General features: G+C 48.0%; 1 protein-coding gene and 1 long non-coding RNA gene across 4 annotated transcripts; one reads left to right on the forward strand and one right to left on the reverse strand.

Moving 5' to 3' along the window:
* Positions 1-28,611: 28,611 nt before the first annotated feature.
* Positions 28,612-241,825, forward strand: VAT1L (vesicle amine transport 1 like). Of its 3 annotated transcripts, none has more exons than XM_063945386.1 (9): positions 28,612-28,808; positions 126,760-126,889; positions 166,562-166,777; positions 197,415-197,557; positions 209,266-209,369; positions 223,768-223,823; positions 224,967-225,161; positions 226,191-226,274; positions 237,148-241,825. In XM_063945386.1, the coding sequence occupies exons 1-9, from the start codon at positions 28,627-28,629 to the stop codon at positions 237,244-237,246; spliced, it is 1,209 nt and encodes a 402-aa protein (XP_063801456.1). In that variant the 5' UTR covers positions 28,612-28,626; the 3' UTR covers positions 237,247-241,825. The 3 variants fall into 3 exon arrangements, with proteins under 3 accessions (XP_063801456.1, XP_063801455.1, XP_063801457.1); XM_063945385.1 differs by lacking the exon at positions 28,612-28,808 and adding an exon at positions 94,680-95,063; XM_063945387.1 differs by lacking the exon at positions 28,612-28,808 and adding an exon at positions 95,138-95,160.
* LOC134969436 (uncharacterized) lies at positions 125,541-228,327 on the reverse strand. Its single transcript, XR_010189481.1, has 3 exons — positions 228,172-228,327; positions 227,489-227,617; positions 125,541-125,616 (listed from the first exon to the last, which is right to left on the reverse strand). It is a non-coding gene; the product is annotated as an uncharacterized LOC134969436 (long non-coding RNA).
* Positions 241,826-267,345: the final 25,520 nt, after the last annotated feature.

The raw sequence follows: 267,345 nt of genomic DNA on the forward strand, positions 1-267,345 counted from the left end.
AAGGGGCAGCCAAGGAGTCGGCAAGTATGACCCAGTTACAAGATCTCTTCCCTCATAAGATACACTCTCCACTTGCTAGGTCATCTCCAGCATACTCCTAGTATGGGTGCTTATCTGCACAATGAATGCAGTCAGCACCCTAGGCTGCACCCCTCCCCCATCTAGGCACCACTAGATGTTTGTGATTTTATCAGCCACCCAGTTAGCTAGATCTTTTGATAGTGATTCTCACATTTTTGCTAATTGTGAGGTTAATAAAAATATTGTAAATCATAGAAATATACAAAATTAGTACAACAAAGGCCAAAACAGGCGGTCCAATGTTCATCTCTTTAAGAACTAAAACTATGCTGTGCTACTGTGCAATTAAATATATTTTGTGATTGTGCCACTAGATGGCAGTACAGCACGATGCCAATGCCAAATCAAAATACATACAAATATACTGTATATCCCAGAATTCAGACTTCACTGTTATATAACTTACAGCTTTGTCTAACAGTCAAACACCAAGATCTTTCTGTGGCCCTCAGATACCCAGTCTGGAGCCCCACAGCAATTTTAAAGGCTGTTTAATTGTAATAATGTTTTTTTTTTTTTTAGATTTTGTTCACAACTGTGGTCATTCCACTGACTGTGCTCATGTGGTGGGCATTGAAGGGTAGGGACCTTATGGAATCTTCTCCTGGTAATTCAAAGTAGCTCATAGGCTACAGCGGCTTACACCATCTTCAGATTCCATTAGCTCATTAGCTGTTGGGCCAAACTTAGGAATGCTACACATTCCAGAGCATGGTAAATCCAACAGCCAAGCAGCCCCTATATAAACCTAGGGTACTGATTCTGGGGCAAACCACTGATGGTTGTTAATTCCCACTGCTTTATGAACATATCTAGTGGTGTTTTTCCAGTGGTTTTGGGCATTACATTGCCCCCCTCCCCCCAGACATAGTTACAGCTACAATGGAGGAGGCACTGTGACATAAGTGAACTGGTTCTGTGTGCTATAATGTGAACTGGGGGCACTACAACATGATTAACACATTTTTGGTGCTAGGTTTATTTACAAAGGGTGCAATTTGACAATTTTATTGGTAGTGGCCGCCACAAGTTATTTGCCCTGGCTTGGGGCCCCCATAAACCTTAATCCAGCTCTAGGACACTACCAGGAGGTATCTGCCGTGACTCTGCCGTCATTCAGCATGGATCGTTATTGCCACTAAAAAAACAATTTTTTTGCAATCTCAATTGCAAAGAATCGCACAGGTAGTTGCCACCGAGAAATGATAAAACCGCCCACTGCAGTTTTGAGTATGCATTGCAAAAGCGGGAACATTGAAGAGGTAAATGCAATCTGCGCCAAGCCAGAGCATCCACAAATCTGCACATGCTGTTGCATGCAAGTGATCATAGATTACGTCAGAGACCTGCCCACCAAATGGATATAACATGCCTGCGTTTTTGCCACCACTCCCACAAAACACCATGTTACCACCCCTAAATGCTCATTTCCTGTCAATCAATGTGCGATTGCATCGCTGTAATATTGCAAATGCACTGCGATCGCAATGTGGCTAAAAAGCAAAATTGCGATCCATGCTGAAGTAGGCCCTCAGTGCACATAAGCAAAACGCCCAAGTTTTCTGAAAGATGGGCAGCAGATCCTCACATGGGGGCCCATTTATCAAAGTATATTTGCGGTTATATCCAGGGGTTAGTCGCAAATATAAGGTAACTCCTGAATGTATGTAGGAGGGACTGCTCCAATACCTGTTGTGATCCCTCCATTCCAGGGACTGATCAACCAATAGGCTGATCAGGCTGCAGCCTTGAGCGCAGAGTCCTGGGGGGGTGCAGCAGGTGCGGACATCATGACATCATGCGCACGGACCCTGCAGCTGCACAGTGATTGTGATCATTGATCTGATTCCCACCTCCTCCACAACGTCAGCGGCCACCCCACTGCCTGGTCTTTCCACAGTCCTGGACTGACAGTCCGTCTCCTGATGGCTAATACTAGCGGTCTCGGGCCGCTGCACAGTCCGCACAGACAGTTCCGTACTGAACTGGAATGAGTTTGTTTCCCACCCCTGGCTTCCCCCTCACTATGGTGGTCATTCCGAGTTGTTCGCTCGGTAATTTTCTTCGCATCGCAGCGATTTTCCGCTAATTGCGCTTGCGCAATGTTCGCACTGCGACTGCGCCAAGTAAATTTGCTATGCAGTTAGGTATTTTACTCACGGCATTACGAGGTTTTTTCTTCGTTCTGGTGATCGTAATGTGATTGACAGGAAGTGGGTGTTTCTGGGCGGAAACTGGCCGTTTTATGGGAGTGTGTGAAAAAACGCTACCGTTTCTGGGAAAAACGCGGGAGTGGCTGGAGAAACGGAGGAGTGTCTGGGCGAACGCTGGGTGTGTTTGTGACGCCAAACCAGGAACGAAACTGACTGAACTGATCGCAGTGGCAGAGTAAGTCTCGAGCTACTCAGAAACTGCAAAGAAATTTCTATTTGCAATTTTGAGAATCTTTCGTTCGCAATTCTGCTAAGCTAAGATTCACTCCCAGTAGGCGGCGGCTTAGCGTGTGCAAAGCTGCTAAAAGCAGCTTGCGAGCGAACAACTCGGAATGATGGCCTATGTGCAGCACGCGCGATGTGACGCGATTACGTCACACCACGTGCGCGCCCCTGGCCTGTGCTGTGTGTGCCACCACCTCTTCCTAGGATTGTCTGGGCTGGCGCAGGCATAATATGATCTTCATCAACTTGCAGCCAGGCCAGCCCAGCATTGACTCGAGCAGCAGGCAGCGTAACATGTGTAAGTAAATAGCTGCTGCAGGGGAAAGAGGGGAGGGGGAGAGGGGTTGGGTGCCTACTTTTGTATTAGCCTAGGGTGGCTGGAACCACTGGCTTATCTATAATGGGTGCATTGTGTGGGGTGCACATGTGCCCCTGGGTCCAGAGGGGGCCCACACCGCACACACTGCACCCATTTATTCTATACTCGCCTTTCCGGCATCCATCGGTGACTGTGTGTGGGCCCCCTCCTCTCCTGTAGCCGTCACCGCCGCTGCTACGCTGCAAGCGCACTGAGCACTAGAGACTCTGGCACAGTGCCAGAGTCTACAGCGCATGCGCAGGACTCTGAAAAAATTGCTCGGCGGCCATTCTTTCGGAGTCCTGCGCATGCGCTGTAGACTCTGGCACTGTGCCAGAGTCTCAGTGCTGAGAGCGCTAACAGCGGCGGTGACGGCTACAGGAGAGGAGGGAGCCCACACACACAGAGTCTGCACACTGGTCCCCTCCTCTCTAGAAACGCCTCTGGCTGGAACCCTTAATCAGGCCCTGTCCATTGCCGTCCGCAGCCGCATCCCCCAAAGGTTTCTATGGGGGATGTGATGCTGCCAAATGTACCAATATCCGGAATGTGAAGCTACTCAAGTTTGGAACAGGGCTGCCATCAGGGGGGTGCTGGGGCAAAGCTGTCCAGGGGCCACCCAACGCCCTCTGCCACCCGTCGCTGCCCGCTACTTTTTTTGTTTGGGGGGGCTGCCTATTTTGTCAGTTTGGGTCCCGTAATTTGATGGCAGCCACGGTTTGGAATACCGACAGGAGTGAGATGTGGTTGTTTTCCCCTCTCCCCTAACCCTCACTTGCCACAGCCTAACCCTAACCTCCCCTGGCAGGGGCGCTTTAAGAGAGGAGGAGGCCCGTGTTCAGCCTCCTCCGTTCGGGCCCCCTCCTCTCTGCCCGGAGCGCTGTAGAGTCTGAGCCCTCTAGGGCTTAGACTCTACTGCGCATGCGCAGATGTCTGGGAAAATGGCGCGGTGGCCATTTTCCCTGAGATTTCTCTACTGCGCATGCGCAAAACTCTGTGAAAATGGCCGCTGAGCCATTTTCACTGTGTTTTCACAGCGCTGCAGATGCCGGCGTTGGACTTCGGAGGGGTGAGTATTTTAAAAATGGGTGCAGTGTGTGCGGTGGGAGCCCCCACTGCACATACTGCACCCATTATAGAAACGCCAGTGTCCCCTGGGCAGTGCTTAAACCTAACCCCCCCTCCCCGCAGACTAAACGTAACCCTCCCCGTGGGACTTGGGTGCCTAACCCTAAACCCCCCTCCTTGCAGGGCAACCCTAACCTCCCCTCTCCCACAGCCTAACCTTAACCTCCCCAGGAGGCACCTAAACACACCAACCTACTTGACCCTAAACCTAACCGTGGCAGTATTCTTAGTATGGTTGGGATTCCGACATCGGTCTGCTGACTATTTCACAATTCTGGTGCTGGCATTGTGACTGGGCTGCGCAGAGACTGCACAAAATCAGTTTGTACAGCTCTGCTACACATGCGATCGCACACTTGCACAGTTAAAATACACTCCCCCTGTAGGCGGCGACTATCTGATCGCAGCAGTGCAAAAATCGCTTGCTAGCGATCAGGTCTGAATTAGGCCCAATGCAAGGAAGATATTGGCTGTATTTCTATACTTGTGGTGGAAATTCCCTACCATTAAGTGCTTATGGTCTAGAATCCTCAATATGGTGCTCATGCTTATTGGTCGCAATGTTCATCCAACTGCAAATATAAAGTACATTTGGAAAAAAAACACGTTTTTGCAACCCATCAAAAGCTGAGGTGAATGCGATATGCTGCCAACTCACCGTGCCTGGCGAAATGTGCCGCCTTAATCCTTAAACGGATCAGTCAGCTTCCCAAGAGTAAGTGGATGTATCTCAGAGAGACATGATTGTAAAGGGCCCCATACACTAGAACAATAATGCACGATTTCATCCGATTTCGGGCATTCGGCACAATATATCGGATGAAATCAGGCATTTTGGAGGTGTTTCCGATCCGATGCGCATTCCCGTGAGCATTGGATTGGATCCTCCAGATTGAATGCGCTGCACGTTCAATAAGGTCTGACCTGGGGGCATGGCTGGGATCGCCTAGGATCGGCCAAGATACATCGACATCATACAATGGGGTTTATTTACTAATATTCGTGTTTTGACCGTTTTGAAGGGTGTTTGAACTCGAATGGTATCGGGTGCATTTTACTGCAACTTTTTGAATCCTGATACGGTCATTCACTAAGCTGCCGAGTTTTGCACAATCGTTTTTTCCGATGTCGATATGATTCGTAATATCAGGCAGTGTTTTATGGGAGTGATGAGTAAAACACTGCCTGAAAAAACACAAGGAAACCCGGCCGGATCTGTGAGATCTGTTCTGGGCTTCATTGTGCACCTTTCGTAAAAAAAAAAACATTGTTAAAAATAAAAATAAAAAATAAAAAATGCGTGGGGTCCCCCCTCCTAAACAAAACCAGCCTCGGGCTCTTTGAGCCGGTCCTGGTTGAAAAAATATGGGGGAAAAAATGACAGGGGTTCCCCCATATTTAATCAACCAGAACCGGGCTCTGCGCCTGGTCCTGGTTCCAAAAATACGGGGGACAAAAAGCGTCCCCCGTATTTTTGAAACCAGCACCGGGCTCCACTAGCCAGGTACATAATGCCACAGCCGGGGGACACTTTTATATTGGTCCCTGCGGCCCTGGCATTACATACCCAACTAGTCACCCCTGGCCGGGGTACCCTGGAGGAGTGGGAACCCCTTAAATCAAGGGGTCCCCCCCCTCCAGCCACCCAAGGGCCAGGGGTGAAGCCCGAGGCTGTCCCCCCCATCCAAGGGTGGCGGATGGGGGGGCTGATAGCCTTTTTGTAAAAATGTGAATATTGTTTTTAGTAGCAGTACTACAAGTCCCAGCAAGCCTCCCCCGCAAGCTGGTACTTGGAAAACCACAAGTACCAGCATGCGGTGGAAAACTGGGCCCGCTGGTACCTGTTGTACTACTGCTAAAAAAATACCCCAATAAAAACAGGAGACACACACCTTGAAAGTATAAGTTTATTACATACATGCACACCTCCAAACATACATACTTACCTATGTTCACACGAGGGTCGGTCCTCTTCTCCATGTAGAATCCATGGGGTACCTGTGGGAAAAATTATACTCACATAATCCAGTGTAGATCGGTCCTCTTCTGTTCTTTGGATAATCCACGTACTTTGCAAAATAAAAAAAACGGACACCAGACCACGCACTGAAAGGGACCCCATGTTTTCACATGGGACCCCTTTCCCCGACTGCCAGGACCCCCCCTGACTTCTGTCTAAGAGGGTTCCTTCAGCCAATCAGGGAGCGCCACGTCGTGGCACCCTCCTGATTGGCTGTGTGCTCCTGTAGTGTCTGTCAGGCAGCACACGGCAGTGATACAATGTAGCGCCTATGCGCTCCATTGTAACCAATGGTGGGAACTTTGCGGACAGCGGTTGACCGAAAGTAACCTCACCGCTGACCACAAATTTCCCACCATTGGCTACAATGGAGCGCATAGGCACTACATTGTATCACTGCCGTGTGCTGCCTGACAGACACTACAGGCGCACACAGCCAATCAGGAGGGTGCCACGACGTGGCGCTCTCTGATTGGCTGAAGGGACCCTCTTTGACAGGAGTCAGGGGGGGTCCTGGCAGTCGGGGAAAGGGGTCCCATGTGTAAACATGGGACCCCTTTCAGTGCATGGTCGGGTTTGCGTTTTATTTTTTTGCCAAGTACGTGGATTATTCAAAGGCCGGATTCTTCACTGGATTATGTGAGTATAATTTTTTTCACAGGTACCCCAAGGATTCTACATGGAGAAGAGGACCGAGCCTCGTGGGAACATACAGTAGGTAAGTATGTGTGTATGTTGGTGTGCATGTATGTAATAAAGTTGTACTGTCACGGTGTGTGTGTCCTGTTTTTATTGGGGTATTTTTTTAGTAGTAGTACTACACGTACCAGCGGGCCCGGTTTTCCACCGCACGCTGGTACTTGTGGTTCTCCAAGTACCAGCTTGCGGGGGAGGCTTGCTGGGACTTGTAGCACTGCTACTAAAAACAATATTCACACTTTCACACTTGGCTATCAGCCCCCCATCCGCCGCCCTTGGATGGGGGGGACAGCTTCGGGCTTCACCCCTGGCCCTTGGGTGGCTGGAGGGGGGGGACCCCTTGATTGAAGGGGTCCCTACTCCTCCAGGGTACCCCGGCCAGGGTTGACTAGTTGGGGTTTTAATGGCACGGCCGCAGGGACCGATATCAAAGTGTCCCCCGGCTGTGGCATTATCTCCCCAGCTAGTGGAGCCCGGTGCTGGTTTCAGAAATACGGGGGACCCAGGGGCGGAACTACTGGCGGGGCAGGCAGTGCAGTGCACTGGGGCCCCGCCGCACTAAAGGGCCCACAGCCGCCGGCCGGCATTTAGAACAGATTGACATGCGGACGAACGTCCGCATGTCAATCTGCGGTCTCCTCTCCCTCCCTGCTGTGGTGCCTGCTCCCCCGGCCCCGGCCCCCCCTCCTATGTGTTGGAGGGACACGAGCGCATCGCGCGTCTCTCCTGTGTCCCTCCTGGCTCTCCCCCCGGCCGATCTAAGGAAGCATGTGCCGTTCGTGAGCTCTGATTGGCTCACGAACGGCACTTCCTTCATTAGACCGGCCGGGGGGAGAGCCAGGAGGGACACAGGAGAGATGCGCGATGCGCTCGTGTCCCTCCAACACATAGAGGGGGGAGGGGGGGCCGGGGGAGCAGGCACTGCGGCATATACCTGGCACTGGGGGGACAGATCTGGCACTGGGGACATATACCTGGCACTGGGGACATATACCTGGCACTGGGGGGGCATATACCCGGCACTGGGGGGGGGCATATACCTTGCACTGGGGGCATGTACCTGGCACTGGGGGCATATACCTGGCACTGGGGGGGGCATATACCTGGCACTGGGGGGGAGGCATATACCCAGCACTGGAGGCATATACCTGGCACTGGGGGGGAAGCAGGCACTGGGGGGGAATATCTGGCACTGGGGGCATATACCCGGCATTAGGGGGGCATATACCCGGCACTGGGGGCATATACCCGGCCCTGGGGGGGGAAGCAGGCACTGGGGGGGAATATCTGGCACTGGGGGCATATACCTGGCACTGGGAGCATATAACTGGCACTGGGGGGGCATGTACCTGGCACTGGGGGCATATACCTGGCACTGGGGGCATATACCTGGCACTGGGGGCATATACCTGGCACTGGGGGGGAATATCTGGCACTGGGGGGGAATATCTGGCACTGTGGGAGAATATCTGGCACTGGGGGGGCATATACCCGGCACTGGGGGCATATACCCGGCACTGGGAACATATACCTGGCACTGGGGGGGAAGCAGGCACTGGGGGGGAATATCTGGCACTGGGGGCATATACCTGGCACTGGGGGCATATACCTGGCACTGGGGGGGCATGTACCTGGCACTGGGGGCATATACCTGGCACTGGGGGCATATACCTGGCACTGGGGGGGAATATCTGGCACTGTGGGAGAATATCTGGCACTGGGTGCATATACCTGGCACTGTGGGGGAATATCTGGCACTGGGAGCATATGAGGCACTGGGAGCACGGCCCTAGCAACAAGCACTACCCACTAGCAACGAGCATGACACCCAGTGCATGAAACCCCTGGCAACGAGCATGACATCCTGGCACCGTGCATGGAACCAAGTGCATGAAACCCCTGGCAACAAGCAGGTAATTTAAAAGTAATTGGAAGCCTTACTGTAGAACTTAATGTGTAATGGGCATTACGGTGTGTGGCATAATGTATCACGGACATTGCGGTGTGTGTCATAATGTTTCAGGCATTACGGTGTGTTGTATACTATATCACGGGCATTGTGGTATGTGGTATAATGTCTCAGGATCATTGTGGTGTGTGTCATACCGTGTCACAGACATTGTATGTGCTATAATGTATCAGGGGCATTGCAGTGTGTAGCATAATGCATAACGGGCAATGCGGCGCACGCATTTTTCTACCTTTGCTAGTGCCAATTACGGGGTGTATGGGGGGGGGGGGCGCCGAAGGATTTTTTGGCTTGGGGGAGAAAAATTTCTAGTTACGCCACTGGTCACAATGACTCATTGTATGTCATGCCGCAGCCGCACACCAGCGCTCCCGTGACCCGCCCGTCATAAGGAACGATTCTGGCCACCCGCACACGAAGGAGGGAGGTGGGTCCGTCCCTCCCTCCCTCATATACAAACAGGTCACAGTCTCTCAGTGAAGGAGAGAGCCGCAGCAGCGCTTTGTTACTGGTGGAGGCGCTGCTGCTGCTGCTCCTCTGCTTCACTATAGGCTGTCTCTGAGAACAGCCTATAGGGAAGCAGAGGGGCAGCAGCAGCAGCGCCTCCACCAGTAACACAGCGCTGCTGCGGCTCCCTCCTTCACCTCCCTCCTCCTTCTTCTCTACTGCCCGGGAAGCTGCACCGAGGAGCCTGAGCCAACAGAGAGGGTAAGTATAATTCTTCTTTCTTTCTTTCTTTCTCTTTCTTTCTTTCTTTCTTTCTTTCTTTCTTTCTTTCTTTCTTTCTTTCGACTGCCTGCCGCAATGTGTAAAAAGGGGGGACTGCCTGCCGCAATGTGTAAAAAGGGGGGACTGCCTGCCGCTATGTATAAATGGGGAATCTGCATGCCGCAATGTAGAAATGGGGAATCTGCCTGCCGCAATGTAAAAATGGGGAATCTGCCTGCCGCATTGTAAAAATGGGGAATCTGCCTGCCGCAATGTGTAAAAATGGGGAATCTGCCAGCCGCAATGTAAAAATGGGGAATCTGCCTGCCGCAATGTGTAAAAATGGGGAATCTGCCTGCCGCTATGTATAAAAATGGGGAATCTGCCTGCCGCTATGTATAAAAATGGGGAATCTGCCTGCCGCTATGTATAAAAATGGGGAATCTGCCTGCCGCTATGTGTAAAAAGGTAGAATCTGCCTGCCGTAATGTGTAAAAAGGGCACGCTATCTGCCGTTATGTGTAAAAGTGTATGGTGTCTGCCGTAATGTGTAAAATGGGGACGCTGTCTGCCATAATGTGTAAAATGGGGACGCTGTCTGCCGTAATGTGTAAAAAGTGCACGCTGTCTGCCGCTATGTGTAACGAGGGCACGCTGTCTGCCGCTATGTGTAACGAGGGCACGCTGTCTGCCATTGTGTAAAAAGTGTATGCTGTCTGCCGCTATGTGTAACGAGGGCACGCTGTCTGCCGTTATGTGTAAAAAGTGCACGTTGTCTGTCGTAATGTGTAAGAAGGGGAATCTGTTCGCTGTAAGGTGTAAAAGGGTCTCTACCTGGTGTAGTGGTGCTACTGTGCGGCGTAATTTGAAGAATGGAGACTACTGTGCACCGTTTTATGAATTGGTATTATTTTGTGGACACACCCCTTCCCCACGAAGCCACGCCACTATGTATTTTTGCGCGCGCCTACGGCGCGCACTGCCCATGGGGTGGACTTGGATGGGATGGGGGGGGCCCAAAGCATTTTGTTGCACCTGGGCCCACCGCTTGCTTGTTCCGCCACTGGGGGGACCCCTACGCTTTTTGTCCCCCGTATTTTTGGAACCAGGACCAGGTGCAGAGCCCGGTGCTGGTTATGCTTAGGAGGGGGGACCCCACGCAATTTTATTTTCTGATTTAACACTAAACAGACCCTTTCCCATAGATAACCATGCACAGATCTCACTGATCCGTGCATGGTTATCCAAACTCGACTGGAAAAAGCAGGTCTATTTTTTTGCTGCTTTTTTTAACGATTCGAAAAAAAAAACAGACCCGCACTTGAGCACTCAGAGACTAACACCCAAATACGAATGAATAGTGAATGCCCGTGTTTTATGAAATAACAGCCGCGTTTGACCGATGGTCTATTCATTCGTATTTCGGGACGCTGTCATTCAAACCATTACGAATAGACCAGACACTGCCGAGATTGGTGCTTAGTGAATTCCCAGATTGGGACTTAGAAAAAAAAACACAAATCGGACAAACTCGGAATTTTAGTAAATACTGGCCAATGTATCTTGGGCGATTCTGCCCTCCGGGAGGCTGCCGGGGTGATCGCCTGTGACATGTGGTCGCATAAATGTATGGGGCCCTTTAGTTAGGGTACACACTAGGTGATGTGCTCCATGAGCGACATTGCCCAGTGTGTCCCCTTCCTGGCCTGGACCACCCGGCATACACACAGTGTGATATCGCTAGTGATATTGCACAGTAACGTCATGCCGATGCTAAGGCCATGCATACAGTTTTGAAATTGAGCTGCATGCATGGCTGACATCAAGGGTCAGCAGCAGCATACACACTGGGCGATATAGTAAACGATATCGCTCAGGAGGATAACAATGAGCATTATCATTTACTATATCGCCTAGTGTGTACGCACCTTAAGTGTTGTGGAAATCTCAAAATCATAATGACACCACACCTGTGATTAGCGTATGGACCTCATCATATGATTGTAAAATGCATCTCTAGGATCAGTGTAACCTACAGTATCTACAGATACTAAACCTAACTATAATGAGGCGGCTGGCAGACTTGTAAAAACAGAATAAGTTAGTATTGAATTGTATTTTATCATATATAATAGAATTATTTTAAATGTGTTAATTGTTGTATTTATCTCTCATATGCCTGAAAGCTATCGCAGTAGCGGATCTTGCCACTGGCAAGCAGGACTTTTGCCCGGGGCACCGCCATCCGGAGGGCGCCGCACCATGGCAAGATCCGCTACTGTGCCCCCCACTGCCGCTGTGTCCCCCGCTGTGAAGGAAACTAGACGCTACCCGTCTAGTTTCCTTTCGTGGAAAGGACCTTTGCTGTGCGGTGCGCGATGACGTCATCATGCACCGCACAGCATTGTGGGACTGGCACAGATGCTAGGGGTCATAATTAACCTTTAGTGTCTATGCTTATGACGTCTCTCCCATAGATCCGAGGAGAGGAGCGGCGCCGGCGGATGTCTGCAGCGGTCGGGAATCAGGAGTGGGGATAGTAAGTATTCTTTTTTTATTTTTCAGCGGGCACAAATGGGGGCGTAACTGACCACGCCCCGTAGGAAGCCACACCCCTATTTTTTGCCCGGGGCGCCACAAGGGCTAGAACCGGCCCTGCGCTATCGTTGTCTTTCCCAAGCTCAGAATGCTTTTTCCATCTCCTTTTATTGCTGCTACATTATATGGCATATGTATAAATGTATAAAAATACCAAAAGCCACAAAGTGGAAAGGAGAATGGTTTGTGCAAGAAAATCGTAATTCATGATAATCAGCATCTTGAGACAGAAATAATCACCACTCCTTGATCCTACCCTTATCTAGAAGCCAGAAATATGTGTGTTACAATATGTTCCTGTCGGTCGTAGAAGAGCTTAATGAGCCGGAGAAGCCAGTAATAATGTTCCCTCCAGCATGGTGCATATTATAAAGGGCAGTTAATGCATTCTAGCGATGTATAAGTGAAACAATGCAGCGGCAAGTTGTGTAGTCTGAGCCCACTCTTTATTTTATAATAGGTAGTTACATATTGCCATTAGCACTTGTTTAATTACAAGCTGTATGTGCATAGCATTGGAAATTCAAGGATAATGTTAGGTTGTGTACCTCTAATTGCTTCTGTTTTATACCGAGATGCAGTCGCTGATATTCTACAAAGGACATAATGAAAATGGAGCTAAATGAAGTCAATGCAGGAGACAAAAGGCATAGGTTTCAACGTAACTGCTACATGGTTTCTTGGGTAACGCAGCATAAAAATGAGTATGTAGACAGTAGCGGATTTATTGCTGTGTGACCAAAGCGGTTGTTTAGTGCCCGGTGGGTCCCAGGGGCCCGTCAGCAGGGCTGAATGTGTGAAGGGGCCACTGTTACAGGCACCAGTCTCCTCAGTGTCCAGAACCACACTGCAACCCAGTGTTCAACCTCAAAATAAACTACAGCTCCCACCGACTGACGGTTCCGGTATGAATGGTCGACCATGCTATGGTCGACAGTCATTAGGTCGACCACTACTGGTCGACATTGACATGGTCGACATGGACACATGGTCGACACATGAAAATGGTCGACGCATGAAAGGTTGACACATGAAAAGGTCGACATGAGTTTTTTTACTTTTTTTGGTGTCGTTTTTTGCGTAAAGTGACTGGGAACCCCAATTAGTACACCGCGTCCCCTCGCATGGCTCACTTCGCTCGCCATGCTTCGGGCATGGTGCCTTCGCACCAATCGTAGTCCACTTGGATCGTAAAGTATGGAAAAGTTCCCCAAAAGAAAAAAAAAATTAAAAAACTCATGTCGACCTTTTAATGTGTCGACCTTTCATGTGTCGACCATTTTCATGTGTCAACCATGTGTCCATGTCAATGTCGACCAATAGTGGTCGACCTAATGACTGTCGACCATAACATGGTCGACCATGTGAACGGATACCCCGACTGACTGGGAGGGGGGGATTAGGCATACATTAACTGACTTGGGGAGAGAGGATTTGGCATATGCTGACTGACTGACTGGGGCAATTTGGCATACACTGCAGCGTGGGTTGGGATGTGCATTCAGGGAGAGTATGGAATGGACTCAATGGCTTCACAACAGGGGTGCTGCCAAGGGGTGACACCAAAGTGCTGACTCCTCTTCAGTGACAGGCGCAGGGTGCTGCACTATGACATTACGTGCAGCATCCTGCTTCCGTCACTGTGCAGGAGTCAGCACTGCACTTGCAATGGTACCCGAGGGCAACCCGCATCTCCACTGGGACCCCCGGAGTGATGATACGGGGCTCCAGGCCGCGCTAGGTCATGCCCCCTGCCCACGAGGCCACTGACCCTTTTTGCACCAGGTGTCACGATAACCAGTGACGCCTCTGAATGGGCTGTTACTGTATATAAATATTGGTATTCCTGTATTATTATCACTTCAAGCAACTATTTTTACACAATACAATAAAATCCAATTTCTAAAATATCGTTAAAACTATTTAAATTTTACTTGGGGTTTGGAAAGAGTAAATAGGATTTGGATAACCTACCGGTAAATCCTTTTCTCCTAGTCCGTAGAGGATGCTGGGGACGACATCAAGACCATGGGGTATAGACGGGATCCGCAGGAGACATGGGCACTCCAAAGACTTTTCAGTGGGTGTGAACTGGCTCCTCCCTCTATGCCCCTCCTCCAGACCTCAGTTGTAGGAACTGTGCCCAGGGAGACTGACATTTAGAGGAAAGGAATTACTTAACTAGTGGTGAGATATCTACCAACTCACACCCTCAACCATGCCGCACACATGGCATTCAACATAACACACGCCAACAGACATGAACTAATTGCAGCAACGTGCTGAAACCAAGATAACGCAACTTGTGTAACTGTAATAACTAAACTGCAGGTAAAGTACGCACTGGGACGGGCGCCCAGCATCCTCTATGGACTAGGAGAAAAGGATTCACCGGTAGGTTATCAAAATCCTATTTTCTCATACGTCCTAGAGGATGCTGGGGACGACATCAAGACCATGGGGTCTATACCAAAGCTCCAGTAGGGGCGGGAGAGTGCGGATGACCCTGCAGCACCGATTGACCAAACTTGAGGTCCTCATCGGCCAAGGTGTCAAACTTGTAGAACTTAGCAAATGTGTTTGACCCTGACCAAGTAGCTGCTCGGCAAAGTTGTAATGCCGAGACCCCCCGGGCAGCCGCCCAGATGAGCCCACCTTCCTAGTGGAGTGGGCCTTTACCGACGTTGGTAACGGCAATCCAGCCTTAGTATGAGCTTGCTGAATCGTATTTCTAATCCAACGTGCAATAGTCTGCTTGGAAGCAGGACAGCCAATCTTGTTGTGATCATACAGGACAAACAGAGCCTCTGTTTTCCGTATACGAGCTGTTCTAGCAACATAGATTTTCAAAGCTCTAACCACATCTAGACACTTTGAATAAAAAATGGAGAAAACGTCCTAAGTGAAACTCTTCCGTAGGAGCTTTCTTGGATTCACACCAAGACACATATTTTCTCCAAATACGGTGGTAATGTTTTGACATTACTCCCTTTCTGGCCTGAATAAGGGTGGGGATGACCTCCTTAGGAATACCCTTCCTGGCTAGGATACGGCGCTCAAAAGCCATGCCGTCAAACGTAGCCGCGGTCTTGGTACACACAGGGCCCCTGCTGCAGCAGGTCGTCCCGAGGAGGAAGAGGCCGAGGATCTCCTATGAGTAACTGCTGAAGATCTGGGTACCAAGCCCTTCTTGGCCAGTCTGGGGCAATGAAGATTGCTCGTACCCTTGTCTTTCTTATGATCCTGAGTACTTTCGGGAGCAGCGGAAGTGGAGGGAAAACATACACTGACGGAAACACCCACTGGGTCACCACTGCTACTGCTTGAGGGTCTCTCGACTTGGAACAGTATCTCTGAAGCTTCTTGTTGAGACGAGACGCCATCATGTCTATTTGAGTAACCCCCCAAAGACTTGTCACCTCTGCGAAGACTTCTTGGTGGAGTCCCCACTCTCCTGGATGGAAATCGTGTCTGCTGAGGAAGTCTGCTTCCCAGTTGTCTACTCCCAGAATAAATATTGCCGACAGAGCTTGTAGATGTTTTTCTGCCCAGCGGAGGATTTTTGTCGCCTCTGCCATTGCCGCTCTGCTTTTCGTTCCGCCCTGCCTGTTTATGTATGCGACTGCTGTTACATTGTCCGCCTGGATCTGCACGGACAGTCTTGAAGAAGATGTACCGCTTGTTGAAGGACGTTGTAAATGGCTCTTAGCTCCAGCACATTTATGTGAAGGCAGGCTTCCTGTTGTGATCAACGTCCCTGGAAGTTTTCTCCCCAGCCTCGGAGACTTGCATCCGTGGTTACTAGGACCCAGTCCTGAATCCCGAACCTGCGTCTCTCTAGCAGGTAAGAGCTGTGCAACCACCACAGGAGCGAAATCCTGGTTTTTGACGACAGGATTATCTTTCTGTGCATGTATAGGTGTGACCCCAACCACTTGTCCAACAGGTCCCACTGGAATACTCTGGCATGGAACCTGCCAAACTGTATGGCCTTGTAGGCCGCCATTATCTTACCCAACAACCGAATGCACTGATGGATCGACACACTTGATGGTTTCAATATCTGTTTTACCATTTTCTGGATTTCCAGAGCCTTTTCCACCGGAAGAAATACTCTCTGAACTTCTGTGTCCAGAATCATCCCGAGGAAAGACAACCTTATCATCGGTTCCAACTGTGACTTTGGGTAATTTATGATCCACCCGTGTTGTTGGAGTATTGACAGGGAGAGGGATATGTTTTGTAATAACTGCTCCCTGGATCTCGCCGTTATCAGGAGGTCGTCCAGATAAGGGATTATATTGACTCCTTTCTGACGAAGGAGGACCATCACCTCCGCCGTGGAGAGACCGAAAGGAAACGTTTGGAAATGGTAATGGCAATCCTGAATCGCGAATCTCAGATAAGCCTGGTGAGGAGGATAAATGGGAACATGCAGGTAAGCATCTTTTATGTCCACCGACACTAAGTAGTCCCCCTCCTCCAGACTGGCAATCAGCGCCCGAAGTGATTCCATCTTGAACTTGAACCTTTTCAGGAAGAAATTCAGATCTTTTAGATTTAGGATCGGTCTGAAAGAGGCTTGAATAAAAACCCCACCCTTGTTGTGACAATGGTACCAGGACTATAACCTGGTCTTGACATAATTTTTGGATTGCCGCTGTTACTGCTTCTCTCTCTGGCGGAGAAGCTGGCAAGGTCGATTTGAAAAATCGGCATGGGGGAACATCTTGAAACTCTAGTTTGTATCCCTGGGATACAATTTGCAACACCCAGGGATCCAGGCCAGACAGAATCCAATCCTGGCTGAAGAGTTTGAGACGTGCCCCCACCCGAGCGGCCTCCCACAAGGGAGTTCCAGCGTCATGCAGGGGATTTGGCAGAATTATGGCTAGACTTCTGCTCTTGGGAACCTAGAGCCGGTGTGGGCTTCTTTCCCCTTCCCCTACCTGCAAAGAAGGGGTAACCTCTCGCCTTTTTGTATTTATTGGGAGAAAAGGACTGCATTTGCGGGCGATAGGTCTTTTTTGCCGGTGCAGGCACAGAGGGCAAAAATGTTGACTTACCTGCGGTAGCCGCCGAGACTAACGCATCCAGGCCATCGCCAAATAAGGCCTCACCTTTACATGGGAGAGCCTCCATGTTTCTTTTGGAATCTGCATCCGCGTTCCACTGGTGATCCCATAACGCCCGCCTAGCCGATACTGCCATGGTAGCGGCTTGTGAACTCAAGAGTCCAATAGCCTTCATTGCTTCCAGCATGTATGCGGCAGTGTCCTCGATATTCCCTAACTTAAGGAGTATCTCATCTTTATCAATCGTGTCAATTTCTGATGACACGCTTTCTGACCATTTTTCAATAGCGCGACTCACCCATGCACAGGCCTGAGCAGTGTACCATTGGTAACATAAATGGATTTCAATGTCGTTTCCATTTTGCGGTCTGCCGAGAAGCTGTGCCAGGAGCAGGGAGAATTACCTTCTTTGTCAACCTGGAAAGTGCACTGTCTAACACAGGGGGTGAATGCCATTTTTTCCTGTCTTCAACCGGGAAAGGATAAGCTATGTGAATCTTTTTGGGAATACAATTTTTTTTATCAGGATTCACCCACATCCCTTCAAACAGAGCATTTAGTTCGTGTGAAGGAGGGAACGTGACTTTGGATTTCTTTTCCTTACATAAATAAGCTTTCTCCTGAGGTACAGGAGTGCTTTCTGTAACCTCCAACACGTCCCTTATAGCCACAATCATATATTGTATACTTTTTGCCAATTTATGATCTATCTCTCTGGATTCACTATTGTCGACACAAGAATCAGAATCCGTGTCAGTATCAATGTTTACAACATTTGCAAATGGTCTCTTATGTGACCCAGAGGGGCCGCCCGCATAAGGAATAACAGCATCCTGAAACATCACATCTTCCACAGATTTTCTCCAACATGCAGCCTTAGATTCAGATTTATCTAATCTACAGTTAATCAGATGCATACTGTCACGTAGCTCTTTCACCCATGCAGGCTCTTGGTGTGCCGGTAGCGCCACTACATTACAACTCTGTGTCCCTAAAATGGCTTCCTCCGGGGAGGAACTCCCTGCCTCAGACATGCCTCATACGTGTACACCACACTCACAGACACACTGGGACTTATTTTGGGGACAGACCCACAGTAAAATCGGTCAGAGGGACACAGGATAGGAGCAGCCAGTTCACAAACCCAGCACCAGAATTGCCTGTGAACACAGTATATCCACAGCCCAAAAGCGCTTTTAAATAGTAATATACACTATCAAATGCACCACAATCGCTTTGAGTCCCCCCTTTATAGCACCCTGTACTTGTCAGAAGTGGAGGAGAGGACCAGCGTGTTCTCTGCAGCCTAAGGAGAGAGAGAAAATGGTGCTGAGTAGTGTGCTGGCTGCCTGAGGAAGAAGCTCCGCCCCTCAGTATCCATGACAATATTTATACTGGTGGGGGTAGGGCTGTGCCAGCGGCATCTTATGCCCCCTTTTAGCCAGTTTGAGGTATTTTTCTTGCTGCCCAGGGTGCCCCCTCCCCCGCGCCCTGCAGTGCGTGTTTGTGGGCAGCAATGGCGCGCTGCGCTCCCGCCAACGCCGCTGCACCTCAGCCGTCACTTACTTGATTGAAGATCATTCTTCTCATATTCACCAGTCTTCAGACTTCTGGTTCTGTGAGGGGGGTGACGGCGTGCTGTGGGAGTGAGCATCTAGACACGACTAGCGTTCAGTTCCCTTCAGGAGCTAATAATGTCCTGTCAGCCAGAAGCAGAGCCATGAAACTCTGAGGAAGTTGGTTCTGCTTCTGCCCCCTCAGTCCCACGAAGCAGGGAGTCTGATGCCAGCAGATCTCCCTGAAAATAAAAAACCTAACATAAGTCTTTTCAGAGAAACTCAGTAGAGCTCCTCAGACTGCATCCAGTCGACCTGGGCACATTTCTAAAACTGAGGTCTGGAGGAGGGGCATAGAGGGAGGAGCCAGTTCACACCCAATGAAAAGTCTTTGGAGTGCCCATGTCTCCTGCGGATCCCGTCTATACCCCCATGTCGTCCCCAGCATCCTCTAGGACGTATGAGAAAACAACATTATGCATAAAGTCCAAGCCTAACATATGGCTTGATGAGAGATTAATTAATTAGTACACTAATGCATTCATAGTTGTGATCCTGTACACAGCAGATGTGCCATAATGCTGCTGCAACCTGAAAATGGATTGGGATGTAGACTGAGACATGCCGTGATAACGGTCACGACACGCCTGTGTTTTTGCCACCACTTTTCGTACCTCTGTAGTCCCTGACTGTCCATCACTGTGCAAATAAATACTCTCTGCAAGGGACTTACCGGTGGTCAGGATGCTGGTGGTCACATGACACTGAAGATCCCAACACCAAAGGACGTAAGTATATTTATCCTTCCCTACCCTAACCCCTCTGGTGTTGGTGGCTAGGGCTAACCCTCAGTGGGTGTTGGCTAGGGCTAATAAACCCCACAGTGCCTAACCCTAACTCCCCCCACCCTAACCCCGATACTTACCTTCAGGATGTCAGATGTCGGTGTTCCGTTGCTGGTCTCCTGAGTGGTGTTGGGAACCAGCATCGGTCACATGACCACCGGCATCCCTTGCAGCCCATACGTCCCCAGAGTGAGGTAACTTTGAGTGAGATATTTTATTTTTCGTTTAAACAAATACTTTTGTTAAAGTAGCGGCGGATAAAAATGTAAAAAAGTTGATTTGGGGATAATTCAAGACCACTTTAAAATATATAAAAAAAAACCTGTATTTCCCAGTATTGATTTTTCCTAAGTTTGCATCTGTTTTGAAGCTCTGAGAAAAAAATCTGTGTTAGTTCCTATAGAACTTAACACATCTAAAATTCTACAACCCTGCGCCTGCCTGAGATCTCACAGCCACAGGAAAATAGAATTTTAATACCTACCGGTAAATCCTTTTCTCTTAGTCCGTAGAGGGGACACTTCAAGAACCATGGGGTATAGATGGGATCCGCAGGAGACATGGGCACTTTAAGACTTTAAAAGGGGTGTGAACTGGCTCCTCCCTCTATGCCCCTGCTCCAGACTCCAGTTATAGGAACTGTGCCCAGGGAGACGGACATTTCGAGGAAAAAGGATTTATTTTGATTTAAACTAAGGTGAGATACATACCAGCTCACACCTCAAGCATGCCGTACAACATGGCATTTAACCCAACGCATGCAACGGCATGAATAACGACAGCAACAGGCTGACTATAAACGCAACACAACACGTGTGTAACCATAACCAATATCTGCAGATACAGTACGCACTGGGACGGGCGCCCAGCATACTCTACGGACTAAGAGAAAAGGATTTACCGGTAGGTATTAAAATCCTATTTTCTCCTACATCCTAGAGGATGCTGAGGACACTTCAAGAACCATGGGGTTTATACCAAAGCTCAAGAACGGGCGGGAGAGTGCAGGATGACTCTGCAGCACCGATTGACCAACAAGAGGTCCTCCTTAGCCAGGGTATCAAACTTGTAAAACTTTGCAAAAGTGTTTGAACCCGACCAAGTAGCTGCTCGGCAAAGCTGTAATGCCGAGACTACCCTGGCAGCCGCCCAGGAAGAGCCCACCTTTCTGGTAGAATGGGCCTTCACCGCTTTAGGTAACTGCAATCCAGCCGTAGAATGAGCTTGCTGAATCGTATTACAGATCCAGCGTGCAATAGTCTGCTTGGAAGCAGGAGCCCCAATCTTGTTGGGATCATACAGGACAAACAGAGCCTCCGTTTTCCTAATCTGAGCCGTTCTGGCTACATAGATTTTCAAAGCTCTGACCACATCTAGAGACTTCGATTCCGCTAAGGCGTCAGTAGCCACTGGCACCACAATAGGTTGTTTCATGTGAAACAATGACACCACTTTTGGCAGAAATTGCTGACGAGTTCTCAACTCTGCTCTAACTTCATGGTAGATCAAATAGGGGCTCTTGTGAGACAAAGCCGCTAATTCAGACACCCGCCTTGCAGAAGCCAAGGCCAACAGCATGATCACTTTGCAAGTGACGAATTTCAACTCTACCTTACGTAAAGGTTCAAAGCAATGAAATTGCGGGAACTGCAACACCACGTTAAGATCCCATGGTGCCACCGGGGGCACAAAGGGAGGTTGGATGTGCAGCACGCCTTTCACGAAAGTCTGAACTTCCGGAAGGGAGGCCAATTCTTTTTGAAAGAAAATTGACAAGGCCGAAATTTGTACTTTAATTGAGCCTAATTTTAAGCCCGCATCCACACCTGCTTGCAGAAAATGGAGAAAACGGCCCAGCTGAAATTCTTCCGTAGGAGCCTTCTTGGATTCACACCAAGACACATATTCTCTCCAAATACGGTGATAATGTTTCGCCGTTACTTCTTTTCTAGTCTGAAGAAGTGTGGGAATGACTTCACTGGGAATACCCTTTCGGGCTAGGATCCGGCGTTCAACCTCCAAGCCGTTAAACGAAGCCACAGTAAGTCCTGGTACACGCATGGCCCCTGCTGTAACAGATCCTCTAGTAGAGGAAGAGGTCAGGGATCTCCTACAAGCAATTCCTGAAGATCTGGATACCAGGCCCTCCTTGGCCAGTCTGGAACAATGAGGATTGCATGAACCCTTGTTCTTCTTATGATCTTTATCACTTTTGGAATGAGTGGAATCGGAGGGAACACATATACCGACTGAAACACCCACGGTGTCACTAGAGCGTCCACTGCTATTGCTTGAGGGTCTCTCGACCTGGAACAATATCTCAGAAGTTTCTTGTTGAGGCGAGACGCCATCATGTCTATTTGAGGAATTCCCCAACGACTTGTCACTTCTGCAAAGACCTCTTGTTGAAGACCCCACTCTCCTGGATGGAGATCGTGTCTACTGAGGAAGTCTGCTTCCCAGTTGTCCACACCTGGAATGAAGACCGCTGACAGAGCGCTTACATGCCTTTCCACCCAGCGGAAAACTTTTGTGGCCTCCGCCATTGCCGCTCTGCTCTTTGTTCCGCCCTGGCGGTTTATGTACGCCACTGCTGTTGTCCGACTGAATCAGGACGGGCAGATCGCGAAGAAGATGTTCCGCTTGTAGAAGGCCGTTGTAAATGGCCCTTAATTCCAGAATGTTTATGTGTAGACAAGCTTCCTGGCTTGACCATTTACCCTGGAAATTTTCCCCCTGTGTGACTGCACCCCAGCCTCGGAGACTCGCATCCGTGGTCACCAGGATCCAGTCCTGGATCCCGAACCTGCGTCCCTATAGGAGGTTAGAGCTGTGCAGCCACCACAGGAGTGAGATTCTGGTCTTGGAAGACAAGATTATCTGTCGGTGCATGTGCAGATGGGACCCGGACTACTTGTCCAACACTCTGAAACACTCTGGCATGGAATCTGCCAAACTGAATGGCCTCGTAGGCCGCCACCATCTTCCCCAGCAACCGAGTGCATTGATGAATCGACACTCTTGCTGGTTTCAGAATCTGTTTGACTAGGTTCTGAATTTCTAGAGCCTTTTCCACTGGAAGAAAAACTCTCTGTAATTCCGTGTCCAGAATCATACCCAAGAACGGCAGACGTGTCGTCGGAACCAACTGCGATTTTGGCAAGTTTAGGAGCCAACTATGGTGTTGCAGAATTGTCAGGGAGAGCGTAATGTACTGTAGTAATTGTTCCTTGGACCTCGCTTTTATCAGGAGATCGTCCAAGTACGGGATAATTGTGACTCCTTGCTTGCGCAGGAGAAGCATCATTTCCGCCATTACTTTGGTGAAAATTTTCGGAGCCGTGGACAGACCAAACGGCAATATCTGAAACTGATAATAGCAATCCTGCACTGCAAACCTCAGATAAGCCTGATGTGGAGGAAAAATGGGAACACGCAAGTAGGCATCCTTTATGTCTACCGACACCATAAAATCCCCCTCCTCCAGACTGGATATCACTGCCCGGAGAGATTCCATCTTGAATTTGAATTTCCGTAGGTAGAAATTGAGGGATTTGAGGTTCAGGATCGGTCTGACTGAGCCGTCTGGCTTCGGGACCATGAACAGGCTCGAATAGAAGCCTTCTCCCTGTTGCGACAAAGGAACCCTGACAATGACTTGATTTTGACACAATTTCCGTATTGCTTCGCACACCACCTCCCTGGAGAAGCTGGTAAGGCCGATTTGAAAAATCGGTGAGGGGGAACTTCTTGAAACTCTAGCTTGTACCCCTGGGACACTATTTCCAAAACCCATGGGTCTAGGGCCGAACGAGCCCAGAACTGACTGAAGAGTTTGAGACGGGCCCCCACCAGTGCGGACTCCCGCAGAGGATCCCCAGCGTCATGCGGTGGATTTGGCAGAAGCCAGAGAGGACTTCTGCTCTTGGGAACTTGCCACAGCCGGTGACCTCTTTCCCTTTCCTCTTCCTCTAGAAGCAACTGCATCTGATAGTCGTGCATTTTCTTTTGTTGTGCAGGAACATAAGGTAAAAAGGATGACTTACCCGCGGTAGCCGTAGATACCAGGTCAGCGAGGCCATCACCAAACAAGACACCACCCTTATACGGCAGAGACTCCATCGCCTTCTTAGAGTCAGCATCAGCGTCCATTGATGAATCCACAATGCTCTCCTAGCTGAGACTGCCATGGCATTGGCCCTTGATCCCAAAAGGTCAATATCCCTCGCAGCTTCCTTTAGGTAGGCTGCAGCGACCCTGATATAACCCAGCATCAAAAGAATGCTATCCCTATCCAGGGTATCTATCTCAGATGACAAGTTATCTGCCCATTTTTCAATAGCGCTACTCACCCACGCCGATGCAACGGCAGGTCTGAGCAGCATACCCGTAGTGACATAAATGGATTTCAATGTATTTTCCTGCTTACGATCCGCAGGTTCCTTTAGGGCTGCCGTGTCAGGGGACGGAAGCGCTACCTTTTTGGACAGCCGTGATAGGGCTTTGTCCACAGTGGGGGATGACTCCCACTTTTCCCTATCCCCAGAGGGGAACGGATATGCCACTGGAATTCTCTTGGGAATCTGAAACTTCTTGTCAGGATTTTCCCAAACCTTTTCAAAAAGAGCGTTCAGTTCATGAGAGGGAGGAAACGCTACCTCAGGTTTCTTTCCTTTAAACATACAGACCCTTGTATCAGGAACAGCAGAGTCCTCCGTGATATGTAACACGTCTTTTATCACCACAATCATGTACTGAATGCTTTTAGCCAGTTTTGGATTTAATCTGGCATCACTATAGTCGACACTGGAGTCAGAGTCTGTGTCGGTATCCGTATCTGCTAACTGGGTAAATGAACGCTTTTGTGACACCGAGGGGGTCTGAACTTGTGACAACACATCCTCCACGGATTTTTTTCCATGCCTGGCTCTGAGACTCAGATTTATCTAATCTCTTATTTAACAAAGCCACATTCGCATTCAAAGCACTCAAAATATTTACCCAATCAGGAGTCGGCGGTGCCGACAGGGTCACTCCCACAGCCGTTTCTTTCCCTAATCCAGTCTCCTCCTGGGAAGAGCACTCAGCCTCAGACATGCCGACACACGTGTACCGACACCCACAAACACACTGGGCATATAGGGGACAGACCCACAGTAAAGCCTGTCAGAGAAACACAGAGGGAGTTTGCCAGCTACAACCCAGCGCTTATCCCGGTTCTAAAATCCCTTATATAAAGCCTCAGACCCGTTAGCACTTTTATAAATACATATACAGCACCAAAATAACTGTGCCCCCCCCCCGTTTTGCACCCTATTACTTGCACAGCAGTGTAGAGGAAGGACCAGCGTCTCTGCAGCTCTGTGAAGAGAAAATGGCGCTGATGAGAGCTGTGAGGGCTAAGCCCTGCCCCCTTAATGGCGCGCTTCAGCCACGCTATTTTTAAAAAATATTTATACTGGCGGGGGTTCGGATTTAGTGCCTAGGCACTTAAAAACCACATTGCCAGTCCATATTGAGGATTTTTGAGCAACGTCGTCTAGTGTCTCCCCTCCCGGGCCGGGCGGTCGGCAGCCGGCCGTACACACTGAGCGATATGACTGTTCATATCACTCAGTGACTTCACGCAGCGGCCGGGCCATACAGGCAGCTCCTAGACGACAGTCCAGATTGAGCATGCATGTGCCACCGACACCGAGGATCTTTAAAGACCCGCGGTGCCGCACATCGGTTGTCGTCATCAGCATACACACTTGCCCAGAACATCGTCGCTCAAAAAGGGTGAATATGAGTGACATCGTTCATTTTATCGGCACGTGTATACGCACCTTCAGCCTTCCCTATACAATGGTCCTTAGTGAGAGCTGGGGTTATTGCCGGTGGTGGCGGCAGTGTTATCCCTAGCAGTAATCCTTTGTTGCTGTTAGCATGAGGGCTTTCAGCCTTTTGATAAATCATTCCCTAAGGGAGATATAGATCATAATGTGATCACTATAACATATTATGAAAATAGAATGTCAGTGTCTCTCAAAATGTATTTTTCTTGCCACTTGTCTTGTTGCTGAAAAGGAATTTAAAAAAAGCTGAAAAAAAGTAATTTTACACAGTTTTATGCAAAATTTTGCCCTAATCAGAATCATATTTACCTGTAAATATGAAAATAAGAAACCCGTAAGTAGAAACACTGACCTGACACTAAGACGCAGACCTCTGCTGTACCCTATACATTGATGAGCCCTAGCAATGCTGTCCATTTGGCATACTTTGAGCTATGTCTACTTTCTGTTGGCCGATGTGCGAACTTCAGTGCAGAGCGAATTCCTTCATACACTTGATGGAGAGAGTTTTCGTCTTTCCTTTTGTAAGCGAATATTATATGCAGAGAATCCAGAAGAAATTGGAAAAAAAGCTCCTCAGTATCCGGCTAGAAGAGTTTGAGGTTCTCCTCGATGATCTCATCGAGTTTGCCGAAAGATTGGGGACTGGCGATGCCAACAGCTCAGGAAGGACTTTGTACAAATCTGTACAAATGTAATTTCTTATTGGGTTTTTGTCAGGAGACAGGACCCTGTATTGGTGAAGATCCTGCTTCATAAGACCAGATACCATCTGCAGGACAAAAATTATATATTGAACTTTGCCTACAGGTGTGTATGAAGTCCTGGGCATCTAGTGTAATGCAGCACATTACGCTGGTTATTATTTACATACCGATAGACATGGGGCCAGAAGCAGGATTTAATAAGGGTGATTTCAAATGTAAAAGATATAATATCTAGAAAATGGTTATTTGTTAATGACCATTTGTGGTATATGCATCGTACTTGTTGTTACATGAATATTAATTTAAGCTTGTGTTTCATTCTTAGACCATTCTCATTACCGTATATGGAGAACAGCAGAGTGGGGACCACCCCCCCATTACAGTACGTGGCAAGAACAAGAAATGCTGAGGTATTGAAGATCTTACTCCAGTACGGCGTTCTAGAAGAGGAGGCGGAACCCACAATGCACTGTTCTGACAATCCTCTTCCACCATTGGAGATAGAGGGTTATGCCAGATCGCTCTGTTATAGAGATGACCACTGAGGCGAAGAGGTGCCTGGAGCTTTGTATGAAAGTTCTACCTTCTATGCATGTGTCCCAAATAGAGGTAAGTACAACCATACAGGCCACTTACACTAACACAATATTCTTAATGATTAGAGCTCTATGTGCATAATGTTTGGGTATTAGGTATTCCGGCTTCACCCCCTATTGAATAACTATTAAAATAATAACCAGTACAATGAAATATTACATACAGATGCAGTAGACGTTAGTTCACATTTTGCTATGCCCCAGTGAACAAGTCACAGCTACCCCCAATTAATTGATTAATGGAATAACAAAAAGCTGCACTAAAGACTGTTTTACTTGCATAGGATTAATGTAAGGCATCACTCTGTGCAAGGTACATTACATAATGTACAACATACAAATCAGGAAGGAGGAAACTTATAAGACAAGTAACGTGAATAAGTATCAGCTGGATGCAATAACAGCAAATGCGGATGCACAGTTAGCCTGTATATAAGGATGCATTTCATATAGGCAGTTCTAGAAGGGTGTGCAAACTTCAGACTCAGAATTGGGTACGTGCTGACAGGGGCATAGCCAGAAATGTGTGGGCCCCATAGCAACAGTTTGAAGGGGTTCCTGTCACAATGCTTTTAGAGAGACAGCAATATGCAGCAGTTGTTAATTTCCCTAATAGTGCCCTAATCCATTTATGAACCAGCGTAGTGACTTATTTAATGTTATGCTCCACAGTAGTGCCTTCCTTCATTTTGAGAACAATAATAGCACCCTAGTTCACATTATGGCACATTGTAGGGCTGCCAATACACATTATGCCACACAGTGCCCCCAATTCACTTTATGACATACAGTGTCTCCACCTCATATTGTGCCTCATTACAGTGCCCCAGTACATACTGTATTATGTAACATTATAATACCCTCCACTTAAATTTATACTATATTACAATGAGCAGGTCCAGGGGCATACCTAGACATAATGCAGGCCCCAAGGCAAAATTTTATAAGGGACCCTATGCATCACCCAATGGTGAACAATGTAGATAACACATGTAACTGTGAGAGGGAAGGTGGGCCTCTCAGCTCTGGGCCCCATAGCAGCTGCACTCCCTGCACCTATGGCAGCTACGCCCTTGTATATAACACATGTAACTGTGACAGGGAAGGTGGCCCCTCACAGCTCTGGGCACCTGTAGCACAGACAGGTGTGTGGGCGGAGACTCTGCAGTCTGTGCTGTTTGACTTGAGAGTAAGGAGTGTGTTTGGTGAGCTCCAGAAACTGCAGTTGCATCCAGTGCATGCAGGGGTATTCCCTGCAGGTTTCCCCCAGGGGGGTGGATCCTCCTGCGGGACAGGGCTCCCAGCGGTCACCCAGTGGTACTGATTCTAAATTACCCAAAACCAAAACTTCTGGTGCCCAGACAAATTGTGCGGCTGGCCAGTCTGGTGCATCAGGAAGCAGCACGAGCGGCTTGAGAGACAATGTCAGCAGTGACCCCAGCATGGCTTCAATACAGAAAGAGTCACAGCTAGCCCTCTCTATGCTGCAGGGTGCTCTCCTGTGTGACGGAACACAGGATGGAAAGATAGTGAAAGCTGCCTGACCTGCTGGCACAGCTACAGCAGGGCAGCTGGATCCGCAGTTGGATACCCCCACACTCTCCCCGGGTACTCCGCTACATGAAGTAATGAATGGTGGAGTGCCAGCGGCTGCTGTCTGCTCAGGGTAGAATGAGGCGGGGGTGGGGGGTGTAGCTTTTAAATGCTGTGGAGAATGTACCTGGGTCACCAGGTGATACTGGGGATGAAGAAGAGTGTATGGAGGAGGAAGAATCCTTTGACAGCTTCTCTATAGAAGACCTGCAGAAAGAAGCCGGGCATATACAGTCTAGAATTGCTGATAAAAATAAAAAAATAAATACTTGCTACAAGTGGGAAAAACCTGTGCTAAAGGAAGTGATTGAAGCTCTCGCTATCACCCTGGAAAGGGTTAAAACCAACTTAAAGGAGAAGCGGCTGGAGAGAAAGGAGAAGCAGATGCAGGTAGTGGTGAAGGGGTTACCTGATTGTGATGGAGGTCAGCTGTTACCTATGGCCAGCATTTCCAGCACATGTACAGAGGCTGTCTGTGCACCTAAGAGTGATTCCAGCTCATCATCCCATGTGCAGATGTCTGCTGAGCTGCAGGGAGAAGCAGCAACTGAGAGCGTGTCAGTCCTGGCAGCAGCAGAGAATGCAGAGGTCACCAGTAAGGTAACACTGTCTTGTCCAGCTCAGGGTGTCTCTGCTCTTGATGATTTCCCTACAGCATCTGTTAATGTGGGGTCTGCTTTCCCAGGGACAGTACCTAAGTGTATGCATATTTCCCCAGAAGCAGTGGCTCAGCAGGGCAGTGACTCTTGCACATTGTCTGTCTGGAATGGGTTAGCAGACAAAACTGAGGAGACTGTTTCTAACATTGTACAGAATATTACTTCTCACACTGACAGTAACTTAGTGCAACCTTGTAACACTGCACAAGGGATGCCGTTCTTAGACAGAAACACTTTGCCTGAGGGGGGTAAAGAAGTGATTCAGGCTGCATATGGCCACTTGGATGCTCCAGCCAGGCAAAGCTGCAGCTGAATTAGTCAATAGTGAAAAAAGGAGACGTGACGTTACAAATGTAGATAATGTGTCTAATGCTGTAAGTAATAATGATAATGCAAATAAGCAAACTTCCGGGCACAAGGTCCTATGTTGGCAAGGTGAATGCAAAGGTACCCCAAACTGCTCAAAATACTAAGAGGAGAAATCTATTGCAATTTAAATGGGCAGGGACAGGTGAAGTCCCAACTAAAAAAAGATTTTGCTAGAGATGATTTTCAGCCTGGGCTTCCATGCTTCAGATCTGTATGCCTGTATCCATCCAGTCAAAACACCTGACTTCGATGTGAGCTTCCTATGCTATCAGGGCTTACAGACCTTTTGGACGAAGTGGCAGGCATGCAGATCCCAAGTACCATATAACTATAGAACGAATTTGGTGACCAAGCAGGATGAGGTTAAAATAACAATATTAGTTAGAAATGAGTCCATTCCTGCCCAGGACATTTTGTTCTGACTGTCCAGATTCTGCACAGTACAATCTAACTTAATAAACGTTGGTTTCACAATGGGAGTCTGGGTAAGTGCGTGGAATGCTATGGTTCAGCTAAAAAGTACGGATAAAGGTTTCTTGCATATTCCTTCTGTGGCCTATATTAGTTGAGACCGAGTCCAGTGCTTCTACCCTGGACAGCCACACACCTGCTTCAGATGTGGAGATTTTCGCCACTTGAGTAGCGAATGTAATGTCACCAAATGCACACTCTGTGGAAAAGTTGGACATGTGTCAAGAGACTGTAATGATGTTAAATGTAACTTATGTGGAGAGGACGGCCACCCTTACAGTCGATGCCCATGAGCAGTGCCGTTTCTAGCGGCGGGCGAGCCGTGCTACCGCACGGTGTGCCCGCCGCGGCACTTTGTGTGTCCGTAATCTCCTCTCCTCCCTCTCCCCGAGCGCTCCTGCTCGGGGGGCAGAGTTTCACGGAATGACGCGTTTGCGTCGTGACGTCACGACGCAAACGCGTCATTCCGCGAAGCCCCGCCCCCCGAGCAGGAGCGCTCGGGGAGAGGGAGGAGAGGAGATTAGCCTGGAAGGAGGAGGCGGCCGGCGCGAGGGACGTGAGGCGGCGGGAACATGTAAGTAGTATCTCTTTCTCTCTCTCCCCCTTTCCCCCCCCCCCCCACTTGACACCTGCCATCCGCACTGTGTAAAATGGGGATACCTGCCTGCCGCACTGTGTAAAATGGGGATATCTGCCTTCAGCACTATGTAAAATGGGGACACCTGCCTGCCGTGCTGTGTAAAATGGGGGCACGTGCCTGCCGCGCCGTGTAAAATGGGGATATCTGCCTGCCGTACTGTGTAAAATGGGGATACCTGCCTGCCGCACTGTGTAAAATCAAATGGGGATACCTGGCTGCTGTAATGTGTAAAATGGGGACTTTTTTATTTTTATTTTTTTCCCTCTATGGTGGGCGTGATGATATCAGACGAGGCCACGCCCACTTTAATGACACCACACCCATTTTAATCAGGCCACACACCCTTGTCGGGAGCGCGTGCGCCTTCGGCGCGCGCATGCTTTTTCTTTTTATAGCTATATAGGGGGGGCACACAATTTTTTGGATGGCAATGGGGGGGGGGGGGGGTCGGCGCATTTTTAAATCTCGCACTGGGAGCCAAATTGTCTAGAAACGGCCCTGCCCATGAGCAAGCCATAATATGGAGAATGAACGAGAACAGAGGGAGGAAGCTGCAAGGAAAGAGAAAGAGTCCAGTAAAGGAAATTGTCTTTGTAGGTGTACAAACCAGGGCTGCTAAAGTAGTGGAAAAGAAAGATACATTTCAAAAGGAAAATAGAGGGAAAAGGAAAAAGAAGGTTGGCAGTGGTGAATTAGTCCTCTCTAATAGATTTGATGCCCTGAAGAACAGGAGGGGGGGGGGGGGTGTTAGTAACACATGGTAAAGATTTTATGATTGTCTCCAAGGTTAGTAAGAGGAAGGCAAGCAGGGTGAGAAAGCTTCAGTAGGTGACAAAAGAAGGAAACAGGTGGGGAGAGTAGTGTAGAAGAAGGATTAGAGTGGAATCCAATAGGCACAGATTTAGGGGATGAAGTGGTGGCTGGAGATCCTAAGGACTGCCCTGCTCAGGAGATGGTAATAGAGGAAACACCACAGGTAGAGGAGGAGATTGAGATTGATTCCTCAGTTTCAGTAATTGCACCAAGTGGGGCACCTGCAGGTGATCTGTTGGGGGTTCCAGGTTTGCCACCTAGGTCAGAGCGCAAACCACCAGATCCTGGACCCTCACAAAGTAAGGGTGGCCTGTCCCAAAATTCAGGCAATGGTGATGGCATGCAGGGTGCCATTGGGGAGGGAAAAACCTCTCTCAAAGTGAAAGATACTAGAAGATCTAGGTCTTCAAATAGGGTGTCAGGGAAGAATGTAAAGGAAAAGTGAACAGGGTCCTGCTTCTAAAACCCAATGACACATGGATCCCCAACCCATACGATGTGCCACCATTAATGTGGCTTCCGTAGTTTCTGAGCGTGCTCATTTTATGGCCTTTGATTTTTTTCAATACAGTTGAAATTGATTTTTTGTTTTTGCAAGAGACCAGAATTAGTAGGTTGGACATCCTTCCCAAGGCAAAAAAAGGGAGTGAAGGCGTGGGCCTTCCTACTGGTCTCTTGCGGCCAAGCCGTACAGTGGGGTGGCAGTGCTTTTTACTGGCATGGTAACCGTGAACAGGGTTATAGAACTACAGGCATGTAGGTGTATGATTTTAGATGTCAACCTGAGGGGACATGACCTGAGGCTCATTAATATCTATGGGCCCAGGGCTTAAAGTGGTCCTGGAGAGGTGGGGGAACTCACCTCCGCCATGATCCCCTCCTGCTTAGTGCGCGCCGAAGGCGCGCGCGCCGCAGAAAGGGGTGTGGCCTCACTAGGAAGGGGCGTGGCCACACAAAAGTACCTCAATTCAAAATAATGTCTCACAGTAGCACAATTTTATTCACATTGCCCGTCCCACATACTAGTGCCCTTTACACACACAATGCCCACAATATCAGAGCTACTTACACACAACCGCTGGCAGTATCCCCCCACACAGAACATTCCCTTCACTTTTTAGAAACAGGGGCCTCATGCGATAAGTGTAGCAATAATGTGTCTAATAATTAGATATATTTTGCATAAGTGCATATCCTATATGTTTTAGGACACTGCAGCTTCCATGGGCCTGGGTGCAATGAGGTGGGAGGTGGCAGCTGGCTCTCTCTGATGCCACTGAAGTACTTACTCAGATAGGGAGGCTTGAGAGCAGGCCAACCAGCTCTCTCCCTTCTCCGCACCCTTTACCCACTTCTGCCAGACCCTGTAGCTCCATCTCTTTCCCGAAGGTGGAAAAGGATTTCTCCCCTCCTGGAGTCACCTTGGGAGTTTTGAACAACTAAGTGTCCAAACAGACAGTCACTAGTGTCACTGTAGCGGACTTTGGTTGTCAAGAGGAGAAATGTGGAAGTCAGCCGTGCAGGGTGACCGTGAGAGGCTCCCACTGAATGCAGCATCCACCCATGCGCTGTCAGCCTGCACCCACCAGATAACACAGCTATCTGCCCCAATCCCACACGACTGTGCAGTGTCTATGAACAGCCGAGCAGAGCTCTAGTCATTGCTGCGGGCATACAGAGCCCGGAGTCACTTGGCAACCTATTGGCAAAATGAAGGGACCTGAATGAGGAAATTGACAGTAGCGGGGAGGTTGTGTGCTTGTCACATGGTAACAGACAAAGATGCGGGGTACCTGAAGGCTGGGACACCTGAAGGCTGCTACGTTAATCCGCCGTCTGGCTGTTGGGTCACTAGCCGCAATTTGCTCGCAGCTGGCGCCACAAAAATGCTGCCGCTGTCTCTCCATTGCCGGTCCATGAGCTGCCCGGCGTCAAATCCTCGCCCCTTTCATTGCTGCTCCTCAGTCCAGCAGCACTCTCCTCAGTGTGGCTGTGTGCTTCAGTGGCTGTGGGCTGGAGCATCAGGTCCCCGGCTGCGGTGTAAAGCTAGCAGCGGCCACCAGACAGTCCTGGCTCACGGACCGGCTGCTATTGCAAAGAAGCGAGGCCGCACTTTGAATCTGGCGCCAATTGTACGCCATTCACTGCTCCCGGACCGCCAGCTAATGAGAAGCTGCCACATGGCAGCTTCTCATTGGCTGGCGGTCCGCGAGTCGTGATTGGTTCACGCCAGATTTTAAAAAAGCCGCCCCTTTTTTTGATTGGTGCTGCAGCCGGTCTGCGAGCCGGGATTGGCTGGCGGCCGCTGCCACCTTTGCAATGCAGCAGGGACCTGATGCTGTGGCCGGGCGGAGGCGGAACTAGTTCCGCCTGCAATTAGAGGTGACGGAACGCAGTTCCGTCCCGTTCCGCCCCACTTTAACCACTGTATGGGCCACAGTCAAAATGGGACAGGAAATGTCTCTTCTGGGAGATAAAACCGTTTCTTTTTATGGCTCAGCAGATTATCTTTGGTGGTGATTTCAACACCCTTAGTAGGCCAAAAGACAGGGAAGGTTCAGACAGCCCTGGCTATGACTCTAATTTTGTAGTTAGTATGATCAGACAGGCAGGTTTGGTGGATGTGCACATTCGCCATTCTCCAGACTTCACAGGTTACACTTTCTTTAGTGGTAGTTGTAGTCATAGATCTAGGATAGATAGGTTTTTTTTTTTGTTAAAGAGACTTCAAAAACTTTGCCTTCAGAGGTAAAGCCAGTAGAGTTTTCTGATCACGTTTTTCTCTCTGTCATTTTGAATGCTTCAGAAGCTACTCAGAAGGAGTGGTGCCTATGGTGACTGAATTCTGAGCTCCTAAAGGAGGAAAAGATTAGACAATCCCTTAGAGACTTCTTTCAATCTCAGGAAACACTTTTGGAGGCTGGATGGAGTAGATCTGGGTGGTGGGAAGAAATTAAAAAGAGAATTCGGAGATTCTTCAAGAGGTTGGTATCAAAAAGAACTTGATAAAGCAAAATATCTACTAGATTTTGAGATGGAAATTAGATTTCTTGATTTCTGAGTGTGGAGATAGTGGGGAAATCTCCCGAGTGAAGGCTCAGATAAAGGAATATCAGTATAACTGGCTGGATTCTTTGATTTTGGAGAGGGATTTTGGCAAATACCACTCGCCTGATTCCTACCAGAATTGCAGAAGATCAGTTGAGATGAAGGAGGTGACGGGTCTTTATGACAAACGGTGTTCTTTGTGAGGATAAGGAAGCCATCTTGGGAGTCATTAGATCCTATTACTCCAATCTTTTGTTTGAGCAGCCACTTATCAGAGAAAGGATGGAAACATTTCTGAGGGGGATGCCTGGACTTTCTAATCCAGATGCCTCGATTGAAACCTTGGGTTGGAATGTGACGGCAGAGGAAGTTAAGATGGGAATTGATAAGTTAAATTGTAGGATATCCCCAGGCCCAGAATGTTTAACATCTGAGTTTTATAAAGTATTGGCAGTCCTCTTGATTCCTCGCCTAGTAGAAGTATATAATGAGTGCCTGGGTGAGGAAACCCTCCCTCCTATGAGGATATATGTCCTCATATTACTGTCCAAGGGGAAAGATCCATTTCGTATTAAGAACTGGCACCCTATTGCCCTTCTCAATACAGATTGGAAGATTTTGGCAAAGGTACTTTTCAACAGGTTGTCAGAATTTTCAAGAACAACTAATTTTCCTGTCTCAGCACTGTACGGTGAAAGGCTGAAACACATTTATTGCTGTCCTTGGTGTCCAGGAGGCCATAGAGCGGTGCCGTGCTGAGAAATGGGAAAAATACTTGCTGGCATTGGATCAGTCTAAGGCTTTTGACCGAGTAAATGATGAGTACCTATGGGCCCTACTTGAAAGGTATGGTTTTCCAGTCAGGGTGGTGAATTGGCTCAGAACAATATACAGTCAGGCCAAGAGCTTCCCGCTTGTAAATGGCTAGGTGGGTCCTACTTTTGATGTGAGCTCTGGAGTCCGTCAGGGTTGTCCCCTGAGCCCCCTCCTTTATGTATTCGTGATTGACCCCTTCATAAGAAGGGTAGAGAATGGTATGGTGGGAGGGGTGCAGCTGAGCCCGGAGTTCCCTTTTGAGGTGGTAGCTTACGCAGATGATATCACAGTGGTTCTGTTATCAGTGGCTGAGGAACGTGACCTGGAAGAGCTTAACTGTAAATACTCTGTATCCTCATGCTCTAGGGCAGGGGTTCTCAAACTCGGTCCTCAGGACCCCACACAGTGCATGTTTTGCAGGTAACCCAGCAGGTGCACAGGTGTATTAATTACTCACTGACATTTCAAAAGGTCCACAGGTGGAGCTAATTATTTTACTTGCAATTCTGTGAGGAGACCTGCAAAACATGCACTGTGTGGGGTCCTGAGGACCGAGTTTGAGAACCTGTGCTCTAGGGTAAACCAAGAGAAATGTGAAGCTTTATGGATGGGGGAAGAAGGGAAAGACTTTTCCCTTCCGGAAAGCCTACCCCAGGCCGGTCCTCAGATAAAGATTCTAGGTATTTATTTTGACCATGGTAATTATGCCACTCTAAATTGGGTGAGGTGTCTGGCGAGTGCTGCCCAGAAAGTGGAATGCTGGAAGAGATGAGAATTCTCTTTCAGGGAAAGGGTGGACTCGTGCAAAACTTACCTGATCCAGTTATTTTTATGTCAGCTATGTGTGCTTTTTGCCTCAACCTTTATGGGTCAGATTGAACTCTTTGTTTTTCCTTTTATTTTGGGGAAACAGGATGAAGCTAATCAAGAGAGGTATTACTTACAAGTCGAGGAAAGATGGAGGAGCTGGCATGGTCAACCCTGTTAGCTTTTTTGTTACAACTTTTTTAAAACTTAAATTTGTCCCCCTTTCTCAAACTTTGGTTAGGTGGTGGACAAGTGAAGAATCCTCAAATTCGGAAAGAGTATCTTCCGAACTATGTTTCCCAGAGCTTGAAGGTGACAAAGCATTGGGGTCTGGAAGTTGGGGAAGTCAAAAGCCTTTCTAGAAAGGAATTGGGGGAGAGGATTTTGTGAACCTACTTTCATGTTCTGCTGTCACTAAGGGATTGCCCAAGTGATATCGCTTCTGCTGGATTGGCTCTCATAAATTCCGAGAGGATATCGTTGAAGTTTAGAGACATTGCTTGGCTTTCTTTCCATGGGAAGCTTTATGTGAAGGGAAACATGATGTGGAGAAATGCCAATGATTGTGGTTGTCCAAGGGAGGAATGTCTAGGGGAGGTGGAGACGATGGGCCATTTCTTGATCAAGTGCCCTTTTAATGTAACAGTTTACAAGAGAGTTTCAGGAGCTTTGCCTTTCAGGGCTTAGTTACCCAGAGTGGGCTTATGGAGCATACAAAAGATATTGTGTATTTAATTTGACCATGATTTATTTTGTCAGTTTAGTATTTAGATATCACACATGGATGGCACGGTGTCAGGTTTCCCTAAATAATTAAATTCTTCCTTGTGAAGTGGTGGTGGATTTGATTCTGTACGAGGTGGAGAGGATGATGCTTCTAAACATGAAAAGGTGGATGCTGTCAAGTGGTCCAATTGGTGGGGCCACCTGAAACCCCCTTGAGTGCGTGGCCAAAATCCTTTTTCAGAGTCTAGCTGGAACTTTTTCTATCCTTCCACATCCCATAGATTTTTGTGATATGGTTATTTGATGGAACAGGTTTTGCATAGGTCTAAAAAGCTTTGCTCAGTTTTCCTTTACAAAATGTGTAAATAGTGGGATAATAATATGAAGTTTTCTTTTTTGTACATATTTCTTTGATGATTTTGCTTGGTATATTGCGGACTGCATTTAATTTATGTTATATTATGTTTCATGATGTGATATACTATTTATTTATTCATTTATTTATTTATTGTATTATATTGTAATATAAGTTGCAAGTTCAATAAATGAGAGCATTCCCTCCCAGCTCTGGGCTCCATAGCAGTTGCACTCCCTGCACCTATGGTAGCTACGTCCTTGTATATAACATATGTAACTGTGACAATGAAGAAGGGCCCCTCTCTGTTCTGGGTCCCATAGCAGCTACACCCCCTGCACCTATGGTAGATTCACCTCTGTATATAACACATGTAGCTGTGACAGGGAAGGTGGGCCACTCTCAGCTCTGGGCCCCATAGCAGCTGCACTCCCTGCACCTATGGTAGCTACGCCCTTGTATATAACATATGTAACTGTGACAGGGAAAGTGGCCCCTCTCAGCTGTGGGCTCCATAGCAGCTGCACTACCTGCACCTATGGTAGTTACACCTCTGTATATAACACATGTAGCTGTGACAGGGAAGGTGGGCCACTCTCAGCTCTGGGCCCCATAGTAGCTGCACTCCCTGCACCTATGGTAGCTACGCCCTTGTATATAACATATGTAACTGTGACAGGGAAAGTGGCCCCTCTCAGCTGTGGGCTCCATAGCAGCTGCACTCCCTGCACTTGTGGTAGCCATGCCCATGCTCACTGAACACAAGCTAGGCCCAGTTGGGCACCTGGTATTGCACCTACATACAAGAAAAAAAGGTGATTTTATTTTGTCAAAGTGGGACATTTTGTTCTCAGCACTGCACAGGGGCACATTCCCCCCAGCAAATAACCTGGGCCCCCACCGGTACCCTTCAACAAGCCTGAGTACAGATAAACAGTACCCCCTCCCCCCATTGGCACCATTTTTCCTTCAAAAGTATCTGAGTTTTAAACATCCTAATAGGCCAATTACTATAGGAGAGTGTTTTTTTTAGATGCATTACAGCCCAACTAATAAAAAATCATCATGTGGCTGCAGGCAGGACCTGTCTCTGCACTGTTCTGTTACACTTCTGTTCTTGTCTCATATAACTGTTACAGATCTTGATTGCTTCTCATGTACAGATGAATGGGAGTTACTGGGTTGACACTGTGTGGCATTGCATGTAGGAGAAGCATTCCCGTGGGTATGTCATGGGCATGTAGACAGTTGTAGGCTATTCATAGGTGAGTGAATGCTGAGATCTAACTGAGTACTATAAGATCTCCTGCACCAAGGATGGGGCTGGTGCCAAGGCCGGTGCAAGGTATCTCTGCACCCTAGGCAAAGCTTCACTCTTGCGCCACCTAAACCTGAAAACACCACCACCAACTTTCGGAAAGAGGATGCAGGTAGCCACTAGGTGGACTGGGGTGAATTGCATCATTATACATATACAAAGAAAAGGGACAAAACTTACTGTATCTGCATTTGGGGTCTGTTGGGGATATTTAATTGTATGTGTATACATACATTTATACACTCATACACATATTTGTATGCTCCTTATTGTGTTCCATCTCCCAATCTGTAAGTTCATTACTGACCCCACCTCCTCCATATGTGCTGTATTGTGCCCCAATGCCTGTGTTTTCCCTATTATGCTGTTGACAAGTGCAAACCACCCATCAGGCTGTAAAGGCCCATACACACTGGGCGATTTTGAGCTGAAAGCAGCTTTGGTGTTTTGAGCCGCTTTCAGCTCAAAACCGCCCAGTGTGTATGCCCCGGTGATGAGCACGGATGCGCGCTCCCGCTTCATCGCCGGCGGCCGCCTTTCATCTGCTGGTATTACCAGCAGATGAACGGTGGGGTGATTGGCTTTCTATAGCGTCCTGCTATGGAAAGCCATTCACCCCCACTGACATCGCTGGGCAGGGGGAAAAAGCGCTCAGTGTGTAGGCAATGAGCGATTTTCAGCCCGGTGATGTCATCCATCATCGCTGTGCATACACGCTGGGCAAAACGCCTAGTGTGTATGGACCTGATCTATATTGTATGTGGTCTCATAGAAACCCCTATGGGTTATTTACCTAAAAGTTGTTTCCTTGTTTTCCCTCATAATTGGCATGGTTCCTTTTACAGGTGGCAGCAGCAGCATTACAACAACGCTGCTGGGTACACACATGTAGTCAAGTGCTGCTTCCTGCTGGAGAGCCGGGGATCCAGGGGCCTGGTGGAGGTGTATCAGGGCTATGAGGAGTATCCGTGGGACTGCCCCACGGGATCCATAGTTACATCCGCCTCCTATGTGCTTTCACATGACTTGTTGTTACATGTGTCACCACAGGGGAAGTGCTGAGGCACTATGTGGTACAGCCTGATAGTGGTGGCTACACCTGATTAGACCCACAGCAGCAGCCAGCACAGTGTAAAAGGAGGCCTCATACAGAGACATCCTTCCATTTTTTGCTAGATGAATTCAGTGGCGCCCTTCAGGGGACGGCGCCCCTAGGCCGCCGCCTAAAGCTGCCTAATGGTAGAGCCGGCCCTGGCTGGTGGCCATGCAGGTAATGGTGACAGTGGCGTAACTAGAAGTTTTTCTCCCCCAAGCCAAAAAATTCTTCGGCGCCCCCCTCCCCCAATCCCCCATAATTGGCACTATGAAAGGGACAAACATGCGCGCGCCGAAGGCGCGCGCCGCCAAACAGGGTGTGTGGCTTCGTTGGAATGGGCGTGGCTTTGCATAAAGGGGCGTGGTATTGCAGGAAAAGACTTCCTTATACCCCCAGTTTTGCAACCTGCACGCCCAGACGTTAGCCACCACAGGAAAGAAAAATAATCCTGATTCATGCCCCTTACATTATTTGTCATTTTTCCTCCTTATAGTAATGCCCAGTATACATTATGCCACATACTGCAATGGCCCTTAGACATTATTCCACGCACAATAATGCACATGACACAATATGCACACACCATAATGCCCCAGACACATTATGCCACACACCGTAATGCCTGTGACACATTATGCCACACACCGTAATGCCTGTGACACATTATGCCACACACCGTAATGCCTGTGACACATGACGACAGGAATCGCAATGCCCGTTATACATTATGCTACACACTGCAATGCCCCTGATACATTATAGCACATACAATGTCTGTGACACATTATGCCACGCACCGTAATGCCTGTGACACATTATGCCACACACCGTAATGCCTGTGACACATGACGACAGGAATCGCAATGCCCGTTATACATTATGCTACACACTGCAATGCCCCTGATAGATTATAGCACATACAATGCCTGTGACACATTATGACACACACTGCAATGACCCTGAGACATTATACCACATACCACAATGCCCGTGATATAGTATACAACACACAGTAATGCCCGACACATTATGACACATACCGCAATGTCCGTGATACATTATGCTACACACTGCAATGACCCTGAGACATTATACCACATATCACAATGCCCGTGATATAGTATACCATACACCATAATACCTGTGACACATACCGCAATGCCCGTTATACATTATGCCACACTGCAATGCCCCTGAGACATTATACCACATACCACAATGCACGTGATATAGTATGCCACACACCGTAATGCCTGTGACACATTATGACACACACCGCAATGTCCGGTATACATTATGCCACACACCGTAATGCCCATTACACATTAAGTCCTACAGTAAGGCTTCTAATTACTTTTAAATTACCTGCTCGTTGCCAGGGGTTTCATGCTCTTGGTTCCATGCTCGTTGCCAGGGGTTTCATGCACTGGGTGTCATGCTCGTTGCCAGGAGTTTCATGCACTGGGTGTCATGCTCGTTGCTAGGGGGTAGTGCTTGTTGCTAGGGCTGTGCTCCCAGTGCCACATATGTCCCCAGTGTCACATATTCCCCCACGGTGCCAGGTACTGTAACTCACATGCCCCCAGTGCCAAATATAGCCCCCCCCTCCCCCAGTGCCACATATGCCCCCAGTGCCAGATATTCCCCCACAGTGCCAGGTGCTCACGTGCCCCCAGTGCCAAATATAGCCCCCCCATGTGCCAGGTACACATGCAGTGCCATATATCCCCCTCAGTACCCCCCCAGTGCCATATATGCCCCCTCAGTGCCATATATGCCCCCACACTTCCCCCCCAGTGCCATATATACCCCCTCAGTGCCCCCCCAGTGCCATATATGCCCCCTCAGTGCCCCCTGTGCCATACATGCCCCCTCAGTGCCATATATGCCCCCTCAGTGCCCCCTGTGCCATACATGCCCCCTCAGTGCCATATATGCCCCCTCAGTGCCCCCTGTGCCATACATGCCCCCTCAGTGCCCCCTGTGCCATACATGCCCCCTCAGTGCCATATATGCCCCCTCAGTGCCATATATGCCCCCTCAGTGCCATATATGCCCCCTCAGTGCCATATATGCCCCCTCAGTGCCATACATGCCCCCTCAGTGCCATATATGCCCCCTGTGCCATACATGCCCCCTCAGTGCCATATATGCCCCCTCAGTGTCCCCTGTGCCATACATGCCCCTCAGTGTCCCCCCCCCCTCCCCTCCCCTCGCTGCTGTGAAGGAGGGACAAGGAGGGCACAGCGCGCACCTCTCTCATGTCCCTCCTGCATCTCCGTCTCTCTGGTCTAATAAAGGAAGTGCCGGTTCGTGAGCCAATCAGAGCTCACGAACGGCACTTCCATTATTAGACCAGACGGACGGAGACGCAGGATGGACACTGGAGAGGCGCACGCGGCGCGCTGTGCCCTCCGTGTCCCGTTACAGCAGGGAGGGAGAGGAGACAGCAGATTGACATGCGGACGCTCGTCCGCATGTCAATCTGCTCTAAATCAGTGGCGGCGCCCCCGCAGCCCCTCGCCCCCAAGAGGGCTGCGGGGGCAGTAGTTACGCCACTGAATGGTGATGTCATCTGCTCCCGTGCAGCCAGCTCAGAGCACAGGCTGATAAAGCCAGTGTGTGTTATGCAATGATAGAGTGGAATGTACTGTAAAAGAGATAAGCTGACAATGAGTCATGGTAAGTAATAACCCATATGATTTTTTTATTCCCCCAAGGAGCACATGCGGTTGTGGCATACGGTATCCGTTTGATAGACAGTGTCTAGTTAGTCAATAGATAGACACCATATGTTAGACAGACATTAGGTCGACAGGGTCAAAAGGTCGACAGGGTCAAAAGGTCGACAGGGCCAAAAGGTCGACATGGTCAAAAGGTCGACATAAAAATGGTCGACATAAAAAAGATAGACAAAATTTTTTTTAATGTAACATGTTTTTGGACTATTTCATACCTTCTCTATCCATGTTGGCATAGAGTTGGTTATAAACCTTGTGGCGAGCGCAGCGATCCACCGTGCCCGAAGCGTGGCGAGCGCAGCGAGCCCCGTGAGGGTATGCCTTTGTACAATTGGGGGTCCCAGATGACAAAACTATCCACACAAACCACAAAAATGCAAAAAACATGGTATCTACATTTTTCATGTCGACCATTTGCTAGTCGACCTTTTGACCCTGTCGACCTTTTGACCTGTCGACCTTTTTCATGTCGACCTTTTGACCCTGTCGACCTAATGTCTGTCTAACATATGGTGTCTATTTATTGACTGTCTAACTAGACACTATCTTTCATACCGGAACTGTGGCATACAATACCTCCCATAATACCCAACTGGCTTGAGGTGAATCCAGACCCGTGTGACCTGAGTCATCAGTGCAGGCTGGAAATTAGGAAATAACTATACATTGCCAACCAGCTGCCACATGGTATCTGGTAATACTGAGGGAAATCCTGGAAATACGTGATCCGAAATACTGAGGGATTTGATGAAGTATGTGAATTTGGATGATTAAATTCTGCTTCTGAAGAATGTGTCGGCATATACATAGAGCCACATTAAGATTTGGAAACTATCCTCTGCAAACTGAGTGATAGATGCTGGGCTACCTTTGCTGACCTATTGAGGGTTCCCCTTCTAAGTGATTTTCCTCTGTACCTGAGCATCTGAATTTTCATATGCAAATAGCAATACTACAAGGCTTGACCGATTGTCCAATAGAAAGTCCCAGTGACATATGGGGTCTTTCATCAAGTACTTATGAATGATTTGATGAGTCGTGATTCCACTCAAAGATTATACTTACCAGTCAGTTGAGATGTACCCCTGATGATGTCTTGGAATAAGACGAAACGCGTTGGGTTATCTTTTTTTGTGAAAATATCTCTGAATCACTTTTAAGGAGAAAGGAGGAGATTATAGAGAATTACTTGCATTTGTCTACAACATTGAATGTCAAATTGTATGAAGCATGGCAAGAAACACGACACCTCCTTTGTATGAATATTGGCATTGTGTTTTTATAATAAATTTTATGATGTTATTATTATTTTTTAATTTTGAAACCAATTCAGTTGAAGTTTGGGTGTTGATACGGCCCCTTGGCGCCAATTCTTCTACTGTCACACATTCCTACACTCAGTTCCTCCTAACAGGGAACTTAGTCGAATTAGGCTGCCAGTTAAAAGATATTTCTCATCTATTGGAGTAATTGTATTAATTATATCATACTCACCAGCGCAGAAGGAGAGTATTGGTTTGATATATATATATATACACACACACACATTGAAGAGCAAGAGAGAGGTAGGGGCATGGAGAGAGAGAGGCATCGGTGAAGAGAGAGGGACATGGAGAGAGGGGGCATAGGGAGAGAGAAGCATGGGTGAAAGACATGCATGAGGAGTGAGAGGGCGGTATGGGGAGACAGAGAGAGAGAGAGGCATGGGAGAGAGAGAGAGAGGCATGGGAGAGAGAGAGAGGGGCATGGGAGAGAGAGAGTACTGAAGTAGATTGAGAGAGTGGGCAGAAGAGCTTGCACTCATGTGCCCAGAAGGTCTGTGGGAGGCTACCGTGTTGTCTGTCCGGCTAGAAGGCCTGGGATATGCAGTGACTATGACTGGTTCCACACATTCCGGCAGGGCTGTGTGGGTGTAGGCGGATGGCATCTAGAACCCGGCGTGATATGCTGACCGGATCCTATGGGAGGGACATCAGTGTGGAAGACACTGATAGTGCTCACTAAACCCCCGCTGATACCACCCAGCAGACTGACTTCACTGAAACTCCTCGGAGGCTGAGCTGTTTCCTATCAGCAGCCGGAGACAGCTAAATAGTTTAGTTTTAAGTGAGCGGTAGCGAGTCTGGGGTAGTGTGTGGGGCCCCTAATCTGTGGGGGACCCAGGACGACCGCCCTTGTCACCCCTCCTATAATCCGGACCTGCCTGTCTGCTATTCTGCTAATGCTGGTACATCACTGACTGTTTATGCAAGCTCCGCCCAGAGTGTTCCAGTTAAAGCTTATACACCAGTCTGCTATTCTACTAATGCTGGTTAATCATTGACTGTTTATGCAATCTCCGCCCAGCAGTGTTTCAGTTAAAGCTTATGCATCTGTCTGCTATTCTACTAATGCTGGTTCATCATTGACTTATTATGCAAGCTCCGCCCAGCAGTGTTTCAGTTAAAGCTTATACACCTGTCTGCTAGTCTACTAATGCTGGTTCATCATTGACTGTTTATGCAAGCTCCGCCCAGCAGTGTTTCAGTTAAAGCTTATACACCTGTCTGCTATTCTACTAATGCTGGTTCATCATTGACTGTTTATGCAAGCTCCGTCCAGCAGTGTTTCAGTTAAAGCTTATGCACCTGCCTGCTAGTCTGCTAAAACTAGTACTGCACTAACTGTGTATATTGCATATCCACCTAAAGTTAACACACCTGTTGATAAGTAAACAAAAGTTAAAGGAATTATTTGTTTGTGTATTTCACTGTACCCGTTACCACTGTAATTTCTTCTTGTAACACAATAAAATCGTGTTGTATCATTTACGGGTCAGTCTGTGTCTGCTTTCAAAAGGGGATAAAGTAGCTTGCCTCTCTGTCACAGTGTGCTAGCAGTAATAGTGTAACTGAATATAGTCAGCTACAACAAGGAATTGAACACACCTACGGACCGGGATACCACACTCTATTTTCCTCAATCTTGCAATTTAGTTTGCAAATAGTATTTTAGGTTTTTGTCACAAAGGAAGTGGTATAAAGTTGCTGATTAGGCATAACCACGCATGATAACGGTTACGCGTAACGGGCCTTCCTTGCTACTTTTTCCATCATAGTGCTACTTTTTACCTCAATCTTGCATCTTAGTTCTCAAATAGTGTACTAGGGGTCTTATTCAGTATGAATCGGAGCTGCGATGCAATCACATTTTCCCGATTTCCGTCCCAGTGTGCACGCATAGGGTTTGTTCTGCGCATGCACTGCCCAGGAGATGATTGACAGGCAGAGGCGGTCAGGGGGCGGCGATCTGGTATTGTAGGGTGTGGCACCAAAAAGGGTCTGGGACGTTTTCGGGGCAGCCGCGAGATGTCATTCGTGGCCGCTGCGTCGTGTAAGATGGCTGCACTGCATCTGCCTTCGCATCCAGGCTGCGCAGGCAGGGGGCTTCCCTTGTATTTTGCAATACAATTGCATTGCTATCGCATCACTGGTGGCCATTAGCATGCTGGGCGGCCTTGTCTTGTGCTGGGTGGCCTCCAGCATGCCAGAGATAGCAGTTGCAGTTTAGCTACATTAGCAAAACTGCAACTGAAGCTGAATAAGGTCCAAGGGCCCTCATTCCGAGTTGTTCGCTCGCTAGCTGCCCTCTGGGAGTGAATCTTAGCTTAGCAGAAGTGCGAACGAAAGATTAGCAGAATTGCGAATAGAAATTTCTTAGCAGTTTCTGAGTAGCTCCAGACTTACTCAGCCATTGCGATCAGTTCAGTCAGTTTCGTTCCTGGTTTGACGTCACAAACACACCCAGCGTTCGCCCAGACACTCCCCCGTTTCTTCAGACACTCCCGCGTTTTTCCCAGAAACGCCAGTGTTTTTTCGCACACTCCCAGAAAACGGCCAGTTTCCGCCCAGAAACACCCACTTCCTGTCAATCACACTCCGATCACCAGAACGATGAAAAATCTTCGTTATGCCGTGAGTAAAATACCTAACTTTTGTGTAAAATAACTAAGCGCATGCGCTCTGCGAACCTTGCGCATGCTCAGTAAGCGACTAATCGCAATATAGCGAAAATCGGCAACGAGCGAACAACTCGGAATGACCCCCAAGGTACTCAGGATTAGTGTTTTGGTGCGGCTAATAAGTATGCAAGTCCTTGGTGCGATAAATGTGGCTATTTGGTGCGGTATGAGGACAGATGTATGTGCACACAGTATATATAGCACTTCATATGATGTCTCACTTCCAAGATCTTAATGTAATAAGCAATTGAATTTGTGTTTTTTGAGTGCTACATATTTGTTAGACTTCTGCCTATTATTTTAGAAATGTTTGCTTTATATTTTATGTCCATGCGTCATACTGAATGTGTAGCTATAACTGAATACAATTGTATATAAGGTAGCAAATATAAATAAGAGTCTTTCCTTTTGTCTCTGACCAGAATGTATTTGTTTAGAAGCTCATAGCAGGGATTCGGAAATGAGGACAATGGAACATAAATAACCATGTTGTCCCAGCCCCCCTCCCCTCCCTGTAGTGCAGTGCACCCTGAAATCTGGAATGGGAATAAGCTCACACAGAGTCAGGCTTGTTTGCTTAGCTGAGAATTCTGAGTTCCAACATTGACATCTTTGTAAAGTGACGGGTCTGTGACTGTTTTTGGCCTTCTAGTTTACCAATAATTATTGAAGGTATATGCAAGGAGTTTATAATTCAATAAAAGCTTTAGTACACTAAGGGGAGTATTCAATAAGAGTCGGAAACTGCCGTCTTTTCGGAAAGACGTCAGTTTCCGACTGGAATAGGTCGGAAGGGGTTCCGACCTATTCAATAGGGGCACATTTTTTCAGACAAGTCAGGAAACCCGACTTGTCGGAATGCTGTTGGAAAGCAGGTGGATTGTGGAAATACCAGCCAATCCGCCTGCTGCTGTAGGAAACGGGGCCAAATCTGACAGGTTTTGGCCCCCTTTCCGACAAACTCAATCCGACTTGAAAACAAGTCGTATTTAGGTGAGGAGACGGGGAGCGCAGCGGCGGACTACGGGGATGAGAGGTACCTTGACGGCCGTCCCCCGGCAAGGCACCTCTCTCCCTGTAGTGCCTCTCCCGCCGCCGTAGACATCATCAACGCTGCCAGCTCCGGCCACTGATTGCCACCCTGTTCCCCCGCCTGCTGCCTCACGCTGCTCCCCCCGCCGGCCGCCTCACGCTGCCCTCACGCTGTTCCCCCCGCCGGCCGCCTCACGCTGCTCCTCCACCAGCCGCCGCTCTCTGCTCCCCCCACCACTGCTGTCAGCGCATCCGGCAGCCGCTGACAGCAGTGACAGGACAGGACACAGGGAACTGTCGGATTTGGCCGCTCTTTGAATAGGGGTTGTCGGGTCCATTTCGACAACTGCATGTCGGAATGGACCTGACTCTTATTGAAAATACCCCTTAATGTATTATGTAAACAGTTATGCCGGGCACACACCTGGCCGACTTGTCTGCTGACCCACGGATCTGCTGACAGGCCAACTGAAAAAGCTATGCACACTTACCAATTGCTCGATATGTCCGGCCTGACATCACATCTGGGAGGGCATTTAAATTTACCCACCCAATTGTGATGTAATTGTGGGCAGTTACTGCAGCCGCTTAATGGGTCGGTCGGTGGGAGGGGGATCAGCCGTACACACAGCCAAATGTACCAATATACAGGTATGTGTAAGATATGTCAGCATCAGCTGTGTTGAAGTGCTGTTGCAATATGTCTGTAAATGACGTTGTTCACAGACATAGCATCTGTATACATAAGCCAAAGCACTATGCGATAGATGGTTCATTGGCTGAACATATGACATATGGCATACTGTGTACCCAGTATAACTCACACAATAAAAGTTTTATGGATTCATTCATTTCAACATTTATAAATTGATTCCTGAGCTTTTCAGCATGGTAAGTAATCATCGTTAGTTTTATTTTCTTGGGATTTTTTTTTTTTTGCTGCGGTAAAACAAATTCCCAAAACATAGGTGTATTTCACAACTCATAAGACACCCCTATATCTAATTAGGTAGGAGCCTCAGGATGCAGTCATTATGACAATAGTGACAGTGTCCCTGTCGGCAGCACCATACTGGCACCATGATGTCACCGCTATGTTTTCAAGTTTTCCTGTCGATACCTTTCAAATGCTTTAAGTAGTGATTTTAACCTTGCCGGCATCATAGTGCCTACATAGTGCTGCCGACAGTGACATTGTTAACGTCACTGTCGATATAATGTGCGTATCTTCAAATATCATACATAGAAGACACAGTCCAGCTGCCACCACAAAGCCTTGTTGTAGCCACAGGTAGCGCCCCATCCCCTACTTTTGGTGACCCCTAATCAGGACCACCTGAAAAGGGGTCATGGTCTTGGCTGTATGGGGACTTGGTCTTGGATTTCACAATTTTGGGGGCGTGCTCAGAGCTCCCCGAGCATCTGGGCAGCCCCCGGCTCACCTCCCTGCACTGTTTAGATGCCATGCGCGTGCACAGAGAATCTATTTAGGGATCACCTGCTGCTTTGCAGAGTAGCAGTGATTAAAGACTCCTTCAAATTTACCCCCACCTGCGGTACACTGTGGGCAGCAGGTGCGACATCGGCACAACAGGGGTCATTCAGACTCCGCCACTGTTGTGCCATGCAGTACAGTTTGCCAGTGGCAGGAAACTGCGCATGTGCAGTGGACGCATTGTGGCTGTGCAGACATGCACATTGTGGCGGATGCGGCTGCAATGTGATTGACAGCGGCGTGCGTTCGTGGGGCGGCGATGCGATGTTGGAGGCGGGGAGAAGTGAGGCAAACGGGGTCATGCCAGGACCTTTTTTTCCGTGCAGCTGCGTGACATCACACGCAACCGCTCTGGAAAAAAGCTGGCCGCTGACCGCCTTACGCGCTGTGCTGCAGGGGTCAACCTTAGATCCAATGAGATTGTGGATGCATTGGTGGGCGGCCTCACACGCATTCCTACCTCTATGGCTGTTTCTTATTACCCAGTTTTGTTTTATCATTGTGTCCAATTGTAAAGCGCAACGGAATAATGGTTAATAAATAAAATAAATGCTGGGCGGCTTTGCCCTGTGTTGGGCGGCCCCCAGCATGTACAGAGATGAACCCAGATCTGGCTGCATATGCATTAATCTCTGAATAACCACCCAAAGTCCGAATAGCTGTACTGTACCACTGGAATCGGGACAGTTAGGTATAGAAAAAAATCTACCTATCAACCACACTCTACGATGAAATGTTCGGACAATGAAGTCCCTGGCAATCAAAACATTAATTTTTATAGGAAATTTTTTCTCAAAAAGCCAAATGAAATGTTTGTTTTTAGAAATGATCACTTAATACATTGAATTTATTGACATTCCATTATTCAGAAATAATGTATCTTTTGCAGGTTATAACTAGTCTCAGTGGTGTCCAAAATGTCCTCTTCGCTTCTATTCTGATCCATTGTTCCAAGATACTTTATAGAGCAACAGTTCTGCCCTCTGACAAGTTGCTGGAATTTAGGCAGCTCATACCCTGATGTTCTCAGCCTTCCTGCCCTGCTGTGAGTTCCATTTGTGTTGGACTCACATTTTGGGGGTCATTCCGAGTTGATCGCTCGCTAGCAGTTTTTAGCAGCAGTGCAAACGCTATGCCGCTGCCCACTGGGAGTGTATTTTAGCTTAGCAGAAGTGCGAATGGTTATATCGCAGAGCGGCTACAAATATTTTTGTGTAGTTTCAGTGTAGCTCAAAACCTACTCAGCGCTTGCGATCACTTCAGACTATTCAGTTCCAGATTTGACGTCACAAACCACCCAGCGTTCGCCCAGCCACGCCTGCGTTTTTCCTGGCACGCCTGCGTATTTCCACACACTCCCTGAAAACGGTCAGTTGCCACCCAGAAATGCCCACTTCATGTCAATCACTCTGCGGCAAGCAGTGCGACTGAAATGCATCGCTAGACTCTGTGCAAAACGACATCGTTCGTTGTGCCCGTACATCGTGCGTGCGCATTGCGCTGCATGCGCAGAACTGCAGTTTTTTAGCCTGATCGCTGCACTACGAACAAATGCAGCTAGCGATCAACTCGGAATGACCCCCTTTGTCCCACTGTAATCAGTGAGATAGCACATATAGGAGTGTCGGATAAATTAAGAACATGCCAAGTAACTTGACCAAAGTTTTTTTTTTTTTTTTTTACATTTCTTATTAGTTGTTTGCCACAGTTTATTGTGTATACCCAATGTGACTGTAGATTATTCTGTCCACTTTATTTCTGGTCTGAAAATAAAAATAATACAGTAATCAATGTAGTGCAGATTAATACAGAACTGGTAGGCACTGTATAATTCAGACTTGCATAAGGCCTTGCCTGTGTCCCCTTGGCAGGGCCGAAACTAGGATTTACGTCACCCGGGGCAAGGCATTAACTTGGCACCCCCACCCGCGCATGTAACTATGTGTGCGTATATATATATATATATATAAATCCAATATCTCAGCAGAGACAAGGCGGCACTCGAAGTCTTATTCAAACAAAGCTTATTGTTCTCTACGTTTCAGGGGATGAACCCCTTTCATCTCCTGACGAAAGGGGTTCATCCCCTGAAATGTGGAGAACAATAAACATTGTTTGAATAAGACTTTGAGTGCTGGGTAAGAGGCATACCTGGGGATACAGGGGAGAGAGGCACAGCTGGATAACTTCTGATGGCCTCTCTAGCTCAGCTTCAGTTAGAGGAAGCAGGGGAAGAACGGAGGAGCAGCAGGAGACCTGGGGTCTGGGAAACTTGCAGAGAGGTCAGAGGAGTGAAGAAGGGAAGCTGGGCTGCTGGGTGATGTCAGTTATTCCCCTGGCCTCAGCTGTACTTCCTGTAGTGTCCCCCCCCCCCCCCCCCCCCCCCTTTTCTTCACTTACATAGTAATTAGCTGCTCTCCTCCTTCCCCACGTAGCACTGCCGCTGTGTGTCTTTGAAGTGAGGGGAGAGAAGACCTGGTCAGGGAGATCGCACTGAAATTGCTCCGTCCTGCACTGCCTAAGCTTCCTGCTGCCTGTCAGTTGTTTCACAGGCGCTGCAAGCAGCAGAGTTTCCCACTCTGCTCTTGCTGCGCTTGTCAAACAGCTGACAGGCAGCGATAAGCTTAGGCAGTGCAGGACGGAGCAATTTCAGTGCGATCTCCCTGACCAGGGATGTTGTTTTTTAAGATCATATAGAGCTAGGGAGACCTGGACGGTGCAAGCAGCTGAGCAGAGTGCGGAGCGTGGACCTGGATAAGCTGGAGGCACGGAGAGTGAAGCCCAGAGCAAGCAGCAAGGCCAAACTAGCTATCCAGGAGTGTGAGCACTGCGTAGGCACAGAGGGGGAAGATGAGACCTGTGTCCCCTTGTCCCAACAGGAATGTGCAAATTGTGGTGGAACTACACGCTGCAGCATGCCTATATAGAACAGCATAAGAAGTCAGCTACACGTGTCTTCCTCCCATGGGCAGATGGGGGGGAGATTGTTGGCGGAGACTCGCGGTGTTTGATAGTGATGTTAATCCATACAATTGATAGTTAACCAGAATGCTGGTTTATTAACATACAAGACAACACTTGTTAATGTGGAAGATGTTCTGCAGCAGCAGTAACTCAATCATATATATAACAGGCTGGTACAGTGAAAGCGCGGTACTTATTGCTATACGACATGCGGCTGTGGTAAGGTAGTGACTCTGACACTATGAGATGGAAGACTGCACATCCGTGCAGACTGACTCCCGTTGGAAGGAACACGTACTACACACTGCTCTCCGTCCCGCTCAGGCAGTGCGACACACGCTACAGGAGGAACAGTCTCTCTCTCTCTCCACTGCAGGAGGAACTGTGTCATCAGTCTCCGCCTCCCTAATGCTCCAGCACTAGAGGGTAAACACTAGAGGATGCGCACCCAGTACAGTACAAGGTACTGAGTGGACCCTACTCCAACAGGTGTTACGCGGGCCCCGGGCCCTCCCCCCCCCCACGACGCGGCAGCAGCACCTGTGATGGAGCTAGCGGTGATGCAGCTTGTGCAATGCACCAGAGCCCGCTGTAGTGAAGGGGTCCACAACGGCATTGATAGCAGTACTAATACTGAGTCACACTGACTTGTTACAGTATACTGCCACTGTGGCCGGCTGCGGGCAGTAACGATGCTGATGGAGGTGGTCCGTCCGGAGTAGAGGAGGGGGACCCCTCCCATTTCCTGCCCTCCTCTAACCTCCTCTTCTCTCTGACACTGCTTGTTGTAGGGGCTCTGACATCACAATCTAGTGATCGGCCCCAGCACGAAAACCAGAAGAGAGAACCTGGCTATAACTCGTAGGGCTTTGCCCCGCCTGTGTTCTCTGTGGTGATTCAGTGAAGATCAGATGTTCACTCACAGCATACACTCTCTCTCTCCCCACCTCTTTCTCTACCGCTCTCTTTCTTCCTGCCTCACTCCCCCTCTACCTTACTCCCCACGTCTTCCTGCATTTATTTCCCGCCCTCTCGCTCTCCCTCCCACTTGCTATCTCTCTCTCTTTCTTTCACATTTTAACAGCCTGCATTCACCATTGCTTCCTTCCACTAAATGCTTCAGTTCCTGGGGTGGGCTGTACATGCACGTAAGTCAGGTCTATGTCTGGACCTCGTACTGTTCCTTTTCTGCTGCAGGATGGATGTCCGCATGGGCTGGCAGATCCTCTGCCCAGGGCACACTGGAGCTGCAGCAGGTGCCAAGCATGTTGAGCCAGCCCTGCCCCACTCTCCTCTTCCTTCTCCTGGTCAGCTGGTTCCGAGCAAGATTAGGTACCGGGAATCAGGAGAATTTAGTTGGGAGTACTTTCAATTAGGGTGGGGGTGTAAGATGTTCTAAATGTGGTCCTACATGTGTGTTTAAAGGCTCAGTGAATATGTGTACAAAATATATAGAAAGAATGTGTATATACTGTAAATGTAAATAAGTATATTAAAAAATGAAAATTTTAAGATTCTACTGGCAGAGTGCACTATTCTGTATACTAGAATAGTTTTTGCAGCAGTTGAACCTACCCCAGAAGAAGTTTCCTTTCAGACCAAACGTGTGTTTGCAGCCTCAACTAGGTGATGTACTGTCAAGAGCTCATGCCCTCCTAGGAAGGTAGGACAGGAAGCTGTGAAACAAAATGCCTTAACCACTTGCCTGGTGTGGTCACATCAGATGCAACTATGCCAAGCTGGGCATTCCTTGACATAGTCGCATCTGATGCAACCGTGTCAGAAACGCTCACTGGTGGCTTCTGGAAACTGATTTTTCATCAGCCACCTGGTTAAGGAGACAGTGTTGGCCTCTCTGCTCCCTGCCCAGTTCCTACCTACCTCTCCAGCCACCTGTTGAATCTGCAATCTACCAGCTGTGGCTGCAGGAACACAATCTTCCTGCAGCCAAACCTTGGCTCTCAGTGCACAAGGCAACAGTGGCTGTGTGAACAGACTATAATGAGCATACCTAACAAGATCACTCACAATCTGACTCTATGCTGCAGCTGTACCTCTCCCAGTGTTACTCCCCCCCTTCACCTATGCAATACCGTCAGGGAGGCATCTGATTGGCTCCAAATTTATTCTGCACAGGAAATGACCCCAAACATACAGCCAATGTCTTAAGAACTATCTTCAGCATAAAGAAAAACAAGGAGTCCTGAAAGTGATGATATGGCTCCCACAGAGCCCTTATCTCAATATCATTGTGTCGGTCTGGGATTACATAAAGAGATAGAAGGATTTGAGAAAGCCTACATTCACAGAAGATCTGTGGTTAGTTCTCCAAGAACAACATCCTGAGTTCCTTCAAACACTGTGTGCAAGTGCACCTAGAAGAATTGATGCTGTTGTGAAGCAAATATTGATTTGATTTGATTTAGATTTCTCTTCTGTTCATTCACTTTGCATATTGTTAATTGATAAAAATAAACACTTCTATTTTTGAAAGCATTCTTGCCTTGCAGCATTTTCTCCAACTCTCTCTCTCTCTCTCTCTCTCTCTCTCTCTCTCTCTCTCTCTCTCTCTCTCTATCTATATATATATATATATATATATATATATATATATATACACAGGTTGAGTATTCCATATATAAATATTCCGAAATACGGAATTTTTGGCGTTGGACTGAGATAGTGAAACCTTTGTTTTCTGATGGCTCAGTGTACACAAACTTTGTTTAATACACAAAGTTATTAAAAATATTGTATTAAATGACCTTCAGGCTGTGTATATAAGGTGTATATGAAACATAAATGAATAGTGTGTATGTACACAAACTTTGTTTAATGTATAAAGTTATTAAAAATATTGGCTAAAATTACCATCAGGCTGTGTGTATATGATGTATATGAAACATAAATGCATTCTGTGCTTAGACTTGTGTCCCATCGCCATGATATCTCATTATGGTATGCCATTATTCCAAAATATGGAAAAATCCGATATCCAAAATACTTCTGGTCCCAAGCAATTTGGATATGGGATACTCAACCTGTATATATAATACTGTGTGTATATATATATATATATATATATATATATATATATATATATATATATTGTACATAACCACAATTGATTACAATAGGTGATGCGCTTGAAATCCAATTTATTTTATATCTGGGACATGATGTGACCACTGGGGGAATGAAGTGGTAGGGGCTCATGGTTAAGGATGTATAGTGAATACTGATAGTACACGCATGATAATGTACCAGATTAATTACAGCAATGAAAATACACTACTATAATTCTGTGCAGTATAATGTAACATATGTATAATGTATAATTCAAATGCACAGTCTGGAACCTGATCCCTAGAGAATGGGGTGGCCCCTCATGCAATAGGACCCACTGAGGATTTCCCCTATACCACTTTGGGCCAGTCCGACCCTGTCTGCATACAGAGTGTACCAACAGCCTTAACACTGCAAATGATACCAGCTGGGAGGGCAGATGTCCCTTTGCCCCCGGGTCCAGCCCTCCGTTGGTAGGAGAAACAGGTTGGGGTAGATCTTGGTATATTTGATGTTTATGTCCCAAATAGGTTTTCCCTGTGCATTTAGGAACTTCTCTTTAGTTTTGTAAAACTGTAACTGGATGACAATATTATAGAGCTGATGATCTGGTGCAGTTTGGACTGGAGAGTTCTGAGCACACAGTCACATTATAAATATTAATGTGGTACACACAGAGCCCCTTTGAGTTACAATCTGGACTCTTTTTTTATGGATTTTCTCCAGGCAGATATTTTTCCATCGGGATCTGTCCCCTGGATCAGAGATAGCAATGTGATGCACTAAAGCTTTTTAGCTCTGATTTTACCTTTTTTTGAAGAATGCAATAGCCAGCCATTTTTAAAGCTCAAAATATTTTCTTTGGGACAGAGAGACAGCTATACTGTTACCAAAAAATTTAGTAGCAATTTTTAAGGGGTACAGACTGATTTCTACATTTAAAAAAATAAATAAAATGGGCATTTGCCAGAAAACTCAATGCACCCAAGTTTTTTGTATTGGATAGGGCAAGAATTGGGGGAGCACTGGTGCAGTAATTGAAAAGTGGGCATGATAGGCACTCTCATTTTTCCAGGAAAGGTCTCGCCTTCAATTGTACAGTAGATACAATTCCCTGGTGTACAGCTGTACTTCTGAATGTGCATGGACTGAGACTTGGGCTTCTTTAGGGCGGGCTGTACCAACTTTGCGCGGTACATCCCACCACTTACCCCGCTCATACTAATCACATATGTACTAACATATGTGAGTCGCATCACAAAGGGCATGCACAGAGGGACGCGGCGGATGCGGGAGATGCTGGGAGGGATCCCTCTGACCGCACCGATGCGGAAAGCAGTTCATAAGCTTCTATGCGTTACCCTCCACACCAAAGCCCCAGCGTCCGGTGCTTAGTACATCCGGGAAATGCAGTAAAACCCAGAAAACTGGGGCTTTACTGCATTTTCCTGATAGTACATCCCACCTTTTAGATACTAAAATACTGCTTAGGGCTTCAAGCTGCACAAGCCCTATGCTAAAGATCCCCGTCAGATTTTAACCCCAATGTGAATAATGTGCAACCATGACACCTCCACGGCAATCCCATATCACCTCCGTCACTGCCCAGGAACAGACAATACATTTTCAAGACATTACTGGGACGTCTCCCATACATCGCAGGTAGGTAACTTTACTATTCTCCATTTAACAATTTAACTAATTTTGCCATCACAATAGAGGTGTTTATGTAGACGGGGTAAGCGCTGGTAACTAGGGGGGTCATTCCGACCTGATCGCATGCTGCCGTTTTTTGCAGCGCAGCGATCAGGCCAGTACTGCGCATGCGTAAGCATCACAATGCGCGGCCGCGTCATACGGGTGCAAAGTGGATCGTTGCTGTGCGATGGATTTAACGAAGAATCCATTCACACAGCCGATCGCAGGGAGACTGACAGGAAGAAGGCGTTTATGGGTGTCAACTGACCATTTTCTGGGAGTGTTTGGAAAAACGCAGGCGTGTCCAAGCGTTTGCAGGGCGGGTGTCTGACGTCAATTCCGGGACCAGACAGGCTGAATTGATCGCAAGGGCTGAGTAAGTTCTGAGCTACTCAGAAACTGCACAAACTATTTTTGTACCGCTGGGCTGCAAAAACGATCACACCCTTGCACAGACTATGCGTTTGCACGGCTGCAAAAAGTAGCTAGCGAGCGATCAACTCGGAATGACTCTCTAGGTTAAAGTCAGAAAAATCTGATTTTTTTTTTAAGAAGAGATATTGGTCGATTTTTATAGCAATATGTAAAAGTTGCATAACATGTATCAACATAGGAACCAAGGTGCACAAATATGTACAGAAAATATAGCAAGTTCATGAATAAATCATTTATTTATTTATTTATTTTAAATAGAAATAGTGTAACGTATGAAAGAATATTTTAAGTCTACAGCGTGGCCAGCCAGCAAAGAGGATTAAGTAATAGTAAAAAGAAAAAGAAGAGAGAGACAAAAGAGAACAAGAGCGAAAGCGAAAAGAGAGATAGAGAAAAAGGAGGTAGGTCCAAGTGATGGGGTCCAGGCAGCTTATCCAAAGAAACATTTTCAACCTGATTAGCTACAAAATGGGGAGGAGGCATTTTGACAAGCTAGCCAAAGTGTCCACATGTTATCAAATGTTTTGGCAGATTGCTTATTGATACTGATCAAGTACTCCATTCTGTAAACTTACCAATTGTGAGCGATGACGGATTGTAAGGATGGTGGAGAGGGCAATTTCCAGGCCTTTACAATTTGGCATGTTGTTGCAAAAGCGACATGGCGTAATAACTTATTCTGACGTTTAGTCAAAATTGGGAGTACTAAAGGCAGAAGGAAGTATTTGGGGTCTAGAGGGATTGGAGTGGCAAATAGGAGCAATAGGAGCCTAATGATTTCCATCCATAGAGTCGCTAGTTTTGGGCAAGTCTACCAGATATGCATATAGGTTCCTTTAGTAGCGCAACCCCTCCAACATCTATCTGAAGCATCTACATTGCTTTTAAGCGAGAGGGCACGTAGTATCAACAGAATAGCAGTTTATACTAGAGATGAGCGCCGGAAATTTTTCGGGTTTTGTGTTTTGGTTTTGGGTTCGGTTCCGCGGCCGTGTTTTGGGTTCGACCGCGTTTTGGCAAAACCTAACCGAATTTTTTTTGTCGGATTCGGGTGTGTTTTGGATTCGGGTGTTTTTTTCCAAAAAACCTAAAAAACAGCTTAAATCATAGAATTTGGGGGTCATTTTGATCCCAAAGTATTATTAACCTCAAAAACCATCATTTCCACTCATTTTCAGTCTATTCTGAATACCTCACACCTCACAATATTATTTTTAGTCCTAAAATTTGCACCGAGGTCGCTGGATGACTAAGCTAAGCGACCCTAGTGGCCGACACAAACACCTGGCCCATCTAGGAGTGGCACTGCAGTGTCACGCAGGATGTCCCTTCCAAAAAACCCTCCCCAAACAGCACATGACGCAAAGAAAAAAAGAGGCGCAATGAGGTAGCTGTGTGAGTAAGATAAGCGACCCTAGTGGCCGACACAAACACCGGGCCCATCTAGGAGTGTCACTGCAGTGTCACGCAGGATGTCCCTTCCAAAAAACCCTCACCAAACAGCACATGACGCAAAGAAAAAAAGAGGCGCAATGAGGTAGCTGTGTGAGTAAGATAAGCGACCCTAGTGGCCGACACAAACACCGGGCCCATCTAGGAGTGTCACTGCAGTGTCACGCAGGATGTCCCTTCCAAAAAACCCTCCCCAAACAGCACATGACGCAAAGAAAAAAAGAGGCGCAATGAGGTAGCTGTGTGAGTAAGATAAGCGACCCTAGTGGCCGTCACAAACACCGGGCCCATCTAGGAGTGGCACTGCAGTGTCACGCAGGATGTCCCTTCCAAAAAACCCTCCCCAAACAGCACATGACGCAAAGAAAAAAAGAGGCGCAATGAGGTAGCTGTGTGAGTAAGATAAGCGACCCTAGTGGCCGACACAAACACCGGGCCCATCTAGGAGTGTCACTGCAGTGTCACGCAGGATGTCCCTTCCAAAAAACCCTCCCCAAACAGCACATGACGCAAAGAAAAAAAGAGGCGCAATGAGGTAGCTGTGTGAGTAAGATAAGCGACCCTAGTGGCCGACACAAACACCGGGCCCATCTAGGAGTGTCACTGCAGTGTCACGCAGGATGTCCCTTCCAAAAAACCCTCCCCAAACAGCACATGACGCAAAGAAAAATTAAAGAAAAAAGAGGTGCAAGATGGAATTGTCCTTGGGCCCTCCCACCCACCCTTATGTTGTATAAACAGGACATGCACACTTTAACCAACCCATCATTTCAGTGACAGGGTCTGCCACACGACTGTGACTGATATGACGGGTTGGTTTGGACCCCCACCAAAAAAGAAGCAATTAATCTCTCCTTGCACAAACTGGCTCTACAGAGGCAAGATGTCCACCTCATCATCATCCTCCGATATATCACCGTGTACATCCCCCTCCTCACAGATTATCAATTCGTCCCCACTGGAATCCACCATCTCAGCTCCCTGTGTACTTTGTGGAGACAATTGCTGCTGGTCAATGTCTCCGCGGAGGAATTGATTATAATTCATTTTAATGAACATCATCTTCTCCACATTTTCTGGATGTAACCTCGTACGCCGATTGCTGACAAGGTGAGCGGCGGCACTAAACACTCTTTCGGAGTACACACTTGTGGGAGGGCAACTTAGGTAGAATAAAGCCAGTTTGTGCAAGGGCCTCCAAATTGCCTCTTTTTCCTGCCAGTATAAGTACGGACTGTCTGACGTGCCTACTTGGATGCGGTCACTCATATAATCCTCCACCATTCTTTCAATGGGGAGAGAATCATATGCAGTGCCAGTAGACGACATGTCCGTATCCGTAATCGTTGTCAGGTCCTTCAGTCCGGACCAGATGTCAGCATCAGCAGTCGCTCCAGACTGCCCTGCATCACCGCCAGCGGGTGGGCTCGGAATTCTGAGCCTTTTCCTCGCACCCCCAGTTGCGGGAGAATGTGAAGGAGGAGATGTTGACAGGTCGCGTTCCGCTTGACTTGACAATTTTCTCACCAGCAGGTCTTTCAACCCCAGCAGACTTGTGTCTGCCGGAAAGAGAGATCCAAGGTAGGCTTTAAATCTAGGATCGAGCACGGTGGCCAAAATGTAGTGCTCTGATTTCAACAGATTGACCACCCGTGAATCCTTGTTAAGCAAATTAAGGGCTCCATCCACAAGTCCCACATGCCTAGCGGAATCGCTCCGTGTTAGCTCCTCCTTCAATGTCTCCAGCTTCTTCTGCAAAAGCCTGATGAGGGGAATGACCTGACTCAGGCTGGCAGTGTCTGAACTGACTTCACGTGTGGCAAGTTCAAAGGGCATCAGAACCTTGCACAACGTTGAAATCATTCTCCACTGCGCTTGAGACAGGTGCATTCCACCTCCTATATCGTGCTCAATTGTATAGGCTTGAATGGCCTTTTGGTGCTCCTCCAACCTCTGAAGCATATAGAGGGTTGAATTCCACCTCGTTACCACTTCTTGCTTCAGATGATGGCAGGGCAGGTTCAGTAGTTTTTGGTGGTGCTCCAGTCTTCTGTACGTGGTGCCTGTACGCCGAAAGTGTCCCGCAATTCTTCTGGCCACCGACAGCATCTCTTGCACGCCCCTGTCGTTTTTAAAAAAATTCTGCACCACCAAATTCAAGGTATGTGCAAAACATGGGACGTGCTGGAATTTGCCCATATTTAATGCACACACAATATTGCTGGCGTTGTCCGATGCCACAAATCCACAGGAGAGTCCAATTGGGGTAAGCCATTCCGCGATGATCTTCCTCAGTTGCCGTAAGAGGTTTTCAGCTGTGTGCGTATTCTGGAAACCGGTGATACAAAGCGTAGCCTGCCTAGGAAAGAGTTGGCGTTTGCGAGATGCTGCTACTGGTGCCGCCGCTGCTGTTCTTGCGGCGGGAGTCCATACATCTACCCAGTGGGCTGTCACAGTCATATAGTCCTGACCCTGCCCTGCTCCACTTGTCCACATGTCCGTGGTTAAGTGGACATTGGGTACAACTGCATTTTTTAGGACACTGGTGAGTCTTTTTCTGACGTCCGTGTACATTCTCGGTATCGCCTGCCTAGAGAAGTGGAACCTAGATGGTATTTGGTAACGGGGGCACACTGCCTCAATAAATTGTCTAGTTCCCTGTGAACTAACGGCGGATACCGGACGCACGTCTAACACCAACATAGTTGTCAAGGCCTCAGTTATCCGCTTTGCAGCAGGATGACTGCTGTGATATTTCATCTTCCTCGCAAAGGACTGTTGAACAGTCAATTGCTTACTGGAAGTAGTACAAGTGGGCTTACGACTTCCCCTCTGGGATGACCATCGACTCCCAGCAGCAACAACAGCAGCGCCAGCAGCAGTAGGCGTTACACGCAAGGATGCATCGGAGGAATCCCAGGCAGGAGAGGACTCGTCAGAATTGCCAGTGACATGGCCTGCAGGACTATTGGCATTCCTGGGGAAGGAGGAAATTGACACTGAGGGAGTTGGTGGGGTGGTTTGCGTGAGCTTGGTTACAAGAGGAAGGGATTTACTGGTCAGTGGACTGCTTCCGCTGTCGCCCAAAGTTTTTGAACTTGTCACTGACTTATTATGAATGCGCTGCAGGTGACGTATAAGGGAGGATGTTCCGAGGTGGTTAACGTCCTTACCCCTACTTATTACAGCTTGACAAAGGCAACACACGGCTTGACACCTGTTGTCCGCTTTTCTGTTGAAATACCTCCACACTGAAGAGCTGATTTTTTTGGTATTTTCACCAGGCATGTCAACGGCCATATTCCTCCCACGGACAACAGGTGTCTCCCCGGGTGCCTGACTTAAACAAACCACCTCACCATCAGAATCCTCCTGGTCAATTTCCTCCCCAGCGCCAGCAACACCCATATCCTCCTCATCCTGGTGTACTTCAACACTGACATCTTCAATCTGACTATCAGGAACTGGACTGCGGGTGCTCCTTCCAGCACTTGCAGGGGGCGTGCAAATGGTGGAAGGCGCATGCTCTTCACGTCCAGTGTTGGGAAGGTCAGGCATCGCAACCGACACAATTGGACTCTCCTTGTGGATTTGGGATTTCGAAGAACGCACAGTTCTTTGCGGTGCTTTTGCCAGCTTGAGTCTTTTCAGTTTTCTAGCGAGAGGCTGAGTGCTTCCATCCTCATGTGAAGCTGAACCACTAGCCATGAACATAGGCCAGGGCCTCAGCCGTTCCTTGCCACTCCGTGTGGTAAATGGCATATTGGCAAGTTTACGCTTCTCCTCCGACAATTTTATTTTAGGTTTTGGAGTCCTTTTTTTACTGATATTTGGTGTTTTGGATTTGACATGCTCTGTACTATGACATTGGGCATCGGCCTTGGCAGACGACGTTGCTGGCATTTCATCGTCTCGGCCATGACTAGTGGCAGCAGCTTCAGCACGAGGTGGAAGTGGATCTTGATCTTTCCCTAATTTTGGAACCTCAACATTTTTGTTCTCCATATTTTAATAGGCACAACTAAAAGGCACCTCAGGTAAACAATGGAGATGGATGGATACTAGTATACAATTATGGATGGAGTGCCGACACAGAGATAGCTACAGCCGTGGACTACCGTACTGTACTGTGTCTGCTGCTAATATAGACTGGATGATAATGAGATGTAGTATGTATAAAGAAGAAAGAAAAAAAAAACCACGGGTAGGTGGTATACAATTATGGATGGACTGCCGAGTGCCGACACAGAGGTAGCTACAGCCGTGGACTACCGTACTGTACTGTGTCTGCTGCTAATATAGACTGGATGATAATGAGATGTAGTATGTATAAAGAAGAAAGAAAAAAAAAACCACGGGTAGGTGGTATACAATTATGGATGGACTGCCGAGTGCCGACACAGAGGTAGCTACAGCCGTGGACTACCGTACTGTACTGTGTCTGCTGCTAATATAGACTGGTTGATAATGAGATGTAGTATGTATAAAGAAGAAAAAAAAAAACCACGGGTAGGTGGTATACAATTATGGATGGACTGCCGAGTGCCGACACAGAGGTAGCTACAGCCGTGGACTACCGTACTGTACTGTGTCTGCTGCTAATATAGACTGGATGATAATGAGATGTAGTATGTATAAAGAAGAAAGAAAAAAAAAACCACGGGTAGGTGGTATACAATTATGGATGGACTGCCGAGTGCCGACACAGAGATAGCTACAGCCGTGGACTACCGTACTGTACTGTGTCTGCTGCTAATATAGACTGGATGATAATGAGATGTAGTATGTATAAAGAAGAAAGAAAAAAAAAACCACGGGTAGGTGGTATACAATTATGGATGGACTGCCGAGTGCCGACACAGAGGTAGCTACAGCCGTGGACTACCGTACTGTACTGTGTCTGCTGCTAATATAGACTGGATGATAATGAGATGTAGTATGTATAAAGAAGAAAGAAAAAAAAAAACCACGGGTAGGTGGTATACAATTATGGATGGACTGCCGAGTGCCGACACAGAGGTAGCTACAGCCGTGGACTACCGTACTGTACTGTGTCTGCTGCTAATATAGACTGGTTGATAATGAGATGTAGTATGTATAAAGAAGAAAGAAAAAAAAAACCACGGGTAGGTGGTATACAATTATGGATGGACTGCCGAGTGCCGACACAGAGGTAGCTACAGCCGTGGACTACCGTACTGTACTGTGTCTGCTGCTAATATAGACTGGATGATAATGAGATGTAGTATGTATAAAGAAGAAAAAAAAACCAGGGGTAGGTGGTATACAATTATGGATGGACTGCCGAGTGCCGACACAGAGGTAGCTACAGCCGTGGACTACCGTACTGTACTGTGTCTGCTGCTAATATAGACTGGATGATAATGAGATGTAGTATGTATAAAGAAGAAAGAAAAAAAAAACCACGGGTAGGTGGTATACAATTATGGATGGACTGCCGAGTGCCGACACAGAGATAGCTACAGCCGTGGACTACCGTACTGTACTGTGTCTGCTGCTAATATAGACTGGATGATAATGAGATGTAGTATGTATAAAGAAGAAAGAAAAAAAAAAACCACGGGTAGGTGGTATACAATTATGGATGGACTGCCGAGTGCCGACACAGAGATAGCTACAGCCGTGGACTACCGTACTGTACTGTGTCTGCTGCTAATATAGACTGGATGATAATGAGATGTAGTATGTATAAAGAAGAAAGAAAAAAAAAACACGGGTAGGTGGTATACAATTATGGATGGACTGCCGAGTGCCGACACAGAGGTAGCTACAGCCGTGGACTACCGTACTGTACTGTGTCTGCTGCTAATATAGACTGGATGATAATGAGATGTAGTATGTATAAAGAAGAAAGAAAAAAAAAACCACGGGTAGGTGGTATACAATTATGGATGGACTGCCGAGTGCCGACACAGAGGTAGCTACAGCCGTGGACTACCGTACTGTACTGTGTCTGCTGCTAATATAGACTGGATGATAATGAGATGTAGTATGTATAAAGAAGAAAGAAAAAAAAAACCACGGGTAGGTGGTATACAATTATGGATGGACTGCCGAGTGCCGACACAGAGGTAGCTACAGCCGTGAACTACCGTACTGTGTCTGCTGCTAGTATAGACTGGATGATAAATAATGATATAAAAATATATATATATATCACTACTGCAGCCGGACAGGTATATATTATATAATGACGGACCTGCTGGACACTGTCTGTCAGCAGAATGAGTTTTTTAATTTTTATAGAATAAAAAAACACCACACAAGTCACACGACGAGTGTACTTTTTCAGGCAGACATTCAATCACAATATACTATACTGGTGGTCAGTGTGGTCAGGTCACTGGTCACAGTGGTCAGTGGTCAGTCACACTGGCAGTGGCACTCTGGCAGCAAAAGTGTGCACTGTTTAATATATACTCCTGGCTCCTGCTATAACCTATAACTGCTCCCCAGTCTCCCCCACAATTAAGCTGTGTGAGCACAGTCAGATATTATACATAGATGATGCAGCACACTGGGCTGAGCACAGATATGGTATGTGAGTGTGACTGAGTCACTGTGTATCGTTTTTTTCAGGCAGAGAACAAGAACAGAACGGATTATTAAATAATAATAAATTATAAAACTGCACTGGTGGTTAGGTCACTGGTCAGTGGTCATCAGTCACTAGTATAACTCCTCCTAAGCTCCAGTAAGTAAATGAAGTGTCTCACTCTCACTCTCCTATCTATTTTAATTTCTAAACGGAGAGGACGCCAGCCACGTCCTCTCCCTATCAATCTCAATGCACGTGTGAAAATGGCCGCGACGCGCGGCTCCTTATATAGAATCCGAGTCTCGCGATAGAATCCGAGCCTCGCGAGAATCCGACAGCGTGATGATGACGTTCGGGCGCGCTCGGGTTAACCGAGCAAGGCGGGAAGATCCGAGTCGCTCGGACCCGTGTAAAAAAACATGAAGTTCGGGCGGGTTCGGATTCAGAGAAACCGAACCCGCTCATCTCTAGTTTATACACATTTTTCTTTATTTTAGTGATGTGCACCGGAAATTTTTCGGGTTTTGTGTTTTGGTTTTGGATTCGGTTCCAAGGCCGTGTTTTGGATTCGGACGCGTTTTGGCAAAACCACCCTGAAAATTTGTTGTCGGATTCGGGTGTGTTTTGGATTCGGGTGTTTTTTTACAAAAAACCCTCAAAAACAGCTTAAATCATAGAATTTGGGGGTCATTTTGATCCCATAGTATTATTAACCTCAATAACCATAATTTCCACTAATTTCAGTCTATTCTGAACACCTCACACCTCACAATATTATTTTTAGTCCTAAAATTACCACCGAGGTCGCTGGATGACTAAGCTAAGCGACCCAAGTGGCCGACACAAACACCTGGCCCATCTAGGAGTGGCACTGCAGTGTCAGACAGGATGGCAGATTTAAAAATTAGTCCCCAAACAGCACATGATGCAAAGAAAAAAAGAGGTGCACCAAGGTCGCTGGATGGCTAAGCTAAGCGACACAAGTGTCCGACACAAACACCTGGCCCATCTAGGAGTGGCACTGCAGTGTCAGACAGGATGGCAGATTTAAAAAATAGTCCCCAAACAGCACATGATGCAAAGAAAATAGAGGTGTACCAAGGTCGCTGGATGGCTAAGCTAAGCGACACAAGTGGCCGACACAAACAACTGGCCCATCTAGGAGTGGCACTGCAGTGTCAGACAGGATGGCACTTCAAAAAAATAGTCCCCAAACAGCACATGATGCAAAGAAAAAAAGAGGCGCAATAAGGTAGCTGTGTGACTAAGCTAAGCGACCCAAGTGGCTGACACAAACACCTGGCCCATCTAGGAGTGGCACTGCAGTGTCAGGCAGGATGGCACTTCAAAAAAATAGTCCCCAAACAGCACATGATGCAAAGAAAAATGAAAGAAAAAAGAGGTGCAAGATGGAATTGTCCTTGGGCCCTCCCACCCACCCTTATGCTGTATAAACAGGACATGCACACTTCAACAAACCCATCATTTCAGCGACAGGGTCTGCCACACGACTGTGACTGAAATGACTGGTTGGTTTGGGCCCCCACCAAAAAAGAAGCAATCAATCTCTCCTTGCACAAACTGGCTCTATATACTGGTGGTCAGCATACTGTGCAAAACTGAAATGCACCACAGGTATGGATGGATAGTATACTTAACGACACAGAGGTCGGTAGAGCAGTGGACTACTGTACCGTACTGCTATATATATAGTTATACTGGTGGTCAGCAAAATTCTGCACTGTCCTCCTACTATATACTACAATGCAGCACAGATATGGAGCGTTTTTCAGGCAGAGAACGTATAATACTGGTGGTCACTTGTCACTGGTCAGCAAAACTCTGCACTGTCCTCCTACTATATAATACTGCTGGTAACCAGTCCCCACAATAAAGCAATTAGCACACTGAGCACAGTCAGATATGGAGCGTTTTTCAGGCAGAGAACGTAGATATTTGCACTTGCAGCACACTGAGCACAGATATTTGCAGCACACTGAGCACAGATATTTGCAGCACAATTTGCAGCCCACTGAACATAGAAACTGAGAGGAAGCCAGCCACGTCCTCTCACGATCATCTCCAATGCACGAGTGAAAAATGGCGGCGACGTGCGGCTCCTTATATAGAATACGAATCTCGCGAGAATCCGACCGCGGGATGATGACGTTCGGGCGCGGTATGGATGGATACTAGTATACTTGACGACACAGAGGTAGGTAGAGCAGTAGCCTACTGTACCGTACTGCTATATATTATATACTGGTGGACAGCAAACTGTGCAAAACTGAAATGCACCACAGGTATGGATGGATACTAGTATACTTGACTACACAGAGGTAGGTAGAGCAGTGGCCTTCTGTACCGTACTGCTATATAGTATATACTGGTGGTCAGCAAACTGTGCAAAACTGAAATGCACCACAGGTATGGATGGATAGTATACTTGACGACACAGAGGTCGGTAGAGCAGTGGACTACTGTACCGTACTGCTATATATATAGTTATACTGGTGGTCAGCAAAATTCTGCACTGTCCTCCTACTATATACTACAATGCAGCACAGATATGGAGCGTTTTTCAGGCAGAGAACATATAATACTAGTGGTCACTTGTCACTGGTCAGCAAAACTCTGCACTGTCCTCCTACTATATAATACTGCTGGTCCCCAGTCCCCACAATAAAGCAATTAGCACACTGAGCACAGTCAGATATGGAGCGTTTTTCAGACAGAGAACGTAGATATTTGCACTTGCAGCACACTGAGCACAGATATTTGCAGCACACTGAGCACAGATATTTGCAGCACAATTTGCAGCCCACTGAACATAGAAACTGAGAGGATGCCAGCCACGTCCTCTCACGATCATCTCCAATGCATGAGTGAAAAATGGCGGCGACGTGCGGCTCCTTATATAGAATACGAATCTCGCGAGAATCCGACCGCGGGATGATGACGTTCGGGCGCGCTCGGGTTAACCGAGCAAGGCGGGAGGATCTGAGTCTGCCTCGGACCCGTGTAAAATGGGTGAAGTTCGGGGGGGTTCGGATCCCGAGGATCCGAACCCGCTCATCACTAATTTTAACACAGATAGAGCTGGGGGTTGCGTTTCCCCATATCTCCCCCCATTCCTCTTCGTCTAAAGTGATCTGTGATCTCTAGAAGGGGCAGAACTCTGTAGAAGCCTAGAGTAAAGGTATAAAATGAGACCTTTCGTGGAAGAGCGTCTCATACATATACTTTCGAGAGTGGTAAGAGGCTTTCAAGAAAGAGTTGTGTGAACCTTGGAATGAAAGTGTCTGAGTTGGAGATATCGAAAAAATTCACTATGAGGGAGGGGAGACTGTGTGGGTCATTCCGAGTTGATCGCATGCTATTTTTTTCAGCGCTGCGAACAGATAGTCGCCGCCTATAGGGGAGTGAATGGGGGTCATTCCAACCTGATCGCACGTTAGGATTTTTCGCTGCACTGAGATCAGGTCAGAACTGCGCATGCGTATGCACCGCAATGCGCGTCGTACGGGTACAACAAAGCGGATCATTGCTGCGCCAATTCAGGGCCCGGACAGGCTGAAGTGATCACAGCGGCTGAGTAAGTTCTGAGCTACTCAGAAAATGCACAAAACTTTTTTGTAGTGCTCGGCTGCACATGCAATCGCACACTTGCAAAGCAAACATACACTCCCCTATAGGCGGCGACTATCTGTTTGCAGCGCTGCAAAAAATATCTAGCGAGCTATCAACTCGGAATGACCCCCTATGTTTGCTTTGCAAGTGTGCGGTCGCATGTGCAGCCGAGCACTACAAAAAAGTTTTGTGCAGTTTCTGAGTAGCTCAGAACTTACTCAGCTGCTGCGATCACTTCAGCCTGTTCAGGACCGGAATTGACGTCAGACACCCGCCCTGCAAACGCTTGGACACGCCTGCGTTTTTCAAACCACTCCCAGAAAACGGTCAGTTGACACCTACAAACGTCTTCTTCCTGTCAATCTCCTTTCGATCAGCTGTGCAAATGTTCTTCATAAAATCCATTGCTTAGCACCGATCCATTTTGTACCCGTACAACGCGCCTGCGCATTGCGGTGCATATGAATGCGCAGTTATCACCTGATCGCAGTGCAGCGAAAAATCCTAGCATACGATCAGGTCGGAAAGACCCCCTGTGTCTGAATCTGTGCAAACGGTGGAAAAGTGATATCAGTAGTAATGTCATTAAGGAAATAAATGTTCCCCTGCTTCCATGGTTAAAAAGCGTTTCTAATCATTCCCGGAGGGACGGCAGGGTTATGGAACAGTGGTAAGAGGAGCCAACTGCATTTTCCTAACTCTGAAATCCCAAACATATAAGGAGCGGGTGACCACTGAGTGAGATGTTATGGTTCAAGGGCGGAAGGGTCTCGGAAGCCACAAGAGGGAGAAAAATGTGGAAAGTCCCAACTCACAGGTTCTCGATAGTTGTCCAAACCTTTTATGCCCCAGAACCACACCACTGAACACAAGAAGCCATCTGAGCTGCGTAGTAATAGTGTTTAAAGTTGGGTATACCTAAGTCTCCACAACTAGATGGCCGTTGTAATAATGAAAGTTTAATTCTAGGGTGTCTATTAGCCCATATAAAATGGGAAGCTTGGTGCTGCAAAAATGTAAAGACATGGGGGAAACATAGATTGGGAGGGTTTGAAAAAGATATAAGATCTTAGTGAGAATGTTCATTTTTACAGAGTTGGCACGTCCTATCCATTAGATAAAATAGGAGGACCATGGCCCTCATTCCGAGTTGATCGCTCGGTATTTTTCATCGCATCGCAGTGAAATTCCGCTTAGTACGCATGCGCAATATTCGCACTGTGACTGCGCCAAGTAATTTTACAATGGAGATAGTATTTTTACTCACGGCTTTTTCATCGCTCCGGCGATCGTAATGTGATTGACAGGAAATGGGTGTTACTGGGCGGAAACAGGCCGTTTTATGGGCGTGCGGGAAAAAACGCTACCGTTTCCGGAAAAAACGCAGGAGTGGCCGGGGAAACGGGGGAGTGTCTGGGCGAACGCTGGGTGTGTTTGTGACGTCAAAACAGGAACGACAAGCACTGAACTGATCGCACAGGCAGAGTAAGTCTGAAGCTACTCTGAAACTGCTAAGTAGTTAGTAATTGCAATATTGCGAATACATCGGTCGCAATTTTAAGAAGCTAAGATTCACTCCCAGTAGGCGGCGGCTTAGCGTGTGTAACTCTGCTAAAATCGCCTTGCGAGCGATCAACTCGGAATGAGGGCCCATGTCTGAAGGTCAGGTCCAAAAGTCTTGGGAAATTTGCTTGAAAAAGTTGATGGTCTGTGGGTTAAATAAATACCTAAGTATTTGAGTTTCCGGTTATGCCAGGAAAACGGGAATGACGATTCAAGTTGTATTCTAGATGCCGGAGTAATGTAAAAATCAAGTGCTTCCGTCTTAGTAGTATTAATCTTGTAACCCGAGTATTGCGAATAGAGATCAATCTCAGCAGTGGCGGAACTAGCGAGCGGTGGGCCCAGGTGCGACAAAATGCTTTGCCCCCCCCCCACCCACACACATCCCATCCAAGTCCACCCCCTCACCCCTGGAGAGGATCTGGTGAGGGGGACCTGCTCAGGTCCAGAGAAATGGATACCTAGCAACAGTGCCGTAACTAGACATTTTAGCACTGTGTGCAAGAAACGGCATCGGAGCCTCACCCCTGCATGTAAAACAGGGGCAGTGCGCGCCGTAGGCGCGCGCAAAAATACATAGTGGCGTGGCTTCGTGGGGAAGAGGGTGTGGCCACAAAATAATACCAATTCATAAAACGGTGCACAGTAGTCTCCATTATTCAAATTACGCCGCACAGTAGCACCACTACACCAGGTAGAGACCCTTTTACACCTTACAGCGGACAGATTCCTCTTTTTACACATTACGGCAGACAGCGTCCCCTTTTTACACATTACGGCAGACAGCGTCCCCCTTCTTACACATTACGGCAGACAGCATGCACTTTTTACACATAACGGCAGACAGCGTCCCCTTTTTACACATAACGGCAGACAGCGTGCCCTTGTTACACATAGCGGCAGACAGCGTACACTTTTTACACATAACGGCAGACAGCGTGCCCTTGTTAAACATAGCAGCAGACAGCGTACACTTTTTACACATAACGGCAGACAGCGTCCCCCTTTTTACACATTACGGCAGACAGCGTACACTTTTTACACATAACGGCAGACAGCGTCCCCTTTTTACACATTACGGCAGACAGCGTGCCCTTGTTACACATTACGGCAGACATCGTCCCCCTTTTTACACATTACGGCAGGCAGATTCCCCCTTTTTACACATAGCGGCAGGCAGATTCCCCATTTTTACACATAGCGGCAGACAGTCCCCCATTTTTACACATTGCGGCAGGCAGATTCCCCCTTTTTACACATTGCGGCAGGCAGATTCCCCATTTTTACACATTGCGGCAGGCAGATCCCCCCTTTTTACACATAGCGGCAGGCAGTCCCCCATTTTTACACATTGCGGCAAGCAGATTCCCCCTTTTTACACATTGCGGCAGGCAGATTCCCCCATTTTTACACATAGCGGCAGGCAGTCCCCCATTTTTACACATAGCGGCAAGCAGATTCCCCCTTTTTACACATTGCGGCAGGCAGATTCCCCCTTTTTACACATTGCGGCAGGCAGATTCCCCCTTTTTACACATTGCGGCAGGCAGATTCCCCCTTTTTACACATTGCGGCAGGCAGTCCCCCATTTTTACACAAAGCGGCAAGCAGATTCCCACTTTTTACACATTGCGGCAGGCAGTCCCCCATTTTTACACATTGCGGCAGGCAGTCCCAACAAAGACAGAAAGAAAGAAAGAAAGAGACAGAAAGAAAGAAGAATTATACTTACCCTCTCTGCTGGCTCAGGCTCCTCGGTGCAGCTTCTGACGATTCCCGGGCAGGAGAGAAGGAGGAGGAGGGAGGTGGAGGAGGGAGCCGCAGCAGCGCTGTGTTATTGGTGGAGGTGCTGCTGCTGCTGCCCCTCTGCTTCACTATAGGCTGTTCTCGGAAGACAGCCTATAGTGAAGCAGAGGGGCAGCAGCGCCTCCACCAGTAACAAAGCGCTGCTGCGGCTCCCTCCTCCACCTCCCTCCTCCTCCTTCCCCCGTACCGCTGCTCCTCTCCTCTCCGGGCGGCTGTGCGCTGCGGGCAGCGGTTGCCCGCAGTGCACAGCGGCATGTAATGAGTCAATTTGACTTATTACATGCCTTGGGCCCCTGGACAGAGGCGGGCCCCAGTGCAACGCACTGGTTGCACTGGCGGTAGTTCCGCCTCTGAATCTCAGAGAGGATAGAGCGATGATGTTGGATTTGTAATAGAAACTAACACATCAATTTTATGTTCAGTAGGGCCGATTTTAGCACCCATAATATTCGGATTGTGGCGAACCCTGGCCACTAAAGGTTGCATGACCAGGGCAAAAATTAAGGGCAAGAGCGGGCATCCCTGCCTGGAACTATTGGCTTAGCAAAGAGGGGATACTACCTGCTCTCACCTGTTGTGATAACTAAGATATATTTTAAATATATGTTAATGCGTGTATTTTGTAATTGTGGATCTAAAGATTTGAGAATGTGTTTGATGCAAATGCCTTTATTGAGGCACAGTGCTCAGCATATGCATACAATTTGAAAACAGTGTCAAATACACAAGTATGGGATGCGATGATGTGGATACCAGATGAGTGTCTATAGATGAATAATACAACATGCATAAGTCTGTGGCGATGTTGTTCAAGTTTCTCTAGTCCCACTGGTAAAGGGTTCCATTAGTAAATAGGTGGGTACTTCTTGGTGTTCTACAGTGCTGCTTGTGTGCGATGAACTCAGGTTCCTAGGTGAGCAACCGCCTTGTCGCTTGTGCTCTCATTCCGGTCCCGCGGTGCATGCAATGTGTGCAGGCCTGCACACCTACTCCGGGACTCCGGGGAGGCTCACCAGGTGCAACGTGATTTCCAGATAGTCGGTATCGTAAGAGTGGCCGGCTCCCTTGTTCACCGCAGCGCTGGCCCGGCCGCTGTACTCACCATGCAGGTGAGGAGACTTAGATGTTCGGTGGTGGGCTGCTGGTTCCGGTTCAGTAAAGGTGCAGTGCGGGTGGTCTGGATGTATGTAATAATTCTGCTTATCATTCTAGTATGGTGCACATAGTAAGCAGTATGATATGATGTGTTACACTTAGTAGGTGGTACAATAGGGGTCTGTTAGTGTATTTCCTTCCTAATGTTCCTAGTACTTTATTCTATTGTGGACTAGGAATAAAGTATTAGTAGAATAAAGTACTACTAAGTCAAATATCCATTCTGTATGCCAACCTTAATGCACATATTTGTCCGCATGTTTTTGTCCCACTTAAAGCTAAATGGGAACAGGACATTGGCCTGATTGATGATGACCAATGGATGCAGGTGTTGAGTTCTATTAAATACACTACCCCATGTATCAGGTTTAAACAGGTCTTCTTTTACATCCTGCACAGAACATACTGAACCCCGGTCTCTCTATCTAAAGTTGGGTTGAGGCCTGATGATATTTGTCCGAGATGTGGTGCCCATGAAGCTAACTTCTGGCATTTATTTTGGTTGTGCCCAACAATGCAAGCTTTTTGGGAGGCAGTTTGGACAGACATATTACTCACTGAGCCAAAGCTACCCACTTTTTCTCCTTAGCTATGCATGTTTGCTCTTGACCTAGAAGAATCCTATTGCCCGGCAATATATAAATATGTTCTCTAACTACTTCAGCGAAACTAATTATAGCAGGGGTGGCCAACCAGTCAGAGACAAAGAGCCAAAAAAATCTTATTAGGTACGTCAAAAAGCCGAAGGCGAGCATGCAAAAATGGGGTGTGGCCTTGTTCCTGCTAGGACACCCCCCTGGTATTAAATACATTGAAAAAGTCAGATCCACATAAAATAAATTTTTAAAGCCAGATCCAACATAAAATACATTGAAGAAGTCACTTCCACATAAAATAATTGAAAAAACCAGAACCACATAAAATATAATGAAAGACGATTCACACAGTACACTTCAGCTCTCCCATGTGTCACTCCACTCAGCTCCCCCACGCGTCACTCCTGCTAGCACCCTATGTCACTTCAGCCAGCTCTCCCATGTGTCACTCCTGCTAGAACCCTCATGTGTCACTTCAGACCCCCCCCCCCCCCCAACTCATGCCATTGCAGCAGCTCTTTATTACCCCTTTCACACCGCACAAATATCCCAGTATCGACCTGGCATATTGCCGGGTCGACACGGCTTGGTGTGTTCGGTGTGAAAGGGCCATGGTCGAATTCCTGGGTTGCCTGACCCAGTAATTCAACCCGAGTTATAAGCAGTGTTATTCCCGGGTTGAATACCGTGTTAGTGGCAGCGTAAACGGGTCCCTGGGTCGATGCAACCCGGGACCCATTTACTACATAGGGAGAGGCGGCGCGGAGATGAGCTCATCTCCCAGCATCACCTCCGCACCCGCTGCCAGCTCTGCCCCCTGACGCTATGGCAACCGACCTGTCAAATTGCGGGATCGGGAAGCCGCCTGTTAGGATCCAATGCCGGATCCCACCCGGGAAGGACCCATTTCCAATTCCCCGGTGGGATCCGGCATTGGCGATGTGAAAGGGGCTTAAGTGTCCTCTGTTTGCCGGTGGGTGTTTCACCTCTAGTATTTGGCTCCCTCAGTCCACAGCCCCATAGTGCTGCCGCATGTCTTTCTGGAGTGCAGTGGTTACCATATCTGTTGTGGTAATGTGACTTCAAGCGTTGGAGCCACACTTAAAGAAAGAAAGAGCCACATGCGGCTCAAGAGCCACAGGTTGGCCACCGCTGAATTATAGCAAGAAACTAATTTGCTGCATCCTCTCCTATAACCTGTATAACTGGGGTGCTTTGGTTAATGAAGTGTAACACACCCACAAACACATCACATTTACAGTGCTGAAAACTTAAACAAAATTGTGGGGTGCTAATGTGAATCAGGTTCGGGTGATCAGAGCGGCAGACCTGCTTTACCTCTCAGACACAATGACAACACAAACATAATACAGGATTGAACTCCATTTTATTATCCTAACAAAATTAACAAGTGGCAGGTAAACAGGAAACAGATGCACAATTGAAGCAGGCTGGTTATGGCTTTTAAACAACAGTCTCAGGTAACCAGCATTAGCAATACATGTGGCAGATAAGCAGGTAACTGGTGCACAACTTAAGCAGGCTGGTTATGGCTTCTAAATAATAGTCTCAGGTAACCAGCGTTAGCGATACCGGTGGCAGATAAGCAGGTAACTGGTGCACAATTGAAGCAGGCTGGTTATGGCTTCTAAATAACAGTCTCAGGTAACCAGCGTCAGCGATACCGGTGGCAGATAAGCAGGTAACTGGTGCACAATTGAAGCAGGCTGGTTATGGCTTCTAAATAACAGTCTCAGGTAACCAGCGTCAGCGATACCGGTGGCAGATAAGCAGGTAACTGGTGCACAATTGAAGCAGGCTGGTTATGGCTTCTAAATAACAGTCTCAGGTAACCAGCGTCAGCAATACAGGTGGCAGGAAGCAGGTAACTGGCGCACAATTGAAGCAGGCTGGTTATGGCTTCTAAATAATAGTCTCAGGTAACCAGCGTTAGCAATACAGGTGGCAGGAAGCAGAGGACCACCTGCTGCGGCGCTTCTGCCACCTCCGATCGGCTCCCGAATCTTCTTCACTACTTCTGCCGGCGATGTCCTCTTCTGCTCCGGTCCCCGCCGTCCTCTCACTGGTCTCCAGCCGCAGGTCGCTCTTCTCTTGTGCAGCAGGCTCCGGTCCGCGCCGTCATCTCCCAGCCACCAGGGGTCCTCGCCGCGTCCTTCCTCCGGGGTCGTCCTTCGCGGTGCCTGCGCGTCCTTCACCACCGGGTCCAGCATCTTCTCTGCAGCAGCCTGGGAATTCCTCCTGGGGATCTTCCTCCACCCGCTCCTCTTCGGTAGCGATCCGCACCGGGCATCTCCAGTCGTCCCCGCGATCCTCTTCACCGGCAGGCAGCGGCGTGGACGGCTCATCCTCACCAGGGGTCCTCACTTCCGACTAGGTCTCCAGCTCTGCTCCTCGGTTCACTGCGGTCACCGGATCTTCCCCTTCGCTTCTCACAGCGCAGACGGACACACGACCCGACAGGCGGCTCCTCTCTCCAGGCTCGTCATAGCTCCTGGTCCTGGCGGCGGCTTGGCTGGGCAGCAGTCAGGCTTCAGTGGGGGACTCCGCACTTCAGGCTCCCGGCAGTTACATGCTGACAACTCCTCCAGGTAATCTTCCCATACCAGGGCTCTCCTCCTGTGCTGTGAGGCTTCTTTTAAGGGTCCTGGTGCTCCTCCACCTCCCCTCTCCTCTATGATGACTGGCTCCCGGGGCCCCAGCAACAGACCACCCCCTGGTCACTCTGCCCTACAACCCAGGGGACCCAATAAGCTGGGGACATGTTTCCCGGACTTTTTATGTTGCTGGGTAAGAGGTGACAGGACCAGAGAATTGGCGGCAAAATCCCTGTCCAAATCTGACAGGGTCACATAAAGTTCAGACCTGTCATACTATAGGGTTGCTGAGGGACAGTATGGAGACTTTTAATATATATAAAAAAACAGGAGGTCCCTATTTAAAAAAAAAAAAAACTTCAGGGTATTACATTCCTTCAGGGTATTACATTCTACCCCCCCTAAAATTATACGTGTCCTCACGTATACATCTTAACACTCTACATCGGTTAACATAAGCCTTGAACTGGGTACAGCTCTGTTGGCAAACAAGTCATTGTGTCTGGAGCACAGGCCCGCCCGAGATTCTCTGATCCTGTTCGTGACGCCAAAGTGATGTAACACACCCACAAACACATCACATTTACAGTGCTGAAAACTTAAACAAAATTGTGGGGTGCTAATGTGAATCAGGTTCGGGTGATCAGAGCGGCAGACCTGCTTTACCTCTCAGACACAATGACAACACAAACATAATACAGGATTGAACTCCATTTTATTATCCTAACAAAATTAACAAGTGGCAGGTAAACAGGAAACAGATGCACAATTGAAGCAGGCTGGTTATGGCTTTTAAACAACAGTCTCAGGTAACCAGCATTAGCAATACATGTGGCAGATAAGCAGGTAACTGGTGCACAACTTAAGCAGGCTGGTTATGGCTTCTAAATAATAGTCTCAGGTAACCAGCGTTAGCGATACCGGTGGCAGATAAGCAGGTAACTGGTGCACAATTGAAGCAGGCTGGTTATGGCTTCTAAATAACAGTCTCAGGTAACCAGCGTCAGCGATACCGGTGGCAGATAAGCAGGTAACTGGTGCACAATTGAAGCAGGCTGGTTATGGCTTCTAAATAACAGTCTCAGGTAACCAGCGTCAGCGATACCGGTGGCAGATAAGCAGGTAACTGGTGCACAATTGAAGCAGGCTGGTTATGGCTTCTAAATAACAGTCTCAGGTAACCAGCGTCAGCAATACAGGTGGCAGGAAGCAGGTAACTGGCGCACAATTGAAGCAGGCTGGTTATGTCTTCTAAATAATAGTCTCAGGTAACCAGCGTTAGCAATACAGGTGGCAGGAAGCAGAGGACCACCTGCTGCGGCGCTTCTGCCACCTCCGATCGGCTCCCGAATCTTCTTCACTACTTCTGCCGGCGATGTCCTCTTCTGCTCCGGTCCCCGCCGTCCTCTCACTGGTCTCCAGCCGCAGGTCGCTCTTCTCTTGTGCAGCAGGCTCCGGTCCGCGCCGTCATCTCCCAGCCACCAGGGGTCCTCGCCGCGTCCTTCCTCCGGGGTCGTCCTTCGCGGTGCCTGCGCGTCCTTCACCACCGGGTCCAGCATCTTCTCTGCAGCAGCCTGGGAATTCCTCCTGGGGATCTTCCTCCACCCGCTCCTCTTCGGTAGCGATCCGCACCGGGCATCTCCAGTCGTCCCCGCGATCCTCTTCACCGGCAGGCAGCGGCGTGGACGGCTCATCCTCACCAGGGGTCCTCACTTCCGACTAGGTCTCCAGCTCTGCTCCTCGGTTCACTGCGGTCACCGGATCTTCCCCTTCGCTTCTCACAGCGCAGACGGACACACGACCCGACAGGCGGCTCCTCTCTCCAGGCTCGTCATAGCTCCTGGTCCTGGAGGCGGCTTGGCTGGGCAGCAGTCAGGCTTCAGTGGGGGACTCCGCACTTCAGGCTCCCGGCAGTTACATGCTGACAACTCCTCCAGGTAATCTTCCCATACCAGGGCTCTCCTCCTGTGCTGTGAGGCTTCTTTTAAGGGTCCTGGTGCTCCTCCACCTCCCCTCTCCTCTATGATGACTGGCTCCCGGGGCCCCAGCAACAGACCACCCCCTGGTCACTCTGCCCTACAACCCAGGGGACCCAATAAGCTGGGGACATGTTTCCCGGACTTTTTATGTTGCTGGGTAAGAGGTGACAGGACCAGAGAATTGGCGGCAAAATCCCTGTCCAAATCTGACAGGGTCACATAAAGTTCAGACCTGTCATACTATAGGGTTGCTGAGGGACAGTATGGAGACTTTTAATATATATAAAAAAACAGGAGGTCCCTATTTAAAAAAAAAACAAAACTTCAGGGTATTACATTCCTTCAGGGTATTACATTCTACCCCCCCTAAAATTATACGTGTCCTCACGTATACATCTTAACACTCTACATCGGTTAACATAAGCCTTGAACTGGGTACAGCTCTGTTGGCAAACAAGTCATTGTGTCTGGAGCACAGGCCCGCCCGAGATTCTCTGATCCTGTTCGTGACGCCAAAGTGATGTAACACACCCACAAACACATCACATTTACAGTGCTGAAAACTTAAACAAAATTGTGGGGTGCTAATGTGAATCAGGTTCGGGTGATCAGAGCGGCAGACCTGCTTTACCTCTCAGACACAATGACAACACAAACATAATACAGGATTGAACTCCATTTTATTATCCTAACAAAATTAACAAGTGGCAGGTAAACAGGAAACAGATGCACAATTGAAGCAGGCTGGTTATGGCTTTTAAACAACAGTCTCAGGTAACCAGCATTAGCAATACATGTGGCAGATAAGCAGGTAACTGGTGCACAACTTAAGCAGGCTGGTTATGGCTTCTAAATAATAGTCTCAGGTAACCAGCGTTAGCGATACCGGTGGCAGATAAGCAGGTAACTGGTGCACAATTGAAGCAGGCTGGTTATGGCTTCTAAACAGTCTCAGGTAACCAGCGTTAGCAATACAGGTGACAGATGAGCAGGTAACTGGTGCACAACTGAAGCAGGCTGGTTATGGTTTTTAAACAACAGTCTCAGGTAACCAGCGTTAGCAATACATGTGGCAGATAAGCAGGTAACTGGTGCACAACTTAAGCAGGCTGGTTATGGCTTCTAAATAATAGTCTCAGGTAACCAGCGTTAGCGATACCGGTGGCAGATAAGCAGGTAACTGGTGCACAATTGAAGCAGGCTGGTTATGGCTTCTAAATAACAGTCTCAGGTAACCAGCGTCAGCGATACCGGTGGCAGATAAGCAGGTAACTGGTGCACAATTGAAGCAGGCTGGTTATGGCTTCTAAATAACAGTCTCAGGTAACCAGCGTCAGCAATACAGGTGGCAGACAAGCAGGTAACTGGCGCACAATTGAAGCAGGCTGGTTATGGCTTCTAAATAATAGTCTCAGGTAACCAGCGTTAGCAATGCAGGTGGCAGGAAGCAGGTAACTGGCGCACAATGGAAGCAGGCTGGTTATGGCTTCTAAACAACAGTCTCAGGTAACCAGCGTTAGCAATACAGGTGGCCGGAAGCAGAGGACCACCTGCTGCGGCGCTTCTGCCACCTCCGATCGGCTCCCGAATCTTCTTCACTACTTCTGCCGGCGATGTCCTCTTCTGCTCCGGTCCCCGCCGTCCTCTCACTGGTCTCCAGCCGCAGGTCGCTCTTCTCCTGTGCAGCAGGCTCCGGTCCGCGCCGTCATCTCCCAGCCACCAGGGGTCCTCGCCGCGTCCTTCCTCCGGGGTCGTCCTTCGCGGTGCCTGCGCGTCCTTCACCACCGGGTCCAGCATCTTCTCTGCAGCAGCCTGGGAATTCCTCCTGGGGATCTTCCTCCACCCGCTCTTCTTCGGTAGCGATCCGCGCCGGGCATCTCCAGTCGTCCCCGCGATCCTCTTCACCGGCAGGCAGCGGCGTGGACGGCTCATCCTCACCAGGGGTCCTCACTTCGGACTAGGTCTCCAGCTTTGCTCCTCGGTTCACTGCGGTCACCGGATCTTCCCCTTCGCTTCTCACAGCGCAGACGGACACACGACCCGACAGGCGGCTCCTCTCTCCAGGCTGGTCATAGCTCCTGGTCCTGGCGGCGGCTTGGCTGGGCAGCAGTCAGGCTTCAGTGGGGGACTCCGCACTTCAGGCTCCCGGCAGTTACATGCTGACAACTCCTCCAGGTAATCTTCCCATACCAGGGCTCTCCTCCTGTGCTGTGAGGCTTCTTTTAAGGGTCCTGGTGCTCCTCCACCTCCCCTCTCCTCTATGATGACTGGCTCCCGGGGCCCCAGCAACAGACCACCCCCTGGTCACTCTGCCCTACAACCCAGGGGACCCAATAAGCTGGGGACATGTTTCCCGGACTTTTTATGTTGCTGGGTAAGAGGTGACAGGACCAGAGAATTGGCGGCAAAATCCCTGTCCAAATCTGACAGGGTCACATAAAGTTCAGACCTGTCATACTATAGGGTTGCTGAGGGACAGTATGGAGACTTTTAATATATATAAAAAAACAGGAGGTCCCTATTTAAAAAAAAAAAAAACTTCAGGGTATTACATTCCTTCAGGGTATTACATTCTACCCCCCCTAAAATTATACGTGTCCTCACGTATACATCTTAACACTCTACATCGGTTAACATAAGCCTTGAACTGGGTACAGCTCTGTTGGCAAACAAGTCATTGTGTCTGGAGCACAGGCCCGCCCGAGATTCTCTGATCCTGTTCGTGACGCCAAAGTGATGTAACACACCCACAAACACATCACATTTACAGTGCTGAAAACTTAAACAAAATTGTGGGGTGCTAATGTGAATCAGGTTCGGGTGATCAGAGCGGCAGACCTGCTTTACCTCTCAGACACAATGACAACACAAACATAATACAGGATTGAACTCCATTTTATTATCCTAACAAAATTAACAAGTGGCAGGTAAACAGGAAACAGATGCACAATTGAAGCAGGCTGGTTATGGCTTTTAAACAACAGTCTCAGGTAACCAGCATTAGCAATACATGTGGCAGATAAGCAGGTAACTGGTGCACAACTTAAGCAGGCTGGTTATGGCTTCTAAATAATAGTCTCAGGTAACCAGCGTTAGCGATACCGGTGGCAGATAAGCAGGTAACTGGTGCACAATTGAAGCAGGCTGGTTATGGCTTCTAAACAGTCTCAGGTAACCAGCGTTAGCAATACAGGTGACAGATGAGCAGGTAACTGGTGCACAACTGAAGCAGGCTGGTTATGGTTTTTAAACAACAGTCTCAGGTAACCAGCGTTAGCAATACATGTGGCAGATAAGCAGGTAACTGGTGCACAACTTAAGCAGGCTGGTTATGGCTTCTAAATAATAGTCTCAGGTAACCAGCGTTAGCGATACCGGTGGCAGATAAGCAGGTAACTGGTGCACAATTGAAGCAGGCTGGTTATGGCTTCTAAATAACAGTCTCAGGTAACCAGCGTCAGCGATACCGGTGGCAGATAAGCAGGTAACTGGTGCACAATTGAAGCAGGCTGGTTATGGCTTCTAAATAACAGTCTCAGGTAACCAGCGTCAGCAATACAGGTGGCAGATAAGCAGGTAACTGGCGCACAATTGAAGCAGGCTGGTTATGGCTTCTAAATAATAGTCTCAGGTAACCAGCGTTAGCAATGCAGGTGGCAGGAAGCAGGTAACTGGCGCACAATGGAAGCAGGCTGGTTATGGCTTCTAAACAACAGTCTCAGGTAACCAGCGTTAGCAATACAGGTGGCCGGAAGCAGAGGACCACCTGCTGCGGCGCTTCTGCCACCTCCGATCGGCTCCCGAATCTTCTTCACTACTTCTGCCGGCGATGTCCTCTTCTGCTCCGGTCCCCGCCGTCCTCTCACTGGTCTCCAGCCGCAGGTCGCTCTTCTCCTGTGCAGCAGGCTCCGGTCCGCGCCGTCATCTCCCAGCCACCAGGGGTCCTCGCCGCGTCCTTCCTCCGGGGTCGTCCTTCGCGGTGCCTGCGCGTCCTTCACCACCGGGTCCAGCATCTTCTCTGCAGCAGCCTGGGAATTCCTCCTGGGGATCTTCCTCCACCCGCTCTTCTTCGGTAGCGATCCGCGCCGGGCATCTCCAGTCGTCCCCGCGATCCTCTTCACCGGCAGGCAGCGGCGTGGACGGCTCATCCTCACCAGGGGTCCTCACTTCGGACTAGGTCTCCAGCTTTGCTCCTCGGTTCACTGCGGTCACCGGATCTTCCCCTTCGCTTCTCACAGCGCAGACGGACACACGACCCGACAGGCGGCTCCTCTCTCCAGGCTGGTCATAGCTCCTGGTCCTGGCGGCGGCTTGGCTGGGCAGCAGTCAGGCTTCAGTGGGGGACTCCGCACTTCAGGCTCCCGGCAGTTACATGCTGACAACTCCTCCAGGTAATCTTCCCATACCAGGGCTCTCCTCCTGTGCTGTGAGGCTTCTTTTAAGGGTCCTGGTGCTCCTCCACCTCCCCTCTCCTCTATGATGACTGGCTCCCGGGGCCCCAGCAACAGACCACCCCCTGGTCACTCTGCCCTACAACCCAGGGGACCCAATAAGCTGGGGACATGTTTCCCGGACTTTTTATGTTGCTGGGTAAGAGGTGACAGGACCAGAGAATTGGCGGCAAAATCCCTGTCCAAATCTGACAGGGTCACATAAAGTTCAGACCTGTCATACTATAGGGCTGCTGAGGGACAGTATGGAGACTTTTAATATATATAAAAAAACAAGAGGTCCCTATTTAAAAAAAAAAAAAACTTCAGGGTATTACATTCCTTCAGGGTATTACAGAAGTATCTGGACATGATAGGTTTACACATAGATCTAGAGCAGCGGTGGCCAACCTGTGGCTCTTGAGCCACATGTGGCTCTTTCTTTCTTTAAGTGTGGCTCCAACGCTTGAATTCACATTACCACAACAGATATGGTAACCACTGCACTCCAGAAAGACACGCGGCAGCACTATGGGGCTGTGGACTGAGGGAGCCAGATACTAGAGGTGAAACACCCACCGGCAAACAGAGGACACTTAAGCCCCTTTCACATCGCCAATGCTGGATCCCACCGGGGGATTGGAAATGGGTCCTTCCCGGGTGGGATCCGGCATTGGATCCTAACAGGCGGCTTCCCGACCCCGCAATTTGACAGGTCGGTTGCCATAGCGTCAGGGGGCAGAGCTGGCAGCGGGTGCGGAGGTGATGCTGGGAGATGAGCTCATCTCCGCGCCGCCTCTCCCTATGTAGTAAACGGGTCCCGGGTTGCATCGACCCAGGGACCCGTTTACGCTGCCACTAACACGGTATTCAACCCGGGAATAACACTGCTTATAACTCGGGTTGAATTACTGGGTCAGGCAACCCAGGAATTCGACCATGGCCCTTTCACACCGCACACACCAAGCCGTGTCGACCCGGCAATATGCCAGGTCGATACTGGGATATTTGTGCGGTGTGAAAGGGGTAATAAAGAGCTGCTGCAATGGCATGAGTTGGGGGGGGGGGGGTCTGAAGTGACACATGAGGGTTCTAGCAGGAGTGACACATGGGAGAGCTGGCTGAAGTGACATAGGGTGCTAGCAGGAGTGACACGTGGGGGAGCTGAGTGGAGTGACACATGGGAGAGCTGAAGTGTACTGTGTGAATCGTCTTTCATTATATTTTATGTGGTTCTGGTTTTTTCAATTATTTTATGTGGAAGTGACTTCTTCAATGTATTTTATGTTGGATCTGGCTTTAAAAATTTATTTTATGTGGATCTGACTTTTTCAGTGTATTTAATACCAGGGGGGTGTCCTAGCAGGAACAAGGCCACACCCCATTTTTGCATGCTAGCCTTCGGCTTTTTGACGTACCTAACTAGATTTTTTTGGCTCTTTGTCTCTGACTGGTTGGCCACCCCTGATCTAGAGGGACCTTATCTCACTATTTTAGTAAATGGGATAGATTGAACACTTCTCACCTAGCTACAGCTACGACAACTCCGGTCCAATTCTCTAACTGTAGAGTGGAATAGTATTGGATTTCCTCCCCCCCCCTTTTTTTCTTCTTTCTATGATTGGGGCATCTGATGTGATTCTTTTCTCTTCACTCTTTGTCTAGTCCAGTGGTTTCCAAACTTTTTTGAATCACGGCGCCCTAGAATATCAGAATTTTTTTCACGGCACCCCTAGGCCAAAAATTTCTTATTGAGAAATTTAGGAAGAAATATTACATTAAGTAGATTGCGTTTATATGTCATCCTTAGGGTCAGTTGTGTGGTGAGGGACAAGATTTGCTTCTGTTTGGCCACATATTTTATGACTGGCAGCCGCCAGCACTGGTTTTGCCTATTATATTGACCATGAATAGTTTGAATTGGTCCTGGACCACCAACGCGGGGCACCCCTACAAGTGTCCCGAGGCACCCCAGGGAGCCACGGCACACAGTTTGGGAACCTCTGGTCTAGTCTCAACCTTAAATTATTGGGATTCTTGTTGGTTACGAGTTTCCAAATTTACATCTGATAAATATGATCCTCTACAATACATCAGAAAACCGTACTGTCTGTTCACTTTGTATTTGCTATTAACTGTGTACAGGTTTAATAATCACAAAGCAATTTTCTTGATGTCAACAAGGCACTCTTTATTTTAATATTTGTAAACTGTGATACAAGCAATGTATGCTTTTGCACTTTGTTCTTTTTGTTGTGTTTCTTATGTGCAAAAACTCAATAAAAAAACTACACAAGTAAAAAAAAAAAAAGAATAAAGTACTACTATGTGCAACACATCATATCATATTGCATACTATGTGCACCGTACCAGAATGATAAGTAGAATTACCATAAAGTAAAAATGTTTAGCACACAGCCTTTAAACCACACCAGCAGCAACTAGCTGTCAATCGAAAAGACAAGCCACGCCCACCACAGAGCTCATTGGAGGGCACCACTACAAAAAGACCCTCATTGGACCTCACCAATTATCCTTGACAAAGGCCATTACGGCTGAAACACTTTGGATACATACAGCCAGACCACCCGCACTGCACCTTTACTGAACCGGAACCAGCAGCGCACCACCGAACATCGAATACCACTTTTATACCAACTATAGCGGGTTGCACCCGGGAGCCTGACATGGGAGCTTCCTGGGCGCAACCCGCGTCAGGCCCCTTTCACACCGCTGAATCCAACACGGCATATTGCCAGGCTGGTGACGTCAGCTGTGATGCGGTGGGGGCGACGCTTAGAGCTCACATAATCTCCAAGTGCCGCTTATACCTTCACTGTGAACGGGAGCTGGGTCGATGCAACCTGACTTCCCGTTTACACAGCACAGCTTGCCAGGTTGAACCCGTGTTCAACCCTGCAAGCTACCCGAGTTGGAATACCGGGTCATTTGACTAGGATTATTCCAACTGGGCCCATTTACACCACACAGCAACACGGCGCTCATGTGCAATAACCCGTGTTACTAACTGGCGGTGTAAAAGGGGTATAAGTCTCCTTACCTGCATGGTGAGTTGAGTGGCCGGGCCAGTGCGGCAGTGAACAAGGGAGTGGGCCACTCTCGTGATACCCACTACCCAGAAATCACGTGGCACCTGGTGAGCCTCCCTGGCATCCTGGAGCAGGTGCGCAGGTGTGAATCGGAGCACAAGAGACCAGGGGGCTGCTCACCTAGGAACCAGAGTTCATCTCACACAAGCAGCACTGTAGCTGCACACCGGATAAGGGTAAGTTGTTGCACCTGGAAGGGATGGGACGCCGACCTTCCTGGAAGTACCCACCTATCCACCAACGGAACCCTTTACCAGTGGGACTACAGAGACTTCAACAACATCGCCACAGACTTATGCATGTTGTATTATTCATCTATAGACAATCATCTGGAATCCACATCATTGCACCCAATACTTGTGTATTTGACACTGTTTTCAAATTGCATGAAAATGCTGAGCACTGTGCCTCAATAAAGGCATTTGCATCAAACACATTCTCAAGTCTTTTCCTACATAGATCCGAAATTACAAAATACACACATTAACATATATTTGAAACATATCTTATTTATCGCAATAGGTGAGCAAGAAGTACCCCCCCCCCCCCCCCCCCCCCCCTTTGCTATACCGTACACCGAGTCTGGGCAACTCGTACAACCAGCTGCTCCTGAAACAGAGTGCTTAGACGAATTACTGCGCTGACTGCATCAAACCTTTGCATGGTACCATTGGCTGTTTCAAAGCAGGAAGAAGTGACTCCATTGACAGAGAACCGCACTGAGAAGTTGCGATACAATGCCGAAATACCATCATAAAACTTTCCTGGAAAAGCCGATTGTTGGAGAACAGAGAAGGCGAAAGCCACAAAATGCGATCAAATGCCTTCTCCGCATCCAAGGCTAATAGAAGCCAGGGAGGAGGATTTCCGCTGATGAATAGAGTGAATAATATCGATGGCCCTTCTGGTGTTGTCTGAGGCTTGTTGGCCTGGGATAAGTCCAACCTGATCAGGGTGGACCCATATAGAGAGAAGGGGGGCCAGAATTTTTGCATAGATTTTAACTCAGCATTGAGCAATGAGATAGGTCTATAATTGCCACACTGGGTAGGATCTGTCAGGTTTGGGGATCACAACAATATCTGCTTGAGTAGTCACCGGAGCCAAGGATGCACCACTCAAAATGTGATTATAAAGAGGTAAGGTGAGGGGCTAGCTCTTTCTGAGAAATCTCGCTGCCTAGGTGTCATCCTTGACTCTGATCTGTCCTTTGTTCCCCACATTCAATCTGTCTCAAAATCATGTTACATGCATCTAAAAAAACATATCCAAAATACGACCATACCTTACACAAGACACTGCTAAAACTCTAATCCATGCTCTCATTATCTCCCGCATTGATTATTGCAATAGTCTCCTAACTGGTCTTCCCAAAACGAGACTCTCACCACAACAATCCATTTTGAATGAAGCTGCGAGGCTAATCTTCCTCACTAGACGTTCATCGTCTGCAGATCCGCTCTGTCAGTCCCTCCATTGGTTACCGGTATTCTGCCGTGTTAAATATAAAATACTTTTACTGACATACAAGGCTATTAACCAAATAGCACCAACGTACATCTCCTCACCTCCCAACACGACCTCTTCGCTCTTCACAACATCTGCGTCTCTCATCCACACACGCACAGTGCCAGAGTCTGCAGCGCATGCGCAGGACTCCGAAAAATGGCTTCCGCACCATTTTTTCGGAGTCCTGTGCATGCGCTGTAGACTCTGGCACTGTGCCAGAGTCTCTAGTGGTCAGTGCTCTAGCAGCAGCGCGACGGCTACGGGAGAGGAGGGGGCCCACACACGTCAGCAATGGACTCCGGAAAGGTGAGTATATGAGAAATGGGTGCAGTGTGTGCTGTGTAGGCCCCCCTGGACTCAGGGGCCCGTGTGCACCGCACACACTGCACCCATTATAGAAACGCCAATGCTCACATGTCTTCTCACCCTTCCTCCCAACCCGGTTCATCATTGCTGTGTGACCATATCATACAGCCCAAGAACCTTTGCAATCTGGTGGACAACTATGCAATAGATAACACCTATCCTTGTGTATCAATGCCTATAGATTGTAAGCTTGCGAGCAGGGCCCTCCTCCCTCTATGACTGTTATTACCCAGTTTTGTTATATCATTATTTCCAATTGTAAAGCGCAATGGAATTTGCTGCGCTATATAAGAAACTGTTAACAAATAAATAAAATCAGATTTTTAGGCAATAACCCTGTAGTAAAGGTGACAAAGTGCTGTGATAGTAGTCCTACTGCTATCACAGTATAATACATAGACCACTAATAGCCAAATGAGGATTACTCTTTCCCAATACATGGTACTGCAGCTACCAGCCTATGTTACAGCATAAACTAGTTATACAGTACCATATTCCACAGTTTAACCACTTAACTAATAATTCCCCCCCCCCAGAAACCGCTCCGAAATTGTCGTTTTTTTAATATGAGTGAACTAGGTGAAGAACATGAATTTAACCCTATCCAAAATGATTTAAAAAACATTGCAGCTTTCATTTTGAAAGCCAAGATAGCCTCTAGGTATACAGGGGAGGGGGGGGGGGGGGGTTTAATTTACACTCCCCAGAGGCTACTATTGTCTACAGCCGCTGGAGGGGCGGGACCTACCGTGCCGACCGATCAGAAGTGATCGGTAGCACCAGGGCCGTTTCTTGGGGCAGGCGAGCAGTGCAACCGCACTGGGCGCCCGCCACGGCACTAACTGTGGCTCCCTGCTTCCCCCTCCTATTTCTCCCCAAGTAACCCGCTCGGGGGGTGGAGTTTCACGGAATGACTCGGTTGCGTTGTTACGTCACGACGCAACCCCGTCACTCCGCGAAACTCCCCCCCGAGCGGAGTACAGAGGGGGATCCAAGTTAGGAAGAGGGAAAGGCCGGCGCGAGGAGCGGCTGGTGAGGCGGGCCGAAGAGCGGTAATCGCCTCTGTAAGTATTCTCTCTCTCTCTCTCTCTCTCAATGTGTAAAATGGGGACACCTGCCATAATGTGTGAAATGGGGACTCTTGCCTGCCGTAGTGTGGGGTTTAAATGTATCAAGGGCATTGCGGTGTGTGGCATAATATGGTGCAGGGGGCATTACTGTGTGGGGCTTAATATGGTAGAATTCTTTTTTCCTGTGGTGGTCGTGATCTGTTGGAGCAGAGTCAAAAACTGGATTGTGAGGTAGTCTTTTCAGACGAGGCCATGCCCATTTAAATGAGGCCATACCCATTTAGATGAGGCCACGCCCCCTTTCCGGGTGCATGCGCAAGTTGTTTTTTTATCTAGGTGTGTGTGTGGGGGGGCACATTTTTTTTATGTCATGGGGGGGCGCATTTTTAAATCTCGCACTGGGAGCCAAATTGGCTAGAAACAGCCCTGGGTAGCACGGTAGTCAGTAGGGGAGAGTGCAGGGAGGCAGAGGGACCTTGCGGCCCCTCTGACAGCAGCAGCGGAGGGAAGTTTCCCTTCCCTGCTGCTGCTAACACTGTGTATTTGACTGGTTGCATCCTGTGCGACCAAGTCAGATAAAGCACTTGCAGGCATGGTCGTGTGAGAGGTGCGGGGCGTGTGGTGGTGCCTGCTGCCGTGCAGGTGTAGACGCGGTACTCACCAGGCGCCGCTCTCTCTCACCTTCAGGTACCGGAACCTTCAACGGACCTGGAATTCTTCAGTCGGATCCGGACACGGCGATTCCCTCTCGGAGCTGACCGACGACCTAGCTGAGGAGAGAAGGGTTTACATTAAAGGGGGTATCGACCCTGCTTCCGGTGGAACAGGGGATACCCCAGGGGTGGCTGCGACCTTCACCGGCTGGGTGAATGGTCATCACCGGCACAAAGCCTCAGCTACCCAGCTTTCACACACTCGCGCTTTCGCACGTAGTGTGATGAAAGGGATTCTCACGTCCGTGAGCAATCCTAACTCCGGCGCTCGGGGACAAACAAGGGACAGACGTACACGGATGCTACTCACCGTCACAAGTCTTGCACTCCGATCTTCTCCACTTACAGGTCCCTGTAAGGAGGCAAAGAGAAACAGCCGTGCAGGGCCAAGAACTACCCTAGTGTGCGTCCGCTACACTAGCTACATAAACAGAGCCCTCAAACTAGCTCGTGTGGGTGGTGCGACACAACTATGCACAACTTACACAACACATACACTTTGCCCTGCACGGTAACAACATATATCACACTATCGGAGTTACCACATAAAACGGTGCTGTCCCTTTATCTACCCGACTCAGAACACCCAGTAGTGGGGACCGCACAGCTCACCCACCTACCGTACTCTCAGGGTGGCCTGAGCCTAACGCCCAGTGCCACCTTTACTCACCTCGGGGAAAACACTGCTTCGATGGGCCTAGCGCCCCCTAACTGCACACAGGCCGGAGGCCTGACTTCGCCCACGGGCCTAGCGCCCGCCTAACTTGCTGCCCGTTGGGTGACCTGGGCCTTGTGCCCAGGGTCACCTTATCTGTACCTACTGGCCAAAATACGCTAGGGCCTAATGCCCTCTATCGCCCACAGGCCTATTGCCTGATTTGTCCCCCGGGCCTAGTGCCCGCCTAACTGGTGCCGCAGGGGTGGGGTGGCTTGGGCCTAATGCCCAAACCACCTAATCAGACAAATGACCCCCAATCTCCTAACTGCGCCACAGGCCTAGTGCCTGACTTGTGCCCTCGGGCCTAATGCCCGTCCCTGGTGGTCGAGGGAGGAAAAGGGGAGGGGGGGCAGGATGCCTCACTGAGGCCTTACCTAACCCGGGGGCCTCCGGCACCGTCTTCTGCCGCTGACCCGTCCTGGCCAGCGGCGCCGGCGTCTCTCCTCCGCGTCCAGCCGCCGCTGGACATCTTCTCTTCCGATCCCGACCGATGACCTCCTCCGGCTCCTCCTTGCGGCGTCTGGATCTTCTGCGCTCCGGCGCGCCGACCTCCGTCCGCGCTGCTCCCGCCCGTCTTCTTCCTTCTGCCACTCGATCCTCTTCCTCGCGCTCCTGCGCGCGGGCTCCTCCTCTTCGCCGCTCTTCGGCGCGGCCTCCTTTACGAACGGCTCCCGCCCGGCGTCTGACGTCAGACGCCGGGGGCGGGGCCTATGACGCGGCGAGCGCCGATTGGCTCGCCGCGTCACTCTCCGATTGGCTGCCGCTCCGGGAGCCGCGATTGGCTCCCGGAGGGCGCCAAGATTTAAATGCCCCCGCAGTCTCTGGTCCGGTGCAGGGAAAAAGGTAATCCCTGCACCGGACACCCGCCGCCACGCACCAAGCGCTGGGGACAGACAAGCTGCCCCAGCGCTGTCCCCAGCTAGGGACGGCAACATGGATGTGCCCACAGGGCACATCCTTACATTTCCCCCCCCTTTTTCCTTTGTAGTCCCTACAAAGATCTCCACGGCGTCCATCGTCCGCGGGTCAGGGAATTCCAAGGTCCTTCCGGCGAGGGTGCATTCGGGGGCCCAGCCTGGACCAGCTGTGACCCCACATCCTTCCTCCTCCAGCTCCGGGTTCCTCTTACGGCCTGACCTCCATCGGCGGATCCTCTGGGGGAGTGGCATCTCCTCACGGTCGCTTGACGCTGGCCACCAAGGGGAATCTTCCTCCACGGGGACAACAGTCACCCACTCTTGGCCTCCGATATCGTCTGTGGCTTCGTCCCTGTCTTCCGGGTGTGGTATCGACCACCACCCAACAGCGGAATCCTCCGGGGCATCCGTTTCCTCCCGGGCAACAGCCACCACATGTAGAATTTCCTCGTGGGGCATCTCCAAAGGTCCTGTGTCTTCATCTGGAACGGGTCCTCCCACGGCATCACAGTCCTGTCCCCGTACGTCGGTCCATTTCGACACTCCTGGCAGGTATTCTTGCTCCAGGACTATCTCCTCCTCTTCACGGAGGGCATTCAACTGGGAGCATGACTCCACCCGATCCTGCCAGTCACTCTCGTCGGCGCTTCCGATGCCAGAGTCGTCCTCCATCTGTTCTGGGAGGGATTCGTCGGCGGACAGCTCACCGTAGTCCGAGTCCTCCTCCGATATCTGGCCTGGGGTATTACTTTCCTCCTCAGCGTACTTCTTCACTTCCGCTGGCACCTCTGCTTCCTCAGCGTACTCCTTCGCTTCCGCTGGCATCGTTACTTCCTCAGCGTACTCCTTTGCTTCCGCTGGCATCTCTTGGTACCCAGGACACTCCTGTTCCGCACGTCCTGGTCGTGGACGGTTCCATCGCGGGGAGATTCCGGACGTCTCAGTCACTGGGTCTTCACGCTTTTCTTCGCAGCGTGGCCTCTTCACCTCCCAGTCGTCCACCTCCGCCTCATGCGGGAAAGGATTCTGCCTTACTGGGGTAACTTTCTTGGGACAGAGTAGGTCCGCGGCATCTTCCCAGGGGCACTCACTGGCCGCATGTCCTGGTCGTCGACACTTCCAACAAGGGAGGGCCACTGCCACCTTCTCCAAGACGGGTTCCTGGTCCACCTCCTTCACTGGGGAATCCTCACCCGTTGGTTCCGGCTCAGAGGAAATGGGCACCTGCGAACTAACTTCAAGCAAGGCCTTCCGCTCCATTTCCTTGGTTTCCTCCTCCCATCTCTGGGCGCGACCATCCGCAATCATCCGGTCTTCATTCCACGGACAATCGGGAAGCGCATGTCCTCTCGCCTCGCAGAGCGCACACACAGGCTCTGCAGCCACCCGGTCCCAAAGCTGCTGACGAGACTCCGTCAGCTGCTTCACCGTGGCCTCGTAGTCCGTCCTGTCTTCCGTCCATGGACATTCCAGGAGCCGATGTCGGGGATCTCCACAGCCTTCACACCGGGAATCAACCTCGTCTTCGCTCAACTCTTCGTCCCAGGGACAACTGTTGTGCTCATGCCCGTAGTTTCCGCAGAGCAAACACCAGGACTCTTTCGCTTGGCCCTTCTGACGTCTTCGGTCCGCTTCCTGGACCACCTTCTTTGGGGACGTCTCTCGCCAAGTACACTCGTCGGCAAAGTGACCTGTTTGCCGACATTTCTTGCAGGGCGTCACAGCGGCCTTCTTGCGCCCCTTCTCCCGGCGCTCTTCTTTTCCACGCTGGACCGACCGCTGCACCATCTTCAGGATGTCTGCCCCAGACACCGTCACCCAGTCGCTCTGGTCCGCACACGTCCGGGGGTGAGTCTTCTCCGGAGCCGTCCGCAGGGAGGTCTTCTTGGTGGCGTTCCACATCGTGTCCGTGATCCGGTCTCTTTTATCCTGCCTACTACGCCAAATGTGAGAGGTGCGGGGCATGTGGTGGTGCCTGCTGCCGTGCAGGTGTAGACGCGGTACTCACCAGGCGCCGCTCTCTCTCACCTTCAGGTACCGGAACCTTCAACGGACCTGGAATTCTTCAGTCGGATCCGGACACGGCGATTCCCTCTCGGAGCTGACCGACGACCTAGCTGAGGAGAGAAGGGTTTACATTAAAGGGGGTATCGACCCTGCTTCCGGTGGAACAGGGGATACCCCAGGGGTGGCTGCGACCTTCACCGGCTGGGTGAATGGTCATCACCGGCACAAAGCCTCAGCTACCCAGCTTTCACACACTCGCGCTTTCGCACGTAGTGTGATGAAAGGGATTCTCACGTCCGTGAGCAATCCTAACTCCGGCGCTCGGGGACACCCAGTAGTGGGGACCGCACAGCTCACCCACCTACCGTACTCTCAGGGTGGCCTGAGCCTAACGCCCAGTGCCACCTTTACTCACCTCGGGGAAAACACTGCTTCGATGGGCCTAGCGCCCCCTAACTGCACACAGGCCGGAGGCCTGACTTCGCCCACGGGCCTAGCGCCCGCCTAACTTGCTGCCCGTTGGGTGACCTGGGCCTTGTGCCCAGGGTCACCTTATCTGTACCTACTGGCCAAAATACGCTAGGGCCTAATGCCCTCTATCGCCCACAGGCCTATTGCCTGATTTGTCCCCCGGGCCTAGTGCCCGCCTAACTGGTGCCGCAGGGGTGGGGTGGCTTGGGCCTAATGCCCAAACCACCTAATCAGACAAATGACCCCCAATCTCCTAACTGCGCCACAGGCCTAGTGCCTGACTTGTGCCCTCGGGCCTAATGCCCGTCCCTGGTGGTCGAGGGAGGAAAAGGGGAGGGGGGCAGGATGCCTCACTGAGGCCTTACCTAACCCGGGGGCCTCCGGCACCGTCTTCTGCCGCTGACCCGTCCTGGCCAGCGGCGCCGGCGTCTCTCCTCCGCGTCCAGCCGCCGCTGGACATCTTCTCTTCCGATCCCGACCGATGACCTCCTCCGGCTCCTCCTTGCGGCGTCTGGATCTTCTGCGCTCCGGCGCGCCGACCTCCGTCCGCGCTGCTCCCGCCCGTCTTCTTCCTTCTGCCACGCGATCCTCTTCCTCGCGCTCCTGCGCGCGGGCTCCTCCTCTTCGCCGCTCTTCGGCGCGGCCTCCTTTACGAACGGCTCCCGCCCGGCGTCTGACGTCAGACGCCGGGGGCGGGGCCTATGACGCGGCGAGCGCCGATTGGCTCGCCGCGTCACTCTCCGATTGGCTGCCGCTCCGGGAGCCGCGATTGGCTCCCGGAGGGCGCCAAGATTTAAATGCCCCCGCAGTCTCTGGTCCGGTGCAGGGAAAAAGGTAATCCCTGCACCGGACACCCGCCGCCACGCACCAAGCGCTGGGGACAGACAAGCTGCCCCAGCGCTGTCCCCAGCTAGGGACGGCAACATGGATGTGCCCACAGGGCACATCCTTACAGTCGCATCTGATGCAACCATGCCAGGCTAGTGGTTAAGGCGGCTTTACTAACATACAATATACACACACACACACACACACTGCCACATACATTACACACACTCACACTGTCACATTCATACATACATACATACATGTAACACATACACTTCTAAACATAAATACATTTTACACACACACACATACATATCGCACACACAGAAAGTGTAACACACAGACATTGTCACATACATAGATATCACACACACACATACACTGTCACACACATACAGTACATGTCACGCAGACTCATACACATATACAGCACTTGTGTTATATTTAAGCCATCATCCCGGGTCTATGTCTGGAGACGGCGCGCAGCAATGCCCGGGGAGCAGTGAGGCGGAGATGGCTGCCGCGCCGCTAGAGCGCGCATTACGGTAGAACGGAGGAGCAGCGCCTGGAGCCCGAGCATCCCATCATACAGCAGCAGCGCCCGGAGCCATGGCAAAGGAGCGGCCGGAGAGAACCGAAGAGACCGAGCAAATGATAGAAAAGGACGCGGTCGAGGGAGTAGGAGTCGGGGACGGCAAGGACATGAGAGCCGTGCTCCTCTCCGGGTTTGGAGGGCTGAACAAGCTTCGGGTGGCCCGGAAGGTGATGCCAGAGCCCCAGGAGGGAGAGCTGAAGATCAGGGTGAAAGCCTGGTCCGGTACCCTTTATACCTTCCATTATACCCAATGCATAGCAGGTGCCGTCTCTGCCAGTCACTCCTGGCACTGAGTGTCAGCCGGCCATGGAGGGGTCAGTGTATGAAAAGCTGGGCACCTATAGAGGGGTCATTGTGTGGAATGCAGTTCAAGTATTGTCATATGCAATGCCTGTCACTGCATGGAATGCTGGGCACCTATGGAATTGTTAATGTATGTAATGGGCACCTATGGAAGTGTTAATGTATGTAATGCTGGGCACCTATGGAATTGTTAATGTATGTAATGCTGGGCACCTATGAAAGTGTTAATGTATGGAATTTATTATTATTTATTATTATCCTTTATTTATATGGCGCCACAAGGAATCCGTAGCGCCCATTACACATTACATAATCAAATGAGCAAACAAGAAAACAGCACTTCCAGTTCAAGACAATATAGGACAGGTATAGAAAACCCGGTGTTAGGTGCCATCAAAGGCAGTAAGGAGTATAAGATTGTGTAAGTAAGAAAAGGAAAGGCACATGAGGAAAGAAGTCCCTGCTCTTGCGAGCTTACAATCTAAAAGGTGAGGGGCTAACAGACCAGGGTGACACAGAAGGGGTAGACAGTGAGCATAGACAGGAGGGTTAAGGTGGAGAGTTGGCTGGGTTTGGTAAAGAAGTGGGTCTTGAGAGCCCGTTTGAAGTTTTGTAGAGAGGTGGAGAGTCGGATGGGGAGAGGTAGAGAATTCCAGAGATAGGGAGCAGCATGTGCAAAATCTTGTAGGTAGGGGTGGTAGGAGGTAATCAGTTGGCAGGAGAGACGGCGTGCATTAGCAGAGCGAAGAGGACGGGTGGGAATGTAAAGAGAGATAAGGTCAGAGATGTAAGAGGGAGAAGAGTGGGCGAGGGCTTTGTAGGTGAGTGTGAGAAGCTTGAATTGGATTCTGAATGGGAAGGGTAGCCAGTGAAGGTCCTGCAAGAGAGGGGATGTGGATGTAGTACGTTTGGTGAGGAAGATGAGATGGGCAGCAGCATTGAGGATAGATTGGAGTGGAGAGAGGCATTTTTGAGGGAGGCCAGATAGGAGGAGATTGCAGTAGTCCAATCTGGAGATGACCAGTGAGTGGATGAGGGTCTTAGTAGCGTCCTGCTGGACAACTACAGAAGGGGGAATGCTGGATAACTATGGAAGGGTAGCTGGGTGGAATACTGGACAATTATGGAAGGTATTAATGTATGGAATACTGGACAGCTATGGAAGGGTCGCTGTGTGGAATGCTTGGCAACTATGGAAGCGTCAAATGCTGGGCAACAATGGATGGGTCAATGTATGGAATACTGGGCAATGATGGAATGGTTAATGTGTAGAATGCTGGACAACTGTAGAAGGGTTACTGTATGGAATGCTGGGCACCTATGGAAGAGTAACTGTATGGAATGCTGGGCATTATGGAATGGTCAGTGTGTGGAATGCTGGACAACTGTGGGAGGGATAATGTATGAAATGCTGGCCATCTATGGAAGAGTCAGTAGGGTAGATGTACCAGGCCGTGGAGAGTGATAAAGTAGAGAGAGATAAAGTACCAGCCAATCAGCTCCTTACTGCCATGTTACAGGCTGTGTTTGAAAAATGAGGTAGGAGCTGATTGGTTGGTAGTCTATCGCTCTCTGCTTTATCACTCTCCAAGGCTTAGTGCATCTGCCCCATAGTGTGGAATACAGGGTAACTATCTATAGAAGGGTTAACCCAGCTATTATATAGGCTTTATGCTGTAGTTTAGGCATCATGCATAATCACCATATTATACCTCACTTTGCTGGCAGCCAGTAGGGTAACATATTGGGGTGTGGTATGTAAGGTCGTCAGTTTAATTATTTATTTATTAACAGTTTCTTATATAGCGCAGCAAATTCCGTTGCGCTTTACAATTGGAAATAACAATGATATAACAAAACTGGGTAATAACAAACAGTCATAGAGGTAGGAAGGCCCTGCTCGCAAGCTTACAATCTTTTAATGCCGCATGTCGACAGAGACCATGTAGACGTACGTATTGTCTACACAGATGACAGGCCAACAACAAGACTGTCGACCTAACATCCCTGGTGGTCCAGTGGTCATTTGTCTGTTCCCGGCTGCAGTGCTGCCTCCAGCGTCGACGGTGACACGTGCATTACTTGCTGGCGCAGACCACTGCTAAGTGGCGGTTCTAGTGAGTATTTCTGGAGCTGCTGCAGCTGTCCGTACAAGGTAAGAGACCACTAGACAACCAGGTTGGTTTAGCGACAGTTCATCATGTCGATACTTCAGCCAGGGAAACATAATAAATGTCAACATGTTCAATAGTTTGACCCTGTCACCATTTTCATGTCGACATGACAACTGTCAGCATGAAAAATTAGGCCCTTAGCATCATATTTTAGCAAGCTATATTTACTCAGCATTTTTACCTGAATTCCAGTGCCAGGACTCATTTACTGGCCTGATTTATTTATTATCAGTTTCTTCCATTGTTAAGGTGGCATACTTCACTTATTATTGATGAGCTTTGCGACTTTAATTGAAAAGACAATTACAAAGTGATGAAACAGCGCTAGGCAGGAGCTTAACTGATACTTTGATATTTTAATTTTCAGGAAGTTGTGTTACCATGGAGACAGGCTCCAGAAAGATGCAGAGATGATCTGTCTCTGTGTGCTTTACCTATTTGGTGTTTATCTGCCCATACATATAGAGAACAGCCTCAGAGGCATAGCATTCCTAATGTATACTGATGGTTATGGTACCAGTACGTCTGTGTAAGAACGATGAGTTGGTGATCACTGTTCCCTATTTAGAAGTGACTGGCTACGTTCACACGTTATGAAAATTACATTTCTCTAAGTAATCTGGCTTTGCATCCATTTTCAGTAAATATGTAGTTTCGGTAATACTCATGTGGGGAATGTTGTTTTATTCATGAATACTTGGAAACTCTTTTATTTGATATGTGTAATATACTCGGCACAAATGCAGATTGTTTAAGGGAAAAGACAAGAGACGTTTGCATTTGGTTGAACCTAATTGGTACGCTTGAGTTTCTGTACTTAACTGTATTTTACATAGTAAATGTGACATTCATTATTAATAATAGTAATAATAATAATCTTCAGGCACATACAGATTGTTTTATGCATATTACACTAAATTAAAGCACTATATTGTGGACATAGACATATCGAGTACTGCAATTTTAGCATTAATACTAGCAATGATAAGCCTCATCCTGGTGTAATATATTATTGTTTTCTCCTGACGAAAACCTGGCGCGTATACTGTTTTCTCTTACAGTCAGAATTTGTCTAGCTCTGTAACCTGTGCAATGTGCGTCTATCTTGGACCACTTTTCACACTTCCTTTTTTCGTGTCCAGCTGTACATGAATGAGGGAGACTGGGAATTATAGGGTGGTCATTCCGAGTTGATCGCTAGCTGCCGTTGTTTGCAGCGCAGCGATCAGGCTAATAATCGGCATTTCTGCGCATGCATATGTACCGCAATGCGCACGCGTGGCGTACAGGTACGAAGCCTGTTGTGGTTGTGCACAGGTTCTAGCGAAGAGTTTAGTCGCACTGACGGTCGCAAGAAGATTGACAGGAAGGAGGCGTTTCTGGGTGTCAACTGACCGTTTTCAGGGAGTGTTTGCAAAAACGCAGGCGTGTCTGAAAAAACGCAGGCGTGACTGGGCGTTCGCTGGGCGGGTGTATGACGTCAAATCCGGACACGAATAGGCTGAAGTGATTGCAAGCGCTGAGTAGGTTCAGAGCTACTCTGAAACGGCACAAACTGTTTTTGCAGAGCTCGGCTGCACATGCGTTCGCACTTCTGCTAAGCTAAAATACACTCCCCAGTGGGCGGCGGCATAGCGTTTGCCCGGCTGCTAAAACTAGCTAGCGAACGATCAACTCTGAATGACCCCCATAGTTCGGAAACTGTATTATGCATGAAACATCCATTGTACGGGTTTGCTCTGAATGTCATATTATCAGTCACCCAGGGCACACATCAGCCATACTCACGGTAGTCTCTAACTTGCATATTTTAATCCCTAAACCTGTGTAGATGGAAAAAAAAAAAGTGCAATTTAGGGGTTACATCAGGGTGCCATTCCCAGGGTTCCAACGCCATCATATGTGACACATCACAGGCCTTACCTGCTACTTGCCCCTAATTAAATTGACCCCATTGCCTCTAGATTTTTACTGTTACATTAATAATTAGCTAGAAATAAGTGTTAACAACGAGGAACATAACTAGCCAATATTCATGAGGTAACACAAGTATTCATTGGGGGCAGTATTCTGTGGGTGAGGGAACAAAATGTCTGCCGTTGTTTCGTGTAGGTAACAAACGCTGTCGTGTTTAAAAAAAATAGTTGCTCACTTTAGTACATAAACAGTGACATCCTGCAGCCGTTTACTAAACACACAGCGTTGCTGAGGGTATAGCATGGAAATAGGTATTTCAGTTATTTATTCAGACGCATGTGATCTTTCATTTTGTGCTTAGTCACTTTAATCTGGGCTACTGTTGCTATAGCAACACTGGTAATTCTGTCAAGTTTAATGTTGGTAAAAGTCTTGTTACCCTTTTGTTGTATTATTCTGGGCAATGAGCCAGGAAGGCTCATATCCACATTTTACTGGCATTTTTAGTGACATGCTTTTAGATAAACATAATCGTTGCAAATCTGTCTAGCAAAATCTTTGATGGGAAAGAAATAAAAAGCCACAAGATAGAGTCTCCGATTTAATGTTACTGTTAATCTGATCCTAATGGGAAATATATCTGTATAATGTTTTAAGTATTGTATAATCTCACATTTTTATTTTCATGTTCATTAAATACAAAGGTGAAATTAATTTGCTGCACATTTGCTCTTATTAGAGTGCACCTCTTGCGTATACATAGTAATGGCAGTCATTGCTGTGGCTGAACACGGTTTAATAATTTACAGAGACCCAATAACAGCACTGAGGGGTAAATGTATGCAGAAGTGAGCCAGTGGAGAAGTTGCCTATGGCAACCAATCAGCATTGACGTAACATTTATAATTTGCGTACTATAAAATTATACAGAGCAGCTGATTGGTTGCCATGGACAACTTCTCCACTGGCTCACTTCTCCACTCATATCACTGCTTCATACATTCGCCCCTAAATCAGAAGGGACTTCCGTCTTTTCAGTAGGCCTATGGGCGAATTACATCGTTGAGACATGAGGTATACTACAAAAAGTGTGCTAATGGCCCATGGTGAGAAGGGAAATTCAAAGTAGGGGAATTACCCCTGTGTATTGGCTAATTAGACAATGCCTGGTCACAGAAAATCTATTGATTGGGTAGAGATAATGGCAAATTGGGTCTCTGCTCAGTTTGAAAGGGACCCCGAAAAAAACCCAGGTCGAGGGACTCGAGAATCCAACCCAGATAGCGACCTGAGTTGGACATGGGAATAACCCGTGTAAGGGGTCAGTGTGAGCGGCCCGAACCAGGTCCCGTTTACAGTATAGGAAGAGCCGGATTCCCAGCGCTTGTAGATGATGTAATCTCCAAGCGTTTGCAGAACATTTAACACTGCACTTTGGAATACACGGGTCGGAACCACAGTGTGAACAGGGTCTGTCCCAGGTGTAATGGAGAATTCTCAGGAAAGCAAATTGCAGCAAGTTGACTCACCTGCGTGCTGTGCAAACCTGAACTGAAGGGTAATGATGCTGCTTGGTGGTGTGTGATTTGCACTTAGTATAGGGCAGGTGCAAGTACTGATGGCTCATAACAAAACAATAACTGCTACAGAAGCAGACAAGAGCGCATCATGGGATACGTACAGCTCTGCAAGTGGGTGGGGATGCGTTGAAGATGCCGGCTGTCAGGATCCCAGCAGTCAAAATACTGATGCAGGAATCTCTACACCCTTTAGAGTCCCGAGGGGATGGGGGACTGGGGGGTTAGTGTTAGGCACCTCCGAGGGGTGAGGGTGGGGGGTGGTTAGGTTTAGGCTGTGGAGAGGGAGGGTTAGGGTTAGGCACTCCGGGGAAGGTTAGGGTCAGGCTGCGAGGGAAGGAGCTATAGGTAGTGTGTGTGTGGGGGGTGGGGTGGTGGTTAGGGTTAGGCACTAAGGGGGAGGTTAGGTTTAGGCTGCGGTAAGGGAATGTTAGGGGGTTGTGGAGAGGGGAGGGCATCCCTCGCTCACCCCTGTTGGTCTTCTCCTCAGTGGGATCCCGGCGTCGGTATCATTACTGCCGGGATCCAGTAAGACGGCATATCATACTGATTCCTGTGGGTGAATGTACACATTTTGTCAGTGCAAACGTCTTGGTACACGTCTGACTTCCAGCCTCGCAGCGGCCTCATTGCTGCCATCTGCCCCTGACATATTCATACATGAGCCTAATAGCTGTCTGCGAGGCTACTGATAGCAATGCTGCTCCTAGTCTTTTATCTATTCTGTAATGTCACGTAGGTGCCGCACCATTTCTAATGACCTTCCTATGTAGTTGCTGGCTCCCATCCACCTTGCACCAATACCATTTCTCTATCGTCCTAAGTGGATGCTGGGGTTCCTGAAAGGACCATGGGGAATAGCGGCTCCGCAGGAGACAGGGCACAAAAGTAAAGCTTTTACAGGTCAGGTGGTGTGTACTGGCTCCTCCCCCCATGACCCTCCTCCAGACTCCAGTTAGATTTTTGTGCCCGGCCGAGAAGGGTGCAATTCTAGGTGGCTCTCATAAAGAGCTGCTTAGAGAGTTTAGCTTAGGTTTTTTATTTTACAGTGATTCCTGCTGGCAACAGGATCACTGCAACGAGGGACAGAGGGGAGAAGAAGTGAACTCACCTGCGTGCAGGATGGATTGGCTTCTTGGCTACTGGACATGAAGCTCCAGAGGGACGATCACAGGTACAGCCTGGATGGTCACCGGAGCCACGCCGCCGGCCCCCTCACAGATGCTGAAGCAAGAAGAGGTCCAGAATCGGCGGCTGAAGACTCCTGCAGTCTTCTTAAGGTAGCGCACAGCACTGCAGCTGTGCGCCATTTTCCTCTCAGCACACTTCACACGGCAGTCACTGAGGGTGCAGGGCGCTGGGGGGGGGGCGCCCTGGGAGGCAAATGAAAACCTTTAAAAAGGCTAAAAATACCTCACATATAGCCCCAGAGGCTATATGGAGATATTTACCCCTGCCTAAATGTACTAAATAGCGGGAGACGAGCCCGCCGAAAAAGGGGCGGGGCCTATCTCCTCAGCACACGGCGCCATTTTCTGTCACAGCTCCGCTGGTCAGGAAGGCTCCCAGGTCTCTCCCCTGCACTGCACTACAGAAACAGGGTATAACAGAGAGGGGGGGCAAAATAAATGGCAATATATTAATATAAAAGCAGCTATAAGGGAGCACTTAATCATAAGGCTATCCCTGTCATATATAGCGCTTTTTGGTGTGTGCTGGCAGACTCTCCCTCTGTCTCCCCAAAGGGCTAGTGGGTCCTGTCTTCGTATAGAGCATTCCCTGTGTGTCTGCTGTGTGTCGGTACGTGTGTGTCGACATGTATGAGGACGTTATTGGTGTGGAGGCGGAGCAATTGCCAAATATGAGGATGTCACCTCCTAGGGGGTCGACACCAGAATGGATGCCTTTATTTGTGGAATTACGGGATAGCGTCAACTCGCTTAAGCAGTCGTTTGCCGACATGAGGCGGCCGGACACTCAATTAGTGCCTGTCCAGGCGCCTCAAACACCGTCAGGGGCTGTAAAACGCCCCTTGCCTCAGTCGGTCGACACAGACCCAGACACAGGCACTGATTCCGGTGGTGAAGGCGACGAATCAACCGTATTTTCCAGTAGGGCCACACGTTATATGATTTTGGCAATAAAGGAGATGTTACATTTAGCTGATACTACAGGTACCACTAAACAGGGTATTATGTGGGGTGTGAAAAAACTACCAGTAGTTTTTACCGAATCAGAAGAATTAAATGACGTGTGTGATGAAGCGTGGGGTGCCCCGATAAAAAACTGCTAATTTCAAAGAAGTTATTGGCTTTATACCCTTTCCCGCCAGAGGTTAGGGAGCGCTGGGAAACACCTCCTAGGGTGGACAAAGCGCTAACACGCTTATCAAAACAAGTGGCGTTACCCTCTCCTGAGACGGCCGCACTTAAAGATCCATCAGATAGGAGGATGGAAAATATCCAAAAAGGTATATACACACATGCAGGTGTTATACTACGACCAGCTATTGCGACTGCCTGGATGTGCAGTGCTGGGGTAGTTTGGTCAGAGTCCCTGATCGAAAATATTGATACCCTGGACAGGGACAATATTTTACTGTCGTTAGAACAAATAAAGGATGCATTTCTTTATATGCGTGATGCACAGAGAGATATCTGCACACTGGCATCACGGGTAAGTGCTATGTCCATTTCGGCCAGAAGAGCTTTATGGACACGACAGTGGACAGGCGATGCGTAGAGGAGTTATTTGGGGTCGGTCTATCGGATTTGGTGGCCACGGCTACGGCCGGGAAATCCACCTTTCTACCTCAAGTCACTCCCCAACAGAAAAAGGCACCGACCTTTCAACCGCAGCCCTTTCGTTCCTTTAAAAATAAGAGAGCAAAGGGCTATTCATATCTGCCACGAGGCAGAGGACGAGGGAAGAGACAGCAACAGGCAGCTCCTTCCCAGGAACAGAAGCCCTCCCCGGCTTCTACAAAAGCCTCAGCATGACGCTGGGGCTTCGCAAGCGGACTCGGGGGCGGTAGGCGGTCGTCTCAAGAATTACAGCGCGCAGTGGGCTCACTCGCAGGTAAATCCCTGGATCCTGCAGATAATATCTCAGGGGTACAGGTTGAAATTAGAGACAGAGCCACCTCGCCGTTTCCTGAAGTCTGCTTTACCAACGTCCCCCTCAGAAAGGGAGACGGTTTTGGAAGCCATTCACAAGCTGTATTCTCAGCAGGTGATAGTCAAGGTACCTCTTCTACAACAAGGGAAGGGGTATTATTCCACTCTTTTTGTGGTACCGAAGCCGGATGGCTCGGTAAGGCCTATTCTAAATCTGAAGTCCTTGAACCTGTACATAAAGAAGTTCAAGTTCAAGATGGAGTCACTCAGAGCAGTGATAGCGAACCTGGAAGAAGGGGACTTTATGGTATCCTTGGACATCAAGGATGCGTATCTCCACGTTCCAATTACCCCTCACACCAGGGGTACCTCAGGTTCGTTGTACAAAACTGTCACTATCAGTTTCAGACGCTGCCGTTTGGTTTGTCCACGGCACCTCGGGTCTTTACAAAGGTAATGGCCGAGATAATATTTCTTCTTCGAAGAAAAGGCGTATTAATTATCCCATACTTGGACGATCTCCTAATAAGGGCAAGGTCCAGAGAACAGCTAGAGATGGGTTTAGCACTATCTCAAGAGGTGCTAAAGCAGCACGGATGGATTCTGAATATTCCAAAATCCCAATTAATGCCGACAACTCGTCTGCTGTTCCTGGGGATGATTCTGGACACAGTTCAGAAAAAGGTTTTTCTTCCCGAAGAAAAAGCCAAGGAGTTATCTGACCTGGTCAGGAACCTCCTAAAACCAGGAAAGGTGTCTGTACATCAATGCACAAGAGTCCTGGGAAAAAATGGTAGCTTCTTACGAAGCAATCCCTTTCGGCAGATTCCATGCAAAGGGATCTGTTGGACAAATGGTCAGGGTCGCATCTTCAGATGCACCTGCGGATAACCCTGTCGCCGAGGACAAGGGTATCCCTTCTGTGGTGGTTGCAGGAGGCTCATCTATTGGAGGGCCGCAGATTCGGCATGCAGGATTGGATCCTGGTGACCACGGATGCCAGCCTGAGAGGCTGGGGAGCAGTCACACAGGGAAGAAATTTCCAGGGAGTGTGGTCGAGCCTGAAAAAGTCTCTTCACATAAGCATTCTGGAACTAAGAGCAATCTACAATGCTCTAAGCCAGGCGGAACCTCTGCTTCAAGGAAGACCGGTGTTGATCCAGTCGGACAACATCACGGCAGTCGCCCATGTAAACAGACAGGGCGGCACAAGAAGCAGGAGGGCAATGGCAGAAGCTGCCAGGATCCTTCGCTGGGCGGAGAATCACGTGATAGCACTGTCAGCAGTATTCATCCCGGGCGTGGACAACTGGGAAGCAGACTTCCTCAGCAGACACGACCTTCACCCGGGAGAGTGGGGACTTCATCCAGAAGTTTTCCACATGCTATTAAACCGTTGGGTAAAACCAATGGTGGACATGATGGCGTCTCGCCTCAACAAAACACTGGACAGGTATTGCGCCAGGTCAAGAGATCCGCAGGCAATAGCTGTGGACGCGCTGGTAACACCTTGGGTGTACCAGTCGGTATATGTGTTTCCTCCTCTGCCTCTCATACCAAAGGTATTGAGGATTATACGGCAAAGAGGAGTAAGACTAGTGGCTCCGGATTGGCCAAGAAGGACTTGGTACCCGGAACTTCAAGAGATGGTCACGGACGATCCGTGGCCTCTACTTCTGAGAAGGGACCTGCTTCAGCAGGGTCCTTGTCTTTTTCAAGACTTACCGCGGCTGCGTTTGACGGCATGGCGTTTGAATGCCAGATCCTAAAAGGAAAAGGCATTCCAGAAGAAGTCATTCCTACCTTGATAAAGGCAAGGAAGGAAGTCACCGCGAAGCATTATCGCCGTATTTGGCGAAAATATGTTGCGTGGTGCGAGCAGCGGAGTGCTCCGATGGAGGAATTTCAACTGGGTCGTTTTCCTACATTTCCTGCAATCAGGATTGTCTATGGGTCTCAAATTGGGATCTATTAAGGTTCAAATTTCGGCCCTATCAATATTCTTCCAAAAAGAATTGGCCTCAGTCCCTGAGGTCCAGATTTTTACCAAAGGAGTACTGCATATACAGCCTCCTGTGGTGCCTAAGGTGGCACCGTGGGATCTAAATGTAGTTTTAGATTTCCTCAAATCCAATTGGTTTGAACCACTAAAGAATGTGGATTTGAAATATCTCACATGGAAAGTGACTATGTTACTGGCCCTGGCTTCGGCCGGGAGAGTATCTGAACTGGCGGCTTTGTTTATAAAAGCCCTTATTTAATTTTCCATTCGACATAGGGCAGAGCTGCGGACGCGTCCGCATTTTCTCCCTAAGGTGGTATCAGCGTTTCACCTGAACCAGCCTATTGTAGTGCCTGCGGCTACAGACGACTTGAAGGACTCCAAGTTGTTGGACGTTGTCAGAGCCTTAAAAATATACATTTAAAGGACGGCTGGAGTCAGAAAATCTGACTCGCTGTTTATACTGTATGCACCCAACAAGTTGGGTGCACCTGCTTCTAAGCAGTCGATTGCTCGTTGGATTTGTAACAAAATTCAACTTGTACATTCTGTGGCAGGCCTGCCACAGCCTAAATCTGTTAAGGCCCATTCCGCAAGGAAGGTGGGCTCATCTTGGGCGGCTGCCCGAGGGGTCTCGGCATTACAACTCTGCCGAGCAGCTACGTGGTCAGGGGAGAACACGTTTGTAAATTTTTACAAATTTGATACCCTGGCAAAGGAGGACCTGGAGTTCTCTCATTCGGTGCTGCAGAGTCATCCGCACTCTCCCGCCCGTTTGGGAGCTTTGGTATAATCCCCATGGTCCTTTCAGGAACCCCAGCATCCACTTAGGACGATAGAGAAAATAAGAATTTACTTACCGATAATTCTATTTCTCGGAGTCCGTAGTGGATGCTGGGCGCCCATCCCAAGTGCGGATTATCTGCAATACTTGTACATAGTTATTGTTAACTAATTCGGGTTATTGTTTAGGAAGCCATCTTTCAGAGGCTCCTCTGTTATCATACTGTTAACTGGGTTTAGATCACAAGTTGTACGGTGTGATTGGTGTGGCTGGTATGAGTCTTACCCGGGATTCAAAATCCTCCCTTATTGTGTACGCTCGTCCGGGCACAGTACCTAACTGGAGTCTGGAGGAGGGTCATGGGGGGAGGAGCCAGTACACACCACCTGACCTGTAAAAGCTTTACTTTTGTGCCCTGTCTCCTGCGGAGCCGCTATTCCCCATGGTCCTTTCAGGAACCCCAGCATCCACTACGGACTCCGAGAAATAGAATTATCGGTAAGTAAATTCTTATTTTTCTCTGACGTCCTAGTGGATGCTGGGAACTCCGTAAGGACCATGGGGAATAGCGGCTCCGCAGGAGACTGGGCACATCTAAAGAAAGCTTTAGGATCACCTGGTGTGCACTGGCTCCTCCCCCTATGACCCTCCTCCAAGCCTCAGTTAGATTTCTGTGCCCGACGAGAAGGGTGCACACTAGGGGCTCTCCTCAGCTCTTTGTGAAAGTTTTAGTTTAGGTTTATTATTTTCAGTGAGACCTGCTGGCAACAGGCTCACTGCATCGAGGGACTAAGGGGAGAAGAAGCGAACTCACCTGCGTGCAGAGTGGATTGGGCTTCTTAGGCTACTGGACATTAGCTCCAGAGGGACGATCACAGGTTCAGCCTGGATGGGTCACCGGAGCCGCGCCGCCGTCCCCCTTACAGAGCCAGAAGAGCGAAGAGGTCCGGAAAAATCGGCGGCAGAAGACGATCCTGTCTTCAGATAAGGTAGCGCACAGCACCGCAGCTGTGCGCCATTGCTCTCAGCACACTTCACACTCCGGTCACTGAGGGTGCAGGGCGCTGGGGGGGGCAGCGCCCTGAGACGCAATAAATCGATAAAAAAACCTTATATGGCTAAAATAAATGCATCACATATAACTCCTGGGCTATATGGATGCATTTAACCCCTGCCAAAACATACAGAAAAAGGATGATAAGGACGCCGAGAAAGGGGCGGAGCCTATCTCCTCAGCACACTGGCGCCATTTTCCCTCACAGCTCAGTTGGAGGGAAGCTCCCTGGCTCTCCCCTGCAGTCACTACACTACAGAAAGGGGTTAAAAAAGAGAGGGGGGCACAAATTAGGCGCAGTATATAACAATACAGCAGCTATAAAGGGAAAAACACTTATATAAGGTTATCCCTGTATATATATAGCGCTCTGGTGTGTGCTGGCAAACTCTCCCTCTGTCTCCCCAAAGGGCTAGTGGGGTCCTGTCCTCTATCAGAGCATTCCCTGTGTGTGTGCTGTGTGTCGGTACGTTGGTGTCGACATGTATGAGGAGAAAAATGATAAGGAGACGGAGTAGAGTGTCTGAAATTGTGTTGTCACCCCCTAGGGGGTCGACACCTGAGTGGATGTACTGTTGAAATTGCGTGACAGTGTCAGCTTTGTATAAAAGACAGTGGTTGACATGAGACAGCCGGCTACTCAGCTTGTGCATGTCCAGACGTCTCATACAGGGGCCCTAAAGCGCCCGTTACCTCAGATACAGACGCCGACAGGGGTACTGACTCCTGTGTCGACGGTGAAGAGACAACCGTGATTTCCAATAGGGCCACACATTGCATGATTGAGGCAATGGAAAAAGTTTACACTTTTCTGATAATATGAATACCACCAAAAAAAGGGGTATTATGTTTGGTGAGGAAAAACTTCCTGTAGTTTTCCTGAATCTGAGAAATAAAATGAGGTGTGTGATGATGCGTGGGTTTCCCCCCGATAACAATTGATATTTTCTAAAAAGTTATTGGGAGTATACCTTTTCCCGCCAGAGGTTAGGGTGCGTTGGGAAACACCCCCTAGGGTGGATAAAGCGCTCACACGCTTGTAAAAACAAGGGCTCTACCCTCTCCTGAGATGGCCGCCCTTAAGGATCCTGCTGATAGAAAGCAGGAGCGTATCCTAAAATGTATTTACACACATACTGGTATTATACTGCGACCAGCAATCGCCTCAGCCTGGATGTGCAGTGCTGGGTTGGCGTGGTCGGATTCCCTGACTGGAAATATGATATCCTAGATAAGGACAGTATATTATTGCCTATAGAGCAATTAAAAGATGCATTTCTATATATGCAGGATGCACAGCGGAATATTTGCCGACTGGCATCAAGTATAAGTGCGTTGTCCAATTATTCCAGTAAAGTGGTCAGGTGATGCGGATTCCAAACGGCATTTGGAAGTATTGCCTTCAAAGAGGGGATGTACCCCAGGTCGCCTCTCAAAATAAGACGCCGTATTATCAGGCGCAGTCCTGGTTGGCAAGCGGACAAAAGGGTTCCTCTTTTCTGCTCGTGACAGAGGGAGAGGAAAATGGCTGCAGAGATCAGCCAGTTCCAAGGAACAGAAACCCTTTTCCGCCGCTGCCAAGCCCTCAGTATGACGCTAGGGCTTTACAAATTCAGGCACGGTGGGGTCCCGTTCTCAATGAATTTCAGTGCGCAGTGGGCTCACTCGCAAGTAGACCCCTGGATCCTTCAGATAATATTTCAGGGGTACAAATTGGAATTCGAGACGTATTCCCCTCGCCGTTTCCAAAAGTCTGTTTTACCGACGTCTCCCGCTGACAGGGAGGCAGTTTTGGAAGCCATTCACAAGCTGTATTCCCAGCAGGTGATAATCAAGGTACCCCTCCTGCAACAGGGAACGGGGTATTATTCCACACTATTGTGGTACCGAAGCCAGACGGCTCGGTGAGACCGATTTTAAAATCTAAAATCTAAAATCTTTGAACACTTGCATACAGAGGTTCAAATTCAAAATTGAGTCACTCAGAGCAGTGATTGCAAACCTGGAAGAAGGGGATTACATGATGTCTCGGGACATCAAGGAGGCTTACCTTCATGTCAAAATTTACCCTTCTCACCAAGGGTATTTCAGGTTATGGTACAGAACTGTATCAGTTCGGACGCTGCCGTAGGGATGGTCCACGGCACCCCGGGTCTTTACTGAAGTAATGACCGAAATGATGATATTCCTTCGAAGGAAGGGAATTTTAGTTATCCTTTACTTGGACGATTCCCTGATAAGGGTAAGATCCAGGGAACAGTTGGAGATCGGTGTAGCACTATCTCAGGTAGTGTTGCGGCAGCACGATTGGATTTTCAATATTCCAAAAATCGCAGCTGGTTCCGACGACTTGTCTTCTGTTCCTAGGGATGATTCTGGACATAGTCCAGAAAGAAGGTGCTTCTCCCGGAGGAGAAAGCCAGGGAGTTATCCGAGCTAGTGAGGAACCTCCTAAAACCGAACCAAGTCTCAGTGCATCAATGCACAAGGGTTCTGGGTAAAAATGGTGGCTTCCTACGAAGCAATCCCATTCGGCAGATTCCACGCACAGTGGAACCTTCTGGACAAATGGTCCGGGTCGCATCTTCAGATGCTTCAGCGGATAACCCTGTCACCAGGGACAAGGGTATCCCTCCTGTGGTGGTTGCAGAGTGCTCATCTTCTAGAGGGCCGCAGATTCGGCATTCGGGACTGGGTCCTGGTGGCCACGGATGCCAGCCTGCGAGGCTGGGGAGCAGTCACACAGGGAAGGAATTTCCAGGGCTTATGGTCAAGCCTGGAGACATCTCTTCATAAAAACATTCTGGAACTAAGGGCCATTTACAATGCCCTAAGTCAAGCGAAACCCCTGCTTCAGGGTCAGGCGGTATTGATCCAATCGGACAACATCACGTCAGTCGCCCACGTAAACAGACAGGGCGGCACGAGAAGCAGGAGGGCAATGGCAGAAGCTGCAAGGATTTTCGCTGGGCGGAAAATCATGTGTTAGCACTGTCAGCAGTGTTCATTCCGGGAGTGGACAACTGGGAAGCAGACTTCCTCAGCAGACACGACCTTCACCCGGGAGAGTGGGGACTTCACCCAGAAGTCTTCCACCTGATTGTAAACCGTTGGGAAAAACAAAAGGTGGACATAATGGCGTCCCGTCTAAACAAAAAACTAGACAGATATTGCGCCAGGTCAAGGGACCCTCAGGCAATAGCGGTGGACGCTCTGGTAACACCGTGGGTGTACCAGTCAGTGTATGGGTTCCCTCCTCTGCCCCTCATACCAAAAGTACTGAGAATCATAAGAAGGAGAGGAGTAAGAACTATACTCGTGGTTCCGGATTGGCCAAGAAGGACTTGGTATCCGGAACTTCAAGAGATGCTCACGGACGAACCGTGGCCTCTACCTCTAAGAAAGGACCTGCTCCAGCAAGGGCCTTGTCTGTTCCAAGACTTACCGCGGCTGCGTTTGACGGCATGGCGGTTGAACGCCGGATCCTGAAGATCCCTACCCTGGTCAAGGCCAGGAAAGACGTAACCGCAAAACATTATCACCGCATTTGGCGAAAATATGTTGCGTGGGGTGAGGCCAAGAAGGCCCCTACAGAGGAATTTCAACTGGGTCGTTTCCTCCATTTCCTGCAAACAGGACTGTCTATGGGCCTAAAAATTAGGGTCCATTAAGGTTCAAATTTCGGCCCTGTCGATTTTCTTCCAAAAAGAACTGGCTTCAGTGCCTGAAGTTCAGACATTTGTAAAAGGGGTACTGCATATACAGTCTCCTTTTGTGCCTCCAGTGGCACCTTGGGGATCTCAATGTTGTGTTGAGTTTTCCTAAAGTCACATTGGTTTGAACCACTCACCACTGTGGACTTAAAATATCTCACATGGAAGTGACGAGTTAGCCCTGGTTGCAGCCAGGCGGGTGTCAGAATTGGCGGCTTTATCATATAAAAGCCCTTACTTAATAGTTCATTCTGAAAGGACAGAATTGAGGACTCGTCCTCAAATTTTCTACCTAAGGTGGTTTCTGCATTTCACATGAACCAACCTATTGTGGTACCTGCGGCTACTAAGGACTTGGAGGATTCCAAGTTGCTTGACGTGGTCAGGACCCTGAAAATACATGTTTCCAGGACGGCTGGAGTCAGAAAATCTGACTCGCTGTTTATCCTGTATGCACCCAACAAACTGGGTGCTTCTGCTTCTAAGCAGATGATTGCTCGTTGGATTTGTAGTACAATTCAGCTTGCACATTCTGTGGCAGGCCTGCCACAGCCAAAAATCTTAAAATGCCCACTCCACAAGGAAGGTGGGCTCATCTTGGGCAGCTGCCCGAGGGGTCTCGGCTTTACAACTTTGCCGAGCAGTTACTTGGTCAGGAGCAAATACGTTTGTAAAATTCTACAAATTTGATATCTTGACTGAGGAGGACCTGGAGTTCTCTCATTCGGTGCTGCAGAGTCATCCGCACTCTCCCGCCCGTTTGGGAGCTTTGGTATAATCCCCATGGTCCTTACGGAGTTCCCAGCATCCACTAGGACGTCAGAGAAAATAAGAATTTACTTACCGATAATTCTATTTCTCGTAGTCCGTAGTGGATGCTGGGCGCCCATCCCAAGTGCGGATTGTCTGCAATACTGGTACATAATTATTGTTACCAAAAAATTCGGGTTATTGTTGTAGTGAGCCATCTTTTCTAGAGGCTCCTCTATTATCATGCTGTTAACTGGGTTCAGATCACAAGTTGTACAGTGTGATTGGTGTGGCTGGTATGAGTCTTACCCGGGATTCAAAATCCTTCCTTATTGTGTACGCTCGTCCGGGCACAGTATCCTAACTGAGGCTTGGAGGAGGGTCATAGGGGGAGGAGCCAGTGCACACCAGGTGATCCTAAAGCTTTCTTTAGATGTGCCCAGTCTCCTGCGGAGCCGCTATTCCCCATGGTCCTTACGGAGTTCCCAGCATCCACTACGGACTACGAGAAATAGAATTATCGGTAAGTAAATTCTTATTTACTGATTACATACCTGGGATATTTGGTCCTTTCTGCACTTTCTGTAGCTCCTCTCACATTGCGTTTGCAGTGTCACACCTCGCGCATGTGCACTTTTGATCACCTGTGCTATGGGAGATGGTACTTTGACCTTTGAGCTTGTTCCAGTAATGTGGGGGTGGAAGGAGGCAGCCTGGCCTAAGTGTTCTTTTATTCATTGACACAAGACTAAAAAAAGACATAGGGCCGGATCTAGTTAGCGCATTACTTACCGTAGGCTTGGAGCCTCGGACTTTAATGCCCGGAGCTATTCAGTCACGAGCCCTTTCCTTGTGTCTTGGGATGGATGTGCTGTGTGAAGCTATGCTAATTCTGCAGGAGGTGCCTTGTGTAAATACTGCTGGCTTCTCTGATTCACTGCTACATCCAAAGAGGCATCATTGGGAGTGTCAGACATCTGAGAGGCCACGAAGCAGAGGCCAGGAAAACTGCATCGGAAGATGTAGGCCCTCGTTTCCGCACACCTACAAAATGCCGCAGATGCGCTCCCATTTTGTAAAATGCTCACCGCCCATAAACCTCTGCAGCATGTCAATCATACTGCGTCTTAGGGGGCACTGCGACCATTGTTGCATCTGCAGCATTAGCATATGTTACAGTACCGCTGTGTACGGAGCCTCAGTCGCTACGGAATTTGCGTTCACCTATGAATCAAGCCCTAAATACCCGCTGGCGCGCCCACAATATATCGTCTCTTCAGTTGACCGGACGATATATCGTCCAGTGTGTACCCAGCTGTAGAGAATTTTGGGTGTGGCCAGGGCAGTTCAGGGCATGGCCTAACTGATGCAATTCCACTGTCTGTGTTATATAAGTAATTTATAATACAGAATACAAGCAAATATGAAAAAAAATGACCTTTAGCATGTAGACAAAGACAAATGGCACTATGGCAAATAGCAGGTGCACTGAGTAAGAAGTGGTTATGAAAGTTGCACCTACCATTCATTACATGGTACTGTGTGACTGTCTACTGACACAGAATTACCGGTAAAAGATATACAGTTACCAACAACTGAGTCGTGCCTAACTAATAAGAACATAGTTGCACCCAGTATAAATCAATCGTGACACTAATGCCAAGCAGCAGGAATGCCCTGTGTGTATTACTCCCAACATTGCGAGTATAGAGTATCGGAACAGGGTGTGTGGCCATGACACAAAGGTGGCATATAATCGTGCAATGAATGGGCATGGCTAGTCCCCTGGAGCATTCCAGTCACTAGACTTCAGGGCAGCAGCGGTGGTAAATGTCTTGTGACATTCTCTGCTGCGGCTCCAGCTCTCCCCAGCGGCGCTGTACACTCCCGAGCCCTGGTTGCCGGGTACCTACAGCGGAGGCTCCGGTTTACTTCACGTTAGGCACACACGGCTGGGGCTCTCCAGGATCGAGTGGCCGCGCTTCGTGAGGTGGATCCAGTGTTTATGGCGATCCGGCGCGGTCAGTGGGAGGCGGGCCGCACGCGCTGGCGGTGGGCACTGTGGCAGTACAGGCGATCCCACTAGATCATCAGGGCATGGGCGCAGGTCAGGTTTTCTCTCAAAACCGATTTTAATTTCGCCCACCTGAAGCCTCTCCCCCAGCCCCTGGGCGCCATTTCTAGCAAGTGTTCCCGCCCTGGAGCTGCATCTCTGTATTTTCCCCACTCCCTGTCAGTGTCTGCGGCGCCATTGATCCTCAGCTCACTGTTCCTGGGACTGCTTGGGCAAATCCTCCTGTGTAAAGCCGCCTGGTTGTCAGCGCTGTGCCTTTACATGACACTTAAGTATTCTACCTGCCTTTTTAGTCAGTGATAGTTAAGAAAGAGTGCATTTAGTCAGGGTTTTAGGATAATTAAGAAAGAGTGATTTTAGTCAGGGTTTTATAGTACAATTACCCTGTGATATACATCCAGTTCTTACTATGTAGTGTTATATCTCTTGACTATTTAGCTATACAAGCTAGTCCAGTGCAGTATTATTGTCTGTAATAACCTCTGCATTATACAAACTGTGACTATTGTGTGTGCATTTGATAGTTGAGTGGTGTCCATTTCGTGTCTATCATTCAACTTGCTATCCCTATATTCTATAACCTGAGGGGGCTTGGTGCGTCAGGTGTTATTTAATATAGGATTTTCACAAAGATATACTGTATTACGTATTTTTCTCTGTGATTTAGTCACAATATCTCTCCTTTATCTCTGCTGGTGCTGACTACACTGCGCAGGGGTTTGGGTTTAGAGATACAGTGCTGCTAATAATTGTACTGTGTTACCTCATACTGCAAGTTATATCATGTCTGCTTCTGAGGGTAACGATTCTGGGGCTGAACACACTGCTGGTGTTGCTGAAGCCACAGGCACATATGGGGAGAATATAGCAGCTATGTCTGGTTCTGGGTGCTCCTTGCCCCCCAGTGGGACTGTGGCAACGGAGGCACATACTGACCCTCCGTGGGACGCTTTTTCCACGCTTCTGCATACGCTAGTTCACAAACTAACACCCCCTATGGGACCCCCAATGCCGGTACAACCGTATGTGGTCCCTGCAGCTAACCCGCCGTGGGCGGATGATTTATCTGCTCAATTAAAGAAGTTGAACCAGTCCCTGACTACTAAAAAGTCTGGCCAACGCTCGCCTAAGTCCAAGAGGTCCTCTAAGCGAGCGCTTGTCTCCTCACAATCCACTGCTGTCACTGACACCTCGTCTGATGAAGACAGCACATACACTGACCCCACAGGTTCTGACTCAGATACGGCTGATGGGGAGGGTAGTTCACATGTGGATGTTCCTGATCTTTTGGAGGCTATTAAGTTAATTCTGCAGATTACGGATGATCCCAAGCCATCCGTTCCTCCTAAGAAACCAGATAGGTTCAAGCGTCAGAAGGTGGTTAAACAGGTTTTACCTCACTCTGACCACCTAGTGGATATACGTCAGGAACCCTGGGAAAGGCCAGGTACGTAGTTTGTGCCTCAAAAGAAGATGCTGGCTCGCTATCCCCTCGCGCCAGAGCTGTCTAAGAATTGGGAAACGCCTCCTCCAGTAGACTCACATGTGGCTAGGATGGTGGTTTCCTCAGCTCTACCTGGCACTACGGTCACGTCTCTAAAAGAGCCTACGGATAAACATGTAGGGGGTTGTCTGAAAGCGATTTACACCCTCACGGGTGCTGCACAAAGGCCCACTATTGCAGCTACATGGGCGGCAGAGGCTATTGAAGCATGGGCCTTGGAGTTAGAAGCTGAAATCTCCTCTGACCATGCTAGACAATGCTTGTCATATATTGTCACAGCTTCTCGATATATTAAAGAGGCGGCTTCTGATGCCGGTATCCTAGCAGCCAAGTCCTCTACTACATCAGTCCTGGCTCGCAGGATATTGTGGCTGAGATCCTGGTCTGTAGATCTGGACTCTAGAAAAACCCTGGAGGTACTCCCTTTCAAGGGAGATATTCTGTTTGGGGAGGACTTAAATAAGATAGTGGCTGACTTGGCTACTGCCAAAACTGCCTGTCTGCCTAATACAGCTCCTTCTGTGTCGAAGGCCAAAGGCACGTCCTTTCGCCCCTTTCGTCCTTCAGGTAAAGCAAAAGGTCAGGCGTACCATAAGCAGGCCTGCACTTCCAAACCTGGTAAGCCGAAGCCCAAAAGAGCCTGGGTTGCCCGTCAGCCAGCTGCCAAGACCGATAAGCCTGCCGAATGACGGGGCGGGCCTCCCCCTGGGGGATCCCAGGGTGGGGGGCCGGCTTCTAGGGTATACCCAGGAATGGTTGAAGACCACTTCAGATGCCTGGGTACGGGAAGTCGTCACTCGAGGTTACGCCATAGCCTTCAAAAACCGACCCCCTCATCGAGTTTGCCAGACAGACGTCCCGTCGTACCAGACAAAGGAAAACACTCTGCATTCGGTGGTACAGACCCTTCTGGATACAGGAGTCGTAGTACAGGTGCCTCTTGCTCAGAGGGGCCGGGGGTACTATTCTCCGCTGTTTCTAGTCCCGAAACCAAATGGGTCCTCCAGGCCCATTCTCAACCTCAAGGCACTGAACAGGTTTGTGAAGGTTTCCAAGTTCCGTATGGAAACCCTTTGCTCTATAGTTCTGGCCTTGGAACCTGGGGACTACATGGTCTCCCTGGACATACAGGATGCTTACCTGCATATTCCTATAGCAGTGTCACATCAACAATACCTGAGGTTCGCTATTGGCAACCTATATTATCAGTTTCGGGTGTTACCTTTTGGTTTAACAACGGCTCCACGAGTCTTCACCAAAGTTATGGCGGTGATGACGGTGGTACTCCGCCGTCAAGGGGTCAGGATACTGCCGTATCTGGACGACTTGTTAATCCTGGCAAATTCCCCAGATCTTCTCCTGTGTCATCTGGATATGACGGTCCGGTTTCTACAAGCCCACGGGTGGCTCATCAACTGGAAGAAATCCTCCCTGGTCCCTGCTCAGAGCATGGTGCATCTGGGAACGCCTCACAACCAGAGGTTGTTCTTGTCTCAGGAGAAAGTCCTGAAGCTTCAGGACAGGATTCGTTGCTTCCTTTCTCGTCCGCAAGTGTCGATACATTCGGCGATGCAAGTGCTGGGCCTCATGGTGTCAGCATTCGACATGGTGGAGTATGCTCAATACCATTCTCGCCCCCTCCAGAAGCTGATTCTAGCCAAGTGGGACGGCCTACCTCACCGGATCAGGTCTCAAATGATCCCATTGACTCCGGAGGTCCGTCTGTCGCTGCTCTGCTGGCTCCAGGACCAACAATTGTGCAGGGGCCGTCCCTTCTGGATATCCAACTGGGTTCTGTTGACAACAGATGCCTGTCTAAGAGGTTGGGGCGCGGTGCTGGAGCAGCACTCCTTACAGGGTCGGTGGACCAAGGAGGAATCTCTCCTCTCGATCAACATTCTGGAGTTGCGGGCGGTCTTCAATGCCTTGAACCTGGCCCAGCATTTAATTCAGAACCGTCCTGTTCAAGTACAGTCGAACAACGCCACCACAGTGGCTTACATAAATCATCAAGGCGGCACTCGAAGCCGTTTGGCAATGAAGGAAGCCTCACGGATTCTACAGTGGGCAGAACGCCATCTACCGGCAATATCGGCAGTATTCATTCCGGGAGTCCTGAATTGGGAAGCGGACTTTCTCAGTCGTCAGGACGTGCATGCAGGCTAGTGGGGCCTCCATCCAGAAGTGTTTCAACTCCTCGTGGAAAGGTTGGGTCTTCCAGATGTGGATATGATGGCGTCTCGACACAATCACAAGGTTCCGGTCTTCGGAGCAAGGACAAGGGATCCGCAAGCAGCATTCGTGGATGCGCTGGCGGTGCCGTGGAGGTTTCGGCTGCCGTACGTGTTCCCTCCGGTGTCACTCCTGCCCAGGGTAATTCGTAAGTTCAAGCAAGAAAAAGGAACTCTGCTTCTCATAACTCCGGCGTGGCCCAGACGGCACTGGTTCTCAGACCTGCAAGGCCTATCGTCAGAGCATCCACTTCTACTTCCACAACGCCCAGACCTCCTCGTTCAGGGCCCTTGTGTCTACCAGGACCTAGCCCAGCTATCTTTGACGGCGTGGCTCTTGAAGCTTTCGTCTTGAGGGCTAAGGGTTTTTCTGAAGAGGTCATTAAAACTATGTTGCGGGCCCGGAACCGGCTTCTGCTCGTATTTACCATAGGGTCTGGCATTCATACTTTGGTGCGCATCTAACAATTATGACGCTTCCAAGTTTAGTACAGCCAAACTTTTGGCTTTCTGCAGCAGGGCCTAGATTTAGGCCTGCGTCTGGTTCATATTTCTGCCTTGTCGGTGTGGTTTCAGAGAAAAATTGCGACTTTACCTGATGTTCATACTTTCACTCAGGGAGTGTTGCGTATCCAACCTCCCTATGTCCCGCCTGTGGCTCCTTGGGACTTGTCGGTGGTTTTGAAGGCGTTGCAGGAGCCTCCATTTGAACCTCTTGGTTCAGCTGACCTTAAGTGGCTTTCCCTTAAGGTGATGTTCTTGCTGGCTATTGCCTCTGCTAGAAGAGTGTCGGATCTGGGTGCCTTGTCTTGTAGTTCCCCATATCTGATTTTTCACCGTGACCGGGCGGTTTTTAGGACTCGTCCCGGATATTTACCTAAGGTGGTTTCTTCGTTCCACCTTAATCAGGAGATTGTGGTTCCAGCCTTTGTCTCTCCTGATTTGTCTCCCAAAGAGCGGTCTTTGGATGTGGTACGGGCTCTCCGTATCTATGTGAAGAGAACTGCTTCTATTCGAAAATCTGATTCTCTCTTTGTTTTGTTTGGATTTCACAAACGTGGCTGGCCTGCTCACAAGCAGACCCTAGCCAGAGGGATTAGAATGGTGATTGCACATGCTTATGTGAAGGCTGGTCTGTCAGCTCCTGCTCACATTACGGCCCATACTACTCGGTCTGTTGGACCTTCTTGGGCGGCCCACCGTGGTGCGACCCTTGATCAGTTGTGCAAGGCGGCTACGTGGTCCTCCGGGAACACGTTCATAAGGTTCTATGCCTTAGATACTGCCGCTTCCCAGGATGCTTCCTTTGGACGCCGGGTTCTTGTGCCCGCTACAGTGCATCCCCTCCCATAAGGAACTGCTTTAGGACATCCCCATTGTCCAGACTTGTGGAGCCCAGTGTACCCCGCAGCAGAAAACTAGTTTTATGGTAAGAACTTACCTTTGTTAAAACTCTTTCTGCGAGGTACACTGGGCTCCACAAGGCGCCCACCCTGACGCACTTAGCTTCTTTGGGTTGATATGGCATTAGCCGCTGACACTTCTCTTGTCGTGAGAGTGTGGTGTATGTGGCTACTAACCGTTGTTGTCTCTTTTCCTGCTTCTGCATTGGGCTGGTTAACTAAAACTGAGCTCCTGTGCTGGGAGGCGGGATGATATAGGAGGCGGCGCTGTGCATTCTGGGAACAGGCAAAGCTTTGAGCCTGTTGGTGCCTCGGATCAAGATCCTACTCTACACCCCATTGTCCAGACTTGTGGAGCCCAGTGTACCTCGCAGAAAGAGTTTTAACAAAGGTAAGTTCTTACCATAAAACTCGTTTTTTCTTTAAACAAAAAAAAATCGTGTCAACCTTTTGTCATGTAGAACTTGCTGATGTCGACCTAATGTTTGTGTAGACCTATTGTAGGTGTCGACTCAGTTACTGTCGACCAATTTTGGTCGACCTGGACACTGTTGACCTAAGTGTGGTCCACCCTATGAACCACACCCGCCCCTTACACCCGTTCAGCCAGTGACCGGACTGTACAGCAGCTGCGAATGAGACAACTCCAAACTGCCTGGTAGATCAGGCTAATGCACTGCAGTCCCGACCATTGCATAGGGCAGGGATGGGGAACCTTCGGCCCTCCAGCTGTTGTTGAACTACACATCCCAGCATGCCCTGCAACAGTTGTAGCATGGCCAAATAGCAAAACTGTAGCAAAGCATGCTGGTATGTGTAGTTCAACAACAGCTGAAGGGCCAAAGGTTCCCCACACCTGGCGTAGGGGCAGAGCCCTAAAATCGGGAGTGTGCCACAGAAATCGAGCTGTAATATGTGCCTATCCTAGCACTGTGTTTATCTGTGGTCTCCAGCATCGAATGTGCCAAAGGAGAATTCCCAATCTCCCAATACAATCATTACTTCTAAATCAGAATAAGATACGCATTTATTCACATACAGTAGATATATCCAGGGATGTATAGATACGCTCAATATATTTTTGTATTTATCTTTGAGGCTAAACATTATGAGGTCCGCCATTCATGATGAATTAGTGTGACTCATTTTTCAATTGATGTATCATCCATCATCCATAGAGGAAACGCAGGGCTGGGATGTGTCATACTCAGTCATACTCTAGTTGGAATCACCGTCTCGCAGAGGTATGGTGCTGCTTCCACCTGATTGCTGAGAATGTGTGAAATGAAGCACTGGAGCAGAACTGGGGCATTTGTGACTCCAGGGAGATTACACTCAGCAATGATTGCAGAGGTGTATGTTAATGGTGGCACTGCTAACAGTTCAAGCAGCTAATGCCAAGTTAGCTGCACATAATCTTCCAGATGTACAGTAGAACACAATAGCTGTAATAATTTACCAGAAAAAGAGGCAGTTATTCCAACTCTTATTTGACAGCAAAATGATTTCTTATCCTATGCCTGACAACTGTTTGTGCAGGCTGATAGGAGTGTAATTTTGCCAGGAATAGGAGTTTCTTGACCAGTTCATAATCGTATGTGTTTTAGTTGAAACAGGGTCGCAGGGCCATAGCTAGGTGTGGGCGATTTGTGCCACTGCCCACAGTGCAGGGCCTAAGGAGTGCCTCCATGGCTCCCCAGTTATTTGGAGACACCTGCAGCTTAGTTGCTGTCACAGGCTCAGCTACTTCCTGGTCCAGCTGTGCAAGGGCATGGCCCCATTGTGACAGGTATGAGACGAGTCCCATCTTTGGGCAGCAATACGAATCCATTTCATGCTAACATTTTGAAATATACCTACAGAGATGCAGTTACGATATACTAGATCATACCTGCTGAGTGACAAGAAAATACACAATATTTCAACATGCTACATTGTAAGTACACGTGCCTAAATATCAGAATATTTACATGCATTGCTCCTGTTCTCGGTAGTTGTCCAACATACGTATTCCCCGAGCAATGCTGGCCTTTCTTGTCCCAATCTTGCCACTGAGGGTGGGATGTTTCAGTTTTCGCATAAAAATTCTGGTACATTCCACCCTCTTTTGCCTGCATACTGGCACCTGTGATCATCGGTATGGAGCTGCATCTACCTGCCGGGGTAACTCTTCCCTCAGAAGAATTCTATGGTACTACTGAGCCACTAGTCCACAGTGGATACCTGCTGCAAACCCTTTTTCTCTAACGTTCTAGTGGATACTGGGGTTCTGCACTTTAGTACCATGGGGTATAGATCGGGTCTACTGGAGCCTGGCACTTTAAAACCTTTAGTGTGTGTATGTCCAACCTTTTATTCACCTTTACCTTGTCACACCTACCTCCGCTGCATGGGGAAGCAGCACATTATGGACATACCTCCAATGTCCCAGAGTTAAGGTGGGTACACACTGATAGATATATCTGCAGATCAATTGATCTGCAGATATATCTATGGACGGATTGGGCAGTGTGCTGTGCATACACACTGCCCGATCCGTCAGGGACTGACGACATGAACTGGGTGGGCGTGTACACACGCCCGCCCAGTTCGGTTGTCAGTCACCGCCGGCTGCCGCAGCTTCTGTACGGTCGGTCGGCTGGTCGTCCATACACTCACAGCGATGCGCCAATATATCGGTAGCTATATTGGTCGTTGGCTGTGCTGCATGGCCGACGAGATATGTCTGTGAACGACGGAATTCACAGACATATCGCCTGTACACACTGGCCGACGGACCCGCGATATATCGGCCATTCAATAGAACGGGCAATATATCGGCCAGTGTGTACCCACCTTTAGAACTAATATGCCTGCCACTGGATGGTGACGCAGTCCCCTGTAACCCCAACTGTCCTGAAATTGGATTTATGGTTTTCAGTTTTGTGTATACAGTAAGTACCAGTGGGGGTAATTCTGAGCAGCAGCAAGTTTGTTAGCAATTTGGCAAAACCATGTGCACTGCAGGTGGGGCAGATATAACATGTGCAGAGAGAGTTAGATTTGGGTGGGTTATTTTATTTCTGTGCAGGGTAAATACTGGCTGCTTTATTTTTACACTGCAAATTAGATTGCAGATTAAACACACCACACCCAAATCTAACTCTCTCTGCACATGTTAAATCTGCATGCCCTGCAATGCAGAGAGTTAGATTTGGGTGTGGTGAGTTCAATCTGATATCTAAATTGCAGTGTCAAAATAAAGCAGCCAGTATTTACCCTGCACAGAAACAAAATAACCCACCCAAATCTAACTCTCTCTGCAAATGTTATATCTGCCCACCCTGCAGTGCACATGGTTTTGCCCAACTGCTAACAAAATTCCTGCTGCGATCAACTTGGAATTACCCCCATGGTTTTGCCCAATTGCTAACAAATTTGCTGCTGCGATAAACTCAGAATTAGGCCCAATGTGGTCACTAGAGCGTGAACGTACACAATTAAAAGCATTGCAAAAAAAAAAAAGAGTAATATTGCAATTACTGATTCTTTGTATTGTATATTTAGAAAGTGATAAACTATTATAAATATTTGTATAGATGGCGTCAGTTGCTATGGCTGCAGAAGATGTATTGTGAGAAAGATGGCTGGAGCTCTACCTCAGGTTACTTCATATCTGTGTCTACTGAGCCAAAGAGTAGATCTATAAATGGTAACATGAATTGTAATATACATGGCTCCAAAAAGATTATGGCAGATAGACAAAAGTGTGCAGCTACATTGCTGTGGTGCAGAGGACTTTATGAAGTAGTTTAACTTGCAGCAGCAGGATACAGTTCATTCAGGTTTCATACATATGTATATGACATAAGGAGAAGCTAGCCATTTGGATTATACTATGGGTATATCCATGGAGAATTCTCTCGGTTAATAGATTAGAGATTTCCCATCTACGCAATACGTGGCAATAGAAAATCATTGTCTGTAGGTAGTTTGATCCATCTGCTCTGCACGGTCGTGAAGGCCTGGTCTCTCTCGTGGGTGTGGGTCATTAGATCGACACTGTCTAGGTTGACAATGTTTAGGTAGACCACTATAGGTCGACATGTGCTAGGTCGACAGGTCAAAAGGTCGACATGAGGGTTGTTGGGGTTTTTTATGTTGTTTTCTTCATAGAGTGACCGGGAACCCCAATTAGTGCACCGTGTCCCCTCGCATGGCGAGCGAAGCAAGGTGCCTCACTCCGCTACCGCTTTGCTCGGTACAGGTTACCGTTCCAGTCGTAGTCCACGTGGATCGTTAAGTATGAAAAAGTTCAAAAAAAGGAAAAAATTTGAAAAACTCATGTCGACCTTTTGACCTGTCGACCTAGAAACCCTGTCGACCTTCCAACTCTGTCGACCTAGTGACTGTCGACCTATAGTGGTCGACCTAAACATTGTCGACCTAGACAGTGTCGATCTTCAGACCGGATCGCCTCTCTCGTATGTACTGTAGATATACCTGTGCTTACCTCCAGCATGGTTGGTAGTTGTGGCCATTACTTGCAATAAAGCAGATTATTTAGTTCTGACATGTGAGGGAACAAATCATACTGCATCATCTCAGTCCGCCCTGCCCCTCTCCTGTCACCGCACCTCCCACCGCTATGACTGCTGTTTATTTCCCACTCACTGCAGTGCTAGTTCTGCCCTGCCTCCTTCACAGTGGGAGTCGTTGGGTGCGTTCATTCAAGAGACAAGACAGACCTTATGGAAGATGTATTGTGCAAAGATGATAGACTAGAAATAGCACATAGTGAAAATAATTCTGTTGTACAAATATAAAAGTGTAATATTCAAGAAAGATGCATATACTGTACATGCACAATGGCAGCCTCCTTATAGAGTGCACCAGTTCAGTAAAGATCTGTGAAAATACAAAACGCAAAATGCGCCACACATAGCGCATTGAATGTGATAAATCAACCAATTAAGGCGTCCCAGAGATTGGTAGTGTTTACTGTAAGTAAATAGAAAAGCATAATAGTGTAATAGAGATTAGTTTTGTGGTTGACATTTAATGACCTTGTGGTTAACCTCATAGCCGCTGTTCCAACAATATACTTCTATGGAGAATCATCACCATATAAGTGTATGGGAACCGGTGAATGACAGCTCAGGAGCACATAGCCAATCGGCAGAGTGGCACTATGTGGCTCTCCCTGATTGACTGGTGGGTTTCCAAGTGACATGTCACGTGGAGGCTGGCATTCGGGAAAGGAGATCTATGTGGTCACACATAGATCTCTTACATCCATTGGTGTGGGTATAGTGTTTTTCATTTTTAACCCTGGTTGCCTACATGGAACAAAGAGGACCGATCTACACTGGAATAGAAATTTTTTTTTTTTTTACAAGTATCGCTGAATTGTACTGGAGTAGAGGACTGAAAGGCTAGAGGGGATGTAGGTGTGTGTGACTGTGAGTATGTATGTGAATGTGAGGCAATCCGGTCAGGATCCCGGCGGTCGAGATCCTGGCTGTCAAAAGGCCGACTCCAGAATCCCGTCATTGATCAGAATGCCAGCGCCGACATCCCGAATAGGGTCACAATACCAGGATCCCTATCAAGTGACAGCTGGGCTGTTGGAGAGGTAAACCGCGGAGTTGGGGGAGGTAGGTTTAGACTGCTGGGGGGGGGGGGGGGAAGGGGGGGTTAGAGTTAGGCTGTGGGAAGGGGGGGGGGTGTTAGGTTTATGCAGCAGGGTGGGGGTTTAGGGATAGCACCCCGGGGAGGGTAAGGAATAGGCTGTGGAGCAGTGGAGGAGGGTTAGGTTTAGGCTGCGGGGGGGTGGGGGTGGTTGTGATAGGATTAGGCACCACCGGGAGGGTTAGGTTTAGGCGGGGTGGGGGGTTTGGTTTAGGGTAAGGCTGAAGTAAGGGAGGGTCAGGGTTAGGGGGTAATGGGGTGAGGGATAGCTTGCTTCCCGACCCCTATCAGGATTCTAAGCAGCTGGATGCCAGCAGGCATTTCTGCCCCAGCCCGAGTGTGAGTGTGCAAGTGTGTTTAATAAACTTTTTCTTTGTACAGTAATATGTGTCCTGTCTTCATTTTAATATTTCTTTTACAGGGGGCCTTTGATGTCCTGTCTTGTAGTTCTCCAATTACCAGCATGCAGGGGTCGCTTGTTGGAACCTGTAGTTCCTCCTGTAAAATACGATATTACATTTTATTTAATTTTATTTTATACTTGCCGATGATAAACCAGGGCTTCACCCCTTTCCTTGGGTGCCGTGGAAGGGGGGAGGAACCCTTTATTGGGTGGATCCTCACTCTTCCAGGGATCCCCAGCCAGGAATGACTAGTGGGGGGGGATTAATGATATGGCCTCAGGGACCAGCTTGCGGCATTACCTCCCTGGCTAGTAGAGCCCGGTTCTGGTTACAAAAATATTGGGGATCACTACATCTATTTTCTGCCGTATTTTTGGAATCAGAACCGGTCCAAGAGCCCAGTGCTGGTTCTTTAAATACAGGGAGACCGCAGCCATTTTTCTCCCTGTATTTTTAGAACCAGGACCGGCTCATAGAGCCCCGGACAGGTTATGTTTATGGGGGGGGTGACCCCACACACTTTTTTTATCTATTTTTTAACCACTTTCGCACATTTTAACACAGAAGTACTGCACAGATCTCTCAGATTTAAACACGCTGCTAGAGGGACATCTATTTGAAAAGTGCATGTTGATCTGAGTTTGCTCAATTCACGAGTGTGTTTGCAGAAACGATTCTAGGTAGATTCCCATGTTTCAATGTTGTCTATGGAAAGTACTGTACATCTGAATTTGGCTGATGGTGTATTTGATTGTATATGTCTATATCCACCCCTGTTTTGTATTTCTATTTAAACAAACTCTCCCACATTTGTTCTTTAGTAAATTTCCATGTTGTAAATTTACCCCTCTCTCTCTCTCTCACTCTCTCTCTCTCTCTATATATATATATATATATACATAGTCATGTGTGGACTAAAAGTTTTATGGTAGGGGGCGCAGAATTTGTAGTTACGCCACTGGTAACTTAACTACATCCATTTTGCGTAGTGCAGGAATCCATTATATTCAGTGTAACTGTAGACTTTTGTTTTATACTAAAAGCTTTAATTAGTGTGTAAAAAGATATGTATTGATTCATGCAGAATGTGCCTGGAAAGATGGAAGGAAAAAGTTCCTTCATTGTTACTTCTATCTATCAAAGGGTCTTATTGGGGATAATGATGGTTTTGTAGGAAATAATATTGTGCTGTAAAAACATACTGTATTAACATTATCTTATTGTATTTTCCTTGTAGTGGTCTAAACTTCATTGATTTGATGGTCCGCCAAGGGAACATAGACAATCCTCCGAAAACGCCACTGGTCCCTGGATTTGAGCTGTCTGGAATTGTTGAGGCGCTTGGAGGAAATGTTACCGGTTTTGAGGTAAATTTTGTTCTATTTCATAAACCCAATGGGGAGATATACTAGGCCTTGGAGAGTGATAAAGAGAGAGATAAAGTACCAGACAATCAGCTCCTAACTGCCATGTTACAGGCTGTGTTTGAAATTGGTTGGTAGCTTTTCTCTCTCTATCACTCTCCAAAGCTTAGTACATCTGCCCCAATGTAATCTGAAACAGTTACTAAATTGGAACTGTTACTGGGAATTAAAAACTTTACATGATTATGACATTAACACTCTTAGTTTTGCCTCCATCTGTTTCCTGGTCTCTCGTAGCGATGGAAATAATTGAAACTAGTTCTTGTTTAATACAAAAAGGAAAAATGTATACCAGTGCTGGCTGCTCAAGAAATAAATGAAATAAATCAATATATACGGCTTGTTAAAAATTATTACACATTTTCTCTATCGTCCTAGTGGATGCTGGGGTTCCTGAAAGGACCATGGGGAATAGCGGCTCCGCAGGAGACAGGGCACAAAAAGTAAAGCTTCAGGATCAGGTGGTGTGCACTGGCTCCTCCCCCTATGACCCTCCTCCAAGCCTCAGTTAGATTTTTGTGCCCGGCCGAGAAGGGTGCAATCTAGGTGGCTCTCCTAAAGAGCTGCTTAGAAAAGTTTAGCTTAGGTTTTTTATTTTACAGTGAGTCCTGCTGGCAACAGGATCACTGCAACGAGGGACTTAGGGGAGAAGAAGTGAACTCACCTGCGTGCAGGATGGATTGGCTTCTTTGGCTACTGGACATTAGCTCCAGAGGGACGATCACAGGTACAGCCTGGATGGTCACCGGAGCCTCGCCGCCGGCCCCCTTGCAGATGCTGAAACGAGAAGAGGTCCAGAATCGGCGGCAGAAGACTCCTCAGTCTTCTTAAGGTAGCGCACAGCACTGCAGCTGTGCGCCATTTCCTCTCAGCACACTTCACACGGCAGTCACTGAGGGTGCAGGGCGCTGGGAGGGGGGCGCCCTGGGAGGCAAATGAAAACCTTTTTTGGCTAAAAATACCTCACATATAGCCTCCGGGGGCTATATGGAGATATTTAACCCCTGCCAGAATCCATTAAAGAGCGGGAGACGAGCCCGCCGAAAAAGGGGCGGGGCCTATCTCCTCAGCACACAGCGCCATTTTCCCTCACAGAAAGGCTGGAGGGAAGGCTCCCAGGCTCTCCCCTGCACTGCACTACAGAAACAGGGTTAAAACAGAGAGGGGGGGCACTAATTTGGCGTTAGAAATATATAAAAGATGCTATAAGGGAAAACACTTATATAAGGTTGTCCCTATATAATTATAGCGTTTTTGGTGTGTGCTGGCAAACTCTCCCTCTGTCTCTCCAAAGGGCTAGTGGGTCCTGTCCTCTATCAGAGCATTCCCTGTGTGTGTGCTGTGTGTCGGTACGTGTGTGTCGACATGTATGAGGACGATGTTGGTGAGGAGGCGGAGCAATTGCCTGTAATGGTGATGTCACTCTCTAGGGAGTCGACACCGGAATGGATGGCTTATTTAGGGAATTACGTGATAATGTCAACACGCTGCAAGGTCGGTTGACGACATGAGACGGCCGACAAACAATTAGTACCGGTCCAGACGTCTCAGAAACACAGTCAGGGGTTTTAAAACGCCCGTTTACTTTAGTCGGTCGACACAGACACAGACACGGACACTGAATCCAGTGTCGACGGTGAATAAACAAACGTATTCCTTATTAGGGCCACACGTTAAGGGCAATGAAGGAGGTGTTACATATTTCTGATACTACAAGTACCACAAAAGAGGGTATTATGTGGGATGTGAAAAAACTACCGTAGTTTTTCCTGAATCAGATAAATTAAATGAAGTGTGTGATGATGCGTGGGTTCCCCCCGATAGAAAATTATGGGCGGTATACCCTTTCCCGCCAGAAGTTAGGGCGCGTTGGGAAACACCCCTTAGGGTGGATAAGGCGCTCACACGCTTATCAAAACAAGTGGCGGTACCGTCTATAGATAGGGCCGTCCTCAAGGAGCCAGCTGACAGGAGGCTGGAAAATATCATAAAAAGTATATACACACATACTGGTGTTATACTGCGACCAGCGATCGCCTCAGCCTGGATGTGCAGAGCTGGGGTGGCTTGGTCGGATTCCCTGACTAAAAATATTGATACCCTTGACAGGGACAGTATTTTATTGACTATAGAGCATTTAAAGGATGCATTTTCTATATATGCGAGATGCACAGAGGGATATTTGCACTCTGGCATCAAGAGTAAGTGCGATGTCCATATCTGCCAGAAGATGTTTATGGACACGACAGTGGTCAGGTGATGCAGATTCCAAACGGCACAAAGGTGTATTGCCGTATAAAGGAAGAGGAGTTATTTGGGGTCGGTCCATCGGACCTGGTGGCCACGGCAACTGCTGGAAAATCCACCGTTTTTACCCTAAGTCACATCTCTGCAGAAAAAGACACCGTCTTTTCAGCCTCAGTCCTTTCGTCCCTATAAGAGTCATATCTGCCCAGGGATAGAGGAAAGGGAAGAAGACTGCAGCAGGCAGCCCATTCCCAGGAACAGAAGCGTTCCACCGCTTCTGCCAAGCTCTCAGCATGACGCTGGGACCGTACAGGACCCCTGGATCCTACATGTAGTATCCCAGGGGTACAGATTGGAATGTCGAGACGTTTCCCCTTCGCAGGCTCCTGAAGTCTGGTTTACCAAGGTCTCCCTCCGACAAGGAGGCAGTATGGGAAACAATTCACAAGCTGTATTCCCAGCAGGTGATAATCAAATTACCCCTCCTACAACAAGAAAAGGGGTATTATTCCACATTATATTGTGGTACTGAAGCCAGAAGGCTAGGTGAGACCTATTCTAAATCTAAAAAAATTTGAACACTTACAAAGGTTCAAATCAAGATGGAGTCACTCAGAGCAGTGATAACGAACCAGGAAGAAGGGGACTATATAGTGTCCCGAGACATCAGGGATGCTTACCTCCATGTCCAAAATTTGCCCTTCTCACTAAGGGTACCTCAGGTTCGTGGTACAGAACTGTCACTATCAGTTTCAGACGCTGCCGTTTGGATTGTCCACGGCACCCCGGGTCTTTACCAAGGTAATGGCCGAAATGATGATTCTTCTTCGAAGAAAAGGCGTCTTAATTATCCCTTACTTGGACGATCTCCTGATAAGGGCAAAGTCCAGGGAACAGTTGGAGGTCGGAGTAGCACTATCTCGGATACTGCTACAACAGCACGGGTGGATTCTAAATATTCCAAAATCGCAGCTGATCCCGACGACAAGTCTGCTGTGCCTAGGGATGATTCTGGACACAGTCCAGAAAAAGGTGTTTCTCCCGGAAGAGAAAGCCAGGGAGTTATCCGAGCTAGTCAGGAACCTCCTAAAATCAGTGCATCATTGCACAAGGGTCCTGGTAAAGATGGTGACTTCCTACGAAGCAATTCCATTCGGCAGATTTCACGCAAGAATTTTTCAGTGGGATCTGCTGGACAAATGGTCCGGATCGCATCTTCAGATGCATCAGCGGATAACCCTATATCCAAGGACAAGGGTGTCTCTCCTGTGGTGGTTACAGAGTGCTCATCTTCTAGAGGGCCGCAGATTCGGCATTCAGGATTGGATGCTGGTGACCACGGAGGCCAGCCCGAGAGGCTGGGGAGCAGTCACACAAGGAAAAAATTTCCAGGGAGTGTGATCAAGTCTGGAGACTTTTCTCCACATAAATATACTGGAGCTAAGGGTAAATTTATAATACTCTAAGCTTAGCAAGACCTCTGCTTCAAGGTCAGCCGGTATTGATCCAGTGGGAAAAACATCACGGCAGTCGCCCACGTAAATAGACAGGGCGGCACAAGAAGCAGGAGGGCAATGGCAAAAACTGCAAGGACTTTTCGCTGGGCGGAAAATCATGTGATAGCACTGTCAGCAGTGTTTCATTCCGGGAATGGAAACTGGGAAGCAGACTTCCTCAGCAGGCACGACCTCCACCCGGCAGAGTGGAAACTTCATCGGGAAGTTTTCTACATGATTGTAAACCGTTGGGAAATACCAAAGGTGGACATGATGGCGTCCCGTCTGAACAAAAAACGGGACAGGTATTGCGCCAGGTTAAGAGACCCTCAGGCAATAGCTGTGGACGTTCTGGTAACACCATGGATGTACCAGTCGGTGTATGTGTTCCATCCTCTGCTTCTCATACCTAAGGTACTGAGACTTATAAGACGTAGAGGAGTAAGAACTATACTCATGGCTCCGGATTGGCCAAGAAGGACTTGGTACCCGGAACTTCAAGAGATGCTCACAGAGGACTTATGGCCTCTGCCGCTAAGAAGGGACTTGTTTCAGCAAGTACCATGTCTGTTCCAAGACTTACCGCAGCTGCGTTTGACGGCATGGCGGTGGAACGCCGGATCCTAAGGGAAAAAGGCATTCCGGAAGAGGTCATTCCTACCCTGGTCAAAGCCAGAAAGGAGGTGACCGCACAACATTATCACCACATGTGGCAAAAATATGTTGCGTGGTGTGTGGCCAGAAAGGCCCCACGAAGAAATTTCAACTCGGTCGATTCCTGCATTTCCTGCAAACAGGAGTGTCTATGGGCCTCAAATTGGGGTCCATTAAGGTTCAAATTTCGGCCCTGTCGATTTTCTTCCAGAAAGAAGTGGCTTCAGTTCCTGAAGTCCAGAAGTTTGTCAAGGGAGTATTGCATATACAACCCCCTTTTGTGCCTCCAGTGGCACTGTGGGATCTCAACGTAGTTCTGGGATTCCTCAAATCACATTGGTTTAAAACCAGTCAAATCTGTGGATTTGAAGCATCTCACATGAAAAGTGACCATGCTCTTGGCCCTGGCCTGGACCAGGCGAGTGTCAAATTGGTGGTTTTTTTCTCAAAAAAGCCCATATCTGGTTGTCCATTTGGACAGGGCAGAGCTGCGGACTCGTCCCCAGTTCTCTCCCTAAGGTGGTGTCAGTGTTTCACCTGAACCAGCTTATTTTGGTGCCTTGCGCCTACTAGGGACTTGGAGGACTCCAGGTTGCTAGATGTTGTCAGGGCCCTGTAAATATAGGTTCCAGGACGGCTGGAGTCAGGAAAACTGACTTGCTGTTATCCTGTATGCACCCAACAAACTGGGTGCTCTTGCTTCTAAGCAGACTATTGCTAGTTGGATGTGTAATACAATTCAGCTTGCACATTCTGTGGCAGGCCTGCCACAGCCAAAATATGTAAATGCCCATTCCACAAGGAAGGTGGGCTTATCTTGGGCGGCTGCCCGAGGGGTCTCGGCTTTACAACTTTGCCGAGCGGCTATTTAGTCAGGGGCAAACACGTTGGTAAAATCCTACAAATTTGATACCCTGGCTAAGGAGGACCTGGAGTTCTCTCATTCGGTGCTGCAGAGTCATCCGCACTCTCCCGCCCGTTTGGGAGCTTTGGTATTATCCCCATGGTCCTTTCAGGAACCCCAGCATCCACTAGGACGATAGAGAAAATAAGAATTTACTTACCGATAATTCTATTTCTCGGAGTCCGTAGTGGATGCTGGGCGCCCATCCCAAGTGCGGATTATCTGCAATACTTGTACATAGTTACAAAAATCGGGTTATTATTGTTGTGAGCCATCTTTTCAGAGGCTCCTCTGTTATCATACTGTTAACTGGGTTCAGATCACAGGTTGTACAGTGTGATTGGTGTGGCTGGTATGAGTCTTACCCGGGATTCAAAATCCTTCCTTATTGTGTACGCTCGTCCGGGCACAGTATCCTAACTGAGGCTTGGAGGAGGGTCATAGGGGGAGGAGCCAGTGCACACCACCTGATCCTGAAGCTTTACTTTTTGTGCCCTGTCTCCTGCGGAGCCGCTATTCCCCATGGTCCTTTCAGGAACCCCAGCATCCACTACGGACTCCGAGAAATAGAATTATCGGTAAGTAAATTCTTATTTATTACATGGACATATAAATTCATACTAAAAGGTAGGTAAAAAAGCCACATATAGCCTGTATTGATCAATAATATCACAATAGATGAATTTCCACAATGCTGTCTAGGATTTACTCACATAAGGATAGTGGCCCTCATTCCGAGTTGTTCACTCGCTAGCTGCTTTTAGCAGCATTGCAAACGCTAGGCCGCCGCCCTCTGGGAGTGTATCTTAGCTTAGCAGAATAGCGAACGGAAGATTAGCAGAACTGCTACTAAATAATTCCTTGCAGTTTCTGAGTAGCTCCAGACCTACTCCTAGATTGCGATCAGCTCGGTCCATTTAGTTCCTGGTTTGACGTCACAAACACGCCCTGCGTTCGGCCAGCCACTCCCTTGTTTCTCCAGACACTCCCGCGTTTTTCCCTGACACGCCTGCGTTTTTTAGCACACTCCCGGAAAACGCTCAGTTACCACCCAGAAACGCCCCTTTCCTGTTAATCATTCACCGATCAGCAGTGCGACTGAAAAGCGCCGCACGAACACCAGCAAATCTACTAAGTTTTGTGTAAAATAACTTAGCGCATGCGTGCTGCGTACCATGCGCATGCGCATTTAGCAACAAATCGCAGCATAGCGAAAATCGGCAACGAGCGAACAACTCGGAATGACCACCAGTGTCACTGGGATGAGTATCAATAATCGGCTGTATTAGCATAGTCCGATAGTTTTGCAGTCATGAAACTGTTACCACTGATCCAGATATTCCCCTAAAGAACATTTGAAGGGGAAGGTCTTTTAACAACGCTGGTTAAAACGCCCCTCTATGCTCCTCCTACCAGACTCAGTTTAGAAAATGTGCCCGGAGGAAGCTCCTGAAGAGTTTTCTGCATTTATTTTCTCTGTTTGTTATTTTCAGGCAGGACTGGATGGCACCAGCCTGCCTGCTTCATGGGACTTGGGGGTGGACGGGGAGGGGGACAGCCCAACCTTTTGAAGGGTTAATGGTCCCGTTCCCCGCTGACAGGAAACTAGCTCCTGAGGGAACTATTTGCACGCCCCACCACGGCAAGCGTACATTCCCGCAGCATGCCGCCAGCCCTAACAGAGCCAGAAGAAAGAAGAGTGGTGAGTACTAAGCCGGCGTCCCGGTTAGCAGGTCACCAGCCATTATGGCGGAATGAGGGTACAGAGACGCTGGGCTTCTACGGGGGCGGCGGAGTCTCATTACTCAGTACACAGTGCGGACGCACCGCTTCTGAGGGAGCGCACTGAGTCTAAGTACACTACGGGTGTACACAGTACCCAGACTGGCATTACCGACTTAAAAGGCGACTGACTCCATTTTAAGCACTAAAAATTACCTCAGCCAGTATAAAAAAGCGGGAAGACCACGCGCCATTGAAGGGGCGTGGCTTCACTATGAGCGGACCCAGCATCTCACCAGCGCCATTTTCCCTCTGCAGTGGACACAGACGCTGACTGACAGGGACGCGCAGCTCCTCTGGAGCGACTCCAGATTACCTCAGCGGTACCAGGGGGTCATAGCATAGGGGGATCGCTTACTAGTGTACTAAGTCCCCAATATGGGTACTTAGTCTGCGACCCGGCTAAGCTTGGCATTAGCAGTAAGGGCGCTGTGTGCTAGCTCCAGGTTATCTCTGTGTCTCTCTTGAAGGGCTCTTTGAGGGTTAATTGTGCTTTTAACCTGTTCCTGTGTGTTTGTGCTGTCACTGTCAAAGTTTGTCAGACAAAGAGTGTGTTTCATGTAAGGCACAGTGTTCCTCTTCTCCAGAGGATTTACTACAGTGTACTCAGTCCAGTGCACCCTCCCAGGCTAGCGGGGCAGAACCAGCTTGGCTGAATTCCATTAGGGGAATGATCTCCAATATTTCCGCTAAATTGTCCCGCAATGAGAAAGAGACGCAATACTTGAGACAATCGATGACTGAGTTTATGAACAGAGTCTCAGTACCCAAACCAGCGTCTCAGTCCCCTGCCATTTGTCCGCAAAAACGTCCTTTGGCCCATATCCTGCAGTCTGACTCTGATGACGAGGGGTCAGATATGGAGGTGGGTGAGGTGGATGCAGAGGTGGGGGAGGCAGTCACAGGGAATAAAGGCTCTCACAGAAGCTATTAGAGAGGTTCTGCATATCCCTGATAAGGTAACAGAGAAGACTGAGGAATCTTATTTTAATGTAAAAAAGAAATCCTCAGCCACTTTTCCTGTGTCAAAGGAACTAAATACCCTGTTTGAAGAACCGTGGGTTAATACTGATAGCGAATTTCAAATCCCTAAAAGGTTGATATTATCTTTTCCCTTTCCTCCTGGGGATAGAAAAAAATGGGAAAATCCACCGATAGTGGATGCATTAGTATCCAGGCTGTCACGGAAAATTGTGTTGCCTGTCCCTGGTGAAGCCTCCCTAAAAGACACAGCTGATCGTAGAATTGAGAATACACTCAAATCTTTGTATACAGCTGCTGGGGTGGCACAGAGACCCACTATAGCATGTGGATGGATTACTAAGGCCATCGCAAAATGGTCAGGTAACCTAATTGAGGGGTTAGGTACCTTGCCTAAGGGGGAAATTATTTTACTCCTGCAACATATACAGGACTCTGCAAATTTTATGGTGGAAGCCATAAAAGAAATAGGCTTGCTTAATGCACACACCACTGCTATGGCAGTGTCAGTACGCAGAGGCTCATGGCTACTCCAGTGGACTGCTGATGCAGACTCCAGGAAAGGCGTTGAAGGCCTACCCTTCACAGGAGAGGCCTTATTTGTAGATCAACTAGACAAATGGATCTCCAAAGCTACTGCGGGTAAGTCCACGTATCTTCCTTCTGCAGCTTCCCCAGCCAGGATGGTTTACTCAGGACCTAATCTACAGTCCTTTCGGACTGCCAAGTTCAAGGGCAAAACCAGAGGTTCTTCTACAGCCACCAGAGGTGCTAGAGGTAAACTACGAAAACCAGCAACTGCAGGTTCACAGGAACAGAGCTCAAGTTCTGCTTCCTCAAAGCCTTCAGCATGACGGTGGACCGCGATGCCTGGAAGACCGGCAGGTGGGAGCCCGACTAAAAATTTTCAGTCACATCTGGACAACATCATGCCAGGATCCCTGGGTCATATATCTTATCTGCCAGGACTACAAACTGGAGTTTCAGGAGCTCCCACCTCACAGATTCTTCAAATCAGGCTTACCAGTTTCACAGGAAGCAAGTATAACCTTAAAGGACGCCATTCAAAAACTGGTACAGACTCAGGTCATTGTTCCAGTTCCACCTCATCTGCAACACAGGGGATATTATTCCAACCTGTTTGTAGTACCGAAACCGGATGGTTTGGCAAGGCCGGATTTTGAACCTCAAGTCATTGAACCCGTACTTACGAGTGTTCAAATTCAAGATGGAGTCTATTAGAGTGGTGATCTCAGGTCTGGAGGAGGGGGTTATTCTTGTGTCTCTGGATATCAAGAATGCGTACCTTCACATTCCGATCTGGTTGCCTCATCAGGCTTATCTACGGTTTGCACTGCAGGACTGTCACTACCAGTTCCCGGCCCTGCCATTTGGTCTCTCCACGGCACAGAGAGTGTTCACCAAGGTAATGGCAGAGATGATGTTTCTACTCCGCAAGCAGAGAGTGAACATAATTCCATACCTGGACAATCTTCTGATAAAGGCAACGGTTGATGGACAGTATTCGCCTCTCAACCACACTACTCCTGGATCACGGGTGATTCTGAACTTACCAAAATCTCACCTGGAACCGACACAGAGACTTTCCTTTCTGGGAATGATACTGGATACGGAATCTCAGAGAGTGTTCCTTCCTGTGGAGAAGGCTATGGAAATCCAGTCGATGGTTCGGGCTGTCCTGAAGCCAACCCAGATCTCTGTGCCTCTGTGCATTCGCCTTCTGGGGAAAATGGGGGCCTCTTACGAGGCGCTTCAGTACAGCAGGTTTCATGTGAGGACCTTCCAGCTAGATCTGTTGCACAAATGGTCCGGATCACATCTGCACATGCACCAGAGGATCCGTCTGTCGGGGTTCGGGATTCAGAATTGAGTTCTGCTAACCACGGACGCAAGCCTCAGAGGTTGGGGAGCAGGCACCCGGGGGGTGCAGTTTTAAGGAAAATGGTCAAGTCAGGAAGTCATCCTTCCAATGAACATCCTGAAACTCAGGGCTATCTACAATGGCCTTCTGCAGGCCTCATCCCTACTTCGGAATCAGGCCATTCAAGTCCAGTCGGACAATGTAACGGCAGTAACGTACATAGACTGACAGAGCGGAACGAAAAGCAGAGCAGCAATGTCAGAGGTGTTAAATATTCTCCCCCGGGAGGAAAAAAACGCTGTGGCATTGTCGGCGGTCTTCATTCTGGGAGTAGACAACTGGGAAGCAGATTTTCTCAGCTGACATGACCTGCACCCAAGGGGAGCGGAGCTTTCACCCGGAAGTGTTCAGGTTCTTGACACGTCGGTGGGGATATCCACAAATCAACATGATGGCCACTCGTCTTAACAAGAAGCTCAAGCGGTATTGTTCCAGGTCGAGAGACCCACAAGGAGTGGCAGTAGACGCTCTGACAACTCCGTGGGTCTATCAGTTGGTGTACATGTTTCCTCCGCTTACTCTGATCCCAAGAATTCTAAAAAGAATAAGAAGGGAAAAGTTTCAAGCAATACTCATTGCTCCGGACTGGCCAAGAAGGGCCTGGTACGCGGACCTTCTGGAGATGCTCCTCGAAGATCCGTGGCCTCTGCCTCTTTGCGAGGATCTTCTGCAACAGGGGCAGTTCGTCTATCAAGACTACGTTTAACAGCATGGAGGTTGAACGGCTGATACTAGCCAGAAAACGGATTCCTGACAGGTTCATCCCGACTATGATTCAAGCCAGGAAAGGGGTAACGTCTAAACATTACCACCGTATATGGAAGAAGTATGTCTCTTGGTGTGAGAGCAGACAATATTCTGTGGTGGAATTTCATCTGGGACGTCTCCTGCTTTTTCTTCAGGAGTGGATGTGGGCCTACGCCTAGGTTCCATTAAAGTCCAGATTTAGGCTTTGTCTATTTTCTTTCAGAAACAATGGGCTTCTCTCCCTGAGGTCCAGACATTCTTGAAAGGCATCTTGGGATCTCAATTTGGTGCTGCAGTCCCTCCAATCGGACTGGTTTGAACCGTTACAGGAGGTTGACGTAAAGTACCTTACGTGGAAGACAGTCACACTATTGACCTTGGCCTCAGAAAGACGTGTGTCGGAACTACGGGTGTTGTCTCACAAACAAGAGTCCCTATATAATTTTCCACGAGGACAGAGCTGAACTCAGAACTCGTCCGCAATTTCTTCCTAAGGTGGAGTCCGCTTTTCACATCAACCAACCTATTGTGGTTTCGGCTGTGACGTACACCTCTGCTGCTTTAAAGTCTTAGGATGTTGTGAGGGCTTTGAAGGTGTATGTAAAGAGAACAGCTCGTCACAGAAAATCCGACTCGCTGTTCGTTCTCTATGATCCCAATTGGGTGTCCTGCTTCAAAGCAGTCTATTGCACGCTGGATCAAGCTCACGATCCAGCATGCTTATTCCATGGCAGGATTGCCTGTTCCAAAATCTGTACAGGCCCACTCTACTAGGTCGGTGGGTTCATCTTGGGTGGCTGCCTGGGGAGTCTCGGCTTTACAGCTCTGCCGAGCAGCTACTTGGTCAGGTTCGGACACATTAGCAAAGTTCTACAAGTTCGATACTTTGGCCTCTGAGGACCCTTCAGTTTGGTCAATCAGTTCTGCAGTAACCTCAGCACTCTCCTACCCGGTTTGGGAGCTTTGGTACTTCCCCATGGTACTAAATGGATTCCCAGTATCCTCTGGGACGTAAGAGAAAATAGGATTTTAATTACCTACCGGTAAATCCTTTTCTCGTAGTCCGTAGAGGATACTGGGTGCCCGCCCAGTGCTTCGTTTTTCCTGCACTGTTACTTGGTTAAGTATTCTGGTTTGTTCAGCTATTGCTGTTCATGTTTCAAGTTTGGTTAGCATGGCTTTCCTATTGTTCTGTGTGTGTTGGTTCGTAATCTCACCACTTTTATTATCTATCCTTCTCTCAAAGTATGTCCGTCTCCTCGGGCACAGTTTCCTACACTGAGTCTAGTAGGAGGGGCATAGAGGGAGGAGCCAGCGCACACTATCAAATTCTTAAAGTGCCCAAGGCTCCTAGTGGACCCGTCTATACGCCATGGTACTAAATGGATTCCCAGTATCCTCTACGGAATACGAGAAATTATTTACCGGTAGGTAATTAAAATCCTGTTATAGGCATGCTGCATATCATTTCAATCAGCAGAAGCTGCCTGCACGTCCTATTACATTACTTTGCATCTAAGACACATTTTCGTGGAAAAAACACCAAAAAAAGTCGCTTGGTGCTACCGAGTCTCGCCACGGCATGTCGTGACTGCAAGGGCTGTTTAGCGTGAATGCAACAAGGATGTAAGAGGACACATCTGTATATATATTTGAATGAAACTAAGAGGAACTTAATTTTTGATTTCTAAATCTTTTGAAAATACTGCAACCCTGATGTAGCCAAGGAGGTTCTTTCTGGTCATTATAATGCTTCCAGAACTGAAATCTGATCAGCTGATCAAAATCAACAGAAACGGAAAATTAATGTATTACTAGCGTAACGGTTTCAAACGAATACAATTTTACTGCTAGCCTAATATAAGGATTTTAATTTTCTACACGTTATGCCGTTATAAATTGTGCATATCGCTATAAATTATGCATATAAATTTTTTATCACTCAGTTTTACAGTTATTAATAGGACAGAAATTACTTTTCCACCATGAAATAATTCTTATGACATCATTTCAGTTTCACATGATTTATATTGCCTTTGTAGTATTTTTTTTATTTAAAATGTTTCCGAACCTTAGGGAGTTGTTAGAGAAGAAAATATAAGGATATATTGTGGAATATGATTTTTATAACGTATTTCCATGTGTTTACAGCTCAACACAATAGTAGCATTATGTTATTAATGTATCCATATCTAGGTAACATAGCTAAATCATACTTACCTACTCTCCCGGAAGCTGCGGGAGGCTCCCGTTTTTTGGGGTAGCCCCTCGCACCCCCGGAAGAGTGGGCAGGTCTCCCGCATCCTGCTCGTACCCTAGTGATGCGAGCAGGATGGAGAGATAACCTCCCGTCGGGTGGAGAAGGGGTTAAAATGACGCAAATTGCGTCATTTTAGCCCCGCCCCTTCCCGCGAATCGCGGCATTTCCCGATGCAGGGGAGGGGCTTAGTGATGTCACAGTCCGCCCCCACCCCCCGAAGACACCTGCAGCGTCTCCTCTCCGGGCTTCTCCCGGAGAGGAATAATACAATGTAGGTAAGTATGAGCTAAATGGGTGTGATAGGAAATCAAGGTGTTTGAGTGGTCAGTGGTCACTTGACCGACCGTGGCATCCCGATGTTTAAAATGCAGACAGGAAACTGAGTAATTAATTTACCCCTCCCCTGCCCACTACATTTTCCGCCTGGGTTGGTGGCTAGGGTTAATATAGGGGGGGGGGGGGGGGTGGCAGCTATGGCTAATCAAAGGGTGTGGCTGCTAGGGCTAAAGGGGGGTACTCATGGAGCGATCGTTGCTTAAAATCTAAGCAATCTGACTAGCATCGCTATCGCTGGCTAATCTAGCAGGTCGCTCACTTCACCTGCTGGGTGAAATGAGCGGCCCCCCGTCTCCCCCCGCACGCTCAGCACACATCGCGCTTTGCTGAGCGGGGGGAGAGATGTGTGCTGAGCGGTTCGCTCAGCACACATCTCTCCCCACATTTGCCGGTGAGTACTGGCCTTAAGACCCGGGGAATGAGGAGGGGGTTTGGGGCGGCTTTGGTTAACATCCCTTGTAGTGCCTAACCCTAACCATTCCCCTCCCAGACAATGCCAATTTAAAAAATGGTGAAGTATTATTAGAAACAACTGATGTGGTTGCACAGAGATTTCCTGGCCTCTGCGAAGGGGCGGCTTACTCATCCCCATGGGAGCTGCAAAGCCGCGCGATGGGGAGTGAGTGATCCGATGCCTATGTCATAGGATGCAGGTTGGGTCACTACTGCAGCAGGAGCTGTCTGTTTGTAATAGACACCTACTGCTGTATTGGGATCAGTATGTAAAACCGGCGGCTGGGATCCCGGCCACTGGTATGCCGGAAGCGGGGCAAGCGCAACGAAGCTGCACTCGCCACTCTGCCGGCACGGATTTATTCTTTCTCTATGGGTGTCGTGAACGCCCATAGAGGGAGGAAAGCCTGTGGCGCTGGGATTCCGGTGGCGGTATATCACTACTAGTCGGGATTCAACCGTCGGCATTGTGATGTCCGGGATCCCGACTAGCGGTAAGGGTAACCGCTTCCTGCTGCATTACCATACAGAGCTATCACTGTGGCTTCCAAGGAGCTGAGAGCAACTTCAACCACATCTGAATCAGGCCCTGTAGTAGCAGTAGGACGGTTGTTGCCGCCACTACTGCGAAATGATGCTAATGCTGGAGGCCTCTATTATAAATACACGCCTAATGCCGGCGTCTGTGATCCGCCGCTATGTCTGAGGACAGAGCATCAGATTATCTGCATGAATATTGGCCATCTCAGTAACCCTCAGTATGCTCAGGATGGCCGGGACATTAACGCAGCGGAAGCCAGTGAAGCTACGTCCAAAGACGCAGCTTTGGCATTAGCATACCCAAAAAATGTGGGTGACATGCCCCTGTTTTCTCCAATGCTGCCTGTCACTGCCCCCAAACAGGCTGTGGCTTGGGGGCACTGTACGCGATATCGCAGAACGAGGGCGACATCTGCGCATGTGCAGATCTCTATCCATCTGAGTTGTACACGAACTCTGAATCAAGCACATAGTTTGTCTTTTCTTTCTTGTTTCATATTAGTTCTAGAAGCCCTTTACAGTTTACTGTAACCCAGTAGTAATGTAGTAATACGCGTTGCTCTCTGAGGTTCTGTAGCTTACAAATCTACACTTGGTAGAAAGTAAGACACTACTCTTCGGAACGGCAGATCACGGGACCCCTACATCATCCAATATTCTCCGCAGCCATAGAGTTGCATCGAAAACTGGCTATGCAGTGGCTACTGCAATCAGCAAATATGTATGCAGCCGTATATTGTGGCAATTTCAGCGGCACATCCTCCCTAATTCAAGTAACCATTATTGAGCTGACTAACAAGTAGAAATAGAAAAAGCTTGGGCGCGCTGGTAAGGGGTAGATCACTGGTTAAACAGTGGCACTTTATAATAATGCATTTAATTTAACCTATTGGAGGCATTGGGGTCGATTCAATTCAGCAACAGTTGAATAGCGCCGTGAATTAGCTCCCGACGCTATTCAATTCAGCTAAAGTTAAGTCGGAGAATGCCCGTTCTCGCTGACTTAACAGGTAGTTTTGTCGGGAGAACGAGCATTCTCCGACTTAACTACCCGCAGCGATGCTGATTCCCAACAGAATCAGCCTCGCGCCAACCGCGCTGCAGCTCTTTTGTCGGTTTTCTTCTCTCACCCCCCGGAGCTGAGAGAAGAATTCCCGACAATTGAGGGTAACTAGTCGCTGTATTGAATAGCGCCGGGAGCTAATTCCCGGCGCTATACAACTGTTGCTGAATTGAATCGACCCCATTGTGGCACTTTCATTATAGTCCATCGACTGATGCTTTTTGGAAATGTTTGAGCTGTAATAAATTGCATTGTATTTTTAGCACAAACCATCCACTTCTAATTAATCTTTCACCTAGCGCTGGTATCTATGTTATGGGGCTAATGTACAGTTGAATATAACCCTATTTGCAGAGCGTATTTTGTGTCTTTTTGCACTGTGCATACTCGGAGCAGAGTGTATTCAATTATGGGGGATGTGGAGCCACATGCAGCTCATGCACATTTATGTAGGGATATAATTGAGCTGTTATATGTAGGGATATAACATCGCCAGTGCTCAGAGAGGGGGCGTGCTGACAGAATAGCGGGATATGCAGAATTGTTTGCAAGCAAATAACTGTGACAAAATATAGGCTTTCTCTGCTGTAGCTTTCAGATCAGGGTGTTTATGATGCGGCATATTATATCTGAAGCATTGATCTTGCTCTTACGTTGCCATGGCTGGCTATTGTTCATGCTACATTAAGATAAAGAACATTCAGATGTGGATGGAAGAGCTATCAGCAGCGATAATGGTAATGCAGCAGGAGGTCTCACATCTTCTGCTGCATTCCTGATCTGAACTACGTAGGACACAGTGGGGCAGATGTATTAACCTGGAGAAGGCATAAGGAAGTGATAAACCAGTGATACGTGCAAGGTGATAAAGGCAGCAGCCAATCAGATCCTAACTGTTAATTTACATATTGGAGCTGATTGGCTGGTGCCTTTATCACATTGCATATATCACTGGTTTATCACTTCCTTATGCCTTCTCCAGGTTAATACATCTGCCCCATTATCGGATAATCTCTGACACCATCAGTTGGCTACGTGACCCATAGAATTGCGCAGTCCGGCCACCGCAGCTGCTACCCAGAGTCCAGGAAATCTCCATCCTCTGATGGAAATCCTGGCCTCTTCCATCCCCCATAATGCTGGCAACGGGTTCACTACGGGTGGCCGGCGGTCGGGCTCCCGGCGACCAGCATCCCGGCGCCGGGAGCCCGACCGCCGGCTTACCGACAGCTTGGCGAGCGCAAATGAGCCCCTTGCGGGCTCGCTGCGCTCGCCACGCTACGGGCACGGTGGCGCGCTACGCGCGCCACACTATTTTATTCTCCCTCTATGGGGGTCGTGGACCCCCACGAGGGAAAATAAGTGTCGGTAAGCCGGCGGTCGGGCTTCCGGCGCCGGTATACTGAGCGCCGGGAGCCCGACCGCCGGCAAACAGAAGACCACCCGCTGGCAACATGCCTCCATTTGGAGAAACAGAGTCCAAGTCTACCACCCACGCCCTCAGGCTGCATCATACTGCCAATCGCTAGCAGTCTGATGCCTTCCTGTATCCGTTGGCACAGGAACCGTTCGCAAATCGGTACTTTGCGAAGGACTAAGCTTCTCTGACCGCATCTGAAATACTCCCATAGTGCTTTGTGTACAGTATGCTCAGATTCAAATGAAACCGTTTATCTTGCCATTTAAAAATTAGAAGTAAACATTGATTTGTTACTGTGGGTTACTGCAGATTTGTTTACAAAAACTGAGTATTAAGTAATATAAAATATTGAATCTAAGCACTGTGGCAGCTATTTTGTGAGCTTCATAATAACATACCTCTTAACATTTAGGGGGAAATTTATCGAATCTTGGAGAGAGAGAAAGTGGGGAGAGATAAAGGGAGTAATTCTGAGTTGATTGCAGCAGCAAGTTTGTTAGCAATTGGGCAAAACCATGTGCACTGCAGGCGTGGCAGATATAACATGTGCAGAGAGAGTTAGATTTGGGTGGGTTATTTTGTTTCTGTGCAGGGTAAATACTGGCTGCTTTATTTTTATACTGCAAGTTAGATTTCAGTTTGAATACACTCCACCCAAATCTAACTCTCTCTGCACATGTTATATCTGTCCCCCCTGCAGTGCACATGGTTTTGCCCAACTGCTAACATATTTGCTGCTGCGATCAACTCAGAATTAGGCCCAAAGTACCAACCAACCTGCTTCTGTCACTTTACAGACCATGCTAGAAAATTACAGTCAGAAGCTTATCTCTCCCTTAGACACGTGACATCAGGACAACATAACCCCAGTCCCGATCTAGCAAAACCTTCGCTCCTATTACTTTAGAAACATCTATTTTGATATTAAACTCTGCAATGTATAAAGGGCCTAATTCAGACCTGATCGCAGCAGCAAAATTGTTCTCTAATGGGCCAAACCACGAGGGGTAATTCATATCTGATCACTGGACAGCGTTTTTTGCTGTCCTGGGATCAGATAGTCGCCGCCTACAGGGGGAGTGTAAATTCGCTGTGCAAGTGTGCGTTGCTATGTGTTAGCAGAGCTGCTAAAAATCAGTGTGTGCAGTCTCTGCGCAGCCCAGGACTGACTTCCTGTGCGATTGAATCCTGCTGATCGGGGCCGGAACTGACGTCAGACACCCTCCCTGAAAACGCTTGAGCACACCTGCTTTTTTCTGGATACTCCCTGTAAACAGTCAGTTGCCACCCATAAACGGCCTCTTCCTGTCATTCACCCTGCGAACGCCCGTGCGAATGGATCCATCGCACCATCCCATAGCTGTCCGACACGCCTGCGCATACGCATGCGCAGTTTGGACCTGATCGCCCGCTGTGCGAAAACGCACATACGCACATCAACGATCAGATCTGAATTACCTGCACTACCCCACTAGAGTTGAGGCAGATATAACGTGCACAGAGAGTTAGATTTGGGTGGGGTGTGTTCAAACTGACATATAAATTGCAGTGTAAATATAAAGCAGCCAGTATTTACCCTGCACAGAAACAATATACCCCAGCCAAATCTAACTCTCTGCAAATGTTATATCTGACCCCCCCCCAGTTGTGCACATGGTTTGGCTCACTAGAGAACAATTTTGATACGCGATCAGATCTGAATTAGGATCGAAAGTCCACAACATCAGGACTGTCCTGCCAAAATAGTCACAGTTGGAATGTATGATTATACTGCACCTCATCAATTTGTTTATAATGAGCGATATATCTAATGTCATTAGTTCCTAACGAATCGATGAGTTGAATATTGGTTCAGACCACAAGGTCTGCCTCCATTGTGCATTAGGCCAGCCCACTTTAAGCAACTTGTTATTTTTTTCAGGTCATAAGGTAATAACCTTCAGAGGCGTATCTAGGGTAGGGCGAGCGGGGCACGTGCCCTGGGCGCCTTGGCAGGCCCAGGAGAGGGGGGCGCCGCCGGCGGCCAGCAGCGCTGCTGTGTCCGGTCTCCGGCGTTAGCCAATCAGAGCTTGCGGACCGGCTCCTGATTGGCTAGCGAACCGGCGCCAGACACAGCCGCCGGAGACGGGACGGGAGACCTGGACGGAGCGATGAGGAGAGAGGCGCTGCGCTCTTCTCCCCTCACATAAGCGGCAAGTAAGTGAACGGAGGGGGGGGGGGGGGAGGCACGGGCACAGTGGGGCATGTATCTGGCACTGAGTGGGGCCTGGCACTGTGGGGCATGTATCTGGCACAGTGGGGCATGTATCTGGCACTGAGCGGGGCCTGGCACTGTGGGGCATGTAGTGTTCACTCTAGGAGTGAAAAGGGGCAGGGCGCCGGACTCCGGGGACACATGTGCGCGCGTGGCTTAGCCGCGCGCGCGCGCCCGAAACGCGACCACGCAAATTAGGGGGCGTGGCCACGTCTACGTCATTTTAGGGGGCGGTGCGGCCCACAGACGCTACTATAGAGAGCGTCTGTGGCCGGCGACGTCACTGTTGGGGGCGTGCCCAGCACCTCCGTCGGTGCTGGGCTTCCCCCAGCCCTCTCCCAATGCGTGAATGGATGCCGCGCGCATGCGCACGGCATCTATACACGCCGGGAGGGCAGGAAGCGGGCGGCTGTTCTAGCAGGGCGCCGCAAAAGGGGCAGGGCGGGTTTTGCCTGCTAAAAAACGGGCAGGGCGGGGCGCCCTTCTAAAACAGCCTAGAGTGAACACTAGGCATGTATCTGGCACTGTGGGGCATGTATCTGGCACAGTGGGGCAATGTAACTGGCACTGTGGGGCATGTATCTGACACAGTAGGGCAATGTAACTGGCACTGTGGGGCATGTATCCGGCACTGTGGGGCATTGTATCTGGCACTGTGGGGCATTGTATCTGGCACTGTGGGGCATTGTATCTGGCACAGTGGGGCAATGTAACTGGCACTGTGGGGCATGTATCTGGCACAGTGGGGCATGTATCTGGCACAGTGGGGCAATGTAACTGGCACTGTGGGGCAATGTAACTGGCACTGTGGGGCATGTATCCGGCACTGTGGGGCATGTATCCGGCACTGTGGGGCATTGTATCTGGCACTGTGGGGCAATGTAACTGGCACTGTGGGGCAATGTAACTGGCACTGTGGGGCATGTATCTGGCACTGTGGGGCATGTATCTGGCACAGTGGGGCAATGTAACTGGCACAGTGGGGCAATGTAACTGGCACTGTGGGGCATGTATCTGGCACTGTGGGGCATGTATCTGGCACTGTGGGGCATGTATCTGGCACAGTGGGGCAATGTAACTGGCACTGTGGGGCATGTATCTGACACAGTAGGGCAATGTAACTGGCACTGTGGGGCATGTATCCGGCACTGTGGGGCATTGTATCTGGCACTGTGGGGCAATGTAACTGTCACTGTGGGGCATTTATCTGGCACTGTGGGGCATGTATCTGGCACAGTGGGTCAACGTAACTGGCACTGTGGGGCATGTATCTGACACAGTAGGGCAATGTAACTGGCACTGTGGGGCATGTATCCGGCACTGTGGGGCATTGTATCTGGCACTGTGGGGCAATGTAACTGGCACTGTGGGGCATGTATCTGGCACTGTGGGGCAATGTAACTGGCACAGTGGGGCAATGTAACTGGCACTGTGGGGCAATGTAACTGGCACTGTGGGGCAATGTAACTGGCACTGTGGGGCATGTAACTGGCACTGTGGGGCAATGTAACTGGCACTGTGGGGCATGTATCTGGCACAGTGGGGCAATGTAACTGGCACTGTGGGGCATGTATCTGACACAGTGGGGCAATGTAACTGGCACTGTGGGGCATGTATCCGGCACTGTGGGGCATGTATCCGGCACTGTGGGGCATTGTAACTGGCACTATGGGGCATTGTATCTGGCACTGTGGGGCAATGTAACTGGCACTGTGGGCCATTTTCAGTGGCCACACCCCTTCTGAAACATGGCCACACCCCGTCTGGAGCGTGACCACGCCCCTTCTGGTGTGTGGCCACGCCCATTTTTCGGCACGCGCCAAAGGCGCACGCACATGCTTCTTTTTCTTTTTTTTTTTTTTTGGGGTGGGGGTGGGGCGCCATTTTACATCTTGCCCTGGGCTCCAAAAACCCTAGTTACGCCTCTGATAACCTTTAAGAATACAGGTGATGCTCTGAACCCTCTGTATGAGATGCCGGAGACAAAATCATGCACCTTTTTTCATTTATAATTGAAGTCGCGTTTCACGAGTTTACGAGTTCCTGAGATATGACAGACTGTCCCTTGCCATGGCAACCTTGCTTGGTAAAATGAATAGCAGGCTCTTACTGTGTGACAATAATTAAAAACGTGACCAAAAAACACATTTGACCTTTTCACTGGAGGGGAAACAAGGGGAAACAGCTAAGTGTTCATTTCAGTTCCTTACACAATTATATAATTCAGTCTAGAATAAAGCCATTATTGATTAATGTCCATCACTCAGAACAGCTGAGACACCAACAAAGCCAAGGTATACTGTATAAGTGGGAAGTCAGTTTGAAAGTTGATCAATCAAAAATAGACTACAAATGTTCTTTAGATATTTGTTAAAAAGGCCATATGATAACATTGTTTACCTAAAGCCGGGTACACGCTAAACGATGTGTGTACCCAGCCAATGGGGCGGCGGAAGTAATGCTGCATCAGCCGTCCTGTACACACCGCGCAATGGCCCTCATTCCGAGTTGATCGCACCAAGCAACTTTTTGCTGCTGGTGTGATCAACTAATCTCCGCCTATGGGGGAGTGTATTTCTGCCTAGCAGGGCTGCGAACGCTTGTGCAGCCCTGCTATGCTAAAAAAAGTTACATGCAAAACAAAACCAGAGTAAGAGTTACTTACCCTGTGCAACGGATCCAGCGATGAAGGTCCTGGTCCTGACGTCAGACATCTGCCCTCCAAACGCCTTGCACGCCTGCGTTGGACTCAACCACGCCTGGAAAACGGTGAGTATCTGCCCGGAACGCCTCCCGCCTGTCCATCTTCTTGCGATCGCCGCTGCGATCACATTTGCCGCTGGCGTCGCCGGGCAACAACACGCGCGTGCAATGTGACTGCCGCTCATGCACATTTCCAACCCGTTCGCACCACAGCGAAGAACCACTGCGTGCGAACGGGTCGGAATGACCCCCAATATATCTTTCATGGCTGCATTCCTCTGCATCCCACAATTTGATAGGTCGTCCCGTCGGGCATGCAGCACGCCCGACGGGATAACCCGGCAAACAACCCATGGGAGTGTGCGATAGTGGGTACATACTTGACGATATGCCCAATATGTTGGTCCGATCTGCCGGATTGTACAACATATTGTCTAGTGTGTACCCTGCTTAACTGTTCTTTTCTCATACGTCCTAGAGGATGCTGGGGATTCCATAAGGACCATGGGGTATAGACGGGATCCGCAGGAGACATGGGCACTTTAAGACTTTCAAAGGGTGTGACCTGGCTCCTCCCTCTATGCCCCTCCCCTAGACTCCAGTTTAGATCTGTGCCCAGGCAGACTGGATGCACATCTGAGGAGCTCTACTGAGTTTCTCGGAAAATACTTTATGTTAGGTTTTGTTATGTTCAGGGAGCACTGCTGGCAACGGCCTCCCTGCATCGTGGGACTTAGGGGAGAGAAGTCAAACCTACTTCTAGGGAGTTTAAAGGCTCTGCTTCTTGGCTACACGACACCATTAGCTCCTGAGGATTTGGAACACTAGGTACGCCTAGGGGTTCACTCCCAGAGCCCGTCAACACCCCCCTTGCAGAGCCAGAAGTCAGAAGACAGGTGAGTAGCAGAAGAACAGAAGACTTCAGAGACGGCATATGAAGTACCGCACAGAGGCCGCGCTGCGCGCCATGCTCCCACACAGAGGCACTACAGGGTGCAGGATGCAGGGGGGGCGCCCTGGGCAGCATAAATAACCTCAATTTCGACTGGCAGCAGGGGACATAGTGCCAGGGCACTGTCCTAATCCCCGCCAGTATAAAGATTTTGGCAAAAATTGCGGGTCTGAAGCGCGCCATTGTGGGGGCGGGGCTTAGCCCTCACAGTTCTCACAACCAGTGCCATTTTCTCTATCACAAACGCTGGCCCTTCCTCACACTGCTGGCAGTATCAGGGTGTAAAACGAGGGGGGGGGCGCAGTAAATGTGGTAAAATATATGTTAATATATATGGGCTGCAGGTTTGGGCATTGTATAAGTGTTCAGAACCGTCTTTAAGCGCTGGGTGATAAGCTGTGTTTTCTCTGACAGAAATTACTGTGAGTCTGCCCCCTATATGTCGGTAGGTGTTTAGTACACGCGTGTCGGCATGTCTAGGACGGGGTGCTTCCCACAAACGACTGGGGGAGTGACCCTGTCGGCACCGCCGACTCCGAACTGGGTACATGTGTGTCAACATATTGGTACATGAAAGTTTTTCCATGAAAGAAAGCTATATGAGGGACTCCGATGTGTGTGGGTGGCCCTGTCGGCACCACCAATATCTGACTGGGTAAAGAATTTGAATGATAATATGATGCATATCAGAAACTATACATGAATATATGCAGTAAGTTTGCATAAATCTGTGACCCAGCCACAGACGTAGAATTATCTGTGGTTGTCATAGTCATAGCTATATCTATCTCAGACCCCTCGAGGTCGCAAAAAAATTGGTTATTTTACCTAGTTACTACTCCCTGAGATCGACACGGATACTATTTCCTAGGTCGACCGTAATGTTTCCTGATTAGATCCAATTATATAGCAATCAGTACATGATTTATACACATTAAGAACGTATTAACGTCACTAGGGACCCTGTGTTCCTGACAAAAGTGTCCATATATGAGGTTATATATGTGTGTGTGTGTGTATAGATATGTATATATATATATATATATATATATAAGTTGTAACACTGTAAGGATACAAGGTGCCGTTTCCTGGGGTAAATGGCAGCACGTAGCAGCTGAGGAACCACACAAGTCCAGTTTCTGGCACAACTGGCCCCAACCAGTTTTATTATACAGAAAATAAAACAAACACCAAAAGAAAAATACCTTGCCTGTCCGGCACTAACTAAACACAAGATGTTCCTAACTATCACTAAACAGAAAACACAGAGTTCTTCAGTAAACACTGTATAGCTCACTTGTATCAGGAAGCGTGTTTCTCTGACAGAGATCCTGCAGTCTTCCCAGGCAGTCTGCACACATTAATCAGGCTAGAAGCCCTATAAGACTCTTGCACAGCTGAAAGCCCTGATTAGCCCTCTGTGAGGCCAAAGATCCGAACTGGGCCCAATGTCTGGAACTCGCCCTATTTCTCTCTCAGGGCCCTTATCCAGCTTTTCCAGCAAACTGAAAAGGTTCTAACAAAACAAAAGCATTTTCCTAGAAGTTTTCATTTTCTAAAACATGTAAGACAAGAACCTGGGACAAACATACCTGCCCTCAAACACTATCCCAGGGTTCTTGTCACATATCCCCCTCCCCTGTTTCGACCTAGGGGCCGGAACACTTGTAGCCCCCAAACAGAAGATGCGGGACAATGCATCTGCGTTGTACCCGGTCTATGTTCGACAGTAAACTTAAAATCCTGCAACGCTAGAAACCATCTAGTTACATGAGCATTCTTGCCTCTATTTACATACATCCATTTTAAATGGGCATGATCTGTCACTAGTCTGAATTGTCTACCCAAGAGGTAATATCTCAAGGTATCTAGTGCCCACTTAATGGCCAAAGCCTCCTTTTCCACAATAGCATACCTTTTTTCATGCTCATTGAGTTTCCTACTCAAATAAATGATAGGGTGTTCGTCCCCATCTCTGGTTTGGGACAACACAGCCCCTATCCCTGCCTCTGAGGCATCTGTCTGTACCACAAATTCTTTTGAAAAATCTGGTGTTATCAATACCGGTTGTGAACACAAAGCCACTTTTAACGCTTGGAACGCTTTTTCTGCATCAGGGTTCCATTTCACCATATTTGACTGCTTCCCTTTGGTAAGGTCTGACAACGGCACCGCTGTGGCAGCAAAATTGGGAATAAACCGTCTATAGTACCCAGTTATTCCCAAAAAAGCCCTTACCTGTTTTTTATTCACTGGACGAGGCCAGTTTTGAATAGCATCAATTTTATTCAATTGGGCCTAATCAGACATCTGCCTATGGTGAAGCCCAAGTATTTGACCTCCTCCATTGCGAGGCAGCACTTCTTTGGGTTAGCAGTTAACCCTGCCTCTCTGATTGAGTCCAGTACTGCTTGTACTTTAACCAAATGGGACCCCCAGTCTGTACTGTGAATTACCACATCATCCAAATAGGCAGCTGCATATTTTCTATGGGGCCTCAAAATTTTATCCATCGCCCGTTGAAAGGTTGCTGGAGCCCCATGCAACCCAAAGGGTACCATCTTATACTGGTACAGCACCTCCGGAACCGAAAAGGCTGTTTTTTCTTTTGCGCAGATAAAGGTATTTGCCAGTAACCTTTGGTCAGGTCCAACATGGTGAGAAACCTGGCTGTTCCCAGCCTTTCTATAAGCTCATCCACACGGGGCATGGCGTATGCATCAAACTTGGACACCTCATTTAACTTACGAAAGTCATTACAGAAGCGTATGCTACCGTCGGGCTTCGGGATGAGAACTATGGGACTGGACCACTCACTGTTAGATTCCTCTATGACTCCAAGTGTTACGATCCTGATGCTCAGGACAGGGGAGATGTAGTGAGTCCTGAGCACCAAGACTGAATGCTGGGATTGGGAAATGGGAAGGAAATAGCCCCTAGCACCCTACCTCCGTTGTCTTACCCGTGTTATCAATTCACGCCTGAACGACTATGGTTTCTTGGGCCCATGGCAGCCGCGTTTGAAGGCCCCCTCAGGTCTTAAAGAGAGACAAGGCGTGAACTCAGACAGGGTAATAACAAGGGGACCTCTAACTGAAACAACCACGCTAGGGGCTATAAACTACCTAAAAACTAAACGTATGTGCGGCACGCCGCCAAAGGAAAAGAACTACAAAGAAACCACTGTCCACTCCCCTACACGGCACCGCCGAGTTCCGGGGAGGACAGTGAAAGCGGAAACCTCCGCAAATGCACCAATTCACAGTAAAGTGAACACTAAGCGGCATAGGCCGCAACACGCGGCAGCAGCCGCTACTCACGAAACCGGGCGAGAACCCCAGATGACAAACAGGTTCGCAAAGGACTAGAAGGATTCCCAGGACCGGCTTCGGACCTCCAAAGTACCAAAGGGCAGGGAGCAAGATCCACCAAACACGGCTGACAGGAACAGAGTTCTGCAAGGCAGGAACAGCATACAAGAAGCTATCACCGGCGGGGCTGCAGTGTGCTGGCTCACATAAAAAGGCCCTGCTGGCCAATAACAGGAGGGCCAGCAGGACCAGCCCCCAGACCCTAATTACTAGTTGCCGTGCAGCTGCCCTGCTGCACGAGCAACCTAATTAACTATTCTTAGCAACGGGGAACGCGTCCACCTGTGGCGTCCCCGTTGCTATGCACCCGGCGGCCCTGCACGCACGCTCAGTCAGGGCACGGCCGAAGACCGCCGCGCCTAACACCAAGTTCTAACATGGTTTTAACTTCTTTAGAAACAGCTTCTCGCTGAGCTTCAGGAATCCTATATGGCTTTAAATGAACCTTGACCCCTGGTTCTGTGACAATGTCATGTTTTGTTATGGTCGTTCGGCCAGGCAGCTCTGAAAATATCTCCCTATTTTGGATGAGAAATTCTTTAACCTGATTGTTCTGATCAGGTGATAATGTCTCCGACACCTTTACTGCGGGAAGCAACCGAGGTGAAGACACCGAAGGGCAAGGCTCCGCTGACAGAGACAACCTATCTTTCCAGGGTTTGATTAAGTTAACATGGTAGATTTGTTCGGGTTTTCTCTTTCCCGGCTGGTATACTTTGTAATTAACCTCATTCACTTTTTCCCTAATCTCAAATGGACCCTGCCATTTAGCTAGGAATTTGTTTTCCACAGTGGGTACCAAAACAAGAACTCTATCTCCAGGAGCAAATTCCCGTATCTTGGCACTCCGGTTATAGACCCTCTGTTGAGCACTTTGGGCCTGTTCCATGTGCTCTCTGACAATAGGTACCACGGCTGCAATCCTATCCTGCATCTGTGTTACATGTTCAATAACGCTTCTATAAGGAGTGGGCTGTCCTTCCCACGTCTCTTTGGCAATGTCCAACAGCCCTCTGGGGTGTCTACCATACAACAAATCAAATGGAGAAAACCCCGTAGAGGACTGAGGAACTTCTCTGATGGCCATTAACAAGTAGGGCAACAAACAATCCCAGTTTTTCCCATCTCTCTCAGCAACCTTTTTTAACATACTTTTTAATGTTTTATTAAACCTTTCCACCAACCCGTCAGTTTAAGGATGGTAGATGGACGTCCTGAGGTGAGTGACCTTAAATGATTTGCACAATTCTTTCATGATCCTTGACATAAATGGAGTACCTTGGTCAGTCAAAATTTCTTTTGGTATTCCCACTCTACTAAAAACCTGCACCAGTTCCCTAGCTATCGCCTTGGTTGTGATAGTGCGTAAAGGGACAGCCTCAGGATATCGAGTGGCATAGTCCATAATTACCAGGATATACTGATGGCCCCGAGCAGACTTTAACAAGGGCCCCACGAGATCCATGGCTATTCTGTCAAACGGGACCTGTATAATAGGCATGGGAACTAGTGGGCTCCTGATATGGGGTCTAGGGGCATGATACTGGCATTCAGGACAGGAAGAACAATATTCCGACACTTCTTTATAAACCCCTGGCCAAAAGAACCTTTGTAAAACTCTTTCAGTGGTTTTTTCTGCCCCTAAATGTCCTGCGGTAACGTGACTATGAGCTAAATCTAGTACCGTTCTCCGATAAGGCTGGGGAACTACCAGCTGTTCCACCACATCCTCACCCCTTTTGACATTGTGGTACAAGAGCTCATTACAGATGGCCATGTGGGGATACGTAACCCTGTCACCTGGTACCACAGGTTCCCCATTAACAACCTTAACATTCTCTCTAGCCTTTATTAAGGTAGGATCCTTTAACTGTTCAGACGCAAACAGATCCTTCTTTACCTCCAGGTCAGGCACGCTTTCAGTTCTAACTACTATGTCTCTGTTCCCAGCAAGAGGGTCCTCACTGGACTCCCAATCTGTCACTTCCCCAACCAAACTAGCAAAAGGCAAAGGGTCAGAAATTTCCAAAGACACACGTACATCCATAAAATCACCGGTATTATCAACTGGCTCTTTACTTCTCAAATCTGTTGATAACCGTGATTCCCACAGTTTCCAAAAATGAGGAAAATCCTTCCCTATTATGGCCTCATGCACCAAGGTGGGGACCAGTCCTACTTTAACAATTGCTGACCCACAACAAGTTTCTATATTCACTTCAGCAGTGACATAATGTTGGGTATCCCCATGTATGCAAGTTACCCCAATAGGTATTTGCTGAACCTTTAAGGGGTTCACTAACCCAGCTTTCACGAGGGTAACTAAACTTCCTGAATCTAGCAAGGCCTCTACCCGGTTACCCTCTAAGAACACATAACACATTTGTTTTTCCAGCTCAGGTGAAGGTACCACAATACAGGCTAACCTAGCAAAGAAAGACATTCTGCGACATTCAAAGGCAGCATCACATTGCATGGGTTCTTGTGCGACTGGGCAATTGGCAATAACATGACCTGGCATACCACACCTAAAACATTTGACCACACGATTATCAACCCGTTTGGGCAGCATAGACCGTTCTAGCCCCATTGGCCTGTCTCCAGGGCCAGTGTTACAGTCTCTCCAGCCTTGCGTTCTCTTAACCGCCCAGCAACATTTTCCCACGGAACAGTCTTACCAGTCTTTACTGAAGGGCGCTGTCGAGGATCTATGGGTTGCTGGGTGGTCATCAGTAGTTCCTCTGCTGCCAAATACCTCTCTACCATGTCCACTAATTGGTCAGCAGTACCCGGGTTTCCATGGCTCACCCACTTGCGCAGGACCATGGGCAAAGATCTCAAGCAGCGGTCCATGACGACTCTTTCAACCATCTGGGGACCAGTTAATGTCTCTGGCTGTAACCATTTTTTTGTTAGCTGAATAAGGTCGTGCATCTGGGAGCGAGGAGGCTTCTCCATGGCGTACACCCAACGGTGCACCCGTTGTGCTCGTACTGACAGCGTGACTCCCAGGCGGGTCAGGATCTCAGTCTTTAGTTTATCATAGTCCCGAGCCTCAGCAGGGCTTAAATCAAAGTACGCTTTTTGGGGCTCACCTGACAGAAAAGGTGCCAGCAGACTGGCCCACTGTGCTTTCGGCCAGTTCTCACGCTCGGCAGTCCTTTCAAACGTGGTCAGGTAGGCCTCCACATCATCAGCCTCTGTCATTTTCTGCAGGAAGTGACTGGCCCGAATAGAACTAGAGCTGGTCGGAGCACTGACGGCCATATCTCCAATCCGGGCTGCAAGGCTCTGCACCACTTCTGTTAAGGCCTCTCTATCCTGACGCTGTTGTCTGTTGGCCTCCTGCTGTAGTCTCCAATTTTGCTCCATTGCCACCTGCTGCTGTCTGTTGGCCTCCTGCTGAGCCGCTGTAGCTTGCAGCAAGGCTTTGAGCAGTTCCTCCATGTCGACAGACTTTTCAGGCGGCTTTGTAGCTGCTTTCACCCAGGACATATATCAAATCCTCAGGGCGAGTCCCAGTAACTTCACACTGGGCTGTATCTGCATAAACCACCGTTTTCTGCAGGCCTCACAAAGCTGCTGCTTTCACTTATGCGCAGAACGGAGTACTCGCATTCTCAACCAAGTTGCAACACTGTAAGGGTACAAGGTGCCATTTCCTGGGGTACATGGCAGCACGTAGCAGCTGAGGAACCACACAAGTCCAGTTTCTGGTACAACTGGCCCCAGCCAGTTTTATTATACAGAAAATAAAACAAACACCAAAAGAAAAATACCTTGCCTGTCCGGCACTAACTAAACACAAGATGTTCCTAACTATCACTAAACAAAAAACACAGAGTTCTCCAGTAAACACTGTATAGCTCACTTGTATCAGGAAGCGTGTTTCTCTCACAGAGATCCTGCAGTCTTCCCAGGCAGTCTGCACACATTAATCAGGCTAGAAGCCCTATAAAACTCTTGCACAGCTGAAAGCCCTGATTAGGCCTCTGTGAGGCCAAAGATCCGAACTGGGCCCAATGTCTGGAACTCGCCCTATCTCTCTCTCAGGGCCCTTATCCAGCTTTTCCAGCAAACTGAAAAGGTTCTAACAAAACAAAAGCATTTTCCTAGAAGTTTTCATTTTCTAAAACATGTAAGACAAGAACCTGGGACAAACATACCTGCCCTCAAACACTATCCCAGTGTTCTTGTCACAATATATATATATATATATATATATATATATATATATATATAAAAAATATATAAATATATATATATATGTAGAAAAATCTTTATAATAAATACTGATGTAACGTTCCTTCTTCTCATGTGCTGAGCTCTCTGTTTCAAAAAGTCTAGGTCAGTCCTGACAGGATGGTTTCAAATCCTCAAGGGAATTGTGATTGTTATTCTTTTCCCGCCAAGGATAGAATGAAGTGGGAACCCCTGTTCTGCACGGGGTCCTGTCACAAAGGATCGCATGCAGGAAGCTATGTGATATTCTAATTATGTGTCCACGCGTATGTGAGTTAGACCCGTCATTGCATGCGCATGGGGGAGTTGTAGTATATATATAAAAAAAAAAAAAAGGTCGGTTACTTGGTCATCCGATATATATATACCCTGGGGATAGATGGGATACTCCTTACGTTGGGCCATATCAAGGACACTGCAGCATACTTTCGTGTGACTGCAAGATATAGGACTCTTGGGTTTGAGGGCCAATGCCATGGCGGTCTCGGCTAGGAGGGCGTTGTGGATTCACCAATGGAAGGCTGATGCTGATTCCGAAAGGAAATAGGATCTTTTCTCTATGCAGGTAATGCCTGGTTTGGTGACGGCCTAGTTACTTTGATTTCGGCAGATGCCGCTGGTAAGTCTACCTTCTGGTCCTATGTTCCCTCACAACGGATGATGACGCACCATTGTAGATTGCGGTCATTTCAGCCGAATAGATTCCCCTTTCTTTGCAGGTACAGGAAGGAGAAATAGGAAGAGGTCAGCTGACTCTTCAAGATTACGGGAAAAATCATCATCTGTCTCTGTCACATACACACCATAATGCCGAGTTTCTCCTGCGGGAGCCCACACTGGTGGGAACACGTCTAAAACTCTTCAGTCAGTCCTGGATCGAACCTGGACCCATGGGTTTTAAGAATAGTATCCCAAGGGGGCATACTGGAGTTTCCAGAAGTTTGCTCTCACTGATTTTTCAAATCGACCTTACCACTTCGTCTCCGGAAGGGGAGGTGGTAGGCGATGCAACAGGGGTTGTCAATATCAGGTCATTGTCCTGGTATCCCTGTCAAAATTGGGAACAGGCTACTATTCAGGCCAATCCTAAATCTGAAATCCCTCAATTTCTTTTTAAAGAAGTCCAAATTCAAGATGGAGTCTCTCAGGGCAGTGATCTCCAATTTGGTTGAAGGATAAAGGTGGTCTAATGAGGTTTTCCTCCGCATTAGCTTATCTGAGGGTGCAATTCAGGATTGTCATTACCATTTTCACCAAGGTGGTGGCGGCGGTAATGAGGGTTTTCCTTCACTTGTAAGGAGTCACACTTTTCCCGTACTGTGACGGTCTCCTGATAAGGTCTCCTGAGATTAAGAAACCAGTTGGTGCAAGACGTTGCACTCTTCCTGACAGTTCTTCGACAACGTGGTTGGCTCCTGAATTTGCCAGAATCACTGTTAAATCCCAACGACGCGGTTGTCGGGGTTTTTGGGAATAATACTGGATACAGAATGGCGGAGAGTTTTGTTGTCTTCCAGTGAAAAAGGTCCTGATGATCCAGAGTCTGGTCAGAACAGCAAGTGGGTCAATCCTTCGAGGCATTCAGTTACTGGTGAAGATGGTTGCGGCCTAAGAGGCCATTCATTTGGCAGGTTTTAGGCCAGGGTGTTTTGAGGGGCCCTTTGGACAGGTGGTCCGGTTTCCATCTACAAATACCCCGGAGGGTAATCCTGTTTTCCAAGACCAGAATCTCTCTCCTTTGGGGGCTGCGCCTTTCTCTTTGCATAAAAGGGCGCAGGTTCGGGATCCAGAACTGGATCCTGGTGACCACGGATGCATGACTCCGGGGCTGGGGAGCAGTCACACAGGGGGAAAACTTCCAAGAAAGAGGGTCACCACATAAACGGTTTAGAGTTAAGGGCCGTTTACAATGGCTTTTCTACAAACAAAACACGGTGCAGCAATGGCAGAAGCCAAAAGGATTTTCCGCTGGGCGAAAAAACATACAAGCGCTCTGTCAGCGAGCTTCGTTCCAAGAGTGGACAAATGGGAAGCTGACTTCCTCAGCAGACATGTTCTCCATCTAGGAGAGAGGAGTCTTCGTCAAGAGGTCTTCAAGGAAGTGACAAGTCTTTGGGGAATTCCTCAAATAGACATGATGGCGTCTCGTCTCAACGGGAAAACTCCCATTGAGTGATCTTATTCTTAGTCGAGGGACCATCAAGCAATAGCAGTGGACGCACTAGTGACACCGTGGGTGTTTCAGTCGGTGTATGTATTCCCTCCGCTTATACTATTTCCGAAAATGCTAAAGATCATAAGAAGAACGGAGGTTCAGGCGTTCCTCATTGTTCTGGTCTGGCCAAGAAGGGCTTGGTATCCAGATTTTCAGGAATCACTCATAGGAGATCCCTGGCCCCTTCCTCTACGAGAGGCTCTGTTACAGCAGGGGCCGTGCGTGTATCAAGTCTTACCGCGGCTACGGTTGACGGCTTGGCGGTTGGACGCCGGATACTAACCCGAAAGGATATTCCCAGTGAAGTCATTCCCACACTTCTTCAGGCTAGGAAAGGAGTAACGGCGAAACATTGCCACCGTAATTGGAGAAAATATGTGTCTTGGTGTGAATCCAAGAAAGCTTCTACGGAAGAATTTCAACTAGGACGGTTTCTCCATTTTCGGCAAGCAGGTGTAGATGCGGGCCGAACGTTAGGCTCGATTAAAGTACAAATTTCGGCTTTATCAATTTTCTTTCAAAAGGAATGGCCTCCCTTTCAGAAGTTCAGACTTTTGTGAAAGGCGTGCTGCACATCCAACTTCCATTTGTGCCCCCAGTGGCACCATGGGATCTTAATGTGGTGTGGCAGTCCCTTCAATCACATTGAGTTGGACCTTTGCAGAAGGAAAGTGGTCATACTATTGGCCTTAGCAGCTGCAAGGCGGGTGTCTGAGTTGGCGTCCTGGTCTCACAAGAGCCGTATTTAATCTTCCATGATGATAGAGCAATGTTGAGGACTCGTCAACAATTTCTGTCAAAGGTGGTTTCATTTTTTCACATGAACCAACCTATTGGGGTGCCAGTGGTTACTGACACCTTCGCTGAGTAAAAATCTCTCGATGAAGTTAGGATCTTGAAAATCTGTGTTGCCAGGACGGCTCGTCTGAGGAAAACAGACGCTCTGTTTGTTCTGGATGCTCCTAACAAGATTGGGACTCGTGCTTCCAAGCAGAATATTGCACGCTGGATCTGTACTACGGTTCAGCATGCTTTTTCTACGGCTGGATTGCCGTTACCGAAATCAGTGAAGGCCCACTCTACCAGACAGGTGGGCTCATTCTGGGCGGCTGCCCGGGGGGTCTCGGCATTACAACTCTGCCGAGCAGATACTTGGTCAGGTTCAAACGCTTTTGCGAAATTTTACAAGTTTGTTACCCTGGCTGATGAGGACCTCATGTTTGGTCAATCGGTGCTGCAGAGTCATCTGCACTCTCCCGCCCCTTTTGGAGCTTTGGTATAAACCCCATGGTCCTTATGGAATCCCCAGCATCCTCTAGGACGTAAGAGAAAATAGGATTTTAATACCTACCGGTAAATCCTTTTCTCTTAGTCCGTAGAGGATGCTGGGCGCCCGTCCCAGTGCGCACTGTATCTGCAGTTATGGATTAGGGTTACACACAGGTTGTGTTACGGTGTTTTATCAGCATATTGCTGAAAATTCTTCATGCCGTTGGCTTAGGTTCTATTGAATGCCACGTTCTGCGGCATATTTGAGGTGTGAGCTGGTAAGCTGCTCACCGAGGTTTAACAATAAATTCTTTCCTCAAAATGTCCGTCTCCCTGGGCATAGTTCCTTAAACTGGAGTCTAGGGGAGGGGCATAGAGGGAGGAGCCAGGTCACACCCTTTGAAAGTATTAAAGTGCCCATGTCTCCTGCGGATCCCGTCTATACCTCATGGTCCTTATGGAATCCCCAGCATCCTCTACGGACTAAGAGAAAAGGATTTACTGGTAGGTATTAAAATCCTAAAACACATCAGGGGCCACCTGTATGTCCCTCCAGTGTTTGTTTTCATTTATTACTAAGATTACTATGTTTAATCTTAGTAATAAATGAAAACAATATATTCATCTAGTGCATTCTATAAAATGATAGGTTGCAACTGCTTGGTTGCTATGGGCAACTTCTCCACTGGTGCACTTCTCTACTCATTTCACTGCTTGTTACATCAACCCCACAATATTATCCTTACATATTCAAGGACATTAACTCAAGAGTATTTATTATCTGTTTAAACCAAAGTGTCATTTTGAGAAAGTTTCTGTGTTTGTTATTCCTTACTGTAACACCCAGGTCCAATAATCTTGAAAATGTGCACCAACACAGTATAAATGGCTATTAGGCTATTAATGAGCGACATTGTGTAGTTAATTTGTCTCTATTTATAGTGTGGGAGTTACATAGTGGGTAAAGTGTTGATATCATATTATGTTCTGGGATTAGGGTGGGGAAGTGTGAAATTGAGACAGAGAGTTATTGTTGGGAAAGTGATACAAAGTGGGGCCTGGTGTTATTGTTTTTGGATAAGTGAGGACACACGGACACAAAGAATAAGTTGTTTCATGCAGCACATATACAGATGTGAATATAGGCATTTTTGCGTATGTCCATCTTGTTTGAATGGAACTTGCCCGGATCTGGCTCTCTGTGAGCTTGTGTGTTTTAGGTCAACAACTGAGCAGCAACAATGTGATCACATATAACTGCCCTGATTTGTAGGAGCATCATGGGAGTGTATCTAAAGCTCTGTGTAATTCTGAGTCATGTGTAATCTAATATATAGCCACGTCCCCATAAATAGAACTACTCGGAAGTATCCAGTCTTAATTCTGAGTCATGTGTAATCTTATATATAGCCACGTCCCCATAAATAGAACTACTCGGAAGTACCCAGTCTTAATTCTGAGTCATGTGTAATCTTATATATAGCCACGTCCCCATAAATAGAACTACTCGGAAGTATCCAGTCTTAATTCTGAGTCATGTGTAATCTTATATATAGCCACGTCCCCATAAATAGAACTACTCGGAAGTACCCAGTCTTAATTCTGAGTCATGTGTAATCTTATATATAGCCACGTCCCCATAAATAGAACTACTCGGAAGTACCCAGTCTTAATTCTGAGTCATGTGTAATCTTATATATAGCCACGTCCCCATAAATAGAACTACTCGGAAGTACCCAGTCTTAATTCTGAGTCATGTGTAATCTTATATATAGCCACGTCCCCATAAATAGAACTACTCGGAAGTACCCAGTCTTAATTCTGAGTCATGTGTAATCTTATTTATAGCCTCGTCCCCATAAATAGAACTACTCGGAAGTATCCAGTCTTAATTCTGAGTCATGTGTAATCTTATATATAGCCACGTCCCCATAAATAGAACTACTCGGAAGTACCCAGTCTTAATTCTGAGTCATGTGTAATCTTATATATAGCCACGTCCCCATAAATAGAACTACTCGGAAGTACCCAGTCTTAATTCTGAGTCATGTGTAATCTTATATATAGCCACGTCCCCATAAATAGAACTACTCGGAAGTACCCAGTCTTAATTCTGAGTCATGTGTAATCTTACATATAGCATACCTCCCAACTTCTGTCCCTTCTGAATAGGGACACGCCGCGCTGGAGCGCGACTGTGGCTGAAAAGGGGGTGGGCCTTCAGAGGGTCGGGATTTCAAGGCAAGGGGCGGGGCCTAGTGCCGCGACCCCTGTTTTCGGCATTTTGTGCTGATAGATGCCGGTGATCACTGCCTCTCTCAACTGTGATTACACACACGGACAGGTCACTTCCTCGCTTCAACATCACTCCAACTATGAAATGTTATGTGCTGCTGTGAGCAATTGGAGGGTCTAATTGGCTACAGAGTGTTCTCTTAAAAACTGTGACACACAGGTGAGCTGGAGATGGAGATTGTTAGCAGAAAGGTGATCTAACCTTAGATGCCCCTCAGAGAATTATGGAGATCATTTTGCTAGTAATATGTATATTTATAAAACAAAATATTTAAAAACAAATTATAAAATCCCCATTCATGTTTTTGTCTTTTTAAATAACATTTCTCCTTTAAGTGGAATTTTCGGTTTGCAGCAAGTCTGCCGTAAACTAGATTTACTAAACTGCAATGCTATATCAAAGCACTAACGTGACTAAGCCCTCGGTGTATTTATATCCTTCCCTGCAGGAAAACTGTAAAGATCTGGTAATGCTTTAGTGATTGCAAAGTGTATTTGTAACATCTCTAGAGAGAGGCAGAATGAATACAGTTCCCTTTTCCCATCCATTTATTGTCTCTCTTGGGAGCTTAGCAGTGCTGACTCCACAGACTTCTGTTAACTGGTTTGATTGTACAGTAGGCATGTGTATTCCTCTAGCATGCAGGCAAGTAAAGATATCACACTTGTAAATACTTTATTTAAGCAAAATGTCTTTACAATATTATTGGGTCACTTTTTGTGGACTCACATTTAAATGGGCAAAAGGGACACTAGATAGTAGGGAAGCCAATCCCAGGCCAATTTTTCAGTCCCGGTATTGGGATTGCAAAATGGCCAATCCTGGAATTCCCGGGATACTTTTAACTGTGTGGCCACCCTCCTTCCCCCCGCCCCGCCTGGCACACATAACTAACCGTATACCCCGGGCAGGTGGGAAACTCCACATTCTCCCAGCAGCGGCTGACAGCGGCCGGGGGAGTCGGAAGGAGGAAGCCGAGCAACATCTGAGCGTCCTGTGGGCAGCGTCTGAACGTCCTGTGGACGCTCAACGCTGGTCCCTCAATCACCGGGATTGGACCTTCCAATCCCGGGATTGAATCCCGGCCGTATTTGTCCCTAAATCCCGGGATCCCGCCGATCCCGATCTCGGGATTGGACTCCCTACTAGATAGTATAAACTGATACAGAAAGTTACACCAAAAGGCTGATTTGCACGCAGTCCATTATGCGGTTCAATCTTGCGATTCCTAGCATTGAGCATGGGGCCTCATTCATGTTTGTAAGCAAAGCAAAAAAAGCAAGCAAATGGGCAAAACCATGTTGCACGGTAGGTGGGGCAGATCTAACATGTAGAGAGAGTTAGATTTGGGTGGGGTGTGTTCAAATTTAAATCTAAATTTCTGTCTAAAAATAAAACTGTCTATCATTTGTGGGCTACATGCAAAAGCAGCCGGTATTTACCCTAGACAGAAAAAATATAAATGTAGTGGCTGCTTTTGCATGGCAACATGGTTTCATCCAGACACAAAGTTACTTGCTTTCTTTGCTTTACTTACAAACATCAATCAGGCCCATGCTTCATTGGTGGGCGTATGCAACTAGGGGCAACTCAGAGACATGTGCATCCCGTCATATCTCCACCAGCGGGTGAGTGGGCATAACTGGGTGGCTACAGGGTGTTCTGAGGGCGTGCTGATGGGGTGTAGACACGTCTGCAGGCTAAGCGGAGTTGAGAGGTATAGGGCAGGTGTGCACTGTTAAAAGTGATGGCTATATGCACAAGCATGCGTGGACAATGAAATCTCATGTACATTCAACTCTGCATACTGTTGAATATCCACATTTCCTTGCATGCAATGCGGATTTAATTGCTGCCGGCTTGCATGTAACTGAATTGACCCCAAAGGCAGCAATGACTGCTTGTCTTATTCTGCTCTTGCTCTGTCCCTGGCTTGCATTGTCTTGCTGAGCTTAGTCTAACACTGGCTTCTTTTAGACTTAATTTGGCTGCACACATGTTAATTCTGATGACTATTTCTGTGGCCAACATGTATATACACAATTGGACATTTGGCATTGATGATAAACATCTGGTCTTAACAGATGTAGACAGCTTCATAACGTCATTCTAGAACAGGTACTCCTGCTGATCTTACATTAATACTGGCTTCCACTCTACTCTTTTTAGGCTAGGTAGTTATCAGAATGACAGTCAGTCGGGCAGATGGTCAGGATGATTACCTTTCCCGGACCACCCCCGATTGGCTGTATACATTACAAGATTTAATGAACAAAGGAACAATGTGTCGTTCCGTCCTACATTAATATGCACAGCCCCACATGCAGTATCATCCGATTGCAGCATGGCCGACTAGAAGATGTTGCATGCGACCTAATCTTACTCTACCACTACTTCCTGCTGTCCTGCTAATCTTACTCTACCACTGCCTCCTGCTGTCCTGCTGATCTTACTCTACCACTCCCTCCTGCTGTCCTGCTAATCTTACTCTACCACTGCTTCCTGCTGTCCTGCTAATCTTATGTTACCACTCCCTCCTGCTGTCCTGCTAATCTTACTCTACCACTGCCTCCTGCTGTCCTGCTGATCTTACTCTACCACTCCCTCCTGCTGTCCTGCTAATCTTACTCTACCACTCACTCCTGCTGTCCTGCTAATCTTACTCTACCACTGCTTCCTGCTGTCCTGCTAATCTTATGCTACCACTGCTTCCTGCTGTCCTGCTAATCTTATGTTACCACTCCCTCCTGCTGTCCTGCTAATCTTACTCTACCACTGCCTCCTGCTGTCCTGCTGATCTTACTCTACCACTCCCTCCTGCTGTCCTGCTAATCTTACTCTACCACTCCCTCCTGCTGTCCTGCTAATCTTACTCTACCACTGCTTCCTGCTGTCCTGCTAATCTTATGCTACCACTGCTTCCTGCTGTCCTGCTAATCTTACTCTACCACTGCTTCCTGCTGTCCTGCTAATCTTACTCTACCACTGCTTCCTGCTGTCCTGCTAATCTTACTCTACCACTCCCTCCTGCTGTCCTGCTAATCTTACTCTACCACTCCCTCCTGCTGTCCTGCTAATCTTATGCTACCACTGCCTCCCACTGTTCAGCTGATCTTAAAATGGGTACACACTTGTAGATATATCTGCAAATCAATAGATCTGCAGATATATCTATAGCCAGATCGAGCAGTGTGTTGTGCATACTATCCTGCTAATCTTACTCTACCACTTACTCTACCACTGGGTCCAGCCTGTGGTGTCAACGGGTTTCAATCCGCTGTGACGTGGCTTGAGCCCATATTCAGTGACCCGGGTTGGACCCGGGAATTTGGTCTGCAAGGGGTACTATAGAGTTGATGCAATTTGACCTCTAGGTACAGTAGCTGAAGGAAAGACAGTTTTGTTAATCAGGTGCGGTAATAGACTTGTCATGTCTTTTAAATGAGTCATTAATGATGTGATGCTTCATTCTCACACTTCTTTTCCAGATAGGAGACAGAGTTATGGCCTTTGTCAACTACAATGCATGGGCGGAGGTTGCCTGCACTCCTGCAGAATTTGTCTATAAGATCCCAGATGATATGAGTTTCTCAGAAGCAGCTGCTTTTCCAATGAACTTTGTTACAGCCTATATGATGCTTTTTGAAGTGGCCAATCTGAGAGAAGGGATGTCAGTTCTTGTTCACTCTGCGGGTGGAGGAGTGGTAAGTCTCTACTTACATAATAGTGTGCATGTGTGTAATGATGTGTATGTGAGACGTGCTAGTGTACATCGAGGTCCTTCACCTCCACCAAATCCCTCCTGTCTATGGTGGTCATTCCGAGTTGATCGCTAGCTGAAAATGTTCGCTGCGCAGCGATGATGCAAAAAAAGGCACTTCTGCGCATGCGTATGCGGCGCAATGCGCACGCGCGACGTACTTTCACAGCGGCCGATGTAGTTTCACACAAGGTCTAGCAAAGCTTTTCAGTCGCAGTGCTGGCCGCAGAGTGATTGACATGAAGTGGGTGTTTTTGGGTGTCAACTGACCGTTTTCAGGGAGTGATCGAAAAAACACAGGCGTGTCTGGAATAACGCAGGCGTGGCTGGGCGAACGCAGGGCGTGTTTGTGACGTCAAATCCGGAACTAAACAGTCTGAAGTGATCGCAAGCTAGGAGTAGGTCTAGAGCTACTCTGAAACTGCACAATTTTTTTTTGTAGTCGCTCTGCGATCCTTTCGTTCGCACTTCTGCTAAGCTAGGATACACACCCAGAGGGCGGCGGCTTAGCATTTGCACGGCTGCTAAAAACAGCTAGCGAGCGATCAACTCGGAATGACCACCAATGTGATTCTGTCATGGTGTGATATTCTTCTCATACTTCAATAACTTGGGTGGTGTGACCTAATCACAATGGGTATATGTGACACCCTCATAGGTGGTCATGTTATGTTATGTAGATACAGTGTAATATAGACTGTAAAAGAATTGTATTATGATCATGTCCAGTGGTCAGGTCATGTTGGGGTGTAGTGTCCTGTATCTGTATAGTGTAATAAAATTGTACTATGATCGTGTCTAGTGGCCAGGTCATGTTGGGGGTATAGTGTCCTATGTCTGTATAGGGTGCAGGAGCGGATCTAGGCACGGGTAATAGTGTTCTCTCTAGAAAATGTAGAGGGCAGTGGGCCGGACAGCGGGGGCACACGCGCGCCCGAAAAGGGGGCGTGGCCACAAAACATCATTTAAGTGGGCGTTGCGGCCCGCAGATGTTATTACAGGGGGCGTGGGCGGCCAGCAGCGTCACTGTTGGGGGCATGCCAGCACCTACGGTGGTGCTGGGCTTCCCCCAAGCTCTCTCCCACAGCGTGAATGGATGCCGTGCGCATGCGCATGGCATCTTTACACGCTGGGAGGGCATTAAGCGGGCGGCTGTTTTAGCAGGGAGCCGCAGAAAGGGCAGGGCAGAGTTTATCCTTAAAAAATTGGGCAGGGCGCGGCGCCCTGCTAAAACAGCCTTGCGTGAACACTAGGCAAGCAGGGCGGCGCCTGGGGTGCTGCGGTCTGCAGGCACGGCTGCAGTCAGACGCCCACCATCACCCCGCATCCCGCTCCCGGCTCCAGCAGGTGCCGTGGGCTGTGTGGGTGTCTGCTGCAGCCGGCGCCACTGTCAGCCGCTAGAGGTCATAATTGACCTCTAGTGTCTGTGCAGCGCTGCTATGGGAGAGACATCATGACGTCTCTCCCATAGAGAGGAGTGGGTAGCCAGAGATGGAGGGCAGCGCAGCAGCGGTCGGGAAGCAGGAGCAGGGCTGGTAAGTATTGTGCGTTTGTAAGCGGCACTACTGGGGGCACAACTACAGGGGGCACAGCTACAGGGGGCACAACTACAGGGGGCACAGCTACAGGAGGCACAACTACTGGGGGCAAATCTACTGGGGGCACATCTACAGGGGGCTCAACTACTAGGGGCACAGCTACTGGGGGCAAATCTACTGGGGGCACAGCTACAGGGGGCACAACTACAGGGGGCATAGCTACAGAGGGCACAGCTACAGGGAGCACAGCTACAGGGGGCACATCTACAGGTTGGCAAAGCTACAGGGGGCACAACTAATGGGAGCACAGCTACTGGGGCAAATCTACTGGGGGCAAAGCTACAGGGGGCACAAATACTGGTGGCACAGCTACAGTGGGCACAGTTACAAGGGGCACAACTACTGGGGCGCAAATCTACTGGGGACACATCTACTGGGGGCACAGCTACAGGGGCACAACTACTGGGGGCACAACTAATGGGGCACAACTACTGGGGCCATTACTGTGGCCATGCCCCAACTCTGTTTTACCTGTCGGGGGCGGGGGGCAAAGGAAACTTTTGCCCTGGGCACCACAAGGTCTAGAACCGGCCCTGATGGGGTGTAATAGAATTGTATTGTGATCATGTCTAGTGGCCAGGTCATGTCAGGGTGTAGTGTCCTGTATCTGTATAGTGTAATAGATGTATTATGATCATGTCTAGTGGCCAGGCCATGTCAGGGTGTAGTGTCCTGTATCTGTATAGTGTAATAGATGTATTATGATCATGTCTAGTGGCCAGGCCATGTCAGGGTGTAGTGTCCTGTATCTGTATAGTGTAATAGATGTATTATGATCATGTCTAGTGGCCAGGCCATGTCAGGGTGTAGTGTCCTGTATGTGTATAGTGTAGTAGATGTATTATGATCATGTCCAGTGGTCAGGTCATGTTGGGGTGTAGTGTCCTGTATCTGTATAGTGTAATAGAATTGCATTATAATCATGTCTAGTGGTCAGGTCATGTCAGGGTGTAGTGTCCTGTATAACTGTATAGTGTAATAGATGTATTATGATCATGTCCAGTGGTCAGGTCATGTCAGGGTGTAGTGTCCTGTATCTGTATAGTGTAATAGATGTATTATGATCATGTCCAGTGGTCAGGTCATGTCAGGGTGTAGTGTCCTGTATCTGTATAGTGTAATAGATGTATTATGATCATGTCCAGTGGTCAGGTCATGTCAGGGTGTAGTGTCCTGTATCTGTATAGTGTAATAGATGTATTATGATCATGTCCAGTGGTCAGGTCATGTCAGGGTGTAGTGTCCTGTATCTGTATAGTGTAATAGATGTATTATGATCATGTCCAGTGGTCAGGTCATGTCAGGGTGTAGTGTCCTGTATCTGTATAGTGTAATAGATGTATTATGATCATGTCCAGTGGTCAGGTCATGTTGGGGGTGTGGTGTCTTGTATCTGTATAGTGTAATAGAATTGCTGTATAATCATGTGTAGTCACCAGGTCATGTTGGGGGTGAAGCAGTGATGGGCAGTTAGGGTAGACAGAGATGGCAGAAAATGAATAAGACAGTAGTAATCAATATCTCATCCTTCCCCAATATTATATCATACAACAATAGTAATATCAAATATAAAAATTGTATCAGGGAGGTGCACCCAGGAAAAGAATTTGCAAGTATCAAGAGGAAAAAGAGTATCCCTATAACAGAATTCACGGTCTGAACAAATATAATGATCATTTAAATCTGTCACATTAATACTATATTGACCCATATACACCGTTAAAACATAATTTGGGTCCATATTAGTACCATGGGGCATAGACGGGTCCACTAGAAGCCACTGGCACTTTAAGAGTTTGAGAGTGTTGGCTGGCTCCTCCCTCTATGCCCCTCCTACCAGACTCAGTTTAGAAAATGTGCCTGGAGGAACCGGTCACAGCTAGGGGAGCTCCTAGAGCTTCTTTAGTTTTATTATTTTCTAAGAGTTAGTTTAGGCACAGGGAGGCTGTGCCTAAACTAACAGCCTCCCTGCTTCGAGGGACTAAGGGCGGGAGTAGTGTCCTCCCTGAGGGGTCTGAGCCACTATCTCCGCTGACAGGACATTAGCTCCTGAGGGTGTTGATCGCTAGCCGCCCCAGGCGACTGCTCACTCCCACAGCATGCCGCTACCCCCTTACAGAGCCAAAAGATTCTGGTGGCGAGTGAGTCACCGGCCCCCCTGACAAGCGGGGAGCCGGTGTGAAGATGATGGCAACAGGGTGGGAGCGCAGTATTAACTGCGCTCCAGACGCTCAGCGGAACATAGTGCAGCGCTGTGAGGGGTGCCCTGAGCCAGCGCCGATACCCTACACTGGTCTACAAGTCTGTCAGGGACCTCGGTAACGCTGCCAGCACTAACCTCAGGCCAGTATAAAACAGGGAGAGCTGTCCCTCCAAGCAACTCCAGCTTTCCTGTGCGGTACCAGGGAGTTGTAGAAGGGGGGGGAGGGGGGCTGTGTAAAGTCTGTGTAGTCTATTAAGGTACACAGATAGCGCTGGTAGTTGTCTTATTTCTACCTCAAAAAGCGCTGTGTGTGGGTTGGCTCCAATCTCTGTGTCTCTCTGTGGCATACTTGGGGGGAAACTGTGTCTGACATTTCCCTGTGTGTGTGGGCGTGTTTGTTATATTGCATGGCCATGTCTAGGGACATGTAATGCCTTGTAGCAGATCCCTGTTATTAAGCCTGGGTGGTTAACCTCTATTAAAGGGATGATCTCTCAGATTTCTACTAGGGTAGCAAATACTGAGACTGAAACTCAGGTGTTAAAGAAGTCTATGGCAGTTTGGTCAGGTTCTGTTTCTATTCCTGCAAAATACCCTAGCATGTTCCCACAGAAACGTGCTCTTGCCCAAATTATGCAAGATGACACGGATACCGGTTCTGATACTGCAGACGGTGATGGGGATGTGCTGACGGGGGCGGCATCCCTTGCAAAGGGGGTGCAGCTCATGATTGAGGCCATTAGAGATGTGTTAAACATTACTGACACGCCACCTGAGCAGGTTGAGGAGGCTTACTTCACTGACAATAAGAAAGCCTCGCTAACTTTCCCTGCGTCTAAAGAATTAAACGCTATATTTGAAAAACCCTGGGAAAACCCAGAGAAAAAATTCCAGATCCCAAAACGGGTTCTGGTTGCTTTTCCCTTCCATGAGGAGGATAGGAAAGAAATGGGAAAACATACCCATTGTTGACGCGTCTGTTTCCAGACTGTCACAAAAAGTGGTTTTACCTGTCCCGGGATCTACCGCGTTAAAAGAACCGGCTGATCGTAAGATTGACACTACGCTCAAATCCATTTACACTGCTTCAGGAGTGGCGTTAAGGCTAACTATTGCCTGTGCATGGATTTCTAAAGCCATAGTAAAGTGGTCAGGCACATTACTAGAGGATTTGGATACGATGGATAGAAGTGACATTGAATTGTTTTTACGTAACATACAGGATTCTGCGGGGTTCATGGTGGAATCCATGAAGGACCTGGGTACGCTGACTGCAAAGATATTTTCCATGTCTGTTTCAAACTCGCAGGGAACTCTGGCTACGCCAATGGTCTGCAGAAGCGGAATCCAGGAGAAGTGTGGAGAGCCTACCTTACACTGGTCAGGATCTATTTGGGGAAGCATTGGGTGCATGGATTTCCGGGGCAACCGCGGGTAAGTCACCTTTCCTTCCCTCTGCTATGCCGTCTACGCAGAAACCTTTTTCTTCAGCTGCGTCGCAGTCCTTTCGGATTCCTAGGGCAAAAAAGTCCAAGCCTCCTACCACCTTCTTTAGAGGGGGTCGTGCAAAATCCAAAACCTGCTTCTGGTTCCTCAAAATCCTCAGCATGACGGTGGCATGTACAGCCTGGAGGACGGTTTGGTGGGTGCGAGACTCAGACGTTTCAGAGTCAGGATATTGTGTCCCAGGGGTACAGACTGGAGTTTCAATAACTCCCGCCTCACCGATTCTTCAAATCAGGCTTGCCAGCCTTGCTGAGAGACAGGGCTATCCTACAGGAAGCAATCCTAAAATTGGAAAAGTCACAGGTCATTATTCCAGTTCCACCTCATATGCAAAACAAGGGTTATTATTCAAACCTTTTCGTGGTACCGAAACCGGATGGATCGTACGTGTTTCCTCCACTTCCACTCATTCCAAGCGTTCCAAAACTCATAAAGAGAACAAGAGTTCAGGCAATCCTCATTGCTCCGGACTGGCCAAGAAAGGCTTGGTATGCAGATCTTCTAGGTCTTCTGCTGGAAAATCCGAGGCCTCTTCCTCTTCGGGAGAACCTACTGCAACAGCGGCTGTTTGCTTATCAGGACTTACGCATCTACGTTTGACGGCATGGAAGTTGAACGCTAGATATTAGCTCGGAAGGGCATTCCGAACAAGGTTATTCCTATCCTGATACAGGCTAGGAAAGGAGTAACGTCTAAACATTACCATCGCATTTGGAAAATGTATGTATCTTGTATGTATCTTGGTGTTGTATCTTGGTGTTGTATCTTGTATGTATGTATCTTGGTGTTGAAGTTTCCTACGGTGGAGTTTCAACTAGGATGGTTTCTCCTCTTCCTGCAAGCAGGTGTGGATATGGGCCTGAGGTTGGGATCCGTAAAGGTCCAGATTTCGTCCCTATCCATTTTCTTCCAGAAACAACTGGCTTCCCTCCCTGAGGTTCAGACTTTCTTGAAAGGGGTTCTGCACATCCAGCCTCCCTTTGTGCCGCCTACGGCACCCTGGGATCTTAACGTGGTGTTACAGTTCCCCCAATTAGATTGGTTTGAGCCTCTACAGGAGGTTGAAGTCAAGTTTCTCTATCGTCCTAGTGGATGCTGGGGTTCCTGAAAGGACCATGGGGAATAGCGGCTCCGCAGGAGACAGGGCACAAAAAGTAAAGCTTTAGGATCAGGTGGTGTGCACTGGCTCCTCCCCCTATGACCCTCCTCCAAGCCAGTTAGATTTTTGTGCCCGGCCGAGAAGGGTGCAATCTAGGTGGCTCTCCTAAAAGAGCTGCTTAGAAAAGTTTAGCTTAGGTTTTTTATTTTACAGTGAGTCCTGCTGGCAACAGGATCACTGCAACGAGGGACTTAGGGGAGAAGAAGTGAACTCACCTGCGTGCAGGATGGATTGGCTTCTTGGCTACTGGACATCAGCTCCAGAGGGACGATCACAGGTACATCCTGGATGGTCACCGGAGCCTTGCCGCCGGCCCCCTTGCAGATGCTGAAGTAAGAAGAGGTCCAGAATCGGCGGCAGAAGACTCCTCAGTCTTCTAAAGGTAGCGCACAGCACTGCAGCTGTGCGCCATTTTCCTCTCAGCACACTTCACACGGCAGTCACTGAGGGTGCAGGGCGCTGGGAGGGGGGCGCCCTGGGAGGCAAATGAAAACCTATTTTGGCTAAAAATACCTCACATATAGCCACCGGAGGCTATATGGAGATATTTAACCCCTGCCAGAATCCGTTAAAAGCGGGAGACGAGGCCGCCGAAAAAGGGGCGGGGCCTATCTCCTCAGCACACAGCGCCATTTTCCCTCACAGAAAGGCTGGAGGGAAGGCTCCCAGGCTCTCCCCTGCACTGCACTACAGAAACAGGGTTAAAACAGAGAGGGGGGGCACTAATTTGGCGTTAGAAATATATAAAAAAGATGCTATAAGGGAAAACACTTATATAAGGTTGTCCCTATATAATTATAGCGTTTTTGGTGTGTGCTGGCAAACTCTCCCTCTGTCTCTCCAAAGGGCTAGTGGGTCCTGTCCTCTATCAGAGCATTCCCTGTGTGTGTGCTGTGTGTCGGTACGTGTGTGTCGACATGTATGAGGACGATGTTGGTGAGGCGGAGCAAATTGCCTGTAATGGTGATGTCACTCTCTAGGGAGTCGACACCGGAATGGATGGCTTATTTAGGGAATTACGTGATAATGTCAACACGCTGCAAGGTCGGTTGACGACATGAGACGGCCGACAAACAAATTAGTACCGGTCCAGACGTCTCAAAAACACCGTCAGGGGTTTTAAAACGCCCGTTTACTTTAGTCGGTCGACACAGACACAGACAGGGACACTGAATCCAGTGTCGACGGTGAATAAACAAACGTATTCCTTATTAGGGCCACACGTTAAAGGCAATGAAGGAGGTGTTACATATTTCTGATACTACAAGTACCACAAAAGAGGGTATTATGTGGGATGTGAAAAAACTACAGTAGTTTTTCCTGAATCAGATAAATTAAATAAAGTGTGTGATGATGCGTGGGTTCCCCCCGATAGAAAATTATGGGCGGTATACCCTTTCCCGCCAGAAGTTAGGGCGCGTTGGGAAACACCCCTTAGGGTGGATAAGGCGCTCACACGCTTATCAAAACAAGTGGCGGTACCGTCTATAGATAGGGCCGTCCTCAAGGACCAGCTGACAGGAGGCTGGAAAATATCATAAAAAGTATATACACACATACTGGTGTTATACTGCGACCAGCGATCGCCTCAGCCTGGATGTGCAGAGCTGGGGTGGCTTGGTCGGATTCCCTGACTAAAAATATTGATACCCTTGACAGGGGCAGTATTTTATTGACTATAGAGCATTTAAAGGATGCATTTCTATATATGCGAGATGCACAGAGGGATATTTGCACTCTGGCATCAAGAGTAAATGCGATGTCCATATCTGCCAGAAGATGTTATGGACACGACAGTGGTCAGGTGATGCAGATTCCAAACGGCAAAAAGGTGTATTGCCGTATAAAGGAAGAGGAGTTTTTTGGGGTCGGTCCATCGGACCTGGTGGCCACGGCAACTGCTGGAAAATCCACCGTTTTTACCCTAAGTCACATCTCTGCAGAAAAAGACACCGTCTTTTCAGCCTCAGTCCTTTCGTCCCTATAAGATCATATCTGCCCAGGGATAGAGGAAAGGGAAGAAGACTGCAGCAGGCAGCCCATTCCCAGGAACAGAAGCGTTCCACCGCTTCTGACAAGTTCTCAGCATGGCGCTGAGACCGTACAGGACCCCTGGATCCTACAAGTAGTATCCCAGGGGTACAGATTGGAATGTAGAGACGTTTCCTCTTCGCAGGCTCCTGAAGTCTGCTTTACCAAGGTCTCCCTCCGACAAGGAGGCAGTATGGGAAAAAATTCACAAGCTGTATTCCCAGCAGGTGATAATTAAATTACCCCTCCTACTACAAGAAAAGGGGTATTATTCCACACTATATTGTGGTACTGAAGCCAGAAGGCTAGGTGAGACTTATTCTAAAAAAAAAAAAAAAAAAAAAAAAATTTTTGAACACTTACAAAGGTTCAAATCAAGATGGAGTCACTCAGAGCAGTGATAACGAACCAGGAAGAAGGGGACTATATAGTGTCCGGGGACATCAGGGATGCTTACCTCTATGTCCCAAATTTGCCCTTCTCACTAAGGGTACCTCAGGTTCGTGGTGCAGAACTGTCACTATCAGTTTTAGACGCTGCCGTTTGGATTGTCCACTGCACCCCGGGTCTTTACCAAGGTAATGGCCGAAATGATGATTCTTCTTCGAAGAAAAGGCGTCTAAATTATCCCTTACTTGGACGATCTCCTGATAAGGGCATAGTCCAGGGAACAGTTGGAGGTCGGAGTAGCACTATCTCGGATATTGCTACAACAGCACGGGTGGATTCTAAATATTCCAGAATCGCAGCTGATCCCGACGACACGTCTGCTGTGCCTAGGGATGATTCTGGACACAGTCCAGAAAAAGGTGTTTCTCCCGGAAGAGAAAGCCAGGGAGTTATCCGAGCTAGTCAGGAACCTCCTAAAAACAGTGCATCATTGCACAAGGGTCCTGGTAAAAATGGTGGCTTCCTACGAAGCAATTCCATTCGGCAGATTTCACGCAAGAACTTTTCAGTGGGATCTGCTGGACAAATGGTCCGGATCGCATCTTCAGATGCATCAGCGGATAACCCTATATCCAAGGACAAGGGTGTCTCTCCTGTGGTGGTTATAGAGTGCTCATCTTCTAGAGGGCCGCAGATTTGGCATTCAGGATTGGATGCTGGTGACCACGGAGCCCAGCCCGAGAGGCTGGGGAGCAGTCACACAAGGAAAAAATTTCCAGGGAGTGTGATCAAGTCTGGAGACTTTTCTCCACATAAATATACTGGAGCTAAGGGTAAATTTATAATGCTCTAAGCTTAGCAAGACCTCTGCTTCAAGGTCAGCCGGTATTGATCCAGTGGGAAAAACATCACGGCAGTCGCCCACGTAAACAGACAGGGCGACACAAGAAGCAGGAGGGCAATGGCAAAAACTGCAAGGACTTTTCGCTGGGCGGAAAATCATGTGATAGCACTGTCAGCAGTGTTTCATCCCGGGAATGGAAACTGGGAAGCAGACTTTCTCAGCAGGCACGACCTCCACCCGGGAGAGTGGAAACTTCATCGGGAAGTTTTTTTTTCCACATGATTGTAAACCGTTGGGAAATACCAAAGGTGGACATGATGGCGTCCCGTCTGAACAAAAAACGGGACAGGTATTGCGCCAGGCCAAGAGACCCTCAGGCAATAGCTGTGGACGTTCTGGTAACACCGTGGGTGTACCAGTCGGTGTATGTGTTCCCTCCTCTGCTTCTCATACCTAAGGTGCTGAGAATTATAAGACGGAGAGGAGTAAGAACTATACTCATGGCTCCGGATTGGCCAAGAAGGACTTGGTACCCGGAACTTCAAGAGATGCTTACAGAGGTTTTATGGCCTCTGCCGCTAAGAAGGGACTTGCTTCAGCAAGTACCATGTCTGTTCCAAGACTTACCGCAGCTGCGTTTGTCGGCATGGCGGTGGAACGCCGGATCCTAAGGGAAAAAGGCATTCCGGAAGAGGTCATTCCTACCCTGGTCAAAGCCAGAAAGGAGGTGACCGCACAACATTATCACCACATGTGGCGAAAATATGTTGCGTGGTGTGAGGCCAGGAAGGCCCCACAAAGAAATTTCAACTCGGTCGTTTCCTGCATTTCCTGCAAACAGGAGTGTCTATGGGCCTCAAATTGGGGTCCATTAAGGTTCAAATTTCGGCCCTGTCGATTTTCTTCCAGAAAGAATTGGCTTCAGTTCCTGAAGTCCAGAAGTTTGTCAAGGGAGTATTGCATATACAACCCCCTTTTGTGCCTCCAGTGGCACTGTGGGATCTCAACGTAGTTCTGGGATTCCTCAAATCACATTGGTTTAAAACCAGTCAAATCTGTGGATTTGAAGCATCTCACATGAAAAGTGACCATGATCTTGGCCCTGGCCTGGACCAGGCGAGTGTCAAATTGGTGGTTTTTTCTCAAAAAAGCCCATATCTGTTTGTCCATTCGGACAGGGCAGAGCTGCGGACTCGTCCCCAGTTCTCTCCCTAAGGTGGTGTCAGTGTTTCACCTGAACCAGCTTATTGTGGTGCCTTGCACCTACTAGGGACTTGGAGGACTCCAAGTTGCTAGATGTTGTCAGGGCCCTGAAAATATGTTCCAGGACGGCTGGAGTCAGGAAAACTGACTTGCTGTTATCCTGTATGCACCCAACAAACTGGGTGCTTTTGCTTCTAAGCAGACTATTGCTAGTTGGATGTGTAATACAATTCAGCTTGCACATTCTGTGGCAGGCCTGCCACAGCCAAAATATGTAAATGCCCATTCCACAAGGAAGGTGGGCTCATCTTGGGCGGCTGCCCGAGGGGTCTCGGCTTTTACAACTTTGCCGAGCGGTTATTTAGTCAGGGGCAAACACGTTTGTAAAATCCTACAAATTTGATACCCTTACTAAGGAGGACCTGGAGTTCTCTCATTCGGTGCTGCAGAGTCATCCGCACTCTCCCGCCCGTTTGGGAGCTTTGGTATTATCCCCATGGTCCTTTCAGGAACCCCAGCATCCACTAGGACGATAGAGAAAATAAGAATTTACTTACCGATAATTCTATTTCTCGGAGTCCGTAGTGGATGCTGGGCGCCCATCCCAAGTGCGGATTATCTGCAATACTTGTACATAGTTACAAAAATCGGGTTATTATTGTTGTGAGCCATCTTTTCAGAGGCTCCGCTGTTATCATACTGTTAACTGGGTTCAGATCACAGGTTGTACAGTGTGATTGGTGTGGCTGGTATGAGTCTTACCCGGGATTCAAAATCCTTCCTTATTATGTACGCTCGTCCGGGCACAGTGTCTAACTGGCTTGGAGGAGGGTCATAGGGGGAGGAGCCAGTGCACACCACCTGATCCTAAAGCTTTACTTTTTGTGCCCTGTCTCCTGCGGAGCCGCTATTCCCCATGGTCCTTTCAGGAACCCCAGCATCCACTACGGACTCCGAGAAATAGAATTATCGGTAAGTAAATTCTTATTTTCTCACATGGAAGGCTGTCACTCTGTTTGCCTTAGCTTCTGCTAGATGTGTGTCGGAGTTAGGGGCTTTGTCTTGTAAAAGCCCCTACTTGATCTTCCATGAAGATAGAGTTGATGCCCGGACGCGTCAGCAGTTCCTTCCAAAGGTTGTGTTGGCTTTTCATATCAACCAACCTATTGTGGTGCCAGTTGCTACTGACTCCTCAGTTACTTCAAAGTCCTTGGATGTCGTAAGGGCTCTGAAGATCTATGCAAAGAGGACAGCTCGTCACAGAAAATCGGACTCTATGTTTTTCCTGTATGATCCCAAGAAAAATGGGTGTCCTGCTTTTAAGCAGACAATCTCTCGCTGGATCAGGTTCACTATCCAGCATGCGTATTCTACGGCAGGCTTGCCGTGTCCAAAATCTGTTAAGGCTCACTCTACTCGTAAGGTGTGTTCTTCCTGGGCAGCTGCCAGGGGTGCCTCGGCTATACAACTTTGCCGAGCGGCAACTTGGTCGGGGTCGAACACGTTTGCTAAGTTCTACAAGTTCGATACTTTGGCCGCTGAGGACCTAAAGTTTGGTCAATCAGTTCTGCAGGCGCTTCCGCGCTCTTGCTCCCGTTTTTGGAGCTTTGGTACATCCCCATGGTACTAATATGGACCCCAGCATCCTCTAGGACGTAAGAGAAAATAGGATTTGAATTACCTACCGGTAAATCCTTTTCTCGTAGTCCGTAGAGGATGCTGGGCGCCCGCCCAGCGCTTCGTTATCCTGCGGTGGTTCTTTGGTTCAGTATTACTTTGTTCTTAGTTAAGTACTGCCTGGTTTCTTGGTTTAGTAATGTTTCAGCCGTTGCTGAATTTCAAGCTAGTTAGCTTAGTTTGCCTTGTGTGAGCAGGTGTGAATCTCCCCACTATCTGTGTAAAATCCTATTCTCGAAGAAGTCCGTCTCCTCGGCCACAGTTTCTAGACTGAGTCTGGTAGGAGGGGCATAGAGGGAGGAGCCAGCCCACTCTCTCAAACTCTTAAAGTGCCAGTAGCTCCTAATGGACCCATCTATACCCCATGATACTAATATGGACCCCAGCATCCTCTACGGACTACGAGAAAAGGATTTACCGCTAGGTAATTAAAATCCTATTTCTCTGACGTCCTAGTGGATGCTGGGGACTCCGAAAGGACCATGGGGAATAGCGGCTCCGCAGGAGACTGGGCACAAAAGTAAAAGCTTTAGGACTACCTGGTGTGCACTGGCTCCTCCCCCTATGACCCTCCTCCAAGCCTCAGTTAGATTTTTGTGCCCGAACGAGAAGGGTGCTCACTAGGTGGCTCTCCTGAGCTGCTTAGTAAAAAAGTTTAAGTATAGGTTTTTTTATTTTAAGTGAATCCTGCTGGCAACAGGTTCACTGCACCGAGGGACTAAGGGGAGAAGAAGCGAACTCACCTGCGTGCAGAGTGGATTGGGCTTCTTAGGCTACTGGACATTAGCTCCAGAGGGACGATCACAGGCCCAGCCATGGATGGGTCCCAGAGCCGCGCCGCCGGCCCCCTTACAGAGCCAGAAGACTGAAGAGGTCCGGAAAATCGGCGGCAGAAGACGTCCTGTCTTCAATAAGGTAGCGCACAGCACCGCAGCTGTGCGCCATTGCTCTCAGCACACTTCACACTCCGGTCACTGAGGGTGCAGGGCGCTGGGGGGGGGGCGCCCTGAGACGCAATAAAAACACCTTATATGGCAAAAAATACATCACATATAGCTCCTGGGCTATATGGATGTATTTAACCCCTGCCAATTTTTCCTTAAAAAAGCGGGAGAAAGGCCGCCGAGAAGGGGGCGGAGCCTATCTCCTCAGCACACTGGCGCCATTTTTCCTCACAGCTCCGCTGGAGGGAAGCTCCCTGACTCTCCCCTGCAGTCCTGCACTACAGAAACAGGGTAAAACAAGAGAGGGGGGGCACTAATTTGGCAGATAAATCTATATAGCAGCTATATAAGGGAAAAACACTTATATAAGGTTATCCCTGTATATATATAGCGCTCTGGTGTGTGCTGGCAAACTCTCCCTCTGTCTCCCCAAAGGGCTAGTGGGGTCCTGTCCTCTATCAGAGCATTCCCTGTGTGTGTGCTGTGTGTCGGTACGTTGTGTCGACATGTATGAGGAGGAAAATGGTATGGAGGCGGAGCAATTGCCTGTAATAGTGATGTCACCCCCTAGGGAGTCGACACCTGACTGGATGGTCTTATGGAAGGAATTACGTGATAGTGTCAGCACTTTACAAAATAATGTTGACGACATGAGACAGCCGGCAAATCAGTTATTACCTGTACAGGCGTCTCAAACACCGTCAGTGGCTCTAAAGCACCCGTTACCTCAGATGGTCGACACAGACCCAGACACGGACACTGACTCCAGTGTCGACGGTGAGGAAACAAACGTATTTTCCAGTAGGGCCACACGTAACATGATCACGGCAATGAAGGAGGTTTTGAACATTTCTGATACTACAAGTACCACAAAAAAGGGTATTATGTGGGGTGTGAAAAAACTACCCGTAGTTTTTCCTGAATCAGATGAATTAAATGAGGTGTGTGATTAAGCGTGGGTTTCCCCCGATAAAAAACTGCTAATTTCTAAAAAATTATTGGCATTATACCCTTTCCCGCCAGAGGTTAGGGCGCGTTGGGAAACACCCCCTAGGGTAGATAAGGCGCTCACACGCTTATCAAAACAAGTGGCGTTACCGTCTCCTGATACGGCCGCCCTCAAGGAGCCAGCTGATAGGAAGCTGGAAAATATCCTAAAGAGTATATACACACATACTGGTATTATACTGCGACCAGCAATCGCCTCAGCCTGGATGTGCAGTGCTGGGGTGGCTTGGTCGGATTCCCTGACTGAAAATATTGATACCCTGGACAGGGACAGTATATTATTGACTATAGAGCATTTAAAGGATGCATTTCTATATATGCGAGATGCACAGAGGGATATTTGCACTCTGGCATCAAGAGTAAGTGCGCTGTCCATTTCTGCCAGAAGAGGGTTATGGACGCGACAGTGGTCAGGTGATGCGGATTCCAAACGGCATATGGAAGTATTGCCGTATAAAGGGGAGGAGTTATTTGGGGTCGGTCTATCGGACCTGGTGGCCACGGCAACGGCTGGGAAATCCACCTTTTTACCCCAGGTCACCTCTCAGCAGAAAAAGACACCGTCTTTTCAGGCTCAGTCCTTGCGTCCCCATAAGGGCAAGCGGGCAAAAGGCCACTCATATCTGCCCCGGGGCAGAGGAAGGGGAAAAAGACTGCAGCAGGCAGCCTCTTCCCAGGAACAGAAGCCCTCCCCCGCTTCTGCCAAGTCCTCAGCATGACGCTGGGGCCTTACAAGCGGACTCAGGCAAGGTGGGGGCCCGTCTCAAGAATTTCAGTGCGCAGTGGCCTCACTCGCAAGTGGACCCCTGGAACCTGCAGGTAGTATCTCAGGGGTACAAATTGGAATTCGAGACGTCTCCCCCTCGCCGGTTCCTGAAGTCTGCTTTACCAACGTCTCCCTCCGACAGGGAGGCGGTATTGGAAGCCATTCACAAGCTGTATTCCCAGCAGGTGATAATCAAGGTACCCCTCCTACAACAGGGAAAGGGGTATTATTCCACGCTGTTTGTGGTACCGAAGCCGGACGGCTCGGTGAGACCTATTTTAAATCTGAAATCCTTGAACACTTACATACAAAGGTTCAAATTCAAGATGGAGTCACTCAGAGCAGTGATAGCGAACCTGGAAGAAGGGGACTATATGGTGTCTCTGGACATCAAGGATGCTTACCTCCATGTCCCAATTTGCCCTTCTCACCAAGGGTACCTCAGGTTTGTGGTACAGAGGACGATCTCCTGATAAGGGCAAGGTCCAGAGAACAGTTAGAGGTCGGAGTAGCACTATCTCAAGTAGTACTACGACAGCACGGGTGGATTCTAAATATTCCAAAATCGCAGCTGATTCCGACGACACGTCTGCTGTTCCTAGGGATGATTCTGGACACAGTCCAGAAAAAGGTGTTTCTCCCGGAGGAGAAAGCCAGGGAGTTATCCGAGCTAGTCAGGAACCTCCTAAAACCAGGCCAAGTGTCAGTGCATCAATGCACAAGGGTCCTGGGAAAAATGGTGGCTTCTTACGAAGCGATTCCATTCGGCAGATTCCACGCAAGAACTTTTCAGTGGGATCTGCTGGACAAATGGTCCGGATCGCATCTTCAAATGCATCAGCGGATAACCCTGTCTCCAAGGACAAGGGTGTCTCTCCTGTGGTGGTTACAGAGTGCTCATCTTCTAGAGGGCCGCAGATTCGGCATTCAGGACTGGGTCCTGGTGACCACGGATGCCAGCCTGAGAGGCTGGGGAGCAGTCACACAGGAAAAATTTTTCCAGGGCTTGTGGTCAAGCATGGAAACGTCACTTCACATAAATATCCTGGAACTAAGGGCCATTTACAATGCCCTAAGTCAGGCAAGGCCTCTGCTTCAGGGTCAGCCGGTGTTGATCCAGTCGGACAACATCACGGCAGTCGCCCACGTAAACAGACAGGGCGGCATAAGAAGCAGGAGGGCAATGACGGAAGTTGCAAGGATTCTTCGCTGGGCGGAAAATCATGTGATAGCACTGTCAGCAGTGTTCATTCCGGGAGTGGACAACTGGGAAGCAGACTTCCTCAGCAGACACGACCTCCACCCGGGAGAGTGGGGACTTCACCCAGAAGTCTTCCACATGATTGTGAACCGTTGGGAAAAACCAAAGGTGGACATGATGGCGTCCCGCCTCAACAAAAAACTGGACAGATATTGCGCCAGGTCAAGGGACCCTCAGGCAATAGCTGTGGACGCTCTGGTAACACCGTGGGTGTACCAGTCAGTGTATGTGTTCCCTCCTCTGCCTCTCATACCCAAGGTACTGAGAATCATAAGAAGGAGAGGAGTAAGGACTATACTCGTGGCTCCGGATTGGCCAAGAAGGACTTGGTACCCGGAACTTCAAGAGATGCTCACGGAAGACCCGTGGCCTCTACCTCTAAGAAAGGACCTGCTCCAGCAGGGACCCTGTCTGTTCCAAGACTTACCGCGGCTGCGTTTGACGGCATGGCGGTTGAACGCCGGATCCTGAAGGAAAAAGGCATTCCGGATGAAGTCATCCCTACCCTGATCAAAGCCAGGAAGGATGTAACTGTGCAACATTATCACCGTATTTGGTGTAAATATGTTGCGTGGTGTGAGGCCAGGAAGGCCCCTACAGAGGAATTTCAACTGGGTCGTTTCCTGCATTTCCTGCAAACAGGACTGTCTATGGGCCTAAAATTAGGGTCCATTAAGGTTCAAATTTCGGCCCTGTCGATATTCTTCCAAAAAGAACTAGCTTCAGTTCCTGAAGTTCAGACGTTCGTCAAGGGGGTACTGCATATACAGCCTCCTTTTGTGCCTCCAGTGGCACCTTGGGATCTCAATGTAGTTTTGGGGTTCCTAAAATCACATTGGTTTGAACCACTCACCACTGTGGACTTAAAATATCTCACATGGAAAGTGGTAATGCTGTTAGCCCTGGCTTCAGCCAGGCGTGTCTCAGAATTGGCGGCTTTATCCTATAAAAGCCCTTACCTAATTTTTCATACGGACAGGGCAGAATTGAGGACTCGTCCCCAATTTCTCCCTAAGGTGGTTTCAGCGTTTCACTTAAACCAGCCTATTGTGGTACCTGCGGCTACTAGGGACTTGGAGGATTCCAAGTTGCTGGACGTAGTCAGGGCCCTGAAAATATATGTTTCCAGGACGGCTGGAGTCAGAAAATCTGACTCGCTGTTTATCCTGTATGCACCCAACAAGCTGGGTGCTCCTGCTTCTAAGCAGACTATTGCTCGTTGGATTTGTAGTACAATTCAGCTTGCACATTCTGTGGCAGGCCTGCCACAGCCAAAATCTGTAAAAGCCCATTCCACACGAAAAGTGGGCTCATCTTGGGCGGCTGCCCGAGGGGTCTCGGCTTTACAACTTTGCCGAGCAGCTACTTGGTCAGGGGCAAATACGTTTGCTAAATTCTACAAATTTGATACCCTGGCTGAGGAGGACCTGGAGTTCTCTCATTCGGTGCTGCAGAGTCATCCGCACTCTCCCGCCCGTTTGGGAGCTTTGGTATAATCCCCATGGTCCTTTCGGAGTCCCCAGCATCCACTAGGACGTCAGAGAAAATAAGAATTTACTTACCGATAATTCTATTTCTCATAGTTCGTAGTGGATGCTGGGCGCCCATCCCAAGTGCGGATTGTCTGCAATACTTGTACATAGTTATTGTTACAAAAATCGGGTTATTATTGTTGTGAGCCATCTTTTCAGAGGCTCCTCTGTTATCATGCTGTTAACTGGGTTCAGATCACAAGTTGTACGGTGTGATTGGTGTGGCTGGTATGAGTCTTACCCGGGATTCAAAATCCTTCCTTATTGTGTACGCTCGTCCGGGCACAGTATCCTAACTGAGGCTTGGAGGAGGGTCATAGGGGGAGGAGCCAGTGCACACCAGGTAGTCCTAAAGCTTTTACTTTTGTGCCCAGTCTCCTGCGGAGCCGCTATTTCCCATGGTCCTTTCGGAGTCCCCAGCATCCACTACGGACTATGAGAAATAGAATTATCGGTAAGTAAATTCTTATTTTATTTCTCTGACGTCCTAGTGGATGCTGGGGACTCCGTCAGGACCATGGGGAATAGCGGCTCCGCAGGAGACAGGGCACAAAAGTAAAAGCTTTAGGATCAGGTGGTGTGCACTGGCTCCTCCCCCTATGACCCTCCTCCAAGCCTCAGTTAGATTTTTGTGCCCGGCCGAGAAGGGTGCAATCTAGGTGGCTCTCCTAAAGAGCTGCTTAGAGTAAAAGTTTTCTTAGGTTTTTTATTTTCAGTGAGTCCTGCTGGCAACAGGCTCACTGCATCGAGGGACTTAGGGGAGAGAAGTGAACTCACCTGCGTGCAGGATGGATTGGCTTCTTAGGCTACTGGACACCATTAGCTCCAGAGGGAGTCGGAACACAGGTCTCACCCTGGGGTTCGTCCCGGAGCCGCGCCGCCGACCCCCTTGCAGATGCCGAAAAGTGAAGAGGTCCAGAAACCGGCGGCAGAAGACTTTTCAGTCTTCATAAGGTAGCGCACAGCACTGCAGCTGTGCGCCATTGTTGTCAGCACACTTCATAGCAGCGGTCACTGAGGGTGCAGGGCGCTGGGGGGGGCGCCCTGGGCAGCAATGATAGTACCTTATTCTGGCTAAAAATACATCACATATAGCCCCTGGGGGCTATATGGATGTATTTAACCCCTGCCAGGTCTCAGAAAAACGGGAGAAGAAGCCCGCCGAAAAGGGGGCGGGGCCTATTCTCCTCAGCACACAGCGCCATTTTCCCTCACATAAATGCTGGTGGGAAGGCTCCCAGGCTCTCCCCTGCACTGCACTACAGAAACAGGGTTAAAACAGAGAGGGGGGGGCACTTATTTGGCGATATGACTATATATATTAAAATGCTATAAGGGAAAAACACTTATATAAAGGTTGTCCCTGTATAATTATAGCGTTTTTGGTGTGTGCTGGCAAACTCTCCCTCTGTCTCCCCAAAGGGCTAGTGGGGTCCTGTCCTCTATCAGAGCATTCCCTGTGTGTGTGCTGTGTGTCGGTACGTGTGTGTCGACATGTATGAGGACGATGTTGGTGAGGAGGCGGAGCAATTGCCTGTAATGGTGATGTCACTCTCTAGGGAGTCGACACCGGAATGGATGGCTTATTTAAGGAATTACGTGATAATGTCAACACGCTGCAAGGTCGGTTGACGACATGAGACGGCCGGCAAACCAATTAGTACCTGTCCAGGCGTCTCAAACACCGTCAGGGGCGTTAAAACGTCCTTTTACCTCAGTCGGTCGACACAGACACGGACACTGACTCCAGTGTCGACGGTGAAGAAACAAACGTATTTTCCTTTAGGGCCACACGTTACTTGTTAAGGGCAATGAAGGAGGTGTTACATATTTCTGATACTACAAGTACCACAAAAAAGGGTATTATGTGGAGTGTGAAAAAACTACCTGTAGTTTTTCCTGAATCAGATAAATTAAATGAAGTGTGTGATGATGCGTGGGTTTACCCCGATAGAAAATTATTGGCGGTATACCCTTTCCCGCCAGAAGTTAGGGCGCGTTGGGAAACACCCCTTAGGGTGGATAAGGCGCTCACACGCTTATCAAAACAAGTGGCGTTACCGTCTCCAGATAGGGCCGCCCTCAAGGAGCCAGCTGATAAGAGGCTGGAAAATATCCTAAAATGTATATACACACATACTGGTGTTATACTGCGACCAGCGATCGCCTCAGCCTGGATGTGCAGCGCTGGGGTGGCTTGGTCGGATTCCCTGACTGAAAATATTGATACCCTTGACAGGGACAGTATTTTATTGACTATAGAGCATTTAAAGGATGCATTTCTATATATGCGAGATGCACAGAGGGATATTTGCACTCTGGCATCAAGAGTAAGTGCGATGTCCATATCTGCCAGAAGTTGTTTATGGACACGACAGTGGTCAGGTGATGCAGATTCCAAACGGCACATGGAAGTATTGCCGTATAAAGGAGAAAAAGACAACGTCTTTTCAGCCTCAGTCCTTTCGTCCCCATAAGGGCAAGCGGGCAAAAGGCCAGTCATATCTGCCATGGGATAGAGGAAAGGGAACATTCCCAGAAACAGAAGCCCTCCACCGCTTCTGCCAAGTCCTCAGCATGACGCTGGGGCCGTACAAGCGGACTCAGGTGCGGTGGGGGGGGTCGTCTCAAGAGTTTCAGCACGCAGGGGGCTCACTCGCAAGTGGACCCCTGGATCCTACAAGTAGTATCCCAGGGGTACAGATTGGAAATTCGAGACGTCTCCCCCTCGCAGGTTCCTGAAGTCTGCTTTACCAACGTCTCCCTCCGACAGGGAGGCAGTAGTGGAAACAATTCACAAGCTGTATTCCCAGCAGTTGATAATCAAAGTACCCCTCCTACAACAAGGAAAGGGGTATTTTTCCACACTATATTGTGGTACTGAAGCCAGACGGCTCGGTGAGACCTATTCTAAATCTGAAATAGTTGAACACTTACATACAAAGGTTCAAATCAAGATGGAGTCACTCAGAGCAGTGATAGCGAACCAGGAAGAAGGGGACTATATGGTGTCCCGGGACATCAGGGATGCTTACCTCCATGTCCCAATTTGCCCTTCTCACCAAGGGTACCTCAGGTTCGTGGTACAGAACTGTCACTATCAGTTTCAGACGCTGCCGGTTGGATTGTCCACGGCACCCCGGGTCCTTACCAAGGTAATGGCCGAAATGATGATTCTTCTTCAAAGAAAATGGACGATCTCCTGATAGGGGCAAGGTCCAGAGAACAGTTGGAGGTCGGAGTAGCACTATCTCAAGTAGTTCTACGACAGCACGGGTGGATTCTAAATATTCCAAAACCGCAGCTGTTTCCGACGACACGTCCGCTGTTCCTAGGGATGATTCTGGACACAGTCCAGAAAAAGGTGTTTCTCCCGGAGAAGAAAGCCAGGGAGTTATCCGAGCTAGTCAGGAACCTCCTAAAACCAGGAAAAGTGTCAGTGCATCATTGCACAAGGGTCCTGGGAAAAATGGTGGCTTCTTACGAAGCGATTCCATTCGGTAGATTTCACGCAAGAACTTTTCAGTGGGATCTGCTGGAAAAATGGTCCGGATCGCATCTTCAGATGCATCAGCGGATAACCCTGTCTCCAAGGACAAGGGTGTTTCTTCTGCGGTGGCTGCAGAGTGCTCATCTACTAAAGGGCCGCAGACTCGGCATTCAGGACTGGGTCCTGGTGACCACGGATGCCAGCCTGAGAGGCTGGGGAGCAGTCACACAGGGAAAAAATTTCCAGGGAGTGTGATCAAGTCTGGAGACTTCTCTCCACATAAATATACTGGAGCTAAGGGCAATTTACAATGTTCTAAGCTTAGCAAGACCTCTGCTTCAAGGTCAGCCGGTATTGATCCAGTGGGACAACATCACGGCAGTCGCCCACGTAAACAGACAGGGCGGCACAAGAAGCAGGAGGGCAATGGCAGAAACTGCAAGGATTCTTCGCTGGGCGAAAAATCATGTGATAGCACTGTCAGCAGTGTTCATTCCGGGAGTGGACAACTGGGAAGCAGACTTCCTCAGCAGGCACGACCTCCACCCGGGAGAGTGGGGACTTCATCGGGAAGTGTTCCACATGATTGTGAACCGTTGGGAAAGACCAAAGGTGGACATGATGGCGTCCCGCCTGAACAAAAAACTGGACAGGTATTGCGCCAGGTCAAGAGACCCTCAAGCAATATCTGTGGACGTTCTGGTAACACTGTGGGTGTACCAGTCGGTGTATGTGTTCCCTCCTCTGCTTCTCATAACCAAGGTACTGAGAATTATAAGACATAGAGGAGTAAGAACTATACTCGTGGCTCCGGATTGGCCAAGAAGGACGTGGCACCCGGAACTTCAAGAAATGCTCACAGAGGACTCATGGCCTCTGCCGCTAAGAAGGGACTTGCTTCAGCAAGTACCAGGTCTGTTCCAAGACTTACCGCGGCTGCGTTTGACGGCATGGCGGTGGAACGCCAGATCCTAAGGGAAAAAGGCATTCCGGAAGAGGTCATTCCTACCCTGGTCAAAGCCAGGAAGGAGGTGACCGCAAAACATTATCACCACATGTGGCAAAAATATGTTGCGTGGTGTGAGGCCAGGAAGGCCCCACGAAGAAATTTCAACTCGGTCGATTCCTGCATTTCCTGCAAACAGGAGTGTCTATGGGCCTCAAATTGGGGTCCATTAAGGTTCAAATTTCGGCCCTGTAAATTTTCTTCCAGAAAGAATTGGCTTCAGTTCCTGAAGTCCAGAAGTTTGTCAAGGGAGTATTGCATATACAACCCCCTTTTTGTGCCTCCAGTGACACTGTGGGATCTCAACGTAGTTCTGGGATTCCTCAAATCACATTTTAAACCGCTCAAATCTGTGGATTTGAAATATCTCACATGGAAAGTGACCATGCTGTTGGCCCTGGCCTCGGCCAGGCGAGTGTCAGAATTGGCGGCTTTGTCTCACAAAAGCCATATCTGATTGTCCATTCGGACAGGGCAGAACTGCGGACTCGTCCCCAGTTTCTTCCTAAGGTGGTGTCAGCGTTTCACCTGAACCAGCTTATTGTGGTACCTGCGGCTACTAGGGACTTGGAGGACTCCAAGTTGCTAGATGTTGTCAGGGCCCTGAAAATATAGGTTTCCAGGACGGCTGGAGTCAGGAAAACTGACTCGCTGTTATCCTGTATGCACCCAACAAACTGGGTGCTCTTGCTTCTAAGCAGACGATTGCTCGTTGGATTTGTAGCACATTTCAACTTGCACATTCTGTGGCAGGCCTGCCACAGCCTAAATCTGTCAAGGCCCATTCCACAAGGAAGGTGGGCTCATCCTGGGCGGCTGCCCGAGGGGTCTCGGCATTACAACTCTGCCGAGCAGCTACGTGGTCGGGGGAGAACACGTTTGTAAAATTCTACAAATTTGATACCCTGGCTAAAGAGGACCTGGAGTTCTCTCATTCGGTGCTGCAGAGTCATCCGCACTCTCCCGCCCGTTTGGGAGCTTTGGTATAATCCCCATGGTCCTGACGGAGTCCCCAGCATCCACTAGGACGTCAGAGAAAATAAGATTTTACTTACCGATAAATCTATTTCTCGTAGTCCGTAGTGGATGCTGGGCGCCCATCCCAAGTGCGGATTGTCTGCAATACTTGTACATAGTTATTGTTACAAAAATCGGGTTATTATTGTTGTGAGCCATCTTTTCAGAGGCTCCGCTGTTATCATGCTGTTAACTGGGTTCAGATCACAGGTTGTACAGTGTGATTGGTGTGGCTGGTAGGAGTCTTACCCGGGATTCAAAATCCTTCCTTATTGTGTACGCTCGTCCGGGCACAGTATCCTAACTGAGGCTTGGAGGAGGGTCATAGGGGGAGGAGCCAGTGCACACCACCTGATCCTAAAGCTTTTACTTTTGTGCCCTGTCTCCTGCGGAGCCGCTATTCCCCATGGTCCTGATGGAGTCCCCAGCATCCACTACGGACTACGAGAAATAGATTTATCGGTAAGTAAAATCTTATTTTTTTAAATATCTTTACTATAGGCCAGTAAAATAATAAAATGCCAATTGGCCGAACTCATATTTGTATGCAAAACCCGATGGTTTACATACAAATACGATGTTTGGGAGTCTGTTCAGGCACAAGACCTGTTCTGTGCATTTGCAGAACTGGTCTTGCGATATTGCTCGCAGCCCCCTATCAGCCGCAGCATGATTGACATGCCGTGCCATTTGTAGGCGGCGCCCGGCACCGTTCTTCAAAACCACTGAGTGCCGCCCCCGTTTTGAAGGCATGATGGATCCAGGGTCTGCAATGATGATACTGAACCCAGTGTGAGTGAATTAAAGTCCTGTATCCACTATAAATTGTCTTTATTGAATATTATTATTTGACAGTTTACACCCTCCGTTGAATACTAGTATCAGGTGTTCGGAATGGGTGCATGATGAAGCAAATGTAATATTCCTAAACTAGCCCCTGCAAGGTTCATGGAAATATTACATATTAGTACCAGGCTGTATTAGATTAGACCCTGATGGAAATAAATGTTCACTGTTTAATTAAATGTCATCAAACCCACTTCACAGTGTATTTCAATGCCAATTTCTGTGTCCTACTTCACTGACTTTATAGTGTGGGTGTATCTATTTATACCACTCTGAACACACAGTAATTCCCGTATAAATAATCATTTATTAATAACCTCAGTGTATAGTCCACGTCTGTTAGAGTATATGACACCGCTCGCTGGCGGGCTGCAAAAAATAAGATGAGGTAATTCCTATAGAAATGACAGCGACTGTTTTTCTCCCTGGCGGGTGAACAGGAAAAATCTTGTGGTTGCAGGAAAACCCAGCAGAGTTTTTTAAATTACGCCCACAATTCAATATGCCCCCAAAGGGCCATGGTGCACTGCAGGTGGGGTAGATTTAAAGGGTTTACAATGCCACTGAAGTAGTTGCGAACTCAGACTTTTAATTGTTCAAAAAACATTTGGGGCAGGGGGGGAGTTGATGGTGGAGATTCTGCACCTCAAGTTTCAATGGTACAATCAGTGGTTGTGGTAACAATCTGTCAGTCCTTGCACATAGGTTCAGAAGCATGGCTGTACACCAGGGCTTGTGGCCCCATTTGCATATAGTTGCAGAAGTGATACTGGCAAAAGATATACACAAAGACGCTTCAGCGTCTCCGTCTGACTCAGGCAAGGCCCAAAATGTGCAGAGAGATTTATATGTGAGAGAGGCGTGTCCAAAACCAGACCTAAATTGCAGTATAAAAATAAAGCTGTCCAGCACTTGTGGACTACATGCAAAATAAGCCAGTATTTACCCTGCATGTAAAACAAGTAAATAAATGCATTTGCTCCCCTTGCAGTGCAACATAGTTTGCCCAGGGGCAGAGTGACTTTTTTATGCTTTGCTTCCAATTCAGAATCAGGCCCAAAGCCCATACAGACTCACCTGTCCAACAGCAAATTCTAAATTGGAAATTGTTTTCCAACATTGGCAAGTACAAAGTGCCATTGTAATCCATAAATAATAATGTAACAATATTTAAGACTAAGGGGGGTTATCCAATAACCCCGTGGGCAATTGCATCGCTGGGGGCTATCCAGTTAGCCCCGATGCGGCGCGCTACTCCCCCCAATGCCGGCACTTATCGGGCATAAGCATAAACCGCAATAACTGGCCTGCTGGAGCCGCAATAACACATGGGATCCCATGTGGGTCCAATTTGGGCCGATCAAAATGACCTCCAATTGGATTCCGTGATAATGACCATCAGTCATTAATCACGATATCCAGCCATTTTGCTTGCCCAAAATGGCATCGGGGCTAATTGGATACCACCCTAAAGTGTTTGTTCACCCATTCCACTATACCTGCCAGTATACGATAAGAAAAAGCTTATTTTATAATATACTTATCAGCAGAATTGGCTTCGCTACTGCTGCTGTACATTCAGTTGGAACTAAAACGATTAGCATGCGCGGTAAGAATACAGCCTAACTAGCAAGCAATTACCAACAAATGTGCCTGAGAGCAATGTGCAGATCTTAATTCTGCAGAACATATTTTCATTCTTTTAAATCCGTGGAACACATAATAAGATGTAAAGAGGCTACGTATTTGCTGCGGATGTTGGGTAATGATGGCGAGCACAGCGCTTAAGCTTAATGCAGCTTTATGCATTTTACATTATATGTAAACAAGTTACACTGAGCATCATATTTCATTGCATGGAGAGCATCAAATTTCTTTACATTCATTTATATGCATTTGCTCTAAGACTAGTCAAGCACTTTGATTCCTTTGTTAGCAGTGTTGACAGAGGAAATAGGTCATGCACAAATACACATAATCACATAAAAAGTATTGCTAATTGATATGTATACTTTTCTTCATTACACGGATGAGCGCTTTAGACAAGTTGCAAAAGCAACGATAACCAGGGCAATCTCCATTCACAGCATGAAGCTGACTGAACAAAGGTGGAGTGGATTGGACAGGACTGATAACAAAACCAAACGATGCAGGCCATGTTTTCCATCTGTTTTTAGACTGTAAACAATTATCATGCAGGTCTATACACTGAATGATAATCGCTGAAACCAGTCGTTTGGTTGGCTGGTATGCACAATTATCGTGCAGCGTGTGACTGGCTTGTGTGTCATTTAACAAGAGTACCAAATTGTAGATGTGCAGCACAACAGCACAATACAGTGTTGTCTATTTCCATACAATTGCATTGGGAAGTGTTGCCCCTTCTGAGTGAGATCTTTCGGTACATCGGAGCATACATTGTTGAATATTAATTTCTGTTGCTTTGCTAAATTGTTAAATTATATTTTAAATGAGCTTCAAGTCCAGTGAATGTGGCTTTATGGACCATTTACGGTGTCATTGGGCGTCTGTAGTGTAGCTTTTATCCCATTGCAGACACATTCAGAGGTTGCTGAGAACAAGCCAGTACTTTTCACTATTCCAGTGCTCTGTATACTGGAAAGCAAAATAACTGGCATGCAAATACTATTGTAGTATAAAAACACTGTAATAGACGAGGTGACACATGAAATAAAGACTGTCCTATTACTGTTCTGACGTTTTTCAGTAATAGATGAGCCTCCAATGAGCATTATGTTATAGCATGTCCAGTAACATCAGTGAGCATCATCCCCAGCAGACGCCCGCACACACATTAGACTTTGCACACACAGGGTTATCTCCAAGCATTTTCCAAGCCTATTGGAAGTGAATCCACCTGTACACACATAAAATTGCTTCCTGACAAGCACCCACATTATTTTACATCAAAGGCCTGCAGTGTTCAGAAACACGAATACTAGACAAAATATAAAGGAGTTCTATGCGAGCTCTCATTACGTACATAGCACATAATGATGTAAGGAGGCTTTGAGAAGTGCTTCTATCTCTCTGCCGGAGCTAGGAGAAAGTACATGGTTTGTCTCTGCTTTTAACTAGCATTGTTTTCCATCACCTGCGTGTTCCATCTTCTCATCCGGCAGCCTTGGAACTAAAGCTGCGCATTGTAATTGTGCAATTGAAGACTGACGATCCTACACCTGTCCTAAATTCTGCGGGCACTAAAAATGTCACCTGGGAATTGTAACGTGAAGCAATCACCTGTTTTTTCAAAAATGTTTTAATTGAAATGATTGAATTGATTGAAATTACAAATTGTAAAATGCGTTGGGTACAGTCTTTTCTTGGTAAACAACCCTCCTCCGTCTGGAAGCACTGTCAGGGTATTGGCTGTAGTGATATTCTGTACTGTCACCAGTATACATGACCTTTTACCTAACAGCTTGGAGATATGAAAAAAAAAAAAAGTGGTTATTCAATGGTGGTGAGATGATTGGACGGCTACAATGTAATGTCTATTTGTGCTTACAGCCATTCAGTGCCTTTAGTCATGGCCTCAAAGACATGGGGCGGGCCTGGGTACCTGAGTGTGTGGCCACTGGCTATGCCTTGACCTGGTGTATATTACTATAGTGCACATGGTGATCATGGCATCACGTGCGGGGAGTGTGTGTGTGGGGGGGTGGGGTGGTTATGCCAGCCCTGCACTCCTGTCACCTACAGAGGCCCGAGGCCAGGTTATTTGTAACTGCTTCTGCTTCCCCCTCTCTGATCTCCTGCCTACAGTTACAAAATGTTGGAGAGCCGGCTGAGGTATGGTCCTTGGCATGGTGATACCCTGCTTTTACTAGTGGGATTAATGGAGTTTATTAAAAAATATAATTAAATATACCCCAGCTACCAGCTATAGCCTATGTAGCCCAGATTTGCCCAGACTGCCATCCATATGTTGTTTAGACAGCTAGACTGCCAGCCCTATGTTCTACAAATAATCCAAACTGCCAGCCATATGTTGTCTTGATAGCCGAGACTGCCAGCCATATGTTGTCTTGATAGCCGAGACTGCCAGCCATATGTTGTCTTGATAGCCGAGACTGCCAGCCATATGTTGTCTTGATAGCCGAGACTGCCATCCATATGTTGACTGCTAGCCGTATGTTGTCTAGACCACCCAGACTGCCAGCAATATGTTATCTAGATAGCCAAGTCTGCCATCCATATGTTTTCTAGGTAACCGAGACTGCCATCCATATGTTGTCTAGATAGCCGAGACGGCCAGCCATATGTTGTCTAAACAACCCAGACTGCCATGCACAGGTACCACCAATTAGGGTTAGGTTGTGGGTGTGGCGGGGTGGGGTTAGGGTTAGGTTCAGGCTGCGGGTAAGCAGGGTTAGGGGGGTTGGGGATTAGGGCTACTGTTCTTTCCACCTTGGTGTCGGGATCCTGAGCTTCGGAATGCTGCTGACGGTATTTTGATTGCCAGCATCCCACCTGTCGGGATCCCGTTATCATCCCATATACGAGTATATACACATGGTTTTTGTGTGCGTGTGTGTCACTGAATTTAGACTGTGAACTCCAATGGGGCAGGGACGTGTGAATATTCTCTGCTCAGTGCAGCCTGGTTGATGGCGCTATATAAATAAATGATAATACTGTATACTGCAAGAATATAATTTGCTTCCTGATACAGCTGCCTCACATCACAGCCGTGCCACACCACAGAGAGGAATCATGTGGCATAGGGCAGAACAGTACAGTGGGGAATTTCAATTATGTTTATTGTTAAAAAGAAATCACAATTTTATCTGCATTTTAGCACCACAAGCTGCAGAAAAAGCAGCACTATGTGTTACGGCGACGACTACTTCAGTATATCTCGTTTTATTGCATTTTCTTAAAAACTGGTAAAAACTGGTAGAAAAAACATAGACATTAACAATGGAATGTAAGCCCATCCTCAAAGAATTCTTAACAACAGTTTGATGAAGGATATTGATAATAAGTCAATTTATGGAGAATGAAAAAACAAATTAAGTATTACTGGGACAAATTAGTATTTGTATTACCGCTTTTAATGCAATCCTTTTATGGTGTACTTTCTTTTTTGCTCAGTTATGAATTTTCCCATCTGTAATGTGAGAAAGACAGGCTACAACACAGCTGTGCTTCCTCGTTACACCCTAAGTGCTAAATATTTGCCTCCAGCTGTGTCTACGCCATGTTCTCCTGTAATGCACAAAGACGTCTGGCTTTATGGAACACTTTTAGGTTTTGCCGTGGATAATGGGGATGTCATTTTGCAGTGGGTAGTGGTGGCATTTTTTTTTTATCTACTGATGGAGGATTGCTTGCCGGGGGCACATCTCGGCTTAGCCGGGGGCGCGGAGCATTGGAAACATTGGCCCTCATTCCGAGTTGATCGGTCGCAAGGCGAATTTAGCAGAGTTACACACGCTAAGCCGCCGCCTACTGGGAGTGAATCTTAGCTTCTTAAAATTGCGACCGATGTATTCGCAATATTGCGATTACTAACTACTTAGCAGTTTCAGAGTAGCTTCAGACTTACTCTGCCTGTGCGATCAGTTCAGTGCTTGTCGTTCCTGGTTGACGTCACAAACACACCCAGCGTTCGCCCAGGCACTCCCACCGTTTCTCCGGCCACTCCTGCGTTTTTTCCGGAAACGGTAGCGTTTTCAGCCACACGCCCCTGAAACGCCGTGTTTCCGCCCAGTAACACCCATTTCCTGTCAATCACATTACGAGCGCCGGAGCGATGAAAAAGCCGTGAGTAAAATTACTTTCTACATAGCAAAGTTACTTGGCGCAGTCGCAGTGCGAACATTGCGCATGCGTACTAAGCGGATTTTCATTGCGATGCGATGAAAAATACCGAGCGATCAACTCGGAATGAGGGCCATAGAAACTAGCCATGTTTCACCTGTAAAAAATCCCACCGCTTATCAGTCAGCATTTATCTCTGAATACACAGTAGTCCCTGAGTCCTTTTATAACTCCCCATTTGGACAGGTGACAGTTACATATGTCCTGTGATTTCTACCCGACATACCCTAAGTGTAATATGTGATGTTTTCAGGGGCAAGCGGTGGCACAGCTCTGCTCAACGGTTCCCAATGTTACAGTGTTTGGAACTGCCTCTGCCTTCAAACACGAGGCAATCAAGAACTCCCTTAGTCATCTCTTCGACCGAAATGCAGATTATGTGCAAGAAGTGAAAAGGTAAGATGGTGTTTTCATGCAAATCGGTGTGTGTGCCCTCCACTCACATTCCCCAGCCGCAGATTACAATATTAGCTAGTCTAAGGCAACAGACTGGCTGCAACTGCTCATTAAGGTCCAACAGAGTATTATACAAACACACCATGACATGAGATTAAATCAATGGACATACTTCTTGAATCTTAACCTCTCTAGAAAGCTGCAGAAGACACATAAATCTGTATCTAAAATTAAAGGCCCCACTTTATTAAAAAGTACTTTATAATATTCCAAATGTATGGCATTTCTTCAAATATGCATACAAGGTCTATATGTATGTACAAGTATAGACCTTATGTGAATATATATATGGCTTTATATATATATATATGGCTTTATATATATAAATCTCCTATATATTAGGCCAAATCTGTGACTCTGTGCCTGGCCGTAACGCTGGGCGGAGTCAGAGTCACAGATCTGGCCAAACCCCTAAATGCAATCAGATCGTCTAAGGATAGCCGGGCAGAGATGGATTATAGCAGGGGCGACCGTCCCGGGCCACCCACACACACTCCACCGGACTCCCCCACCCCTCCACCGCTTACACACCGGGCGGCTGCAACTTCCCAGGACCCGCTCTCCCCTTGGCGCCCGTCCGATGGCTGTGCGGCTGTCACAGTGCCCCTCCACCCGCTCGCTCACCCAGCGGCTGCAGCTTCCCGGGACCCGCTCTTCCCTCGGCGGACGTCCGACGGCTGTCACAGTGCTCCCTCCACCCGCTCACTCACCCGGCGGCTGCAGCTTCCCGGGACCGCTCTCCCCTCGGCGCCTGCCATTACACTGACTGTGTACGCCTCCCACTTGAGCGGCTGCAGCTTACAGGAGATGCGGAGAAAGTTTCTCTAAAGTGAGCTGTCCATGGCTGGGCCCCGGAGAATGTGCCACCTGCTGCCAGAGAGTAGAGTAGTGTGTCCCGAGGGCAGCATGTAGTGGGGTGAGGGCTGGAGTGTGCTGTCTGCAGCTGGGGGGGGGGGGGGGCTTTGCTATTTACTGCAGTAGTTTGGGGGGCAGAGAGGGCTTCAGACAGGCAGCGCTGGGATCTAGCAGGGGGTAGGTTAGTGTGTCACCATGGCAGCATTGTCTTGGGGTTGGCCAGGGTACTGTCCACGGCTGTGAGCTGTGGTGAGGGAGGCAAAGGCTGTACTTCACACTATTTGGAAGTGGGGGTGGGGTGGTTGTCACAAAGGATTGTTTTGTCTTTTTGGGGGGGAGGGGAGTGTGCCGATGTCTGCATGTAAAAACCACAGCACCCAACCCTCCCCCACCCGCTGGGCCTCCGGACCCCCTACTTCACCGGCGCCACCCCCGCACCTACCTCTCCACCACCCACAATGCCTACGGCCCCCATCCCCCGCACCCCCTCACATGCCCCTCCCCCACCGCGGCTCCTGTTGACTCCCTACTCCACCCGCGTGCCTGCCCCTTCCCCACTCGCAGTGCCTCCGGGACCCCTCCCCCATCCGCAACAGCTCCGCACCTGCCCTTGCCCCACCCGCAGCGCCTCCGTACCCCCTCCCCCATCCGCAGCCCCCACTCCCCATCGCAAAGGGGCAACGCTCCTATCCCCATCGGACGCCCTTTTGTCCTGCAATATTTAACCACTAACCAAAACTAGAAATGCACGTAATACTCCATATAATACAACTATTCAATGCCAGAAATGTGTGCAGGGGTTAAGGGGCGTAGCCCCTTTGCGACGGTGTGAAGAGCGCCCGTAGGGCGCGATGAGTCACCTAGTATATATATATAGTGCCGTTGGAAAAGTTTTTGGCAGGTATGTAAAAGTAAGAATGCTTTCAAAAATAGAAGTGTTAATAGTTTATTTTTATCAATTAACAAAATGCAAATTGAATGAACAGAAGAGAAATCTAAACAAAATCAATATTTGGTGTGGCCACCCTTTGCCTTCAAGACAGCATCAATTCTTCTAGGTACACTTGCACACAGTTTTTGAAGAAACTCGGCAGGGAGGTGTTTCCAAACAACTTGGTGAACTAACACAGATCTTCTGTGGATGTAGGCTTGCCCAAATTCTTCTGTCTCTTCATGTAATCCCAGACACACACGATCATGTTGAGATCAGGGCTCTGTGGGGGCCATATCATCACTTCCAGGATTCCTTGTTCTTCTTTAAGCTGAAGATAGTTCTTATTTACATTGGCTGGATGTATGAGGTCGTTGTACTGCTGCAGAATAAATTTGGAGCCAATCAGACACTGGGTCATCTTTTTGTATGGGCTCAGTGGGCTCTTGCCCAAGGGCCCCAGGAGTCTAAGGGCCCTAGGCTGATAGCTGAGAGTCCCCTTTTCCAGGGGTACCAGATTTTTTAAAATCGTCCCTGGGGAACCTGAGTTAGCCAACTTCTAAGCAGTGGTCCCCATCCAAACCTGTTAATTGCTCTTCCCAGCCAGATATCTCAGGTTCTGTCTAACTTAAGAGTTTTTCTGAGGGTATACTCCAAAAGCTGGGACTCTCCCCTTTCGGTGGACACTGACAGCTTGTCTCTACTATGCCCAGAACCAGAGATATCAGTCTACTAGCAGCTGGTCCCTGCTCCAGCTCCACACGCCTGACATGCAGTTTTATATATTCGTTGGTGGATTACTCTGGCTCCTGAACTCTGATCCCCAAGTCCCCAGTGCCTCCTGAAAGGTGAGACTCTCTAGTGTTTAATCCCATTGAAAGCTAAGGGGCCCTACTCACTGGCCGACCCGCCGCCGAGCTGCCCGACGGCGGATACGGCCGACGAGCGACCCGGCGGCGGGGGGGCAGTGACGGGGGGAGTGAAGTTTCTTCACTCCCCCCGTCACGCAGCTGCATTGAAGTGCAGGCAAATATGGACGAGATCGTCCATATTGGCCTGCATGCACAGCCGACGGGAGACCAGCGATGAACGAGCGCGGGGCCGCGCATCGTTCATCGCTGGAGTCTCCACACTGAAAGATATGAACGAGTTCTCGTTCATTTATGAACGAGATCGTTCATATCTTTCAGAAAATCGGCCAGTGTGTAGGGCCTATAAGAAATCTATTTCCAGGAACTGGAGAGTTCTGCAGTCATGCAAGCTGCCCTTCCGCCGGAAAATGATAAATATTAAGCCCACTCCACGATCCACCCCTCCCCGGTGTATTAAATACTCCCTACCACCCTGGAAGTCATGTACTGGGGCCCATTCATTCAGCCCAATGCCCCCTTCTACAGTTTAGTGTTCTCCCTCCAGACCCATCTCCCACCATCTGTGCAGTAAAGGAGTAATTAGCAGAAATGACTGCTCCAGGTTCTACTTTCTGAGTGGAAGATAGAACACCCCCTACCGCCCCTCGGGACATCAAAACTGCCGCTTATAGCACCTCCCACCCCTACCGCTGCAGGGTGGGTAGGGGCCCCAGTGCATTGCTTTGCCCAGACGACCCTGATGAGACCCCTCCCTGATGGTATTGCATGATGGATAAGTACCTGCCTGTATTTTGCAGCATTGAGGGCACCATTAATCCTGACTAAATCCCCAAATCGATTTGCTAAAATGCAGCCCCAAACTTGTAAGGAACCTCCACCATGCTTCACCGTTCCAAACTTATTCTGCAGCAAGACAATGACCCCAAACCTAGAGCCAGTGTCACTAAGAACTATATTTAGCATTTTGTTAATTGATAAATATAAACTATTAACACTTCTATTTTTGAAAATATTCTTACTTTGCACCATTTTTTTGGTATTGTTATTTTTGTAGATATTTATCTATTGTACATTGTAATTAGTTCGGTATAAAAGCCTGCTGCCTATACATTTCTGATTTATCACCCATTAATGGAAGATGCATATAGTTCTTGTTGCAAGCATTAGTCATTGCATTGCATGGAGGCCACAAGTATTCAGTTAATGCCCTCCAAACCAAAGGTTCTAGACAATGAGTTCCCCTGAATATCATTCATGGTCCACAAGTTGAATCTCAGTTGCCCACTGGGTACCCCTTTAGTCTGATACAAATGTTGGTGCCCTACCTCTATAAAGATAATACTACCAGACTCTGAGGGGTCTGTATGAAGATCAGAGTATTACAGTAGGTTAGTGTCACTTTGAGTTTACAGAAAGAAAATGCAATTTTCTGAAGCAGTGTGGATCAATTCTTGTATTGATAATGCTGTATTCTAAGTACCCCCTTTTCCTCCCCTTATTGCAGAATTCAAGTTAATTTCATTAAGTATAATTCGCAGATCTGTAGACCTTTCATTGGCTGTAATATTAATTTCTCTAACGTCCTAGTGGATGCTGGGGACTCCGTAAGGACCATGGGGAATAGACGGGCTCCGCAGGAGACAGGGCACTTTAAGAAAGAATTTGGATACTGGTGTGCTCTGGCTCCTCCCTCTATGTCCCTCCTCCAGACCTCAGTTTGAATCTGTTCCCGGACGAGCTGGGTGCTACTTAGTGAGCTCCACTGAGCTTGCTAAAAAGAAAGTATTTTGTTAGGTTTTTTTATTTTCAGAGAGATCTGCTGGCAACAGACTCTCTGCTACGTGGGACTGAGGGGAGAGAAGCAGCCCTACTCACTGAAGATAGGTCCTGCTTCTTAGGCTACTGGACACCATTAGCTCCAGAGGGATCGTACACAGGATCGCACCCTTGGTCGTCCGATCCCGGAGCTGCGCCGCCGTCCCCCTCGCAGAGCCGGAAGACAGAAGCCGGTGACAGAAGCAAGAAGACTTCGAAATCGGCGGCAGAAGACTCCAGTCTTCAAATGAGGTAGCGCACAGCACTGCAGCTGTGCGCCATTGCTCCCACACTAAACCCACATACTCCGGTCACTGTAGGGTGCAGGGCGCAGGGGGGGGGGGAGCCCTGGGCAGCAATTAGAGACCTCTTGGCAAAAGGAGCATATATACAGTTGGGCACTGTATATATATGCATGGGCCCCCGCCATATTTTTACACTAAAACGCGGGACAGAAGCCCGCCGCTGAGGGGGCGGGGCTTCTTCCTCAGCACTCACCAGCGCCATTTTCTCTCCACAGCTCCGCTGAGAGGAAGCTCCCCAGGCTCTCCCCTGCAGAATCACGGTAGAAGAGGGTAAAAAGAGAGGGGGGGCACATAAATGTGGCGCCAAAACAGTATATACAGCAGCTACTGGGTTAACACTAAGTTACTGTGTGATTCCTGGGACATATAGCGCTGGGGTGTGTGCTGGCATACTCTCTCTCTGTCTATCCAAAGGGCCTTGTGGGGGAACTGTCTTCAAATAGAGCATCCCCTGTGTGTGTGGTGTGTCGGTACGTTTGTGTCGGCATGTTTGACGAGGAAGGCTATGTGGAAACAGAGCGGGAACAAATGAATGTGGGGTCGCCGCCGACGGCGCCGACACCCGATTGGATGGATATGTGGAAGGTTTTAAATGATAATGTTACTTCCTTGCATAAAAGGTTGGATAAAGCTGAAGCTTTGGGACAGATGGGGTCTCAGCCCATGCCTGATTCTATGTCGCAGAGGCCGTCAGGGTCTCAGAAGCGCCCACTATCCCAAATTGTTGACACAGATATCGACACGGATTCTGACTCCAGTGTCGATGGCGATGATGCAAAGTTGCAGCCTAAAATGGCTAAAGCCATCCGTTACATGATTATAGCAATGAAAGATGTGTTGCACATCACAGAGGAAACCCCAGTCCCTGACAAGAGGGTTTATATGTATGGGGAAAAAAGGCAAGAGGTGACCTTTCCCCCTTCACATGAGTTAAATGAGTTATGTGAAAAGGCTTGGGAATCTCCAGATAGAAAACTGCAGATTTCCAAACGGATGCTTATGGCGTATCCTTTCCTGCCAACGGACAGGTTACGCTGGGAATCCTCCCCTAGGGTGGACAAAGCTCTCACACGCTTATCCAAGAGGGTAGCCCTGCCGTCACAGGATACGGCCACCCTAAAAGATGCTGCGGATAGAAAGCAGGAGGGTATCCTGAAGTCTATTTATACACATTCAGGTACCTTACTAAGGCCGGCGATTGCGTCGGCCTGGATGTGTAGTGCGGTAGCAGCATGGACAGATACCTTATCTGAGGAGCTTGATACCTTGGATAAGGATACTATATTAATGACCCTGGGGCATATAAAAGACGCTGTCCTATATATGAGAGATGCTCAAAGAGACATTAGCCTACTGGGCTCTAGAATAAATACAATGTCGATTTCTGCCAGAAGGTCCTGTGGACTCGGCAATGGACAAGTGATGCCGACTCAAAAAGGCACATGGAGGTTTTACCTTACAAGGGTGAGGAATTGTTTGGGGACGGTCTCTCGGACCTGGTCTCCACAGCTACGGCTGGAAAGTCAAATTTTTTGCCATATGTTCCCTCACAGCCTAAGAAAGCACCGTATTACCAAATGTAGTCCTTTCGATCACAAAAAGGCAAGAAAGTCCGAGGTGCGTCCTTTCTGGCCAGAGGCAGGGGTAGAGGAAAGAAGCTGCACAATACAGCTAGTTCCCAGGAACAGAAGTCCTCCCCGGCTTCCACTAAATCCACCGCATGACGCTGGGGCTCCACAGGCGGAGCCAGGCCCGGTGGGGGCGCGTCTCCGGAATTTCAGCCACAAGTGGGTTCACTCCCAGGTGGATCCCTGGGCTATAGAGATTGTGTCTCAGGGATACAAGCTGGAATTCGAGGAGATGCCCCCTCACCGATACCTCAAATCGGCCCTGCCAGCTTCCCCCTTAGAGAGGGAAATAGTGTTAGCTGCAATTCACAAATTGTATCTTCAGCAGGTGGTGGTCAAGGTTCCCCTCCTTCAACAAGGAAAGGGTTATTATTCGACCATGTTTGTGGTACCGAAACCGGACGGTTCGGTCAGACCCATATTGAATTTAAAATCCCTGAACATATACCTGAAAAGGTTCAAGTTCAAGATGGAATCGCTCAGAGCGGTCATCGCAAGCCTGGAAGGGGGGGATTTTATGGTGTCTCTGGACATAAAGGATGCTTACCTTCATGTCCCCATTTATCCACCTCATCAGGCGTACCTCAGATTTGTGGTACAGGATTGTCATTACCAATTCCAGACGTTGCCGTTTGGTCTCTCCACGGCACCAAGAATATTTACCAAGGTGATGGCGGAAATGATGGTGCTCCTGCGAAAGCAGGGGGTCACAATTATCCCATACTTGGACGATCTCCTCATAAAGGAGAGGTCCAGGGAGCTGTTGCTGATCAGTGTAGCACACTCTCGGGAAGTGTTACAGCAGCACGGCTGGATTCTAAATATTCCAAAGTCGCAGCTGATTCCTACGACGTGTCTGCCCTTCCTGGGCATGATTCTGGACACAGACCAGAAGAAGGTTTTTCTCCCGACGGAGAAGGCGCAGGAACTCATGACACTGGTCAGAGACCTCTTAAAACCAAGACAGGTGTCGGTGCATCACTGCACGCGAGTCCTGGGAAAGATGGTGGCATCGTACAAGGCCATTCCCTTCGGCAGGTTCCATGCGAGGACCTTTCAATGGGATCTGTTGGACAAGTGGTCCGGATCACATCTACAGATGCATCGGCTGATCACCCTATCCCCCAGGGCCAGGGTGTCTCTTCTGTGGTGGCTGCAGAGTGCTCACCTTCTCGAGGGCCGCAGATTCGGCATTCAGGACTTGGTCCTGGTGACCACGGATGCAAGCCTCCGAGGGTGGGGGGCAGTCACGCAGGGAAGAACTTTCCAAGGTCTGTGGTCAAGTCAGGAGACTTGCCTTCACATCAATATTCTGGAACTAAGGGCCATATACAACGCCGTAAGTCAAGCGGAGACCCTGCTTCGCGACCAATCGGTGCTGATTCAGTCAGACAACATGTGGCTCATGTAAGCCACCAGAATTCTTCGCTGGGCGGAGAATCACGTAAGAGCACTGTCAGCAGTGTTCATTCCGCGAGCTGACAACTGGGAAGCAGACTTCCTCAGCAGGCACGACCTCCACCCGGGAGAGTGGGGACTTCATCAAGAAGTCTTCGCGCAGATTGCAAGTCGGTGGGAACTGCCACAGGTGGACATGATGGCATCCCGCCTCAACAAAAAGCTACAGAGGTATTGCGCCAGGTCAAGAGACCCTCAGGCGATAGCTGTAGACGCACTAGTGACACCGTGGGTGTTCCAGTCAGTTTATGTATTTTCTCCTCTTCCTCTCATACCCAAGGTGCTGAGAATCATAAGAAAAAGAGGAGTGAGAACAATACTCATTGTTCCGGATTGGCCAAGAAGGACTTGGTATCCAGAGTTGCAAGAAATGCTCACAGAGGACCCATGTCCTCTGCCTCTAAGACAGGACCTGTTGCAACAGGGACCCTGTCTGTTCCAAGACTTACCGCGGCTGCGTTTGACGGCATGGCGGTTGAACGCCGGATCCTAGCAGAAAAAGGCATTCCGGATGAGGTTATTCCTACGCTGATAAAGGCTAGGAAGGATGTGACGGCTAAACATTATCACCGTATATGGCGAAAATATGTTGCTTGGTGTGAGGCCAGGAATGCCCCTACGGAGGAATTCCAGCTGAGCCGTTTCCTTCACTTCCTACAGTCGGGAGTGACTTTGGGCCTAAAATTGGGTTCCATTGAGGTCCAGATTTCGGCCCTATCCATTTTCTTTCAAAAAGAACTGGCTTCTCTTCCTGAAGTCCAGACGTTTGTAAAGGGAGTGCTGCATATTCAGCCTCCTTTTGTGCCTCCAGTGGCACCTTGGGATCTTAACGTGGTGTTGAGTTTCCTGAAATCACACTGGTTTGAGCCTCTCAAAACCGTGGAATTAAAATTTCTCACCTGGAAGGTGGTCATGCTATTAGCCTTGGCTTCAGCTAGGCGTGTGTCAGAATTAGCGGCTTTGTCACATAAAAGCCCCTATCTGGTTTTCCATATGGACAGGGCAGAACTGCGGACCCGTCCACAATTTCTGCCAAAAGTGGTGTCATCCTTTCATATGAACCAACCTATTGTGGCACTGTGGCTACTCGTGACTTGGAGGATTCCGAGTTACTTGATGTGGTCAGGGCTTTGAAGGTTTATGTAGCCAGAACGGCTAGGGTCAGGAAAACAGAATCTTTGTTTATCCTGTATGCTTCCAACAAGCTTGGTGCTCCTGCTTCAAAGCAAACTATTGCTCGCTGGATCTGTAATACGATTCAGCAGGCTCATTCTGCGGCTGGATTGCCGCTGCCAAAATCAGTTAAGGCCCATTCCACTAGGAAGATGGGCTCTTTTTGGGCGGCTGCCCGAGGGGTCTCGGCATTACAGCTTTGCCAAGCGGCTATTTGGTCAGGTTCAAACACTTTTGCAAAGTTCTACAAGTTTGATACCCTGGCTGAGGAGGACCTTGTGTTTGCTCATTCGGTGCTGCAGAGTCATCCGCACTCTCCCGCCCGTTTGGGAGCTTTGGTATAATCCCCATGGTCCTTACGGAGTCCCCAGCATCCATTAGGACGTTAGAGAAAATAAGATTTTACTTACCGGTAAATCTATTTCTCGTAGTCCGTAGTGGATGCTGGGCGCCCGTCCCAAGTGCGGACTTCTTCTGCAATACTTGTATATAGTTATTGCTTAAATAAGGGTTATGTTGGTTGCATCAGGGTTAATCTGATGCTCCGTTGTTGTTCATACTGTTAACTGGGTAAGTTTATCACAAGTTATACGGTGTGATTGGTGTGACTGGTATGAGTCTTGCCCTGGATTCCAAAATCCCTTCCTTGTACTGTCAGCTCTTCCGGGCACAGTTTCTTTAACTGAGGTCTGGAGGAGGGACATAGAGGGAGGAGCCAGAGCACACCAGTATGTGCCCTGTCTCCTGCGGAGCCCGTCTATTCCCCATGGTCCTTACGGAGTCCCCAGCATCCACTACGGACTACGAGAAATAGATTTACCGGTAAGTAAAATCTTATTTTTAGCTGCAGGAAATAATCACTATTAAACAGTTTTATTATGTGACTAAACCTATGCCTAACAGTCACTTAAAAGCAACAGGGATACATACAGGAGCATAGCCAGAACTTTGAGGGCCCCATAGCAACATTTAAAAGGGGCCCCCGTCCCAGTGCTTCTAGAGAGACAGTTCTCTGCAGCAATTGTTGATTTTATGCCCTATAGTAGTGCCCTAGTTCATTTTCTGAACCATAGTAGAGCCTTATTTAATGTTATGCCCCATAGTAGTGCCCTAGTTTCTTATGAATCACAGTAGTGCTTAAGTTCACCCTATGTCACATTTCAGAGCTGCCAGTACACATTATGCCGCACAGTACCCCCTAATTATGATATAGTGCTCCCCATTAATATTGCGCCTCATTACAGTGACCCGGTTCATATTATATAACATTAAAATGCCCTCCAGTTCATTTTATACCACACTACAATGAGCAGGTCCAGGGGCATACCTAGATATATTGCAGGCCCCATGGAAAAAGTTTGAAAGGACTCCTACGTACCACCCAATGGTGAAAAATGTATATAACACTTGTAACTTTGACAGGGAAGGTGGGCCCCTCTCAGCTCTGGGCCCTATAGCAGCTGCACTGCCTGCACCTTTGGTAGCTACGCCCTTGGACACATATAGATAAGACTGTCCAACCAAACAGAAGCATTACTGTATCTCAGACCTTGAACTTGTTTAAACCCAAACATAAATCAGCACTTCTCCCTGTACTCATTATAGCATGTACATATAATACTCTTTTACCCTTTATATCTATCTTAAATTTCTCTTCACCTGTTATGTCTCTCTATCTCTTTTTATCTATGCTTAATTTTCTATTTTTCTTTTTCCCTTTACAACTATTGTACAAACTGTTTGAAAATGTTATACTTATTGACTTGCTTGTTTCGTTATCTTCTTTGTGCTTTATTTTGTAACTAATTTACGTGATTCTTTGGCGGTTAGGTTTTTATCAGTATAGAAACATAGATCCTACAATAAAACACTTACTGTACATTATTTTCTATTTTCCTCCATTGTGCAGATCTACAACTTTTACTGCCTCCATACTTGAGAACCCAGGATGTGAATTTAATGACTTAAGGTCTGATTAAGAGAGGGACGGAAATTCAATACCGCATGCAAGCAGCTTTGAATTTCCATCCGATTTGAAGGAGGGACATGCAAGAGACATCTCCGCAGAAGAGACACTTCCTGCATGTAGCTGCGATCCCAGCTCTGCGACAGATGTAGCAAGCTGGGAACCAACATTGCGACCAGCAGCCCGCTGAGTAAGCCTCAGTTTGCGCAGCTGGCCAACGGAAGTGGGAGCTGTGAGGCCAGAAAGTCTGGGTGGTGACATGCAGACCCTAAGCTCTCCCCTCCCAGAAAAATGGGTACAACACTGACACAACCCTGTTTCCAGGAACGCAGTACTTCCCCCGCCCCTACGCTTTCAATGCTGCTGCCTGTCAATTGGACATCAGCAGAGGGGAAGTCTGTACCATCACAAGGCCCTGTGTACCATCGCAGTGGCAGATTCCCGATAATCGCAACTCTGCATGGTTACCCAGGCCTGCACCTATCTCTGAATTAGTCCCTTAGTTCCCTATTTCCTTATTCCTTTATTATATAATTCCTTTTTACTGTAGATGCCCATTTATATTAAATACAGTTATTTGATTATACTGTATATAGTAAGTGACTGGACCGTGCTATAACCATCTTTCTATAATACAATTTGCAGGATCTCCCCAGAAGGAGTAGACATCGTCCTAGACAGCTTATGTGGGGAAAACACTGGAAAAGGCATTGGCCTCCTGAAACCACTGGGAACATATATTCTATATGGTTGGTTGCTTTATGCGTCTACTGTATATAGTATTTAGCTCTTACTCATCATCATTGAAAACTTACAATGGGGGGGAACCATTCTATGGGTTGAAGCAGTATTCATGAAAAGCAGCCAATCACTTGACTCTGAACCAGAAACTTCATGATAATTGTCATGAGAGGAAATCTCTACTACGGTGCCCCATAGCAGTTTTGAGGGGCGGCAATGTATTGCCCCGCAGCTCCCACTCTGAGTTCTTCTGAGTGGTTGCCTGCAAATGCCAGCAGATCCTGATTTAGCTTCGCTGCGGTTGCTCTCAAATGATAGTGGGAATTAGGAATCATGGTTTAGGTTTGAGCTCCGGCCACCAGAGGTCACTGTTTATTATGATACTTGCCTCTATCAAAGATGGTCAGGACTAACTCTGATTAATCCATCTTAATCTACCATGGATTACAAAAAGGCTGACACACTTCTTCATTGTTCTGCTTGTTTAGCTCTTACCCCCTTATTTCTCTAACGTCCTAAGTGGATGCTGGGGACTCCGTAAGGACCATGGGGAATAGCGGCTCCGCAGGAGACTGGGCACAAAAGTAAAGCTTTAGAACTACCTGGTGTGCACTGGCTCCTCCCCCTATGACCCTCCTCCAAGCCTCAGTTAGATTTTTGTGCCCGAACGAGAAGGGTGCACACTAGGTGGCTCTCCTGAGCTGCTTAGTGAAAAGTTTTAGTTTAGGTTTTTTATTTTCAGTGAGACCTGCTGGCAACAGGCTCACTGCATCGAGGGACTAAGGGGAGAAGAAGCGAACTCACCTGCGTGCAGAGTGGATTGGGCTTCTTAGGCTACTGGACATTAGCTCCAGAGGGACGATCACAGGCCCAGCCATGGATAGGTCCCAGAGCCGCGCCGCCGGCCCCCTTACAGAGCCAGAAGGCAGAAGAGGTCCGGAAAATCGGCGGCAGAAGACGTCCTGTCTTCAACAAGGTAGCGCACAGCACTGCAGCTGTGCGCCATTGCTCTCAGCACACTTCACACTCCGGTCACTGAGGGTGCAGGGCGCTGGGGGGGGGGCGCCCTGAGACGCAATAAAAAACACCTTGGATGGCAAAAAATGCATCACATATAGCTCCTGGGCTATATGGATGAATTTAACCCCTGCCAGAATACATAGAAAAACGGGAGATAAGGCCGCCGATAAGGGGGCGGAGCCTATCTCCTCAGCACACTGGCGCCATTTTCCCTCACAGCTCCGTTGGAGGGAAGCTCCCTGTCTCTCCCCTGCAGTCACTACACTACAGAAAGGGTTAAAAAAGAGAGGGGGGGCACTAATTTTGCGCAGTATTAAAGATACAGCAGCTATAAGGGGAAAAACACTTATATAAGGTTATCCCTGTATATATATAGCGCTCTGGTGTGTGCTGGCAAACTCTCCCTCTGTCTCCCCAAAGGGCTAGTGGGGTCCTGTCCTCTATCAGAGCATTCCCTGTGTGTGTGCTGTATGTCGGTACGTTTGTGTCGACATGTATGAGGAGAAAAATGATGTGGAGACGGAGCAGATTGCCTGTAATAGTGATGTCACCCCCTAGGGGGTCGACACCTGAGTGGATGAACTGTTGGAAGGAATTACGTGACAGTGTCAGCTCTGTATAAAAGACAGTGGTTGACATGAGACAGCCGGCTACTCAGCTTGTGCCTGTCCAGACGTCTCATAGGCCGTCAGGGGCTCTAAAGCGCCCGTTACCTCAGATGGCAGATATAGACGCCGACACGGATACTGACTCCAGTGTCGACGGTGAAGAGACAAATGTGACTTCCAGTAGGGCCACACGTTACATGATTGAGGCAATGAAAAATGTTTTACACATTTCTGATAATACGAGTACCACCAAAAAGGGGTATTATGTTCGGTGAGGAAAAACTACCTGTAGTTTTCCTGAATCTGAGAAATTAAATGAGGTGTGTGATGATGCGTGGGTTTCCCCCGATAACAACTGATAATTTCTAAAATGTTATTGGCATTATATCCTTTCCTGCCAGAGGTTAGGGTGCGTTGGGAAACACCCCCTAGGGTGGATAAAGCGCTCACACGCTTGTAAGAACAAGGGCTCTACCCTCTCCTGAGATGGCCGCCCTTAAGGATCCTGCTGATAGAAAGCAGGAGGGTATCCTAAAATGTATTTACACACATACTGGTGTTATACTGCGACCAGCAATCGCCTCAGCCTGGATGTGCAGTGCTGGGTTGGCGTGGTTGGATTCCCTGACTGAAAATATTGATACCCTAGATAGGGACAGTATATTATTGCCTATAGAGCATTTAAAAGATGCATTTCTATATATGCGTGATGCACAGCGGAATATTTGCCGACTGGCATCAAGTCTAAGTGCGTTGTCCATTTCTGCCAGTAGAGGGTTATGGACACGACAGTGGTCAGGTGATGCGGATTCCAAACGGCATTTGGAAGTATTGCCTTATTAAGGGGAGGAGTTATTTGGGGTCGGTCTTTCTGACCTGGTGGCCACGGCAACAGCTGGGAAATCCACATTTGTACCCCAGGTCGCCTCTCAACATAAGAAGACGCCGTATTATCAGGCGCAGTCTTTTCGTGGGCAAGCGGGCAAAAGGTTCCTCATTTCTGCCCCGTGACAGAGGGAGAGAAAAAAGGCTGCAGAAATCAGCCAGTTCCCAGGAACAGAAGCCCTCTCCCGCCTCTGCCAAGCCCTCAGTATGACGCTGGGGCTTTACAAGCAGAATCAGGCACGGTGGGGGCCCGTCTCAACGAATTTCAGCGCGCAGTGGGCTCACTCGCAAGTAGACCCCTGGATCCTTCAGGTGATATCTCAGGGGTACAAATTGGAATTCGAGACATCTCCCCCTCGCCGTTTCCTAAAGTCGGCTTTACCGATGTCTCCTTCTGACAGGGAGGCAGTTTTGGAAGCCATTCACAAGCTGTATTCCCAGCAGGTGATAATCAAGGTACCCCTCCTGCAACAGGGAACGGGGTATTATTCCACACTGTTGTGGTACCGAAGCCGGACGGCTCGGTGAGACCGATTCTAAATCTAAAATCTTGAACACTTACATACGGAGGTTCAAATTCAAGATTGAGTCACTCAGAGCAGTGATTGCGAACCTGGAAGAAGGGGACTACATGATGTCTCGGGACATCAAGGATGCTTACCTTCATGTCCCAATTTACCCTTCTCACCAAGGGTACCTCAGGTTTATGGTACAGAACTGTCACTATCAGTTTCAGACGCTGCCGTATGGATGGTCCACGGCACCCCGGGTCTTTACCAAGGTAATGGCCGAAATGATGATACTCCTTCGAAGGAAGGGAATTTTAGTTATCCCTTACTTGGACGATTCCCTGATAAGGGTAAGATCCAGGGAACAGTTGGAGGTCGGTGTAGCACTATCTCAGGTAGTGTTGCGGCAGCACGATTGGATTCTCAATATTCCAAAATCGCAGCTGATTCCGACGACTCGTCTTCTGTTCCTAGGGATGATCCTGGACACAGTCCAGAAAAAGGTGTTTCTCCCGGAGGAGAAAGTCAGGGAGTTATCCGAGCTAGTCGGGAACCTCCTATAACCGAGCCAAGTCTCAGTACATCAATGAAATGGTTCGGGGAAAAATGGTGGCTTCCTACGAAGCAATCCCATTCGGCAGATTCCACGCGAGAACTTTCCAGTGGGACCTGCTGGACAAATGGTCCGGGTCGCATCTTCAGATGCATCAGCGGATAACCCTGTCACCAAGCACAAGGGTGTCTCTCCTGTGGTGGTTGCAGAGTGCTCATCTTCTAGAGGGCCGCACATTCAGGACTGGGTCCTGGTGACCACGGATGCCAGCCTGCGAGGCTGGGGAGCAGTCACACAGGGAAGGAATTTCCAGAGCTTATGGTCAAGCTTGGAGACATCACTTCACATAAATATCCTGAAGCTAAGGGCCATTTACAATGCTCTAAGCTCAGCAAGACCTCTGCTTCAAGGTCACCCGGAGTTGATCGGACAACATCACGGCAGTCACCCACGTAAACAGACAGGGTGACACAAGAAGCAGGAGGGCAATGGCAGAAGCTGCAAGGATTCTTCGCTGGGCGGAAAATCATGTGATAGCACTGTCAGCAGTATTCATTCCGGGAGTGGACAACTGGGAAGCAGACTTCCTCAGCAGACACGACCTCCACCCGGGAGAGTGGGGACTTCACCCAGAAGTCTTCCACATGTTTATAAAACTCGACAAGTATTGCGCCAGGTCAAGGGACCCTCAGGCAATAGCTGTGGACGCTCTGGTAACACAGTGGGTGTACCAGTCAGTGTATGTGTTCCCTCCTCTGCCTCTCATACCCAAGGTACTGAGAATTATAAGATGGAGAGGAGTAAGCACTATATTCGTGGCTCCGGATTGGCCAAGAAGGACTTGGTAACCGGAACTTCAAGAGATGCTCACGGAGGATCCGTGGCCTCTACCTCTAAGAAGGGACCTGCTCCAGCAAGGACCCTGTCTGTTCCAAGACTTACCGCGGCTGCGTTTGACGGCATGGCGGTTGAACGCCGGATCCTGAAGGAAAAAGGCATTCCGGATGAAGTCATTCCTATCCTGATCAAAGCCAGGAAAGATATAACCGCAAAACATTATCACCGCATTTGGCGAAAATATGTTGCGTGGTGCGAGGCCAGTAAGACCCCGACGGAGGAATTTTCAACTAGGTCGATTCCTACATTTCCTGCAAACAGGAGTGTCTATGGGCCTGAAATGGGGGTCCATTAAGGTTCAAATTTCGGCCCTGTCAATTTTCTTCCAAAAAGAACTAGCTTCAGTCCCTGAAGTTCAGACGTTTGTGAAAGGGGTACTGTATATACAGCCTCCTTTTGTGCCTCCAGTGGCACCTTGGGATCTAAATGTAGTTTTTGGGTTCCAAAAGTCACATTGGTTTGAACCACTTAAATATGTGGAGTTAAAATATCTCACATGGAAAGTGGTCATGCTGTTGGCCCTGGCCTGGGCCAGGTGCGTGTCAGAATTGGCGGCTTTATCCTGTAAAAGCCCTCATCTGATTTTCCATTCGGACAGGGCGGAATTGAGGACTTGTCCTCAGTTTCTCCCTAAGGTGGTTTTCAGCGTTTCACCTGAATCAACCTATTGTGGTGCCTGCGGCTACTAGGGACTTGGAGGACTCCAAGTTGCTAGACGTTGTCAGAGCCCTGGAAATATAGGTTTCCAGGACGGCTGGAGTCAGAAAATCTGACTCGTTTGTTTATTCTGTATGCACCCAACAAGCTGGGTGCTCCTGCTTCTAAGCAGACTATTGCTCGTTGGATTTGTAGTACAATTCAGCTTGCACATTCTGTGGCAGGCCTGCCACAGCCAAAATCTGTAAAAGCCCATTCCACAAGGAAGGTGGGCTCATCTTGGGCGGCTGCCCGAGGGGTCTCGGCTTTACAACTTTGCCGAGCAGCTACTTGGTCAGGAGCAAATACGTTTGTAAAATTCTACAAATTTGATACCCTGGCTGAGGAGGACCTGGAGTTCTCTCATTTGGTGCTGCAGAGTCATCCGCACTCTCCCGCCCGTTTGGGAGCTTTGGTATAATCCCCATGGTCCTTACGGAGTCCCCAGCATCCACTTAGGACGTTAGAGAAAATAAGAATTTACTTACCGATAATTCTATTTCTCGTAGTCCGTAGTGGATGCTGGGCGCCCATCCCAAGTGCGGATTGTCTGCAATACTGGTACATAGTTATTGTTACCAAAAAATCGGGTTATTGCTGTAGTGAGCCATCTTTTCTAGAGGCTCCTCTGTTATCATGCTGTTAACTGGGTTTAGATCACAAGTTATATGGTGTGATTGGTGTGGCTGGTATGAGTCTTACCCGGGATTCAAAATCCTTCCTTATTGTGTACGCTCGTCCGGGCACAGTATCCTAACTGAGGCTTGGAGGAGGGTCATAGGGGGAGGAGCCAGTGCACACCAGGTAGTTCTAAAGCTTTACTTTTGTGCCCAGTCTCCTGCGGAGCCGCTATTCCCCATGGTCCTTACGGAGTCCCCAGCATCCACTACGGACTACGAGAAATAGAATTATCGGTAAGTAAATTCTTATTTTCTCTATCGTCCTAGTGGATGCTGGGGTTCCTGAAAGGACCATGGGGAATAGCGGCTCCGCAGGAGACAGGGCACAAAAGTAAAGCTTTTCCGATCAGGTGGTGTGCACTGGCTCCTCCCCCTATGACCCTCCTCCAGACTCCAGTTAGATTTTTGTGCCCGGCCGAGAAGGGTGCAATTCTAGGTGGCTCTCCTAAAGAGCTGCTTAGAGAAAGTTTAGCTTAGGTTTTTTATTTTACAGTGAGTCCTGCTGGCAACAGGATCACTGCAACGAGGGACTGAGGGGAGAAGAAGTGAACTCACCTGCGTGCAGGATGGATTGGCTTCTTGGCTACTGGACATCAGCTCCAGAGGGACGATCACAATTTACAGCCTGGATGGTCACCGGAGCCGCGCCGCCGGCCCCCTTGCAGATGCTGAAGTTAGAAGAGGTCCAGAATCGGCGGCTGAAGACTCTGACAGTCTTCTAAAGGTAGCGCACAGCACTGCAGCTGTGCGCCATTTTCCTCTCAGCACACTTCACACGCTGTCACTGAGGGTGCAGGGCGCTGGGGGGGGGCGCCCTGGGAGGCAAATGTAAACCTATATACTGGCTAAAAATACCTCACATATAGCCCCCAGAGGCTATATGGAGATATTTAACCCCTGCCAAACTTCACTAAAGAGCGGGAGACGAGCCCGCCGGAAAAGGGGCGGGGCCTATCTCCTCAGCACACAGCGCCATTTTTTCTCTCACAGAAAGGCTGGAGAGAAGGCTCCCAGGCTCTCCCCTGCACTGCACTACAGAAACAGGGTTTAAACAGAGAGGGGGGCACTAATTGGCGATATAAATATATATATAAAGATGCTATTAGGGAGAAACACTTATATAAGGTTGTCCCTATGTAATTATAGCGTTTTTTGGTGTGTGCTGGCAAACTCTCCCTCTGTCTCTCCAAAAGGCTAGTGGGGTCCTGTCCTCTGTCAGAGCATTCCAGGTGTGTGTGCTGTGTGTCGGTACGTGTGTGTCGACATGTATGAGGACGATGTTGGAGGAGGCGGAGAAATTGCCTGTAATGGTGATGTCACTCTCTAGGGAGTCGACACCGGAATGGATGGCTTATTTAGGGAATTACGTGAACATGTCAACACGCTGCAAGGTCGGTTGACGACATGAGACGGCCGACAAACAATTAGTACCGGTCCAGGCGTCTCAGAAACACCGTCAGGGGTTTTTAAAAAAACGCCCATTTACCTCAGTCGGTCGACACAGACACAGACACGGACACTGAATCCAGTGTCGACGGTGAATAAACAAACGTATTCCTCATTAGGGCCACACGTTAAGGGCAATGAAGGAGGTGTTACATATTTCTGATACTACAAGTACCACAAAAAAGGGTATTATGTGGGAGTGAAAAAACTACCTGTAGTTTTTCCTGAATCAGATAAAATAAAATGAAGTGTGTGATGATGCGTGGGTTTACCCCGATAGCAAATATTGGCGTTATACCCTTTCCCGCCAGAAGTTAGGGCGCGTTGGGAAACACCCCTTAGGGTGGATAAGGCGCTCACACGCTTATCAAGTGGCGTTACCGTCTCCAGATACGGCCGCCCTCAAGGAGCCAGCTGATAGGCAGCTGGAAAAATATCCTAAAAAGTATATACACACATACGGTGGTTATACTGCGACCAGCGATCGCCATCAGCCTGGAGATGCAGTGCTGGGTTGGCTTGGTCGAATTCCCTGACTAAAAATATTTTATTGATATAGAGCATTTAATAGGATGCATTCTATATATATGTATGCGAGATGCACAGAGGGATATTTGCACTCTGGCATCAAGATAAGTGTGTTGTCCATATCTCCCAGAAGATGTCATGGACACGACAGTGGTCAGGTGATACAGATCCCATACGGCACATGGAAGTATTGCCGTATAAAGGGAAGGAGTTATTTGGGGTCGGTCCATCGGACCTGGGGGCCACGGCTACAGCTGGGAAATCCAACCTTTTTACCCCAAGTTACATCTCAGCAGAAAAAGACACTGTCTTTTCAGCCTCAATCCTTCCGTTTCCCATGTGGGCAAGCGGGCAAAAGGCCAGTCATATCTGCCCAGACATAGAGGAAAGGGAAGTAGACTGCAGCAGGCAGCCCCTTCCCAGGAAAAGAAGCCCTCCACCGCGTCTGCCAAGTCCTCAGCGTGACGCTGGGGCCGTGCAAGCGGACTCAGGTGAGGTGGGGGGGTAGTCTCAAGAGTCTCAGCGCGCAGTGGGATCACTCGCAAGTTGACCCCTAGATCGTACAAGTATTATCCCAGGGGTACAGATTGGAGAGTCGAGACATTTTTTCCTCGCAGGTTCCTGAAGCCTGCTTTACCAACGGCTCCCTCCGACAGGGAGGCAGTATTGGGAAAAAATTCACAAGCTGTATTTCCAGCAGGTGATAATCAAAGTACCCCTCCTACAACAAGGAAAAGGGTATTAGTCTTCCACACTATATTGTGGTACTGAAGCCAGACGGCTTGGTGAGACATAGTCTAAATCTGAAATCTTTGAACACTTACATAAAAAGGTTCAAATCAAGATGGAGTCACTCAGAGCAGTGATAGAGAACCGGAAAAAAGGGGACTATATGGTGTCCCTGGACATCAAGGATTACCTCCATGTCCAAATTTGCCCTTCTCAACAAGGGTACCTCTGGTTCGTGATACAGAACTGTCAATATCAGTTTCAGACGCTGCCGTTGAATTATCCACGGCACCCCGGGCCTTTACCAAGGTAATGGCCGAAAAGATGATTCTTAAAAGAAGAAAGGCATCTTAATTATCCCTTACTTGGACGATATCCTGAAAGGGGCAAGTTTCCAGAGAACAGTTGGAGGTCGGAAAAGAACTATCTAAAGTAGTTCTACGACAGCACGAGTGGATTCTAAATATTCCAAAAATCGCAGCTGTTTTCCGATGATACGTCTGCTGTTCCTAGGAATGATTCTGGGCATAGTCCAGAAAGAGGTATTTCTCCTGGAGGGGAAAGCCAGGGAGTTATCCGACCTAGTCAGAAACCTCCTAAAACCAGGCCAAGTATCAGTGCATCAATGCACAGGAGTCCTGGGAAAAATGGTGGCTTCTTACGAAGCGATTCCATTCGGCAGATCTCACGCAAAAACTTTTCAGGGGGATTTGCGGGACGAATGGTCCGGATCGCATCTTCAGATGCATCAGCGGATAACCCTGTCTCCAAGGACAAGGGTGTCTCTTCTGTGGGGGCTGCAGAGTGCTCATCTTCTAGAGGGCAGCACATTCAGCATTCAGGACTGTGTTCTGGTGACCACGGATGCCAGTCTGAGAGGCTGGGGAACAGTCACACAGGGAAGAAATTTCCAAGGAAGTGTGGTCAAGTCTGGAGATTTCTCTCCACATGAATATACTGGAGCTAAGGGCAATTTACGATGCTCTGAGCCTAGGAAGACCTCTGCTTCAAAGTCAACCGGTGCTGATCCAGTAGGACATCATCATGGCAGTCGCCCACGTAAACAGACGGGGCGGCACAAGAAGCAGGAGGGCAATGACAGCAAGGATTCTTCGCTGGGCAAAAAATCATGTGATAACACTGTCAGCAGTGTTCATTCCGGGAGTGGACAACTAGGAAGATTTCCTCAGCATGAATGAATTCCACCCGGAAAAGTGGGAACTTCATCTGGAAGTTTCCACATGTTTGTAAACCGTTGGGAAAGACCAAAGGTGGTTATGATGGCGTCCCACATGAAGCGCCAGGTCTAGAGACCCTCAGGCAATAGCTGGGACGCTCTGGTAACACCGTGGGTGTACCAGTCGGTGTATGTGTTCCCTCCTCTGCCTTTCATACCCAGTGTATGGAGAATGATAGGAAGGAGAGGAGTAAGAACTATACTCGTGGCTCCGGTTTGGCCAAGAAGAACTTGGTACCCGGAACTTCAAGAGATACTAGAAAGGATCTTGATTCAGCAAGAATCATGTCTGTTCCATGACTTACCGCAGCCGCGTTGACGGGTGAACGCCGGATCCTAAGGGAAAAAGGCATTCCGGAAGAGGTCATCCCTACCCTGGTCAGAGCCAGGAAGGAGGTGACCGCACAACATTATCACTGCTTAGGTGAAAATGTGTTCCATGGTGTGAGGCCAGGAAGGCTCCACGGAAGAATTTCAACTAGGTTAATTCCTACATTTCCTGCAAACAGGAGTGTATATGGGTCTCAAATTGGGGTCCATTAAGGTTCAAATTTCGACCGGTCGATTTTCTTCCAGAAAGAAATTGGCTTCAGTTCCTGAAGTCCAGAAGTTGTTAAGGGAGTACTGCATATACAACCCCCTTTTGATGTCTCCAGTGGCACTGGGCGATCTCAACGTAGTTTGGGATTCCTAAAATCACATTGGTTTAAACAACTCAAATCTGTGGATTTGATATATCTCACATGGAAAGCGACCATGCTGTTGGTCCTGGCCTCGGCCAGGCGAGTGTCAGAATTGGCGGCTTTATCTCACAAAGCCATATCTGATTGTCCATTCGGACAGAGCAAAGCTGTGGACTCGTCCCCAGTTTCTCCCTAAGGTGGTGTCAGCGTTTCACCTGAACCAGCTTATTGTGGTACCTGCGGCTACTAGGGACTTGGAGGACTCCAAGTTGCTGGATGTTGTCAGGGCCCTGAAAATATAGTTTCCAGGTCGGCTGGAGTCAGGAAATCTGACTTGCTGTTTATCCTGTATGCACCCAACAAGCTGGGTGCTCCTGCTTCTAAGCAGACTATTGCTCGTTGGATTTGTAGTACAATTCAGCTTGCACATTCTGTGGCAGGCTTGCCACAGCAAAAAATATGTAAATGCCCATTCCACAAGGAAGGTGGGCTCATCTTGGGCGGCTGCCCGAGGGGTCTCGGCATTACAACTCTGCCGAGCAGCTACGTGGTCGGGGGAGAACACGTTTGTAAAATTCTACAAATTTGATACCCTGGCAAAAAGAGGACCTGGAGTTCTCTCATTCGGTGCTGCAGAGTCATCCGCACTCTCCCGCCCGTTTGGGAGCTTTGGTATAATCCCCATGGTCCTTTCAGGAACCCCAGCATCCACTAGGACGATAGAGAAAATAAGAATTTACTTACCGATAATTCTATTTCTCGGAGTCCGTAGTGGATGCTGGGCGCCCATCCCAAGTGCGGATTATTCTGCAATACTTGTACATAGTTATTGTTACAAAAATCGGGTTATTGTTGTAGGAAGCCGTCTTTCAGAGGCTCCTTTTGTTATCATACTGTTAACTGGGTTTAGATCACAAGTTGTACGGTGTGATTGGTGTGGCTGGTATGAGTCTTACCCGGGATTCAAAATTCCTCCCTTATTGTGTGCGCTCGTCCGGGCACAGTACCTAACTGGAGTCTGGAGGAGGGTCATAGGGGGAGGAGCCAGTGCACACCACCTGATCGGAAAAGCTTTACTTTTGTGCCCTGTCTCCTGCGGAGCCGCTATTCCCCATGGTCCTTTCAGGAACCCCAGCATCCACTACGGACTCCGAGAAATAGAATTATCGGTAAGTAAATTCTTATTTTTACTTGCGACTGTGACTACCCTCTTGTGTATCAAGCCCAGCATACGTTTGATTAACTACTTGTGCACCAACCTGGCATACATCTAACTATATGCTTGTATACCGGCCAAAGGTATATTTCTTACTACCTGCTTTTGTATCCCCCCGTCTCGCCAGTGAATATAACTCCTATATAACTCATTTGCCTCAGTGATGTCACTGGTTCTTGGTGTATTAATAGGCTGCATGAATATTGGTTCATCACACATATTAGCTGTCTGTTTTTGACATATTTGATTGTATTTTGGTAGCATGAAAATGTTTTTACCTTCTTATAATATTTTATATTTGTGTGTTATTTGTGCAAATAAAGAAAATATGCAAATAAATATATTTTCCCGTAGCCGGGCACTTATCAAGGATTTTGCTTTGCATACCTTAGGCACGCTAAGCAGAATTCCCCCGATACCAGGAGAGCTGTTTTTGGACGGTAACACATGGGTACTTATCACGCATCCCATGTGTTATTGCCCGATAATGGGCGATTTACTGTACGGTAAAAACGTGCTGTAATTGGATAGCCCGATAGTATTATTGGGCTAAAAAGCCCGTTATTACCATGCGGTAAATCATCACATGTAATAGGATACCACCCGGAGTGTATATTCACAAAGGTGTCCTCCCTGTAAACTCAGATTGTGGAATATAAATGTGAATCGTCAGCATCACTGCAGCAAATTAACACTGAGTTAAAAAGACCTTCACCCTCCTGCTCTACCCCTTCCCCCTACCTCTATGTACAGCACTCACCCCTAGGGCCCAGTTAAGGGGCCCTGCATTAGGGCAGAATCATGGCAATTCACCATTTTGCCAATAACTGGGTCGGGAAATTGCGGAAATCCAACATGTTGTAAATCATCGACTGGCGCATTCCGACCAAAAAAAATGATTGGGATCATCAAGTCTGGTATTTTTAACATACTGTTTTTTTTGCAGAATTTCCAGATGGCTCGCTGATCATCGATGTCAGCCAGTCAGTGGATTGGCATTGGGAAACAGGCCATAGATTTATTAGGGTACTATATGTTGCAGGTATCGGGGCATTTTCCAGCTGTGCGGATACCTGGGTCAGGGAATCAGCGAAATTCAATATGTTGGAAATACTCGACTTACCGATTTCGACCAAAAAATTATCAGGATTGGAGAGTCAGGGATTTTTAACCTGTAGGATTTTACCAAACTACTGGTGGATCACGATCATTGATGATCGGATCAGCAGAATGGGGAATTGCAGTTCAGGTGTATGGACCGCATTAGATTCCCATGTATTACAATCTGTGGGGGGGATCGTTTTACAATTATCAGCCGCTAAGAAATATTTTGCATATACACCATCCGATCAATAATCACTGTGATCGGTGACATTAGTAATTGTTTTATTATTGTTATTAATAATAATACGCAGAATAAGACTTGCACGGCAGTCTGTTTATATTCATGATGCATGTGTCACAGTAATAGCCTCTACACGAGTAGATGATATGGAAATGTAAACTCGCAGTTTGTGCGATACACACCCCCTTAAAAGCCATGAATGGCCCAGGCAGGGTTGCCGTCTCGTCCATTTAATTATAGACACAAACTGTATACATTATACATGGCCTGAGGCTGATTAAAGCCAGGTAAGATACAGACTGACTGCAGTTAGCCCAGGAGGTAACAAGTTGGCACTGCAGGTAACAGACTGTACCATCCAGTCATCCACAGTAACACAAGATTATCTTGCAGCAGCTACAAGGAAAAGACACGTTAGCTAATGTACCAAAGGGTGAGTGTCTCACAGGTGGTCCAGAGGCTGTACAGTAAGTCCGGGTGGACGGGCTCCTCGAAACTCCTCATAAAACACCTTTTATTTCTCTTTCTTCATTTTTTCTTTAAGTTTTGTGTTAAATCCCCGCTAAATGTAACCTGAGACATTTATCATCTAGATACAGATATATCACACTAAGTGATGCTGTATAATCTTCAGGGAACCATTTTATAATTTACAGTGATTTCATTTAATCTCCAAGCTATCACCACATAATTATCGTATATACCACGTTCCTTATATTAACATCTTCATAGCCGGAGGGTAGGAGCAGCAGCCATTGTCAGCACACTACAGGTCCCATGTAGCTTGTTGAGCATGTACTCTGAAGATCTCATGTCACAGATCAAACAGATTATTTATTTATATATATATATATATATATATATATATATATACACACACACACACACACACACACACACACACACACACACACACGCACTAGTAAAGATATAGGGCATACATATTTAGGGCAGTACGACTGGTGAAATAGGCAGCATTACTGCCTCGCAGCACTGAGGTCATTGGTTCAATTCTCACCATGGCCCTAACTGTGTGGAGTTTGTATGTGTATGAGATGGGATAGGCTATTATACCCATGGTGCCAGTAATTTGCAGAAGCCTTCTTACTCAGAGAAATGCATACAGCCTTACCTTTTAGCCCTACGTAATGGTGTCCATTACTGTTACCTCTAAGTTGTATTTTTTGGCAATAATAGTGTTCAAAATGGAACTTGTGTTCAAAACAGAAGCAATTGAGCAGGGTTGCACTGAACAGCATATTCTCAATGCAGTATACTTCAAGACTGTTTCTAGTACTGTTGTTTTATTATATGATACATTATGAGACGTTTGTTATTAATTACGTGGAATTCTTAACAACTGCTTCCTCTTAGGCTCATCCAATATGGTGACTGGTGAAACTAAAAGCTTTTTCAGCTTTGCTAAATCGGTGAGTTTCTGCATTTCTGTTTTATTTATAGTAGCTTTCCATCAAGCAATTTAGTATTGATCAGTGAGCTTTAGAGGACTGAATATAGGAAAACATGTACTTGCGGGGGAAAAACACTACAATGAATAACTTAGACTGTGGTAAAGAGGAACCTGCAGTAGTGTTTCCTCACAGTGAGGGTAGATAACTAAGGAGGGTTCCATTCCATCTGTACGATGGTTACCATGTCTCGGTGTGTTCTAAGCAGTAGGAATTCCAGAGCAATTCAACAAGGGTACAGAGAGAATGGCAGTGGTGGTGATTCAGACCTGATCGCAAGTTAGTTTTTTGCAGCGCTGCGATCAGGTCAGAACTGCACATACGTATGCACCGAAATGCACAGGCGCGTCGCTCAGGTACAAAGCGGATCGTTGCTGTCCGATGGGTTTTACGAAGAATCCATTCGCACAGCCGATCGCAAGGAGATTGACAGGAAGAAGGCATTTGTGGGTGGCAACTGATCGTTTTCTGGGAGTGTTTGGAAAAACTCAGGCATGTCCAAGCGTTTGCAGGGCGAGTGTCTGACGTCAATTCCCGTCCCGGACAGGCTGAAGTGATCGCAGCGGCTGAGTAAGTCCTGGGCTACTCAGAAACTGCAAGAGATCTTTTTGTACCGCTCGGTTGCACATGTGTTTACACACTTGCACAGCTAAAATACACCCCCCTGTAGGCGGCGACTATCTGATCGCCGCAGTGCAAAAAGCTGCTAGCGAGCGATTAGGTCTGATTTAGGCCCTGTGTTCAGTCTTAGCATTGACAATGGAGAATGCCCAATCCTTCTAATTATACAATAGATGCTCTTGCCAGTATATGTTATTATTCATTAGCATTAGTGGAGAACTTTGAGGAGAACTTTGAGGAGAACTTTGCGCCAAACTCATAATTATACACTGTCAAGTAAAGATTCTCGGTGCATTCATCGTTAAAAACAATAATTATTATACAGTGTGATTAGGACACAATAAAATCACCTGTACAGCAAATTATTATTTTCAGCTCTGTGGTATATGAGGAAAAATGTATCTCCCTGGTAATATGATGCATAGAACACATTGGGAAACTTCGATGCCCAGGACTAATGCAGTACGGTCTTCACTTTTTTAGTGGTGGCAGGTGGAAAAAGTGAATCCCATCAAGTTATATGAAGAAAACAAAGTTATGTCGGGCTTCTCACTCCTAAACCTGCTCTTCAAGCAGGGTCGGGCTGCCGTCATAAAAAGGGTGGTAGATGCACTATTCTCCTTGTACAATCAGAAGAAAATCAAACCATTGGTCGATTCATTATGGGCCTTGGAAGAGGTACACACCTTTTTTTTTTTTTTTTTTTTGAAATGTGTAAATATGTAAATACAGGTTTTTCATATTCCCCATTTTAATAACAGATAGCTGAAGAACCTCTTATTGTACATCTTTAGGACCATGTCCCAGAGGGGTCCCATACTGGTCAAAAAGCTGAGAATGCACTAATTTAAGGCCTTGCTTGTATAGATGAATCCTCCATTCCTTTCAGTCATTCTGGTCATTATGCGGTAGAGAGGCACCCCCTCCTACCAGGTAGGAGTAAGAGAGCTTTGGAGGGTATTCAATTAGCTCCTATAATTTCAAGCTAATGAATTCACCCCACTGCATATTCAGTTGCGGGCCGTTTTCACCCGTTTTAAAGGCATTTTCGCTAATGCCTTTTCACTCTTTTTTTTTTTTTTTTAGCAAAGAAGGCATTGGCGAAAAATACCTCAAAATCTGTGAAAACGGCCCGCGTTTTTGCTGACGCAGGTGCGAAAACACGTGGATTCGGCAATACACATGTTTATTGCTCATGCAGAGTTTTTCGCCTAGGCGAAAAAACGGCCTGCTATTGAATATGGTATATCCCCATTCGCCCTAAATTTTTTTGAAAAGTGCAGTTTTTTTCACTTGGGTTAAAAAAATGGCTCTAATTGAATACCCCCCTTAGTGGATACATTTGGGTACATATAAGCACACAAACTATTGTATAATGTACCGTATATTATTTAGCTCAGTGATGCACAATATTTGATCTTGTACACTAATGTCAACTAGGGTTTAATGTAGCTTTAATAACTAGGCAAGTTTTACATAGTCTTCACCCTTCCATAAGGCTACAAATTGTGCTGTATCCAGGGTCTTCTTGTGCAATATGGGTAACCATGAACTACAGTATACCGTTCTAGTGGGAGAATGCTTTTTCGCCATCAAAGTTCCCTCACACACATAAATACAGTACAGTAGACATCATTTTTGTTTACCCAAATAAATCATTGCAATACCTCTGCTTTCCTGTGTTTGTTTCATTTGTATTTATTCCAGGTGAAAGAGGCAATGCAGAGAATCCATGACAGGGGTAACATTGGAAAATTAATTCTAGACGTGGAAAAGGCCCCAACTCCTCTGGTTAGTACAACGAAAGTACTGTTTTAACAATGATTCTGCTAAATTACAGTGTAGGCAGCCATTTTGTGGGCCGAAACCAATTTATATGTATTCAGCTTATCAACTGATTAGATTTCAATGACATCACACATTTCTGAGGCATTGCAGCTTAAACACTCGCAAGGCACTGGCTTCCTAGTGAACAAATGGGATGAAATCTGTCATGCATCTTACTGCACAAAATGGCTGCCTTTATTGTGTGCACTTTAAGGTAGACTGTTTGCCAGCAACTTGAAGGCAAAGCAGCCTGCTCTAATCTTGACTAAATTAATGGGGGGGACATTTATTAACCACTTAACTAATAAATATTTTTTCCAAAAACCGCACCAAAATTTACGTGGTTTTTTTTTGGTCGTTATGATTCAATTAGGTTAAAAACATTTAAATAAAAATTGTCCAAAGCGATTTTCTTAATGAAAAAAACAAACAACATTTTAAAATAAAAAAAACCAAATAAGTAAACATTGATGATAGGAACATCGCGACCATCGCAACTTCCGTTTCCCAGCTTCAAATCCTCTCAACAGCCCCCGGAGTCCCCTGGGAAGGTGAGAGGCTGTTTTTTGTTTGTTTTTTCATTTTCCCAGTGACTGCTAGTGTCTGCAGCCGCTGGGTAGGGTGCTGCCGGGCTGACCGATCAGCAGTGATCGTGGGGTGGGGTGCTGCCGGGCTGACCGATTAGCAGTGATCGGTGGAATGGGATGCCGCCGTGCTGACCGATCAGCAGTGACCGGAGGGGTGCTGCCAGGCTGACCGATCAGCAGTGATCGGTGGGGTGCTGCCAGGCTGACCGATCAGCAGTGACCGGTGGGGTGCTGCCAGGCTGACCGATCAGCAGTGATCGGTGGGGTGCTGCCGGGCTGACCGATCAGCAGTGATCGGTGGGGTGGGGTGCTGCCGGTCTGACTGATCAACAGTGATCGGTGGGGTGCTGCCGGGCTGACCGATCAGCAGTGATCGGCAGCACAGCATACACTGCAGGGGGGGGGAGAACCAGGAAGCTTTGCTTCCTGCTGCCGTACAGGGAGCTTTCTGACTGGTCGCATCAGATGTGACCGTGTCAGGGAAAGCCCAGCCTGGTGTGGTCGAATCTGATGCGACCATGCCAGTCAAGTGGTTAAAGTACCAATATTGCTGCACACAATATGCAATATTTCCATTTTTTGAAGATGTACCTTCTTTGTCCTTTGTGGCTAAGGTGATTTCTGTCTTGTCACTGAAAGGGTCATTGCATGGGCAGCACGTCCCAGTGTAAGAAATTGCAACATATTTCGGAGGCATCCTATTGCAATTTTCAAGTCCCACTGAAAAGTTGAACAGATAATGTTAATACAAACTTGGTGCTGAAGTCTTTTATGCATTAAAATTAAAATGAGAAATTGATAGCAGCTGACATTTCTAACAAAACAAAAAAAAGGAAAAAACTATCAGCCCTATCTCTGGGGTGGTATTTGGGATCCCACTGGAGGGACAATAAACCGTGCCCGCAGCGTGGCAAGCACAGCGAGCCAACAAGGGGCTCTTTTGCGCTCGCCACGCTGCCGATATGCCGGCGGTCTGGATCCCGGCACCGGAATGCTGGGCGCCGGGATCCCGACCGCCGGCATAACATACTACACCCCTATTTCTGCTGTGCTACAATTTACATGAATGTCCCCAATTGTGAATAAATTGTAACACACTCCTCCAGTACAACAGCAAAATATTACAGACCACTAATAGTTTATTCAGTGTGCAATGTTACATAATAAATTAATAATTATCTTGAAGCCGTTGAGTTAACCCAGACTGATACAGTTGATATGTACTTTGATTTTACCAAACACTATTACAGTGTGCAAACAAAACAACATTTTACCAATTAAACTCAGGATTTGTGTTTACAAATAATATCCAGCCAGGAATATATCTGAGCGTTGTCGATTCGGGATGTTGCCACTGCGCTGTATCCACCATCTGTCCCATATGGGCAGGCTAAAGTATGCTTTCTTCTCCAGCAGCCTCCTTCACTGTAGTTTCTGTTTGGATTATAAATGATTTTATTGTCATTCTGCCATTAAGCAAAGTGGCGTTCTTGCAATATAATATAATAACACCTTTAAAATGGTTCTCAGTAATACACACCTTTCAAGTCTTGATTGACCCAAATCGTCACGATTTGTAAGCGAAAGTGGCATGGCGATGTCCCAGCCCCAATCCCCTCTCCTAAAAGCACACCATTCATTGCTACGCACAGTTGCCATTGATATGGTCTTAAAGAGGCACCCATCAGGGAGTTATATCTCACAACTGATCTGAATCGGGACAAATGTGTTGAACCGCGGGACAACCCTCACTCGGAGGTGTGATATTACATCTTAGACCTTGTAGAGGTTTCCCTGCCAGTACATTTAAAGAAGCTAATTGTATTATCACAATGGAAAAATACGAATGCAATATTTTGACAAGAATATTTTATAATCTAGAAGTTATAGGAAGCCTAAGGGGTCCACACTTTTTAACTAGGTCCAGGAGATGCTCCTTTCTGTTGGGGTGAATTGTATGCTAAGTAGTCCAACTTACACATACATCTCAACTGGCCTGATTTTGGTGGGACAGTCCCGAAATTATGGCTCTGCCCTACCCGCAGTGGCAGGGCTAGCGCTGGAGCATTTCACCTGGGCACACCGTTATTAAGGGGCCCGCAGCCGGAGGCAATACCAATGAGTCAAACTGACTCATTAGTATTCCGCCGCTCTATGGGACGTGACTGAGAGGATGTGGTTCAGCCAGAGGGGAGGGGCTTCCCACCTCATCTTTCCCTGGCTCCTCCTCTCTGCCTCCTGAGTGACTGGGACAGACTGGTTGAGAGGCAGTGATGTCTCTATCCCTTCAGGGTGGATAGGAGGAGCATTCTGCCTTTCCTGTAGTGCCAGCCCATCTCACTGCTTGAGCCAGCCAAGCCAGCTACTCTGCTCTGACGTGGGCCCTGGACCCAGCAGTACATAACCCTATGAGTGTCTCTGCCTGCAGCCACCTCACAGCTGTCATCCACTGCCTCCCCATCACCCACTATCTCCCTGTCAACACTTATGCCACTCCCATCACCCACTCATCACTGTCACTCTCTGCCTTCCCTGTCAGTCTCTGCCATCCCCTGACAGCCGCTGCTTGTACTCATCATCCACTATCTCCCTGTCAACCCCTCTGCCTTCCCCCGTCACCCAATATCCACCTGTCACCCTCTGCTTTCCCCATCACCTGCTGCCTCTCCCCATCACCCACTACCTCTCTGTCACCCCATGCATTTTTTATCACCCACTATCTTCGTCAGTCTCTGCATTCCTCATCACCCTCTACCTTCCCCAGTCACCCACTGCCTTTCCCTGTCACCCAACATTTCCTGGTTACACCCACTATATCCTTGGCACCCTCTGCCTTCCCCCGTCACCCACTATCTACATGTCTCTAACTAATTCCCTGTCACCCTCTGCCTCTCTCCATCACCCACTATCTCCCTGTCTCCCTTTGCCTTCCCCCATCTTCCATTGCCTCTCCCCATCACCCACTGTCTCCCTGTCACCCTCTGCCTCTCCCCGTCACCCACTACAGTACTCCCTGTCACCCACTACAGTATCTTTCTGTCATCCTCTACCTTCCTTGGTCACACACTACAGTATCTCCATCACCTTCTGCCTCTTCCCATCACCCACTATTTCTCTGTCACCCTTTGCCTCTCCTTGTCACCCTCTGCCTTCCCCTTCACCCACTATCTTCCTGTCAGCCTCTGCTTTACCCTGTGATCCTCTGCCTCTACCCATCACCCACTACCATTTCACCCACTATCTCCTTGTTACCCTCTGCCTTTCCTGGTCAACCTCTACCTTCCCTCATCATCCTCTGCCTTCCCCCGTCACCCTCTGCCTTTCTTCATTACCGACTATCTCCCTGTCAACCTCTGCCTTCCCCATCACCCACTATCTTCCTGTCACCCTCTGCTTTCCCCTGTCATTCTCTGTCTCTACCCATCACCCACTACCTCCCTGTCACCCACTATCTCCCTGTCACCCTCTGCCTTTCCCAACCAACCTCTACCTTCCCTCATCATCCCCTGCCTTCCCCGGTCAACCTCTGCCTTTCTTCATTACCCACTATCTCCCTGTCACCCTCTGCTTCTCCCTGTCACCCTCTGCCTTCCTCCATCACTCACTGCCTCTCCGTCACATTCTTCCTTTCTCCATCACCAACTATGCCAGTCACCTTCTGTCACCCACTATCTCCCTTTCACTCTCTGTCTTTGCCCATCACCCTCTGCCTTCCCTGTCACTCACTGCCTCTTCCCATCATTCACTATCTCCCTGTCACCCTCTGCCTTTCCCCGCCATCTGCTATCTCACTGTCACCCTTAGCCTTTCCCCATCACTCTCTACCTCCCCACATCACCCTCCTCCGTTCCTTGTCACCCACTGCCTCTCCCTGTCATCTTATGCCTTCCCCAATCACCCACTATCTCCTGTCACCCTCTGCAATCACTTAGCACCAACTATCTCCCAGTCACCTCCTGCCTTCACATGCCACTCACTGCCTCCGCAAACCACCTACAGCCTCTCCCTATATGCCACTTCCATCCACCCTCTACCAATTACCCTCTGACTCTTCAGTCACCACTTACTACTGTCACGCACAGCCTCTCCTGCTGTCACCCACAGCTTGTCCCTGTAGGGCGGAGGAGGAGGGGGCCAGAGCATATTTGCCAAGTTCCACCTGCCTGGCCGGGGTTATGTCTGTCCAGCAGTGGGAAAAATGGGAGATCAGTAGTGAACAGTAGTGCTGCAAAGAATGACTGTTTAGAGAGGAAGATGGTTAAAGGTTAACCTATTGCCATCATTGTGGTGGAGCCACACCCTTATGAGTCTGAAATTTTGAGAAACATGCTCTCATGGTAATAACTGCACCCCATGCTCTATACCAGTGAAAGATGCCATTGCGGATCATAGCTCTGGAGGGGAAGGACAAGTATTGAAAAGTAATTGGTTGAAATACTGAGTGCACTTCTTAGCTATGCACCTCCTGGTGGAGATGATCTTCCCTTAAATGTCACATAGCCTATAGTTAGCAGATTACATAAGATTTCTCACTCCTTCAGATTTCTCTGACGTCCTAAGTGGATGCTGGGACTCTGTAAGGACCATGGGGAATAGCGGCTCCGCAGGAGACTGGGCACAACTAAAGAAAGCTTTAGGACTACCTGGTGTGCACTGGCTCCTCCCACTATGACCCTCCTCCAGACCTCAGTTAGAATCTTGTGCCCGGCTGAGCTGGATGCACACTAGGGGCTCTCCTGAGCTCCTAGAAAGAAAGTATATTTTAGGTTTTTTATTTTACAGTGAGATCTGCTGGCAACAGACTCACTGCAGCGAGGGACTAAGGGGAGAAGAAGCGAACCTACCTAACTGGTGGTAGCTTGGGCTTCTTAGGTTACTGGACACCATTAGCTCCAGAGGGATCGACCACAGGACCCGACCTCGATGTTCGGTCCCGGAGCCGCGCCGCCGGCCCCCTTACAGAGCCAGAAGCAAGAAGTGTTCCGGAAAATCGGCGGCAGAAGACTTCTGTCTTCAACAAGGTAGCGCACAGCACTGCAGCTGTGCGCCATTGCTCCTCATGCACACCTCACACTCCGGTCACTGATGGGTGCAGGGCGCTGGAGGGGGGCGCCCTGAGGGCAATATAATACACCTTGGCTGGCAAATCATCACAATATATAGTCCCAGGGCTATATATGTGATAAATTACCCCTGCCAGAATCCATGAAAAAAGCGGGAGAAAAGTCAGCCGAAAAAGGGGCGGGGCTATCTCCCTCAGCACACTGGCGCCATTTTTTCTTCACAGTGCAGCTGGAAGACAGCTCCCCAGGCTCTCCCCTGTAGTTTTCAGGCTCAAAGGGTTAAAAAGAGAGGGGGGGCACTAAATTTAGGCGCAATATGTGTATACAAGCAGCTATTGGGGGAAAAATTACTCAGTTATAGTGTTAATCCCTGCATTATATAGCGCTCTGGTGTGTGCTGGCATACTCTCTCTCTGTCTCCCCAAAGGACTTTGTGGGGTCCTGTCCTCAGTCAGAGCATTCCCTGTGTGTGTGCGGTGTGTCGGTACGGCTGTGTCGACATGTTGGATGAGGAAGGTTACGTGGAGGCGGAGCAGAGGCCGATAAATGGGATGTCGCCCCCTGTGGGGCCGACACCAGAGTGGATGGATAGGTGGAAGGTATTAACCGACAATGTCAACTCCTTACATAAAAGGCTGGATGACGTAACAGCTGTGGGACAGCCGGCTTCTCAGCCCGCGCCTGCCCAGGCGTCTCAAAGGCCATCAGGGGCTCAAAAAACGCCCGTTACCTCAGATGGCAGACACAGATGTCGACACGGAGTCTGACTCCAGTGTCGACGAGGTTGAGACATATACACAATCCACTAGGAACATCCGTTGCATGATCTCGGCAATGAAAAATGTGTTACACATTTCTGACATGAACCCAAGTACCACATAAAAGGGGTTTTATTTTTGGGGAGAAAAAGCAGCCAGTGTTTTGTTCCCCCATCAGATGAGTGAATGAAGTGTGTAAAGAAGCGTGGGTTCCCCCGATAAGAAACTGGTAATTTCTAAAAAGTTACTGCTGGCGTACCCTTTCCCGCCAGAGGATAGGTCACGTTGGGAGATATCCCCTAGGGTGGATAAGGCGCTCACACGTTTGTCAAAAAAGGTGGCACTGCCGTCTTAGGATACGGCCACTTTGAAGGAGCCTGCTGATAAAAAGCAGGAGGCTATCCTGAAGTCTGTATATACACACTCAGGTACTATACTGAGACCTGCAATTGCCTCAGCATAAATAGTGCTGCTGCAGCGTGGTCTGATACCCTGTCAGATAATATTAATACCCTAGACAGGGATAATATTTTGCTAACATAGAGCATATTAAAGACGTCGTCTTATATATGAAGGATGCACAGAGGGATATTTGCCGGCTGGCATCCAGAATTAATGCAATGTCCATTCTGCCAGGAGGGTATTAGAGACCCGGCAGTGGACAGGTGATGCTGCCTTTAAAAGGCACATGGAGATTCTGCCTTATAAGGGTGAGGAATTGTTTGGGGATGGTCTCTGGGACCTCGTATCCACAGCAATTTTTTTTACCTCAGGTTTCCTCACAGCCTAAGAAAGCACCGTATTTTCAGGTACAGTCCTTTCGGCTTCAGAAAAGCAAGCGGGTCAAAGGCGCTTCCTTTCTGCACAGAGACAAGGGAAGAAGGAAAAAGCTGCACCAGACAGCCAGTTCCCAGGATCAAAAATCTTCCCCCGCTTCCTCTGAGTCCACCGCATGACGCTGGGGCTCCACAGGTGGAGACAGGTGCGGTGGGGGCGCGTCTCGGGAACTTCAGGGACCAGTGGGCTTGCCCACAGGTGGATCCCTAGGTTCTGCAAGTAGTATCACAGGGATACAGGCTGGAGTTCGAGGCGACTCCCCCTCGCCGTTACCTCACATCAGCCTTGCCTGCTGCCCTCGGAGAAAGGGAGGTAGTACTGGCGGCAATTCACAAGCTGTACTTCCAGCAGGTGAAATCAAGGTACCCCTCCTTCAACAAGGCCGGGGTTACTATTCCAAAATGTTGTGGTACCGAAACCAGACGGTTCGGTGAGACCCATTCTAAAATTGAAATCCTTGAACACTTATATACGAAGGTTCAAGTTCAAAATGGAATCGCTCAGGGCGATTATTGCAAGCCTGGAGAATTTCATGGTATCACTGGACATCAAGGATGCTTACCTGCATGTCCCTATTTACCCTCTTCACCAGGAGTACCTCAAAATTGTGGTACAGGATTGTCATTACCAATTCCAGACGTTGCCGTTGGTCTGTCCCCGGCACCGAGGGTATTTACCAAGGTAATGGCTGAAATAATTATCCCGTACTTGGACGATCTCCTTATAAAGGCGAGGTCCAGGGAGCAGTTGTTCGTCGGAGTAGCACTATCTCGGGAAGTGCTACAACAGCACGGCTGAATTCTGAATATTCCAAAGTCGCAGCTGGTTCCTACGACGCGTCTACTGTTCCTGGGTATGGTTCTGGACACAGAACAGGATAAAAAGGGTTTCTCCCGGAGGAGAAGTCCAAGGAGTTGTCGTCTCTAGACAGAGACCTCCTAATACAAATACAGGTGTCGGTGCATCAATGCACGCGAGCCCTGGGAAAGATGGTAGCTTCTTACGAAGAAATTCCATTCGCCAGGTCCCATGCAAGGATCTTCCAGTGGGATCTGTTGGACAAGTGGTCCGGGTCGCATCTTCAGATGCATCAGCGGATAACCCTGTCTCCAAGGGCCAGGGTGTCGCTGTTGTGGTGGCTGCAGAGTGCTCATCTTCTAGGGGGCCGCAGATTTGGCATACAGGACTGGGTCCTGGTGACCACGGATGCCAGCCTTCGAGGCTGGGGGGCAGTCACTCAGGGAAGAAACTTCCAAGGACTATGGAAAAGTCAGGAGACTTCCCAAGACATAAATATTCTGGAACTAAGGGCCATTTACAATGCCCTAAGTCAGGCTAGACCCCTGCTTCAACACCGGCCGGTGCTGATCCAGTCAGACAACATCACGGCGGTCGCTCATGTAAACCGACAGGGCGGCACAAGAAGCAGGATGGCGATGGCAGAAGCCACAAGGATTCTCCGATGGGCGGAAAATCATGTGTTAGCACTGTCAGCAGTGTTTATTCCCGGAGTGGACAACTGAGAAGCAGACTTTCTCAGCAGACACGACCTCCACCCGGGAGAGTGGGGACTTCATCCAGAAGTCTTCCAAATGATTGTACACCGTTGGGAAAGGCCACAGGTGGACATGATGGCGTCCCTCCTCAACAAAAAGCTACAAAGATATTGCGCCAGGTCAAGGGACCCTCAGGCGATAGCTGTGGACGCTCTGGTAACACCGTGGGTGTACCAGTCGGTGTATGTGTTCCCTTCTCTGCCTCTCTTACCCAGGGTAATGAGAATAATAAGAAGGAGAGGAGTAAGAACTATACTCATTGTTCCGGATTGGCCAAGAAGAGCTTGGTACCCAGAACTCCAAGAAATGATCTCAGAGGACCCATGGCCTCTGCCTCTCAGACAGGACCTGCTGCAGCAGGGGGCCTGTCTGTTCCAAGACGTACCGCGGCTGCGTTTGACGGCATGGCGGTTGAACGCCGGATCCTGAAGGAAAAGGGCATTCCGGAGGAAGTTATCCCTACGCTAATTAAAGCTAGGAAAGAAGTGAACGCAAACCATTATCACCGCATATGGCGGAAATATGTTGCGTGCTGTGAGGCCAGGAAGGCCCCAAACGAGGAATTTCAGCTAGGTCGATTTCTGCACTTCCTACAGTCAGAGGTGACTATGGGCCTAAAATTGGGTTCCATTAAGGTCCAGATTTCGGCTCTATCGATTTTCTTCCAAAATAGAACTGGCTTCACTGCCTGAAGTTCAGACTTTTGTTAAGGGAGTGCTGCATAGTCAGCCCCCGTTTGTGCCTCCAGTGGCACCGTGGGATCTCAACGTGGTGTTGGATTTCCTGAAGTCGCATTGGGTTGAGCCACTTAAATCCGTGGAGCTACAATACCTCACGTGGAAAGTGGTCATGCTGTGGGCCTTGGCGTCGGCCAGGCGTGTATCAGAATTGGCGGCTTTGTCATGCAAAAGCCCTTATCTGATTTTTTATATGGATAAGGCGGAATTGAGGACTCGTTCCCAATTCCTTCCTAAGGTGGTATCAGTTTTTCATGTGAACCAACCTATTGTGGTGCCTGCGGCTACTTAGGACTTGGAGGATTCCAAGTTACTGGACGTAGTCAGGGCCCTGAAAAGTATATGTTTCCAGGACGGCTGGAGTCCGGAAAACTGACTCGCTATTTATCCTGTATGCACCCAGCAAGCTGGGTGCTCCTGCCTCTAAGCAGACTATTGCTCGCTGGATCTGTAGCACGATTCAACTTGCACATTCTGCGGCTGGACTGCCGCACCCTAAATCTGTAAAAGCCCATTCCACGAGGAAAGTGGGCTCTTCTTGGGCGGCTGCCCGAGGGGTCTCGGCTTTACAAATTTGCCGAGCTGTTACTTGGTCGGGTTCAAACATTTTTGCAAGAGTCTACAAGTTTGATACCCTGGCTGAGGAGGACCTAGAGTTTGCTCATTCGGTGCTGCAGAGTCATCCGCACTCTCCCGCCCGTTTGGGAGCTTTGGTATAATCCCCATGGTCCTTACGGAGTCCCAGCATCCACTTAGGACTTTAGAGAAAATAAGATTTTACTCACCGGTAAATCTATTTCTCGTAGTCCGTAGTGGATGCTGGGCGCCCATCCCAAGTGCGGATTGTCTGCAATACTTGTTTATAGTTATTGCCTAACTAAAGGGTTATTGTTGAGCCATCTGTTGAGAGGCTCAGTTATATTTCATACTGTTAACTGGGTATAGTATCACGAGTTATACGGTGTGATTGGTGTGGCTGGTATGAGTCTTACCCGGGATTCAAAATCCTTCCTTGTTGTGTCAGCTCTTCCGGGCACAATATCCTAACTGAGGTCTGGAGAAGGGTCATAGTGGGAGGAGCCAGTGCACACCAGGTAGTCCTAAAGCTTTCTTTAGTTGTGCCCAGTCTCCTGCGGAGCCGCTATTCCCCATGGTCCTTACGGAGTCCCAGCATCCACTACGGACTACGAGAAATAGATTTACCGGTGAGTAAAATCTTATTTTTTCTGCCCCATGCAATGGACTTGGTAGCATGATGGTTGCACCAGCTCAGCTCACAGTGCTTTCATTTGTCTGCAGATGGCCAACGACAGTACAGAAACCAGTGAGGCAGGAGAGGAAGAGGAGGACCACGAAGGGGACACCGAAAACAAGGAACGAATGCCTTTCATCCAGTGATAGCCCCCGCACCTGATACAAGCTTTGATGACTGATAAACTCAATTCTGTGCATCAGTGAACAAACCTGCTGTAGTGCAGTGTGTGTTGTATTTGTCTGCAGTGAGCTGAGCTACTGTATAAACTGTTGAACAATGTTGTGTATAATGTGGCAGTAAGTGCCTACTTGGCAGCCTTTAGTGAGATTAGCCTGTGACAGTTTATCAAGCCACACAGGAAATTATTATTATCTACTACATGGACCCGTAGCCTCTTTGCTACCAGAGGGCTTAGAACAGTGATCAGTATGGGACCATTCATGTTGCTGTATTTATTACAGAATATTAAACAGATACAATGCTGGCTTATCCAGCAGCTGAGGGGAGAAAGGCTGCCTCAGTTGCCTCTGCCAGGACTATTAACTAAATGCTGCCAGTGAGCAGGACTGCCACCTCAACTGAAGTGCCAACCCTTTTTCAGTATTAGTATGTTTTGTATTTGTGCCATATGGTCATCCTCTTCACCATTTTACCACAGAGAGCTAACCCTAGAAAAGCCTGGGACACAAGGAATTGCCAAGTAGGTTTTTTCTCATTAAAGGAGCCTTATGCCATTCTCTCAATTTAGAGGACTAGACTGTCACACCGTCATTCATCCCATGTCACACTGTCATTCCATTCTCTGTTTCTCCTTTATTCCATCCCTTATCACATTTTTAGTCCATCCCTTGTCACATTTCATTCATCCCTGGTCCCACCTTCATTCCATCCCTTGTCACACGGTTATTCTGTCCCGCATCACGTTGTCATTCATCCCGCATCACGCCGTCATTCCACCCCGTGTCACGCCGTCATTCCACCCCGTGTCATGCCATCATTCCATCTGTGTCACAACCTACACTCCATCCCTTGTCACACCTTCATTCCATTCCTTGTCACACCTTCATTCCATCCCTTGTCACGCCTTCATTCCATCCCTTGTTACACCTTCATTCCATCCCTTGTCACACCTTCATTCCATCCCTGGTCACAACCTTCATTTCATCCCTTGTCATGCCTTCATTCTATACCTTGTAACACCTTCATTCATCCCTTCATTCCATCGCTTGTCACACCTTCATTCCGTTCCTTGTCACACTTTCATTCCATCCCTTATCACATTTTCATTCCATCCCTTGTCACACCTTCATTCCATCCCTTGTCACACCTTCATTCCATCCCTTGTTACACCTTTATTGATCCCTTCATTCCATCCCTTGTCACACCTTCATTCCATCCCTTGTCACATCTTCATTCCATCCCTTGTCACATCTTTATTCCATCCCTTGTCACACCTTCATTCCATCCCTTGTCACATCTTCATTCCATCCCTTGTCACACCTTCATTCCATCCCTTGTCGCACCTTCATTCCATCCCTTGTCACACTTTCATTCCATCCCTTGAAGTAACAAGTCCTGGAGTATGTGTCATTGACTTCAGTGTTCAGACTCAAGTTATTTCCACAAAGATACATTCAGCCATTCTTTATACTGATGTGTATAGTCGGGTGAGAAGATACCTCATTTGGAAAAAATATATATCAGCTTTATTATAATTATTACTTGTGGTGTCACAACTTTTTCTAGTAGCTTTTAATTGTTAAATTATGAAACCCAATAGGTTTACCTCATCATTTGTGTAAGATGAACTGTTGTTTAAAAATAAGATTTACAAACCAGGCATTTGTCTATCAGTACAAGTCCCATAAATGTTACGTTTAAGCTATCTTAGCTATTGTTATACTAGCACTATAGAAAATTGTTGTGATACATTTATAATCAAATCACAGTATGGTCTGCCAGGGTGGACATTAGGCATACTTGAGAACTTGTGTTTAAGTTGAAAATGATTCTCCCTCGTTTGTCCAGATTTTAGACAGACAGTCCTGATTAGAGAGTTTTGCCCACAAGTTGCCATTTCTGGATTGGTTGGGGCGGGTTTGGGCAAATTGGGCAGAGTTTAGCAAATCAGGGCCTATTCCAGTGGATACGTACAGTTGATACTTACATTTTGCGGATATCACGCAGAACCTGTTTTATAAATATGCCCCTGTATATGATAAAGGCTAGTATTCAAAGAGTTGTGATGTCTAAGAGAACGTTTGTAAATGTTTGTAAAAGTCATGGATGCCTAAAGCTACTCTATGGCCAAATTCTGTATTATACTTGTAGCTCCACGGAAACAAAACTAGGACCTTATTCAGAGTTAGAAGTAAGAGCAAAAACTGAGCATTTTGCACCTTGGTAAACCCATGTTAAACTGCAGGCAGGGTGGATGTAAAATGTGCAGAGAGATTTATCGTTGGGAAAGGACTTGTTCTCTTAATTCTAAATTTCAGTGTAAAAACAAAGTTGCCCAGGAGGTGTTTTCTTGCATTGCAACATGGTTTGTTTCATGAGCAAATAGCCCCTTTTTTTGCTCTTACTCCTAACTCCATAATGTGTAATTGTACTTGTACCATACCCTCTGTAGGCAGCCATTTTAAAGCTGAATTAAGACTGTAACCTATCAATTTTCCATATCTGAAAACTGTTCTATATCAAATTATACAGGAAAGGTGGTGTTGCTGACATTGTTCTAGCACATTTTATAAAATGAAAGTAAGCACCTGATTGGTTGCAGCATTGCCTTTTCTGAACAGTTACATGTACAATAGTTCCCCTTTGCTTCTGCCATATATTGGTGCTGAAACAGATTCCTAGTGAACTAATAGTATTCTTTGCCATGAAATAGTTCTCCCCACAAAATGGCTGCCTCTGCTATGTTATGTGTAGGGTAAAGAGGCACTGAGCCTAACCCTAAACCAAATTTATTATTAATAGTTTAATTGAGCTTAGAAAATACCAAAAATTTTACCACACGACAAGTGCACTATTTCCAAGATGGCTGCCAATAAAAATAAAATAAGGAACTGAATAGCTACTCCTTTTTTTTTTTTTTTTTACAATTGGACAATGTGTGGTCTTTCCAGTTGCTGTATTATATCATATTTGTAGGTCTACAAATCCAGCCCATAGGTGTAACCTGAGACAGACAGATAGATTAGTTACCGGCTTCAACATATACAGTACTTTGGGCTAAATGTATGAAGCAGTGATAAGAGTGGAGAAGTGAGCCAGTGGAGAAGCTGCCCATGGCAACCAATCAACTGCTCTGTATAATTTTATAGTATGCAAATTATAAATGTTACTTTAATACTGATTGGTTGCCATGAGCAACTTCTTCACTGGCTCATTTTCTCTTATCATTGCTTCATACATTTACTCCTATGAGTGACCATTGCACTCCTTACCTGCCCTAGAGCCAGTTAGCCATGTTACAGATTATTGGGCGAGTACACCCATGTTTCCTTATATATTTAAGCCATGCAGTATTAATCTACATTCAGTGTAGTACTTGGAGGCCCCTTTGCCTCTGAGCCCGGGTGGAAATGTGAGCTCAGGCTCATCACCAGATCCACCACAACTAACAAACATATCAGATACAGTTTGTGCAAGGATGGTGCACCCCTGCTTGATGAATTCCTGGGAGCTGTCTTCAGTATGCTGACTTTTGTACCCTAATCATTCCTTTTCCTCCATTTCTCCTTGCCAAGGGAGGATGTCTACCTTTGTCAGTTTACTGCCAGATTAATGCCTCCCCATCCTTTATCTATCTTCATTCCTTGTCATCCTTCCCTACAACATGGATCCTTCTCATGCCTACCACCCCTTGTCTAGATTATTATAATTTATACAGTACCTATAGCATAGTTGTATGGAATACAGTTTATCTCTATTCCTCTGGCAGGGACACATATAGAAATGATAGCATCAGCCACAGGTGGGGAACAGATTTCCCAGGAAACCCAAAATATATATATGCATGTCCAGGTGTCTAACTAACAGAGCCAGATTGTGCTAACAGCAAGATTTCATTATCCGAGCAACCATTAACAAGTTGCTAACCTACCTTGTCCTGCAAAATCTATCTATCTATCTATCTATCTATCTATCTATCTATCTATCTATCTATCTATCTATCTATCTATCTATCTATCTATCTATCTATCTATATCAACCTATCTATCTATCTATCTATCTATCTATCTATCTATCTATCTATCTATCTATCTATCTATCTATCTATCTATATCAACCTATCTATCTATCTATCTATCTATCTATCTATCTATCTATCTATCTATCTATCTATCTATCTATCTATCTATCTATCTATCTATCTATCTATCTATCTCATTCTAAACCAGAGGGAATAATCGACATCCCACTTGGTGACAAATAGTATTACTGATAGTTTCGGGGGCCATTTTAGGCTAGCCAGATATTCACAGATACATAGTGTTTAAAAGGTTTTTCCCGTGTTATTTTCATCTCTGGATTCACACGTCATTCCTCAGTTTGCCTTAATTATTATACAGTTTGTAACTGAAGCCAATGTGAAATGGAGCGAAACGTTGTTTAATTGTGTTTGTTGCTATAGAGCTTTCGTTACCGTGTGCCTACAAAACTGTTTACATGAAAAAGTAACATATATAAATAAATAAAAAATCAGCAGAGCAACATACTGTTTTTGTGTTGGTTGATGTCCACTCGTTTCGTTTGAGAAATGTCTATTTTGTGTGTGATTATATCTTTTTGATCTTAGAGGTTTTGTCTGATCATGTATGTAGTGCTTTCAACAGGGTAGCAAATTATGTCCATATTAATAAAGGACACTGAATGAAATGGAATGATGGGAACATGTTGTAACATGTACCTCTCTGTGTGTACAGTGTATGTAATGCTGAATTATACTATGTGTCATCTTATTGTCCCTTTGTATTATACAGTGCTTTGCAATTGACTTTAGATCTGCGTGAAGCCAGATAGTTGCTTATAAAGCTGAAGACATTATAGGGGACAAAGGGTGCGAGTTGCCGTTTCAATTGTGTGAACCTGCCGGCAATGGCACCGCATCTCTCACCCTTCACCATATCGTCCCCTGATTTTGCACAATTTTGTAAGCAGCCTTGCGGGGCTGCAAACAACATGGGGGGTAATTCCGAGTTGATCGCAGCAGCAAGTTTGTTAGCAGTTGGGCAAAACCATGTGCACTGCAGGGGGGGCAGATAAAACGTGTGCAGAGAAGGTTAGATTTGGGTGGGTTATATTGTTTCTGTGCAGGGTAAATGCTGGCTGCTTTATTTCTACACTGCAATTTAGATTTCAGATTGAACACAGCCCACAGCACAGCAGCCATCAGGTCTGATTTAGGCCCGTGGTTTTGCCCATTAGCTAACAAGTTTGCTGCTGCGATTAGATCTGAATTACCCCCTATATGCCAGGGCGGTTTTATTGCTCACGTCCATTCTGGCATCCTCAAAAATATTTGCTGGGTAACATTAAATTAGGCTAAGTGTAACCAACATATTTACACTGTATTACATGCTGTCCTGTCTGCTGAGGTTACTTTTTTATTTTAACAGTGTGATCGTTCAGAGAAAGACTATTACTGCTTATGTGGCCTAGCTGGGCAATGAAAAGGAAATTAATAGATTGGATCCTGCTAGGGACGCCAAGACGGTACGTGGAAAATGTAAGCAGGAACTTGCCTGGGGATTGCTCACACAAACATATTTGTTTTGCTGATCTAGTTCTTTTTATATTGACCTTTCCACGTTGGTTTAGTTAGAACATAAAGTGAAGATTTGGAAACATGCAACCCTCCAGTCATCAGTGACCAATGGCCCAAGCAAAGTGCCGACGGGGCCAGAGTAAGAACATGGACTAGTATCACTAATGCTTGGACGCTGCAGCAAACAGACCCCAGCTAATGCCTCTAAAAGGGGTGTAGTATCTTTTGCCGGCGGCCGGGGTCTCGGCGCCCAGCATACCGGCACCGGGATCCCGACCATTGGCAGCTGGGCGAGCGCAAATGAGCCCCTTGCAGGATCGCTGCACTTGCTAAGCTGTGGGGACAGTGGCGAGCTAAGCTATTTATTCTCCCTCCAGGGGGGTCGTGGACCCCCAAGAGGGAGAATAGTTGTCGGTATGCCGGGTGTCGGGATTCCGGTGCCGGTATATGCTGGGCGCCAGGATCCCAACAGCTGGCATACTGAATACCACCCCTCAAAAGGAGCCCCAGTGTGAGGCTGCTGACTATAGAGGTGAAGCTCAGTGTGGTCACTATGGCTAAGATGTGACCTGCAGTGATTGGTCAGACAGACTACTGGCAGCGTTGTGTGTTTTATACAGGTATGGGACGGTATGTGCTAAAGGAAAAATGCGGTAAAATCCCTCTTTTCAGGGTTTTTACTGCATTTTCAATTGTACTAACCCCAGTCTGTCCGGTTATTGATGCGGAGGGTATTCTTTGGGCTTCTTACAACATTCCACGGCCTCCACTGCCCATCACTGCTCATGCCGACCCCCCTATACCTTTATGCAGGGAGCCTCCAGTCTTGGGGCTCTATTCATGAAGCAGTGATTCCATAAAATTATACGTAGCAGCTGATTGGTTGCCATGGGCAACTTCTCCAATGGCTCACTTTTCACTACTTCATAAGTAGACCCCTTGGTCCCGGATCCCAAACTCCTTCTTCCCCAGCAGCGCAGTCATCTGACATTATGGCTGCAGGGAGGAGGAAGGGGAGCCCGGGACTGACTGCAGATGTCACCTCCCGGTCGGAGGTGACGGAGACCCCAGCATATCCTCTCACCCAGCGGCGCAGGTAACGCAGGGATCAGCTCTTACCGCATTGCAATACTAATCGCATATGTTAGTACATATGCGATAAGTATCAAGGCGGAATGTAGCTGAATGTGATCGCCATCTTAGTACATCCCACCCTTAGTAAATTAGGCACATGAGAGGCTGTATGGGATAGTTACATGCAGGGAACAAATAGTTATTTAAAATTAAGGAATAACAGCTGGAAGCTACAAGGTTAACAAAAACGCATACATCCTACAGAATTAGAGTAATACATAGTGGCCCTCATTCCGAGTTGATCGCTAGCTGCCGTTGTTCACAGCGCAGCGATCAGGCTAAAAATCGGCACTTCTGCGCATGCGTATGCGGCTCAATGCGAATGCGCAACGTACTTTCACAAAAGCCGAAGCAGTTTTACACAAGCTCTAGCGACGCTTTTCAGTCGCACTGCTGACCACAGAGTGATTGACAGGAAACGGGCGTTTCTGGGTGGTAACTGACCGTTTTCGGGGAGTGTGTGTGAAAACGCAGGCGTGCCAGATAAAAACGCAGGAGTGGCTGGGGAAACGTAGGCGTGGCTGGGCGAACGCAGGGCGTGTTTGTGACGTCAAAACAGGAACTAAACAGACTGAAGTGATCGCTAGGTAGGAGGAAGTCTCGAGCTACTCTGAAACTGCACAATCTTTTTTTGTAGCAGCGCTGCGATCCTTTCATTCGCACTTCTGCTAAGCTAAGATACACTCCCAGAGGGTGGCGGCCTAGCGCTTGCAGGCTGCTAAAAGCAGCTAGCGAGCGATCAACTCGGAATGAGGGCCTGTATCCTAATCAGTCATATAACGCCATAATTACTTTGGACACATATTTTAGAACTAGTACTTTGGACCTGTTCTTCACTGGGTTGCTAGCTGTTGTTCCCTCCCCCTTATCATCTCTCCCTCCCTTACCATCACTCTTCCCATCTCTCCCCTTCCTCCCTGCACGCTAGCCGCTCACAATACACAATTATAGAACAGATACTGACTTTACAGATACTTTGATGTTTGCTGTTCATCTCATCTGCTGTCTTGAATGATGACATAATGCAGACATGGCTGCATTTGCCTTGGGGAAATGAAACTTCATGATATTCCTTATTTGACCAAAATTTCCAGCTCCAACAGCAAGTGGCCAGAATACAGAGGGAAAGCCCGTGCCATCATGCATATAATGCACCTGGACATGTGTGCAGAAAGGGCCGGTATGTATACAGTGCAGCAATCATTGTGCAGATGGTGCACCAGAGGGGACAGCGAGTGCACTGAAAGGAAGCGAGCCTCTGCATGGCCAACAGGCTGCAAATGTCACACAGGCAAATACGTGTTCAGAAGTTTTTACGCTCATCACATGCTGTAGGGAACCTAGGGCGTAATTCAGAGATGGGCGAAGTAGCACAGCATCTGTCATTTCAAAGATGGTGCTAGATGAATGACAGAAGCTGATTGGTTTCTTTGGGCAACTTCCCCACATTCTCCAAGACTTGATACAACTCTCCCATAGACAAAATAATAAATCACATATGTAAATCGTATCTATTCTGACATACTGTAGTATTTTGTAAACTAACTCACACAACTAGCAGAAGCAGGGGCGGAATTGCCGGAGACAACGGAGTCGGTTGCCGCCGGGCTCCTGGCCCTAAGGGGGGCACGGCACCTGCTCCTTTGTCCCCCGTTCCGTCTCCAGTACACATTCATTTCTGTAGTGCAGCAGGAGCTGCTAGATGAGCCGGCGAGCGAGCGCAGCGCCTATCAGCATTAGCGGTGCTCGCTCCTCCTCTCTGTGCTCCCTGCTGCTTTGCTCTGGTCACGGATGTCACATGATATCCGATCGCGACCCAGAGCCGCTGCCCAGGACACGGAGCAGCTGCTAGAACACAGTACACAGTCCTCCTGACTGTTTACCGCCGGGACAGACTCCTGGAAACGCTATACAGTACTACACTGTAAGTGCAAGTCCTATTGGGAGAGGGGACATGTGAGGGGGAAAACACCAAAACTATTTTATTTATTTATTTAAACTATATAGTATATATATAATAGTATATATATTCATCCAAGAATGCAGCCCTCCAAATAAGACACAGTCACAGTGCCAGTGTCTTATATGGAGTGCTGCATTCTTGGATGATTGGTAAGTATTTTGCTATATGTGGGCGCCCAACTACTTTATCACACTACAGACGAGCCGGGCATCAGAGTTATTGATTTATATATATATATATATATATATATATATATATATATATATATATATATACAAGAATCAACGTGCCCGGCACTCCACTCTCTAAACAAGGCAACTTGCTGCGGTGCCCTCCCGATTGGAGATACTTAGTCCCCGATGTACAGATGTGGGTTCACAGGCGGCACTCAAGCAGACTTTGTAGCTGTGTTAAATCATGTCATTTTATTTGCCAACATGTTTCGGGGACAGCGCCCCGTCCTCAGGGCCAGACAAGCCAAATGAGACAAACATACAACAATTTATAAGACACAGACAAAGACATTAAGGCAGAACATACTCACCTGCTCCACGGCGCGACCGCCCGCCAGTTCGAGTGGCCCCACTTCCGTGTTGCTTCCGCTGACGTCACGGTGCGCCGCGTCGCAGGGAGGTAACCATGGTGACTGTAAACAGAAACAATGCGTCAACCATGGAGAAAAAAATACACATACGATATCTGCATAACAGTTAAAAAACATATATAAGAATGCATCAACATTAAAAGCTCAGGATGCACCACGCTTAGTGTGAACAGCTGGAACCTTATCATCTATTACTCTCATTATATCTAGACATAACACCCTATGCTTCATAGAGATAATAACTAAACATGTATAGAAGGTACTTAATGCCAAGAGAACAATATATGTGGGAAAGAAGTAGTAGGCTAGAAACAATTATATGTTAGTATAACTGCTATTTTTCTACAGGAAACACTGTAAACCCAGGTTCTCATTAAGTCCCCTGGGAGACAGTGTTCCCAAATTAAAAATCCATCTGGATTCTAACTGTAACAGGGCCCTATCCCTATTACCCCCCCTAAGTTTACGGGGGACATGGTCAATAAGAATGGCCCTAATGCTAGCCACCCCATGACCATATTGCATACAATGGCGTGCAAAGGGTTGTTCGCTCTCCCTCTTCTCCAATGCCTTCTTGATGGCACTCCTATGGAGTGCCATACGCTCACGGAACTGTCTTATGGTCTTGCCTACGTATGCAAGACCACATGGACACGTGAGTAAGTAAACCACATGTGTGGTAGTGCACGTCATTCTGTGTTTGATGGGAATTTTACGACCTGTTAAAGGATGGTTAAATGTGGTGCCTACTGTCAGGGTATTACAAGTAGCACATCCTAAACAACGGAAGCATCCATTTTTAGGTCGCAAAAAATGAGACTCCCTATTTCTAGCCAGTTCTGTTATATCAAGTTTCACTATGTGGTCATTGATATTACGCCCCCTAGTGTGACTTGGTAGTAAGGCTGTATTGGCCAAAGATGACAAAGCACCATCTGTTTGTATGATCGGCCACATTTGTTTGGCCTTCTTCACTATTCCCTGACTCCTATTGGTATACTTGTTAATCCAGGGAAAGATATCCCTAGTTTTCCGTTTTTTAGGACCAGCTTCCAGTACCTGTTGTCTAGTCATACCAAGTACCCGTTGTTTGGAGAGCTCCAGTTCCCTAATGGGGTACCCTCGCTCTGCAAATTTGTGCTTCATCTCCTCCAGTGCCCTATGGGTCTCCTCCGGGTCTGAGGTGATTCGCCGCACTCGTAGGAATTGCGAGTATGGGAGCCCTTTGCGTAGGGGAGCTGGGTGGAAGCTCTGGTATTTCAATAGAGTGTTCCTATCAGTAGTTTTGACGTACAAGGAGGTAACCAATTGGGCATCATTGTTAGTAATGGTTACGTCTAGATAATTAATAGTTTTCTCATGTATTGTGTACGTAAACTGTACAACATGTCCCGTAGAGTTATGATTATTGAGAAGAGACTCCAACTCCTCCTTCGGACCCTGCCATAGAATCAGGAGGTCATCTATGTATCGCCTGTAATAAAAAACCTGCCTGGATACCAATGGGTCCAGGGAAAACATTTTACATTCTAATTGATACATAAATGCATTTGCATATGACGGGGCCACTGCTGACCCCATCGCTACACCTGCCAATTGTAGCCAGAATTTACCATTGTAGACAAAGTAATTACGGCTAAGTACCTTGTTCAATAATGACAGGAAAAAAGGAACCTCAGGCCCTTTATATTCCATATTGTTATCTATCAACAACCTAACTGCCTCCATACCTGCATCATGTGGGATGCAGGTATAGAGGCTTGTGACATCCGCACTACACAGGACCAATCCCTCCGGCAATGGGCCCAGATCCTGTAACTGTGTAAGTAGTGACGTGGTGTCTTTTAAATAAGACGGTATGGATTGTATGCATGGGTTGAGATAAGTGTCTAAATAGACAGATATGGGTTGGAACAGTGACCCCCTGGCTGATACGATAGGTCGACCAGGCGGGTCAATCATGGTTTTATGAACCTTCGGGACCGTATAGAACAGCGGGGCTTTAGGGAAATCTACTGTGAGAGCCTTATGAATTTGTGGGTCAATAATATCCTGTTCTACGGCATTTTTCAATAGGAGATCTAATTCTAACTTAAATTCCCTTGTGGGATCACTGGTTAACCTCTTGTATACAGCAGGGTCATTAAGTTGTCGGTCACTTTCCTTAATGTAATCCCCAAGGTCCTGGACCACTATAGCACCCCCTTTATCAGCTTTTCTGATCACTATGTCAGTCCTATTAGACAATTCCTTTAGAACCGACATCTCACATCTAGTCATGTTATTATGTCTCTGGTGCTGAATTTGACTATTGCCCTCCAATTCCAACATGCGTGAGAATGTCCGAATAGATGGGTTGAGACTCTGAGGATCAAACTGTGATCGGGGGGCTATTGCTTGTATTTTGGGCGGAATGATTGTGGTTGGGGATCCAGGGGTCCGGTCATTGAAGAATTCTCTCCTCCTAAGCGATCTGTTCAAACGAAGCATTTCTACTTTCCACTCCAGTGGGTTAGGTGCTGTTGTAGGGACGAAAGACAGTCCTTTAGACAACACTTATCACGTATCACTGGAGTGGAAAGTAGAAATGCTTCGTTTGAACAGATCGCTTAGGAGGAGAGAATTCTTCAATGACCGGACCCCTGGATCCCCAACCACAATCATTCCGCCCAAAATACAAGCAATAGCCCCCCGATCACAGTTTGATCCTCAGAGTCTCAACCCATCTATTCGGACATTCTCACGCATGTTGGAATTGGAGGGCAATAGTCAAATTCAGCACCAGAGACATAATAACATGACTAGATGTGAGATGTCGGTTCTAAAGGAATTGTCTAATAGGACTGACATAGTGATCAGAAAAGCTGATAAAGGGGGTGCTATAGTGGTCCAGGACCTTGGGGATTACATTAAGGAAAGTGACCGACAACTTAATGACCCTGCTGTATACAAGAGGTTAACCAGTGATCCCACAAGGGAATTTAAGTTAGAATTAGATCTCCTATTGAAAAATGCCGTAGAACAGGATATTATTGACCCACAAATTCATAAGGCTCTCACAGTAGATTTCCCTAAAGCCCCGCTGTTCTATACGGTCCCGAAGGTTCATAAAACCATGATTGACCCGCCTGGTCGACCTATCGTATCAGCCAGGGGGTCACTGTTCCAACCCATATCTGTCTATTTAGACACTTATCTCAACCCATGCATACAATCCATACCGTCTTATTTAAAAGACACCACGTCACTACTTACACAGTTACAGGATCTGGGCCCATTGCCGGAGGGATTGGTCCTGTGTAGTGCGGATGTCACAAGCCTCTATACCTGCATCCCACATGATGCAGGTATGGAGGCAGTTAGGTTGTTGATAGATAACAATATGGAATATAAAGGGCCTGAGGTTCCTTTTTTCCTGTCATTATTGAACAAGGTACTTAGCCGTAATTACTTTGTCTACAATGGTAAATTCTGGCTACAATTGGCAGGTGTAGCGATGGGGTCAGCAGTGGCCCCGTCATATGCAAATGCATTTATGTATCAATTAGAATGTAAAATGTTTTCCCTGGACCCATTGGTATCCAGGCAGGTTTTTTATTACAGGCGATACATAGATGACCTCCTGATTCTATGGCAGGGTCCGAAGGAGGAGTTGGAGTCTCTTCTCAATAATCATAACTCTACGGGACATGTTGTACAGTTTACGTACACAATACATGAGAAAACTATTAATTATCTAGACGTAACCATTACTAACAATGATGCCCAATTGGTTACCTCCTTGTACGTCAAAACTACTGATAGGAACACTCTATTGAAATACCAGAGCTTCCACCCAGCTCCCCTACGCAAAGGGCTCCCATACTCGCAATTCCTACGAGTGCGGCGAATCACCTCAGACCCGGAGGAGACCCATAGGGCACTGGAGGAGATGAAGCACAAATTTGCAGAGCGAGGGTACCCCATTAGGGAACTGGAGCTCTCCAAACAACGGGTACTTGGTATGACTAGACAACAGGTACTGGAAGCTGGTCCTAAAAAACGGAAAACTAGGGATATCTTTCCCTGGATTAACAAGTATACCAATAGGAGTCAGGGAATAGTGAAGAAGGCCAAACAAATGTGGCCGATCATACAAACAGATGGTGCTTTGTCATCTTTGGCCAATACAGCCTTACTACCAAGTCACACTAGGGGGCGTAATATCAATGACCACATAGTGAAACTTGATATAACAGAACTGGCTAGAAATAGGGAGTCTCATTTTTTGCGACCTAAAAATGGATGCTTCCGTTGTTTAGGATGTGCTACTTGTAATACCCTGACAGTAGGCACCACATTTAACCATCCTTTAACAGGTCGTAAAATTCCCATCAAACACAGAATGACGTGCACTACCACACATGTGGTTTACTTACTCACGTGTCCATGTGGTCTTGCATACGTAGGCAAGACCATAAGACAGTTCCGTGAGCGTATGGCACTCCATAGGAGTGCCATCAAGAAGGCATTGGAGAAGAGGGAGAGCGAACAACCCTTTGCACGCCATTGTATGCAATATGGTCATGGGGTGGCTAGCATTAGGGCCATTCTTATTGACCATGTCCCCCGTAAACTTAGGGGGGGTAATAGGGATAGGGCCCTGTTACAGTTAGAATCCAGATGGATTTTTAATTTGGGAACACTGTCTCCCAGGGGACTTAATGAGAACCTGGGTTTACAGTGTTTCCTGTAGAAAAATAGCAGTTATACTAACATATAATTGTTTCTAGCCTACTACTTCTTTCCCACATATATTGTTCTCTTGGCATTAAGTACCTTCTATACATGTTTAGTTATTATCTCTATGAAGCATAGGGTGTTATGTCTAGATATAATGAGAGTAATAGATGATAAGGTTCCAGCTGTTCACACTAAGCGTGGTGCATCCTGAGCTTTTAATGTTGATGCATTCTTATATATGTTTTTTAACTGTTATGCAGATATCGTATGTGTATTTTTTTCTCCATGGTTGACGCATTGTTTCTGTTTACAGTCACCATGGTTACCTCCCTGCGACGCGGCGCACCGTGACGTCAGCGGAAGCAACACGGAAGTGGGGCCACTCGAACTGGCGGGCGGTCGCGCCGTGGAGCAGGTGAGTATGTTCTGCCTTAATGTCTTTGTCTGTGTCTTATAAATTGTTGTATGTTTGTCTCATTTGGCTTGTCTGGCCCTGAGGACGGGGCGCTGTCCCCGAAACATGTTGGCAAATAAAATGACATGATTTAACACAGCTACAAAGTCTGCTTGAGTGCCGCCTGTGAACCCACATCTATATATATATATATATATATATATTGTTGGGTTGGGGGGGCGCGCCAAACTATAATTTGCCTCCGGGCGTCGGGGATAAACTTACGCCACTGAGCAGAAGTGTTTGACAAGAACCAGATGAAATAGACATTATGCTATTGTTGCTAAGCAACATCCCTCCACTCTGTATCCTGTGTGTAAATCATCTATAATCATTATGACGTGCTATAAATGTAAGCTCCTCTACAGCTTCTAAGCAGTTACCCGTGGATGCGATCTGGTAACAAAAAAGACAATATTTAATGCAATATATTATTATTACTGACTGATCGGCCATTTGCTCTTTAAATCTAGCAGGACTGGCCATATGTGAAGGTGATCTGTCATTTTAATTCAACCAGCAAACCTTATAATGTGAGCAGCCACATATTCAACTGTAGGACCACATGGTCAATATTGGACTATTATTTGTTGCCATGATGGGGAGATCTTCCATGATTTCCAGGATTTGGAGTTAAACCCAACAATCTGAAATTATATCCTGAAAGCATTCGTGGAGTCTGAAAATCTCTTTGATATAAAGAGCAGCCAAGGTTGAAGCTGACGGGAGTCCAAGTTGTGGAGTAACGTGAGCCATCTGAGAGAGCCAATGGTTTCCTGGAGGTTCAGAGTCTTCTGTATTCTCAAAAGAGTGGGATAATGCATCCGCCTCCTAATTTTTACTACCAGGTCTAGAGTGGGAGCTGTAAAATGTGACCACAAGGTAGAGTACCCTCAGATAAATTTCTGATCATACTGTAGTTGGCAAAACCCAGTCCTTGGGGCCAGAAGGTTGTAGCAGATTGAGAACAGCCTGTACATTCCCTGGGTCCATCTCAAGACCCAATCCAGACATGTTATACCCTACGGTGGGCAATTTATCCTGTTTAAAAAGTAATTTCTGTAATGTGCAGAAGAGTTGATGTTACTGAAGATTTAGAAAATAGGATTTTAATTACCTACCGGTAAATCCTTTTCTTGCAGTCCATAGAGGATGCTGGGGTTCCATTTAGTACTATGAGGTATATAGGGGTCCTTTGGGAGCCACTGGCACTTTAAGAGTTTAACAGTGTGGGCTGGCTCCTCCCTCTATGCCCCTCCTACCAGACTCAGTCTAGAAACTGTGTCCGAGGAGACGGACATACTTCGAGAGAAGGAAATACAGATAGTGGTGAGATTCACACCAGCTCAAACCGAATCGAAAAAACCATGCTGACCAGCATGCAACATGGAGAAACCATGCTAACCAGCATGCACCATGAAGAAATCATGCAAAACCGCATGAAACATGAAGAAACCATGTCAACCAGCAGGTAACATGAAGAAACCATGCTAACCAACAGGCAACATGAAGAAATCATGCCAACCGGGATGAAACATGAAGAAATCATGTCAACCATCATGCAACACAAAGAAAACATGTTATCTAGCATGAAACAGGAAGCAACCATGCCAATCAGCATGTAACCTGAAGAAACCATGCTAACCATGCATGAAAGAGGAACAGCAACAGCTGAACCAATACTTAACCAAGTAGCAATGCAGGAAAACAAAGCACGGGGCAGGCGCCCAGCATCCTCTACGGACTACGAGAAAAGAAATTACCGGTAGGTAATTAAAATCCTATTTTCTTTTTCGTCCTACAGGATGCCGAGGTTTCATTTAGTACCATGGGGATGTATCAAAGCTCCCAGTACGGGAGGGAGAGTGCTGAGGATCCTGCAGAACGGAGTGGCCAAACTTTAGGTCCTCAGATGCCAAAGTATTAAACTTGTACAACTTTAGCAAATGTGTTCGACCCCGGCCAAGCAGCTGGTCTGCAAAGCTGTAAAGCCGAGACACCCCGGGCAGCTGCCCAGGAACAACCCACTGTACGAGTAGAGTGGCCCTTAACAGATCTTGGACACGGCAGGCCTGCCGTAGAATAAGCATGCTGGATAATAAACCCGATCTAGTGAGCAAATGTCTGCTTAGAAGCAGGACACCCAACCATGTTGGGACCATAAAGGACAAACAGAGCGTCCGACTACCTGTGACGAGAAGGAAACTTTCAAAGCCCTCAAACCAAACCGACTGCAGGAACTGCAGCACCACATTAAGATCCCAAGGTGCCGTAGGAGGCACAAAGGGTGGCTGGATGTGCAGAATCCCTATCAAGAAAGTCTGAATCTCAGGGAGAGCAGCCAATTGTTTCTGTAAGAAAATGGACAAGGCCGAAATCTGGACCTTTATGGAGCCAAAGCGTAGAGGAGAAACCGTCCTAGTTGAAACTCCACCGTAGGAAACTTCTTGGATTCACACCAAGACAAGTACGTTTTCCAAATGCGATGGTAATGTTTAGATGTTACCCCCTTCCTAGCCTGTATCAGGGTAGGAATGACTTTGTTCGGAATGCCATTCCGAGCTAAGATCTGGCATTCAACCTCCATGCTGTCAAACGTAGCCGTGGTAAGTCTTGATAAGCGAATGGCCCCTGTTGCAGAAGGACTTCGCGAAGTGGAAGAGGCCTCGGATCTTCCAGCAGTACCTCCAGAAGATCCGTGTACCAAGCACTTCTTGGCCAGCCTGGAGCTATGAGGATCGCCTGAACTCTTGTTCTTTTTATTAGCTTGAGAATCCATGGGATGAGTGGAAGTGGAGGGAACACATACACTGACTGGAACACCCACAGAGTTACCAGGGCGTCCAACGCCACTGCTTGTAGGTCTCGTGACCTGGAACAGTATCTCCGAAGCTTCTTGCTGAGCTGAAAGGCCATCATGTCTATCTGAGGTACACCCCTCGGCTTGTTACCCCTGCTTTTACCTCCGGGTGGAGGCCCCATTCTCCTAGATGAAGATCGTGTCTGCTGTGGAAGTCTGCTTCCCAGTTGTCCACTCCCGGAATGAAGACTGCTGACAGCGCCCGCGCATGCTTCTCTGCCCAGAGGAGGATTATTGTTACCTCTGACATTGCAGCCCTGCTCTGCGTTCCGCCCTGCCTGTTTATGTAGGACACCGCTGTGACGTTGTCCGACTGAACCTGACCGGCTTGATCTCGCAGAAGATGTGCCGCTTGTAGACGGTCACTGTACATGGCCTTCAGATCCAGAATGTTTATTGGAAGGAGAGATACCTGAACTGACCGCTTTCCTTGGAAGTTTTCCCTTTGAGCGACTGCTTCCCAACCCCAGAGACTTGCATCCGTGGTTAGATGAATCCAATTCTGAATCCCGAACCTGCGGTCCTCGAGTGGATGAGAAGTTTGCAGCCACCACAGGAGTGAAATTCTGGCTTTCAGCAACAGACGTATCCGCTGGTGCATGTCAAGATGAGATCCTGTCCATAAGACCAAGAGATCCAGTGGGAAAAACCATGCAAGGAATCCTCCGTACTGTCAAGCCTTTTAGTAGGCAACCATCTTCCCCAGAAGGCGAATGCACTGATGAACCGATACCAAGGCTGGCATCAGAACATCCCGGACCATTGATTGGATCACCAATGCTTTCTTCACCGGTAGAAACACCCTCTGCACTTCCGTGTTGAGAATCATCCCCAGGAAGGAACGCCTCCTTATCGGCTTCAAATGCGAAATTGGAAGCTCCAGGATCAACCCAAGATCCCGAGGCAGTTGATTTGAGCGAGCAACACTCCGTAACAACATCTCCCTAGAGGATGTTAAGGTCGCCCAGATATGGAATTATGTCCACTCCTGGTTTGTGGAGTGGAAGTATAAAGGCTGCCATGGCCCTGATGAACACCCCCGGTGTTGTGTAGAAGCCAAGCTCAGTGTTTGGAACTGGAAGTGACATAGTTGTAGTGCAACCTTAGATAGGCCTAGAGAGGCGGCCAGATTGGAATGTGAAGTACGCACCCCTGATATCCCGGGATACCAGGAATTCCTCTATATCTCGAGCAGAGATCACCACTCCCAGACTCCATCCTGAATTGAACACTCACCAGTAGGGAATCAATGACCCCAGGTTTGAATAGTAACCCCTGTTACGTAAATGAGGTGGAACTGGAATAATGACATTAGTTTGACAAATGTTATGATAGCTTCCAGCAGTAGTGCACTTTCTGCCTGAGAAGCTAGTAAGCCTGATTTGAATAATCTGTGAGGCGGAAATACTAGAAATACTAGTCTGCACCCCTGGGCAACCCAACTGTTTCCAGGGGTTTAGGCAGGATATCACCCAGATGTGTTACTGAATCTCTTTAGTCTCGCTCCCACCTGCCTGATCCCCAGGCAGTGAAGTCCGCCGACAAACCGAAGGGTTTGAAAAAGGCCGAATTTGAAATCCGTCCCTGGGAACCTGGTGGCGCAGGTTTACTGGATTTCCCCAACGTCCTCTAAAGGAAGTGGAGGAATATGTGGAATCATGTTTGAAGGAATTGCAGTGTATGTGTAGGATAGAATTTCCTGGTCTGTGCAGCTGCGGAAGAAATACATACCGACTTACCCGCAGTTGACATGGATAATCACGTATCTCGTGCGTCCCAACAGGGTCTTACATGTGAAGAGCCGACCTGTCATACCTTACCCTGATTCTGTATCCGCAGTCCATTGGTGTAGCCACCGTCCCCTGGGTGGCGACATGCTGCGGGAGTGATCGGACGCCTCGGGCGGCTAACGATCATCACCCTCAAGAGCTCAGTGTCCTGTCAGCGGAGATAGGGGCCATTAACCTCAAGGGTTGGATCCTACTCCCCTCCTAAGTCCCACAAAGCAGGGAGGCTGTTGCCAGCAGACTGCCTGTAAAATAACAAACTCTAGAAAACAATAAAACTAAGAAAACTCCTAGGAGCTCCCCTAGCTGTGACCGGCTCCTCCGGGCACATTTTCTAAACTGAGTCTGGTAGGAGGGGCATAGAGGGAGGAGCCAGCCCACACTGTTAAACTCTTAAAGTGCCAGTGGCTCCCAAAGGACCCATCTGTACCCCATGGTACTAAATGGAACCCCAGCATCCTCTAGGACGTAAGAAAAAAGAAATTCTGCAACATCAGTGCAATGAGATTTGAGGTCCTTTGAGTAATTCAGAAATGTTTCAATATATTCTAAGGCCACTAGCAAGGACAAATGCGCCATAGGGCTCACTGGGAAGGGCTGGGCCGGGAGGGTAGGGTAGGGTGCCAGATGTTCTCCCAGGCGGGTCCGATTTTAAATAACTTGGGCCAACTGCTGGCACCAGCAGACAGTGTTACATTGTGCCCTGTGAAATCTTCCCCCAGGCCAGCCGCCAGTGAGTATGGTAATCTACTGATCGCTGCCTGTGCCACTACACTATTTGGCAGGACACAGGCGTAAAAGTGTAGTTGTTTCTCCCTAGCAGCCAGACTCTCCAGGACACGTGCGTGACATTATAATGTGACGCTGCACTGTGTCTCTGGAGAGAGAAAGAGCCTTGAAGACGAGCACAGGCAGAAGACAGGTAATGTAAGTATTGCTTACTGCTAGAAACACATGGGAATGGGGCCAGATAGACATAGAGGAAATGGAGCTGGGCACACAAAAGATGGCACTGGGTGTTGAAAATTGAGTTGCGGGCACAAAGGAGATAGAGTTGGGGTCACACTGGAGATGGGGACACAGGACATGGAGCTGTGTTAGGCGCCGCGGTCCGGGGCTTCCTCCTTGCCCGGCGCCTAGCAACTAGGGACGCCGTACGCGCTGAGCCGCCGGGTCCCTAGCAACGCTAGGACGCCGTGCGCGCTGAGCCGCCGGGTCCCTAGCAACGCTAGGACGCTGGGCGCGCCGAGCCGCCAGGACCTTAGCAACGGGGACGCCACAGGCGGACCGCGTTCCCCGTTGCAGGGTTGATTATTGAAGTGTTCACACATGTTTCTCTGGTCGTGCAGCAAGGCAGCTGCACGACATTTATTTTAATTAGGCTCTGTACACTGATTGGAGGGTTCCCTGTTAAATGCCTCCTCAGTGCCTCACACAGACGCCGGTGATAGCTTCCTGCATGCTGCTCATGTTTGGTGAACGTCTGTTCCTGGTTAGCTGTGTCCGGTCCCTCCAGTTCTCTGAGTTCCTGAATCTTGGAGTTAGTCACCTGGTCCTAAGGAGTTCTTCTGGTCCAAAGTTACCTGTGGCAGTCGATTGAGGTTCTCTCTTGGTTTCGTGAGTGGCAGCCTGCCGCATGTTGCGGCCTAGGCCAATTTAGTATTGTTTCATTGTACTGGTGCATTTGCGGAGGTTTCCGCTTCCATAGTCCTCTCCGGTACTCGGCGGTGCCGTGTAGGAGAGTGGACAAGTGGAATATTTTGGTTGTTCTTTTCCCTGGCGGTAATCCGCGCATACTTTTAGTTTCAGGGTTGCCAGTAGCCCCTGGCCTTGTTGTTTAGTTAGAGGGCCCCTTGTTATCACCCTGTCTCAGTTCACTCTTTGTCTCTCATTAAGACCTGAGGGGGCATCGGAGTTGGGCAGACGTAATCCGCCCTTCAAACGCGGCTGCCATGGGCCCAAGAAACCATAGTCTCGCAAGAGTGTACTGACAGCACGGGTGAGACAACGGAGATAGGGTGCCAGGGGCTATTCCCATTCCATTTCCCTTTCCCAGCATTACGTCCTGGTACTCAGGTCCCACCGTATAAGATCTCCCCTGACCTGAGTATCAGGATCATAACATTATCACCGGCCCAAAACATAAAAAAAAAAAAAAGGGTTTAATTTTTTCCATTCTTTGTTTTGGTTAGTCTAAAATTCGGCTTCATGAATCCGGCAGTTTTAGGGCCGAATCCCGGTCAGCTTTTGGTCAACCAAATTCAAGAACTAACTCAGATGGTTCAGGACCTTACTCTTCGGGTGAAATCGCAGGAAGATCTTTTGCGAGCCTCCCCGAGTGTGGTCCTAGAACCAAAAATGCATTTACCTGACCGTTTTTTGGGTAACCGAACAGATTTCTTTAATTTTAAGGAAGCTTGTAAGCTTTATTTTCGTTTAAGGAATCGTTCCTCTGGTACTGAGTCTCAGCGGGTTGGGATAGTTATGTCATTGCTCCAGGGTGATCCTCAGACCTGGGCGTTTGGGTTAAGAACAGATGATCCTGCCTTGTTGTCAGTAGACGCCTTTTTCAAATCTTTAGGCCTATTATATGATGACCCAGATAGAGAGGCTTCAGCTGAGAGTCACCTGCGTGCCCTTAAACAAGGCAAAAATCCAGCAGAGGTGTATTGTACCGAATTTCGCCGTTGGTCGAACGACTGTGGCTGGAATGACCCGGCCCTGCGCAGTCAGTTTCGCCTCGGTTTGTCTGAACTTATTAAAGACAGTCTCCTTCAGTACCCCGCTCCTGAGACTCTCGACAAACTCATGGAGCTTGCTATTAAAATAGATCGTCGTCTCCGAGAGCGGAGGGCTGAAAGAGGAACAACTTTTAAACCTAATCCTTGTGTTTATACCTTTCCTGAGGACGTCGAGGAGCCCATGCAGATGGGTCTCTCCCGGCTGTCCCCAGAGGAAAGAACCAGAAGATTAACGTCTGGTCTTTGTTTGTATTGTGGTGGTAAAGGACATATTGCTCGTAACTGCCCGAATAAGTCGGGAAACGCTCTGACCAAGTGAATTGTGAGGGGGTTCACTTGGGTCTGCAGCTTATCTCCTCAAATTATTCTCTTTTAGTTCCTGTTAAGATTTCCTTTGGCAGCCTCAGTTCATTGGTGTCGGCCTTCGTCGACAGTGGAGCTGCAGGAAATTTTATGGACTTAGCTTGGGCTAAGGCTTTAGGCATTCCACAGATACCATTGGATAAACGTATTACCATGCACGGCTTGGATGGGGGTCCGCTTTCCAATGGGATAATTACTCACCGCACACCTCCAGTATTATTGACAGTGGGGTCTTACATTCAGAAGACATAGAATTTTACCTTACACATTGTCCGGCAGTTCCTGTAGTTTTGGGTCACCCCTGGCTTGCCTTTCATCATCCCACCATAGATTGGCGGTCTGGGGAGATTTCCCAATGGGGTCCTTTTTGTGTTAAGGAATGTATTTCCCATCCAGTCCGGGTTGCGGCAGTCGTCCCAGAACTTATTCCTGTGGAATATCAGGATTTTGCCGATGTGTTCTCAAAAGGCAATGCGGACATTCTGCCTCCCCATCGGTCCTATGACTGTGCGATAGAGTTAGTACCGGGTGCCACTTTGCCCAAGGGGAGATTATATGCCCTGTCCGGGCCAGAAACCACGGCCATGAATAATTACATTCAGGAAAGCCTGAAAAAAGGCTTTATTAGGCCTTCAAAATCTCCGTTGAGTGCAGGTTTTTTCTTTGTTGAGAAAAAAGATGGGTCACTCAGACCATGTATTGATTTTCGGGCTCTGAATAAAATTTCTGTTAAGAACACCTATCCTTTACCATTGATTTCAGTGCTTTTTGATCAGTTACGCTCCGCCGTGATCTTTTCAAAAATCGATCTTAGGGGAGCTTACAACCTCATCCGAATAAGATCTGGGGATGAGTGGAAGACGGCTTTCAGCACTCAGTCGGGTCACTATGAATACCTGGTGATGCCGTTTGGCCTGTCTAATGCTCCTGCGGTATTTCAAGACCTCATCAACGATGTTCTCCGTGACTTCCTTGGGAAGTTCGTGGTCGTTTATTTAGATGACATTTTGATATACTCTGAGTCTATGGAACAACATGTTGCCCAGGTGCGTCAGGTTCTTCAAAAATTACGAGAGAATCATTTATACGCTAAGCTTGAGAAGTGTGATTTTCACATCACAGAAGTGTCCTTCTTGGGGTATATTATTTCTCCCCAGGGATTTTTTATGGAACCGAAAAAACTTCAGGCCATCCTTAATTGGGCGCAACCCACTAATTTAAAAGCAATTCAGCGCTTTTTAGGGTTTGCAAATTATTATAGGCGGTTCATTCATACCTTTTCTGACCTGGTCGCTCCTATAGTAGCTTTGACTAAAAAAGGAGCGGATCCTTCCAGTTGGTCGCCTGAAGCTGAGTCTGCCTTTCGGGCCTTGAAGCAGGCCTTTGTCTCGGCTCCTGTCCTCAGACACCCTAATCCGGAGCTCCCCTTTATTGTTGAGGTTGATGCCTCAGAGGTTGGAGTGGGGGCTATCCTTTCTCAGGAAGATCCGGAGTCTCAGGAGCTACATACTTGTGCCTTCATGTCCAGGAAATTCTCCTCCTCAGAATCCAACTATGACGTTGGTAATCGAGAATTACTGGCAGTAAAATGGGCTTTCAAGGGGTGGAGGCATTGGTTGGAGGGAGCTAGGCATACTATTACAGTATTTACTGACCATAAAAATCTGCAATATATTGAGTCAGCTAAACGGCTTAATGCTCGGCAGGCACGTTGGGCATTGTTTTTTTACTCGTTTCAGGTTTATTATCACCTTCAGGCCTGGTTCCAAGAATACGAAAGCTGATGCCCTGTCACGTTGCTTTCTTCCGGTTCACAATAGCAATCCTGTTACTACCCCCATAGTTCCATCTTCAGTCATCCGGGCAGGCCTCACACAGGATTTATTTACTCAGTTAAACCAGCTTCAACACCAGGCTCCTAGACTTACTCCTGCTGGTCGTCTTTTTGTCCCTGAATTTTTGAGAGGCACTGTTTTAGCTGAGTTTCATGACAACAAGGTCTCTGGTCATCCAGGTATCACTAAGACCTTGGAGCTGGTCTCTCGCTCGGTGTGGTGGCCTAGTCTTTCTAAAGACGTAAAAGAATTTGTCCACTCCTGTCAGGTTTGTGCACAGCATAAGGTCCCTCGTTCGTTGCCGATCGGGCAACTCATACCTTTAGCCGTTCCTCTCAGGCCATGGTCTCATATATCCATGGATTTCGTGGTGGACCTTCCCCTTTCAGCCGGATGTCGAGTCATTTGGGTGGTAGTGGACCATTTTAGTAAAATGGCTCATTTCATTGCTCTTCCCCGATTACCCTCTGCTCAAGGGTTGGCAGTTTTGTTCCTCCGCCATGTGTTCAGGCTCCATGGTTTGCCCACTGATATTGTCTCTGATCGGGGTCCGCAATTTATCGCACGATTCTGGAAACGTTTTTGTGCCTCATTGAATATGAAACTGTCTTTAACATCTGGTTACCATCCACAGTCTAACGGGCAAACCGAACGAGTCAACCAGTCATTAAAACAATATTTACGCTTGTATTCGGCCAAACTCCAGAATGATTGGTCTGAATTTCTTCCTTTAGCCGAATTTGCTTATAATAACTCCTGTCATTCCTCCACCAAGGAGTCCCCATTCTTTTCAGTCTTTGGTTTTCATCCTAGAGCCAACTCTTTTTTCCATCATTCTCCAGTCTCCTCCTTGACCTTAACCTCCCATCTCAGAACTATTTGGAGAAGAGTGCACCTTGCCCTGAAAAAAGCTGCCTTCCGAGAAAAGAAATTTTCTGATAGGCTCCGACGTCCTTGCACTTTTAAGGTGGGAGATAAGGTGTGGTTGTCAACTCGCAACATCAAGCTCCGACAACCCTCGGCTAGATTGGGACCCAAATTTATTGGACCATTCCTTATCATTAAGAAGGTCAATCCAGTTGCTTTTCGGCTACGCTTGCCAAGATCTCTCAGATTTGGAAATACTTTTCACTGTTCCCTTTTGAAACAGTATTTTTCTTCCAGGAGATTTCCTCGGAGGTCTCCCCAGGGTAGGTCTCCGGTGGATGTGCAGGGACAACAGGAGTTCTTGGTTGAGAAGGTGTTAGATTCAAAAGTTTCCCGGGGCCGGCTTTATTTTTTGGTTCACTGGAAAGGCTATGGTCCGGAGGAAAGGTCTTGGGTCCTGGATAAGGATCTACATGCCCCTAAACTCAAGAGATTATTCTTTCAAGAATTTCCTCTGAAACCTGGCTTTAGGGGTTCGTTGACCCCTCCTCAAGGTGGGGGGTACTGTTAGGCACCGCGGTCCGGGGCTTCCTCCTTGCCCGGCGCCTAGCAACTAGGGACGCCGTACGCGCTGAGCCGCCGGGTCCCTAGCAACGCTAGGACGCCATGCGCGCTGAGCCGCCGGGTCCCTAGCAATGCTAGGACGCCGGGCGCGCCGAGCCGCCAGGACCTTAGCAATGGGGACGCCACAGGCGGACCGCGTTCCCCGTTGCAGGGTTGATTATTGAAGTGTTCACACATGTTTCTCTGGTCGTGCAGCAAGGGAGCTGCACGACATTTATTTTAATTAGGCTCTGTACTCTGATTGGAGGGTTCCCTGTTAAATGCCTCCTCAGTGCCTCACACAGACACAGGTGATAGCTTCCTGCATGCTGCTCATGTTTGGTGAACGTCTGTTCCTGGTTAGCTGTGTCCGGTCCCTCCAGTTCTCTGAGTTCTTGAATCTTGGAGTTAGTCACCTGGTCCTAAGGAGTTCTTCTGGTCCAAAGTTACCTGTGGCAGTCGATTGAGGTTCTCTCTTGGTTTCGTGAGTGGCAGCCTGCCGCATGTTGCGGCCTAGGCCAATTTAGTATTGTTTCATTGTACTGGTGCATTTGCGGAGGTGTCCGCTTCCATAGTCCTCTCCGGTACTCAGCGGTGCCGTGTAGGAGAGTGGACAAGTGGAATATTTTGGTTGTTCTTTTCCCTGGCGGTAATCCGCGCATACTTTTAGTTTCAGGGTTGCCAGTAGCCCCTGGCCTTGTTGTTTAGTTAGAGGGCCCCTTGTTATCACCCTGTCTCAGTTCACTCTTTGTCTCTCATTAAGACCTGAGGGGGCATCGGAGTTGGGCAGACGTAATCCGCCCTTCAAACGCGGCTGCCATGGGCCCAAGAAACCATAGTCTCGCAAGAGTGTACTGACAGCACGGGTGAGACAACGGAGATAGGGTGCCAGGGGCTATTCCCATTCCATTTCCCTTTCCCAGCATTACGTCCTGGTACTCAGGTCCCACCGTATAAGATCTCCCCTGACCTGAGTATCAGGATCATAACAAGCTGGGGGCACAGAGGGGATGGAGCTGGGGCACAGAAGGGATGGATCTGGGGGCACAGAGGGGATTGAGTTGGGGACACAGAGGAGATGGATCAGGGGGTACAGAGGAGATGGAGCTGGGGCACAGAAGGGATGGATCTGGGGGCACAGAGGGGATTGAGTTGGGGACACAGAGGAGATGGATCAGGGGGTACAGAGGAGATGGAGCAGAGGGCACAGAGGAGATGGAGCAGAGGGCACAGAGGAGATGGAGCAGAGGGCACAGAGGAGATGGAGCAGAGGGAACAGAGGAGATGGAGCAAGGGACAGAGAGGAGATGGTGATGGAGAGACATGGATGGTGCTGGAGAGACACAGGGATGGAGCTGGAGAAACACGAGTATGGTGCTAGATAGACACAGGGGGATAGTGCTGGAGAGACACGGGGATAGTGCTGTAGAGACTGGGAACTGGTGCTGGAGACACACGGGGATATTGCTGGAGAAACAATGGGGACTGGTGCTGGAGACACACAGGTAGGACCACTGGTCAGTTTAGAACACAGGTTCTCAAACTCGGTCCTCAGTACCCCACACGGTTCATGTTTTGCAGGTCACCTTTACATTTTGGGTGACATGGAAAACGTGAACCATGTGGGGTCCTGAGGACCGAGTTTGAGAACCACTGGTTTAGAAGAAAAGGCTGTGAGACACCAATTATAAAGAAACCATATTACTGATACAAATGGTACCAAATTAGAAAATATATTTTATTAGTATAACATTTTCGATCAGGGAAACACATTTTGCCTGGCCTAAAACCTCCTGTTACTATGTATTATCTGTTGCATGATGATTACATTGGCTTTATTCCTACACAACAGGTCACTTTCAGACCATGTGATCTCCTACATGAATAGTGAATACCAACTGAAGACATTGCCTATAATAAAGACTTCTTCCTTCTTGAAAAGCTTCTAGTTTCTTGGGATCTTGTCTTGGTTGAGACTTTGCACCTCTCTGCCTGTTGAGGCCAAAGATGGAGAGGCTGCTGCCTGTGCACCACCAACCTCAAGAACCACTGCATGGCCCTACAATGGATTTCCTACATTGCTTTAATAACCCCAAAATTAAAAAAGCACTACCATAACAGTAATAACACCCATTAGTCCTCCATTTAATACACCCCCACATACGACTCCCACATGACTGTAATGCACCTCCCACATAAAATGACTAAACTCCTCACATAAAATGAGCACACCTCCCACGTCAGTCCCTACATAACATTACTTTACCCTCCCCAGCCCAACATAATTTGAATACACACCCAAAACAACATTAATGCACTCTAAATATGTAACAACAGGAGTTGTTGACAGGTGATATACGCAATTAAAACAGAAGACTCCACTAATGCAACCACTATTTTTACTTGCTTAGCAGAAAATCACGTATGTCACCTGTTTAAAAATAAGAATAAACTGAGACTGCCTTCCAACTTTTTCCCCCAGTCATTACTAGTGTTCTGGCAGTGTTGGATAGAACAGTGAATTTCCTTTCAGAATTCAACCTGCCTCCCACGCATCTGTCTCTTAAGGGGCTGTCCCACCCAATCCCTAATCTTAACCTCCATACATGGTCACTAACAATATGGTTACTGCTCTTAGTGACCTCCTTTACTCTGACAGTGTAAAACCTTTTCTTGTTCTTCAAACCCAGTATTGTCTACTCTACAAATACATACAAATACTGTAAATACAAATTAAACACTGGGTAATATCCCACACTAAAAGTATCTATTTGTTGCAATCACCACCAGCAACTAATCACTTATAATAGGTCAAAAGGAATTACCTTTTGGTATAGATATATTCTTACCCCGGCATTCACTCAGAAATCTCCTGCCCAATAAAAGTGTGAATTACGTGCCCATTGCATGTCTAATTACCTTAATCTTACGGAAATTATACTTAAGCTTTTACATCGCCTGTATCTCACCACAGCCAGGCTACATAAAATGTGACCACCACAATCTCAATTTTGTTGGTGCAATTGTAACATTGTGCATATTTTTGAGGGTTGTTCCTATATAAAACCGCTTTGGTTGGAGGTGTTTGCTTTGCTTAACACAATTCTGACTCTCAACCCTAACTCCTACCCCATCATTGGCACTCCTGCATCTATACCCGGCCCAAGTGCCTAAAATGACAGATATCTCCTGGGTCACATAATGATTGCTGTTAGGCAATTACCCAAGCCTGGAAAAATCTGTTGCCTCTTCGTCTATCTAAAATTGTTGCTAAAAAAAATATTAGTTTTGAAATGGAAACTGCAGGTATTACTTATTTGTCCTTGTGTCCTCGCCCATAATGGATGGTTCTCATGGCATGAATGTGTTAACAGTATTCCCGTTATTAAGTATGATTAAGTCTCCCCATCAGTGACTATGATTGCGTATCCCCATCACTGACTATGATTGAGCCTCCCCATCAGTGACTATAATTGAGTATCCCCATCAGTGATTATGATTGAGTATCCCCATCAGTGACTATGATTGAGCCTCCACATCAGTGACTATGATTGAGTATCCCAATCAGTGACTATGATTGAGCCTCGCCATCAGTGACTATGATTGAGCCTCGACATCAGTGACTATGATTGAGTATCCCAATCAGTGACTATGATTGAGCCTCACCATCAGTGACTATGATTGAGCCTCACCATCAGTGACTATGATTGAGTATCCCAATCAGTGACTATAATTGAGCCTTTTGAGCCTTCCCAATTGGCTTCAGCTTGATCTACTTTCAAGGGTGGTTTGTATATCCTATCCCTCATCCCAATACTTAACTTCAGGGTGCCATTAGTTGGGGTTCCGGCATCGGGATTCCGAGTGGTGTCGGGAATCCGGCATCGGTCACCTGACTGCCAACATCCAGGGCTCCGGAATGCTAGCCGCATCCCGTTTAATCCCCCTTTCCACCCCTATCTGTCGAATAAAAAGCGAAATTAGTTAGAAAAATCTGGGCCACTCATTGCCCACTGGGCCCTAGGCAGGGGTGTGGTTCATCAAATCGACAGTGTCTAGGTCGACAATGTTTAGGTCGACCACTATAGGTCGACAGTCACGAGGTCGACATGGATGGAAGGTCAACAGGGTTTCTAGGTCGACATGTGCTAGGTCGACAGGTCTAAAGGTCGACATGAGGATTTTTTTTGTGTGTCGTTTTCTTCGTAGAGTGACCGGGATCCCAAATTAGTGCACCGCGTCCCCTCGCATGGCTCGCTTCGCTCGCCATGCTTCAGGCATGGTGCCTTCACTTCGCTCGGCACACTTTACCGTTCCAATCGTAGTCCACGTGGATCGTTAAGTATGAAAAAATTCAAAAAAAGAAAAAAATGTGAAAAACTAATGTCGACCTTTAGACCTGCCGACCTAGCACATGTCGACCTAGAAACCCTGTCGACCTTCCATCCATGTCGACCTAGTGACTGTCGACCTATAGTGGTCGACCTAAACATTGTCGACCTAGACACTGTCGATCTTCAGACCGGATCCCCC

This window comes from Pseudophryne corroboree, chromosome 11 (genome assembly GCF_028390025.1).
Source record: "Pseudophryne corroboree isolate aPseCor3 chromosome 11, aPseCor3.hap2, whole genome shotgun sequence".
Lineage (NCBI taxonomy): Eukaryota > Metazoa > Chordata > Amphibia > Anura > Myobatrachidae > Pseudophryne > Pseudophryne corroboree.

Excerpts from the sequence above, each read along its gene's own strand:
- VAT1L (XM_063945385.1), top strand. The coding sequence starts at position 94,861 with ATGGCAAAGGAGCGGCCGGAGAGAACCGAAGAGACCGAGCAAATGATA. Across the intron at positions 166,778-197,414 it reads ACTCTGCGGGTGGAGGAGTG|GGGCAAGCGGTGGCACAGCT; the intron begins GTAAGTCTCTAC and ends TGATGTTTTCAG. Across the intron at positions 197,558-209,265 it reads TATGTGCAAGAAGTGAAAAG|GATCTCCCCAGAAGGAGTAG; the intron begins GTAAGATGGTGT and ends TACAATTTGCAG.